At 41.2% G+C, this 288,358-nt stretch overlaps 1 protein-coding gene across 5 annotated transcripts; it reads left to right on the top strand.

Annotated features, from left to right (window-relative positions):
• The first annotated feature begins 56,063 nt into the window (after nucleotides 1-56,063).
• On the top strand, nucleotides 56,064-279,963 carry BICC1 (BicC family RNA binding protein 1). 5 transcript variants are annotated; one of them, XM_045581859.1, is made up of 22 exons: nucleotides 56,065-56,437; nucleotides 127,060-127,106; nucleotides 185,337-185,406; nucleotides 243,700-243,779; nucleotides 245,568-245,726; nucleotides 247,551-247,604; nucleotides 248,033-248,227; nucleotides 248,888-249,139; nucleotides 251,413-251,544; nucleotides 254,077-254,263; nucleotides 256,342-256,503; nucleotides 257,099-257,295; nucleotides 257,426-257,558; nucleotides 258,145-258,301; nucleotides 260,148-260,313; nucleotides 263,060-263,099; nucleotides 263,443-263,597; nucleotides 266,409-266,565; nucleotides 269,580-269,740; nucleotides 272,132-272,231; nucleotides 277,334-277,500; nucleotides 277,539-279,963. In XM_045581859.1, the coding sequence occupies exons 1-21, from the start codon at nucleotides 56,248-56,250 to the stop codon at nucleotides 277,462-277,464; spliced, it is 2,925 nt and encodes a 974-aa protein (XP_045437815.1). In that variant the 5' UTR covers nucleotides 56,065-56,247; the 3' UTR covers nucleotides 277,465-277,500; nucleotides 277,539-279,963. The 5 variants fall into 5 exon arrangements, with proteins under 5 accessions (XP_045437816.1, XP_045437815.1, XP_045437817.1 ...); XM_045581861.1 differs by lacking the exons at nucleotides 277,334-277,500; nucleotides 277,539-279,963 and adding exons at nucleotides 274,038-274,093; nucleotides 274,875-274,944; XM_045581860.1 differs by having other exon boundaries at nucleotides 56,064-56,437; nucleotides 260,151-260,313; nucleotides 277,334-279,963.
• Nucleotides 279,964-288,358: the final 8,395 nt, after the last annotated feature.

Genomic DNA, 288,358 nt, shown 5'->3' with positions numbered 1-288,358 from the left:
TTTGTTTGATTACAGGGAGTGGTTTTTAATACAGATTACATGCACCATATTATATTTCTAAAATCTGAAAAAACAATCTAAAATTTGAAATGCATTCCTCCCCAATGGCTTACTAGTAAGTGATAGTGTCCTTTTTTTTGGGTCTGTTTCTTAAATTTCCTTTTCAAAACCTTTACCCTGTGAAATACAAAAAAACTTATAGGAAAGTGCATAAAACAGATGCATGATTTAATGAGTGGTTGTAAAATGAATATCTATTGAGTTATCACCCAGGTCAAACCCCTCACATTTCCCTTCCAATCACAGTCCTCACCCATGGTGACCACTCACCTAACTTTTATGTATTCATTTCATTGTTTTTTAATTTTAAATTTACCATCTCATTATCCACTCTAACAATATATTTTTGTCTTCTTTTGAACTAGTTATACATGAAATCACACATTATATATTTTGTTGTTGCTGACTTTCTTTTTCCATTAAAAATTTGAAGTAAACTCAAATATCTAGAAAAGTTGAAAACTTTCCCCCTGAAGTATGTGAGAGTAAATTGGCAACATAATGTCTCATCAGTCTGGAATTCTTTAGTATGTATTTCTTACAAACAAAAACGTCCTCTTGTATAACCTCCATATGACTATCAAAAGCAGGAAATTAGCATTGTACTGTATTATCTAATCCTTAGATTCCATTCAAGTTTTTCAAATTGCCCCAATAATGTCATTTTTTAAAACATTATTTTTGTATTAGTTTCAGGTGTACAGTGTAGTGTTTATACTTTACAAAGTGTTCTCCCTGATGTTTCTAGTATCCAACTGGCACCGTACATAGTTATTACAATGTTATTAGCTATATTTCCTATGCTGTACTTTACATCCCCATGACTGGTTTGTAATACCAAACTGTATTTCTCAACCCTTTGACTTTTTTTTTACCCAGTCCCTAAAACCCTCTCCTTTGGCAACCATCAGTTTGTTCTCTGTATCCATGAGTCTGTTCGTTTTGTTTGTTTCTTTATATATATTGTTCTTTAGATTTCACATCTAAGTGAAGTCATGTGGTATTTGTCTTTCTCTGGCTTATTTCACCTAGCATGACACCCTTTAGGTTTATTCATGCTGTCACAAATGATAAGATTTTTTTTCTTCTTAATGGTTGAGCAATATTCCATTATATATATGTACCACCACCATTTTATCCACTCATCTACTGATAGGAACTTAGATTGTTTCCACACAAAGACATGATCTTGTAAAGATAACAATTTTTACACAAATAAGCAGTTCTCGCTGGTCTTCATAATTATATACATTTTAATGTCTACACAGTATTCATTATTTCATGCACCCTAATTTCTTGAATTATTATTCAATTTGTTGAACATTTACATTGCTACAAACACTATAAATAATGTTTCATGAAGATGTTTATGCATAAAATTAGTCTTTCCCTTTTGTGAGGCGGGAGATAGATTGTCAGTAGTAAGATACTATGATAGAATATATCCACTTAATATTGTTCCATCTATCTAAATATTTACTCACTGGAGTCCTGACATTACAAAGCCCTTAGAGTGATCTATGTGAGAATTTTTTGTGTTTCAGATCAGTACTGAGAGAAGGGACTTTGCCTTGTTTATGGTCATAGCAACTAGCATCTAGCATCGTGCCTATTATTAGACTCAGAATATCTTGTTTGGGATTAATTAATCAATGAATAAACATATGATTAATTCAGTTGCCTTGAGGAGAGTTTCCACTCATTTCTCACCCTCTGGTGTAGGATGCAGTTGGATTTCAAGTGTACCCTGTGATGTTGGCAAGGTCTTTAAAGCCATTGAGATAAAGAGTTATTCCTGTGAACTGGGTTTCACAGAAATCTGGAATGGCGCCCTGAGAGCACAATCTACAATCCCAGTCTGTCTGGGATTTTTGCTCTGGCTTCCTGGACCACTGCAGACCCCAGCATTTCTAGGGGCTCCCTTTCCATTCAGAAGGGAACTTTCCAATCGCTTTTTATCTCAGCGCGACAGGCCCATGCAGGGCAGGCTCACCCTTGGGCCAGAATGTTTGTATGTCTTGGTTCCTGGGCTTCAGAAAACAGCTAGGTTCATGCTCAACTTGAACTCGATCACTGAGTTCCTGTTTTGTTTTGTTGTTTGAAGATCCTCTCACCATCCTAACCACCCCCCCCCCCCCTTTTTTTTTAAAGGAAGAGAAACATTTGGGTTCAGATCAAAGTGTAAAAGAGAAGTTTGGTTTGGGATTCAATTCATCAGTCATAGACTTAGGGAATGGAGATCTCATATCAACATCATTTGTCTTTTACTAACAGTAATAATTACTATTTCTGGCACTTTGTGCAAGGCCCTTTTCTTCCCTTACATTTTTTTCCCCACTGAATTTAATCACCATAACAACCCTATGAAGTAGATGTTATTACTATGTTGTAAATTAGGAAAATGATGCTTCAGGATCTTGAGTCACCTTTCCAGAAGCACATAGAAGTAGATCCCCATGTCATTGTTTGTATATCCATTTGCAAAGCTCTTTCATGTAAATTCTCCTCTCTAATTCATGGTTGCAACATTGGGAAGGAGGCTGTGATTAGTCCTGCCTGGCAGAGGTGGAGACAGAGAGTCAGAAATTATGTTCTTTGCCAACCAAGTTCACACAGGGAGGAGCTATTAGAGCTGGGGTGTGAATGTGGGCCTTCTGGTACCTCATTTCATGCCCTTCCCACTGCTCCCACCTCCTCCCTGGAGATCTTCTCTCTGAATCCCTCGCTTTATAGCTGAGGAACCTGGGGCTCAGAACATTGCAATGATTCACCAAGCTCATACAGCTAGTTAGCAGACGGCCACTACAGCCCGGCATTTCTGCCTCCCAAGCTAGTTGTCATTTCTAGTATTGTCTATGTGGCACACAAAAGCTGGTTGTTGAAGAATGCTCCCCGTGAATTATATCCCGAACCAGAAAAGATTAACACAGGCCCTCTAGTGTAGAGAACTTGAACTCATCACTTTGTTAAAAGGTTCTCCTTCTTTTGATATACCTAGTGAATCTGTTCATCATCAAATACCTACTGACTGACTTGTACACATGTGCTGGGCACTGGGGGCCAGCCCCTAAGTGGGGTCTTAATTGTCGGTGTATGAGAAGTCTCAGGATTAGCAACTCTCCCTTTCCCAGTGTAGACCTCAAAAGAGCCAAAGTAAACAGAGCTTTCGGCCTCCACAGCTGTATTTATTTTGGGCCGTTTCTTCACCTATAACGCCCATTTGCTGTCCTCAGAGCTCCTGAACCTGTTTATTTTCAACCTCCCGGAGGCAGCCAGCTGTTGTATGCCTGTGTCATGGCAGAAGGAAATCAACAAGTTTTTCAGGAGGGAAGCAAGCCGTCTCAAGAGCTTGAAGGCTATAACCCACAGAGAGTTTACCCGCTGCAGCAGTTTCCTGAGCAAGACACCAACCCTGCTCTCAGGGTCTGATTCAAAATTGGAGACAGATCTTGAGGCCTGAAAATTACACAATCACATAAAACAAGGGAAGGGGCAATAGAAGCTCAGTGTTTCAGTGATAGCAAGTCAATACAATTGAACAGTCTCCTTGTCAGTGGGCTGGACTGAGTTCAGAAATATTTTGTCTGGGCTCCAACGTTGTCTATGTATGAGTTTGTTTTTTCAGTGAGCCAATATTTAAAACTTGAGAACTTTACCCTCCACATTTCTGACTTCTTTAGAAAAGAAAAACAACAACAAAAAACAAACAAACAACTGAAGATCTGTTAATAGGGGGCAGCTACGGGCTAGAGTGGTGGGTGTATTCTATGAAACACACATGCCCAATTTTCCACACTCTGTAGCACACCCCATTTCTTTCCCACTGCTAAGCTCAACTCCCAATTGTCTTGTATGCTGAGCATCTTGTTTGCAGTGGTATTTGTCTTCTATCCATTGACTTTGATTTTGTGCCAATACCCATGGGCCTCGAGTGTGCCATCCTTGCTGGGGTCATCGAGCGCCGTAAGTTCAGAGGCATGGAGTGGATGTCACACTTGCTGAGTGGCTTCTGTAGTGTGACAAGCACGGTGCTAGGCATGATACCTCATTAACTACTCACGGTACACTCTACTAGGTAGGTATTATCATTCCTATTTTACAAATGGGAAAGCGAGGCTCAGAAAGTGTATGTGGTCAGCCGAAGTCATCTAGTGAGTGAGTAGCTACTGTTCAAATCCAGGGCTGCCAGAGGGCATCAATCTAGGAGCAGCTTACAAGAGAAGCAAGAAGTGATAAAGCTGGGTCTTGAACCCAGGTTGTCTGACCTCAAGCCTAGTGGTTGCCATTTTATTTTATTTTTAATTAAATTATATATATGTAATTTAAATTGACTTCAGAGAGGAAGGGAGAGGGAGATAAAGATAAAAAGTTCAGTGATAAGAGAGAATCATTGATTGGCTGCCTTCTGCATGTCCCCTCTTGGGGATCAAACCCACAACCTGAGCATGTACCTCGACTGGGAATCGAACCGTGACCTCCTGGTGTATAGTTCAATGCTCAGCCACTGAGCCACACTGGCTAGTTGGTGGTTGCCATTTTAAAATGTTATGCTACTCCAGGCTCAAACTCTGCAGTGTGCAAAGGGGAGAACAAGCAAATACCTCATGATGAATCAAGAACAGCCAGAAGAAAAGGACCATTTCCACTGGGAAATGACTTACATGTCCAGGAATAACTTCTGAAAATAATACATTGTGACAGTCCTTAAATTGTAAATAGGCCAGCCCATCACCGAGCGGTTGGCCTGTGCTTCTGGGACAGTTCCTTCGCTATTTGAGAGCACCATTGCCTATTTTGATGGCAAGGGTTAAATCCTGTGGAGAAGCTAAGCAAGGACCACAAATTCCAAATGGCCTGGGCAGATAAAAGGGCAGAAAAACCTACATTCTAGGCCAACCATCACGTGGGCAGTGGCCACCAAGGCTAGACTTCAAAGAGACTAAAGCCCTCTGTCAAAACTCATCACTTTCCCTAACGCTTCTTCTGGGTTAGTGGAAACACAAAAGATTAAAACGTCAGTTATTCTGTTTTACGTATATATTTTTAAAAGTTTTTATAAGTTGCGAAATCTGGGTTCAAATCTAGGACTTCTTGGGCTCTTTTCACAATAGGCTACCTTTCAGAAAACAGATGGTAGACAGGTGAGGAAAAGACATTCCAGGGGTGGGAGGCTGTGATAGGAAATTTCCGGTTCTCTTTGGGCTGAGAAAGAAACAGAGCAGCAGAGGTCGAAGCCTTGGACAACAGCCACCAGCTCTGTCATCTACCCCATTACCACAGACTGCAGAGGATTCACCTGCTGCCTCACTAAGGTTCCCAGGGCCACGTCTCTAATGGCCTCACTTCTCTTACTCTCCTTTCCCTCTGCCCTGGCCATTTGGCCCCACCTGCAGGATCCACCTTACTCTAGGCTTTTGGAACAATCCTCTTCCTGGTTAGGTAAGTTGCAGAGTAGTAGGTAAATCATAAGCCAGCTTTAATTTGTAATGTTTAACAACAGCAACAAAAAACAAAATGATGCCCTAATCAGTTTTGCTCAATGGATAGAGCATTGGCCTGTGGACAGAAGGGTCCCAGGTTCAATTCCAGTCAAGGGCATGTACCTTGGTTGCGGGCACATTCCCAGTAGGGGGTGTGCAGGAGGCAGCTGAATTGATGTTTCTATCTCTCTATCCCTCTTCCTTCCTCTCTGTTGTAAAAAAAAAAAAAAAAAAAAAAAAATCAATAAAATATACTAAAAACGCCCCACCAAAATGACAATTACTCTAACAGTAATAAAAGCGATTACTTTTTCTGAGTTCTTTCTGTGTTCTAAAAACTTTTAAAAAATGTAAATGCGTTGTTCTATTTAATTATTATATCAATTTATGAGGCATATATTATGGAGAGACAGTTCTCTGTGTGTCTCTTGGATTTCTGCACACCTTTTGAATGAGGCACTGACCCCCCTTTGTTCCAGATGACTTGTTTTTTCAGGGGTTAGTTATTTTTATTAAATTTAATGATTTTTTCCCCCCCTCCAGATGACCTTTTGAAAGATGCTTGTATGACAAAACAGCTCTGAAAGATGGAGATAGTGTTTTCTATCAAAGCAAAGGACAGGCATGTTTATTTATTTATTTATTTTTAAATTTTTAAATATATATATTTTATTGATTTTGTACAGAGAGGAAGGGAGAGAGCTAGAGAGTTAGAAACATCGATGAGAGAGAGTCATCGATCAGCTGCCTCTTGCACACCCCCTACTGGGGATGTGCCCGCAACCAAGGTACATGCCCTTGACCGGAATCGAACCCGGGACCTTTCAGTCCCCAAGCCGATGCTCTATCCATTGAGCCAAACCAGTTTCAGCCAGGCATGTTTATTGACCATTATAAAAGATTCAGGTTCCTTAAATTCTGGGCTCCTTTTGGAAACACAGCCCATTTTGCATCTCTATGGGAACAGGGCTCAGGAAGCCAGCACAGAAATGCTGATCCTCTGGCTACTGCTGTTGCCATGTGTCGTAAGGTGTCCTTTGTCTTTGACCAGGAACATTGTATCTTCTACTAATACCCATGAGACTGAGGTAGGCTCACCTATTAACGTGCAAATAGGAACTCTACACAGTCCTTGGAAAGATTTTATTATTCCCACTTTATAGACTAGAAACAGGGACTTAACGAGATGTTTTCAACTGCTAGTATTTATTATAGCTGATCTTATACTTCAGTTTACAGCCTGGATAGTCTGCCTTGCTGTGGAGATTAATTCCCTATTTTGAAACATTTCTGTCACCCACATCCCCGTTTTATTGTCTGTTGATGAGATAGTTATCCATATATCTATCCCAATATTTATTCTACATTTAATATCCATCTTGTGCTCATCAGTTCTCTAGGGAACGAAATCCCAACTCTTATAACTTAGAGAAATATAGTGGAAATGAAATAAAAAATAATGGTTATAAAAACATCTACAAACTAGTCTCAAACTTTACATTTTATCTGAAGTATTGGGATAGTTCTTTTTTATTGAACTTATTGGGGTGACATTGGTTAATAAAATTATACAGGTTTCAGGTATACATTCTACAATGCATCATCTGTATATTATTTTTACTGTCCCAAGTCAAGTCTCCTTCCATCACCATTTGTCCTCCCTTTACCTTCTTCTACCTGGGATACTTCTTTTAAAATGCAGAACCCCAGACCTCATCCCTAGAGATCCTGAATCTGTAGACCTAGGTTAAGACCACAAATCATATATATATATATATTTTTAAAAAAAACAAGAGTCTCAGGTAATTCTGGTGCATTTGCTCTTAGGCTTCTTTGAAAAGCAGTGAGCTGTGGCATAGAATGAAGCTTCTTTACAAGGCGTTCCAGGATTGCCACCATCTAGTCCTTCCTTCCTTCCTATGCTGGCAATACCTTGTGCTTTACATTCTGGCAACTCCTGACAATTTGTAATTCTTCCTACCTCTACTGTCCTATAAGTTGGTCATCTTTCTTCTCTACTTAGAATAGCCAACCTCTACTCATTCTCTAGCTCAGGTTTTGCCTCCTCTAAGAAGCCTTCCTAATCCCAAAAGATATTCCTTTCTTATCTTCTCAAAACTTTCTGTGCTTGCTTCAACCTTTTATTAAAACGCTCTGTGTATATGTCTGTCTCCATTACCAGAGTATAAACTCTTTGAAGACAGATAATTTATCTCATTCACTCTTATACCTTATATGGAAGGCTTCTGTGGGATAGTACAGTAACTAGTTTTTACAGTAGGCATTTAGTTTTGAAATCAATTTTTGTTAAATGATTGAAAGAATGAATAAAATGCAAATCAATTTTTGTTAAATGATTGAAAGAATAAATAAAATGCAGGAATGAATGAAGCCATTTGTTTGCACATAGCTTGCAATATAAAGTCCTATTAATGATACACTTCTGATTTAAAAAAAAATTTATTTTTAAGAAATGTGATGAAAGGGGGAGAAGGGAAGAAGTTAAATGTTAGCATAAGTAGAGAGATTAAAGATCATGTACCATGGCCTCCTCCTTTTATTGATAGGGAAACTGAGGTTCAGAAAGGATGAGTAAGTAACCCAGTATCACACAGCTTGTTAGAGGCAAAACAAGGTTGGAAGGTTTGTCTCTTGGCTGTTGATCCCAAACTCTCAGGAGTCTAGACTAACAATGGTTCCTCCTTTCCACTAAGTTATGACCCTAGTCAAAACCTAAGTATAGTTTTCACCTTTCTGGCTTTTATTGACCTCATTTCATATTGAGAATGCTGTTATTTCACATTATATGAACAATTCCTCTACCATGTTTCATTACATAAATTTGCATGCTCTGATATATATCCAATGTTGGGGATATTTTTAAAAAAAAGATTTTTATTGTGTTTATCCTTACTGTTTAATTAGATTTTTGTTTTTATGTGTGTGACTCAAATTTGCCTCCTCATCTTGACTATTTTTTTAAAATTTAAAAATATGTTTTTATTGATTTCAGAGAGGAAGAGAGAGATAGAAACATCAATGATGAGAGAGTATCATTGATTGCTTGTCTCCTGCACACCCCTATTGGGGATCGAATCCGAAGCCTGAGCATGTGCCCTTGACCGGAATTGAACCTGGGGCCTTCCAGTCTGCAGTCCAATGCTCTATCCACCAAGCCAAACCAACTAGGGAGACTGACTAGTTTTTATTATATCTTAATTTAAATATATTTTTATTGATTTCAAAGAGGAAGGGAGAGGAAGAGAGAGATAGAAACATCAATGATGAGAGAGAATCATGATTGGCTGCCTCCTGCATACCCCACACTGGGGATAGAGCCCACAACCTGGGCCTGTGCCCTGACCAGGAATCGAACTGTGACCTCTGACCTCCTGGTTTAAAGGTCGACACTCAACCATTGAGCCACGCTGGCCAGGCTTGACTGCCTAGTTATGATTAGATAGATTTAGAGAAATATCTCTTTCATTAGGTATTTAGGGGAGAAAAATGTGGTTTATTGAAGAATAAAGTCTCCTTGGTTTTCCAAATTTATCCAAAGCACAATCAATCATCTCCATCTGTGTTTCTCCTTTCATTTGTTTTAATCAGATGTGGAAAATATTTAACATCCCAGTGGACCCTCCGGTTGAAATCAGTGCACATGATAAATTGCACGTGGGGGGGGGGGTATTTAATCTGCTCTGCAGTGGAAACCTTTATCTTTGCCCCGTGGCCCGACTGTAGTTCAATAAGAGAAAGGCCCTTTGAGTCGATGTTGTGCAATCTGGGGGTCTCAGCGAGGTCTATGAATAATTCATTAGGCAAGGAACTTGTTTCTGTTTATGAACTAATTTTCTGGAGACCCTTTAGGGCCAGACCTGTGCAGTAGTCACAAAGTCCTTGAGTTCCAGTGAGGAATGTGCAGAGAATTGTTGCTACAACTCATCAAACGTATTGCTAAATTCAGGGAATCTGTGAACTTCTTGTGCTGTGTCCAAAAGTTTGCAATTATCAACAAAAGATGGCATACCAATCCAATTACTCTTGATGGATTCCAGTTAAGGATTCCAAGTAACCATAGTTGTGTGGGCGTATGTGGTCTGAAATAACAGGAATCAGTGAAAACTTAAAGGGTAAATACACAACGGAGATCATTTACATATCACAACCAGACAAACGTATCCCACTGAGCTGAATGTGCTTTCGGCAGGAAGCAGAAATTTTTGGGCCACCTCCCAACCCTGATTCCCAGCAGTTGTAAACTATTTGAGATACATTCTGTTTCCAGTTTTGCAATAGATTTCTCCAACAGCTTATTTGCTTCATGTGTCAACAAACTAAAACACACACACACACACACACACACACACACACACACACACAAAAGGAACCAACAACCCCATGTTGCCTCTTACATAAGATAATCAGAAATGTGAAAAGTTATTGTTAGTGACTTGGTTTCTCCCCCCCCCCCCCCCCCCCCACCACACACACACACACAAGAACTCAGGCAAAGATATTACAGACCTTGGTGTGGACGCAGGCTTATCTCAATGAGCCTTATTATATCCCTCTCATTCTTAGATAACTCTTAGACTCATTGGAATGAGTCGGTTTGGGATGTTTTCAAAGGTTGTTTATATAAAGTGACTCAGCCAAACTATAGCAAAGGGAGAAAGGAAAAAGAAGACTTCGCATTGCTTCAGAAAAATATATGCTGCCTGCTTTGTAGGTAAATCATCCCTAGGGAGGAGGAAGGCATAATCCTGACTGGCCAGATGCTGTGGCCACACACACCATTTGCCTTTACCTTTTTCAGATCTCCGCAGAAACTACCAAAACTGTCTGTGAAACTGGCAATTATTCAACTTAGTATTCCCAAAATGCAACTCCGATTATGTCACCAAATCTCTACTGGTTCTTTATCATGTATGAAATCAAGTGCAGACTCCCCAGCTTGGCTCTCAATGCCCTCCCCAAATAATTGTATAATCTTCTCTTACATGAATCATCCAGATTCTGATAACACCAGAATGCTGGCTAGTCATGAAATAGCCCGCCTTCTCTGTGTTGTTGTCTTTGTTCATATGCTATCACAAATACTGTTGATAGCAGTATTACTTTAACTCTAGTGAAAGGTTAACATGGTGGTAGGCAGGCAGGCTGAATAGCCACTTCAGGTGATGGATAAAGAAAAAATGGAATCTATTTAATGAAAGGGGGTGGGGGGTGGGTTATCCAAAGAAAAGGACCACACAGCACTGAGCCAAGAGGACATGGGTTTGGTGATGGCAGCCCCCAGGAGCTGGAGTTTCATCCTTATATGCAGTCACTGGCGGGAAGCCCTTGAACATGGGTCTGGGGGCTGAGCTGCTGGGTATGGAATGCGAATGGAATGCAGGTGTGCAATCAGATGTCTTTAGGACAGTTTCCATTCCTTATATGGCCTGACTCCTTGTATCCAGCAAGTTTTCCCTGGTCTTTGTTCTCCTGTGGCAGGAAGCTTACAAATGGCCATGAAGGATTGCATTGCCCTATCGTCCTAGCATAGTCGGAGCACTGCATGATGACTTTCTGTGGATTAACTTATTTAATTCTCATAACAACCTATACAATAAGGACACGAAAGTTACTAATTAATTGCTTAAAATCATCCTATCTAATAAAGAGGGAATATGTTAATTGACCATCACTACATCACAAAAAGATGTCTGCACCCACAGCTGAAGCCAAGTTCCAATAAGGAGCCTTAAGGAACAATCAGCAGGGACCTGAGGCTATGCCCTCCCCCACCCCTGTGGGGCTTGACAGGGGCCCTCAGGCTGTGCCCCTCGCCCTGGCGTCAGGCTGGGTGACCTCAGGCCTCACCTTCCGCCCCAGGGTCAGGCCAGGGGACCTGAGGCCATGTCCACTGCCTGATGGGGCTTGATGGAGGACCTCAAGATATGCCCCCCGCCCTGGTCTGATTTGGGGGACCTCGGGCCCTGCCCCCTGTCCTGGCACCGGGCCAGGGGACCTGAGGCTGCACCCCCTGCCTGGCAGGGCTTGACAAGGGTGGGTCTGGCCGGGTGTGAATGTAGACCAATGGCAGGGGAGAGGGCGGCCAGGTCTGGGTCTCACTTGATTTTGAGGTGCATGTGGGTGGGCAGGGACTTGACTCTGGGTCCCATGGTGCGCCCCAGTCTCTGACAGGAGGAAGGTTTTCATATACATTTTACTAATTTTTTTTTTCCATCTCTGACACTTCTATTATAGAGAAAGGGAAACTAGCAATATTAAATTATTTCTTCTAATTAATCCCCTTTTAGTGTGCACGAATTTCGTGCACAGGGTCACTAGTAGAGCTAATTATAGGCAGAGTCATTTGTCTGACATGAGACCCCTCATTATACTGCATCTTAACACGTATCCCAGAGAGAGTTCATTCTCTCTATCATGTTTTCAAAAAGAATCACTTAGCAACCTTTCTGATCCTCTCCTTCACTACATGGTGAGCTGGTGGAGCGTGGGGATCACAACTTTTTGTATTTTCTGTATCCCATGCAACACCACAGCCTTGTGCATAGTCGGTGTTGCATTTGTTCTAGGCAAACTACCTGTTTACCTGGAGATTAGGATAGGATTCTGACAATGAAAGCAGATTAGACCAGAAAGAGGAGTTGGTGCGCTGGTCTATGGCATCCCACCTTCTCTCTCTGTGGCTCTCTTGTCCTCCTGAGAAGGTCCCGTACTCCAGGGTTCCATCTGAGGTCAAAGAATATTAGAGTTCTAGCAGGTCGAGGCAGTGCTGTGCTGAAGCTGGTTTGTAACAGCTCATGTGTCAACAATGAGTGCGTTTTCTAAACTCTACATTTAATGATACAACACTGGATTTTGAAATTGGCCACATGGTAGTATTTACACCATGGAAATCACTACAAACGAGGGATTCCCCTGCTTCTCTGCAGAAAGCTGGTTTGCCAATACACCAGGGCTTGCCCAAAGATGAGAGGGACCCATAATTCCAATCTCCTCTTGCCTTTTCCCTGATTTTTTTGACTCTCAACTTCTGAACCCACATAACTTTTTTAAGTGCCTTCTATAAACAGATACTCTGTCAGGTGAACATCGTCTTTACTGTCATCTGATTCCTCACTAGTTCATCAGTGGAAAATAACAGATACATGAATGACATGCGTAATTGCTAGCTGATGGTCTCATTTGGCTTTTTTTCACTTCATTTATTTTTATATTTTTAAATAGTGGTGTGTTTGATTATTTTATTTTATTTTACATATATATTGTATTTTAATTGATTTCAGAGAGGGGGAGAGAGATAGAAACATCAATGACGAGAGAGAATCATTGATCGGCTGCCTTCTGCACCACCCCACTGGGGATTGAGCCCACAACCTGGGCATCTGCCCTTGACTGGAATCAAAGCCTAGACCCTCCAGTTCTCAGGCCAATGCTCTATCCACTGAGCCTAACTGGCTAAGGCTCACCTCATTTGTTTTTAAATCAAAGTATCCAGATTTACATACAGTCTATAAAAGTATAGAAAAAAATGTAAGTGCCATGAGGACAGGAAATGTACTTTTCACTACTGTTGTCCCAGTGCTAGAACAGTGTGAGGCATGTGGTAGGTGCTAAACAAATGAATGAAATTACACATTAAAAAAACCTGAAAAGACTACATTAAAATGCTAATGATGCTTATTTATAAATAATGGGCTAATGGGTGATTTAAATTTTTGTTATTGGGGGGGTTAGGGATGTTGCAAAATTTTAATAATGTGCATGTATTAGATTGGAAGATAAATAAAAAGAAAAGAAATAATGACAGGAATCTTGCAAAGTGGCAAACTTAAAAAACCAGAAGGTATGGCTCTTACTAAAGTCCAGTTGCAGGAGTCTTGTAGAAAGGCTTCTTATAGGAAGTAGGGTTTGAGAGTTTAAAATATCTTTTCCTCAGCCCTAGCTGGTTTGACTCAGTGGATAGAGCATCAGCCTATGGCCTGAAGGATCCCAGGTTCAATTCCAGTCAGGGGCACATGCCTGGGTTGTGGGCTTGATCCCCAGTAGGGGGTGCCCAGCTGGCAGCCAATCAATGATTCTCATCATTGATGTTTCACACTCTCTCTCCATCTCCCTTCCTCTCTGAAATCAATAAAAATATATTTAATAAAATAAAATAAAATATCTTTTCCTCAGAGTTATTTTAAGCTAGCTGTTACAGAGAAAAAATCAGGTAGAAGAATTCACACCGAGAGCTGAATGAATGGTGGAAAGATAAAAAAAATAGTCTGCCGAAACCAGTTTGGCTCAGCGGTAGAGTGTCGGTCTGTGGACTGAAAGGTCCCAGGTTCAATTCCGGTCAAGGGCATGTAGATTGGTTGCGGGCACATCCCCTGTAGGGGGTGTGCAAGAGGCAGCTGGTCGATGTTTCTCTCTTATCAATGTTTCTAGCTCTTATCTCTCTCCCTTCCTCTCTGTAAGAAAAATCAATAAAATATATATTTTTAAAAATAGTCTTTAACCTGTATAGTAATAGTGATGATGGTGGTAAACAAACAATAAATATAGGTACCCAGCTTGATCATTCTTCTAGTCATGTGATTTGTCTTCAAATGACTTTTACAATATTCACAACAGCCTCATATAACTTATTACCAAAGGCATTCAAAAGATTGCCACAGTCTATAGGGAATTAGTTACCAAAGGGGTTACCTCAACTTCCTGGTATATGAATAGCACTGTTGGCACAAGAACATGCCAGAGTGTCATTGGAGGAGCACCCCTCCCTGGGAGATATACATTCAGTGATGTTAAGAGATCCAAAGCAGTCTCAGCAAAAGAAATACACAAAAATGTTAATAGCGATTATCTTTGAGTGGTAGGATTACGAATGTTACTTTTTCTTTTTACTTACAGTATTTTAAAACATTTTGATAATATTAGGTATTATTTTTAGAATAAAGAATATATAGTTTTAATCCTCACCTGAGTATATTTTTCCATTGATTTTTAGAGAGAATGGAAGAGAGAGGGAAAGACAGAGAGAAATGTTGATGTGAGAGAAACATTGATTCATTGCCTCCTGCACACACCCTGACCTGGGCCTAGGCTGGGGAGGAGCCTGCAACCAAGATACATGCTCTTGACAAGAATCTAACCTGGGACACATACAGTCTGCAGGCCGACACTCTTATCCACTGAACCAAACCGTCTTAGGACATAAATGAAAAAAAAAAATTTTAAAGAAGGAATCTCATAAGTACTTTAAAGGGAAAATAAGTGTTAACACTGATGAGTGTGAAACTCAGAGAGGAAAGTGACTTTTCCAAAGTCGCACAGTCTGTCCGAGGTCCAGTTGGAGTTCTTGGCTCCCTGACTGGGACCCTCTTGAGGATACGTTACATAATTCTATAGTCACCGCCTGGGCTGTCCCTCAGGAGAGGCATCTTCAAAGGAGGAAATTCATGGTCTTCTGAGTAAGTACTTCTCTCTCTGGACAAACAGGAAGCCATGCTGCCAATGCCCTGGAATTCTCCTCCTGTGCTTCAATGTTTGCTGCTAATGTTCTTACTTGTCAGGGAGGGGGGGAATCACGAGAGTGGGGGCAAGGGCTCACACTACGAGTGTGGGAGAATGAGTCTCTCTCAAGGACACCGTCCTGGGAGACACGGAGCATGGCTGCTGCTGGTTTTTTCCCCCCTAGGATGTTTATTGTGTTGGGCACCCCCAGAGGATCTGGAGGAAGAATGTCACGTGAGTTCTCCAGGGAAGAGTGGCTGGAACCGCCTCATGTGAAAGTTTGCAGATCTTTGGCTGCTGAGGTTGGGTGATTGGGAGGTCTGTGGCCATGCTGGAATTTATTTTACAAAATAGACAATGAAGTAATTGATTGGTTCACTGTTTTCAATTAGGACTGCATTTTTGTGGTTTTTCTTGTGGCAGTGAGAGCTCAGAGGGATGATGGTCTAACGCCGGAGAAAGGATTTTGTAACCTCACCCACCTGTGTCTGCCTTCCCTTACAATGTGAGCGGCGGAAGTTGGAAAGTGGGAGGGAGAAAAGGGGGACAGGGAGCAGATGTCCTCTATCACCGAGGCACAGAACTGGAAGGGGCACTCAGAAAGCCTTGGTGCCGACTTCATCATTTGTCATAGGGGGAAAGCAAATGAAACAGATGAGAAAGTGACAAGTATTCAAATGCATATTGAGTGTCTGGTCTGTACTGCATCCTAAGCTAGGCAATGAAGGTTCGGCAGAAAACAATGTAGAAGACTCCCTGCCTTCTGCAATCCAGAGACCCAGGAGGTACAATTACAAAACACACTCCCAGCCAGATGCCAGATCTCGTAGGTCCTGATGGGGGACTGTTGCTACATTTTCCATCTAATATACATGAGGCCCCTAAGATTTTCTGTCTGATTTGGGGCAAACATCTGTAGGTTTCAATCTTAGTAACATACAAAAAGAAACTCACACGTTTACTGTTGGTTTTTTATTTACCAGATAGTTGCTGAGAACCATCCCTATCCCTGGCCTAGAGCTAACTGCACTCATAGACTAAACCTTTTTTGCTGAGAGTTAAATTTCCACCTGTCAACGATTCTCTCCAAACAGTAACCAAAGGTAGCTGGAAACGCCAATGGTGGTTAAATTTTCTTTTTGCTATGTAAGGTTGGCTCTCCCCCAACTTGCAACCTAATTTTCTTTTTCCCTCCTCTGCTCTTCTCCCTCCCTCCTGCCTTCCTTCCCTCCCTTTCTTCTTTTCTTTCTTCATCCCTTCTTTTCTCTCTCCTTTCTTTCTTTTTATCCATCTTCTTCCCATTTAAATTATAAGCCTTAACACCATTGTATTGATTTACAGTAAGGGATTTCAATGTCAGAAAACTGGACACTTGCATTGGCACAGTTACTATATTCTTGCTTTGCAGCTGCTCCACAACTATTGCAACTTTTGTTTATTGCTCCCAAGTGAGAAGTTCTCCTAAATCTCAAGATTTTATGTAGCATAGGGGACGTCAATACTGAATTATATTCACCACCATTTCAGGAAAACATGTTATTGGCATATATCCCAAAGAGGACAAGGGCAAGAGGGAGAAAAGGGGAAAAAAATGCAAGATGACATGACTGGTTTTTGACAAGTTCAGATAAAAAGGAAGAAAAAACTACTGGTCCTTATCAGAGTAAATATTGTTATCTCCCACAGTACATAGGAATTTCCAATATTAATCAACCTGTACCCTTCAAAAGACATTTTCTCATAGCTGAGGAATCACATTCATGTTGGCAGCTGATTTACAAGCACAGGAATGCGGTTTCTTGGACCACTGCCTCATTAGGATTGAGAAAGTGTAGAAGTAAATGGTGCCCATCTGTTCGTTTTTTTCATTTGCATGTAAGTTTTTCTTTTAACTTTCAGGAAATTATTGGAAAGTAGTTACTTAAAATTAGCAAGGGCTTAAGGGCATACTGCTAAGCACTGTGTAACAGCCCCTTCAGAGTCTTACTTCAATAAGCAAACAGGGTAAATGTGCATATTCTTTAAAAATATATATATTTTATTTTTTATTATATTTTATTGATTCTTTACAGAGAGGAAAGGAGAGGGATAAAGAGTCAGAAACATCGACGAGAGAGAATCATTGATCAGCTGCCCCCCCGGCACACTCCCTAGTGGGGATGTGCCAGCAACCAAGGCACATGACCTTGACCGGAATCAAACCTGGGACTTTTCAGTCCGCAGGCCGACGCTCTATCCCACTGAGCCAAAAAGGTCTCGGCATCTTTTTGAAGATCATTGTGACATTAGCCTGAAAACAGACCAGCTCATCATTTCTCCTGTTCAACTGGGAGCTTTCTCAGGCACTCTGAATCCATTCACTGCTCATGAGTGTGTGTGTGTGTGTGTGTGTGTGTGTGTGTGTGTGTGTGTGTGTGTGTGTGTTTCAGAAGGCACTGGGAGCCTTAAGCAAGTACAGATGAGGGATTTATGGTCTAATTGTTGAAAAAGGTGGGACCTCGCTGGAGAACCACCATTTCTGTCTTGGTGGGATCTTTTTGTGGGGAAAAATATAGACAATTTTTAGTTCCATTTTATTCCAGAGCAGGAGGATCCCAACCAAACAGGAGGCTGGGAAGAAAATCGTTCTTCATAAAAGAGCACTTGAGCCCTCTCTGGTTTGGCTCAGTGGATAGTGTGTCTGCCTACGGACTGAAGGGTCCCAGATTTGATTCCAATCAGGGGCACAGACTCAGGTTGCTGGCTCAATCTCCAGTAGGGGGCTTGCAGGAAGCAGCCAATCCATGGTTCTGTCTCATCATTGAGGTTTCTATCTATCTCTCCCTCTGAAATCAATAAAAAGTATTTTTTTTAAAAGCGCACTTGATACTCATGCCACTGTTTTTACTCTTTATATCTGCGCTTTGGTTTCCTCATTTACACATCTGAGCTTTCGTATTGTATGTGCAACTTCTTTTTACAGAGTGCCACCGAGAAGTGCATAATATATTTTCACCATATTTACTACTATTGTTATTACTGCTATTACTGTCACTACTGTTACTCTGCTACTACTATATTACCACTACTACCCCTGCTACTGCTGCCAGTCTTTCTATAATTACTACTCTGGGTCATCTCAATATTGTATTTAGACACTCAACAACTACAATATTATTTTGAACTCCAGAAAACTGTAATATGTTGGAAGTCTGTCTTTTAGGAACAGAAAACTTAACTCAAACTGGCTTAAAAAAAAAATCAGAGTTTCAAGGCTGGCAATCCAGTGAGCTAAGATACCCTGAAAGCTTCCCACTACAAACCTAAAGAAATGCTGGAAAATTTTTTTTTCCAGAATACCTTGAACTATGAATTCAACTTCTTTGATAGTTTTGAATTATTCATGTTGTCTGTTTCATGATGAATAAGTTTTGTTGTTTGTGGTTTTGGAAGAATTGGTTCATTTCATCTAAGTTGTGAAATTTGTGTGTTGTAGAGTTTCTCACAGTATCACATCACCCTTTTACTGTACGCAGGTCTATAGTGATATGTTCTTTTTCATTTCTGATATCAATAATTGATGTCTTCTTCCTTTTAATGTAAATTTTGCTATAGGTTAATTTGTATTTTATTGATCTTTTTACAAAACAAGATTTAGTTGATTTGACTTTCTCTATTTTCTTCTTTTTAATTGTATTGACTTCTACCTTTATGATTTCTCTTTTTCTGCTTGAATTAGATCTGTTTTCCTTTTCTTTTTCTACTTTTAAAAAGTCCTTTCTACTCAGCCAGTATGGCTCTGTAGATGAGAGTGGACCTCTTAACCAGGAGTCACAGTTCAATTCCTGGTCAGGGCACATCCCCTGGTTGTGAGCTTGATCCCAGGCTTGATCTCTGGGGAGGAGAGTGCAGGAAGCAGCCAATCAATGATTTTCTCTCATCACTGATATTCCTCTCTCTCTCTCCCTCTCTGAAATCAATAAAATATATATATTTTTAAAAAATAAAAGGCATTTTTATAAGCATTCAATGCTATAAACTTTCATCTCAACACTGCTTTAAATTATCACACGAATTTATGTTATAGTTTTCATTTTTGTTCAGTTTAAATCTTTTCTAACTTCCCTTAAGACTTATTTGATGTACGAATTTATATATAAGGGTGTTGTTTAATTTCCAAGTGTTTGGAAATTTTATCTTTCTATCATTATTTCTACTTTAATTCCACTATAGTCAGAAAATATACTGTATATTATTTCAATTATTTAAATGTGTTACAATTTGCTTTATGACTGAGGATATGATCCATCTTGTGATTGTGCCACATGTACTTGAAAAGAATGTGGTATTTTATTGTTGGTTATGGAATGCTCTAAAAATTTCATTGAGATCTAGTTGGTTGATGGTGTTGTTCAGTTCATCTGCATCCTTGCTGGTGTTTTAAATGTTCTATCAACTGCTGAGCAGCAAGTTGAGGTCTCTAACTTATGGATTTGTTTATTTCTACCTTTAGTTCCATCAGTTTTTGCTTCTTGCATTTTGGAACTCTGTTAAAGATATGAACAGAATAGAATTGTTACATTTCTTGGTAAAATGATCTTTTCATCGTTATGTAATGCCACTCTTTATTCCCAGTAAATTACTTTGCTCTACAATATGCTTTGTCTGATATTAATACAACCACTCCAGCTTTCTTCTTTTTTAGATACTTTTATTTATTTTGATTTTTTATTTTGTTTGTTAATATTTACCTAAGGGTATTTTTTTCCATGATTTTAGAGAGAGTAGAAAAGAGGGATGGGATGGGGGGAGAGAGAGAAAGAAAGAGAAACAATGATAAAGAGACACATAAATTGGTTGCCTCTCCAACAGCCCTGACTAGGGATGAGAATCAAACTTGCAACCCAAGTACATGCCCTTGACCCGGAATTGAATCTGCAATGCTTCTGTGTGGGCTGATAATCTAACCACTGAACACCACACCAAGTAGGGCCAGCTTTCTTTTGATTAGGGTTTGCACAGAATCTCTTTTTCTATCCTTTTACTTTTAACCTACTTATATTATTGCACTTTTAAGTAAGTTTCCTGGAAACAGCATATAGTTGGTCATATATTTTCATCTACTCTGATAATCTCTTTCTGTTTATATTTTTCAACAGGATATTTCTGACACCTCCTTCATAGTGACAAAAATGTCTCCTAATATTGTAGAATCTCCCTCCCTCTCTCTCAACCTCTCTCTGTGACATTTATTTATTTATTTATTTATTTATTTACCAAATATCTCTTGATGGCAAATTTCTCCCAGTTGAGAACCATTGTTGTAGAGATTTTAATATGGATCCTTAACTCATTGCAGTCTACCTGACCAAAACATTTACTGAAGACTATAATAATCTTATAACTTGACTTCATTTGCCCCTGTCCTACATTTTGTGCTATTGTCATCTGTATTTTATACGATGTTATATATTCTAAACTCCAAAGATGTTATTATTGGTGCTTCAAGCAGTTAGTATTCTTTTTTACTTATTCACGTGTATACTCTTTTCATTCCCTCTCAATTTTTATGTGTTTCAAGCTAGGAAAACTTCCCTTCTGCCTAAAAAATTCCCTTTAGTATTTTGAAGGAAATATTTTCACTGGTATATAATCGTAGATTGGCAATTTTTATTTTATTTTACCACTTTAAAGATGTCATTACACTGTTATTGAAGTTACATAGTGTGCATGCATGCATGCATGCCTGTGTGTGTGTGTGTGTGTGTGTGTGTGTGTGTGTAGAATGCTTGTGAAAGATAAAAGTAGGACAGGAGTAGGTAGGGAGTCTCTTCAGAGAACCAGAAAGTTTGGTACTTGTGAGAAAAGAGAGAGAGAAAGGATTGGGTTAGCAGAGCCTAGGACTGTAGAACAGTTGTGAGAAATGCTTGGCCAGACATTTCTGTGAGAGAAATCCTGCATCTACCTAGATGTCTGGTACTAGTACGTCCACTGTGCTCAGTCATTGGTTGGAAGCCTCCCAGAGGGAGTGTGACTTGGCTTGAAGAGTTCAGTGGATCCAAAAGTGCAGCAACTGTCAATCAGATATACACCCTGCAGCAGAATCTCTTGAAGGATGATGCGAGGGGTTGGACTTACATGGCTGCCACATATAGTTTCTTTTGAAAGGTTAATTGTTAATTTTACTGTAATTCTCCTTAAGACAATGGGCATTTCCCCCATCTAGCTGTTTTTAACATTTTATCATTGTCTTTTGTTTTTCAACAATTTCTAAAGTGTGTCGAGATATGGTTGTATTTTTTATATTTGGGGATTGTTGAGCTTCTTAAATTGGTGAGTTTATGTCTTCCATCATTATTGGGAATTTCTCAGTCATATGCTTTTAATACTGCTTCTGACCCATCCTTTCTCCTGCCTCTCCTTTTGGGACTTCATTCCATGTGTATTGTACTACATGAGTACATCTCACACTTAGACATACTTTCTTTCCAGTTTAGTTTCTGTGGTTCAATTAAAATAGTTACTATTGATCTGCCTTTGAATTCACTAATGTTGCCTTCTATGTTCAGTTTGCTCTTTAACCCATCCAATGGATTCTTAAATCTAGAAATTATATTTTTTCATTTTTAAAATATCCATTTACGCTGAAACTGGTTTGGCTCAGTGGATAGAGCATCGGCCTGTGGACTTAAGGGTCCTGGATTTGATTCTGGTCAAGGGCATGTATCTTGGTTGCAGGCACATGTCCAGTGTGGGGTGTGCAGGAGGCAGCTGGTTGATGTTTCTCATAGATGTTTCTAGCTCTCTATCCCTCTCCCTTCCTTTCTGTAAAAAATCAATAAAAGTTATTTAAATAAAATAAAATAAAATATCCATTTATTTTGCAGATTCTAATTCTCTGTTTAAATACTTTATCATTTCTTCTTTTTTAAAAAATTATATTAGGCATATGTATTGTATTATGCTTTTATTAAAACTTTATTCTCCCAATCTTCTTTGGGATTGTGTTGATTTTATTTTGTTGATTGTTGATCACCCTCCCTGCTGCTTTTCATACATAATACACTTTGACTAAAGGATTGTGTATAAAAGAAGTGTGGACACTTGCAAAGATACCTTGCACCAGAGAGGGACCCTCTTTATCTTTTTCAGGCAGATAGGGCCAGGGCTGACTACCTCTATTCAATCCTAGGCTGAGTTGAGGTGGGCTGGGTTTACACTTTTGGGAAGATTCTGTGCACCCCTGCTTTATCCTCATCCTTTACACATGTGTTTTAAATTATATATATATATATATATATATATATATATATATATATATATATATATATATATTATATATTATATATATTAATTTCAGAGAGGAAGAGAGAGATAGAAACATCAAAAATGAGAGAGAATCACTGATTGGCTGCCTCCTGCATGCCCTCCACTGGAGACCAAGCCCATAACCCGGGTATGTGCCCTTGACCGGAATTGAACCCGGGACCTTTCAGTCCCCAGGCAATGCTCCATCCACTGAATCAAACAAGCAAGAGCTACACATGGTTTTACCAGGCTTTTCTTTTTGTTTTGTTTTGTTTTGCTAATCCTTACTTGAGAATATTGTTTTTCCATTGATTTTTAGGGAGAGTGGAAGAGAGAGGGAAAGACAGGGAAAGACATCAATGTGAGAGAAATACATTGACTGGTTGCCTCCTGCACAAACCCTGACCAGGGCGTGGGCCAGGGAGGAGCCTGCAACCTAGGTACATGTCCTTGACCGGATTCAAACCCGGGACCCTTTGGTCCACAAGCCGAAGTTCTATCCACTGAACCAAACCGGCTAGGGCCTACCAGGCTCCCGATAGAGAGCCTGGAACGCCGCCGCCGGCGTCTTCCCAGCCCTGGGTAGGGCATTTCCCTGTGGACCTTTAGTTCATTTAATTCTCCACAGCTCTTTGATGTCTTTAACATTCCCCTCCCCCACCCCAATTTACCCATTTGTTTTTAGTTACTGCAGCAAGAGCTTTGACCTGCTGTGACCACCCACATTGTGTCCAGGAGCAGAAGTGTATTTAGTCTGTTATCTAATAATGTTGCAGCCAATAATCTTATACATGCAAATACAAGTACAGTTATAGGGTGAAGCCTTAGATCAAAGATATGTGCCTTTTAAATTTTGGTACAGATTGCCAAAAGGCTGTCCTTGGAGACCGTACCACTTTGCACTCCCACCAGCAATTTCTGAACGCGCCTGCTTCACAACATCATTACCAATGCTGTGTGCTCACTTTGCGAGTAGTGTGCGTGGGAGTGGCATGATCAGAGCTTTGAATTAAGAAGTTGATTCAGTGACAGTTTGATTGGTGGATAGAAAAAGGCCAAGGACCGAATTGTCTTACCTCATAGTTTTGTTTTTTTGTTTCTAATAATCCACTAAGCGAAAAGCCAACTGTATTCATGCTTGAAAACATTCCCCAACGTTTCCTATCAGGCTTCTCTTTAGCTGGGAAGTTGAGGGCTCCAAGTCCTTTCATGGGCTCCTCGCAGATGTTAGGAGACTTTTAAGGGCTGCGGTGCAGTACATCTGTTTGCCACACCAATCTCAGCACCCGAGGCAGGAACAGCCAATTCTGTGATTCAAGATTAGAAGGGTTTCCCCCTCGGGCTCTCGCAGAGGAGACAATCTGGGGACAGTAAAGAACATGAGATGGTGTCTCTGCTAAGAAGAAATCTGTTCCTGCCTCATTCTTGGCCCCAGAAGCCGTGAGTCTGATAAAACAATATTGCATGTTAGTTTCAGGAATGTAGCTCAGCCATTTCGGTGTTTCCTTTCTGGGTCTCTGTGGATTTCTAACCCTCACTTTAACAGTAAGGCTATATTATCCTCATTTTCTCCTGCCATCATTCGCCTGTTTTTCTTTCTCCTGGGTTCAGTGAGTCATTTCCTCAAGTCTTCCCTGGTTTGGCTTCAGATATTTAGGATAATCATCAAGAGCTGAACTCTTCTCCCCTTCAGGCCTGGATTCCTCTCACCGTGAGAGACCTTTTGCTTCCCAGCATCTGAGGTGGGTGGGCTCCAGCTACTAGCCTTCCTTAAATCTTAGCATGTGTTATCGTTTTCTATTCTACCTTCTAGGTATTCCTTTAAAAACATATCTGGTTTAGTTGTTAAGCATGTGAGTCCTGAAATGAGACAAGTCTGGGTTCAGATATTGACACTACCACCTTCCAGCTATATGACCATTGGGCCATTGGTAGCTTATTTGACCTGCATGTGTTTTCATTTCCTTCTCTGGAAAAAAAAAAAAAAAAAAAGAAGAGTATAATAGTATTCATCTCACAGGACCAGTGGAGCAGTTCAATGAGGAAAGCCACATAGGAAGTGCTCCACAAATTACAGCCATTATTATCATTCCTTTGGGAACTTAATCTATGCCTCTCATGTGCTCTTATGTTTTTCTAGGATAATCACATGGTATTTAATAAATAAATAGGTCTAGCCCTAACCAGTTTGGCTCAATGGATTGAGCGTCAGCCTTCAGATTGAAAGGTCCCAGGTTTGATTCCGGTCAAGGGCTCGTACCTTAGTTGCAGGCACATCCCCAGTAGGGGGTGTGCAGGAGGCAGCTGAATCGATGTTTCTAAGTCTCTATCCCTCTCCCTTCCTCTCTGTAAAAAATCAATAATATATATATATATATATATATATATATATATATATATATATATATATTTAAAAATAAATAAATAGGTCTAGATCAGGAGTCAACAAATAATTATCTACTGGCCAAATCCAGCCCTCACTCTCTTATTTATTTTTATTTTAATTTTTTAAAATCCTCACTTCTTTTTCATTGGTCTTCAGAGAGAGTGGAAAGGAGGGAGGGAAGGGAGAGAGAGAAAAACATCATTATGAGAGAGATACATCTATTAGTTTCCTCTCCTGCATGAGCTCTGACTGAGGGCAGGGACCAAACCGGCAACCCTTTGTTGTGCCAGCTGATGCTCTAACCACTGGTTATACTGGCCAGGACTGGCCCTTACCCTGTTTTTGTAAATAAAGTTTTATTGGAATAGAGCCATATCCATTTGTTTGTATATCATCTATGGCTGCTTTGGCTCTACTGTGGCACAGTTGAGTAGCTGTGACAGTGACCATATGGCCCTCAATGCCAAGAATACTTACTAGAAGGTTCTTATGAGAAAACATTTGCTAATCTCTGATCAAGATAGTTCTATTTTAAGTGTTTTAAAACAAATAAGTAGTATGGACATATTTGTAATTCTGTGTCTCAGTTTCTCTAACTGAAAGATGCATATAATAGGTCAGATGACTCCTACATAGGATCTTCCTAGAACTATGACTCTGCCATTGTCTCTTGTAGAGTCTAGGAATTTGCAATTGGTTTGGTCTTTCTGGTGGGCTCTTCTAGATGCTGAAAGGAGAGATAAAAATCAGAAAACAACCCCCAGTAACTTAGATGTTCAATATTATGTCAAATTATGGAGGCAGTTTATCCCAGAGAGAAGGATGGCTGTTTTGTGAGGCTCTAGCATTTTCCTCTGCAGCCAGGTGCAGGCAGGCGATCTTATAATTATCAGGCCCCTTCCTGCTGATTTAACAATTCCCCCAATTCTTTGGCTTTCTTTTTAAACCTATTCTTGTTGTCTCCTTACTGCCTACTCTCCACACCACTTCCTCTCCAGGTTGGCCACTGCATATTTATCTTCTAGCCAGACTTTAAAAAATATATATTTTATTGATTTTTTTTTTTACAGAGAAGAAGGGAGAGAAATAGAGAGCTAGAAACATCGATGAGAGAGGAACATTGACCAGCTGCCTCCTGCACTCCCCCTACTGGGGATGTGCCCACAACCAAGGTACATGCCCTTGACCGGAATCGAACCCGGGACCTTTCAGTCCGCAGGCTGAGCCTCTATCCACTGAGCCAAACCAGTTTCGGCCCAGCCTGACTTCTTTCTCCAGGGGTGCCTCAGCCTTCGCTGCTCCACCCTCTTATTCTCCCAAATGTGAGGGAGGCAGACTGCCCAGCCTCCTGGCAAAGCCTCAGCCCAGGGCCTGGACTCACAGCAGCAGGAGGACCAGCGAGTCAGAGGAAAAGGAAATACCACCCACCAGTGTCCTTTGAGGTTTAGGGCTGGGAAGCAGGGAAGCCTGGGAGATGTCTGACAATTTCCAGGAGGTACCTGGGGATCAGCCTGAGACCCTGAGTCAGGACCGTTTCCAATCTGCCCCAGACCAAGTGCCAAGCCCTTCGGCTAGTCTTTTATCATTCCTGAGTCTCAATTTTTCTCTGTAAAATAAAAATAATTATTGTCTTGCTTTACTCCCAAGGCTTTTATGATAGTCACGTGTATGTAAAAGAGCTTTCTTTTATTTTCCTTTTTAAAATATTTGATTTCTATTTCTTCTATCTCTTTTTTAAAAATATATTTTTATTGATTTCAGAGAAGAAAGGAGAGGGAGAGAGAGATAGAAACATCAATGATGAGAGAGAATAATTGGTTGGCTGCCTCCTGCACTTCCCGCCCTGGGGATTGAGTCCACAACCCAAGATGTGCCCTTGATTGGAATCGAACCTGGGACCCTTCAGTGCACAAGCTGATGCTCTATCCACTGAGCCAAACCAGTGAGAGCTCTATTTCTCCTATTTCAAAATTACCACGTGCTTATGTCATGCGAGAGCATCTATCCTTGTATGGCCACCAGGCAGCGTCCACCATCCTTTACTCCCGATTTCCTTCAGGGGAATGAACCTACCACCATTGTGTTTAATCTTTAAAAAACGTAAAATCCTCACCCAATGATATGTTTTTGTTTTGTTTTTTCTTAATTGGTTTTAGAGATATTGGAAGAGGAGGGGGAGACAGAGAAAAACATCGATGTGAGAGAGACACATGGATCAGTTGACTCCCATATGTACCTAGACTGGCCATGGAACATACAATTTCGGTATGTGCCCTGACCCGCAATTGAACCAGCCACCTTTTTGGTGTGTGTGTGTGTGTGTGGGGGGTGATCCTCTAATTAACAGAGCCACCCGGCCTGGCCATGGTGTATAATTTTGCTAGGAGGGAAATTCAGCTGCTCCTGCCCCAAAGACCCAGAGTGTTCCCTTCCTGCCTCCTGTCGTGGACATTGGCTCCAGCTCAGCCCACGGAAGACCTCTGCTGGGATTTGGACTGTTGAGCGTGTGAAACTGGGTGAGTGAAGGGGTCAACATCCTTTATCCCTGGCAGCAACCGCCCTACCAGACGGCTTCACTACCAGACCAACCTTGTAATTCCCGCGCTCTAGTCCCGGAAGCGGAATTGCTTCTTGCCTATTTCCAAAACTGTTTCTCCAACTTTTCTGCCTTGCTTTCAATTATTTCCCCTTTGTTTAAGTTTACCAAAATGTATTTATATCACACACACACACAACATATGTTCTATATGAAGAACCCACGAAGGAGCCCTTATTATGTGTGGGGTAGGCCCAACATTATTTAAATTTATTGCATACATTATTTCAATCAACCCTCACAAAAACCCTAACAGGTGGGCATTATTTTTTTCTGAGTGACAGACGAGGAAACGAAGGCTCTGTGAGGCTGAATAACTTACCCACATCTGTAGAAGAAGCAAGTGACAGAACTAGGTGTTGGAACCAAGATTTGAACGAAGATGTCTTTGCCTCCACGCATCTTAATCCCGATGCCGTGTGAACATGGCCCTAACAGTGGGCATTTCGCTTGGTGTGCTGTTTTGGGGTGAGCAACGTATTATGAACATCCCCATGCCAATTGTATTCTTGAACAATATGACTACCATGGCTGCCTGACAGCCATGGACTAGTATTTATCTAGCCAAATTCGTACTGTGAAATGTTAAAAATGCACTGCAGTGAAGATTCTAACACATTACTTTTTATATCTATTGTAATCACCCCCCACCTCCCCAAAAAAAGGTTTTAGATGTGAAATTCTGGGCTTAAGGCTTGTACATTATACTGAAGGTTTCCATACACTTTGACACATTGCCCACCAGAGGAAGCTCATCGGATTTTGCTCCCATCCACGGTGGGTTCAGGTACCAGGGAAAGGACTTTCTAAGTGGAGAAAAGTGTCAAAAACGTGTAAAGAGCTCATTCATGAATGCCATTCCTATGGAAAGAAAAGGTAAAATGCCTCTCCAAAGTATATATACTACCACAAATTAATATAGAAATAAATAAGGCTCCAAATTAGGGTACAGCTGGAAATGAGATTTGTATTCAAAGTATAGACATTGAGTTCCTATACAGATTACGGGGGAAAGGAATTACTTTTATTCCAGAGATTTTTGATGATGGTGGCAGGGATGGAGAGGAGAGAGAGGAGGAGGGAGAGCGGGGAGAGGAGGAGGATGCCGGAGCACGGCTGTGGTGGTCGTGGCAGCTGTTTGGATTGACTATTTCTGAGATGTTGCCTCTTCCTGGGGAGAAAGTGAGGTTTCTCCCCAGACTTTCGGTGGCCCCTGTGGTAAGAAGGCGGCTGGGCCACCCAGGCTTACATATTTGAGGCAACACGTAGTGATCAAAGCAGAATGGGTGGAAGGGAACAAAACCCTTCCTCCCCTTATACCACCCTCTTTATTCCTCAGTAAATGCACATTGGTTTCTTTTTGTAAGAAAGCCTACATTTAGGTGAAAATCTGATATCTGCACATTTTCCTGCCCACGATGAAAACGCTAGCTGAAACTACATCATAAATTTGATTCCAATCACTTAGTCAGACTTAAGAGCCCGAGTTATTTTCAGAGGGATAGGGGAGCTAGAAAAGTAAATATTATCATGGTTGGGAGTAAGAGATACTTCCAGAAAGCTTGGGAGACAGTTGGGAATCAGGTGGGAGCTTGAGACTTTGGGAGCCTGGAGTGAATAGCCCTTGACAGGTAGAAAGGGGGATGTAACTGGAGAAGTTAAAAGGAACTGTGCTCTATGGGACAGTGCAGCCCGGGTATGTTGTAGCAAATGGCAATAACGTGTAGGGTTTAACGTAACAAGTAGGAGCCTCCCAGCACATCACAAACACCACATTTCCCTGATTCTAGGACCTCTGGTGTTTTGCAGTTTAACAACTCTGAATAGGATGCACCCTACATCATTGGCATGTCATGGTTTAGTTGGCAGTGTTTTTCTTTATTAGTGGTGCATAAAGGAATGGTCCCTACTAAAATCATGATGTCTTCAACTTGTGTGTGTGCGTGTGTGAGAGAGAGGGAGAGCGAGGAGAGAGAGAATATGGTGTCATTACAGGAAGTGTCTGAAAGATAATATATTGACTACTTACTCCACTTACTTCCTTAATAGTTGCTGGCCTGTTTATTTATTTATTGAGAAAGGGTCTCTGTGATTATTGTGATACCGTTATAATAATCTGGTTATTCTTAACAGGAAAGGAGGAAAGGGAAGACCGGGCAATACAGGCATGCCACTGATTCAGCTTTGCTAATTCAACCCTCCCCAAGTCTGTTCCCTGCTGATTGATTGGGGGAAGGAACTGGACCGAGGCAGTTTGGACACATGCCCAGTGAGGTCTGAATGATGTGGGAAGGTGCCTACCTGCCTGTCAGTCATTCCTGGGAGGGAGTTTGGGGCCAAAATAGGTGTGGCCATTGCAAGGGTGTAAAACCTGAATATTTAAACTTCTGAACCAAGCAGTCCTGCTCTTTGCCTTTGGCCCTCGGCCCTCTGGTCCTCTTGGGACTTCTACTGCAGGGGGTGAGCTCGGCTGCGCCCATGTGGCTCACCGTCTTGTGAGATCCAAGGACTGTGGACTTTAATTAATGGATGCTGAACTAGATGAGGCAGCATCATGGACTGAAGCTCTGGACACTGGCCTTGCTTTTGGCTTTGCTGAGTCCCCAGCTGCACCTCTTTCAGGGCTAGTTTAAGGGCCATGGGTGTTGGCAACTCAAACAATCTAACTCCATGCAAATAAAGCCTTTTCCCCAGTCTCATTCTCCCCTGGGGGCTTCTGAAAGTGCTCATTTCATCAGTACCCCCAGAGCCACCCCGCTCCCAAGAGCAAGGGAGGTGTTTGATTCTCCAGTGACCCCTGAATCTGGTGTTTCCATTCTACCGATGAGGAAATGGGCCTTTCATGCTCGGTGACCTTGGCCCCATCACATGTGTTTGGGGAGCAATGGGTCCCAATGGAGAATTAGAGCATATCCATGGGCTCATTACTTCCAAAAAATGACTTAAACATTACACTGGGTTGGGAGCCCCAAGCAAAAGGATCTGTTTGAGTCTGGAAGGACCAAGAGTGATAAGAGCTGTGTCCTGTGAAAAAGTGCCCAGTCACACAACTGGAGAGAGGGTGGAGATGCACACAGATCATGGCCTGGAGGAGTAAGTAAGTATTAGAGTGGTTTAGTTTTGTGGACCGAACATTTTCCCTCCTTCCTTTTCCCTTTCCCTCCCCTCCCTCCCTCCTTTCTTCCTTCTTTTTTTCCTTTCTTTCATTATGAATGGCTGTGAATTTAATTTTCCCTCTAAATGAGGAGGGTGCCTCTTGCCTTCTCTCCCTACACTTGTGGGAACAAGTCAGAGTTGCACTTGTTTTTTCAGGGCGGACTTGGGTTCACATGGGCCTGGATGAGACAGAATGGCCACATTTTCCCCTCCTGAAGGCCCTAAAATTGTTCCATCTCACTTTGAGCCCTCTCACTACAATTGATATTTAAACCTTCCTCTCCACAGTCTCTCTTCCTTGACCAGAGGGTCTCTAGATTATTCTTGGTCACGTGGGGCACACCCTGCCTTTAGGGTCCCTTTGCAGGGATGCTCTTTGCATCTCTGTGCTGCGGCTTCAACCTCGTGAGCTCGGGCCTCTTGAACCAGTTTGTTCCTCGCCCAGAGGGATGTGAAAGAGATGAAATAGAGCGATGCCCACAGTTTATTGTATTTCAGGATATCAGACACATAACAGATATTTAATAAATGAAAGCCTTTTAAACATTATTTTCTTGTGGCAGTCCCTCTTCGCCCTCATCAAGCACCCTATTACATTTATTCTCTCCACCTTTGAAGGCTGTAATATGAATGACTGCCAATAGCATGGCTTTAAGGTGTGACCCTCCCAAGCTGTTTGCATTCTTCACTTCCATGTATTTTCCCAGAGCGTAAATGATCCTTTTTGCGCTGAAAGGTCAGTGAAGTCATTCCGTAGGCACACTAGGGGGCAGAGGGGGGAGGTGGGGGAAGTGTCTTCCTATTCTCTTCTGCTTCATCTTCACTGAAGGCTGGTCCTGTTGTCTACATAGACATTTCCCCTGGTCTGTGCACCCGCCTTGTGACAGCCCCAATCTCGTGGACACTGATTGTACCTCTTGTCTTCCTGAAGGCAACTCACTTGTAACCCCTTTGTTCCAGAAAGCCATTCTAGGGTTTTTAAGGCAGAGAACAACTTCTTCAACAACTTCTCCTCCTCCTCCTCCTCCTCCTCTTCCTCTTCCTCCTCCTCCTCCTGCCCGCTCCTTTTCTTTCTCCTGCTCCTCCTTCTCTTCCTTTTTCCTGATGACAATAACACAGTCAAGCTACCACTCAGATATTTCCACCTCAGACAGATCTCTCATATAGCTTAAATCCGATTTATTCCCCTCTCTGCCCACCTCTGCATGATAAAGTGCACTCTTCTCTTTATGAATAAAAAAATAACTTTGATCATAAATAGTAAGTTCAGGAGTCTAATAAGACAACAGTATCCAGGAAGAGGAAACTGAAGAGATTTTTGGGCTTTCATTCAGATTATGAAGAGTCATGCATGGTGGCTTGAAAAGTTTAAACACTGTAAAAATGTATGAAGGAGGGAGAGTCTAATAACCTCACCATCAAGAGGCAACTGCTGATAACAGTTTGGGGCTTATCAGTTCAGATTTTTTATTGATGGTGTGAACTTTTGGGGTATAGTGAGGAATGAAGCTGGTTTCCTAGAACCCTAAAAACCCTTTGAAAATTCCCACACCTGCCCTAAGGAATCAGCACAAAACCTCCAATAAAACCTGTTCTTCCTCAAACCAAACCTCCAAAATACACAAAAAGAGTTCTTATTCAACTTACTGTTTTGTTTAATAACTATCATTACTTCAGTATTGTATTGCACTATTTTCTTAACAAACAAAGAGGGTTTCAGATTCATGATAGGTAAAAACAGGTCTAAATCTTGAAATTCAGCCACCATGAAAAATATTATTTCGGTAAGAAACTGTGTACTGACAAACTTTGGGAAGATAATTTGGGAACAACCAATATTTACCTCCAAGGGAGTGCAGCTTTCGGTCAGAAGTAGGCAGAGAAGGACCAACTTCGCTCCGTTAGGAGGTAAAGAAAACCTGGGTTCGGACCCCGCTCTGGCTTAGATGGTAAGGCCTTGGGCAAGTCATAGAGCTTCGCTTGATTGTTTGGATCTTGCGATGTAACATCGGAGCAGATATCACTGGCATTCATGAATATTACATTGCAGCAGGCGGCCGGAAAGGCAACTAATAATGGCTTGAGAATGGAAAATGGGACTGTTTTGTTAAAAAAGAAAAAAGAAAAAAAGAAAGTCAAGTTATTTTAGAAAAAAAAAGTGCTATTTTTAAGGCTAAAATTGGCAAAGGGCAACAAATGAAGAACCTTGAGTTGAACATGTCACGGATGTAAAAACCTGGGAATGGGAGGCTGTCCCACTACCTCTCAGAGGAAGCCTGGTCTGCCTTAGGCTCCACTGTGCTCACCGGGAATCCCTGCTCTCCCCTAACTTTAACTTACCGGTGATGACATGGGCCAGGACTGACACTGACCCAGATTTTTGTTTGTTTGTTGTTTGTTAATCCTGCCTGGAGGATATGTTTTCATTGATTTTTTTAGAGAGAGTAGGAGGGAGGGGGAGAGACTGAGAGAAAGAAACATCGATGTTAGCTGGGACCGGTTTGGCTCAATGGATAGAGCGTCGGCTTAGGGGCTGAAGGGTCCCAGGTTCGATTCCGGTCAAGGGCATGTACCTTGGTTGCGGGCATATTTCCAGTAGGGGGTGTGCAAGAGGCAGCTGATCGATGACTCTCTCTTATTGATGTTTCTAACTCTCTATCTCTTTCCCTTCCTCGCTGTACGAAAGTCAAAATATATTTTTTAAAAATGCATAAAAAAAAAGAAACATCGATGTGAGAGAGACACACCCATTGGCTGCCTCCCACAGGAATCCCAATTGAGCCTGCAACCAAGATAGTTGCCCTTGACCAGAATTGAACCCAGGACCCTTCAGTTCGCAGGCCTATGCTCTGCCAAGCTAGAGCCTGATCCAGATTTTAATGTCTGAAATCGCTAATTGCTAGTCGTGTTCAGTGTCACGATTTTATATACCTAGGATAAAAAAAAAAAAGTGATTGGCCCAGTGTCAAATGTCCACTCGTAATACAATCAACTGTGACTAGGGATGCAGTAGAGGCCAAGGGTGGCAGTAGATTCTCTTAGGAAAGGGTGTGGCATAAAGGCTACCATCTTCGATGTAACTTAAGAGAAACAGGGGAGGGCGAGGGGCTTCATATCTTCTAGTTCTCATTCTTGGGAGGGCTTTTGTTTCAGTTTAATTAAATTCAACAAATACCCAAGTCTCTGCCACTCTAAGACATACTTTTTCATAAGTGAATGTAACTGATATCTAGTCAAGCCTCACAATCAGTGTGTCCATGTAATAATTTATGTTGTAGTTGTTCTTCTATTTCCTTCCCCACAGCCCAAAACTATTTTTAAGCTGGTGAGATTTTAAATCAAGGAAATGGAAACACAGCATATATTATTGACAGGGTACCAATTGCTTTCCATGGAGGATATAATAAAGTTGCCATCAGATATGGGACTGGGTGGGGAGATGGGGAAATATTGCAATATCTTTTTCCACCACCCCTTTTAAATCTTGCACCAAAAGAAAAAGAAGGCTGTGTACCTCTGCTTAAGAGATGAAGTCCATTAAAGATCCTGAGGTGGTCTCAGGATTTACAGCCCTGAGAGGCAAACATTTATTTTACAGAATAATAACTATCAGTGCTGACGGTGCAGGAAGCTAATACTAGTGCATGTGTGGGTGCTAAATGTAGCTTTGTATGCAACCAGATTCCAGGCAATTGCCTCGTTCAATTCACTCAGAACTTTAAAAAATGCTCCCTTTGGAACTGACGTTCTTTCTGCTTGGTTTCAGCCCAAAGGTGAGCATTTTTTTTGGAGAAGGTTAAATCTTTTCAGATGTTTTTGAGGTGTACAAAGAGGAAAAGTTAAACCATCCTCAATTATGCATACTTCTAGCTTCTATTAACCAAATTGGTTTGAACTTCCCTGTTTTTATTCTATTTTGAGAGCCTCATGATCTGCTAAAAAAAGTAGCCTATGGAAAAAAAATTCTTCACAAAGAAGGCTTGAAAATAGCTCCTTTTGTACTTTGCTCAGAAGAGTAAACTGTTCAAACTCTGTGAGAGGTACAATAAGGTGAAGCCTATATATAGAAACTCATCAATTGGAAACCTGGCAGATGGAATATGTTAATGTTCCAGAAAAAACAAAACAAAACTGGAATCAAGTTTTTTTTTTTTTTTTTTTTTTTTTTTTTTTTTTTTTTAAGTTAACCTTTAAGGCATCCATGGATTAGAAAAACAGCATTCAAAATAAATACGAAGCTGCATTGTGTAGCGGGTCAGCTTTGATGCTTACGAGCTGTGTGTGGTTGGTTAAATTGCTTTCCCTTCCTGTGTTTCAGGTTTCTTACCTCATGTATAAGTGGGTTATGGTGAAAGAATCTATTTTAAAAGGTTGTTGTGAGCAATAAGTCAGATAACATTGTAAGCTATCAATAAATGCTTCTTATTAATCATGTTAAAGTCGCCTCCTGAGCCCTGGCTGGTGTGGCTCAGTTGACTGAACATTGTCCCATACACCAAAAGGTCACCCTTTCGGTTCCCACTCAGGGCACATACTCAGGTTTTATTTATTTATTTAACATATTTTATTGATTTTTTTTACAGAGAGGACAGGAGAGGGAGAAAGAGAGTTAGAAAGATCAATGAGAGAGAAACATCGATCAGCTGCCTTCTGCACACCCCCTTTTGGAGAATGTGCCCACAAGGTACATGCCCTTGACCTGAATCAAACCTTCAGTTCACAGGTCGATGCTCTATCCACTGAGCCAAACCGGTTTTGGCCTCAGGTTTTAGGCTCCATCGCCAGGAGAAGGTGTGTAGGAGGCAGCTGTATCTTTCTCTCTCTCTCATCGATGTTTCTGTCTCTCTCTTCCTTCCATTCTTTCTCTCTAAAAAAGAAAAACATTTAAAAAATAATAAATAAAATTATCCATATAAAATGAAAACACCATTAAATGAAGAAATAAACATTGTCCCTTTATGATTCCTTGGTTTTTCAACTCATCATTTTCTAACTCAATGACAATTAAAAGAAAAAAAGAAAAAAAAAGCTCTGATTTCAAGTTTTTCTTTGCAGTTGGTACAAGTTCTCCCTGCCAAACTGCAGATAGATGGGACCATTTGGACATGGGACAGTTTCTGAGTAGAAACATTCAATATCCATCGTAAAATTCCATGCTGCTCACTCAGCTGCACATTTGGAGATACTCTTCTGACATTGGATATGACTCTGGCAAAACAAAAGATGACTCATGGGTCATGACTGCTCCCAGCAGACCATCCTGGGCCCATCCACACCCACCACCCCCAGGAATGGCTTTGCCTAAGAACCATAAAACGTGGGTCTCACAGAAGCCACCAACAGCTTTAAAGGGCTGAATACATTTCTTTGGCATGATGCTAATAGATTCTTGATTTTTCATCTTAAGGCTGGCTAGGCCATAGCTCTGACACTTATCCAGAGACTGTTTTGCAAAGTGACTTGAACCAAGGCAGACACTCAATTTGTCCAATGTGCTAACAAGTGAAGAACAGTTTCCACGATGGGTGAATGTCAATTTCCATATTATATGTTCCTCTAAAAACTGTGCTGTACAGTATTTTTTATAAATGAAATATGTATCATATTGCCTTTTCATAGAGTTACAATTTCAGATAATTTTTACTTTTCTATAAACATTTAACACTTAAGGTTTAAGCATTTCTTCCCTATCCTTGTTTTGCAAGCTACCAACTCTCTCTCTCTCACTTTCTCTCTCTCTCTCTCTCTCTCTCTCTCTCTCTCTCTCTCTCTCTCTCTCTCTCTCTCTCTCTCTCTCTCTCTTACTTTCTCCCCTCCCCCCCTCTCTTTCTCTCTCTTTTCTGCCGAGAAGTTTTGATATGGGAGTATCACTTTTGAATTAGAATAATCTGCCTTCTTACCCCAATTCACTTCTTGCAGATTTTGATTTTCAAGTGACACCTTGTCTTAAAGTAGGGGCAGATTTATAAATATGTTTATTTCACTATCAAAACACAAATAGAAAATAAATGTTAAAGGTAATTAATGTCTCAAATTTAGTAACCCTCAAATAAGTGATTAACAACACTATCAATCCTAAGAAAATAAAAAGAAAGTTTAGGGTAAAAATCTCTGAAATGTAACAAAAAGCCTCGTCACATTTATGACAGAAAAACCAAGGTACCTATTTTCCCTTGGCACAAATAATATGTGTTGGCTGGCTAGAAATGGTTGTAATTATGTGGTATACAATAAAAGGTTCCATTGATGCCAAAAACAGAAAAATGGGTGAAACTAGACCAGAAATCACATATTGAATAAACAGCTTCCCAGACAAATGAATTTAGCTGATTTTTAAAAAAGCAGTATCTTTTACTTTCAGTTTTGTGGTCCTTATGGATCGATCCAAACTCTTTATTAAAAAAAATTTGAGGTACAAGGGTCAGTATCTCATATTTATAAACCATGAAACAGTATAATCACCATGTTTAATAGATTAAATGGGCTACACTTTGGGATACTATTTTCGGGACTTTAAATACCAAGCAAGTTAAAGCTAATCTTTGTACAAGTTATGAAACAGAATAGGGAACCAGTTGGATTATGCTTCATGAATGATGACATTGATAGCTTGAGGTTTTTTTTTTTTAAAAAAAATATATATATATTTAAAAAAATATTATTTTATTGTTTAAAGTATTACAGATAGTAGTATATATATATGTCTCCTTTTTTTCCCCATTGACCTTCGCCCGCCCATCTACCCCCGGGCACATAACCCTTACTACCCCCTGCCCCAGTGTCTTGCTTCCATTGGTTATGCTTATATGCATGCATACAAGTCCTTTGGTTGATCTCTTACCTCCCCCCAACTCTCCCCAGCCTTCCCGCTTCTCTGCCTCTGTATCTTTTTGTTCATCATGTTATAATGTTCTTTATTATCCATAAATGAGTGAGGTCATGTGGTATTTTTCTTTCACTAACTGGCTTATTTTACTTAGCATCATGCTCTCTAGTTCCATCCATGCTGCAGCAAATTCCTTCTTTTTTTTTTTACATTAGCGTAGTATTCCATTGTGTAGATGTACCACAGTTTTCTAATCCATTCATCTGCTGATAGGCATTTAGGCTGTTTCCTAATCTTAGCTAATGTAAATTGTGCTGCTATGAACATAGAGGTGCATGTATCCTTTCTGATAGATGTTTCTAGCTTCTTGGGATATATTTCTAGAAGTGGGATTATTGGTTCAAATGCGAGTTACATTTTTAAATTTTTGAGGAAATGCCATACTGTTTTCCACAGTGGCTGCACCAGTCTGCATTCCCACCAGCAGTGCATGAGGCTTCCTTTTTCTCTGCATCCTTACAACACTTGTCATTTGCTGATTTGTTGATGGTAGCCAGATATTTTGAGTGTTTTTTTTAATTTTTTTTTTTTTTTTTTTTTGTATCCAGATATTTTGAGTTTTTTTAATGTTTTTTTTGGGTTTTTTTTTTTTTTTTTTTTTTTTTACTTCTCAGAAGAAAATTCTAATTCAATTTAATTCTCTTTGGTAGGAAGATGAGTAATAAATAGTTATTATTTCACAAAATGTCTTATCATCTGAGGTTCAATATGTATATTTTTAAATTTAAAATGATATATGTTTTCTTAGAATAGAAAATATAAATAAACAAAAAATAATTTATAATCTCATTGACCCAGAGATAATCACTGTTAACTTTAATACATGTACATCCAACTTCTCAACACCTCATTTTATAATCAAGATTTAAAAAAGAGCATATAGCCGAAGCTGGTTTGGCTCAGTGGATAGAGAGTCGGCCAGCAGACTGAAAGGTCCCGAGTTCGATTCCGGTCAAGGGCATGTACCTTGGTTGCGGGCACATCCCCAGTAGTGGGTGTGCAAGAGGCAGCTGATTGATGATTCTCTCTCGATGTTTTAACTCTCTATCCCTCTCTCTTCCTCTCTGTAAAAAATCAATAAAAATATATTAAAAAAAGAGCATATATTTATAATATAATGCATAAACATTGTTCTGAAATCTGCTTTTGTATTGTGTACACTTTTCAATGTCACTTGTTGTCATTTCCTGTCCTATATAATAAAGAGGAATATGCAAATTGACCACACTCTGTCACAAAAGATGGTGGCACACACAGCTGAGGCCAAGTTCCCATAAGGAGCCTTAAAGAGCAATTGGCAGAGACCTGAGCTATGCCCTCCCTCGCCCTTGTGGGGCTTGACAGGGGACCTCATGTGATGCCCCCGACCCCGGTCTGAGCTGGGGGACTTCAGGCTATGCCCTTCATCCTAGCGCTGGGCCAGGGGACCTGGGGCTATGCCCCCAGCCTGGCAGGGCTTGATAAGGGTGGGACTGGCTGGATCTGGATGTAGCCCAATGTGGGGAGGGGGGCAGCCGGGTCTGGGTCTCATTCCATTTTAGGTGCATGTGGGTGGGTGGGGACTTGACTCTGGGTCCTGTGCTGAGCCCCAGACTCTGACAGGATGAAGGTTTTCATATACATTTTACTAATTTTCTTTCATTATAGAGAAAGAGCAAATAGCAATATTAAATTATTTCCTATAATTAATTCCCTTTTAATGTGCATGAATTTCATGCACGGGGTCACTAGTGTATGTACAAGATCCAGCAAATCTTGGAGAACTGGCTGCTTTGAAGGCATACAGTTACTATGCACTTGGCATAAACATTAGTACTGAGGCGTCTTCAAAGCAGTTCATGAGCAGTAGACGTGGGCACATGGGAGCTAGAAAGTTACACTGTGGATGTTTCACAATGGATTGTGCTAACAGCTGCCCTGTGAGGAAGGCTTTGAGATAGTACTAAACCCCTGCTGTAGCATGCTAGGAAGTGCTCGGTTAAAGATAAATGTGACCCTCCATTTGCAGTCACAGTCAGCTGAATCCTTTTCTTACATTTGAATTATACATTCACAACCACAATCAATTAAGAAAACAAAACCAACAATAACACACTAGGCCAATTAAGAAAACAAAACCAACAATAACACACTAGTAATTTTTAACAGAGAATCGAGTAAAGGAAGTTGATTAAACAGCACTGCATTTGGGCAAAAAGAGAACATTACGAGAATGCAGATAAATACATGCGGGGAGCAACTGTGACTTCCATGGTTGGGGGAGCAAGGGGAAAAGTTAGATTAGCAAAATCTGGAGCTACCCCCAGCTCACCCCCAAAAAACTGGGGACAAGGTTATAGTCACCTGCTGCTCCACCTCTGAGTATGAGGCCAGCACTAGCAGAGATTGAAAGATCAAAACTGGAACAGTGTTTTTGGGGGCATCCATGACAGGAAGAGGGGGCATAGGGAAGGAGCAGATCCCCTTTTCTCCCTCCATCTTTCTCATCTCCCTTTATTGCTTCTGTCTGCAGAACCTCACAGGAAGTGTTCTTGCAAAAGAGAAATGGCATTTGCAGAGCCCCAGTATTAGCTTCATGAAGTGGAATATTAAAGGGTGAGTTTGGACAGCCCTCAGAGCATCCCTATGCTGGTCTCTGTTTTCTCTTTGTAAATCCATTTTCAGTTTTCTACAGTCTTTCTTTTTTCTTTTTTTTTTCCTTTTAAAAAAATATATATTTTATTGATTTTTTACAGAGAGGAAGAGAGAGGGATAGAGAATTAGAAACATCGATGAGAGAGAGTCATCTATCAGCTGCCTCCTGCAACCCCCCCCCCCCCCCCCACCAGGATGTGCCCGCAACCAATGCACATGCCCTTTACCGGAGTCAAACCCGGGACTTTTCAGTCCGAAGGCCTATGCTCTCTCCACTGAGTCAAACCAGTTTCGGCTTTACAGTCTTTCTTATGGTGACCTGGCTTTTTACAGGAAAAACATACTCCTCTACCGTTTCAAAGCAGCCCTTACTTAGTAATTCTGTTGCCTTGCTCTCAGAAACCAGTGGGCATACTAATTGAAATAGGTCAGAATAGCCAGGATTGCTGGTGCAGGTTCTAACAGTTAAATTTCTTTATGAACCCATCAGGGTCCTGGATAAAGTCAGGAACAATTGCTGGTTCCTCTCTAGCTGAGACCCACTTTTTCCCCCAAAGGGAGTTGTTAGAATTCCCATTCTCATTTTCCCTCAAGTCAGTGGTAGTAGAGGAGACAAAAGGGGAAGGAAGAAGGGAGAGAAAACTCAAGTCCAGACAACGAAGCTCAGAAAGCAAAGCACATAGTGGAGGAGCTATTGTATAAAAGGGGGGAAGAAAGGAGTGTAGGCATTTATTAACTGCAGCATAGTTCCCAAGATAGTTTCTAAAAATTTTTTATTAATTTTTTAAAGGATTTTTCTATGCTTCTCCTTAGGAAAAATACAAAAATAAAAGGGTGAGTTTGTAGCTGAGAGACAATGCTTAATCCAGCACAGGGAGGGCTTGGATATGCACGTGATTCCCATTTCGCAGTCACAGGGTGCCGAAGGAAATCTGGACATTCCCATTTCTCTAATGATGAGCTATTAATTCATAACCATAAGCAAAGAAGCCTGTGAAAAAGACAGGAAGTAAGCATAAATTCAGGTAATCTAATTTTCCATCAATCTAGGCTTAGTAAGTAAATTCAATTGATTGTTAATAAACCAATAGCAGCAGTCTCCAAAATTATTTTAAAAACCCTGTTAATAGAAAAAATATATAAAATAAAAAAAATTCATATGTCAATTTACAAAAATAAATCGAGGGACAGGTTGCATTATCTGACTTGAGAATTTGAACATTTATCCCAGCGTTGCATCCTGTCAGATGCTGCTGGTAGTAAATGGCTCTCAAGTGTGACTAGGCACCGTATATCAAGGGTTATTCTCTTTTTCAACTTTTTTTTTTTTTTTTTTTTTTTTTTACAATATGTCTTCCTTGAAGTGGCTCTCCTTTTAAAGTCCATAAGAGCAATTATGTAAGAACCATGTCTACAAGTCAAAACAGCCAGCCACTTGAGGGAAAAAAAACAAGAAAGAAATCATATTAGTTCTTTTATACTTGAACTGAACTCTTGATTGTTTTGTATTTTTCACTATTTATTCAGTTTTATTGGACAGTGGAACATTAATTCATTCACTCTAATTGAGTGTCTCCAGTGCCTCAAGGTTGTTAAGTGCCTGGGATATAAAGATAAAAAGATAGACCCGCTCTTAAGGGATCTTTGATTTCTTTGTTTCGAGTTCTTTTGGGTTCTAGACTGCTTTAAAACCAACAAATTGGTTCCGGCAGGATATTCACTCAGTTCAGTTGAATTTCAGATTAGCAATTGGTGCTTTCCAATTGGTTGGGGATGGCAGTTTTGGGTTTCTCTTGATGCTGTCTCAATTAGTCTCTTTTCTGAAGTTTGTGGGGATATGTAGTCATCTAGTTTTCTTGTGTATATTCTTGGTAGGTTTTGGTTTTTCAAATTAGTTGTTCTGTTTTTTTTGTTGTTGTTTGTTTTTTTTGTTTTTGTTAGCGGGGAAGAAGGAGGGTTCAGAGAGTTTCAGAAAAATACACTGCTAATCTCATCTCAATCTTTATCTTCTTTCAGGTATAGGATTGTGTCTTCTTTCCCAAGTAGAATTCTCAATTTCTCTAGTTTGCACAAAGCAATTATTAAAAGTAATATCCATTAACTACTGAGTGCTTACTGTACTTCTGGTACCAAATAAATTAAATGCTTTATAAGATATTCATTGATCTTTATAACCACCATTAAAAACTACTTTATGCCCATTTTTAATAAGGAGTAAAATATTTGGTTCCAGGTTGGGGTAGGCAGCTTCTAAGTTGGCATTAATGATTCCTGATTCCTGGTGTTCATGCCCTAGTGTAATCCCTTCCCTTCCAATGTGCTGGACAAAGTGACTTGCCTCCAATGAAAAGAGTATTGGAAATGTGATGGTATGCTACTTCTGAGATTAGCTCTATCTCTCTCTCTCTCACACACACACACACACACACACACACAGATTGTGGCTTGAGCACTCTCTTTTGTTTTCTTTCTTACTCATCCTGGTGGAAAGCAGCTGCCAAGTTGTGTGCCCCTAGGAGAGGCCCATGTAGAAGAAATTGGGGGAGGCTTCCAGCCAGCAGCCAGCAAAGAAGTGAGGACCTTAGGCCAACAGCTCAAGGGTAACTGGATCCTATTAGTGACACGAGTGACTTGGAAGTGGATTGTTTCTCACTTGAGTCTTTGAATGAGACTAGTTGACACATTGATTATAGTTTTGTGAGAGCTTTTGAGCCAGAGTCACCCAGCAAATTTATACTTGGATTTCTGACCCACAGCAATCTGTTATGCCCAGACTTCGTGATCCCCAAGGACCACCAGGGAGCAGAGTCCGATGCAATAAACAAAAGAGCCTGTACCATGCTAGCAATGGGCTCCTCCCACTCATGCCGGCAGCATGGCGGAAGAGAGCGAATTTCTCCCCGTCCAGGGGTTTTGAGGGCTAGGGATAACTCCGCCCCATGGGGCGGAGTTGGGAGCTCATCCTCGCCCTGCCCTGCCCTTTCATTCCCCCCTTGTCTAATGTGCCTAGTCAAATCATTGACTCAGCAGCCTACTTCCTTTCAGCATAAACAACAAATACAGTTATCAAGACCCTTAGTACCACAGTTCCCATCAGTATTGTCCTCACTGAAGTCCAGTTCCCCTCCTGCAGGCACCAGTTCTCCTCCTGGCCTGTAGTTGCCAGGATCCAGGCCATGCAGGAGCTGGGAGTCATGTAGTCAGGTCTGGGTGCCATCTACTTCAACAGCAGTGGGCATGCTCAGGATAATAGTGCAGCATCCCTTTGAGTCCTTGGGCAGCAAATTTCTTTACCCACATTGAGTTCCGGGGCTACAGGGTCTGCGGTGGGCACTGGCAGTGCATCTGGAACAAGCAAACTGCAGAGCCTGTAAGAACCTGAGCAAGGAAATGGTTACCATACATGATCCCCTCCCAAAAAGGGGAAACTTGTCCCAGTAAGGGGTACACCTGGCCCTCAAGAGGGCAAAGGACAGGGGGTTGGTCCAATTTTCACCGATTCTAAGACACATTTAGTTAAACCCCCTTCCTCCCGAGTCGTACCTACCTGTCCTAAGGCTAGAGCTATACTCTGAGATACCTTAGCTACCAAGGTGGGGCTGTTATCTGATAGTGGGGTATACCTCAACCTAATCTGAAGTGTCTATAAAAACTAGACCTTAATGCTGGTGGTTTAATCTCTGAAATCCACCTACCAATGCTCTCCTGGGGAGGTTCCCTGGGACCTGAATTCCCAGGGGGGATCCCCTTACCTTGCTTAGCATTTACCTGTGCACAGACAGTACTTCTAGCAACTCTTGCCTCACAGAAGTTCAGAAGTCTTGGTGACACTTAACCTGGTGTCACCGGGCAACTCTGACCTAGAGCCTCTGGGACCAACAGTCTTGTCATCTGGAGGGTCCATCAACCATCTGGTCCTTCAGTGGCTTGCTTCTGGTCAGCCAATTCCTTCTGGCTGCAGTTGGTAACCCTCTTTTCTTTGTGGATGGCACAGCGTCTCTATCAAAGGGCCTGGATTAAGGCCAAAAGTTCTGGAACTGTGCCCAAATGGTGTGGTCCAAGGTGACTACCACTGTCCCTGCATATCAGGTCCCATCCTGAACGTAACTGCTCCCATCCGTGAACAGTACCTTGTTATCTGTTACCTCTGTGCAGTCATGAATGGGTTCCTCATCATCATCTGGAAGCAGGCTGGGAGGGTTGATGGCCAGAGTTTTATGAATCTGGACACAGGGCTGGTCCAGGAGAAAAGCCTGGCCCATCCAGGTTAGCTCCTGGTCCAGAGTGCGCTTATCTGCCTCCATCACCAGCAATGCTGTGGCTGCCACTGCCTGGAAGCACGCTGGCCACCCTGCTGCCACAGGGTCCAGTCTCTTAGACAGATAGGCAACAGGTCCCTTCCAGGGACCTAGAGTCTGAGTGAGAACCCCTTTGGCAATGTCTCTTACCTCACTCACGTAGAGGTGGAAAGGCTCCGCATCGTCAGGCAAGGCTAGGGCAGCTGCTGAGATGAGAGCCTTCTTTAGCACCTCAAAGATCCGTTGTTTCACTTTGGACCAGTTCAACAGCTGCATTCCCCCAGTATGTGTTCCTTCCGAGGACCACAGTCCTTCTTGATGTCCAAGGAAAACAGGCAGTTTGTCCGGTGGCTTCCTGGGCTGATGTACGGGTCCTATTGGCTCTCTCAAGACTAAATAGGGTGCCCCCATGCCCATCAGGAAACTAAAAGGCTTGCCTCTCCTAGCTAACCTGTCAGGACATACTCTTTATAATTTTTATAAAAATCTTATCTTCCAAAAATACATAACCATGCCTCAAATTTTAAAGAAAAGGCAAGGGAGGAGGAAGCAGGTCCAGTACCTGTTCCCAGGCCTCCAGCCGTTTAAAATTTAAAATGCCACATTTTTCCTACAGATACAGATTTATCTACATTTCTAAGCCCCTCTACTCCCCCCGAAGAATATCGGTGAAAATTGTCCAAGCAGTCGCAGGGGGTTAAATCATACAAATAATTGTTTTCACATTGTTTTAACACAATTGTAAATAAATTATAAACCTTTGTGATGAAGTCTACTTAAACCTATAAAGTAGATACACATGACTGAAACAAAAAAGATTCCCAAAGTTTAAACAAAATACAAGATGCAGGTACAAGCCCAAATTCAACAACAATGGCATATACATTAAACATTACTTTAGAAAAACTGACTTAAAAAAATACTGCATTACTGACTTAAAATAATTTTTTAAGTGTAAGCATTACATACTTTTTCATCTGACAAATGAGAATAAATCAATCCTTGAGATCTTTGATCATTACTGCTTATTCTTAACACATATAATACTGTTAGCCTGCCATATTCTAGGCATCTAGTTACTGCAATTAACTTTTCCTAATTCAACTTATACTTTGAACTTTTAAAGCTGGCAAGTCAAATAAATTTGGCATTTCTTAGATTAATAACACTACATTTTTAATACATCCTACCTACTTAGGGTAAAGTTTCAGCAACAGATCTAATCATACAGTTTTTTTCAGATCTCAAAAATTTTTTTCTGAAGTTCAAACAAAGCACTGAATAATCTCTTTGTAGGAGAACTAATAGTCTTGCGCTCTCCCGGCCTCCCCTAGACCTCTCCACACCAGAGGCAGTTTACTAGGATTTAAGACAATGTCAGAAAATCATAGGTCAATCACAATTCATACTTAAGTAGCTATATGACTCTGCTTAGCTGATACCAATGACAAGGAAGACTAACCATTGTGACCTGCCACTCCCTGAAGCTGGAGCAGCATTCAAATGCAAATGAACACATTCTTTACCTGAAGACTCTCAGCCATTACCTTCTAGTTTCCGCCTCATGGCGGGGAATTTCAAAAGCTGCTTACAATGACTTGGGAAACCAGTTTTAATTTATCTCCCAGTTATCTCCTCCACTTTTAAAACTTATTCTGTACCCAGAAAAGTGTTTTTAAGAACAGCCCAAAACTATGCGCACTCGTTTTGAACTGGCCTTTTCTCTTTACTGAGCACAGAGATTCGCCCTTGAGCTCTTCTCCATTAGCGGATGTCTCCACGCCAGATGCCTTCACCCGGCCCAGGCCCCTCGGGCCCAGGCCCCCTGAGTGAGGCTGCTTCCGCCGCAGCCCCAGCCACGCTACTCAGGCGGCCCCGAGGAGAAAGCGCTGGTCGCCCCAGCGGCTTCCCGGCTCCAATTTCCCTTCCCCAGGCAGCCAGCAAATTAACCCAGGTGCCTGCTCCCCGAGCGAGGCCACCACTGCCCAGCCGCGCTCCAACGCGCAGACTGAGCCCCGCGGGAGCCCCCCCTCCGACCCAACGCCGCCAGGGGGCTCCGCACCGCCACGCCGGCCACACTTCGCCGGCTCCATCCTGGGGCGCCATGTCGCCCACAGATACCAAACTCAGACCTGGGAAAGGCTCACTTTCCGCAGGTGAGGCAACGGCTCACGCCGCTCACCTCGTCCTGGGAGAGGCTTATCCCTCTCCCCATCAGGGTCCCTCTCGGGCCCTCCCGGGAGGTCAGAACGTCTTCTGATCCTCCTGCCCGTAGCCTTCATGGTGCATCCACCAGGCGTCTTCGGGCACCAATTCCATGAGGGGTTTTATGTCCCTCCAGAGCGCGCACACACCTACCGCGGCCAGTCAGACTCTCCGGACCGGGTTTTCCCTAATGGTCCGGGGGATCCCGGACGAATTCCCCCATCTGTTATGCCCAGACTTCGTGATCCCCAAGGACCACCAGGGAGCCGAGTCCGATGCAATAAACAAAAGAGCCTGTACCATGCTAGCAATGGGCTCCTCCCACTCATGCCGGCAGCATGGCGGAAGAGAGCGAATTTCTCCCCGTCCAGGGGTTTTGAGGGCTAGGGATAACTCCGCCCTATGGGGCGGAGTTGGGAGCTCATCCTCGCCCCGCCCTGCCCTTTCACAATCCACAGATAATGTTTGTTGGTTTGAACTGTTAACATTGGGGTAACTTGTTACACAGCCAGAGATAGCTAATACATAGGTCCTAAAAGTATTGTGTCCCAGTTGGCCTGGAATCAAGGCCAACCTCTTGTCTGACACTGACTTTGATTAACCTGTACCTTTATGAGCTACCATTTCCACCACATTGAATTACAGTTCTTCGATTCTATTTATTCCTCTTTGAAAGAAAACACCTTTTCTAATGTAAAACTGCCTGTTGCTGAATGAAGTAACAAGTGAGCACTTTCTTCAAGTCATGGTAATAGAGTTAGAAGGAATCTGAAAATCCATGTAGTCCAGATCAACCTGTTCCCAATTTCTACAGATGAGGAAATTAGGCCCAGCCAAATTAAGAGACTTGCCTAAAGTTATAGAATTAGTGAAAGGGGGATTAAAACACAGGTCTTCTAATGTCCAGTTTGGGACTGGACAGATACATGCTGATAGTTCTATGTGAACATAGCTCCTTACCACATTCTGAACCTGGAGTTTGATTCCCATTCATTTTCACTGGACAAAAACACAGGGATTCTGAAGGGAACGGCTGAGAGACAATGCCTAACATATTTATTTCTTTTGCTCTTAGGCTCACCTCCTATGAAAGGGGGGGTCAACAGCCTGTGTCCACATGAATGATTATCATCTTCCAATCCCTTAACCACAGCACTGGATCCAAAATGGCAATGCAGTTCCATACTGAGAGCCAACTCTAAATGATTTGTCTTGGCTCTTTGGACCGCTTATTGAGAAGCATTTCCTGAGCTGGAGTGGAAGGAGACTGTGATTGCCTAGTAATGTCAGCCATGAGAGGAGGTTGAGGGTGTGGTGGATTGTGTGCAATCTATCTGCCCTCTGGCATTTCTGCAGATTTGAGGCCTCGTCCCTCCTTTGATGGCCCATTCTTTTCCTGCTATGAACCATTTTTGCCACATAAGCTGCCCAGGAAGGCTCACTTTCAATGCGCAATTGGCCCTCCTTTCTGGAATCTTTTCTTCTCATTTGATGTGAAGTTTAGCACATAAGTGGCACTGGTGGAATTTACCTTGTAACTTGGTGTGGTGTTAGAAGCAGAGCCAGTTCTCACAGCCCTGATGATGGTTGGATGATTTTATGACTTTGTAGACCTCTTTTTCTGGCGAGGTCTAAAAGTCACATTGCCAGCAGACTGTCAGACCCTCAAAAAAAAAAAAAAAAAAAATGCAGGAAGGTATAATTTTGCACATGCTTACTCTGTTGTCTTTTGAGACAACAGTCCCAGGAGGTCACAACTTTGCATGTGAGTGCTAGCCCAGGTATCCTGGATGATAGGAAAATATTGGTACTGGAGATCAAAAGCACAATTAACATGTGCCCTGAAACTTGGAGCTGTGAGGCTGGAGCTTAAATACCTCTCCATGGGTGGTGCTTTCAATATAGTGCTGCTAGGTTTTTTCTTTTCTTTTTTTTTCATTTTGGCAAAGTTGAGTGTTGGGTGATGTTACAATAGAATTTAGGTAAGTGACTGGGAAAGTTTATTTCTTTCTAGTCTTCTGTCTGTTGCTTAACTTTCTTCTTCTGTTTTGATCCATTATAATATCTTTTCAATGGCCCATGTTTCTGCATTACTATTTAGCATTGGGATGTTGAGATTCCAATGAAAATTCTGTTTTTCAGAATTTTATTTTTTTAATCAAAAATCTATTTTATTGAAATAGTAAGAGAATCCTATGGCAATTAGATAGCGTCTGCCTCCTCTTCGGATGGGAAAGCAATAAAAACCTGAATATAACTTGTTTTTTTGAATTATGCAATTTGAGCAAATCAGTTTGGCTCTATTATATGAGAAAGAGAGATTGGGTGGAGAGAGAGAGAGAGAGAGAGAGAGAGAGAGAGAGAGAGAGAGAGAGAGAGAGAGAGAGAGAGAGAGAGAGATATTAGTAGTTTTCCAAGCCTTTGGAACCTGAAATTATGAAAGGAAAGGTTGAGCTAGTGAGAATCCCCTGCCCTTCAACCAGAGCATCTCTGTTGTTATTAGATTTCTGTAAGGGCTTTCAGGATTAGAGCTTATTTGAAAGGTGGTTTCTATTTTTTAAATGCGAACACTACCAGCATCAATGAGCTTTAGGCTCCTTCCACCTCTAACATTTTACATATCTACCTGTAATCAAGTAGCTCCAGATAGGAGAGCAAGCCTGGGAAATGGTTGAGAATATCACCTCTGTCAGAGGTCTCTGTGTTTGATCATAACCACACCGCATTGTGTGTCTTCAGGCATGTTATCCTGCTTCAGCTAGTCTCTTCTTTAAAGTGGAGACGATGGCCCTGGCCCATGTGGCTCAGCTGGCTGAGAGCTGTCCCATGCACTGAAAGGTTGCTGGTTAGATTCCTGGTAAGGTCACATATCCAGGTTTTGGGTTCGATCCCAAGTCAGGGCATGTACAGGAGGCAACTGATAGATCTCTCTCTCTCTCTTTCCCTTCCTCCATCTTTCCCTCCCTCTCTCTCTCTCCCTTCCTCTCAAATTAATATAAACATATATAAAATATAAGATATTTAACAGTGTCCAACAAATTGTAAATATTCAATAAATATTAGGCATTATTATTATTAGTCTGAATAGAACTAGCATTGCACATGGTATGCATCTTTTTTACTACTTCATTTATGTTTATTTTCAATAAGCCTTCTCCTATAACCAGCTCTAAAGACATTAAGATAGACTATCTACTACTTTACTGCTTTTAATTTAACATTGCAGGAAAAAAATTATATGATATTAGAATATTTGTTTAAGAGCAAACAGATCTCCAAAATATACTGTACCATACCATGGTTATGTAAATTTTTGGCCAAAAATTTTCAATAGAATGTTAAAATGGAAAAAAAATGTTTTTTTTTTTTAAATGGATAATGCTTTGAAAACCAGCTTTTAAAAATAAAATTTAAGCATATGCTTGCCCAACTTTATTTTTCTTTGAGTTTTTGGGTCTCATTTTCTTGAACTGTGAAGTAAGGGGACTGGACCAGATAATCTTTCAGATTCAATAGTGATGATTCTCTGTTTATTTTCATGTAATATGACACTCTAATCTAGGGGTGTCGAACTCAATCAGAGAAGGGGCCAAAATCTAAAATCCAGCCTAAATTGCGGGCCGAATGGTTTACTGAACAGTCCTAAACTGTCATTGTGATGGAAACGCAGCGGAGTGCAGTGATGACAGTGCGGTGCGGGCCACATTGCAAGGCCTGGCGGGACGGATTTGGCCCGCAGGCCTTGTGTTTGACACATGTGCTCTAATCAACTTGTCTCATTTCTCTAGGCCTCTGTCTCTGTAGGTGTAAAGTGAGAAGATAATGTTCTTACCTATCGACTGCTTTTAATTCTAGCATTAGAAGTTTGTTTGTTTTATTGACACTGTTACAAATGTCCCCTAGTCCTTCCTTCCACTCTCTCTAAAAAATAAGAAAATCGATGGAAAAAAAATTGTCTGTTTTCTTAGGTGTAAAGTAAGTAGATTACCAACAGGTGAGGGTTAACAACAACGAAAGTTCCCAGAGAGGTTTTGTGGGTTTTTTTTTTCTTTTCTTTTTTTTTCACTCGATGAGCGCTAATCACACTTAGACCTGGATTTATTTCTTTCTTTCTTTCTTTCTTTCTTTCTTTCTTTCTTTCTTTCTTTCTTTCTTTCTTCTTTCTTTCAATATATTTTATTGATTTTGTACAGAGAGGAAGGGAGAGAGATAGAGAGCTAGAAACATCGATGAGAGTCATCGATCGGCTGCCTCTTGCACACCCCCTACTGGGGATATGCCCGCAACCAAGGTACATGCCCTTGACCGGAATCGAACCCGGGTCCCTTTGGTTCCCAAGCCGACGCTCTAACCATTGAGCCAAACCGGTCTCGGCATAGACCTGGATTTCTAAAGTAAATGCAAGATAACACTCTTTTCTTGTTTTTGTAAATCTCATGGATTTTCACATTTTGTGAATCTAAAGATTTCATGTGATCTTAGTTATTTAAAAATTTCCAAGTGATTTTTCTTTTTGAGAAGACTAGAATTTATCTATCTATCAGCTATCATTGATTACCTGACATTTGATCTGTGCCTATACTTTGAAATAAGAAGATAAAGATAAACAAGGCAAATATGCTTTTATGAAAACAAAAAGATTGTCAAATATGCCAACTGTGATTCAATTTTTGTAGAAAGAGCACAGGATTCAGAAGTTGTGAATTCAAGGTCCTTCTATTATCATTTAAATAATGATATTACAAGCACTTGTGACTTCATTAACTTTTCTAAAAGTTATGTAGCAATGTGGCTGAAAGAATCAAATTGTTCCAGAAGACTTGTATAATAACCAGAAGCACCATACGCCTTCCCCATTTTCCATTTTCCTCAGGCAAACACTTCCAACACTTTTAGCTTGATTCTATTTTTACTTTCGTATTTCCAAATAACATGCCTATATTTCCACTCCTTAATTTTTAAGCAGTTTTAGTCATTATCTATGGATGTTACCTTAAAGCAGATGCAATGTCACTTTTTCACCACTGCCTCACCCCAAAACCGACTTGCACACTTTACAATTCCCCAGATTCCTAATCTAGTTATATTAATAATTTAGTTTTGATCAGCATTCATGGTTTACATGATCACAACTACATAAAGATTAATCATAGCTCAGCCATGTAGCATATTCTACTTTAACTTTGCTGCATAATATTTTGTTATATGTACTTGGAATTATTAATTGGCTTATTTTTTGTATCATAGTTTTCTATGAACAAACCATGAATTCAACCCTAAAGTCTCCACCAACTGTCTTAATCTCTTTTGAATATATTTTTTACTTTTGAAGAAGTCTATTTAATCTAGAAGAAATCTCTGTCCTGAGACTTCTGACCTATTCCAATTTTTGTTTTCCTTTCACCATCATCCTGAGGAACCCCTTTGCCTCTATCTGTTTCTCCCCCCCCCCCCCCCCCCCATGTTCCATATTTTTCCTCTTCATTATGATTTACTCTCTTGTTTTGGTGGCACACAGTCTTCAGTAGCTGGCTCAGGGAGAATATAAGGAAATAATTTTTTGAGACCTCCCATACCTTGGAATGAATTTGTCCTCATGCTTGATAGTTGTGCTGAATATATACTTCTGTGTTGAAAATTGTTTTCCATCAGGTACTGCTCCATTGCCTTCTAGCTCCTGGTGGTTTGTCTAATTGGCAGGATTCATGTTTTTTCTGTGCCTGCACACAAGAAGCTTAGCACTGGTGGAGAAAGGGCAAGAAGGCTGGTCCCATTACAAACTTATGGCTACCAACATCCACTGGACTCTAAACAGTAGCCATTCATTCTTTTATGGATGCAAAGATGATTTAAAAATCTCTGTAAACAAACAAACAAACAAGTAAACTAAAATGAAACCTTTCTACTTTCCTTAAACCTCTAGCAGCTCTCCTTCCTTTACACTTTCAACTGATATCTTTGTACTTTTACTATTTGGGAAAAATAAAACCCATCAGATTAGATTCCCTTGTGTTCTAGGAATGAAACCTGCAAACTGACCTACGTTTATACCAATCTGTTTATCTCCCTATGAGCTATTTCTTGTCTACTTGTTCATGCTTTTAAAACCTTGTTATATTGATTTCTTCTATATGTATTAGGTCAATCACCCAAGCTACCAGCCAACCAGCCCAATAAACAACAAAGAGCTCTTCTTCTACCCATATTATCCTCCAGCTATTGCTCTCTTTTCCCCTTCTCAGGCAAACTTTTCCCAAATTGTTGTCTTTATTCCTTATTTCATTAACTATAGTCAGTCTCTCACCACTCTGTTCTGGCTTTCTTGCTAAGGTTCCAGTGACCTTCATCAAAATGTTTTGACCTCCCTTAATGTAAAAAGATGATCATACTTTCCTTTTTGAAATAGTCTTTTTTTTCCATGGGTATACAAGACAAACCTTTGTTTTGTTTTGTTTTCTTCTCTTACTAACTCCCTCTATCTCTTTTCCCATTATACTGCTATCTACTGTTAGAATTTGTGAAAGATTCTTTCCTTGATTTTCTTTTTTTCTTATTTATTTTTCTAGCCAATCCTACCCATGCATATGGCTAGAATGACCACCTACAACACATTTGAATCTCCAGCCAAGATCTCTTTTTCTCAACTCCAGACCCATTTATCCAACTGCTTACTTGACATATCTCCTTGGGGGTATGAATAGCACTTCAAACTCAGTATGTTCTAACTCAAATTCATCTTTCCTCCAATGTAGTAAGCCCTCTCCCAGTGTTTCCTAATTCAGTTAATGGTACCCATTTCTCTACAATCATGTTAGCCAGGACCTTAGTGTCATTCTTGACATTTCCTTCTCTATCACTCCATTCCGAATCCATCACCAATCTAGTTGGTGATATTTACCATAAAAATATTTCTCGTCTTTCATGTCTCTCCATTTTCACCACTCTAGGTAAGCTATTAGCAACATCTATTATCTAAACGACCCAAATAGTCTCTTAATTGGTTCAACTACTTCTGTCCTTGTCCCTCACCTGTTTTCTATACTGCAGCCGCAGTCATGTAAAATAAACACAAATCTGAGTACATCATCCTTTACTTAAAGCCTCCACATGGCTTCCTTCTAAGGATACAGATAAAAATTCCTCAACCTGGTTTTATAGGGCTTACATGATCTGCTCCTTACTTATTTTTCCTGCCTTAGCACCATCCAATTGCTTTCTTGTACCAGCTATGGTGTTCTTTCTTTTAGTTTCTCCATAGTAGAATGCATACTGCCTCCTTCAACTACGGCATCTTCGCTTATGCCATCCCATTGAGAGCCAGTGTGGATTAGCGGCTAAGTATAGAGCACCTGAAGTCTAATTTTCAAGGAAGACTGCTTGGGTTCTAATTCAAATTTTACAACATAGCTGGTTGTGCAACCTTGGGTAAGTTATTTTAGCTTCCATGTCTCCCTTTCCTCAACTGAGAAACAAGGATAATTGTAGGGATGTCATGATTGAATGATCATTTGCCAGGAAGGCTCTTCCCCATTCTTGCCTAGTTAATTTCTTTTAAAAATATATTTTTAATTTTTTAGAGAGGAAGGGAGAGATAGAAACATCAATGATGAGAGAGAATTATGGATTGGCTGTCTCCTGCACCACCTAACCCCACTGGGGATTAACCTTGCCACCTGGGCATGTGCCCTGACTGGGAATCAAACCACGATCTCTTGATTCATATGTCAATGCTCAACCACAGAGCCACATCGGCTGGGCTCTTGCCTGGTTAATTTCTCTGCAAACTTCCATTTTCAGTTCCAGAGTCACTGAGGCTAATCCAATTACTCCATTGTAAGATTTATCATATCTGGAGTCTCTTATGTGTAATGCTTAATATAGGTGCAATTTAATATTTTCAGAGTGAGTTATTTATTTTCGCTCAACATTCTATATTTCTCACTAGAATGCCAGCTTCAGGAATGAAGTTTGCTTTTGGTCACCATTCTTTGGGCCTAACACAGTAAAATATTTATTGCCAGGAAAGACGGTGAATATCCCTGATGCAAGCAAGGCTCCTTGATAACTTCTTTTGGTGCCTGAATTAGTGCTTTGCGCAGTAATTAATGAGTTCAGAACATATGGCGCTGAACCAAGCAGTTAACTTGTACTTCCCACACCTGGTCTTCAGCAGGGGAGCACGCAGGCTTCTCTGCTCAACAAGGCAGGGTTTTGTGAAGACCAGGTGTGAAAAATACACACCTGAGGTTGATTCTTGTCTTGTTATCTGTTGCTGTGTGACTTTAGTCATGTCTTTTGACTTTCCATAGTTCCAGTTTTCTCCTCTGTCAGTGGCACCAGACTCAGAGTGCTCAGAGTCAATCGTTAACTGGACAACTGAACCTGTGAGACTCCTGGTTAACCTCAGGCAGAGTACGTGACTATCCATGCGCAGTCGCCAATGAGATGGCTTGCCCCTCACGTGTGTTAGTAAGCTTCCTCCTGTGGGGAAAAACTACCCCATCTCTCCCTTCAAAAAAAGTAAAATCGCTGTGCTTTTGGTCACAAAACAAAAGAGGGTATGAATTGGGAAAATAGAGTGCCAAGAGCATTCCTAGTGCAAACAAGTCTCTTCTTTCCTGGTGCTTTAACTCCAGGTTTGAGAGTGGGGTTGGCCAGGGCAGGTAGGAGCAGAGGTTCATTTCTGGTTATCATCTGTGAGACATTGATCTCGAGAACAGAGAAGAGAACCCCCTAGCCCCTGACAAGAGTCCGGGGTCCAGCTAACCACCATTGCAATCTCAGAGCCCTCTCTCTTCTCTTCCTGCCCTCTCTCTCCCCTCTCTGCCATTTATTTATTTATTTATTTATTTATTTATTTATTTATTTATTTATTTATTTATTTATTATAATCAGCTGAATCCATTCGTTGGGAATCACATCGAAAATGACTGCGTCCTTATTCAAGAAAAACATCCCCTTTGCTCGCAATAAAAAGAGGAAGCCTCGTGTCACCTCCTGTGCAACTGGCCCCTTTGCTGGATGAGAGGAGCGCTCTGATTTTGCGCCCTCCGTGGCGGCATGCACTGCCTGGAAGCAACGACCGCAGTGATGTCTCCGGGAGAGAGGGACAGTGCTCCTTCCGCACGCCTTCTCTTCTCTCCCTCCTGTTTCCACTTGTGGGATGGACTGGGGTTTGGGTTGTAGCGTGCAGCCTGTTGTGTGAAGTAGAATGGAAATTGCATGAGCATTTCGTGTGCATTTCATGTGCCTTTCTGGGGGGGGGGGGGAGCTGTGCTTGACCCTGGAGCGTGTCTGTGATGGAAGAAACTATGAAAGTGTGTGTATGTGGGGGACCAGACCTAGACGTTTAAGTGCAGAAAAGTGGTCGTTGGTTCGTGGGGAACGAGTGTGCGGAGTGAGTCCCCGCGCAGGGCCCGCCCCGTGGGCCGGGCCGGCCAATGAGCGCGCGGCGGGCGGGGGCCGGGCCGCGGCTGGAGGAGGCGCGGGCGGCGGCGCGCTCACTCGGCGCGGGCGCTGCTGGCGGGGGCGGCGCAGCCACTGGCCGGGACGGCGGCCGGGACGCGGGGCGGCGGGCGGGCGGCGTGGGCGGCGCCCGGGGCTGGGATGCGCCGGGGACTCCGCGGCGGCGGCGCCGGCGGCTGCGGGCGGACGAGGTAGCGCCGCGGCGCGGGGAGCCACACCGGCCCGGCCGGCGAGCACAGAGGCGGCCGCAGCCCGAGCCCGAGCGCCGCGCGCCCACCATGGCCGCCCAGGGCGAGCCCGGCTACCTGGCGGCGCAGTCGGACCCGGGCTCCAACAGCGAGCGCAGCACCGACTCGCCCGTGCCCGGCTCCGAGGACGACCTCGTCGCCGGGGCGCCCCTGCACAGCCCGGAGTGGAGCGAGGAGCGCTTCCGCGTGGACAGGAAGAAACTTGAGGCCATGTTACAAGGTGGGCATCCCCTTCTCCCCCCGCGTACTCCTCGGACCCCCCGCGTGCGCCCCCGACTCCTTTCCGGACATCCCCGCCGCGCGCCCCAGCGCCCGCCTCCCCGGCCGGCCCGCAGCCCACTGAGTTCCCGCTCCCCTTCCCCGCGGAGCCTGCAGACACCCAGGGAGAGGAGATCTAGCGGGATCCCCACCCTCCCGCGCCTCTCGGGTCTCTCAGGCGCGGGGAACCCCGAAGCCCAAGGCCGGGTGGGTACCGGCGCGCCCCAGCCGCCAGTGCGCTTTGGAGATGCCCGCGGGAGCCCGGACACCTGGGCTGTGCCATCCGGACCCGCTCACACCGCCAGACCGTGTGTGTGTGTGTGTGCGCGCTTCTCTCCCCACTCGCTGGCAGCTTTGAAGCAACCAAACTCTGTCTCTGCATGTTTCTCTTTCCTCTTGTCAGTATCCACTTCCTCCAGCTGAGGGGCCTGGTCTGGCTATTGGAAAACTCTCTGCAGATGTCGAGGCTTAAGACAGGAGTTCCCGCCCCCTCCCCATCCTCCACCCTGGAGGGAGTAAGAAGAGGGGCCGGGATGGGTGTGTGTGTGTGTGTGTGTGTGTGTGTGTGTGTGTGCATGCATCCAGAGCTGGGGACTGTGTCCGGGGGTGCTGCTGGGTTGGAGGACAGTGTGTGTTCATCTCCTGACAGCTTATAAAACGCATCTTGAGTTACACGAAGTTCATAAAAATTTTTCCTGTACTCTGGAGTATCTGACTATGCCTTTCACAACTTGGGATTTTTTTTTTTTTTTTAACTCCCCAGTGTCTGTGGTACTTTCCCAGGCATCCCAGCTTTCACCGTATTGGAGTGGAAACGCATTCAGTGTTTTCATGGGGAGGATTGGAGTTCTCAGAGAGTGATTGCTGAAATGTCCAAGGTCATTTTTTTTTGCCTTTCCTTAAAATGGTAATTCCTGGCCTGACTGCAGCCACGAATGTGGCTTAGTTCCTTCACCTGGAGTAATAGGGTGTTTTGAATGACTGTCATAAAAGACCAGGCGTTAGTTTCGCTAAGGGTGAGGAGTGCCTTCATTCAGTAGCTAGTGTCCTTATAACAAGGGAGCATCGGAGCCTTCCAACTTTATTTTTTGTGTGGCTTTATGCATAACTTACTTTGACTTTATCAGCCCATGCATCGCAATATGGGAGCTATTTAGCCCCTGGAAATGCAGTGGCTTTTTAGAACATTGAAGCAGGTTATTTTAAGAGAGAACAACATGTTTTCCAAAACAATAACTCGGTGGAAACAAATAGCAGGAGTGTTTGGCAGGCGTTTTGGATGAGCTACAGATTCATCTCCCTTGCTGCTTATTTTTATTGATAAACATCCCTAGTGCTTGTCATGTCTCTCTCTCTCTCTTCCTCTCTTTTCCTCCCTCCCCAAATTATGTGACTTTTTAGGAGAGTTACTACGGCGATGAACTATTCAAGTAAGACTATTGCAAAGTAGATCTGGAAATGAAAGCCCCAGTGGCATTTCGATAACCCATTTTAGTTATTTCGTTCCTTTTATGAATTTTTTGACCTAGTTTCTGGCTATAAAACTAAGTGGTACATTTATTCAGAAAAAATATTGTTGTGTGATTGTTTGGATGTAACTGATAGGCCACATACCCGCCCGTTCAACAAGTTTCCAGTTTGCTTTCTACATGAATCCGGAGTGATGGTGGATCTTCTGATAATACTACGCCTTCCTTACCTGTTTTTACCTGTGCACATACAAATAACCACAGCGGTGCTAGCTTCCAGGAAGCCCTCAAGCATAACCTGAGCTTTAGAAGTGGATTTCTTTTTTGAAACAGTACATTTTCATTTAGAATAAAATGAAATATAGGTGAGGCTTTAAAAAATGTTTAATTTGAAGGCTCTCCCCTTTGTAGCTACTGGTATTCTGTCATAAGATAGATTAATCCTGCTTTTCAGTGATACTTTATTATTTTTTTTTTACAGAAAATCTTAACAGTTAACCAGCCAGTAGGTAATAAAATATTCAGATTTCTTCACCAGCCAATATATAATAAAATATTTACATTTTAACCCCAAAGAATTCTTGAATGATTGAACATAGTGCTTTAACTTTTCAAAATTACCAGTAAGTGATTAAGTCATCGAAGAAAGTAAATTTTAAACATGTTTGACAATGGAACCAGTGTATAGTGTCTCAAGGCATTCTGTGATGCATGGCTCCTAGTGTCAAATTACATAGAAACACCATGTTTGAAGGAACAAGACCTGTTTTCGGAACCAAACATAATCATGTGCCTTGCTGCTTTATACCAGGTGGTTATAGTATGTGTAGGTGCTGGAATCACACAGACCAAGGTTCAAATAAATCCCTGTGGGGAATTGGGACAATTCCCAGGCCTTATATTTCAGTTTGCTCATCTGTAAAATGGGACTGAAATTAGTACCTTACCCTTAGGATTTTAAGAATTAAAAGAGATCATGTTCAATAAGCTAAAACTTGTCACACTGTTTAGTAAATGATAACTTAATATATATATATTATATATATATAATATATATATAATATATATATATAAGGAGTTTATTATTATTATTATTAATAGATATTACAATATAGATTCAAAATATTTCTAGTGCCAATCACAATTTCTGACATATATTTTATACCTAAATAAAGGGCCCAAAAGAATTTTGCAATTTCATAATTGTAGAAATAAAATAGATACCAAAGTAGTACGTTTCACTTGAAAAGTGACAAGTAAGTAAAGTCTGCATTTGGTTGGGTTTCTGGTTATTGTGAATTTGGATTTGCCATTTTTCAGTTTAAATCAGGATAAGTAAGATTACCTGCTTTTAAGTCTGCATAGTGCAAATCGGTGATTGTAATGCTTGGAATTTGTTTCCAGAGAGTGTCCTGGGGGCAAGTTAATCTTTAATGTGTTGTATTTTTATTAGTAGAGAAATTCTTCTACGCAATGGACCAAAAATTCAGTGAGGTTAAGATATGGGCAATGGAGTAATGGTCAAGGAAATGAAATACTATTCTTGGATGATCATTGAAATCCCACAGATTTGATACACATAAAACTACCAGAGAAAAATCACTAGTGTTCCTTTTCTTCTTTTAATTTTGTTTTTGCTTACTAACTACCTTGGAATAGCCATACAGAGTATTGGACGTTTTTGTTCAGATCTAAATGAATAATAAAATTTATCATCTTCAACAGTTTTGTAAATGGGAACTTATTTTCAAGTTTAGTTTAGGCTTTTGATGGGTATGGTCGTTATTGGGATAGATACCATGGACAGCATTGTTTAAGGATAAAGAAAAATTGTTTTTAATTTATTTAATATTGATCTTCAAAATTTAGATCTTACGCTCCATGTGAGATCATAGAGTTGATTCACTTATGTCAGTTAAACGGAGAGTTTTGATATGTAAAGAGGGAGGAGAGGTATAGGGGGAAGTGTGGGATAGGTAGAAAATAAATGGGTCAAGAGTCAGAAATAGTCTCATCCTGCCAGAGTCTGGAGAGGCAAAATGAAATTTGTGTATTTTAACTGTTCTTTTTCATTTTTGGTGGTGGTTTACATCTCACTGTTACACCTTTCTTTTTATGTTGGAAAAACATGTATGTGTATAGTACAATGAAAAATTCCTACATCAAATTCAGAAACCCAGTAATTTTCAAAGTTCTGAACCCCTTGAGTTTCACCATAGGAAGAAAGAAGTGTTAAAAGGGGGGAAATGTCCTATGTTCACGAATTGAGGTTGACACCTGCTGGGCTTTTAGGATATTGCTGTTAATGACTTTAAAAACCATGTTGCATTTTTATAATCACTGGGCTCAGCTGGGGTGCTTGACTGCTGCTTGCTTGAACTCGCCACTGAGGCAGCCTGTCTATTGCACATGGATTGGAAACAGAGCAGCAGTTATGAGTTATCTCTATAATTTGACAAACTCCGGTGAAGATTGTCGTATGATTCGGTGAATAGATACTCTCAGATATTCTGGTGGGAGTAGGGAGAAATAAGCAAAAAGAAATGAAAATGGGGAGTACTGGAAGTGAATATAAATAAAAAGTAAGCTAACAGAGTTTTCTAGCTAATGTTTGATTAATGCTAACACACAACAAGAACAAATTACTTTATGAAGCTTAGTGGTTAAAAGTACAGGGCTATGGGCCAGACCAGGATTTGAGTCTTGGTTGGTGTTACCTTTTATTATTTTATTATTTGTTATCGATATTTCTCACCTGAGGATTTTTTTTTCATTGATTATTATTTTTTTAGAGAAGGGAGGGAGGAAGAGAGACATTAATGTGAGAGAGACCCATCATTTGGTTGCCTCTGCCCTCACCTCGGGACCCAGTTGTGGGCCCTTGATCAGAATCGAACCCATGACCCTTTGGTTCAATAGTTGACGCCCTATCCACTAAACCAAACTAATTAGGGCTGGGTGTTAACCCTTTACTAGGGAGCTAGGGAAAATTCATCACCTGTGGACTCATTTGTAAAAGGGGGTGCTGATAATAGAGCCTGCATCGTTAGGTAGTTGTTTTACGTATGTCTTTATTCTCTTATCAAAACATCACAGTGCTGGCCACAGAGAAAGTGCTGAATACATTAATAAAACCATATTCATTATATAAACCATAGTTCACAAACTTCACATTCCTACATTGAGAATGAAAATCAAATACCTTGGAACATGAATTAAGTGGTCTTACGGTAAAATGAGAATTCACAGCTCTCAAAACATTATTATTGGCCTTCCCGATCGCTCACAGTGTCCCTTGTAAAGATAAGGTTGAGTACACACTGAGTAAAAGTATACTAAACACCGGTGTGGAATTTTAGATTTTTCTCGGGATGGGAAGGCTTCATACCCTCTTCAGTGATACTTGTTCCTGCCTTGAGTATATTTCTCTCTTTGAACTGCCCTGAGTCAGTCACTTCTGGTATCTTTTATGAAAGACTATCAGCAAAATCAATGAATTCCCCTTCTAATATTTCGCTCCTCTGACCTTGTCATTCACTGGTGTCTAGAGAGAGACTTCTTCAAAGAAAATGTTGTGTCTGGGCTAACGTGTTCGTGTGCTCCCTTGGAAGGGGGGGACAGAGGTAGTGTCCTCTTCCGGGGATACTGTGAGCGTTGAATGCCTGACGATGCGTGTGAAAACACTTAGCCCAGTGCCTGGCACATGGTGCTTATTAGTAAACGTTAGTGCAGCAGCCACGTGAGGGATAAAGGACTTCAAAACACTAGGAAGAAATGCTTGTCAGTTTTTTGTTTTTTTAAAAAAATATATTCTATTGATTTTTTACAGAGAGGAAGGGAGAGATAGAGCTAGAAACTTCGATGAGAGAGAAACATCGACCAGCTGCCTCTTGCACACCCCCTACTGAGGATGTGCCCACAACTCAGGTACATGCCCTTGACGAATCAAACCTGGGACCCTTCAGTCGGCAGACCAATGCTCTACCACTGAGCCAAACCAGTTTCAGCCAGGTTTTTTTTTTTTTAGCTGCATAGTAATCCTTTTCTTTGCAGTGGTTGCCAACCTTTTGGAACTCACGGGCCACCAGTGGTCCACGGTGGTCCACGGTTACCGGTTGATGGCTGTTGCTAGGGGGAGAGGTGATTTATTTCTCTGGGAAAGGCTTCTGCCTATTTGGAAGTTTGTTAGGACAGCTAGAGTTGAGTCAGAGAGCAGAACTGAAGGTTAAGATTACTTTGCAATCTAAATGGGGGAGAAATCCACCCCAGACCATAGCTTGGCAGGAAGGAGCTCAGAAGCTGCCATCCGACTGTCTTGTCTGGGGGTCCCAAGGTCGCCTCTCTGGAGACCTGTGAGGACAAAACGAGGATTAAGCACACCCAGGAACTGCGTGCACTCTCCGTAAATCGTATCTCTGCCAGGACTTGGGGAGGTTTTGGTTTAGTTGATCATTGATGAGTTAAAACACCAGAAGGTTTGCCATATCAGTGAGTTTAACAGGCAGGAATGTATTTGGCTGGGATGGACAGAAAACCCAACGCACAGTGGCTTAGACAAGCTGGGGTTATTTCCCTAACAGAACATCTGCGGCCAAGTGGGCCAGGCCCCACAGCAAGTGCCCTTCTTGCCCTTGCTGTCCTGTGCCTGTGATCTTTGACCTCATGGTTGTAGTCTGGCTGTGCTGTGCCTTGGTTTGCGTTGTGGCCTGTGCAGGGAGAGAGAGGGGAACAAGAGTTGTTTTCTGTTCAAGATTCTGGCTATTGATGTGATAAAAGGTTCTCTCTCCTGGAACTTCCATCAGTGTTTTCTTGGCCACTCTGTGCTACAAGAGATCCTGGGAATGTAACTTCTCTTCCGGCTTCTCTAGAAGTAAGTAGTCAAGGAGGAAGGGTGTCCAAATGGATGCTGAGTGATCCAAACCATACTTTTCCTACATGGGCAGAGCAGAGGGCATTGTGACAAAAATTCCAAGTTGTAACGGAAGCACAAGTTTACCTGTATTGGAGATTTTGGCCTGTATTGTTGACCCCTTGAAATCTAGATTATTTGGTAATATAAGTGGGCAGATCCCTCCCTCCCTCCCTCCCTCCCTCCCTCCCTCCCTCCTCCTTCCCTCCTTCCCTCCTTCCTCCTTCCTCCTTCCCTCCTTCCCTCCTTCCTCCTTCCTCCTTCCTCCTTCCTTCCTTCCTTCCTTCCTTCCTTCCTTCCTTCCTTCCTTCCTTCCTTCCTTCCTTCCTTCCTTCCTTCCTTCCTTCCTTCCTTCCTGTCTAAGAATAAATCTCAATCCCAGAGAAGAAGCACCTCCGATCATGTAAAGCTGTTCTCATTGTGTTACCCCTTTTACAAATAGGACCTAGGGCCACTGAGTTCTCTAAGGTCTTTTTATTCCCCCTCCACCATTTTCTCCATAGCAAATGCTTTTTTTTCCATTGAAAACTACACAATACAAATGCCCATTTTACCTTCCATTACTCGGTATTCTTTCTCCCCTCCCTCTTCCGTTCCCATCCACCACCCATCTCAGTTTACTTTTAGAATAAACAGATTCAGGATAGTTCAGGTTCTGTCCTTTGGCTTTTTCGTAGATTCTTCACTGAAGTATAATCTGGCTAACAAAGTCAGAATTTGACCATAAGATGAAGTCAATTTGGAGGCAGCTTGATAGTAGAATTATCATCAGCTTTGTGCCATGTCTTGCTATTAGAAATGGTCCAGAATGACCATCATAATTAAATATAACAATTGGCTCATCCTGGGTTGATTCTAAAATATAGTTCTTAAAAAATGCATGGGATAAGAGTGACCATGTAGATTCTTGTATATAAAATGCCTATTAATAAACTACCAGAGATGCACAATTTTAATACTAATTCATAATGGCTTGTGCAGTGTGTGGGAATCATCTTGGCAAGAAACCCTGGTTAAGTAGCAAAAGCCACTACATTTGATTTTTAACCCTTGTAGTGCTAGCATTTAGGGTGATATCTAAAATATCACAAACCATCGACACAAAAAGTTATGTAGATGTTATAAATCCATTCCTTCCCTAGTAAGCGACTACTACTTTTAAGCAATAAAAATATTTATGTTTGTAACAAAGTATTAAATCCCACTCCCACTTAACATATTGGCATATGAAAATAAGATGATCACTTTCTAGCTACAAAGTAGTTTCTTTGTTATAGTGAATACAAAAGCCACATATCAGTCTGCCTGTTGAGATGATGTGGAAATTAACGTAGAGGGAGATGCGTAAACATAGGATTTGAATATTAGTCATTGCTTTTATTTCTGATTATGAAAGCAATACAGACTTGTTACAGAATACTTGAAAGTACACACAGATGTAAAAAAAGCAAAAGCAAGAGTCACCCCTAAGTCCCAAATCCTCTGATAACCACTGGTAACATTTTGGAAAATTTTCCCTGGTCTTTAAAAAAAATCTTCCTGCATGTAATTTATTTTTGTGATCGATATTGATGTGCCATGTCCAGTGTTAGGCTTTGGTGATGCAGGCAAAACGGAGATAAAGATAGGTCTCTACCTCTGTGTGACTTGTGTCCCTTAAATTCTAAGCTGGGATCACACTACCCATCTTTTACATTTCAGATTGCATCATGGGAATTTTATATTTCATTAAAGATTCTTGAAGAACATGGTTTTTTAGTGGTTGTATAATATTCCCCTTTGACATATCATACTTTGCTTAAACAGTAAAACATTTTGTAACATTCTTGGTTGGCGAGGCAGTGGGAAGAGCCCAATGTTTGTACTCCTCTTTCTTGAGATGCAGATCCGGGCTCTCTCATTTCTTGGTTGTGTGGCCTAGGTTCACTTAGATAACGTCTCTGAGCCTCAGCCCTCTGATCTCTAAAATTGGGAGTAGTTTCTAGGCTGTGAGGGTTAGAAATACTGTATGTCAAGCACTCACCAGGCCCAGATGCAGTGTGCATACTTAAGAAATGGCAAGTAAGGAAAGTTAATGCTGCTGCCCCAAACACTTTTGCCTAACTTTTTTTTATTTTTTTTTATTCACTCATGTCCTGCCTCTCCTTGGCAGACAAAATCCCCACTGAATTTCACAGCCGGTTATGTGTGTGCCTCTTCCTGGCTGGGGAGCCCAGCTTGGGGTTGAGTCCCCAACCTTCTCAGAGGGAACCTTTGCTACTTAGCTATCCCTCCTTCATCCCAGCTGCTGCCCGTGGGGCTGGGGCCAGCCATTTCATGTCACTGCCCTTCCTCCCAGTCTTCTTCTGTAAATTCTCGGTTACAAGATTCTCTTCAGCTAGTCCTCCGCTCATTATTCTGGTTGATTGTTCTGTAATTAACTTGTAATTGCAGTTTGGTTTTGGGAGGTGGGGAGTGTACCTTCTATCTACCTGCTATCATCTTGTGTTTTTGATGAGGGAAACTTTTTAAAAAATATATATTTTATTGATTTTTTTACAGAGAGGAAGGGAGAGAGATAGAGAGTTAGAAAAATTGATGAGAAAGAAACATCAATCAGCTGCCTCCTGCATACTCCCTACTGGGGATGTGCCCACAACCAAGGTACATGCCCTTGACCGGAATTGAACCTGGGACCCTGGAGTTCGCAGGCCGATGCTCTATCCACTGAGCCAAGCCAGTTAGGGCATGATGACTTTTAAAAAGAAAACCAATCATCAGTAATTTGACCATCCTAACAGCTATTAAAAAGAAAACCAATCATCGGTAATTTGACCATCCTAACAGCTATCCTCATTTTTTTTTGCCTTGAAATCTAGTCCTTGATTATTTACATAGAGTTTATGGAGTTGCTTTTGTAGCCTTAACTGGTGTTTTGTATTCAACAGCTACTTAGAAATACACATTTTAACCTAATATGTTACATGTTTTTGTATTTCCAAGAAGTTTTCAGAATTAAAACTTTATGGTTGAGTCATAGCACTTTTAGCCAAAACTTTTTTTTGACTTGTAGACCACCTTATAGTAGAAACGAGTGGTGTAGCTTTTCCCTCCTTTGGAACTCGTTTGGAGGAATATGGTTACTGAGGAATGGTGATGTTTTTGAAAGCAGCGGCTTTCCAATGTAAGGTTTTCTTCAGTAATTGAGGAGGGATGACAGTGTAAATCATAATTGAGACCTGTTGGTCTCACACACTGTTCCGCTTCTTTGTGCCTGTTCTGTCCTCTCAGCCTCTCGTACACCAACCCACCCGTGAGACACAGATGCTGTTGGGTTCTGTGTTTTACAGACAAAAAAAAAAAATCAAAAAAAATCAAAAAAATCTGTAAACCCTTTAAACTAGGGGTTAGAATTCTGAGTGAGTGTAGAAGTTGTTTTCCTCTTAGGGTATGACAGAGCTGAAACTCTTATGTAGTACGGAGATGTCAAATCTGAATCTAGGACGATAAACTGTGCTGCGGAATAGATGACTGTGCTTCTCCGGATAGGAATGTGGGGGTAGGCATGGAGGTGGCTTAGCCTTCTCAGTGACAATGCAGACCATTTCAGAGTTCCGCCTCCTCCTGACTTTGTATTTTCTCCTTTGTGAAATGGGGATAATGATACCCCTATCCTAGGGTTATCAGGAAGATGATGTGATAACGTCAATAAAGGTGACTCATAGTTGGTGTCCTGTTACATGGCCTGTGTTTCAGATTCCTCTCCAGCATCTAGCCCAGTGCTGTGAACAGAGCCACGCTGGGTACAGAATAAAATTCCATGATGGATCGGGATTAAAAACTGTCCTATTTTGAGCTGGTGGACCACATGGGAACTTTAAAGCCCCGGGCATGTGCTTGGCCTTAAGAAACACCACGTAGTCTCCCTTGCGTAAGTAAGGCTGAGTAATTGTCCACATGTGAGGTAGTCTCTCTCCTCAGGCAAGGGCTGTGGAGAATGCTGTGCTCTGAATAAGGACATGTAAGATGTAATTTAAGTGAAGTTAATGTTGAATAATTTTTATTTGTGTCCAATTTGGGTTAGTTTTATAAATTGAAATCGATCACGGTTAATCTAATTTTAAATGTGATTTTCTTGCAGACACCGGGATTGTCTTACTCTTGCAGTAATACGTCTCTGGATACTTGTTTAAATATGATGTTAAGACATTTCAGATAAGAGAGAATTCACCAGGATACTCATTACGGTATTATAGGTTCAGGGGAAACAGTCCAGTCCTCCGTGAGAAGGGTCACTGAGAGTCAGGTGACTTGAATTCATGACTGTTGGGCTTTTGACACTGTCACCTCGGACAGGTCATTTATCCTCTCAGGATTTTGGATTAGTTGTTCCTAAAATCCCTGCCAACTCCGGTATTCTGAGTCTTTGGTGCCATTACAACGGCAGCCCAATAGTATTTGGCATGCAGTGCTGGAAGCTGACTCAGCGCTACATACATGAGTAGTTTTGGAAGGAATTTGTCTCATTTTCTGCCATACACGCGGGCATTCATGGCAAATAGGGAAGGTGGTAGAATGAGGACCAGTGGGGTGTCTTGGCTTTGGAGGAGCAAGTACTCACAAGAGAGCTAACTACAAGCCCTGTTTTCTGACATCTTGGCAGTAAGTTTTGCAGTGAGGAGTATTCTGTGGCTTAGATGTCAGCGAATTTAAGGTTTTCTTCAGTAATTGAGCAGGGATGACAGTGTAAATCATAATTGAGTCCTGTTGGTGTTGATAGACTATGTTAGATGAACAAAGGAGATTGTATGTTTCCTAGAGTAGCATCTTTTTGTCACATTTTCCTTTCTCTTTGCCAGCACGTCCAGTTATCAAGCTTTATGTGCCAGGATTTATATGGGTCGTCTAAACCAGTAGGGAAACATAGCAGGGAAATGTAGTCATGTTCATTAGATTAATGTCTAAATTTAGAAGACATTCCTAAGGACCTGAATAGGTGGCTCAGGTGGTTAGAACATCGTCTGGTACACCAAAAGGTTGTGGGTTTGCTTTCTGATCAGGGCACATACCTGGATTGTAGGTTCAATTCCCAGTCAGGGTGTGTACAGAATGTTTCCTTCTTTCTTGCTCTCTCAAAATCAATAAAAACATCCTTGAGGGAGGACTAAAATTTATATATATATATATATATATATATATATATATATATATATATATATATATATATATATATATAAAAGCCTGAGCAACCATCTGACAGTTAGCCTGTCTGACCAGTAGCTATGATGCACACTGACCACCATGCTCAATGCAGGAGCAGCTGAGCTGCAGTGACTCAGTAGCTGCTGTTCTCAGGTGATGCACCCGGAACCAGAGAGGAGGGAGCCCAATTCTGGGGTGCGTTACCCGAAAACAGCCCTCTCACAATCTGGGACCCCTTAGGGGGATGTCAGAGAGTAGGGTTCAACCCGATACTCATAGGCCTGGCTGAAGGACCCCACTGGTGCATGAATCCATGCACCAGGCCTCTAGAAAATAAATAAGACATTCTGTGTCCAAATTGTAATTATTTTCAGAATGATTTTAATTGCTTGTTGGTTATTTAAAACCAACACAGTATTTTTCTTACCTTGTATAGAAGCCCATTAAAGCCTACATTACCCATGTTTTGAGTTGATCCCTTTATTGTATTCTGGGTTTTTGAAATGCCATTCAAAGCGAAGTCAATATTTTGGTAAGACTTTATTATCTTTTAAATTGCTTCATTAGGACGATTTAATTAAAAAGCCAGAAAAAAAATATATGTCTAGTAAGTGTTGCAGGAGGTTTCATATAAAGAAATGTTTATTTTTAATCCAGCATGAGTGCTTTTCTTAAAATATTTTTATATGGGAATAGGAAACGCAAGATTATATAGAATTTTAATTTTTTAAAAATTTGTTTTTATTGATTTCAGAGAGGAAGTGAGAGGGAGAGAGAGAAACATCAATGATGAGAGAATCATTGATCGGCTGCCTCCTGCAAGTCCCACACTGGGGATATAACCCACAACCTGGGTTGATGCTCAACCACTGAGCATTGCCAGCTGGGCTAGAATTTGAATTTTATACAGGGATCTATAAGTAAAATGTTGCTGATAGTCAATCCTAAACAGATATATTGTCTTAAAAAATATTTACTATTAGTGGACATTTGGGATGCATTATCTATAAAAAGTATCGTGGTCAAGTCAAAACAAGTGGGGTTGACCAACAAAATATTGTAAAAATGGGTTTGAATTTGATGGAAGTTCTGCATCATTTATTAGCTTTCAAACTTATGAGAAGACTCAATAAATATCAGAAATGAAAGAGGAGACATTACAAGTGATGCCACAGGAAAAAAAAAAAAAGATTATAAAAGACTGCCTAGAACAAATGGATAAATTTCTAGAAACATACAATCTACCAAGAGTGACTCATGAACAAGTAAGAAATCTGAACAGAGCTATAACTAAATAAGAAGATTGAATCACTATTCAAAAACTTCCCAACAAAGAAAAGCCCAGAACTAGATGACTTCCTTGGAGGATGCTGCTAAACATGTAAAGAAGAATTGACACCAGTTCTTCTCACACTCCTTCAAAATGTAAAGGAGGGGATGCTTTCACATGCATTTTGGAGGATTTCATTATTTAGATGCCAAAGTCAAAGATACTACAAGAAAAGAAAACTACAGAAATTATCAACAGCAACAAAAAAAGAAAAACTTGGAAACCAAAATTAACAACACATTAAGACAATTATACTAATACATCATGCCTAAGTGGGATTTATTCTTGAAATGCGAGAATGGTTCAACATAAAATTAATCATTGTAATACACCACATTAGCAGAATGAAGGAAAAACTCACACGATCATTTTTCAATTGACGGAGAAAGTGCACTTGATGATATTCAACCTCTTTTCATCATAAAAACACTCAACAAACAGGGAAGAGAAGGAGCTCATCTCAGTGTAACAAAGACCATCCAGAAAAAGCCACAGCCAACATCACTCAATGGTGAAAAACTAAAATCTTTTCCTCCAAGGTCAGGAACTAGACGGATGTTCACTCTTACCACTTCAATGTAATTCTGGAAGTCCTAACCAGAACAATCAGGAAAAAACCCCCAACAACAACAACAACAACAAAACAACCAGAAAAAACAACACACAAATAAAGAATAAAATAGCCCTGGCAGGTGTGCCTTAGTTGGTTGAGTGTCAGCCCATGCACCAAAAAGTAGTTGGTTTGATTCCTGATCAGGGCACATGCACAAGTTACAGGCTTGATCCCTGGTGGTGGTGGTGGTGGTGGTGGGGGGGGGGGGGGGGGGGGGGGGGAGGCACGCAAGAGGCAGGCCATCAATATTCCACTCGCACATTGATGTTTTCTTTCTCCCTCTCCCTTCCTCTTTAAAAATCCAAATATTAAAAATAGTAAGAATGAAGTAAAACTGCCTCTGTTTGCAGATGACATGGTCTTGCATATAAGAAGATTCCACAAAAAACTGTCAGAACTAATAAATGAATCCAGGAAAGTTGAAGGATACAAAATCAACATGCAAAAATCAGTTGTGTTCCTATACATTAATAATGGCTAATTCGAAAAGGAAATTAAGAAAACAATTCTGTTTATAGTAGCATCAAAAAAGAACAAAATACTTAGAAATAAACTACTAAAAAAACTTGCATAATGAAAGCTTCAAAATATTGCTGAAAAAAGTTAAGACACAAATAAATGGAAAGGTATCATGTATACATGCATCGGAAGTTTTAATTTTATTAAAATGCCTGCACTACCCAAAATGATCTATACAGTCAATGCAAAACCTATCAAAATATCAAAAAATGCCACTTTTTTTGGACAGAAATAGAAATAAACTATTCTAAAATAAATACAGAATTTCAAAGGATCCCAGACAGTGAGAAAGAAGAACAGTATTTGAGGTCTAACTTTAAAACATATAACAAAGCTAGAATAATCAAAACAGTTTGGTACAGGTATGGAGATAGATGTATAGGACAATGGAAAGGGGGGAAAGGGTACATATGTTTTACTTTCAATAATAAAGATGACAATCAACCAATTAATAACGACAACCCCCCTCTCACCTCCACAATGGAACACAGTAGAGAACCCAGAAATAAACTTTCCCATATATAGCCAAATGATCTCTGACAAAAGTCAAGGCTTCACAATGAGGAAAGAACAGTCTCTTCAACAAAATAGTGTTAGGAAAACTGGATATTCACATGCAAAAGAATTAAGTTGTGCTCTGACCTACCTTACACCATATAAAAAAATAAACTCAAAATAGGTTAAAGACCTAAGTGTAAGACCTGAAACTAGAAAACTCCTGGAAGAAACACATGGGGAAAAACTTTATGACATTGGGTTCGGCCATTATATCTTGGCTATAGCACCAAAAGTGCAATACCAGAAGCAGAAGTAGACAAATGGGACTGCATCAAACTTAAAAAATGTGTGAGCAGTCTGAAAAGACAGCCTACAAAATAGGAGAAAATGTTTGCAAGTTATATATCTGATAAGTAATTATATAATTAATGTATAATGAACTGCAACTCAAATACAAAAAAAAACAAAACACACCCCAATATAATTAAAAATGGGCAAAGGACTTGAAAAACCATTTCTTCCATCATAAAAATGGCCAACAAATATATGAATAGATGATCAACATAAAATAGTCATTAGAGGAATGCAGTCTACTTTGGGATATACTGTATATTCCTAAGTAATGAAAACAGTATCTCTAAGAAATAACTACACTCCCATGTTTATTGCAGCATCACTCATACTAGGCAAAAGGTGGAAGCCACCTAAATGCCCATGAGTAGATAAATGAGAAAGAAAGTTCAGTGTATACATACAATGGGATGTTATTTAACCTTAGGAGAACATGCTGCCATGTGCCTCAACACAGATGGACTTTCCGGACATGATACTGAGCGAAAAGTGAAATAGACCATCACAAAAAGCCAGGTCCTGCACGATTCCACACACATGAGGTATCTAAACAGTGAAACTCTTGGGAACAGAAAGTAGAACTTGCCAGGGGTTGGAAGTTCGGGGAGGAGAGAAGTTGTTGTTCAGTGAATAGGGTTTCAGTTTTGCAAGATGAATAACTTCTAGAGATCTGTTGCACAACAATGTGTGTATAGTTAACACTACTGCACAGTCAAAAAGGGTAGGGATGGTAAATTTTATGTTATGTGTTTCTGACCACACTAAAATAACAAAACACACACACACACACACATGCTGTTATGTGATTTTTTTTTTTTTTTTTTTTTTTTTTTTTTTTTACCTGATGGGACAGATTTGCTTTTATGAATAGGCATGATTTTTTAAAAAACTGTTTTGACGTTTTAAGGACGAAAGAGCAAAGGCACTTGAAGAGTCAGACTGGTCTTTTATCTTTCGTTAATAGTTTAAAAGGGGGGCACTTTCCATATTTCTACTGGTATTTCCTTCTGAGAGATGCATGAAAATAAGTCTGTGTGAAGGCAGAATCCTGTGGTAACTGGAACCTCATAATAGCATTTACATTTGGTGTTACCATGCGCATAACAGGAAAAGGGATTCAGTTATTTTCAAGTTCTGAAATCCCAAATGTGCTGAATTGACGTTTCTCTTAAAAATAAATATACAAAATGGATTTGTGTGACTTGAAGTTTAAGAGAAATGTTCTTGCATTCCATAGTTAACAATTGTAACAGTATCGCGTTCTCAAGTTTCTGTATTTTTAAAGTGGACTATCATGGTTTGGCTCAGCTACTAAATTAAATTATTGCTGGCTTGCACATTCCTGCTGGTTACACTGTAATCTTTACCTCCTTTGGAAAATATGCTTTATTTTGAATGTTTATTTCAGGCTTCTTGGCTTGAAACACCTCTGTTTAGCGATGAAGCATGGCTGTTTATGTGTGATCTGTTTTATGTATCTATAAAGAAATAGGAATAAGTCACACTTGTGTTACAAATACACATTAAGGAGATAGGAGGTACTTAAAAAGTGGTATGAAAAAATTCAGTAAATGAAATTCTCAAAAAATTGGTAAAAATTCTCAAAAATTCAAAAAATGAAATTCTCAAAAAGTTATATACACATGTGTACATAATGTATATACACACGTATATATGGTATACACACATACATGTTTTATGTTATAGATTGTATTGTGTTCACCCAAAATTCACATGCTGAAGTTCTAAACACCCTATACCTCACAGTGTGAGTTTTGTAGATTGGGTTCTTACACAGGCAATCAAATTGAAGTGAAGTCATTAGCATGGGCCTTGGTCCGGTATGGCTGGTGTCCTTATGTAATAGGGGAAATTTGGACACAGTGACACATAGAGGGAAGACAATGTGAAGAGACATGGAGGGAACCTGGCCATCTCTTACAGCGCCTTCATTTTGGACTTCCAATTTCCAGAACTGCGAGACAATACATTTCTGTTAAACTGTCTGGTGTATGGTACTCAGTGTATGGCAGCACTAACAAACTATTATAATACAGTCTATTCCTCTATCATGCTATATAAATCAGGGCATATCTTCATTTAGCGGTAATAGATAATTCAGCCTTTGAACAGTTCAGCATTGCTTATTATCTTATAAGCACTCTTAGAAATCAGTTTTCCAGTTTTGCAAAGTCAAGAAATGAAGGTTGGCCATGGCGATGAAGCCGTTAGATTTGAAAAGGGTGGGTTCCAGGACCAGGTTCCCTACTCTGCATAAGTGCAAAGAGCTGTTCTTACTCAGGAGTGTTTTGAGTTTGTGCAGTTTTTAGCAGAGTCAGAGCTCTTGGGGGACCTGATAGATTGGGAAGGTGGGTTCAGAAGCAAACACACCTACTCTCACCCAACACCAGAATTTAAAACAAATTATTAAAATCACTCCTATTAGAATTAAGTTATCTTGAGATTAGAAACAGATGTCTTCAGAAGGCCAGTTTTCCCACTGCCACAAGGTGTAAGTGACTTTTTCTTGTGCTCATCCTACTTAGAGTAGCAGGGCACCTAAGCTTAGTGCTTGGAGAAAGGAAAGATGAAGCAGTTCTTCAGCTGTGCCCTCTGCACTTCATGGCCCACGAGGGTGTTCTGTGTCCGAGAAAATCCACCTGTGGGTTTACTCCTTCCAGCTGATGGGAGAACACATCTCGCCTACCCAAACCTCTAGCTCGGGAAAATTGGAGTTAGTGATAGAGAAGAAAGCTATTTAAAAAAATGTTAGGTATTTTTTGTTGTTGCTATAGAGGTTAGGAGAGGTTAACCTTTGGGTGGAAAAGTTGTCTACTTGCTTGAATTTTGTAGACGAAGGTAGTGAAACCTGTTAAACTGGCCTGAGCAATCATTTTCCCAGTAATTTTTAACGAAGAAAACCAAACAAATGATGCATGCGAGGCTAGAATTCTTTTCAGTCATATTGGATGTTTAAGTTGTTCAGTATTCTAGTCAGCTCAAAATTATGTCTTTTAAAAAGTTGTTTAATATAAGACTAAACTTTTTGGAGTAATAAAGAACCCATACCTTGTGAAGAAATTCACTTAGTCGTTGGTAAACTTTTATTATCCATTCCAAAATGGGAGTTTCATATTTAGGAAGTAGTTAAGGTACATTATATATACTAGAGGCCCAGTACATGAAATTTGTGCATGGGTAGGGTTCCTAGGCTTAACAATCAGGGCCGAATGGGTCCTTCCTTTGTTCCGTACTGCCTCCTGGTGGTCAGCACACATCATAGCAAGTGATCAAACTGCCATTCTCCCGGTTAAATCTGAGGGGACACTTTGCATATTTGCCTTTTATATATACAATATATAGATAGATTATGTGTATGAATTTGAGAATTTTTTGATATAATACTTTCTGGGCATAGAATTATTCTGTATGTTATCACTGTGAGTACCCTTTCTAAATAAATATGGTTTTTTGTTATTTTATTATGACTATTTTTATCCTAACATTTTTAAACCCTCAGTTTTTAGTTGTAAACTAATTAGTCAGTTCAGTATAATTTTTTGTTTTTTCACATTTTAAATTGTGAAGTATAACATAGATGCAACAAGTGTAGCAGAAATGAATAAAAATTGTTTACATTACTCAGGTCAAAAAATGAAAATATTGTCAGTACCCCAGTAGTATTCCCTCCATGCTCACCCCTCACCTTTGAAGGTCACAGCTCTCCTCACTTGTGTGGTAATATTCGTCTTAGTTTGCCATATAGTGTTGCCACCTATATGTGTATGAATCTCTAAATACCTTGTTGGATTTTGCTTTCTTTTAAACTTCACAATTATACAATAGATAACCTTTTCTTCTCCCTCAAAATTTGAAATTCATTTGTATGTATGTTGCTGTAGTTTATTGATTTCCATTACTGAATGTTTTCTATGTTAATAACGTACTATTAACATTCCACTCTGACAGTCCTTGCATTTTAATTGGAGTGTTTAGTTCTACATATATTTAGTGTAAGTATTGATATAGTTGGATTTAGAACTATAACTTTACCATGCATTTTTGTATGTTTTATCTGTTTAATTTTATTTAATTGCAAATAGACTTTTTTTTTTTTTTAGAGTAGTTTTAGGTTCACAAGAAGATTGAACAGAAGGTACAGACTTTTACCATATATTTTCTGTTTCCACACATGCATAATCATTACTGACCTCTCCCACCAGGGTGGTACATGGGTTCCAATTGCTGAACCTACATGGACTTACCATAATCACTAAAAGTCTGTAGTTTACATTAGGATTCACTCTTGGTGTTGGACATTCTGTAAGTTTGAACAAATACATAATGATATGTTCTTTGGTTTTTCCTATCCAGCCTTCTTTTGGGTTAAATGATTACATATAAAATTTTCATTTAACTTATCCAGTAGCTTTATAGCAGTAGCTATTTTTTTTAAATGGGTGCTGTAGGATTATACAATGCATTCTCAAGTTGTCACAACTTAGAGTTATTGTATCACTTTATACAAAAGAAAAACTTTGCAACCATTTATGTCCATTTACCACCACCTCCCTCCTTTGTGATGTAGTTGTCATACGTTTTATATCCATCTTGCATTATAAACCCCACAGGACAGTCTTACAATATGTTGTTTTAAGCAGCCATATGTATTTTAAATAAATGAAGAAGAAAAGTGTATTTATGAATTACATATTTACATTGCTTGGAGAACATTCAAGTTTCTCTATAATATTTACCTTCATCCTGAAAATTTTTCTTTAATACTGCTTTACAGTACGATTTCTCCCGGAGACAAGTTTTCTTAGTTTTATCTGAGCATGTCTATTCCTGCACATGTGTCCTTTTTTTAATATTTTTTGCTCTGGAGTATTCCGTTGTATGCATATGCTACAAATTATCTAATCTACTGACAGTTATTTATGTTACTTTTATCTTTTGGCTATTGTGAATAAAGCAGCTATAAATGATGTTGTGCATGTCCTTTGGAGGACTGAATTTTTGTTGGCTGTGCGTCTAGGGTTGAAATGATATATAGCAGGAATATGTTTCGTTTGAGAAGGTATTGCCAATTAGTTTTAAAAAGTGGCCATATGACCTTGCACTCTGTCTGTGATCTAGGGGTTTTTCAGTTGCTCTGTTACCTTGTCAGTCACAGGTATTGTCAGTATTTTTTTTTGTAGCCATTCTGGTGAGAATTTCATTGTGGTTTTAAATGTGTAGCAGTATTTGATTGGGGTTTTAACATGCATGTGCTTGATTCCTGATGAGGCTTAGCATCTTTTCACATGTTTGTGGCTATTTGGATGGTCACTTTTGTGACACATACATTCAATAGAATATAATGTAATGTCACATAACTCCCAGTGCCTGACTCTCTGGTTTCTGAGTTGTCACGAGCATGAATTGGATTCTCAGATGCCTCCCCCCAGAATCAGCACATGTTCCCATGGGAAAAGCCCAAATGCTCCCCTCCCCTCCCTGGTCTTCTGTTCCCCACTATATCCTGGCTTGGCCCTTCTTCAATCTCATAATTCTCTAATGCCTTTAAGCATATTTTTCTTTTCTTTTCCATTATTGAAAGGTTTTTCATCTTGTTAACCACAATGGGAGGGCTGTATGTTACTTGGTCTGTCATTACTGGAAGTAGACTTTCAGTTGTTTTTTTTTTTTAAATCAAGTGATTCCATTTTTCTAATCTTAATTTTAAAGATATGGAGGAATGTCACGAGACATTTATTTTTACAGGGAGTAACTTTTAAGGGAATTTATTTGGAACTTCATTTGTGGTTTTGTTACAAATTATTACTTGGTCTTGAAGGAATTTCTCATAAAATGAGCTGTACTTATATTTTTTGGTTTTCATTTTGCAACATTACTTCTTGGTGTTTTTAGAAAGAAAAATACTTTGATTAGAACTGAACTTTAAAATAAATACTCTAGATATATAATCATGGCAACAAATAAAAAAGCATACTCTTTCATAGTAATTTCTTAAATATCAAAATAGCTTCCTTTAGAATTGATTTGATATAGTGTGCCTATTTTTCCCCACCCTCAGCTGAGAATATTTTCCCGTTGATTTTTAGAGAGAGTGGAAGGGAGAGAGAGACACACACAGAGAGAAACATCAATGTGAGAGAGACACATCGATTTGTTGCCTCCCTCATGCACTCAAACCAGGGCTGGGGATCAAGCCTGTGCAAGTGACTAGATCTGAACGCAGAACCCTTCAGTCCACAGGCCCATGCTCTAGCTACTGAGCCAAGCTGGCTAGGACTCATGTGCCTGTTTAGATAGACGTGGACTATGTTCACATAGAATTTACCAGATGAAACAGAATGGCCTGAGGGAGGTGGAAGGAGGATGGTGGAGAAGAAAGCACTAGGAATCCATGTCTCCACCTAGACAATTGTACCATCAGAGTCTGTCTGATGTAACTATGGAACTTTGGAGTCTGACTCATGCTACAGCATGGATGAACCTTGACGATGCTATGCTAGGTGAAATAAGCCAGTCACAATCGGACAAGTACTGTATAATTCCCCCTATATGAAGTACCTAGCCATAGAGACAAAGTAGAAAGGTGGTTGCCAGGCGTTGGGTGGGAAAGGGAAGTTGGGTTAGTGTTCAGTGGGTTGAATTTCAAATTGGGAAGATGAAACTATCCTAGAAATGATGGTGGTGATGGTTTCACCACAGTGTAAATGTGCTTACTGCCAATGAAATGTACTCTTAAAAGTGGTAAAATGGTAAATTGTATGTTATATGGACTCCACCACAATAAAAAATACATTTAAAAAATGTGATGCTATTCATTACAGCACATTTTATTAACCCTTGTTCTTCAAATATCTAAAGCCATGATTTGAATGTATTACCTGATGTCACTATTTAAAGATATCATACAGTGAATTATTTTTTCTTGAGTGGAATCCATTTTTGGAATGGAAACTCATGCCTAATTTTTGTGTTTTTACTTTAGAGTTCTGTATTTTCAATTTTTATCAGTGGGATCCATTGTCTTGTTATAACGTGCAGCTCTTTTATGCGATGAAGCCTTCTAAATCTAGTAAAAGAAGTCCTTTCTACTTGCTGAAAGCTCTCTCTAGGTTGTAAGGTACCCATTGGATATTGTCTATGTAGATTCTTGGAAACAATGTGGCCTCAGTGAAGATTGTGTAGGATATGTAGTGCTAGTTTTCCTAATCTGCAAATGTGCCACCTCTATGCGTTTTCTGGAGAAGTGTTATAAAGCCTAAGCAGATGAATTGCCCATTGTAAAATCTCATTGGTTAGTCCAGTACCAAATTAAAGGCTCAGAAACAATTTACTTTGAAAATAGAACTGAATTAAAGTGTCCTTAAGTACTACAGGCTTTTTTATACATGACACTTGCTTTACTGCAAAAGTAATATATGGCTAACGTATGGCTAATAGTGTGCTGCTTACTTTAGTTTTGCCCTTTAGATTATTTTAGTCATCTTTTATTTTAAGATGTGTAGGTGTGCTATTGTAGGTTTTTAAAAAAACCAAATACTTCTCTTAACAGTTTTATAAATCGGCTCTTGCAGGCTGATTTAAGTTATTCTTTTAAATGTGGATATATTTTTTAAGAATAATTTTCTTCTTAAAGTTTAACTTAGACAATGTCAGCTTTGAATTACCCTTAGAATGTATATCACCATGGCCACGAGTTGTTTTGATATTTTGTGACTCCTTTGTTAGGTATGAAAGTATAGGTTTCTCCCTTAACCTGCAGTGTTTATCTGCATCTGAGATTTGCTCATCGTCCTCTCCCTGAGGTTTGAATGGTTGTAACTAGCCTGAACTAGCTTGACTTCGAATGTTTTCTTTAATTTTATTGGAGTTACATAATGAAAATAGAAAATGTCAGGGTAAGTGGGTGCTCCATTCAGGCTAACAGTTTGGCTCATATTCTTAAGATAATTGTGAGGCTTGCATTGCCTGGAGAGCCGAGGCCCTGTGTGGGGGAAGGGTGGAGAAGTTAGCCCTCTGGTGGCAGCTCCAGGCCTTTTTCCTACTTGCAAGAAATGTTGCTGAGGCCCAAATTCACATCCTTGCCCTCCCAGAACAAACCCATGCACCCCTTTAACTGGTCCTGCTCACCCTCGAAGACCCTTTAAGATGTCCTTTGTGGAGTTCACTGTCTTTCCGAGGAAGGTGATCAAGTAATTCTCTCTAGAACATACAGCATTCTCTCTGATAAATACCATTTTCTGTGTTTTATTGTCTTTGCTGAAGGGTTAGCTCTCTAGGCAGCAACCCAGGTTGGCTGCCCCTTACTTACTCCAGCTCTAAGAGAAGAAATCCATGCAGGTGCCCGGAGTCCTGTTCCTCTTTTTTTTCTCCTGACCATCCATGATTTGTTCCAGATTTCTGAAAGTGTAAGGGAGATATGGGAGTGTGTGTATTTATATCTGGTTTTATCTGTTACATATACATCTTCATCCATGATTTATTTTCCTGACCTAGAATTAACTGATACTGTTTCAACACTTTTAGAAAGGTTCCCCATTATTACCTATATATTTAGAATACTGCCGGGTTATGAAACAAAAATAATGTTGTTTGTGTTAGCTGGCAGAGACTGTCCTCACTGATTGTTTTTCACATTCCAGCAGAAACAGGGTAGAAGATGGCAGAGGCACAGTAAGTAATAAGGGAAGTGGGCTGGGATAGTAAACGTAGGCAGAGGTGGGGATCAACGGCAGCGGGAGAGGCGGTGCCTGGCCTCTGCGGCTGGCTCTGCTCTGCGGCGTCCGGCTGTTGCCGTGGAGTGCAGGCCAGGCGGGGCCATATCATCCTGTTGTTTAAACGAAAAGGTAGAATATTGTACTTTTACATGCGGTATCCCAATTTTTATTATTGGCAACAAGTTCGTATTAAAACCTATATGGGCCAATTGAAATACCATCTGGCCCCAGCTGGTTTTGCTCAGTGGATAGAGAGTCAGCCTGTGGATTGAAGGGTCCCAGTTTGATTCTAGTCAAGGGCACAGGCCCGGGTTGTGGGCTGGATCCCCAGTAGGGGTTGTGCAGGAGGCAGCCAATCAATGATTCTCTCTCATTATGGATGTTTCTCTCTCTCCCTCTCCGTTCTTCTCTGAAATATATATATATATATATATATATATATATATATATATATATATATATATATATATAAAATACCATCTGCTTTCAGCCTTCATTGTAGAGTATATGAAATCAACATGTTGCTCCTTTAGGTTACAGGTAATGTGTATAGAACATCTTGGTGACTAGTCCTGTAGGAGTCAGCTCAGTAGGTCTCAATATTGACAATGGCTTGTAGAATTGTAGGAAAAACCCAGGTCCAAAGTACACTCCCCATTTGACCCCAGTTTTACCTAAAATGAACTAAAAAAGTCTGAATGAAATATGGACTTTCAGAGTCATAAAAATGCATTATAAATTATAAATTATTTTATTATGCTGTTATCAGTAGTTTCAAATGCTTAAGAAAAAAAAAATCAGTATTAGTAAGTGTCAGTTTTGCAATCCAGAGAATATTTGTACTTAAAAAAAATGAAAAAGAGGCTTTAAAAAATGATAACAGACTGGCATCTTGCCTAGTAAATGTATTGGCTTTTATTATTTTTAATACTTAAGGAGTGAATCAGAGGGTTAGATGTGCTGAGTTGGTACCTAGAAAAATAATGGGGGATTCCTAATTTCTTTACTGGTAAGAATTTGTAATGTATTCTAGTAGAACTTTTTATTTATTTATTTTTTAAAATATATTTTATTGATTTTGTACAGAGAGGAAGAGAGAGGGATAGAGAGTTAGAAACATCGATGAGAGAGAGTCATCGATCAGCTGCCTCTTGCACACCCCCTACTGGGGATATGCCCGCAACCAAGGTGTATGCCCTTGACCGGAATCGAACCCGGGACCCTTGGGTCCACAGGCCGATGCTCTATCCATTGAGCCAAACAGGTTTTGGCCATTTCATTCTTTTTTATGGCTGAATAATATTACATTGTATGTATGTACCATCTCTTCTTTATCCAGCTATGTCTCCTGGTCTTGGTAGAATGGCCTTGTGTAGTAGGTGCCTTTGAGACCCAGTAGTGCAGTTTTCCTGGCCACTGGAGCTGGGTGCTCCAGATGTGTCACTTGTGTGGGTTGTGTGTGTCCTCCAGTTGTAGTTGAGCCTTGATTGCTGTTGGCATGTCGGTGGGAGGAGTGGCTGTGACTATAGTAGAGGAGCTATGGTGCAGGGTCTGATTCTATGAATCGGGATTTGCTTTAGTGGGCCTCTAGTGCAAACCAAGTCTGCCCTTTGTGTGTGTCATTTGTGGAGGTGGTTGGGTGTGGTCTGAAGCTGGCCACAGGTGTGTTGGTTCTGGGTCCTTTTGAGAGGAGCTCTGATTGAGGCCAAAGTTAGCCTCTACCTGTGCCCAGCCTGTAGCCACCTGTTAGGAGCTGTAAAGTGATCTGCAGATGGTTGCCCCTGGTGCTGGGCTTGGAGATGCCTGGGAGAAGCTTAGCTGTGAACCAAGGCCAGCTGGCAGTAGGACTGGGCTTAGGGCCTCTCAGCAAGGGGAGCATGCCAAGGCCAGGCACTGCTTGTGTGGGATTGTGAACCTTTGAGATATTTTAAGAAAGTTTGAAGCACAAGCCAAGGCAGGCCATCTGTGTGGAAAAGCCACTAGGATGAGCCTTAAAGTTGGGTGGGTTGGGGTCATAGAGAGTCATCAGAAAGTGGAGAACAGTGTTAGCCAAGTTGTTGGGGAATCAGATATGGAGCCTTCCTGCAGGCTTATTGGGATAGGGCTCAGTAAAGGAACAATGATTTCTGCTAGCACTTCTGTTTGAGAGAAGCTGTCCCTTCAGGCCTTGCCCTGATGCCAGACAATTCCATTTCCCCCCATATGTCCCTGCTGCCTTATGAGCTGCTGTCCCAATGCTGGAACTCAGAGTGAGTGAGTTTGAGTAAGTGTGTGCAGGCCCTTTAAGAGGAACTGCCTGGGAACCCCGCTCTGCATTTTCACCAGCATTTGATATTGTCATTGTTTTATTGGCTATTCTAATAGATGTGTAGTGGTTTCTCATTGTTTTAATTTATATTTCCCTAATGATGTATGATGTTGAACATCTTTTCATATGCTTATTTGCCATCTGTATATTGTCTTTGGTGAGGTGTTTGTTCAGATTTTTACTCATTTTTAAAATTTGTTTTTTCATTGTTGAGTTTTAAATTCTTTGTATACATCACATATAACTCCTTTATCAGATACCTGTTTTGTGAATATTTTCTTCCAATCTTTGGCTTTTCTCTTCATTTTCTGAATAGTGTCTTTCACAGAGAAGTTTTAAATTTTATTAAGTTCAATTTTTATTAATAGACTGCATGTTTGATATTGTGTATATGTTTGATAGTGTATCTAAAAGCTTATCACTAAAACCAAGGTCTGTAGATTTTCTCCTATTTTCTGGAAATTTTATAGTTTTGCATTTTACCTTTAGGTTTATGATCCATTTTGTGTTTTTTTTTTGTAAGATGTAAGGCCTAAGTCTAGACCTTCCTTTCTTCCTGCATTTTTTTTCTAAGATGGAACTATAAATAGCAATAGTTTTGAAAGTATAAAGAAAGGGCAAGAATCATTTAATGCTGATTTGTTTCTTAGAAGAGTGCATTCAAAAGAAGAATTACTTTGTGGTTTGGGCCCATAAAATACGAACAGTTGATAAGGCAAAAATGAAGGACCTGATTTTAAACCTTAATGTTGGATTAAATATCTGATTTTTAAAGTTCTTACATAAATTACATATGAATATTTTTGGTTCTCCAGCTTTGTTAGAATTATATTTAATATACATTCTGCTTCATATATTTCTTAATGTATAATGCATGTTAATATATTATTGTAGTTTAATCTTGTTTTTTTGTCTTTGTTTGATAATGAACAGAACCAAATGTCAACATTCTGAATTCATTTTCTTTCAATTTACATGTTTTTCCAGATTTTGTGATAGATACTTCTTAGCCCTTCTTTCAAACATAATAAAACTAATAATAAGTAACTCACATAGTGCAGAGAGGAAAATAATTATTTTAGTTAAAATTGCTTAGATTTAGGATAATTTCTAGGGGGAAAAGTGCATTTTTGAGACCCCTCCCCCCAATATTTTTGCTTGAATTACCTTTAGATGGTGCAGACTTCTAAAACTTGGTATAATGCTCTTTCTTGCTGTTAGCAACTTTATTGATATTAAAATTCTGTTTTACAGCTGAAGAGAATGGAGGCTGCTGGGATTATTTTCTTTTTCTTTTTGTGGTTGGTCCTGGGACATGAGTAGCATACTGAAAGTTGCAATTTGTGGTCCTAAATATATCACCTACTTGATTTAATTAATTAGTCTTTAACAGCATTGCTTTGTGTAGTGCCAGGGAGCAAGTTGACCACTCAATTGGTTAATAAAAAGTACAGTAATCGGTACTGCTGGCAGAAGTCCTAATATTTACAGTGTCAATAGGCAAAATTTCTCTTTTGGACAAGATCAAAACAGGGGAGCTGAGGTCTAGGCAATGAGATTCTCTGTATGAGGAGTCAGTTAACTTTAAGGGAGCTGATCAGCATTCTTATCTCTTCTCACTTGTAATGATTAGCAGCCCTTGGTTGGGGAAGTTTCGGTGAGTGCTTGAAAAATATGGGTCAGTCAGGTCTCTCATGTGAAACTAAATGTTGGTCTGGCATCTCTGGAACTCCAAGGATGGCCAAATGGGCTTAGCCTCTGTTAAAGAGTTTTTTAATCATTACATAGAAGTGGATGAAGTTGGCGAAAGAAGAATATAGTGGCTTCAAAGCCATGATTCTGTTTTTTCCAAAAGCTCCTAACTTTGGTTGGAGGAGAATCAAGGGAACTATTTCACCACAGGTGCTATCGCTGAAGAGAATGAGTCCTGAAATGGTCCTAGTTTCTCTAACCGTGCTGTTGTCTTTCCAGTAAGGTAGCATTGGGCTGGAGACCTAATATAGAATTGTATGTTTTTAAAAATGTCTTCCATCTATTGCTGTTTATTCCTTTTTTAGACAATTTATAAGTTTTAGAATGAGAAAGCCTATTTGTAAGATTGTGGGACTTGTATTTATGTGTTTGGGTGATGGTTAACATTCTGACAAATTATTAACTTGGGATGAAAATTATACCTCCCAGGTTGTGTTCAAAATGTGTCTTTTACTGGAAGCCTTGATTTTGTCTAATTTTTATTGGCATGGGTGTATGCATTCAAGTAGAAAAAAAAACTAATTTTACTCATCTGCAGCTTTTTAAATTTGAAATTGCATTACTAGTTCTAAAATAAATATTGTAATAGGTCACTTTGGTCATGCATTGAAGCATTTCATGTAAGGAAAAAAATGTCTGTGTTAGGGTTACCAAAATTCTTGATGGGCCATAAAACCACTTAGCATAAAAGATTGCAACTTGGTTACGAGTATGAAGGGGAAAAGAACTTTATCAAGAAATACTGCTTACAAAATATTTACATAGAATTAAGTTAGCATGATTTCAACCCCTTTAGTGCCAGATTTGTCCTTAGAATTAGGGGTAATTTGATTGATAAAACACTTGATGCAGGTAGGCAGGATCTTTTGAGCATCTTAAAATTTTCCTTGAGCTTTTGAACACATTTAGTAACCATTGTTTTTATGTCCTTATACTTAATTCTAACATGTGATAGTTCCAATTTGGTTTTACTTAATTGATTTTTCTTATTATGGAGTGTGTTCTCTTGCTTCTTTACATGATTAGATGCTGAACATTGTGAATTTTATCTCGTTGGGTGTTGGATATTTTTGTATTTTTTCAGCTATAGTATGGGGTGTAGTTAAGGTTCTTGGAAAGGGAATGAACTTTTCATGTCTTGTTTTTAAGCTTTCTTAGGACCAGAGCAACATTTAACCTGGGGCTAATCTACTGAGGTAAAACCCTTCTAAATTACTCCACCTGATGTGCTGTTAATGATGGGGTTTCCACTCTGACTAGTGGGAACAAGAGGAGCTTTGGGGATGATTCTCTCCAATTCCCGGTGGTTGTTGGGTAGTTTTCTCACACACACAGGTTGCTCAGCGGAAGACTTGAGGAGCTCCAGCACATCTCCAGAGTTCTCTGTCTTTGCCGCTTTCTCCTCTCTGGTGCTTGCCCTGTGAACTGGAGCATCTTGGCCTCCTTGAACTCCCAGCTCCATCTCAGCTCAGGGAGATCCCTGGGCTCAGCCTGACTCCATGCTCTTTGTGCCCGGTCTGGAATCTCTCCAGGCAGTTCGCTTACTATAGTTACCTTGCTTGTTTCCTGTTTCTCATGGGTCACTGCCCTTTATTGTTCAAATATATATTGTTGGAAATATTACAGATGTCCTCCTTTTCCCCCTCTTGACCCCTTCAGTGTCCAGTATGTTAAAACTATCATTTAAAATACGTTGTCCGTTTTTTCAGTTGTTTAAAATTTGTGGATCTGGTCCCTGTTTCTTCATCTTGTCTGGGAGGGAATGTCCCCTGCCTGGAGATCTTAATGATGCCCAAGCAACACTTGAAGGATTGCCTTTTTGTTGTTAACTTTCTAATGTTTCTTGTTTAGTAAAAACACCCAGACTTTTACTTAGGGCTTGAAAAAAGATGTCTTTCTATATTTAGGATGATTATTAAGAGTTACCTGAAGGTCTATAAAATACAAGAAAAATCTTCAAAATTCAGTTATAATGCTGAAATACATGAACGTTGAGTTCTAAATGACTTATAAACAAAAACAGATAACGTATCTATTTGCTTAAAAAAATTAATATTGAAATGCAGCCATTACGTGGGTTGTATCTGTTTTCTGGAATACGTGAAATTTTAAATTGAGAAACAATGAAGTGTTTTAAAGTTTTCTTTGGTGTCTCTTAGCAACAGCAAACAAATGATTTTCTTTGGATTGCATTTTTATAAGTGATAAAATTTTTACTAAAGTGACGAGGTTATTGAAATTTCTTGAGAAAAGTTGCCAGTTTCCCCCTTCATGTTTGCTATAAGAAATAGGTTTTATATTTGAATACCCAAAGATATGTATTGAATTACTTACAGAATCCTGTGAGGCTTTTGTTGCATACAACTTTTCCTTTTGGCTTTTGTAGAAAAAATAAAAAAGCTGCATGCTATTTTGTGATAACTGTGATCAAAGGATGAGGTGAGTGAAAAGCTGAGGACATATTTTAATCTGATTTCAATGAAAAAATCTCTTTGTTTTAGCTTTATATTTTCATTATAGCCCAGTCATTTTGGGTCACTTTCAATCTTCCTTTTCCCCTCTCTCTTTATGGGCTGTTTTAAAAAATTAAACAGTTTTGAAGCAACGTCTTTCATAAAGTGCTTTGCTCTCAGTTACTGTTTATTTGCCATGGCTCTAGATCAAGTCCATAAATGAGAAAATGGCTTTGGCTCCCCGAGTGAGGCCAGAAGTGCCGATGGCAGTGTCTGAACCACTGGGGCGCTCTCCTTGGCTTTGATATCGATCACCTCAAAAGAATCGCAGGACATGCAGCCATCTTCCCGTCACAGAGGAGGCACCTGATCCTCACTCCTCTAGTCACTCCACCAGTGAAGGGGCTGATTCTTTGGACTTTGACCCTGAGGACATCATGTTGATTTCTGCCTTTTTCCTTGCACTGGCATAGAGGCAGCTGTTGGCTGTCCTAATGCCCTTGTCTGCTGCCATAGGGGTCACTGTGTCCTCCTCCAGAGGACATTGGCACAGTCATGGTCTTGAACTAGTCTGTAGGGAGGCACCACCAACCATTGTCCATGATTTTAGTAAATGTGGATGTGGATGGTTCTGACTACTGACTTAAGAAAAAAATCTGTCCGGGACCGGTTTGGCTCAATGGATAGAGCGTCGGCTTGGGAACTGAAGGGCCCCGGGTTCGATTTCGGTCAAGGGCATGTACCTTGGTTGCGGGCATATCCCCAGTAGGGGGTGTGCAAGAGGCAGCTGATCGATGACTCTCTCTCATTGATGTTTCTGACTCTCTATCTCTCTCCCTTTCTCTCTGTACAAAAATCAATAAAATATTGATATATATAAAAGAAAAAAGAAAAAAAAAAGAAAAAAATCTGTCAAACAATGTACTTTTAAGAGTAAGGAGCATGTATAAAATGACATGCTTTTAGGCATAATTTTGTCCTTTCCATTTTAAATAGTGTTTGGTATAAGAAGGGGAATAGGAAAAAAGGACTTATTAAAGAATATGGGTGCCAACAACATTCAGTTTACCTATGTACATTTGTTGTTAATCCTTACCAGAGGGTATTTCCCCCTCCCTCCCCTTCCCCCCCCCATTCATTTTTAGAGAGAATGGAAGGAAGGGAGGATTGAAGGGAATGAAGGGAATGGAGGAAATGGAGGAAAGAGAGAGAAAGGGAGAGGAGAGGGAGGGAGAGGAGAAAGAAACATGGATGTGAGAGAGACACATCACATCGATGAATTGCCTCCCATACACGCTCCTATAGGGGCCTGGAATCAAAGCTATCTACCCTTGACTGGGAATTGAACCCATGACCCTTCAGTGCATGGGCCAACGCTAGAATCACTGAGCCCCACAGGTCAGGGCAACTTATGTACACTTTTGCTTCAACTCACCTAGCTGTTGGAATGACTTTTGCCATAAACCAAATCTTCCAACACTTTTCAGAGTCACTAATTCATCTTCTGGACACAAGATGAATATTCTATGTCCTTGCACTAGAAGGCGATATAACTGCTTATCCATAGAAAGGTCCATTTTACATGAAGGATGTTATTGACATGTTAGAGGGTAGGCACCTGTGAAGGACCTATGTCAGTCAATCATGAGGTTTGTGTTGTGTCCAATAAGTCCATGCATCTAGGAGCACAGTATGAATAGGTAGACATGGGCTCTCATCTCTAAAGATTTGAGTCAAGAAGTGCCAGAGGCTTAGAACTTTGAAGAGATGCTGAGCAGAGCCTCTTGTCATCCTGTCCTCAGGGGAGTAGGTCACATATGTGGACCATAATGCTTTGCTTCTGAGCAGCCTGTCCCTTGCCTCTGAGTAAGAAAGCAGACTACCCCTCATGCCCACAGCAGCTGGACACTACTGTCCTCCCCCTGCCTGCCCCGTGAAGACAGTATTAAATGATAACCAAAGACAAAATTCTTTAACTGGGAGCCCTTTGTCATAGTAAGTAGACCTCTCTTTGCTTCAGGCTGTAAAATTGATGACCATTCTGAGAGTTCCTGATAGGTGTATGCTAGCTTCTGTGGCCTATAAAAGATGTGGGGAGACGGCATTTTTAGAACAAGGGGTTGTTGTGTAGGCTGGTCCAGGTAAGTATCTAGGGCAAACCTTGATTTTTTTTCTATTCTTCTTCCTTTTCTTCGTGTCCTTTTCCTGGTTTTCTTTTCTCTTCCCCCTACCCTCCGCCCCCTTTTCTTCCCATAAAGCAAGAGGGATGAGAAGTGTCTGAGTAAATGTGTTATCTGTTCTGTAATCCCCACCTCTGAATGGAAAAGTGTGCATATGTGAATGAAATTTCAATGAGTAAAAAGATGGGGATTGATTTTTGGGCAGGGACTCTACTAATGCTAAGCTTACCTGTCACCCTTTTTCTGGTCTGTATCAATTGACTGATTTACACACATAAGATTGTTAAATATCATGTATCTGTGTGTAAAATTTTAATTTCTAAATGGTCAGTGATTAAAATACCAATTCCAATAAAATACCAATACCAATAAAATATCTGTTTCCCTGAAGCTCATAGGATCAATTAATAACCAGAATGTTGCTTGGTAACATGTAGAACAGATGGCCTTAGTGTAGAAAGGGGTGTTCTAATTTAATTGAATATTTCCAGAGAACTGAAACCCTATACCTTTAACTACCAAATAATCAAAAGTTATATTTCAGCAACATTTTTCTGGCTACCAAATCATCTAATGTTATATTTCAGCATATATTTTTCTCGTTGTAAAGGTCATAGGTATTGATTCTAGAAAGAGTTAAGAGAGGGTCAGAAGCAAATAAAAGGATTCTGATTTTAACTATGCAGTAATGCTTTTTAGTAATATCACTGTTAACCCTTTATCTTAGCTTTCTGGCATTACATTTTTTCCCCCCTGTGGCTATATACGCATACTTATGTACAAACATTTAGGGTCCTATTGAGCATATTGTAAAACATTAACCATTTTTATTTTAGGTACTCCTAAAACTCTTTATATACTTCTCTGCCTTCTTGAATGGCATTTACTTTCATGGTGTTTTTGGATCACTGTTTTGTACTGTGTGGTGTCTCCCATCTTATTTTTGTGTTTCCTGTTCTGATGTTAATCTGTCTCCTTATATTAGGACCCTAGCATATCCTTCGTTCTTCTACTTTGTGGTTCACTTGTGCTGTGGCTTTGGTTAGCAGGCAACTGAGCTTTTTTCAGAATGTGGTCGAATCAGTAAGATTCAGAGAGGGGACTGAAAGAGTAAAGAGTAGCGTTCTTGTTGTGATTTATGGTTTTATTTCCAAAAGTATCCTTGTGGGAGGCTGAATAATGGCACCCCACAGATGTCCATGCCTTAATCTCCAAACCTGTGAATGTTACCTAACTTGGCAAAGGGACTTTGCAGGTGTGATTAAACAAAGCATCCTGAGCTAGGAAGTGGGCCTCGAGGAGTCATCAGGGTCCTTGTAAGAAGAAGGGTAACAGTAACCGGGAAGGAGATGGATGACAGAAGCGGAGGTTGGAATGATATGCTTTGAAGATGAGGAAGGGGCTATGAGCCAAGGCGTATGGATGGCCTCTAGTTACTGGGAAAGACACGGAAAGGATTCTCCTTTGAGCCCCCAGAAGGGATGTATGTCTGCCAGCACTGCGGTTTTAGCTCTGTGATCCATTTAGGATTTCTGACCTCTAAAAACAGATAATACATTTGTGTTGTTCTAAGCCAACTAAGGTTGTGGTGATTTGGTACAGGAAACGAATACACCTTCCAAATAGTGAGGTTTTTGGAGGGAGAGTATCTCGTACATTTTAAAATTCGACATATAGTATAGCACACTAACTAAACATCCGAAAGAACAAATGAGCAAAAAAAACACATGAATATTGACTTCATAACACTTTTTAAACTTACAATCTTGGGGATGTCGACATGAACAAGAATGAAATTCTGTAGTTGTGGTTTAAAACAAAACAAAAAAAGCCTTCCCTAAGTTTAGAGGAATCGGTAACAGATATCTGTTCATTTATTAAAACGCAGCTGCGCTTGGGGATATAATGTCTTTATTTAATTAAACAACGCTTATTTATTTCACAACGCCCATGCAGCACAAGGAGGGAAACACTTTCCCCCCCCCCCCCCAAGGGAGAGCATTCCTGTTAGTGCTCACTTTTCTTCCGTCTTACCAAGAAGTGGCTGGGGACGTCAGGAACGGAACTTGCTCTGCCTCTGCCAGCTGGTGCATAATCACTATCAATAGCTTCAGCCGGAAAATGACTCTCAACACGTTCTCTGGTTTCATAGGTCAGCGGAATGACCTCAGCAAGAAGTTCTGTGCCTGTAGTCACCGTCCAGGCCACTGAGGGTCTGGCTGCGGTGAGAAGTGATTAATGGGTGATGGGGCCACCTTGGCAGGGCCATTCCTCCAGGCGGGCGGGCAGGCAGGCGTGCACTGTGTCTCCTCTGCTCGTCCTGTTGGCAGGTAACCCTTTCCCCTCCAGGCACTCATGAGAAAGCCGCTCACTGGGAACCTGTGTGTCTTCTGTTATTCCCAGTTTCACAGGGTTTGTTTAAGTGGGGAGGGTAGGGAGATATGGGGGAGATAAGAGATCAACGGAAGGATTTGTATGCATGCATATAAGCATAACCAATGGACGCAAAACTCTGGGGAGGGAGGGCATGTATGGGGGTGGGAGGAGGAACTGGTAAGATATATACACATTTAATACCTTAATAAAAAAATGAAAAGAAAAAAAGAAAAAGAAAAAAAAAGAGTTTGTTTACTTTGTATCTAAGTCCCCAGCCGACGAGAAGTGACCCGTTAGACGCTTGGAGAAGGGATACTCAGGTCAGCTACTCCGACATCATCAGCGCGAAACACAGTCGAAAACCTGATGGTGGGAGAATTATAAAAGGTGGATGTGCTGATGGCTGCCTGGGGCTGCTGCCACTCACGCCTCTGAACGCCTCGTAGCCGTGGCATTACCGTTCATGCTGGTCACCTGGATTAGACCATGTCTCCTGCACCTCCTGAAAGATGGGGAAAATGTGTTTAACATGTTCATAGAACACTTTCTATACGTACGGTAATAGCTAATTAAAAAATGTTTAATCCTCATGGAGGGTATATTTTTTATTTTTATTTTTTGTTTTTAGAGAGAGGGGAAGGGAGAGAGAGAAAAACATCCACCGGCTGCCTCTTATATGCGCCCGGACCGAGAATCGAACCTGCAAGCTACGTACGTGCTCTGACAGGGAATTGAACCTACAAACGTTCGGTGCATGAGACCGACTCCAAAACACTGAGCCATCTGGCCAGGACAATGGCTTATTTACATTTTTTTGTTGTTTTGCTCAATGGTATAAACATTAGTTTTCTATGATGACCCATTCCCTAGAAATTGCCCAAAGCTCTCATGAATCAGCCTTTACCATAAGCCCTCAAAAATGATTTGAACCCTTTTCTCCCTTGAGGAGAGTTATAAAGAGAGAGAGAGAAAAAGATTTGTTGTCTCTTAAAAAAGTATGTATTTTCTCCCCCTCCTTTCATCATTGGCTTATTTGACTTAATGCTTTAGTTTACTATGTGGTTGCTTTTTTTTTCCTTTTTTTAATTAAAAAAAAAAATTTTTTTTTCTCCTTCTGAATGCTGTGAACAGAGTTGCATAGCCAACTAAGACTTAAGACAAACACTGGCAGTTTCAAGTTGAGATTTACATAAATTGCTTATAGTTCAAGACGTAACTTATAATAGCATTTTTCAAGTTCCCAGTGTCTAGTGGACCCCTGACCAGCTGTGCCTGGGGAGGTAGTGAGGCTGCGGGGAGGAGATGACATCGTGTGACTCTGGAGTGAGCTGCTGCTTTTTAAACATTCCTTGTTTTTTAATTTTTAATTTTTTTAAAATTTATTTCAGAGAAGAAGGGAGAGAGGGTGAGAGATAGAAACATCAGTGATGAGAGAGAAATCACTGACTGCCTGTCTTCTGCATGCCCCACACTGGGGACCGAGCCCACAACCAGGGCATGTGCCCTTGACTGGAATCAAACCCAAGACCCTTTGGTCTGCAGGCTGATGCCCTATCCACTGAGCCAAACCGGCTAGGGCTGGAGGACATTCAGGGTAAGGCATCTTCCTGAATGTGAACACTTGGGTGTTGGAAGGGTGTGGTCTGTTTGGAGACTACGGCTAGATGTTATGTGGTCAAGACCCTGCAGGGAGGAAATCAGAGGCGGGGAAAGGAAAGAAAAAGCAAATATCCTCTCCTGGAGTGGGAGTTTTGCAGCCAGTGACATCTACTCCCAACATCTTTCAGGCCATGAGCGTTTGGCCAGTTGACCCCATGTCTCTACCTCGGTTCCCTCCTCTGTACAGTTCATGGTGCTAAGAGTGTCTGTCTCTAGGAGAGCTTTTGTAAGGACTAGATGAGAAGGTAAACACGCTTCCTGGAGCGAAGTCCTCTAGGACATGGACCATCCCTCCTTTCCCTCATACTCCTCAGGACCCCTAGAGATCATTCCTGCCGCTCGCAGGAGGCCAGCAGACTGGCAGGTGCCAGAGCTGAAGTCGGGGAAGGGTTTGGCTTGGGAATGGCTGTGCGTAAGCCATGTTTGGTTCCCTTCAAAGAGGAGCTCCCCTTGAGAGCATCCCGCCCTAAACCCGGGTCAGGTTTGTTGCAAGTCTTTTCAACGCGAGTTCCTCGTTGTATAGCACGGATTCAAATGCTCCAGCAGGTTATCACGTCACCCCAGAATTTCAACTGAGAAATCCTCCTGGCAAGGATGAAAGGAAAGGAAGGAGGCTTGCTGGCCAGTAAAAACAGAAGAGAAGAGAAACTTGTGCACAGATCACCCACATCCGCGCACCACATCCACTCCAAGGAGGCGGGAGGTTTCTCAATCCTCCAGATCCAGCCAGGGTTTTTTTTTTTTTTTTTTTTTTTTTTTAGGTGAGGATCCGTCTTTGTGTTCGCTGTTTGTCTTGGACTTCTTCACCCTTTTTCCCATTCCTGGTGCTCCATCCCTTCCTCCCTTCCTCCCTTTCTTCTCCTGCCTTCTCTCCACTCAGTGGATGGTCAGAAAAGACAAGGGAACATCCTTTGTAAGAACGATGAAAATACCACAGCCTTCCTGAGGAAGGGGCATTTCACCCTGATGTGCGGGGCTGTTGGCTGGCCATGTCATGGAATGCAGGGACTGCTCAGGCACCCCCCTACATTACCTTTTGTGTTCCTAAGGAAAGAGTTTTGCAAAAAACAAACAAACAAACAAAAAAAAAAACGACAGAGGAAGACCTTCCCCTTGTTAGGTTATGCTTGGGAATTCTCAGTTTGAACTTGAAACATTTTTCCCTTCTGAAAATAGCACAGGTAGGGAAATGAACCTGGATAGGTTTGGTAAACATGTTGTACAGTGCTATTTGTGTGTGTGTGTATTCAAGTCACCCTAAAAGGGGGAAAATAGCACATCCAATAAGTTAGGTGCAGCGTACTGTTTACACAGCCGGTAACTTCACTTGGAGATGGAGGAACTCAGTGTATGTCTACACCGTGTCCTGGAGGTTCTCCAGTCCCCGCCTCTTTAATTATACCCGATTGCATTTCCCTTCTTGTTGCTATTCCCCTCACCATAAGGGACATGTGTCTGTGTCATAATATTTAAACATCCTTTGAGGGTCCTATGACTGCAATTGAAATGGAATGTCAGGAATCTTTTTTTTGGGAAATATTTATTTTTAGGGCTATTCTTCAGGCCTTGGCTTTGGAAACTGTGAATTCTTAATTATCTGTAGGAATCAGTCATCGGTGACATGATGGCCTGGCAGAGAGCAACGAGATGAACATCTGTGTATTTCTTGGTTCTGGGTAGTGCGAAAACACCTCTGCAGGAACGTTTACTTAACGACGGTAGGAGCCATGTCTGGTTCTAGTGTCAGAGTTTGAGAGATTGTTTTTTTGTCTACAGTTATCTTCTGTCTCGAAGCATTGAAATGCACGCAATAGCACGATGCCCGCATGTGCTTTTCCTGGCTTGATGCTCTTGTAAGTTTGGCCCTGGCAGACTTAAAGGTTTTCCAAGTTGGCCAACCCTCAGGATGAACTCTTTGAGCGTGATAGGCTGGGATGGATGGCAGGAGCAGCCAAGATGACTGCAGCTATGATTCTGGTGTTGAAAGAGGATGAAATGGAGCTATTCAAGAACAGATGCAGAGTTACTGATTTCCATTGATCCCATCTTTGTAGGCTTCTTTTCAACTTCAGAACTGCTTCTTATTGTACTTTGGCTTTGTGTGTTTATCTTTCCCTTTGCTTTCTGGCCATGACCTCTTTGAGCCAGAGAACTTAGAATTTGTGCTTCATTTGTGCGAATATAGTTTGGAGACTTAAAGGTTAGGAAAGTTATGTGTCCGTAGGGAATTTAACTTAAACCAGAACTGTATGTGTATGTCCAAGGCCTGAACCCATTTAACCTGGACTCACTAAGCCAACTGCTGGTTTGGTATTAACAGAGACAAGTGGGTAGCGAGCATTGTTTTGGACAGCTCTTCTAGATGCTTCTGTGAAATAAAGGAACTTAATCACCTTTGTGAAATGTTTCATGACATTATTCTGTTTGGGGTTTGTAAAAATACTGCTGTTGATCTTTTGTTTTCTTGCATAGAAATGTTTGCCTGGCTCAGGTTATTTTTAGCACTCAGCAAATTTCTCATTTCCTTTACATTCATGCCTTGTATCCGGTATGGTCTAATACAGTGGTCTGCAAACTGCGGCTCATGAGCCACATGCGGCTCTTTGGCGCCTTGAGTGTGGCTCTTCCACAAAATATCTATGTGATTGAAACATACAGTGCAATTGAAACTTCGTGGCCCATGCTCAGAAGTCGGTTTTCTGCTCTCAAAAGAAGTTTCAATCGCTGTACTGTTGATATTTGGCTCTGTTGACTAATGAGTTTACCCATCTCTGGTTTAGTATGTTACTTGTTTGTAGGCAACACAGAAAACAACTTAAATTGGGAAAACTGACTTCCCAGTTTTTTGTTTTTTTTTTAAATATATTTTATTGATTTTTTTTACAGAGAGGAAGGGAGAGAGATAGAAAGCTAGAAACGTTGATGAGAGAGAAACATTGACCTCTTGCACACCCCCTACCGGAGATGTGCCCGCAACCAACATACATGCCCTTGACCGGGATCGAACCTGGGACCTTTCAGTCCGCAGACCGACACTCTACCACTGAGCCAAACCAGTTTTGGCACTTCCCAGTTTTATTATCTCTGCTTCATAGACTGCAGGTTTTTAGAAAGGCACTCTTTAATTGGTCGAAGCTGCCCAGTTCTGAATGAAGTAATCAGGACTTAGAGATATGCATGATTTTATTGGAAGCAATGGCCATCTTTCCATTGGTCCCATCAGAGTGCCTAGCTAATGGCAAATGCTTAATTAAATACTTGTTGGATTGAACTGATATGGTCAAACAGTGCATTATTTTTTATAGATGTACTTGATGGAGGCCAGCTTTATGGAGATTACCTAGAGGCTAAGATTATATTACTTCCATGGCCATTCTGTTATTAATCTAATATAAAAAATGGTTGATCTGAACAAATCTCATTAAAAATGATTTTATAATTCTAAACATACTGTGTGCAAAGCACAAAAAAAGTCTCCCTTAAGCATTTATCTGTATTTTAATATGAAGAGAAAAAGATAGAGGGACAGAATATCAGCAAGATTATCTCTGGTGTTGGGAAGTGTGAGAAAAAAGGTTAAGAGGAAAAAAACAAAACAGAACACCAGGCTGTGTGTATGTAGCTGGTAGAGTCCCCACCTTTTGGGCAGGGAGGGGAACGCCACACGGTAAACATTTTTCTTTGTCACCCAGTCATCTTTGATAGCATACTTTTCTATTATGTGGTATTCCATCATATTGGTATTTGGTTTATTTTGGTTATTTTGATCAGTAATAATGAAATAAGAGCAAAGCAGATAATTCATATTTGACTTTGGATTACCTGGAGTTTCGCCTCAAGCAAAATGATGACCCAATACCTTGATTCGGCTGAAGACTCCCTTCCACTCTTTCTGTGTTTTGTCTTCTCCCTCTCCTGCTTCCTTCCGTTGTGAGTAGGACTGGCTGTGAGCTGAATTGCATCTTCTGCAGCATTGGGCCCGAGTTTTAGCATCTCTATAAAGGTGTAGCTCAGTGTTAACACATGCGTGAAAGTAGGTAAATGTTTGTCCCCTCAACAGATTTTCTTGCAGGGGGAGTTAGCTGGATTCCTCATAAAGAATGAACTGGATTCTGAATTGGGTGTGAAATCAAATTTGTGCTTTGTTGTTACTGAAGACACTGGCTTTGTCTGGCAGAATCACTGCAGCTTTTGAGACTTTAGATGGCAGTGATGGACGAGAAGGAATAGGCATTTCTGAGGCCCAGAGGGTCTGAAGAGGTTTTGCTAATGCTCCTGAGCGAATTGGATAGTTTATCTTTTTTTAGGTTCTTTTTGGGAGGGATCCGTAGCCTCGTAGACAGCATAGATGAGGGCTGTAGGTTTTCTCCTCAACAGCCTTCCTACCCGGTAATGTGTAGCTACTACAGTCATCGGCAAACAGTGGCTCGAGAGCCACATGCGGCTCTTTGGCCCCTTGAGTTTTTAGCAAAGGCCAGCTTAGGACTATCCTAATTAAGTTAACAACAAATTCCTACCTATATAGTTTAAGTTAAAAAAATTTGGCTCTCCAAAGAAATTTTAATCGTTGTACTGTTGAGATTTGGCTCTGTTGACTGATGAGTTTGCTGACCACTGAGCTACTAAAGCAAATTTCACTTGGAATTCTGCCTCATGTGCCAATTCTTATGCCTGAGCAGGGTCCAGGGTGACTACTCCCTAAGCTCAGGGAGGACTGAGTTCTCTGTCCTTTTGTCACTAGAGGAGAAGGAGATGTTTACGCCGCATGATTGACTCCTGCTCCTCCTTACCCAGGACGTGCTAAGCCCAGGGGTGGGATGGTCCAGAGGGGGCTGAGGCTGTGGACTTCCATGTGCTCTGCATAGTCCAGGGCAGGAGCACTCTACGGTGTCCTAGGCAGTCCACATTTAAACACACACACCGTGTCACCCACAAAATAATGGTTCCCATCCACGTTACTAGTTAACAATAGCAAAGCCTCCGTCCAGTGAGAGAAAGAAAAAATCAGACTCCTGCCTTGGACTCGGGAGCATCCTTCTGCCTGGAGGCTTTCAGATGCCTGTGGAGCCCCCAGGGGAGGGGGTGTTCTCCGCCGGAGGAACCACCCGTTCCCGGGGTGTGGGTCAGACCCAACCAACACGCATGTGTCCCACGAGCTGTGCTGACGTATTTGAGATAGTTACAGACAACGCAACAGGAGGACGTTGTGTGATCATGCTGGTGTGTGAGAGCCCGATTGGGAGATGCATTTGGACACAAAAATGTTGAAATATAAGGAACATTTTTGTGGTTGACGGGAGAAATTGGAAACACATTTGCCGCGGAGACGGGCCTGGAAGACCTGGGACACGTGGCTGCCAGAGCACCGGCCCCTTCGGTGCTTTCTCCTGGGCACAGGCCACTGGGACATGACCGAAAGCACAGATGCTGCCGCCTGGTGCACTTCTTCTTTGCATAAAATCAAAATGCAAACTAAAGCAATGCAGATCAATATATAACAAGTTGATTACGTGTGTGGATAGCATAGTAAAGCACACACAGCCCTTTCCCCGTCAGCAGCAGTTTTCGAACATTTGGTATCACGAGCCTTTTACATTAAAAAAAACACACAAACCAATGACAGTTGTTGATATGGACCGTGCTAGAAATTAAGATCGAGAAATTTTAACATAGTATCAATACAATTAAACACTCTACACCTACTGTGTTTAACAGAAGAAATATACTTTTTTTTTTGGTGTGTGTGTGTGTGTGTGTGTGTGTGTGTGTGAAAAGGTCTGTTTTTTTCTGGTGAAGAAATTCAGTGAGATGCATGGCCATCACAGCACATTTTCTCAAGTTCTTAAGTATGTTGTGTCCTGGTGGGCAGCTGGCTCCTCATGCCTACCTCTGCGCCCAGCCTGTGGCACTGCTACTCTTGATGCATGCTCTGAAGGACTTGCGTGTGTATTGGTGAGGCAGTGAGCAAAAGGCAGAGAGTGACCTGGCAGTATCACGGACATCATTTGGATCTCACAGACCCCCTGCAAGGACATTCAGGATCCCCCAGGCGCCCTGGACAACCCTCGGAGGACCTCTGTTTGAAAGTTTCAGAAAGCGTGCTTTGTTGACCCTAAATTACGTCTGCCTTCTACTCTGAGAGTTCAGACAGAGGGGAGCATTCGTCATTGTGAGAGAAGTTGTTTGCAAAGCGTTTTGGCTTTGGTCGATTTTTCAAACACTCTCGTATGAAGTGTTCACTGCAGTATTTTAATGCTTGATGAGCATTTATGACAAGAAGTAGTGGTACTGTTTACAGTGTTTGTGCGTGTGCGTGTGTGCGTGCATGTGTGTGTGCGTGCTCTTTAAGTAGGTTATTTGAGGACACTTGTTTTATTTTTCTCACCTTATGTGGATTATATTTCACACCTTAGGAGAGAGTGGTTTTGGCAGAGTATCACCTAGCCCCTAATTAACTATATTTACACTCTCCATAAACCTGTGCCCTCCATGGAGGTCAAAGCAAGTCTCTTCCCCAAGTCTTTCAGGAACAGATCTATTGTGTAGGATCTGTGTTTTGAGATCTAAAGTGGCAGTGGACTGCTAACTTTTTGTGTAGTGATGACACATAGTGAGGAAAATGAAAATTACTGGAAAAACAACAAGCACAAGCTCCCATGTTTATTTTTTTATTCCATCTACATGCGACTGCTTTTTCAAGTTGCCGTACACGTTTCTAAATGCTTAGGCTCCATTTCTGTGTTATCTGTATTGTTCGGTATCATCCCCTCGCTGTCTGGGCATACCCACTGCTATTGTCTATTGGCAGGGAACCCCCGGGAGGGGCACTGATGCCATGGCTGCCACCGTGGCTTCTTGAGTAATTCAAGCCTGGAACTCGGCACATTTTACTTCCTGCCTCCCACCCTCAAGCTCAGTTTAAATGAGAGGATTCTTATTTATTCTTTCCTGCCTCCTCACGTCATGCTTAAGTTGTGTTGTCTATTGGGTGCTTTGCTACAAAAGTAAGGTGTGCATATTTAAAGTATAACGTTAGAAAGGATTATTCAAATACACGCAAAACGTTAAGTTCCAATAACATTGTTCTGACCCTTCCTTTCTGATTTATTTGTCTGAAGGGACAAAACAGCAAGTTGAGAGAAAGAGAAGGTTGGCCCAGATAGCCTGAGTCAGGGATGGAATGAGTGGTCTCTCGATGTTCCGGGGGTTCTTGCAGAGTCGTTGAGTGGGTGATTTGTAGATGAGGGGAGGGGAGGACTGCCACCATCAGAAGGGGTGGTACCTGGGGAAAAAGAGGGAAAACAGAAGCAAACAGGTCCGCCCGGGGGCCGGGAGGCTGTTGTAGATAAAGCCGCTTCGGTTTCCAAGCCGGTGACTGTCAGCTGGAGATGTGGTCCCCACCATCCGTGCCAGGACTTCTCGGGCAGTTATTGGGTGCCTACCCCGTGCCAGGCTCGTGCCTTTTCCTGTAACCTTACTCAGTCCTCACCATAGACCCACGAAGGAAGATGAGAGAGGACAACAAGACTCAGGAGGTAAAAGAGTACTTGTTCAGGGTCACGCAGCTGGCAAGCGGGGAGGCTCAGATAGGAACCCACAGCAGCCTGGTGCCAGAGGGGCTTGCTCGTTCCAGGTCTGCAAAATGTGAAAAAAGACCAGAGTTGGGACAGAGGGGAGGGCCCCCCTCGCAGGAGCGCTGTAGGATGTCTGGTGCTTCCTCAGGACAGGACAGGGTAGTTTCCCACCAATTCCTGCCTTCCTTCTCCAGATAAAGAAGATGGAAGATCACGAAGGATCTGTTTCCAGAAACATTTTTTAAGGAAATCAGAGAGAAGCCAAAAGGGACTTAAGTTTCTCCAGAGAGGAAGTTGAGAAACTCAAGTATAGCAAACCACTAATGCCAGATGTTATTTATCCAAAGGTTTTTTTGGCTACGATGCGGTGCTTTCTGGATCTCGGCTCTCTCTCTGCAATCTTTCTGAAGCTGCTTTGAGTTTTAAAAATATACGTACCTGAATTTGAAACCATGGTCATTTGCTCCAAACTATGCTTTTAAAACCCTAAATTCTTGTAATAACAATGGTGGAAGCGCACAAGGAATCATTCCAAATGATTATTTGAAGTATTATTTTATTCCAAGTGGAAAAACATATTTCAGAAACTGGCCCCTATTTCAGCTAGAGTAAGCTGTGTTTTTGCTTTTTTAAATAATCACATTTAGCACTCTCTTACTACATACACAGGGAATGTTTCCTACTTAAATTTTTGATTATTCCTAATGGAAGGCCAGAAGAAGGTTTCACTGACGCTGTCTTTGACTTTTCTGCTTACTTGATAATAAAAGCTTTTAGGCAAAAAAATAATACTTAATTATCCTGTGAAGGTGTGGATAAGGTAAGGGCAATTAAAACTTTCTCTTATGAAAAGAACTCTTGATTTGTGATCTCAGTTCCCTAGTTATCCTTCTCTTTTTCTGTATGGCATTTCAGTAGCATTCCATCTCTAATATCCTTATTTTTGACCTTTTTTTTTTTCTCTTCACTTAGAATTTTCCAGTTGTTATTATTTTTTTGCTCCTGAGACTTGAGTCAAAGAATCTCATCTAATTTTTTTTTTTATTTTTCTTATTTTTCTACCAGGACATTCTTCAATCTGCCTTTCTGTTCTCCAACACAACCATACAGCCCCTGGTCTCGAACCTAATTTGATTTCCAATAACAACCTCCCCAACTGATAGGAAACTTGGAATGTATTTTTCTGGCTAATCTATTTTCTTCTTAGTAAAGAGGGATACAAAACCCTTTTGACTCTGTTGTTGAAAATGTTCCCAAAATAATAACAGCCCACAGTCTTGCCTCACTGAGGTGGGAGTGATTGCCCCCTGATGGCTGCAAACCTCAGCCGATGCCGCTTCTCCTTCTGCGGGTGGTAAGTGGAGACCTGAAAGGAGTGGAGAGGAACAGCTTCTGGCATAATTGCTGGGGACGAAGGGGGATCTGGGTGCTGTGTCCCCTCCGCCCCATCAGAGAAGCCCCCTCCCACTGAGTGTGAGAGTTGGGAGTGTGCAGAATTTCTCCGCTTCCCAAGCCAGCATTCGCTTCCCTGTGTACGTGAAGGAGGGGAGCCATACCTTGGCGCAGTGCCTTTTAAGACATTGGATGGCTAAGGGAGTGGTTATTTTGAAATACATTTTCATGATAATGAGATTTCCTCCGCGTTGATTCCTTTAGCAAGTTTGGGCTGATGAGGATCCCATGAAGAGCCCAAAACTCCCCGCACAGTGTCCTGTCGATCCACCACGCCGAGCCCCCATCGTGCTGCTCCTGGGACCCCAGGGGCCACGTCTGCAGGCTGCCTTGACTCAGTCATGCCTCTGGCTTCATCGGGACCAGCCTGACAGCTGGTTAAAGGGAAGCCCAGCGGGTGTCGAGGGGAATGGTCTGCTCCATGCTGCAGAGAAAACAACACTCTGACCTTGTTCTTGGGTTATGCTGTTGACCTAGCATTCCTTCTGGGGCGAAGGGGACCTGGTGCCCATAGTAAAAGGAGACTTTTCCTTACTCAGGAAGTATAATAGTTTTAGGGTGGTAAAACTACTCACTGGTGGTAAACACTGTTAACCTGTAGCAAAGGTTCTATCTCAGGGCCTTGCCTGGTGGGGAAGAGTGTTCCCCTGCCTGCATTGCTCTGAGGTTCCATCCAGGGAGAGAAACGGGGGGCTCTTGCTGGATTATCATCTGATACTGCCAGGTGATTATTTCCCTCTTTTAGGGGGGAGGCTGGTTGGAAAGTGCTCATTCTGATCTTTCCTATTTTTAAAAAAAATGTATTTTTTTAAAATTGATTTCAGAGAGGAAGGGCGAGGGAGGGAGAGAGAGAAGCATCAGTGATGAGAGAGAATCATTGATCGCTGCCTCCTGCATGCCGCCCACTGGGGATTGAGCCCACAACTCAGGCATATGCCGTGACCAGGAGTTGAACCCTGATCTCCTGGCTCATAGGTTGAGGCTCAACCACTAAGCCGTGCCAGCGGGCTGATCTGTCCTAGGTTTGAATGGATGGGAGTTTTTTTCTCCCCATCACCGAGCAAGTTGAGAAGCACCACCTCTTCCGCGTACCACCTTCAGCTTCTGGGTCACTCTGCCCGGTGGGTGGAGGTGGTGTGTATGCAAGGGGAATTCAGGCTAATGTAACTTAAGGGGAGTATGAGTAGAAAGGTAAATCTACAGGCCGAAGAAAGCCCCGGATGTTTTCAAAGTGTAAAACAACAGCTTTCTGAATGATCGCTGATGTTGGATAATAGGGTGAATACGTGGTGGCACACTCTCAGTCACTCCAGTTTTGTTCCGTGGCTATGTGAGGATTGACTGTCTTACATTTTCCCTGCCACCAGCCTTCCCTTCCCATTATCCAGAAAAATTTTGATTAAATTTGAAAATCTTAGTCACTCATAGAGTACAAACAAGAGAAGTTAAGCTCAGTCTATAAAAGAGCTAGTGGTTTTTCAAGGTCAAACAGTGTCAGAGGAATTTTATGTTTAATTTTTATGTCTGCTTGGGATGTCAGTGATGGGAGTAAGAACAGGAAAATTCCTGTGACAACGATTGCATTTGATTTTAGGAAAGTTTTTAATCAGGGAAGGGAGAGATGGAATTTAAAATTTGAAGTTGAGGGCTTTAAAAATCTACGCTCTTACCAATTTACAAATATGCAATGCAGTATTAACTATAGTCCCTATGATATATTATTATTTTTTGTTTTTTTTAAAAAATCGTTTTTCCCCCTAGCTGATTTGGCTCAGTGGATAGTGTCGGCCTGTGAACTGAAGGGTCCCAGGTTCGATTCTGGTAAAGGGACATGCCCAGGTTTCGGGCTCGATTCCCCATTAGGAGGCGTGCAGGAAGCTGCCAGGCAGTGATTCTCTTGCATCATCGATGTTTCTATCTCTCCTCCCTAACCCTCTCCCTTCTTCTCTGAAATAAATATTGATTTTTTGATTTTGATTTTTTTTTTTTTTAAGAGAGGTAGGGAGAGGAAGAGAGAGCAAGGTCGAGAAGTTAATCTACATGATACTGGCGAGAATGGAGAAAACCAGGCAATCTCACCCATTATTGCCATGAATATGAAGTGGAGAGTTCATGGAGAGCAGCTCTGTGATATAATTTGCAATCAGTATGCACATACCCTAAAACCAACTGAACACAACAGAAATGTCCACCAATAGAGCACTTTGTTAATCTGGTAAATGAAAAACGGTACTTCAGTGTAGTTTGAATTGGTATTTCTCTGAGTGAGGGTAAACATAAAAGAATACATTTGGCCCAGCTGGTGTGGCTCAGTGGTTGAGCACTGACTCATGAACCAAAAGGTTACCAGTTTGATTCTCAGTCAGGGCACATGCCCAGGTTGCGGCCTTGATACCCAGTAGGAGATGTGCAGGAAGCAGCCTATCAATGATTCTCTCTCATCATTGATATTTCTATCTTTCTTCCCACTCTTCCTCTATCTGAAATCAATAAAAACATAACACAAAGAATACCTTTGACTGTCAAGATACTAGATTCTATCACCAACCTCCTGGATCCTTTTCTTTCTAGTTTATAATCTCTGCCTAGATGATGTTCTGTATTCTCCTATTCAGTTACTATCCACTTAGATTTCTCAAAGGCCACTTATATTTGTTTCCTATTGCTGTTGTAATAAATTACCAAAAACTCAGTGGTTTAAAACAACCCAAATTAATTATGTTACAGTTCTGGAGGTCAGAAATCCAAAGCGGGTCCCACTGGGCCAAATCAGTGGGTTGGCAGGGTTCTGTTTCTTGTAGAAGTTCTCAGGGAGAGTCCCTTTTCTTGCCTCTTTCAGCTACTGTGTTTCCCCGAAAATAAGACATCCTCCGAAAATAAGACCTAGCGCATGGAAAGATAAGACATCCCCTGAAAATAAGACCTAGCGCAACTTTGGGAGAAAAGAATAATATAAGACACTGTCTTATTTTCGGGGAAACAGGGTACTAGAGGTTGCCTGCATTCCTTGGATTGTGGCCTCACCTCCATTCTTTTTTTTTTTTTTTTTTTTTTTAAATATTTTATTGATTTTTCACAGAGAGGAAGAGAGAGGGACAGATAGAAACATCGATGAGAGAGAACATCTATCAGCTGCCTCCTGCACACCCCCCACTGGGGATGTGCCTGCAACCCATGTACATGCCCTTGACCGGAATCGAACCTGGTACCCTTCAGTCCGCAAGCTGACGCTCTATCCACTGAGCCAAACTGGTTTCGGCCTCACCTCCATTCTTAAAGCCAGCAATGAGGCCTCTTCAAATCTCTGACTCTGACTCTGACTCTGACTCTGACTCTGACTCTGACTCTGACTCTGACTCTGACGGACTCTCTCATCTTTAAGGATCCTTGTGATTGCATTGGGCCCACTCAGAGAATCCAGGGTAATCACTTTATTTTAAGGTCAGCTGTGGGCAATTTTAATTCCATCTGCCACCTTTATTTTCTCTCACTGTCGAATCTAATATATCCCAGGTTTCAGGGTTAGAGTTTGGGGGCCGTTATTCTGTCATATCATGTAAACCCCGCATAACCAAATCAGAATTCATGGTTTTCCCACTTTACACTTAGTCTTTTAATGTTTTATGTCTTAGTAAATGCCCTACTATCTACCAGTTGAGCAAAATGACACCTCAGAGTTATCCTTGATTCCATTTTTGTTTTCCTCACTCTTCAGATATCATCTATCATAAACTTTGGTGGATTTTGCTTCCAAGATAACTTTCAAATAAAAAAGGACGTGTGTCTCCTACATTCCTACACTAAGATAACTTTTATCTTTTGCTCGAACACTGTAGAAACTGTATGGTTTTTTTTTTTTCTTCTTCTCATTTTGATTGCTTTCCTCCAGTTAAACTATATCATTTAAGAGATACTCTCACCTTATTGTTTAAATTTTCTATAACTGGAAAATGATAGTTTATACATGCTAGCATTAAAAATGTAGACACATGCAATTTTCTCTAAGGATTAAATTCATTGTAAGTAGAAAAACTTTAAAAAATTATTTCTTAACCTCTTTACTCATTCATTCAGCCATCCACTTACTGCACATTGTATGTCTACTGCATTTCACCTATTTTCATAGGTTGGAGGATGGATAGGCAAAAAATTCAAGCACCATAGTTGAATATTCTTGGTAACCACTTGTTGGAAAGTAATTAAGTCTACAAATATATTTGCTGTAATTTTTTGTGTCAGGCACTGTTTGTTGTCACAAATTTTCTCTCCTCCTGTGACATATAGTAGACACACAGCATACACATACCTAGATATATATAATGCATACATGTACATATATACATAGGCACACAAGCATACAATTACATACATATAAACATATGTATATAATTTGAAAAGGGATTTACGTGTGTGTGGATGTGGATGAGCTCATTGTATTGAGGTTGACTTCAGTAATCAGGTATCAGCCAGCATTACTAACTTGCAGCCAGGGTGGTTTCTGGTCCAGTTTCCAGGGTGTTCTCTGGTCTAGTTCACCCACTTGTTCTCTGTGGGAGAAACACAGGGATCTGCCAGTTACCCTGTTGACAGCTATGGTTTTTTTTTTGTTTTGTTTGTCTTGTGCAGAGGAAGAGAATGGATGTTATCCTCTGTGGCGTATTAAGGACCTCGTGAATATTGAGTACCACATGTCTCATGTATAATTCACATGCCATGAATATTTAGTGCACATGTGTCAAACACAAGGCCCGCAGGCCAAATCCGTCCTGCCAGGCCTTGCAATGTGGTCCGTCCGCACCGCGCTGTCATCACTGCACTCCGCTGCGTTTCCATCACAATGACAGTTTATGACTGTTCAGTAAACCATTCGGCCCGCGATTTAGGCTGGATTTTAGATTTTGGCCCCTTCTCTGATTGAGTTCGACACCCCTAATTTAGTGCCTCAGGTGCCTCATGCATATCTAGTGCTTTATGAATATTAGGTGTTTCTTGTATGTTTGGTGCCTCATGAATTGTAGGCACCTTTTGGTCTTCCACCTCTTTTCTGTGTTCACATACATCTGTTCAACTTTATCTAACTTGTCTTACTGCCTATTAACACAACTCATGAGTTTCATTTACCCTTTTATTTTCTCTCAGCCCAGCCTGCACTCTCCAATCCGGGACCGCTTGGGGGATGTCCGACTACCAGTTTAGGCCAGCCAGCCTGGTCGTCCCTAACTGCCCCCACTGCCAGCCAGGTTGCCCCCAACTGCCCCCTCCCTGCCAGCCTGCTCGCTCCTAATTACCCCCACCCTCGCTGGCCTGGTCACCCCTTATTGCCCTCTCCCCCCTGCTGGCCTGGTCGCCTCCAACTGCCCCTCCTCCCCCTCTGCTGGCCTGGTTGCTCCTAACTGCTCCCACTGCTGGCCTAGTCACCCACAACTATACCCTCCCTCGCCGGCCTGGTTACCCCTAACTGCCCTCACCCTCCCCCCCCTCGCTGGCCTGGTCATCCCTAACTGCCATCCCCACTGGCCTTGTTGCCTCCTGCTCCCCCTCGCCAGCCTGGTCACCCTGCATGGCCCCTCCACCAGCCTGATTGTCCCACACAGCCTGCTGTTCAGTCTTTTGGTAATCCATCACTAACCCCCCCTGTCAGCCTGGTAGCCCCACACAGCCTGCTTGTTCAGTCGTTTGGTTGTACCTCCCTGCCCCTCCCCCCCCCCCTTGCTGGCCTGGTCGTAGGCAGCCATCTTGTGAGGGTGTGACAGTCAATTTGCATATTACCTCTTTATTATATAGGATGTTATTGGGCAGATTTCCCTGCCCTGTTGAGCACAGTTGAATTTTCTCAGGCAATACAGCCACGTGTACATTACAGCTGTCCTATTATAAAGTTCCATGAGCCTATACTACCCAGAAACTTCAGGGAAAGGAAAATATTTTTTCATTTCCAAAATTTCCAGTCAGTACATACATATGTAGATATTTTCCAGTATAGAAATTTTTTTTTAATAAGAACTTGAGTACAATAAGGCTAAAAAATTATTGAAGTGTTTATAAAAAATGACAGTACTTTTGGTAGTAATTGATAAGATGGGTTGTCCTTCTGGTGTATTGTGGGAAGTAGTTCATTTCATTTTATTAGTAACATGTCCGGAAGTGATCTAGGGTTTACATCTCTCTCCACCTTCAGAGAGGGTCTCGCAGACAACTCAGCCACCCAACACATACTAGAGGCGTGGTATGGGGAGTGTTTGCATACCATAGAAGTGCTGTCCAACGTACTTGAAATCAAACACGCTTGATTAAATTGGGGGATCCAAAAATACAAGCTATAAATAATTGATTATACCCTTGAAACATAAATATACATTTACCTGTTTTGTTAGAGGACCAAGGCCTTGTCTGAATGTGGGGGACTGATCCGAAACTCCTATTTTTGGGATTATGTATTTGACAGACATATTTGGAAGAATGTTGGTGATGTGCAGGCAGATTGGGAGAATGGCTTCTGCTGTTTTTGCCAGTTTCATTGCTCTTTTATGTCTCATTGAAGCTCTGATTCTGTGTCCCCATCAATGACACAGCAGGTAAGGGGAACATTCCTTGTAGGAGAGGTACCCACTGGTGACATTCTGGAGCCATGTAGGCAGGCAGGGCCTGGCAGCCTGAATGGAGTTATACAGCAGATCAAGCTCCAGGGCATGATGCCCATTAGGCACAGCATGGCACAGGCAGTGCTTGTCAGATCGTGATTCTTTTTAAATATATTTTATTGATTTTTTTACAGAGAGGAAGGTAGAGGGATAGAGGGTTAGAAACATTGATGAAAGAGAAACATCAACCAGCTGCCTCCTGCACATCCCCCACTGGGGATGTGCCCCCAACCAAGGTACATGCCCGTGCCTGGAATTGAACTTGGTACCCCCAAGTTCCCAGGCTGACACTCTATCCACTGAGCCAAACCAGTCAGGGCCAGATCGTGATTCTTACCTGGCTTTGAATGTGTAACATTAGCTGCTGTCCATCACTGAAGGAGGCCAGGCCCCGTGGAGTGCTCTGCATGGAGGTGCGCCTCTGGTCCGCATGCATGGGCAATGGAGCAGATGCTGGCAGAGCCCTGCCCACACCCCTTGTCACTCAGGCACCGGGTGACCAGCTGCCCTGATGTGCTCAGGACAGGGTTTTCCTGGTAGCCTGGAAACTGGTTGGTAAGCTGGCCCACCTAACCCCTTGGAGTCCTGCCCGAGGGTGCCATAGTCAATGGAGCTTGCTCACATCAGGAACAACCCTTCCACCAGGGACAGGCTAGAGGTGGTGGGTGAATCCCAGCCTCCATGCCCCTCGAGGGGACAGCTCTGGGGCATCGCTCTAGCGGCGCAGAGGGACCCTGCTTACGTCTATAGGAGCTTCGCTTTCCATTGTCTTCCCTGTGCACTTTCCCACCTCCCTAGCAGGGACCCCGGACTCTTGAATCAACTTCTGCATAAATTACTTTCACTCGGTTGTTACACAGTCCTGACACTTGCTTCTGGAGACACCAATGCAAAACACGAATAGGAGCTATTTTTACCCCCATTTCCATTAAGAGTAAAGCGAGGTGCAGGGAGGTGAAGTCCCTTTTGCTGCAGGTTGACAGCTGGCACTTGGCAGAGCTAGTAATAAAACTCTTGGTGACCATGTTACCCACAGCTTTTGGTTCCATCTTTACCTGTTTGTAATTATTTCCCAATAACTAACATTTTATCATTCTTATGGAATTAACGAGCCACCGTCAATCCGAGGGGATGATGGGTGGTATGTTACTCTGTCGCCGCTAAATTTATTGGCTCAGGATTGAGCGAGGGGCAGAAAATGTCTTTCAGAGGAGTTTGGGGTTGTTGTGACTGAAGAGGGATCCATCTTTTATCCGTGGCCTTTCCAAACCCAGTGCGGTGGCTGATGAAGGAGGCAGCGCTGACCCCGTCCCCTGGCCGCGAGCAGGACGGTGACATCTCTGATCCGACGGCTTGTGCTGAGGAGTGGTGTCTGCTGGCGTTGGCGCTCAGCCTGGAGCCCTCCATCTGTGGAGTGACTCATTATAAGGACGCCTGTTCAAAACACATCTCTCCCCCCGGGTTAGAGCCTCTCTTAAAGACGGTTCCTTCATTAAATAATTTTTGGCGTTTTTAGTTCCAGGGGCTGCTGAGAGATGTATGCGTGGAGGAAGGCTGGAATTGGTAGAGTGCTGAGTTTCTTGTAAAGACAAATGCTTTGGGACACGAGTGTATTTCCCTCTTCCTTCAAAAGCAAGAGGCTTGGACAATCACACCGGACTTTAAAAAAATGGTTTACCCACAGCCTCAATAGAAGTGCTCTGTTTCTCTAATAAAAAAAACCACACAACAACAACAAAAAATGAGTCCACTTAATCGGAGCATTTACGATTCTTTCCCATCGCTCTCAATCTTAGAGAGTTTTATTTAGGAAACCTACTTAAAAAAAAGTGTGTGTGTGTGTGTGTGTGTGTGTGTGTGTGTGTATTGGGGGGCTGCCTGGCAAATGATCCACAAAAGTAAAATGGGGTTTTGCAGAAGTGTAGACTATAGCCATATGCCCGTTTAGGTATCAGCGGGAAATATTTTACTTTAAAAGAATTTTGCTTTAGAGAAACTGGTCTTTGACCAGATCTGCTCCCTGTGGTTGAAGACAGGCTTGCCTCTTCTAGTCCTTTGGTCCCCTCTCCTTCCTCCTTCCCTATAAGATCTAACAGACACTGCCCAACGCTGGGAAATATCCCTTCTTGACTTGCACCGACTCTGCAGCTTTCAGCTCCACTTCTCCTCTGCGGCCTGTACTCTGCTCTGCAGGGGACACACACATACACACTCGCACTGGTTCCCATGGCTTTACCTGCGGTGGAGTCATAAGAACACATGTGAGGAAGGATTCCATTCCAGTGTGGGCACCGTGTGGTGCGGGGCCTCTTCCCTCCATCTTGACTGAAAAGCACTTTCATTTTCCCTGTTGCTTGGAGGAAAGTAGGGGAAGTTAAGCCTACGTGGTGGGGAGGTTGTAAAATGTAGCAAGATAACGGTTCTGCCAGGTGCTCTGCATACTGGGCACCACGAGTTACTTTATAAAGGCTAGTGTGTCCACAGCAGGTGAGGGGAGGGCTCCTGTCACCCTGCAGGCACCCAGCTTTCTCACCCAGGCTCTCCCTGCCTCTGTGGACTGTGGAGTGAGTGAATAGCTCTGAATTCTTATACCCAGTTCTGTTGGTAGCCTCTGCCATCAAGTTTTATAGGTTTGCTGACCATGTGTAAAGTAGTGCTTAGGAAGTTTTCTCAAGATGAGATGGTGCTATTTTTTTTTTTTGAACATATAGGATATATATTTCCCAGATGATGACAAACCTTTGAATTCTCTCCATACCTTCCATAGTTTCATAAATGTAATCTTACAATGTCCTCAACTTCTCCTTACCAGAAAGAAAATTTCCACAGAAAGCTTTGTTCGAGGAAAAATATGCTCTAATAAAATACCTCATTCGTCATATTAATTGCCCTTATCTGGACGCAATCCTTTCTTTATGTGTTGTGATGGGAAATAGATGCAGTATTAGATGGGCGGCTGAATATTAATTTGGATTGAAGTCAGGATAATATTTTTTGCCTTCTCTTTTGTCATCTTTCCGTTTTTTTCAAGGGAGGAGAGTGGTGGAGAAAGTTGGAGACAGATTTTTAGTTAATGTCTTTAGAGAGAGTCTGTGATGATGTTGATTTTCTAAATAATTTAAAAAATATTCTTCTGGAAAATTTTTTTTTTTTTTTTTTTTTTTTTTACTTACCTGTCCCTCTTCTTCTGCTTGTCCCCTCAGTCCCACCTGGGACAGGGTTGGACACAGTATCAGATCCATGTTAACATAGTATTGATCCAGGAACATCTCCATTTAAAAACCCTAAGACCAGTTTTTCTCCATTTCAAGGGGAGGCATGGGATAGGGAAGATATTTTCTGAAGAGACTAATTCTTCGAAAACTGTAGCTACCTGATTGTCTTCCAACCAACACTCTCACTCTAACCAAAGCAATTCCGATGTTTTCCCCCCACAAAATCTAATAGAAGAGGGATGGGAGGAAACACCTGCATTTCTTTATATTTTGTGATTCATTGCATTTTTGGAAGTTCTTTGGATAAAGGATGCTCAAGAATCCCTTCCAGAGGCATCCACTGAAGCTCAGGTTATTGTTTCCTAATTGCTGGCGGAGAATTTCTGCTCCTCCCTTTGCCCACCTCATCTCTCTGTGTGAGTGTGCGGGGGTTCCTCTGGCTTCCTACGGCAGCACTGTTTTTGAGAAGTTGACTCCCAGCCCTTGCTGTTGTAACAGGCATGTAACATAGCACCCCATTTTTCAAAGTCGTTTTTGTTGGCTTGTGATCGCGCTTGTAAAAGGTGCTTATTTGGAAGCCTGCAGCTGTAGGGTTCTGTTTATAACCTCGGAGGAGGTGCAGCTAAGCTCACTGTGTTGCACTCGGGGAGAGCTCGTGGATTCAGGGCCAGGAAGTGGGGAGGCTGAGGCTCTCTGGTCTCGTGGTGGGAGTAGCTTGGCAGGGCCCTCTAGAAGGCAAGCATTCTAGCGCGGGTAGATAGGTGAAGAATCTGGGCAAGACCTACTGTTTTGTATGTTTATTTTGACTTTGACATATCCTTTGGAAATAGGACTTGACTGGGGTTAGATATATGAGAAAATATATACTCGTAGAATGCTTATTTCCTCACAAATAGATACTTTAAACAATGATTAGACTTAATGATAAAAATTCTCAAGTGGTTTTTACTTTTGTGGGTCTGAGTAGCTATATCCCAAGAAAATTTGGAAAATAAAGAAAAAATAATCATAATATAATTATACTTTTTCTTAGCATACACATTTTGGCCTTACTGGTTCTTTTTTTTAAAGCATTTTTTAAAGTATATTTTATTGATTTTTTTACAGAGAGGAAGGGAGAGAGATAGTTAGGAACATTGTTGAGAGAGAATCATAGACCAGCTGCCTCTTGCACACCCCCTACCTGGGATGTGCCCGCAACCAATGTATGTGCCCTTGACTGGAATTGAACTGCAGGCTGACTCTCTATCCACTGAGCCAAACCAGTTTCGGCTGGCCTTAGTTTTTGAGTGTTTATTAAAAGAACTAGAAGCCTGATGCATGAAGATTCATGCAAGAATGGGCCTTCCTTCCCCTGGCTGCTGGCACCGCCTTTGCTCTGGCTGGAGCCGCCTTTCTGCCTTCCCACACTGCCCAGAGGCCTGCAGAACACCTGCATCACGCCCCACCCCGGGCCACTCAGCACCTGTGTATGCAAATTAACCCACCATCTTTGTTGGGTTAATTTGCATACTCCTGATTGGCTGGTGGGTATTGTGAAGGTACAGTCAGTTAGCATGTTACTCTTTAATTAGGTAGATAATAGTTTCAATCATATTGCACACATAGTTTTATGATCCATTTAAAAATTATACCTTACTTTTCTTTTCAATTGGATAGTTTATTATAATCAATTTTTCTTACTGCTTTAAAGTTCTGCAAATCATCTTTTCAAATAACCATAAAATATTTGAATAAGCACCTATATCTAAATTCTTAATTCTCATATTGCTTTTCTCATGTTTTGCATCTATATTTGTGTCAATAGTTTTCCCTTTTTTCTTTTATGTTTTGGATTATATTCTTAGGATCTAGTCTCTTAGAAATAGAAGTACTGGGTCAAGTACATGGAAATAATAGCTTTTCTTCATATATTTCAAATTATTCGAAAAATAATTTGGAATACATAAAGGTTTACTATCATTATATAAATTATAAAATCTTTACCTGATATAAAACTTTTAAATTCTCTGGAAAAAATACACTATTTTAGAAAAGGATGGATTCACGTGTTGTGTATGACCTACTAAAGGTCAAGAATTTATTTTCAAACCTTTCTGAAACTACCCTAAACAGACTTAGCAAAATCAGAAAGATATTCTGGAGAATTTTTACACCATTTATTGCAGGGGTAGATCCCTCAAGCACGGGCATTCACAGTTTGACAGAACATCACCAACTCTCAACCCAGACAGGAGAAGAAGTTTTCATTACTTGTTAGAAAGACTTGAATATGTAGAGACTGGTGAACAATCTAGGTCGAAGACATTTCAGTTTCTTGAACTTAAGAAAAATTAGTTTAAACTTTCCAAAGTAAACAGTCAAAAAAGCTGCTGAGAAGATGGAACTTTTCAAGAAAATGAATACTTACAGGCCCACTCTGCTATTATAGCAGATTCAGTTTAATTGAGATAGAATGTGATTCCCGAACCAACGTTACCACTCTGGGAATAAGAAAAAAGCTATGGCTTAGAATGTGACTACCGTATTTTGCATCGTAAACACACACACACACATATTTTATGAAAGGAAATCGAGGTAACGGTATCTGTTACAACTTTTATCCTAGGCCAAGGACTATTACCTTAAAATTACTCCTCAAGCATTGTTGAGATGAAAACCACATTTAAAGGTGGTTTTCTGCCTACCGATGAAAAATGAATTCACGTTAACAAACCAAGAACTTTAAATGGAATAAATTATACTCAGATGTTAGGGTTCAGTTAGCTTTAACAAAAACAAATGATTCTTTTCAGAGATGAGAATTGATGGCTTAGACCTCAAAGAGTTTATCATTTTTCAAACCAAATGTCTCGAGAGGAGGTGATCTGCTTAACTTTATAAAAGTAGGATTGTGATTTATTAGCAGCAAACTGCTGAGTTTCAGAAATCAGAGCTCCCCTAAATGTTTTCCTAGGTCTTGTGAATGAGGATGCCTTGATCTCTACTGATGTGATTACGCAGAACCACATTTTGTAGAAGATTGAATTGTGCTGCTAGCTATGGAAGTAGGACATGGTGGGAGTGTATGTGGGATCTCTCTGAGCAAGTACCTTTGCTGCCCTTCTTTTCTTTCTTTTGCATATCTTCACTCATTCCATAAACCTGTATATCGTAGTCTTGATCCTCTCAAGAGGAGGGGAAAAAAGTCCCCTCTGACCACTATTATCTTAGCCCTTTAGACAGGCTTTTAGTATAGCAAAGTTTAGAAAGGGACAGAAACAGTTTTAATAATAAAATGTGAGTTAGTATCGGCATCTTTTGGTTAGTACTGGAAAGCAGCTTTTCTAGCTGTAATAATGACATAATTATAATGGATTATATTAAACTAGAGGCCCGATGCTTGAAATTCGTGCAAGAGTAGGCCTTCCTTCCCCCAGTTGCTGGCACCGGCTTCCCTCTGACGCCCAGGACCCAGGCTTTCCTCTGGCGGTTGGCAGGCACCAGGGATCCAGGCTTCCCTCGCAGCCCTGGCTTCAACCAGAAGGTTATCAGGAAGGACGTCTGGTCTAATTAGCATATTACACTTTTATTATTATAGATTCCCAGAGCCTAGGCATGGCCTTAATGCCTAGATTGGTTTATGTTGTCATTTAAATCCTCTACATGCCTCAGAGTAGTTATATGTCTGTAGTCTTGGGGCTAAGGTGAAATGTGATGGTCAGCAATGGGCAACTGGCTAGAGTTATAGAAGGCCAACCTGACAGATTTTGGGAATAAAGCATCGCTCTCACTATGTGATTCTAGTAATGTCACAAAGCCCAAGGCTTACTTGTGGTATTTCTATGAAAATGCAGATTCCTGGGATGGCATAAAGATTAAAACTCGGTGGAATCTGTGGGCTCAAAACTATGAATTTTTTTTTTTTTTTCATGAGCACCCCTCTCGTTTAGTGTACCTTAATGTTGGCATGCCTGCAGTCAACGGGAGTATTAGAGAACCTTTATCCTGTTGGACAAGGTTGCTTGCTTAAGCACACCTGGAGCCAGTGGAGTGTGCAATAAAAATAGATTAATGTTCTGATAAACTTATTGACAAAAGAGTATGGGAAGATCTTGTGAATTAATTGCCCATTTGGTAGGTCACTGACAGTGTAGGAAGGAGAAATGGCTTAGATACATACTATTTGGGAGATCATTCTTTGAAGAAAGGCCATTTCTAAAAGAAGCACCCTACCAGTATTGCTCAACTAGGGGTATTGGCTCAATGAGTAGCACAGTTCCTTCTAGAGATAGATTCTGTGACTACCTTGGCCATGGGCACTAAATACCTGCACCATTGCCCTCTAAAACACATCCTGTGACAGCAGCCACCACTGCCACCAAACCACATATTTCCAAACAGTCCTCTCAGGAATGGTGCTTCCTCGGGTAAAGAAACAGTGTGCGCCCACCTGAGTTACTCATGTCCCCTGTCACTGGGGGCTCCCCTTCCTCTCTGCTGTCTTGTATCTGCGGCTCCTTCAGGAATTGGCACTAATTTAAGTGCTCTGAAGCATATAAAAGGGAGCCTGAAGTTTTGGAAAGACAGGCAGACAGACAGACATGGGTATTCTCAGCCACCTCTCTTCCCAGAATTTACTTTTCCATCTCCCCATGTTTCAGCCCTTTCCCACTTCACGCAGTCAGCTCAGAAGCTCCCTATGAATTCCTGTTGTCGGCGACTCTCACGCAATGTTCATCCTTTAGTCTTGTAATTCTTATGACTATCTTCAAAGCACTTACTGTTCAGTAAGTGTGTAAGTTCTTTGAAGTCAAGGTTGCTGGCTTCCATGTATTAAATGTGTAGAGAGTGCTTATTTGTATGTTTTAGAGGTGAAAACAGAGCCTTAGGGAGGCTAAATGACTCTTTGGGAGTTATGCTGCTAGTAAATGGCAAACCTAGAGTTGAGCCCAGGCTTCTCTGACATCACAACGTTTATCTTCTTATCGTGTGCCTCAAGTGCTAAGTAGTAAGTGTTTTTTTTTATTATTATTTTTTCAAATGAATCAGTAAATGAGTATTTTAGTGTTAAGTGGAATTGGAATAGTCCTGATGAAAGCAAGCCTATCTTTGCACTCTCCCACCCCTGCACCCATTTTGGTGGGGAGAATAGCAAACAAACCGCTTTGCCGTGGATTTCTGCATATAACCTGAATTTGAGACATGCCTGGAACACATTTGGTTCTGATTTAAAACAAGTTGGCTTGCCCCACTGCCATGTTATTACAAACACAAAAGAAATATAAACTTCATTCCATTAAATAACCATCCACATAAACTCTTAAATAGTTTCATGGTTTTGGACTGGGCCAAAGCTGGATATTAAGGAAATGGTTATTAACATTATATATTTTATTCAAACTACTCTAATTCTTTAACCCTCCCATAACCCTCTCAAAATAACAACCAGCCTTTTCTTCCTCCCTCAAGATGTTCCCAGGAGGTGAAGACAGACACAGCTTTGGTTTCAGCTGCTGACTCTTACGATTTCGAAATATTCCTTGTTTTCAGTCCTCTGTAGCCTGTTGCCTTACATTCTACTTGAATCTGTACAGTCATCTTTGGGTAACAGCTCAGTAAGTTATCTCCTGTAGTAACATTGTACAATGGAAGCATGTGAACCACAACTGTAATTACACGTTTTTGTAATCACAATTAAATAAAACGGGTGAGATTAATTTCAACAATACATTTTTTCTTTGACCCAAGATGTAAAAATGGTAGTATTTCAACGTGTAGTTAAAAAATTAATGAGGTTTTTACTTTTTTTCTGTACTAAGTCTTTGAAACCAAGTGTGTTTTTCACGTCTGGATTCAGACCAGCCACATCTCCGTAGCCGCACGGTGGCTATTGGCTTTGTTTTGGACAGCGCCCCTCTAAGGGGAGACCAACATAAGCTCACTGTGGGGTGTAAGATATTCATCATTTCATTAAACGGGGTGAAGGCCATCGGCACCCTCTAGCTTTGGGTAAAGCAAGACGAGTGTTGATTTAAAAAAAGTAAATAAATAAATATTCAGAGTTGTCAAATAGTGTTTTTGACCCCAGGCCAGACGAAGGGGTGCTTTAAGGATTGCTTCTCTAGGAAGAACTAGGGTCTAAAAGCAAGACATTTGACATGACCAAAGTTTCTGTTAATCCGTTGGCATCAGATTCCATTGATGTCTGTGAGAGTCATCAGTCCGTGAGGAAGTCTTCATTGTCAGGCAAACCGGTTTAAGTCTGAATAAATGCTTAGCCAGAGTTGCTTGAAAAGTTCAAGTTAAACGTTTCTCAAAGCAATTAATGTAACTTAGATGTTCTCTGGTTTTGGGGTATATTTGTTTTTCTACATTTGACAGCAACAAGTGCTCTCTGAGCTAAAAGCTGGTAGACTAGAGCAGCAATTTTCAACATTCTTCATCTCATGACACACATAAACTAATTACTAAAATTCTGCGGCACACCAAAAATAATAATTTTTGCCTATCTGACAAACAAATAAGGATAACTTTGATTCATTCACACCAGATGGCTATTGTTTGTTGGCTGTTCTCTCTCTTTTTCTTTTTCTTTCTTTCTGACAATCTAAGGGAAAAGAGGTCAGTTTCCCTAACTAGTCAGATATTGCATATTTTAAAAATTCTTGCAGCACACCCACTGAAAATTGCTGACATAATTGTAATTAGAAGTGTATACATAAAAATTTCCTCTTTCTGCTTCATGTATTTTAGAGAATGTCTCTGTCTATTGGCTATTAAATTTAGCTGTGAATCACAGAGGTTTTCCAAATATTGGATTATCTAGTGTTTTCAACTAGAAGTTTCTTTTCCATAATAATGAAAGCATAATATGCTAATTAGACTAGATGTTCTGGACAAAGCTGGGACTGTGAGGGAAGCCTGGGTCCCGGGTGCCAGAGGGAAGCCAGTGTTGGCAGCTGGAGAAAGGAAGGCTTACCTTTGCACAAATTTTGTGCATTGGGCCTCTAGTTATAGGCATAAGTTGTTAAAACTTCTCCACTGAATGTTGCATAGAACCAGTATTCCAATCTAAAAAGTGCTAGTTTAATAAGGTCTGTGTTATTCTGTGCTCAGTACGAATTTATTGACTATCCATTATTCATCTCTGGTAGTGCATTAGTCATTCTTTCTCTTTAGGTAGCTTACATCCACCTTTGGCCTTCTTTTGCTAGGTTGTTTTACTTACTGTGGACTGAAAGTGATGCTGTGACAAACCAGTGATGGTAAAATTCGGTTCACTTTCAAATAGGAAGAAGGATTTCAAGTGATATTTACCTTTTTTTCTAATTAGAAAGTCAATCTATTATTTAAAGCATTCTGGAAAATACAAAGGAGAAATGGCCCAATAATTTACATTGTTGACATTTTGGTGTTTGTAGTTTTTCCTCTAACATGCACACATACATACTTAACCCCTAGTATGGAGATCATTCTGTGCATCCTGTTTTATAGTTTCTTAAACAACTTTGAACATGGGATTTCCCCCCCCCGACCCCCCCGCAAACATAAAAAATATTTACGAAAAAAAGGAATAAGAAAATCATTCTTACATATCCAGCCACTATTAAAATAAAAATTTTATTTATTTTTGTCTGTTACTTCTTGATTTTTCTCAGCAGGCCATGTGATGTGTTCACAGTGGACTCTGGGAGGCCGGTAGGGAGATTTTGGAAAGATATAATCCACATGCCTACTGTGATGTATACACCATTCAGATGACACTATTCAAGTTTAACTGAAAGTGTTCCTCAGTTGGTTAGGATATTTGAATGATTTTAATTGCAAATTGAAGCAACTTTAAAAATAGGCTTAATAGCTACTATTTCTTCAATCAGTTCTCAGCGTTTTGCACATAGCCTAGTGTTAGATATAATTGATGAATATAAAAAGTTCTTGGATGTATGTGGACAATGAATCTTCTATATCTTTTGTTGATACCTCTTTTAGTAGAATGAGTCACATTGTTAGGGAACTTTTCTGAAAACAGGAATATATGCTGAATAAAATTTATGGCATAGCTACTTTTGCACATGATTAAATTGATACTATGAGTGAATGTTTTAAATTTTCAGTAAAATATTTTTACAGGAGAATCAGGCTACCTCATGATTATACATTTATCTTTCAGGCAACCTTAAGGTAGAGCAGCCTTCTTAGTTACAAATGTGCTGTAGTTTGTGTTTTAAAAAAGGGAGGAATCCCAGAATCTTTACAGATTTGAAGATTTATTTCTCAATTATTTTTTATAGTTTGAACTTTTTTTTTTTTTTTTTTTTTTTTTCCTGCTCAAATTCTACAGGGGTGAAGAAACCCATTGCTTATCAAGAGAATGTTGAAAGATATTCTATACTATCCTTTAAATATGAAATGCATAGTCCTTGTGTTTTTAGATTTGGCTTCGTAAAGCGTAAGATGTCATAATGGAAAAGCATTTCAGAATAAAAAAGACATTTAAACATGTTTCCATATGCCTATGAAGAACTTAACTTTGAGCTTTTCCCTCCTTTAATTCAGTAATTAACTAGGCTTGCCCCTGTAGTTTGGGGGACTGTAATAGTTTACACCTGTTTCAACTTCTGCTGTTTTTATTGGCCATGGCTTTTGCCATCCCATATTTCTTGTGAAGCAAAAATATGAAATAAAATATGGCAAAGCACTGGAGAAATTATAATAAACATAAAAAATGAATTGTTCAGCTAAAAATATGAAATGCTTTACCTGCACAACCCATGAAGCCATGTTTCAGTAGTATTGAAATAATTTACTCTTTGTCATGAAAATAAAGACAGTTGCTTTCATTGGCAAGAATAATCCAAGGTTTATATAATCAAACGATTAAATTTTGGAACATCAAGCAGAAGTCATATTGTAAAGTCAGTTAGAAAAAAGACTGTTAACTCATTATGTGTGTTCATGTTACTGTGGAATAAAAAAGATGAGGACATATCAGTGTATGGGAATGTGAAGACTTAATAGAACTGTTACACCACAGAATATAATCAGACTTCAAAGGTCAAGGAATGCCATGACATCAAATATGGGTTGGCTCATTTCACAGGCAACAATTCCACCTCCAAATATACTGAAGAGAAAGCCATTGAATTAAGATATTATACCTCATATTTTTCTTTGCAATCCAATTCTCAAGTGAACTCTCTAGAAGCAACCTTTATTCTTCAGACCTAACATGAGCTACCTCATTCTAGTGTTGAGTTAAAAGTAGAATGACTAGCATTTTAGCATACCGACTAGAGTGAGAATAGCTAAATTGTAGTTCTGTTAAGTTTAATTTGGGTGGAGTTGTGACTGTGAAAAGATCTTTGGGAAAGTTGTCTGTAGAACTGAATTTTAATTTTGGCTTTATCTCACTAGTTGGATGGCTTTGGATATATAGGCCAAGATTATAGTTAAATGAGGGCATGGTGTTGACTATTTTAATTCTCCAGAATAGGATTTAAATATTTGTGGAATAAAAGAGTGAACTTTTCTTAGTTTTTTTTTTTTTTTGAGTCTGTAAAATGACCATCTTAAATAATACCTAAGTTTGTGGGAATAGAAGGATCATACCTCAACATAATAAAAGCCATATATGACAAACCCACAGCCAACATCATACTCAATGAGCAAAAACAAACCATTTCCCCTAAGAACAGGGATAAGACAGGAATACCTACTCTCACCACTCCTGTTCGACATAGTACTGGAAGTACTATAGCCATTGCGATCAGAAAAGAAGAAGACATAAAAGACATCCAAATTGGAAAAGAAGTAAAACTGTCCTTATTTGCAGATGAAATGATACTGTACATAGAAAACCGATAAGACTCCATAAAAAATTATTAGACTTAATAAATGAATTCGGCAATGTAGCAGGATACAAAATTAACTCTCTTTAAGAAAGTCCCAGGTTCAATTCTGGTCAAGGGCATGTACCTTGGTTACAGGCAAATCTCCAGTAGGAGGTGTACAGGAGGTAGCTGATAGATGTTTCTCTCCCATCAATGTCTCTAACTCTCTAACCCTCTCCCTTCTCTGTAAAATATCAATAAAATATATTAAAAAAATCTATGGCATTTCTATACACCAATAGTAAACTTACAGAGAGGGACTAAAAAAACAATCTCATTTGCTATCGCACAAAAAATAAATAAATACACACATACACACACACACACACACACACACACACACACACACCTAGGAATAAACTTAACTAAGGAGGTATAAGACCTGTATGAAGAAAACTACAGGACACTGGAAAAAGAGATAGAGGAAGACATAAACAGATGGAAGAACATACCATGTTCATGGATTGGTAGAATCAACATCATTAAAATGTCCATATTACCCAAAGCAATCTTTAGCTTCAGTGCACTCCCCATTAAAATACCAATGGCATATTTCTCAGACCTAGAACGAACTCTCCAAAAATTCATCCTGAATAAAAAAAGATCCCGAATAGCTGTAGCTGAGAAAGAACTACAAAGTAGATGGGATCTCAATACCAGATTTCAAGCTGTATTACAAAGCCACTGTTCTTAAAATAGCCGGGTACTGGCATAAGAACAGACATAGAGACCAATGGAATAGAATAGAGAACCCAGAAATTGATCCAAACCAATAATGCTCAATTAATATTTGACAAAGGAGGCAAGAGCATACAATGGAGTCAACACAGTCTCTCCATTGAATGGTGTTGGGAAAATTGGACAGATACATGAAAAAAAAAAAAATGAAACTAGACCACCCACCAATTTACTCCATACACAAAAACAAACTCAAAATGAATAGAGGACTTAAACATAAGAACTTAAAAATACTAGAGGAATCTACAGGTAGCAAAATCTCAGACATATGCCCAAGCAGTTTCTTCACTGATACCGCTCCTAGCACAATGGAAGCTAAAGAGAAAATAAATGGGACTACATCAAGATAAAAAGCTTTTGCACAACAAAAGAAACCATCAACAAAACAATAAGAAAGCCCACTGCATAGGAGAACATATTTGCCAATATTATCATTGATAAGGGTTTAATCTTCAACATTTATAGGGAACTCATACAACTTAACAAAAGAAAGATGAACAACCTAATCAAAAAATGGGCAAAGGACCTAAATATATACTTTTCGAAAGAAGACATAAGAAAGGCCAAGAGACATATGAAAACAAGCTCAAAGTCACTAATCATCCGAGAGATGCAATTCAAAACAACAGTGTGGTACCATCTCACACCTGTCAGAATGGCAATCATCAACAAATCAACAAAGGACAAGTGCTGGTGAGGATGTGGAGAAAAAGGAACCCTCCTTCACTGCTGGTGGGAATGCAGGCTAGTGCATCCACTGTGGAGAACTATATGGGATTTCCTAAAAAAACTAAAAATGGAACTCCCATTTGATTCAGTGATTCCACTACTAGGAATATATCCCAAGAAACTAGAAACACCAGTAGAAAGGACATATGCACCCCTATGTTTACAGCAGCACAATTCAACATAGCTAAGATTTGGAAACAGCCTAAGTGCCCATTAGCAGATGAGTGAATTAAAAAACTGTGGTACATCTACACAATGGAATACTACACTGCTGTAAAAATGAAGGAATCCTTACCATTTGCAAGAGCATGGATGGAACTGGAGAGCATTATGCTACATGAAGTAAGCCAGTCAGAGAAAGATAAATATCACATGATCTCATTTGTGAAATATAATGAACAACATAAGCCGATGAACAAAAACAGATCCAGAGACAGAGAAGCATCGATCAGACTGTCAAACCTCAGAGGGGAAGGTAAGGGAGGGTGTGGATAAGGGGGAGAAGTCAACCAAAGGACTTTTATGCACGCATATAAGCCTAACCAATAGACACAGACAACAGGGGGGTGAGGGCATGAGTGGGGGTGTGTGTGGCAATGGGGTGATAAGGACACATATGTAATACCTTAATTAATAAAGAAAAAATGAAAGAAAAAATAATACCCAAGTTTATATTGAGAAAAAAATAATGTTCCCCAAGCCCCTTCCCCCTAGTCTCACATCTTCAGTGTTTATATTTTGATATTAAGATTTTAGAGTAATTGTGAGGATTGCAGTTTCATATTTGAGCATAGAAGGATTTCTGTCTGTGGGGAGAGAATACTCGGTTGAGATATTGTTCTCCCTTGATTGGCTTCTTTGGCCTTGACAGCTTTGCTTGGGTGTGGTCAGTGGAAGTCCTGCAGGAGACCTGGTAACCTGGGAATTAGGTAAGAACACTGCCTGTGAAGTGCCAGTGACAGGGACCAGCCATGGCTTGTCCCTGTGAGCTAACCAAGAATCCAGCCAGATTCGTTCACTAAGGCACTTGTGGCCTTGGGAAATGGATACTTCTCAGGATTTAGGGGAAAATAGCCTCGCATTTGGAGTTTCTCATACATACACATTTGGAATAAAAAAGAACAGCAATTTTTGGTGCCAGAGAGTTTGCCATTTGGCTCCCCCTCAAATCATAAGGTTGCTAAAAGGTGCACCTTTCTGGTTAAATCTTAGTTGTTTTTCTGGAACAAAGTTAATTATAGTTTGGGTCTAACTAAGGAAATTCCCCCCGCCCCCTTTTTATTCATTCTGGGATTGAAAGGCTGAAGTCTCTGAAGTCTCTTCAGACTGGAATGAAGGGGCATTTCAAGGTTGTGACATAATGAGTTTGTCATGAACAAAATAAGTGTCCTAAAGGACGTTTCTGTAGTAAAATACAGTTGTATCATGAAATCTTAACCGATGCATTCCAAGTTGTATAAGAGTCCTATGTGTGTGAAAGGGGTGATTAACTGCCTTCCTTCATAGGCTTTTGAAAATATCTTGGGATTCTGAAATTTCTTTTCAAAGATGAGTTTCCTTGAGGTCACTAGAATTTTTTCAGAATGCTGTGCCCTGGTAGGCAGTGTTCATTGCCATGCAGTTGTGTTATATATTAGGACCCTTTTAACTATTTTTAGCTTTAGAGATAAAGACAGCCCAAGAGGTAGCAGAACGGAGGTTCCTCCAAGGCACTTCATAATAAGGTTTGGGCACTGATGTTTTACCTTGCCTGGGTGACCTCCTCTAGCTGGGATCAACCACATTTGCTAGTTTATTTAGAAAGAGTAAACTTTTGTAGAAATTTGCTCTTAATTTTTTTTTTAAGCTTTAATGTTGATACATTTCCAAGTTAGGGAAAGAAAGTCATAATTTGTAGTTAACTACACAAAAATCTTTCTGTGGAAATGTGTGCTTCCACACATGTATGTACTTGATTCATTCTGTTGATGGTGTATTTGTGCAAACAGTAAAGTTATGATGCTATTGGCATTATGTATTAGTGTTTTGCTGCTGTAACAAATTACCACAAGTGTAGTGGCATATATTTATTATCTTAAGTTCTGGAGGTCAGAAGTCTGAAATGGGTTTCCTTGGGCTGCATCAAGATGCTCTAAAAGAGAATCCATTTCCTTTTTGTAGCTTTTGGAGGTCACCGACATTCCTTGGTTTATGGCCCCTTGTGCCATCGTCAGAGCCAGCAGCATAGCATATCTGTATCTTTCTCGTCTCCACCTTTCTTGTTTGTTGTCACACACCCTTTTCTGTATGTCTCTTATTGTCACATTGCTTTTTTTTTTTTTTTTTTTTTTTTTTTAGGACTCCTAGCTTTCTTTTTCCTTCTTATAAGGGTCCCTGTGATTTTATTGGATCCCCATGGATAACTTAGGATAATCTTCCTATCTCAAGATTCTTAATTTACTCACATCTGTAAAATACCCTTTGCCATGTAAGGTAACATATTGATAGGGTCCATGGATTGGGACACGAACATTTTTAGGGGGTTATTTAACCTGCCACATGAATATAATCTTTAATTCTTTATCTTTTTAGCTACTCTTTTCATACATTTCCTTCAAATAGCCCTTGGTAAGCATGGAGACCTGGCCTCTGTGCTCTCTTTTGCCAAACTGCAGGTGTCTTGTCTTATATTTAAACTAGAGGCCCGTTGCAGGAAGATTTGTGCAAGAATAGGCCTTCCTTCCCCTGGCTTCGCTCCAGGCTGCCCGGGAGCTGGCAAGTCCCTGCTCCTGGCCAGAGCACCATTCCTGTGGCTCCTTCTGCCCCCACTTCCCCTCATAGCAGGTTCCCACCTCGCCAGGTTGCTCCTGCATGTGCAAATTAACCCACCATATTTGTCATGTTGATTTACATACTTACTCCTGATTGGCTGTGGGTGTAGCATACCGGTAGGTACGGTCAATTTACATGTTTGTCTATTATTAGGTAAAGTGTGACACTAAACTTGTGAAAAAATAATTTATAATATTGTTATTACCTTGAGGGTAGAGATAATTTCTTTGAGTTTTGAATCCTCCACCAAATAGAATGACCTGTCTTACTTCTTGAGTCTTTAATCATTTTAATAAGTTCCAGGAGTTACTGCCCCAGCTCCTTTCTTTGTCCAGGCCTGGGTGGCTTGTCCAGTGAATCCCTATTCTTCTTCACTGGAATCTGAGACCCCTTTGGTGTTTAGCCTCTGAAGGATGCACTTTGAGGCTATTGGAAGCAAGATAAAGTCCTCTCTTTCCCTTTAATCACATTTCCAACCTTTGCCTCCACAGATTAAAAAAAAAAAAAGTGTTCACAGAATCTTAAGATGTTTGAACATAGAGAGCTGTGTTTGTCCTGTATTTATAAGCTACCACTTAGATATAAAAAGGCTGTTCCAATACAGTGACCTTTTAATTAATCTCACATGAAGTTTTATTGTTGTCTGTGACGTTACCATTACCATTTAATTCTCATGTGTTTTTCCCCCTCTTTATATAAGCCAGCGAAGGAGTGAATTAAAGTAGCATGTAATGCCAACAGAAATCCAACTAGAGAATATAGTCATTGCACAGCATAACACTGACCCAGCTCAGCAGGCCATGTTTTCTGAGCCTCAGTTGAAAAGGCAGCCTCCGGCCTGGGATTGATTACAGACAGGAAGTGCTGAGAGCATTACAGCCGATTATATTGGTAGCAGCATTTGTTCATAGCTCTGTAACTGTGAAAGGAGATTACTTTCATCTATGTGCCACAACAGAGATGTGTGTGTCTTTCAGACAGGAAGAGGAGCTGGAAGTATAATTGATTGAACTAGTGTTTTATTCTTTATTCCTTTTGTATAAGTGGGATCCCTGATGAGGTCTCATTAACAGACCCTGAGGTTGGAGAGAACAAGCATGGCATCTTGTTTACCCCTGGATTCTCATGCCTGATACTTGAGAGTTTTTGAATACACAGGTTTGAAAAAAAACAAACAAAACAAAAGAACGATATTAAATGTATACATTTTTCTTTACAGCTGCTGCCGAAGGAAAAGGCAAAAGTGGGGAAGACTTTTTCCAAAAGGTAAGTTGCTTTTTACTCCTGCCTTGGTGATAATGGAGGAGAAATATACCTAAGCCTTTTAATGTTCATTAAACCCCTGAATGTTCATTCCCTTCCATGTGAAAGGGAATAGGTTATTTCTTGACAAGATAGCTAGAGATGCTTATGGCTGGGCAAGGATGGGATACTATGTGTCACTTAACCGTTCTAAAAGGGCTCCTTCTGGGCCAATCTAATGAAGTTTTTACTTGGAGACAAGGAGGGCTGCCAGACAAGGAAAGCTGCCAGCTTTCCTCCTTTCCAGTAAGCATGACTGTGGGTGGGATGTACCTTTAGACCTACTTGCCATGTCACTTCTGTCCCAGGGTGTCCTCTGAAAGTACTGGTCTTCAGTGAAGACAGTCTGCCTTCACATATAGCAAACGGAAATAGAAGTGGAGCTGTTTAAACAATGAATATGAGAAACTGTCAAGAGCAGTTGACTAATTCTGAATCAGCTCAGTTTCTTAGGATACTGTTTTATATAAGGGAAGATGCCTATTGTTTTAAAGAAATTGATTCTAGTTTTTTTTTTTTTTAAACTTATTTGGCTTTATTGTGTTTGTGTCTTTGCTGTTGGGATCTAGAAAGTGTGTGTAGGAACAAACATGTAGGATACCCTAGGGCAGTGGTCAGCAAACTGTGGCTCGTGAGCCTCATGTGGCTCTTTGGCCCCTTGAGTGTGACTCTTCCACAAAATATCATGGCCTGGGCGAGTCCATTTTGAAGAAGTTTGTTTAAAAAATTGGGCTCTCAAAATAAATTTCAATCGTTGTACTGTTGATATTTGGCTCTGTTGACTAGTGAGTTTGCTGACCACTGCCTAAGGGGAAGGGAAGAGGGAAAATATAGCGGCAGCTATAGATGAGATTAAATACTGCTGCAGAGGGTCATCCATCCTTTGGAAAACACCTCTGTGTAATTAGACGTGGCCTTTACAAGGCTCTTGATTCTCTCCCCTCCTGTGTGATCTACTTTATTTTTTTGGTCAACTTCATCATTCATCTGCAATCTCTGCCAAGAGTATTAAAAGCAAATATTTTCAGAGCTGATGCCTATATTGCCATTTCTTCATTCTGAAAATATTTATTTACCACCTGCTGTGTGCTACACACTGGAGAGACCAACGTGAGTAAGGCATCATCCCTGCCCTAAAGGAATTAGTCTGGTGTCTGATGATATTGTCACAGAAATAGCAGGAGAGTCTGGGGCCATGGAGGATTAAGCACTTAACTGGGACTTTAGGAGATTAGGAAGGAAGGACTTCTTGAGGTCTTCAGAAGAATGGACGCTAGCCATGTGAAGAGGCAGGCTTGGGTGGGTTGGAAGACATTCTAGGCAAAGGCCCAGAATGTAGGAAGGCTCAGAGATGGAAGAATTTATGTGGCGTGCATACACCAAACATTTGTTCGGCACACAACATATGAGGGATTCATAGTGCAAGGTGAGCTACAATATTCTGTATGATGAAATACCTTCTTTTAAGGTGGGAGGTGGGGGCATTATCCTAAAGGGATTAAAAAAAAATTAAAAATGCTGTGTGGGCCATATAGAGTGTGCCAGACCACAGTTTTTCATCTCTGTTTGGGGTCAGGCTGTTGAAGTTTTATGTGCTATGCCCGAATCCTTTGACTTGGCAGTATCTGACCTTGGTTAATATCCAACTTGTCCTTAATACCTGGGCATTTCAGAATGCCCGGCCTTCCTCTAGGGCAGGCTTGCCACAAGCGAAGAAAACAGGACAGAACAGAAATCTCAGCTCTGTCTTGGGTTGGCTGTGATGGGACAAATAGATGATATCTGTGGAAGGAATTCTTTCCCCTCTCCCCGCATTGTTCTTTAACTTACAGATAAATGTAGAAAGCAGACCGTTCAGCTTTGTATGACTCAGACATTTTAAAAGCTGAATAAAAACACAGCATATGTGGTCATAAAGGACCTTCATTCTTAGAAGATTTGTTAATATTTATCACTCTTTGTGGAGCCCTATGTACATTCCAACAGTTTAAATAGAAACACATGCTCGAATCCAGGAACATGTGTGCATCCCACAAACTGTGAGTTGGAATTGTAGATCCTGTTCTTGGTTTCAGGTTAATGAGGTCTGTGAATAACTAAATGAGAATAGTTTTAATTTCATTTTCTCCTTTAATTCATTAGATAGAAAGTGTCTTCGGATAGACAAGTGTTGATATAGGATTTGGATACTTAACTCTGGAAAAAACCCGTATCTTAACTAAAAGGCAAACATCCCAAGTTCCAGGAGAGTAATTTTCTGTTTTGTCCAGACAGAAATAGAGATTATGGTTCATCGACAGTAGAATGAAGTAATGGAGAAGGATTGGATTGTCATCCGGGAACTTCCCCTAGTCACACATATTCCAGTTTCATGTAATGACATTTGGGGAAACATTTAAGAACGAGAAATAGGCCATATTGCTGATCATTAGCATCTCTGAAAAATACTTTTCTTCTTCTGGAGTAATGCACTTCAGAGGCTTTATGTGCTTATTAGAATGTGTTTTGGCTTTGACTCCAAGTGAGTATCACAAACTAAAATTAAAACCTCTCTTGAGCTGAATTTAAAGTTTGACTACCTTATTATTTAAAAAAAAATCTAAGTCTGGAGGAGGAGTGTGAAAGTTTTTCTATGATACGTTGGTATTTTGTACCTTAAAAATATATGTAAATCATAGCAATATTATTAACCTTAGTTAATTAGTCTCCCTGACAAATTTTGAAATTCAGAAAATGAAAGAAGGCCTGGCTGATGTGTGCTCAGTTGGTTGGGTGTCATCCCATGTGCCAAAAGGTTGCTGGTTTGATTCCTGGTCAGGGCACATGCCCAGGTTGCAGGCTGGACCCTAGGGAGGGGGCGTGCAGGAGGAAGCCAATGTTTCACTCTCACATCGATGTTTTTCTTTTTCTCTCCCTCTCCCTTCTTCTGTCTTTAAAAAAAAACAAACCAATTAAAAAAATAAAAAATATATTTAAGAATAAAAATTGGTAGATTTCCCAAAGGGTTTAAATTGTCATTTAACAACTACTAAGATCATGAAATACATCATCTCAAATTTGAAGCTGTAATAATAGTTCCATTTACTATATGTACACACAAACTTTTCCCATTCAGCCATAGTTCAGAGATCTATATGGTTTTCTGTATACTGCTTTAGTGCATGTGTTTGAAACAGTTTAGTTCCTCTGACACTCCATTCAGGGAAAAGACTAACCTGTGACAGCAGAGAAACCCAATACTAGAGTGGTTTAAGGAAAAGAGTTATTTTACTTTCATGTAACATTCTGAGGTGAGCATCCCCATCCTGTCAGTTAGAGACCCAGATTCCTTCTGCAAAGTAGCTCTCCTGCTCCTCACACTGTGAACCTCATCAGTATGGTTGAAGGTGGGTCACCATGTCCAAATCTTAAGGGCCAGGCCCGAATGTGCCATATGCCACTTCTTCTTACATTCCCTTGGAGAAAATTGATTGACATGGCCTTGTATAGCTACAGTAATGGGTGGGAAGAAGGGGGGAGAAACATATGGAGGATATATTGATTTTGCAAAGCACTATTCAGCAAGAGAGATTGTTAGGAAAAATGTATGTGGTCAGTTTTATGTCTCATGAGCTATGCTTTGAAACCTTTTATGTTACTTTGTTAGGGCTGCTGTAAAAATGTTCAGCAACCTGGGTGGCTTAACCAGCAAAAATCTGTTGTGTTGCCTAACAGTTCCGGAGGCTAGAAGTCCAAGGTCAGGGGAGTCAGCGGGGTTAGTTCCGTCTGAAGGCCGTGAAGGAGGGTGTTCCTCGCCTCTCTCCGAGCTTCTGGAGATTTGCTTGCTGTCTTTGACATTTCTTGGCTTGTAGAAATGTCATCCCACGATCTGCCTTCATCTCCATATGGAGTTTTCTCTGTGTGTATCTCTCTGTGCCCAACGAGGGTCATATTGGATTAGGGTTCACCCTAACAAAATCACTTCTGCGTGACCCTATTACAAACAAGGTCACATTCCGAAACAGTTAGGATTCCGAAAACACATGAATTTTGGGGTGACACAATTCAACCTATAACAGCTTTTAATGAAGGAAATGATTTTGTAGTAAAAGGTACTATAACCTGAAAAATTTGCTAAAATTATAAATGTTATTTACAACATTTTGATACTTAGTCTGATGTGTAGATTTTAACTGCCTAGGCATTTTTATTAAATCTGTTTTTTTTCTTATTACCAGTCATTTCTAAACTGGGTAGATTAGAATGTAATTGATGTATAAGAAAGTGAAAAACATTTAATTTGTCTTTTGAAAAACAAATACTGTTTATACAACCTTAGTTCTTCTTTCTGTTTATATTAAAAATTAGAGGTCTGGTGCACAAAATTTGTGCACTTGTGTGTGTGTGTGTGTGTGTGTGTGTGTGTGTGTGTATGTGTGTATGTGTGGGGTCCCTTAGCACGGCTTGCACCCTCTCGCAGTCTGGGAGCCCCCTTCCCCCAGTCCCAGTTGATTGCCCCGCCGACTGGTGGCCTGGACCTCCCTCTCCAGAGTGATAATCTTGGGGCAATGGTGGGACCCTGACCCAATTGCATAGCACCTGCCTTGGCTGGCCTGGTGCCAATGGGTGTCAATAGTGTGGTCGTCTAGATAGTAGTTCCACTGTTCGGCCATTTAGTCAGTTTGCATATTATGCTTTTATTATTATAGACATGTGAATAAAGTGCCTTTTAATATTCTCTGATTGCCTGATAGGATTATAAATTAGATTATTCGCATTGGATTTATACCAGATATTTTCCGGCATTAAAACTTTTCAAGTTCCCCAGTTATTGTAACCTTATTCTTTGGCTCTAACTAACTACACTGACAAAAGGGGGCTTGGATACGACTTTATCAATATCCTCTCAGTTCTTTGTTCACCCCTCGTGGCAACTTTAATTGAAACACATGGAAATGATCTGCTTGGATTTTTACAGTTTTTTGGGCAGTTGTTCATGGCTTACTCACTGTCTGTCCTGTTTCCTTTTAATCGTTTTTTTTTTTCTTTCTTTTTTTTTTTTTTTCATTTCTCTCGTGAAATGACTATGGCCAGATCTTGGAGGGGAAAATGTGTTGCAGTAGATGAGGCGGGGATGAGTATAGTGATTGTATTACAGATGTGACTCATCAAAGCAAAAATGCACTAGGGATCTAGAATCCCCATGGCTGAAGAAGACAAAACCCAGTCAGCAGCATAATTGATGAAGGCCAACTTTCCCATTGCACTGGGTTATATACATGCCTCCTCCACAAAGTGCACAGCACGTACTTGAAATGTGGGGATATTTTATACTCTTAAAATATGTAGGTTTGGAAAATTGACCTATAAACTATGGCTTTCACAAAAGCTAACAGTAAGACTAATAATAAATAAGACACAGTTTGGTGGTTTTTGTGGTATATTTTTATTATCATCAAAGTAATCCTTCTTTGGCAAACATTTCTTTTATCGTTTTGAAACTGGAAAGTTAGTGTTGTCTTCTGGGGAAAAATAACTTGGAGGAATATTTGGCTACATCTGTTCCTCAAAATGAGTGTATTAGGTGGTCTTAGATGGGGACTACTTTTTATTGAGGAGGCAGTAGAAATCTCTACTTTAAATAAAATTGTCTCTACTTTCTCCACTGGCCATTATTTTGTGTGTGTTGAATAGCTCATATTCCTCAGGTAGTAGAAATCTGTTTTTGATTTAATTATTTTAACATGAATTCAATATAGCCCACTATATACTTATTCTAACAACAGAGACTTTATGCTTAATCATTTTTATTAAAACTTGATTTTAATAAAATTTGGATATTTACAAGTTTTAATCTTGGTACTTGTTTCATGATTCACAGTGTTACTAAAGGGTATATATACAGTGAAGATCGCAGTATTTGATGTCATGGTTCTGAAGATACGCTGAGAAAGCTATGCAGAATTGCAGTGTTGATTTCAAACTCAAAGATTATCACCAATGCATGTCATCGCTAATGGACACCTAGGCCTTAAAACTAACATTCAGGGGTCACTGAGTCACTACCCCATTATGGCCCTGAGAATAGGAGTCAGTGGGAGAACCTGTGATCATGGTTTTCATAAAATACTGGCAAAGGAGGGCTAACGGAACACTTATCACATGAAGGAACTGTCCAAGAAAGCAGGTGGTTCGGCCCTTCTCTAGACAGGCTGTTAGAGATAAGAATTGGTCCTCTTTTATATTTTATCATTTGCTCTGTCTTCTGTCAGGAGTCTAGTAACTAAGGATTAGTGAGAAAAGATAAAGTAAAAGAAGAAGCGATTTGCTTGGCATTCATTCATTCTTTAGTCCCGTCTTTGTGTTCATTTGAACACGAGAAGCCTGGGGGTCGGGCTGTTTTCTCCAGCATGCTGTAGAGCTCTGCCATAATGGTGTACACTCGCCTTTTATTTCGGCAGTCACTTCACACAGCTGCTTCGTGAAAAGCACATTTGCTGTTTTTTGCTCCCCCCTCCCCCCCCCTCCCCCCCCGCCCTCTTTCTGCAACCATGGGAATAGAGTATGCCATTGAGAGGATGTCAAGGGTGTTTGATGGTAGTGAATATACCCTCATTGCTACCACAATTTTCTTAAAGTGAACCATCATTTTAAATCAATATCTGCTGAAAGTTTGGTTGTAAATGCTTAAAACCCATGTGCCCTTGATTTGCCATGTGGAATTACAGGAAAAGTGGAAGACGGTGTTTACATCTCTATGCCCTGTTTTCTTCAGCCTAAGGATTTAGTTTCTTATTTAGCTTATGACTTATTTTTCAGACCCCTCACCATTCTATTGACTTTCCAGAGTCAATAAAAATGTCCCATTTTAAGTGTGACAGTGGTATCTTCATGTGATGTTTTGGATGAGGCCTGAGCAGTAGAGTTACAGAGAGGGAGGCCGTAGTCACCACCATATGGAGATGATTCAGAAGGAGCTGAAGACTGTACCATGTTCAGGCACTGTGAACGGGTCACAGGCATGAAGAAGAGGCCTCTCTTGCCATTCTTCATCCAATTGAAGAGGAAAGGTTGGCTCCAATGTGATCGCGAGGTACATGGTATAACATAAGGAGACTTGATTTCAGACTGGCAGGTAAAGACCCACTTACACGTAACTCACAGGTTCTGTCTCTCACTCTAAGCTCTTGGCTTGGCATTTGCCTTGGAGACTGTGGGGTCAGTTGTGGTTTCCAGAATATGGAAGTATACAAAGTACCCCTTTCAAAGCCCCCACCTCTTTCTGTGACTTAGTCATCAGAACTCCTGTGTGATTTTGTTTCTTCCTTGTGGACTCCGTAGGGTTACCTGGGATGGAGGTTATGAGCCTCGGGATGACAGTCCATAGTGTGAGGGGCCTGTGCAGCGCCTTTTCATGCGACTCGAGTGGACACGATGGCATTTAATAGAGAGCTTTAAGCTACACGGGTTTAAAGTGGGCTCACTGAAGGACCAGTGCGTTCTGTGTATTTTTTTAAAAATGCATTTTTATTGATTTCAGAGAAGAAGGGAGACAGAAGAAACATCAACAATGAGAGAGAATCATTGATCGACTGTCTCCTGCATGCCCCACACTGGGGATTGAGCCCATAACCCAGGCATGTGCCCTTATCGGGGAACCGAACTGTGACCTTTTGGTTCATAGTTGATGCTCAACCACTGAGCCACACCAGCTGGGGAAGAATTGGTACTTTTTAAAGCTGGATGTCGCGATGGTATCTTTTTCTTTTAGACAGCAATCTGAATAGTCTTGGGTTGAGATTTTTGTTGTTGTTCAGATTGGACAGCTAGTTTGTGAAAGCCAGGACTTAGAGTGCCTTAAAAAGTGTGTGTGGTGTGTGTGTGTGTGTGTGTGTGTGTGTGTGTGTGTGTGTGTGTGTGTGTGTGTGTGTATATATATATATATATATATATATATATATAAAATTGATTTTTTTACAAAGAGGAAGGGAGAGGAATAAAGAGTTAGAAACATCGATCAGCTGCCTCCTGCACCCCCCCCCCCCCCCCCCCGGGGATGTGCCCGCAACCATGGTACATGCCCAGAATCAAGCCTGGGACCCTTTAGTCCACAGGCCGATGCTCTAGCCACTGAGCCAAACCAGTTAGGGAAAGAGTTCCTTTGTCTTAAAAACAAAAAACAAAAAACACCCACAAACAGCTCTGTTTAACTATTGTTATTAATAAAAAAATGATTTTCTTTAAATCAGCAGTGATGCCCTTGTGGGCAGGCTAGGCTTTTATAATGAGAGAAATTGTATCTATAGTTGCCAGTGTTGGTAAGCAGGGCTGTGAATTAGGTAGTTGTGGTGCATTAGAGGAACAACCAAAAGGTGGGAGACAAATTAATACAGTAACAGAAGGCATAGATTTGTCCCCCATGTTTTGTTTAAACAGTCAAGACTTCACAATCACATTTAAGGTTGGTCGTTCTGAAGTTTGTACTGTTATTTTCCGCTTTTATTCTCCCTGCAAGAGTTACAATCATGGTTTGTTGGCATCCCATGAAAAGTCTTTTCTTAATATTGGGATCCTTTTTTTAAACTCCAGCTTTTTGCTTGATATGTTTAATATTTTTATCTTATTTAGACAAAATAGATTGCTTTAGAATTTACCCTCGGGTTAATTTGACTCTAACCTCTCCTTTTTTTTTTTTTTTTTGTCTCTGAATGCTACTTTATAATTTATCTATTTTGTGGTTTCTGTGGTTCTATGCCTGCCTTCCCCAAAACAATAGCATGGAAAAGCAGAGGAGCTAGCCAATTGTGTACCACCTAACTGCCTCCCAGCCCTTCCGGCCTCAGCTGATGGGCCCAGATGTGGGCTCCAGTCCCAAGGCTGACCGTTCTGTACACACTGGCCATGACTGTGACTGGCTCTGGAAACTCTCCGAGTGAGATTTGTCTCTCATAAATCAGGAAGCTACTAGTAAGACCTAAAGTGGAAATGGGAATGGCCTGGAAGGTAGGATGGGTGTAGGCGGAAGCCAGGAGGGACAGTGTTGGCCATGAGAAACCTGGAGTAGTGAGGGAGAAGAAGCTGGGAGTAAGCAGAAGAAACCTGTCCCTGGAAGGGAACACAGGGCAGCACCCAGAGAGCACAGATAGACCAGAGGTGGGAGAGACCCCTGCAGAGCCCGCCCAGGTTGTGATGCTTCTCCCGTGGGGGCCAGCAGGTGTCCTGGCAGTCTTGTCCCCTTCCCTCCTCATGGGGTTGAATAATGCGATGAGGCCTGGTAATCAAGAAACTAGTTTTAGCCTGTTTGGCTCAGTGGATAAGAGCATCGGCCTGGGGACTGAAGGGTCCCTGGTTCGATTCCGGTCAAGGGCATGTACCTTGGTTGCAGGCCCGTACCCAGTGGGGGGGTTGCAGGCGGTGGCTGATTGATGTTTCTCTCTCATCAATGTTTCTGACTCTCTCTCCCTCTCCCTTCTTCTCTGTAAAAAAAAAAAAAATCAATAAAATATATATATTAAAAAAAGAAAGAAACCAACTAAAACACATAAAAGGCATTTAGGGACTTGAATACTTGCACGGTCATTCTCTCTTCCACAGGTTTATTCATTCAGACTTTAACAAAATTTGGTGTGTGTGTGAGTGTGTGTGTGTGTGTGTGTGTGTGTGTGCAGTAGTTCAACCCCTCCATGAGTGACTCATTAAGTTATATCTTTATGGAAGCAGTGCTCTTAGATAAGACGTAGACATTTCCCGCAAACCCGTCTTTAAAATATGTAAATAGCAGCAATACCACAGTGTGTTTTAAAACGGGAAAATACATTGTATCAGTGTATGATGAACACTCTCTCTGTGTAATGTATATACTGTATGAGAATTCTAGTCTCACCGTAGCTGGTTTGGCTCAGTGGATAGAGCGTCGGCCTGCGGACTGAAAGGTCCCAGGTTCGATTCCAGTCAAGGGCATATTACCTTGGTTGCGGGCACATCCCCAGTAGGAGGTGTGCAGGAGGCAGCTGATTGGTGTTTCTCTCTCATCAATGTTTCTAACTATCCCTCCCCTCTCCCTTCCTCTCTATAAAAAATCAATAAAATATATTAAAAAAAAAAGTGCTAGTCTCATTCAGGGTGTGTGCCTTTTTGCTAGTCAGTTGCCAGCATTTTTTAAAGAAATAATAGGCTCATTGCTGTTAATATCTTAGGTGGAAGAAGTATCTATTGTCCTTATTTTCCCCAAAAGTGATTTCATTACAGGCTTTCGTTGTTCAGATTACAATGTCTTCCTTCTCCGTGACCGTTGGCATTAATACTGTTTTAGTCAATATTACACTTTTTGTGGGTAGTCTGTAGTCAGCCAACATGCAGAGGGATTCGTACAGTATAAAACATTTTCTGTTTTTCCTAAGAGTAGTTAACGAGAACGCTTTGTAATATGATCCTTGAATTAAATCATTAAACATCTTGAATGTTACTCGCTCATTTTTTATGTTTAGCAGTTGTGGCTTGTCCCAAACTAGTTCTTTCGCCGTTTTTTAAATTTCTGTGGGTGTAAATTTTTTGAAAGGAGCTGCCTTTTGGCGCTTTAAGTGGTGGAAAAATAAGATTTTATTGCCTTGCTTTTTTTTTCTTTTTTCTTGGTGAAATCAAAATTGGTCTAGGAAAAAGATTTAAGGATGTCTTTCCTTCCAATGACCACTTTTAGTACTTTTTGTCAACCTAGATTATCACTCAGTCATTCAGATTTTCTGCTTCTGTCTGGTTAAAGTGATGATGGGTGGGGAAGGAAGGGAGTTAGCCAGGGATGAAACCAACTGCAGGCAAAAACATAAAGGCTTTTTATTGTTTTCTTCTCGGTTTTCTTGAGTTCACCATCAATTAATTTTTCGAGAGGGAAGAAACCCAGCTTCCCTTCCCATGCGCCTGTTTACTCTGGAGTTACCAGAGAACCTCGATCCCCTGTGAATCAGAAAGCTTGAAGCTCAGAGAGTCTGGAGTTGTTTTCTTAAGTAGGACTCCTTCCTGTTTTGTTTTTCTGTGGGGTTTTTCTAAGACAATGGTCCAAATTCATGCGTAAGTCGATAGGAGGTGCTGTGTGAGATTTCCGTGGCATATTCCCTCGGCGGGGAGGTTTGGAGAGCCCGAGTGTTTCTTGGCTTCAGCAAGTCCGTTGAGAGGGAGTAGATATTAACAAAATCGAGGAAAGAGGATTTCTCAGTGCTCCATTGAAATGTGGATACGTCTTTCTCCTCATTGGACTATCCCTTCTCATTAGTATTCCTCTCGTAAATAAAAAATCTGGTGAGCTGCCGAAACCAGTTTGGCTCAGTAGATAGAGCGTCGGCCTGCAGACTGAAAGGTCCCAGGTTCGATTCCAGTCAAGGGCATGTACCTTGGTTTGGGTACATCCCCAGTAGGGGCTGTGCGGGAGGCAGCTGACCGATGATTCTCTCTCATCTATGTTTCTAACTATCTCTCTCACGTCCTCTCTGTAAAAAATAAATAAAATATATTAAAAAAAAATCTGGTGAGCTACCTTACGACCTGTGAACCTTGAAAATGCTCCTGTTGTCTTGTAGGTTGCATGGGGATGCTACAGAAGAAATAATTTCCACTTTCAAAGAGCTTTCAAGCCGAGGGGAGGAAGATGCTTAGGAGAAGGGGTTAGAGGGAGCGATTCCATACGGACTTTGCAAGGTGCGAAGGATGCCGTCCATTCGGGAGGCATCTCCTGTCCTCTGTGAGCTTGGCCCTTGCTAGGTGCAGGATGGTAGAGAAGAAAAGGTGGTGGTACGGCTCCTGTTTTTAAGAAGGTCATACCCCAGGGGAGGCGTGGCACATGAGGACCCCTCATCGTGGCAGGACCGTATACTAGAGGGACCTGAAGGAGTGATTCGTTCTGCTCTGAGCACCCCAGGAAGGCTGCCCTTAGGAGCAAGGGTCTGAGCAGGGCTGTGAAGGGCAGGTTAAAAGAGTATAACTAATAGGATAAGGTTAGGAAAGCTTTTGTAGGAGATCCCTGAGGAGACGGCAGAGTTTAAATTAGGTTAGGTTATCTCATCTATAGACCTGTGATGCATGCCCTAAGTGTCTTAATGGAGGCAAGGTGGAAAGGCATTTCTGGCAGAAGGAACCAGCGAGATGCCTTAAGGTTCAGAGGAGAGTGTTTGTCTGCCCTCTAGCCCTGAGGACACTTAAGTTAAAAGGGACCCTGCCATTATGTCGTTTCATCTGAGCTAAGGACTCACAGACTCAAGTGGAAGGTTGAGAGGATGAGTGGAAGGATTTGAAATCCAGGTTAAATGGAGAGGATTGTATTGTGTGCCCATTGTCTACTTGAAGATGATGCACGCTGAAAAGGATGGCCGGGATACTCACGCATTTTGCACTGTGGTTTGTCTTGCAGCTTCTGACTTCCTTATGAATGCTGGGTGTAGGGATGCATCCTACTTTTTGTCTTCTCACTACTTTCCTGGATAATAAATGCATTTTCAGGAAGATTAATTTTTAACCATGCTTTGAAACACGAGTTTTCAACTGTTATAATAATACATTCATTGCAGTTTGGATGATAAAATTTCCAAGCTTGGAATGATGGCTATAAAATAAATAGTTAGCATCGTTTCACCAAGTCCCGAACCTTCTGTTGTGTGCAGTTTTAAAACACGTCTTTTCCAGGAAGACAGTGGAAAGTTTTGGCTCCGCAGTTGACGCCTGGCTATGGGTTATGGAAATCGTACTTACAGCGTTTGGGAAATAGGTACCAATAATTCAGGTTTGGGAAAGAATAGGAAATTTGGTTCCGTTTGGATAAAATGAAAGATTCCCTTAAAGGAGTTGTCGGCGATCAGCTGAGCACACTCTAGTATTAGCACGAAACCGCCGGTGTGATGAGGAAGTACAGAGAAGAGAAGGCCAAGACTGTTTGAGACCTGGGATCCTGTGCAGAATAAATATAGTGCATTCTCAGTTTTTCAGGGCCAGCTTTTTCTAGCTGAATTATTAACTAGAATTCACTTTCCCTTTTCCATTTCTCCTGACTCCACCACTGACCATTTTAGGGATAGTAAACGCCTAATACACAGCAGAAATCTGTAGCCCTCCTCCCTGTAGCTTTGCCTGTGTTACCTGCATTGGGGTTCTTGGGTTCCCTAAGACCGAGATCGAGAGGAAACCCCAGAGACATTTCCAGACACGTTTTATTGAGCTTATGCTCAGGCACATGGGAGGCAGCACACAGGGAAGGAAGGTCCTCTGAATTGACTTGGGGGCTTGGCTACCTTTATAAGCTGGTGACAAAGTGGGCAGGCTTTTTGAAAAAAAGACAGGCTTACAAAATGTTCCATTTCAGAGTTGAGGGAGGCGGGACTTCCTTTTCCAGCTGCCTGGCCTGGTCCTTTCATTTCCACCTGTGGCTGGGGGGGCAAAGTGGCAGACTGCTCATTACTGCTCTCCCCCCCCCCCCCCAAGTCGTCAAACCTTGATCAATGGCGCAATCAGGTCAGTCGTTTCAGCAGGCAGTTAGAAAGGAGATACAATCGGCCACCTCTGCATGTTTGAGTAGGTTGTGGAGCAGTAGTGACATTTTTGTGTTTCTTCTAGCCATCTGGTGTCCTTGGGGTCCTGGGCCCAGGTCCCAGTGTTGTCTCATTTGGACCATTGAAAAACTGTTGATTCCCAAACTACAGATTCTGATTTAATTGTTCTGGAAGTAAAGCTTGGGCATTAGTTTTTTTTGGTGTGTGTGTGTGTGTGTGTGTGTATGTGTGTGTGTGTGTGTTTAAGTTCCCAGGTGAGTTTAATATGCAGCTAACTTTGGAAACCACTGCTGTGGGGTATGGACAAGTGTAAAGAGGAAATGTAAGCTTCTATTGGTCTCCAGTGCTGAGTTAGAGGGGAAGGGATTTTGTGTTTTGTGTGTGTCTGTCAGTTACTAGCGGATTTCACTTTCTGGCGAGTTTCATTCTCCTAGGACTAAATGTTTCACTGTATGATTTTCAAGAGGGTATGCTGTGAAACACTCATTCTGCATTAAGTTAATAAATGCACTATTTTTAAAAGTTGTTTCCTGCACAACTTCTTACAGACTTAATGTGGCAGTTAATTGCATTTTGTGAAACTGCTAGAGGAATATAATGTGCAGCAGTTCACAATATTGTTTGATCAAGTCTTTTTTTTTTTCCTTGCTGAAAATTTGTTTGACAGCAGTGATTTTGAACCTTTTTCATCTCATGGCACACGTGAACTAATTGCTACAGTGCTGCAGTACACAAAAGTATATTTTTTGCTGATCTGACAAAAAAAAGTAGGTATAATTTTTTATTTTTAAATTTTTTGTTAATCTTCACCTGAGGATATTTTTTCTATAGATTTTCAAAGAAAGTGGAAGGGAAGGAAGTAAGAAAGGAGGGAAGGGAAAGAAAGGAGGGAAGGGAAAGCTGTATATGTATAGAGAGAGACATCGATGTGAGAAAGACATTGATTTGGTTGCCTCCCATGCATGTCCCAACTGGGGTCGGGAATCGAACCCACATCATTTTCAGCTCTAACCACTGAACACACAGACCAAGGCAATAATGAGTACAACTTTGATTTATGCACACCGGATAGCTATTGTGTGTGTTGGCTGTTGTTATTTTTTATTTGATAGTCTAAGACAGTGGTTGGCAAACTGCAGCTTGTGAGCCACATGCGGCTCTTTGGCCCTTTGAGTGTGGCTCTTCCACAAAATACCATGGCCTGGGCAAGTCTATTTTGAAGAAGTGGTGTTAGAAGTAGTTTAAGTTTAAAAAATTTGGCTCTCCAAAGAAATTTCAATCGTTGTACTGTTGATATGTGGCTCTGTTGACGAATGAGTTTGCTTACCACTTGTCTAAGGGAAAAGAAGCCATTGCCCCTGGGACTAGTCAGTTACTGCATGCTTTAAAATTCTGCAGCACACCAGTTGAAAATGGCTGGTCTACAGAATGAAACAATCAGAGAATCACTTGAAAATGTCTTTTTTCCATTAAGCAAGATCTGTGTTAGGGCTGGATGTGATGTAGTTTCATGGGGCAGTCTTTCTTAAAAGTGTGTTTCTTCAGAGACTGTAAGGATAGAGATGAGAGAGTATTTCAGTGAATATGAATCCAACTACAGTTGTTGCTTTATTTCCCGGCTCAGAGTTTCTTTAACACCTCTCCATCGCCTCCCAGATGAAGCTAAATATCCACGTTTGGCATTGAGTATTATTACAATTTGTTTACTTCCTGCTCTTTAGCTTTATCTCCCATTGTCCCACAATGCAATACCCCTGTACCAGCCAGTGGCATCCTGAAACCCCTGTTAGTCCTGATTCTTGTGGCTGTAGATAAAAACATTTACCCACCGAGAAAGTCCTCCTTTTGTCTGTATCTCTCATCCTCTCCAGGTGTATTGCTAAAAGTTCCACTCTTTTGTGGGATATGCTTGATTGGCCCAGTCTACATTGACAGTTGCCATTTATTTTATACTGCCCTTTGTTTAGAATTTATTAAAAAGTTACTGTTCTTGCATTACTGTTCTGCTTTTTTGAGTTGATGTACTCATAGTGCAGCTATGAGCTCTTGAGAGACTCAAGGATCTAGAGGCCTCCACATTGCTCTGTGCATGTTCGGGGCTAAGTAACTCCTTAGAATCATGATATTGTAGGATTGAAAGGGACCTTAGAGGTTTCCTATTTTAGAATACATATGAGGAAGACAAGATCTAGAGAATTTAAAATGATCTGTTCGAGTCATATAATTATGTAATTCTTGAAGCTGAGGAGGAAACTCAATCCACTGTTCTTTTCACTGTGAACAGTTTCCACCTTTTAAAAATCCAGGTGCTCTTTCAAGAAAAAAAGTAGCAGGTCCTTTCACAATGGAAAAAAAAAAAAAAAGCACACAGTAAATTTTATATTGCTGCTCAAAAATAGATCAAGGCATTAAGAGATAGTGCTGTCTTGTTTTTCACACTCCCAGTACACAAAGAGATGCTCTGGAGGTGTGTATGTCTAGGAAACCGGGGTTTTAAACCTTGGATGTTCCAGAGATTATTGTAGTTTGCATTTCTTCACACATCACTCTCTTCTTCCCCCTCTCCTTCTCCCTCCTCCCTTCTTCTCCTCTCCCCACTTCTTCCCTCCCCTAATTCATGCCATTCTGTTGTATTGAATCAATCAGTGGGCAAAACAAATAATGGATGTTAATACAACAAACACTGAACTAGGAGCCATGAGATCTGGGTTCGAATCCCAGCTCAGTCGAACTGTGAAGTCTTGGCAAAGTCATTTGGCACCTGACTTGCCCAGGTTCTCTTACTTTCACAAGATGGGGACAATTCCTCACAGAGTTGTTTAAAGCAAACACATATCAGTTGAAAGTGAAAAGCACTGAACAGATGTGAGGGATTATTTGACTCCACAGAGAGCTTTTTCCAGGCCAGTGCTGGTGTCTTTGAGGTGGAGGAAAGGCTGCAGGGCTGTTACCGTTTTAGGACGAGGGTCCCTGTCTTCAGTTGGCTGGGAAAGCTGTACACAATTCTATGATATCGGCACCTCTTCTCAGTTTGAAGTTGTCATTGTATCTTTTATTTGAGGATGGTACTTTCTGGTTTCCTATATTGGGAAAAGATTCTATTTGTTGGTTTGTTTTATTTAAATATGCTCATATTTTTGCATTTTAGAATAGAAGTTTTTTTTCCATCTAGTGGAGATTTTTTTTTTCTTTTTTTCTTGAGATGGTTAAGTTCTTTAGCGATAAGATGGGTGTTCACTATTAGAAATACTGTTATTCCTATGGGTGGATGAGGTTTGCTACCAGTAAAAAATTATCAGGGCAAACTGAACTTTAAAAAATAGATTTTTATTGATTTCAGAGAGGGAGGGAAGGATGGAGGAAGGGGAAAGAGAAAGAGAAGGAGGAGAGGGAGAGGGAGGGAGAGGAAGGGAGGGAGGGAGAGAGGGAGGAAGGGAGGGAGGGAGAGAGGGAGGGAGGGAGAGATACATCAGTGGTGAGAGGGAATCCTCGATTGGCTACCTCCTGCACACCCCACATTGGGATGTAGCCTGCAACCTGGGCATGTGCCCTGACTGGGAATCAAACCGAAACCTCCTGGTTCATGGCTGATGCTCAGCCACTAAGCTACACTGGTCGGGCTCTGGTTTCTTTTTCATAAAGGAGGGGGAGGACCATCTGGTGTCTCAAGTTTGGTATTCTGTTTTTCAGTGCACATGTCTAGGTCCATACTGTAATTGTTCCCAATAAATCAAAACAGGCTTCAGGTAGCAGCTCATAGAGCGTATTTGTTCTTCATGTGAGATTTATGGAGCACTCTTCTATTTGCCAAGACTTTTATTTTCCCAAACTCCCCAGCAAGATAAGTCAACAGGAAGGTCTTCGAGTGCGAAAGCAGTTGCTAAGTAAGCCTGCCATTGAAATTAATCCAAGTTAATGGTTTCAGAAACCATGTGGTAATAAGAAATGGAGTCAGGTACAAGAGATTCATGAGTTGTCCTGAGCCTTATGGCAGCAAGTTCTTGCTAATTAAGTTTTGGACAGAAATGGTAATTTTTCATTAAGCATAAGAAAACATTTTGTTCTCCTTTTTCTGATGGAGGCAATATATAGCAATTTAAACAATATATGTGTCTCAGAAAGGATTGAGTTAGAAAGGAATTGACTCAACAGTGTAATTCTTTTTTCTTTTCTTTCTTTTTTTAAAAAATTGTATTATAGATGTCCCCCATTCCTTTCCCCTTTTGCCCCCCTCCACCTAATCCCTGCCCCACCCCAGGCCTTCATCACACTATTGTCTGTGTCCATGCGTTATGCATATATATGTTCTTTGGTTAATCTCTTCCCATTCCCCACCCCCCTTCCTTCAATCCTCCCCTCTGAGATCTGTCAGTCTGTCCCATGTATCCATATCTCTGGACCTCATTTGATCACCAGTTTATTTTGTTTATTAGATTCCACCTATAAATGAGGTCATGTGATATTTGTCTTTCTCTGACTGGCTTATTTCACTTATTACAATAATCTCCATGCTGTATTCCATGGTACCACAGGTCTTTTATCCACTCATCTACCAATGGGCACTTGGGCTATTAACAGATTTTTGTTCCTGGTTTATATCATATGTACTACCTTTGTTTAGTGACCACATTCTTTGCAGAATTTGCTCTTTGGATATTTTAAAGGTGTTTGGTTTTATACAAAGAAACCAAAGTTATTGTAGAATGCTTGAACCAAAATGTTTACCCATAAACAGGTAGGGCTATCATGAAATGTAGTAATTGGTCTTTATTCATATTGAAGAAGGCTGTATTGTGGCTTCTTTATCTATACAGTTTTAAGGCATTTTAAATCATCTATAATAATAAAAGCATAATATGCTAATTAAACCAGACATCCTTCCAGAAGACCTTCTGGACGAAGCTAGGGCTGTGAAGGTTGAGGCAGCTGCTGCGGTTGCCTGGGGCCAAGCCCAGCTGCCGCAGCTGCGAGGGCTGAGCCCCTTGCACGAATTTCATGCATCGGGCCTCTAGTCCTGTATAATAAAACCTGAATATGCAAGTGGACCGAATGGCAGAACGACTGGTTGCTATAATGTTCATTGACCACCAGGAAGTAGATGCTCAATGCAAGAGCTGCCCCCTGGTGGTCAGTGTGCTCCCACAGGGGGAGCATGCTCAACCAGAAGCCGGGCTCATGGCTGGCCAGTGCATTGGCGGTGGCGGGGCATCTCCTGCCTCTGCAGTAGTGCTAAGGACCCTTTGGGGAAGAGGGAAAGCAGGGAGGGGGGCTGTCTGCCTGCAGGCTTAGGGTTCCCGGACTGGGAGAGGGCACAGGCTGGCCTAAAGGATCCCCTCACCTCCAGCGCACCAATATTGTGCACCAGGCCTCTAGTTAGATTATAAAGAAACCACAGACTCTCATTCTCTCCTTTTTTTTGAGTTCTTGAATTCTACAGACCAGAAGTTACCTAAGTAGTTTATAGACATTTGTTAAATCTTAAAATGGTTGTTGCAGCCTCGGAATTTATTCATTACATATTTATTGATTGAATGAATGAAATTATGAATTTATTCAATACTTATTAAAACAATTTTTGAGCCCTTTACTATGTTTGGCTTGAAATACAATGGTGAGCATTTCAGATATAAGCTCTGCTGTTAGGGAGCAAAGAGAAATTTTACTGAAGGGTACAGACAAAATAAAAGGAAACAAGCAAATAAAATAATCACAGTACATCTGAGACAGGGAATGTACATGGTCCTGACGTGGGGCAAGGCTTGTTACAGTGGATGAGCACATCATGTGAAAAAAAGAGCTCTTCAATTTTTTTAAGTTCAGGGGACAGCTAACTTTTAGTCCTTTGCTTTGCCTACACAGAAAGCTTCCTTAAGTACTTACTTCAGTCTTCAAAAGCAGTTCTTTCCCCTCCCACTTAGACCAACTCATTTAAGAAATCTCGGCCATTAAGGATATAATTGTATTTCCTTTCAGTTGTCTTTAGTGGAATGCTTTTACAGTGCTTCCAAAACAATAAGACATTCCTTAGCGCCAGGCCTCCGAGGGAAACACGAAGTGTCTCTGTTCATGTATTATTCCATTACCTATGATGTCAAGGCAGTTGGTAAATAATTTCTTTTTATAGAACAGCTCAAGTGGGGGAGGGGGAGGGAGAGAAAGGAAGATTTAAGGTAATCCAAGCAGTCTGACCCCGGGGAATAATTTAGGGTAGCTCTGCCCGGTGGTGGCTGCTATTCATTACCAACTCCCCGTTGGGCGGACACGGGGTTTTGTTTGCCCTTTCAGTCAGGGCAGTGCTGGTATTGTGGTTCTGCTGCTTTGCCTTTTCTCTTCAGGTCAGAATTTTTCTGGGGCTCGTTGCAAACGGAGAGGCAGATGTTTGCCTTCCATGGGCCTGGGGATGGTTTGGCGCCATCTAGGCCGATGTTTTTCTCGCAGCCCTTGAAGGCTGTGGCTGAATAGCTTCAGGCAGTGACAACAGCTGAAAGGAAATGTTATGGTGGTGACTTCATACCCTGGGCCAGTCAAGTATGGATGAGTCTTAAAGAGACTAATTGTGTGTTTTTATAAGTTCTAGTACGGCGAAGCTTCTCACGTATCTGTATTCTAGGGGAACCAGTAGCTTTCTACACTTTGTGATGAAGAATGAGTAGGCCACATGGTTCATAATGTGGTTCTACAGAGAGAACCATAGTTAAGGGACTCATTATCTTTTTTAAAAAGGATGATAAAATGCACATAACAATTCACCACTTCAGCTGTATTGAAGTGTACCGTTTGGTGCCATTAAGTACATTCATATTTTTGTGCTACTTAAGAAATTCTTGCTTTGAAGTGGCAATCCACCGGAATTGATGTTTTGGTATTAAGATGGCCACGTGTGTATAGAGAGAAAAATTTAAAATTGAGACATAGATAGAACGTATTTTGCTGGAAAGACAAAATTTGAAACTGTGGTAGAGTTGCTGCTAACGTTCAGGGAAACTGGACTAACCAGGGCTCTTTGAAGAGCTTTGCACGTGTCAATGAACGGTATCTAGTCCCTCTGAAGCTGGCATTGAGGGTATGAGATAGCTGGTAGGCACTGCCGGCCGAGGGAGAAGCACGAGGAGGTCTCTGCATGTCGTGAGGCGGGCAGTGGGCTCCGCTTATGGGCGAGTGACAGTGAACAGCAGCTGCTCACGGCGGCTTTTTTTTTATTCCCACACTGTGAAAGCAACATGCTAGTGGGCAAGAATCGGGGTCCCGTCACTAGTGGGACTCGGCCAGTCTCCCCTATAGTGTTGACTAAATGTGTGCGCGTTGGGTTCCAGGATGGAGAAGAGTGACTTTGGCAGGGCAGAAGAGGAAGTCGGGGAGATGAGTTCTAGGCGGACTTTATTCCAGGAATTGTGTGGAACTGTTTCTGGAATGAGTTCCTGGTGACTTGAGAACATTTGCAAAACCTCGTGTCTGGGCCATGCAATCATCGCTCCAGCCCATCCTCTGCGTGGCCAGCTCAGGAAAGGGTGGCTGACTGCAAACCCCGTCATTTAATTGGACAGGTCAGCAGAATCACATGTGCTCCTGAACATATGGACCATTCTTCTTCCCCCTTCATGCCTAGGAGGTGATATCTACTAATGGGCCTTGTAAACCGGGTCTCTCTTCTCTCAGACACCACTGATTGAAATTTGTGTGTCCTGGCTTCCTCCACTAATCATCACTTCAAGGAAAGCTGAGTTGAATTCTCAGCTTAAAATCCCGGGGAATTGCAGTCCCTGGGCTGGTTAGTCTTCTGAAGGCTTTGTGATGGCGCCTCTCTCAGATCGGGCAGAGGCGGTGATGGTATTCTCATGTATGTGACAGCTGCGTGCATCCAAGAGCACTTGGCTACCTTCAGTGGCTTAAATCACCCTCCTTTGATTACAGAGCTCTTTGCCGTCTTCTTCCTTTGTGGCTAATTTTGTCAACCTTCCCAGTTATTTCCTGAAGCAGTTTCCTCCTTAGTCATCCATCACCATTTATGTGTCCATCAGGGGAATTTCTCAGTTACTGCCACACCGTTAGGTTGGCTGGACTAAAGTGAACCTAGAATTCTTGTATTTTTAGTGAGAATCCTGAGTGGCAAGAAGGGTCAAGGTTTGAGATATGTTCTGTTAGCTCTTGCTCCAAACAGGGCATTGAGGTGCCTTCATCATCTACATTTAGTAACAACGATTGAGGAGTAAGTGCCAGGGGAAATCGGTGTGACGGGGGAAAAAAAGAGCTGGAAAATAAACTTGGCCGGAGGACCAGTAAGTTATGTGTACAACGTATATGTCAGATTCTGAGCTTCGCCACCATGGCCAAAGCTGAAAAGGAAACCTGGCCAGTGATAAGAATCACAGTGTCCATGAGATGAAACCCCAGCCGGTGGCCCCGGAAGATCACAGGCCTTCTTGCTACAGGAACCTCAGAAGGGCTGCTGCGAATTTGTGGAAAGAGACCTGCAGCAAGTCTCCAGTTGACTGTGTTGTTAACAGTGACTTCCCTGACTGTAGGGTGGTGGTTTTTATGTCTCAGTAGGTAGGAAAAATACAGTTGCTGCTTCTATGTTCTAACACGAGTGAAAGCTATTTTACAAAAGCTGGAAGTCTAGTATTCTAGGATGGCCTATACGATGATCAGACACTTCTCCATTGATATTATTTCTACCAGCTGGGTTAGATGGTAAGGTGGCTATCTAGCCTTAGTTATTTAATTTATTCTTATTACTAATTATTTTTTATTACTAATTCTAACAGTAGGACCGCTTTGCGTATGTCAGACATTGTATGAAGGCACTTGCTCTAAAAATGATCTCTCAATCCTTGTAGAAACTCCGTGGCTTCATTCTTGTTCTAGAGAAAGGACGTTGGGTCAGGGAATTTGACTGCCTTGGGCAGGTTCGCCTGCCTGCTGCCAGTTGTGTGCCTTCCACTACCTGGGACCAATTCCACTACCTGGGACCAAGAAGTTGTCAGGCAAGGAAGACAGTTTGGCTCTTTGGAGCCAAATCTCTCAAACGTCCCGGCGAGCAGCTTTTCCCCAGGTTCTCCTGTGCAGCACAGAGTAGACCCCTCACCACCCACACCTGGGCGTCTCTGTTTAGTCTTTTGTGTGTTGCAGACAGCGCTGAGGCATTCCACAGCTAGTCCCCTTGACGACTCTCACGTTGTGAATCTAGGGCCTCTTCAGAATGGCTGGAAAAATGAGCTAAGAACAAGTGTTTTCTTGCTTAACTTTTATATATTCTCAAGCTCTGAAACTGTAATTTAATTTCGCTATTGTTGTCAGGAAGGGAAATACTATAAAAAGAGGTAGAAAAAAAAAAAAGCCTTCCATGTAAAGCACATGTGTCAAACACAAGGCCCGCGGGCCAAATCCGTCCCGACAGGCCTTGCAATGTGGCCCGTACCGCGCTGTCATCACTGCACTCCGCTGCGTTTCCATCACAATGACAGTTTATGACTGTTCAGTAAACCATTCGGCCCGCGATTTAGGCTGGATTTTAGATTTTGGCCCCTTCTCTGATTGAGTTTGACACCCCTAATGTAAAGACACTTGAAATCTGATGATATTTCTGCCATGGCCTCTTGATTACAAGTTTAAGTTAAAAATAATGTAGAGATGATCTTCTTCCATCATTTTGACAGTTTAGTATATGTTCAAAAGAATCCTTACTATGCCTGACTATCCATGTTATTGAAATACCAGAGGCCCGCCCGGTGCATGAATTTGTGCACCAATGGGATCCCTTAGCCTGACCTTCAGGATTGGGCTGAAACCTGCTCTCCGAAATCCCCCGAGGGGTCCTGGATTGTGAGAGGGTGCAGGCCCGGCTGAAGGACCCCACCTGTGCACAGTTAGGCCTGGGGAAGGATGTGGGAGGTTGGCCAGCTGGGAGGGCTCCAGGGAGTGTCCAGCCCATCTCGCTTGCTCAGTCCTGATCTGCTGGGCCCCGGCAGTAAGTTAACCTACCAGTTGGAGCGTTTGCCCCCTGGTGGTCAGTGCATGTCATAGTGAGCGGTTGAGTGGCCTTAGCATATCATTAGTATATTACATTTTGATTAGTTGAACAGATAACCAGACACTTAGCATATTAGGCTTTTATTATATAGGATATTTTTATGGATTTTCAGAGAGGAAGGGAGAGGAAGAGAGAGATAGAAACATCAATAATGAGAGAGAATCATTGATTGGCTGTGACCTGCCTGCCTTCTACTTGAGATTGAGCCCACAGCCTAGGTGTGTGCCCTTGACTAGAGTCAAACATGGCACCCTTCAATCCGCAGGCCAATTCTCTATCCACTGAGCCAAATTAGCTAAGGCTGTATGCCTTTTTTTTTTTTTTTTAATATACTTTATTGATTTTTTATAGAGAGGAAGAGAGAGGGATAGAGAGTCAGAAACATTGATGAGAGAGAATCATCGATCAGCTGCCTCTTGCACACCCCCTACTGGGGATGTGCCCGCAACCAAGTACATGCCCTTGACTGGAATCAAACCCGGGACCTTTCAGTCCGCAGGCCGAAGCTCTATCCATTGAGCCAAACTGGTTTTGGCTGTATGTCCATTTTTAATATAAGAGTTTATGGAATAGTATTATGTCTGTGTTTAGGGTTAGCCCGTGCTTAAAGCATTTGCTCTATATGGACAGAAAGGGAAGGCACCCCCTCGAAACACACACACACACACACACACACACACACACACACACACAATTTGTTGTACTTTAAGTCAAGGTAGGGAAGCTGGTGATAAGTTTGAAAGAGGGAAAGGTATGCAATTAGAACCATATTGGCATCTTGGCAGGTATTTCTTTTTCCAGGGTGAACGTGCTTTAAGAAATTGCCAGTAGTTGCTAGGCAGACTTCAACAAACACAAAGGACATTACCCCAGCATCCACCCTGGCTGGTTTCTCAATTTAAATTTTGCGATCCTGGCTCACACCATAGTAAACTCTATTACTATTTGAATTTGAAAGACAGAGCGTAGCCAGCAATCCTTTGGCACTCCCAGGCGCTGGTGAAGTTAAGGTTTCTTTCCCAGGAGGCCAGGTGACTGACTTTTCAGCAAGGGCACTGGGTCCAAGACTGTGGGCCAGGCCACTGGCAGGGCTGTAGAGGTGAGCGGCACATTTGTAAGGAAAACAGTTCCGTCTCACCAGGAGCAGCTGCCTGTTTATTTGGTGCTGTCCTTTCTGATGACTGGACTTTCCTGCTAAGGATATGCTGGCTTTTGCATTTTTTTTTTCTTTCTTCTGGGAAAAGGAACAACATTTTCATACTCGGTTACATTTAGTCTTTTACTTAAATGACATTTCTAGATGAATTTGGAGCAATGCCGGTGAAACGGAAGAAATGCTTTTCTGGACCAGTGATGAGATGCACAGAGATTTTAAGACATAATTGTTTAACCATAGGGCTGTTTATTTACTTATTTTTGTCTTGTTTTGTTTTGCAATGCTTCTCCAGGCCATCTGTTCCTAAGGACAGTAGTGTGCCATTTACTGTTAGCTGGAAAATGCAGACTAATTGTGATCATGGAATCACTTAATCATTTTCCTATTAAAATATGAAAATGTTTTCTTCAATTAAAAAAAATACTGTAGCATTAGACATTGACCATTTGCCTATAGTAACCATTGAAAAGAGGATGCCAAATTTTTGCTGTAAAATTTTTAGTTTATAAAGCATTGACATTGTAACATTTTAGGAAATAGGATGAATGTCAAAAATCTCTGCTGCTTTAGAGAATCGGAAATCCTTGGCTTTTAGCTTAATTCAATAATTTGAAAGAACATAAAGACGATTCATGAGTTTTGGAAGCATTTTAATACCATACAATACTAGTTATTTGGAATCCACAGGAATGAATCATAATGGCTATAGTAACAAAGACTGAAGGCGTGATTCTCCCCCCCCCCCCCCCCCCAAAGTGATTGCCCAGTCCTGAAACCTGTTATCTTTATAATAATTACAGAGCCCTCTTTGGCTTCTCACCTTGACATTTCTGTCTTGTGCATGGGGTGTAAAGGACTATCTTTCACCATTACAAGAATCTGTGCTCAAGGGATTGGAGGAGCGCTTTCTTAAAACACAGACACACAACAACAACAACAAAACAACCACAGAAATAACAACACACAAAACCCACACCAAAATAAACTGTGTGTGTCATCAGGGGAGAGAAGCACAGCTCTTCAAATTCCTTCCAGCTCCCTTGGTGCTTAGCGTTGACGGGAATTACAGAGAGACGTTTACAAGCATTGTCGTGATGGGGCGATTTTTTAAGTGTTGTAAACTGTTCAGGGATACACGCTGCATTTATTGTAGCAATGTCTTTTCCAGAAATCACGTCCCCCGCTTCCCCAGCTTTTGGACATGTGCTGAGTTCTTTTTTTCCCCAACTTGCTCTAATGTTTTCATGCCTTATTTTAATTTTAAGAGGTTTTCAGAAACAAATGTGACACATCATGTGCTTTTAAAAACAACTACTTTGCTTTTCAGCAAGCCATTACGTCATCTGCAAGTGTCATCCCCTGCGACCTTCTCTTGCCATAGGACATGGCTGCTGTCATTTGTGTTAGGAGCCTGTGGTCCCTGATGGTCGTAGATGCTCCCATTGCATTTAACTATTCCAGTGTCAGTGCATCTCACTGCACGAGGAGTCAGTGCTCTGACCTTATCCTGATCCTTCAACATTTTTTCTGCTCCTTCATTTTAAATGCCACTTCCTTCTGCCTTTTGCCAGAAAAATCTTTGAAACCAAGCCACTCTAGGCATGCATCATACACAGTTTTATTCTGTGGTGTGACCAACACTTTTGCATGCTAGCCACTCTCACATGACTTAGTTGATTGGTTTATTACTGTAGAGATGTCCTTATGATTGCAAAAGCTATGACATGGAGAAAGCAATGCCATGCCAAATTTAAATTTATGTGGGGTTTGAAGGGAGCAACGAACAGCGCCCCTTCCCGGTGTGGCATCTGTCTCTGTCTCTCTTTCTTCTCCTCTCCCTTCTCTCATCCACACACAGTTTCCTGAGCTGAAAATCTAGCTGGTCATGAAGAGTGGGGCTCACTTTGAATTGGTTATGAGAATGGACGGTCGTCTGCATTGTTTATGAGATGGGGAGTTTCTCATCTGGGAGTGACCAGACGTTTAACCTTCATGAGAGATGGGGAAGAGGCATTCCAGAGAGGATAGGTGTGCTGATGGGGAGTAGTGAAGATGGGGTTCAGGATGCTACCCCTGCCCCTGAAGAGGGGTTCCTTTGTGAGCCAGTTACATCCGCTTTCAGCTGTTTGAGTGATGTGAGGAGCTAGCAGTTCAATGAAGACGACCCTGTCCTCCCTGGGCAATGCCCGTGTCCTCCGGGGAACCTAGGCCTTCCTCTTCTTACCCCTGCTGACGCGGAGCTGGTGGGGTTCTGATTCAACACCTCAAGCTAGGAAGTGTCACTAAGCTGAAGTAGGTTTCATGGAAATGGCTTCTTCTGCTAATCCAGACCTGCTTATTATTGCATTTATTACCGAAGCATGCCATATTTATTAATTCCTCGTTGGTTTATAATTTTCATTTTCAGCAAAACTCAGCCTTTCTTTATTCTTTTAATAAGCTTTTGAAGTCAACCTGGAGCTCCCTTTGTTAAAAATAAGTGAGTAAACATGAGCCCTGGCTGGTGTGGCTCAGTTGGTTGGGTGGTGGGGTTTGATTCCTAGTCAGGACGCATGCCAGGCTGTGGGTTCAATCCCTGGTTGGAGCCTGTGTGAGAGGCAACCAGTACATGTATCTCCCCACATCGATGTATCTCCCCTGCCCCCTTCTCTAAGATCAGTTCAATTAAAAAAAAAATGCAATGATGTCTCAAGCAGGAAAAGATGAAACCAACTGCACCAAGTCCTTGAAGTTTTACAGCAGTGCACATGTTAACGCTGAAACTTCTGTCAGAGTTTGTTGAATTATACTTTCTGGAGACCCCCCAAAACGACAGCTTCCTCTTCACACCACCCCCACCTTGCAGATTGCTTTTGTGGGGGACGAGGTGTGCTGGCCTTGAGCACTCTCCAGGCTGCAAAGATTCTGACCAGGCAGTGAGCTCTGTGACCCTCATCACCCCTTCACTGGGGAGCTGGAGGGAAGCCAGGGTCTTCGTTGGAGAGGGTTGGCCTTCCTCGTGTGCACCTCCAGGCCGGCGAGGCGGGCTGTCAGTCTCCTTTGGTTGATGTTAGGCCATGGTTTGTATTGAGAGCCGGTGAGCAGAAAAGACCAGCCCTGGCCACACCAGAGCCAGTGCCGTGGAGGATGTCCTCACACACTGACAGGACTCCGAGGAGCCTTGGGGAGACTGCCGGCGGGCTCTGTTACCAGCAGTCTCCATGCTTCCGCCCTGAACAGCTGGCCTGCCTTTGAGTTCACGGACAGTGTGGTCCTTGCAGAGGTGGTTTCTCTTTTTGTTTGAGGGATCGAAGGTGCAGGCTGAGACAGGGATCAGGCAAGGCCGGTGGCATATGCACCTCTGGGTTCCATCCCTTCCCTTGGCTTTGTTATTCTCTGATCTATTTTTTTCCTTCTGGGATTCGCTTGAGTCTTCATTGGATGCTTTTGTTTCCTACGTGCTTTTAAAGACACTGCCAGTCCTCATGGGGAAATCCACCCGTCCATGCGGTTGCCAAGAAAATGTAACGTGTTTTGAAAGCTTGAGCCCTTTTTATCTCCATAGTGGTTGCGGTTGAAAATAAATCCTGACCCCAAATTTATAGTGAAGAGCAGGACCATAGCTTTTTCCAGACCTTAAAATGTTGTCCTGGGGTTGGCCTGACTGAGATAAAAGTGAATTCTTCTCGCGATAACAAGATTAAGAGGGATGAAAGGCCATGTTAGGGACTCAGTACAGTTAGCTGATACTAAATTTCCATAATCCACTTAGAGGGCCATTCCAAGTTCAGTAGTGAAATGGGACAGAAAACTTACTTAAAATCCATACTTGACAGTTCAGAAGAGAAAGGTGGAATGAGAGATGTTGATATTCAGAAGCAAGACAGACACCTATTAATTGTGTTATTTTGAGAAGTCATTTTTCCTCTTTTTACAATTGGTTACCTCCTTTATAAGACGAAAGAACATAATTTTGCCAACTCTGAAGTTCTGCAATTTCCCAAATGCAGTTAAAATAGGAGCTGGAAGAGAGAGAGTTTATCATCACTGCTTGTGTAAGTGAAAATTTGGGAGTTCTGAGTTTTGAGGCTCTTTGGTGGTCGTTGAATTAACATATTAATCCCACAGACCCTCATTGCTGTCTCCTGACAATAACTGGGGCTCCAGACACAATATCTGGGTGTTTTTCTCATAAATCTGAATTTGCATTAGTAATTTATAGTAAAGCAAGCCTAAGAAACCATGTGTGAACACACATGCAGTTCGTACAGGTCCAGTAGTTAACTCAGAGCCATGTTCTTGGTGAGTTTCAGTATGTCCATAGTAGGTATTCAATGGATGTTTAGTTTTGACTTGAAATTTTACAGCATTATCAAGTTAAAATGGTTATTAATGTAATGTATTGATACTTTATCTTTTTAAAAAAATATATTTTTATTGATTTCATAGAGGAAGGAAGAGGGTAAGAAAGATAGAAACATTAATGATGAGAGGGAGAATCACTGATTGACTGCCTCCTGCATGCGCCCCCTACTGGGGATTGAGCTTGCAATCTGGACTTGTGCCCTTGATTGGAATCAAACCAGGGACCCTTCAGTCCACAGGCCATCCCTCTATCCACTGAGCCAAACCAGCTAGGGCTAGTTACTTTATTTTGGAAATAACTTCTTCACCTGTCAGAGATATAACATTTTAAAGTGGGAAGGGACCTTAGCTACTAGATTGTTAAACTTTTTTTGTTTCATGATTTTTAGGAAAAGGGTGTTTGGTATTGATACTGTCTGGCATGTAGCTTGTTTTTGCTTATTTCTTTTTATTACAGAACTCAGTTATGTAGTAATGTGTAGCAGAAGAAATAAGCATTGTGCCTAGCACATAGTTGGAGCTTAGTAAGTTTAGTTTTTTTCCTGTTTCTCAAACTAGTGTTTGCTACTTTTTGTTTTGTTTGATTGATCCTCACCCAAGGATATTTTTTTCATTGATATTTAGCGAGAGTGGAAGGGAGGGATAGAGACAAAGAGAGAGAAACATTGATGTGAGAGAGATACATTGATTGTATGCCTCCTACATATGCCCTCACCAGGACCAGGAATTGAGCCTACAATCGAGGTACGTGGCCTTGGTAGGAATTGAACCCGGGACTCTTCAGTTGGTGGGCCAACATTCTATCCACTGAGCCAAACCAGCTAGGGCTAAGTGTTTGTTATTAATGGAAAGCTCCATAATTTGAAGTCTGTGCACATAGAAGCTGCACAGAGGTTTCCTTGGTAGCCTGTTACATACACTAGAACATACTGGCAATGCCCGTAAAGATTTTAACCACTAATACAAGAGTCATACAGAAAACAGTTTAACAGACTTGTCCCACAGTAGTGCGTAGTTATGGCCTTACAGCCAATAATTGATTACATTCAGATATTGCAGGTTAACGCAGATATTGTAGTTAAAGACTGGCTAGTCTCTAAATTGTGGAGTATATGCAGTCAGAGGGGATGAATTTGATGGTTTGTTAGATGAATTTGATGGTTTGTTGTGCTGATGGTAGCAGCCATCTTTCACAGAAAAGAATGCCTTTTCACGGAGATGGGCAGACACAAACAGTAAGTACCCTGAGTTTGGCCAAGTGGCCAGAAATAGTTTTGTGATTCATGGCATTGTCTCCAAAATTCCAGGGATATTGCATCATCTTCGTGGGTCTGGTTTGTTTTCAGTTCGTTTTGAAACGGAGCCCCACTGGTGGGACACACACTTCATGAATCACAGACCCACGGAGACTGTGCACACCAAAGGCGGTAGCAGGAATTTAAAGCCCCTTTCACAAGCATACACTTGCCTTCTGAAGCGTGGCTTTGTTTCTATGCAACCGTAGTTCATCGTAGTTCAGCATTTCTTCAAAATATGCAAAGTTTGAACCAAAAACAGTCCAGCGTGGAAAACCGCTGAGGTCTGGCTTTCCGGTGCCATGTCTGTTGGAATCAGGACACCACGTGTCCTTTACCAAGTCCCATGGCTCCTGCTTTGTTCCAGCAAGTGCCGTTCTGGACAGATTCTGAACTAAGAAAAAAACATCTTTGTTTATATCGTAGGTGTTCCAATAAGTTTGGCCTACCGGACTTTTATTTCTTACGTTCCTTGATCTGAGTAACATATACTACATCCATACAATGCAATGACATGTCATATGCAGCGGGAAGCATAAGTATTCCATGAGAGTTAGTTCCCAGATATATTGTAACTTTAACAATAAGGCAAGTTGTACAAATGGCGATGTGAATTGCATGCTGGGAAGGAGGAGAGGTTGGAGATCTTTCAGCTTTTGTACTTTTAAATCCTGAATCCTGTAAACAAATTAAGCAAAAAAAAAAAAAAAATTTGGGCAAATAATCTTTGTAATAATTTATATCCTTATCTGTGATCAAATCCAGTAATTTTTTAAATGATACTAATAAGCATTTAAGAGATTAAAGACTTGTTTTCTGATCATTGTTAATATTTTACTTGTAGTCTTTTTAGTGCTGTCTCTGCTAACAGTATCAACCTCGTCACTTGTAGTGGGTCTTTGCAGCTCAAGATAGATTAATGCAAAAACTTATGTTCTGCCTACCGACATGCTGGGTTATGCTAAATATAGTAGTTTCAACAGAAGTATCCATTTATTGAATAAACATGGTACATTGTAGGATAGAAGTTGGCGTGTTCTCCTAAGAGCTTCAAATACTGGTCCCTGATTCCTTCTCCCAGAGACTCAATTGGTCAAAGACGCTGCCTGGGTGTCTCTCTCACAAGCTCTTCAGTGATTCCTTATCAATAAATAATTTCCGTTTTAGAATTATTGCCAAGAACTTTTCACTCCTATCACCTAGATTCCCAGTTGTTAACATTTTACTGAATTTTCTCCCCCTTCTATTTAATTGTCCATGTGGTCTTCTTATGACACCACTAGAGGTCCAGTGCAAGAAATGCGTGCACTGGTGTGGTCCCTAGGCCTGGCCTGCAATTGAAGTGTGAGGGTCTGGCAGGGAAGGGCAGGTCCCAGCTGACCTCTGGGCCCTGGGCAGCACCTGGGCCCTGCATGCGCCCCTCCGCCTGAGTCACGACGTTTGAGTCCCCATAAGGAGATCCCGTGAGTGCGGCGGAACGCCGCGGGCTGGGGCGCAGAGTGGGCCTCTGGGCTGCCCAGCAGCATCCCATGGAAGCTGGGTGGGCAGCACTGCCTCTCCTGGCTAGCCTTGCAGCACACTCTCTCTTGGCCTTACAGATGGCTCCTGCACGAACCCACAGGAGCACGGCTACGTGTCCTGTGGTCCGGTGGCTGCGGTTCAGCTCACCAGCAAGATACTGCATCGGTGCGGGGCAGGCTCCTCGCAGGTGCCCGGGGTAGGGTAGCAGGGGGTGTGAGAGCAAGCTCGGCAGACACCTCACATTTTTACTGCACCTCCATCCCTGTCACCCTCATCCCCAGGTAGCTGGTGAGAGGTCGCAGCAGTCACCGACACTCGCCATGTTCCACGCTGCCCCCTGATGGTCAGTGCATGTCATAGTGAGCTGTTGAACTCTCGGTCTACCGGTCTCCTGGTCTCCCGGTCGAACTCCTAGTCCACATGTGTCAAACACAAGGCCCGCGGGCCAAATCCGTCCCGCCAGGCCTTGCAATGTGGTCCGCACCGCGCTGTCATCACTGCACTCCGCTGCGTTTCCATCACAATGACAGTTTATGACTGTTCAGTAAACCACTCGGCCCGCGATTTAGGCTGGATTTTAGATTTTGGCCCCTTCTCTGATTGAGTTCGACACCCCTATCCTAGTCAAATGACTGCCCGAGGGGACAGTTTGTATATTAGGCTTTTATTATATACGATGCTCCATCACCCTGCATACTGCACTGTGCATCTCCCCCAAAGAGGGACACTCAGCTACATACACATGTGTATATCATGGCCACTCGGTAGCCTCCTTCCCCTTCCCCTTCACACTTCACCTTCGCCACCCTCCCCCTTCCAGGGCTTGTCAGACTTGCACCCTGTCTCCTTTCCTGCACCCCTTCCTCATGACTGGGATCCCCTGGTCAAGCTTCCACCACGAAGCTGCCATTATCCTCTTTGCATTTAATTAGCATTTTGTTAGATGTTCTCATACCCTCTTCGTCAAATCTCCATGTACAAGCCCCAACATTCATTAATGGCTCCTTCCTTTTTAGACTTCCCAGTGATAGTTGCCAAATGGTGATTATTTTCTTTAATATATATATTTTATTGATTTTTTTTTTTTTTACAGAGAGGAAAGGAGAGAGAGATAGAGAGCTAGAAACGTTGATGAGAGAGAAACATCGACCAGCTGCCTCTTGCACACTCCCTACTGGGGATGTGCCCGCAACCAACGTACATGCCCTTGACCGGAATCGAACCTGGGACCCTTCAGTCCGCAGACGGACGCTCTACCGCTGAGCCAAACCGGTTTTGGCCAAATGGTGATTATTTTCATTATTTCATCTACATTTATTAGTGAACGTTCTATTAAAAAGAGCTTTCTCGCCCTAGCTGGTTTGACTCAGTGGATAGAGCATCAGCATAAGGCCTGAAGGGCCCGGGGTTCGATTCCAGTCAAGGGCACATACTTGGTTGTGGGCTTGATCCCCAGTAGGGGGCGTGCAGGAGGCAGCCGATCAATGATTTTCTCTCATCATTGATGTTTCTATCCCTTTCCCTTCCTTCTGAAATCAATAAAAATATATTAAAAATAAAATAAAAAGATTTATCTTCTAATTGCAAATTTATCATTTACTTATATATCAATATGGATTTAAAAATATATATTTTATTGATTTTTCACAGAGAGGAAGGGAGAGGGATAGAGAGTTAGAAACATTGATCAGCTGCCTCCTGCACACCTCCCACTGGGGATGTGCCCACAACCAATGTACATTTCCTTGATCGGAATCTAACCCGGAACCCTTCAGTCTGCAGGCTGACACTCTATCCATTGAGCCAGTTAGGGCTCAATATGGATTTATGGATTCCCATTTTATTCAATAGATTGTAATCTGATAATCTCATTATTTATTTTGATTCTCAAATTGGCCCCAATATGTCCTAGATCTGTGCCCCTTTAAGTTGCTTTTTATGTCCTTTTTGACTCATTCCCATCATTCCTTGAGCACTTTCCTGCTTTCTGGCAAAACAAGATGTTCCAGGCTTATCTTGTACTTTCCCTGCCCCGGCCCTGACCCCTCTTCTTTTTAGAAGAAGGTGGTAGCTGGAATCAGGCTCTGGTATCAGTGGTCTTGCTGCTGCTGCTGGCCCTCCTGGCAGACAGAAGTAGGAGCTATAGATATGTATACATACATGCATGCACATGTGTGACTACTGTTTCTGTATCTACATCTGTATAACTGGAAAAATGAGTTTATTCTGGTGGTTTAGAGTCTAACTCTATACCTCAGTATTCTTTCTAGCCTTTCTTCTTCTTAGACATTGACAAAACTGACTTTCATTATCCTCAATATATTTATTAATTTTATGCCTTACTAATCATTTTGCTCAATGTAAGCAATATTCTAACTCTTCAGGAATCCTCTTTCCTCAGTCACCTGCTCTTCTCTACCCATTTCCTCGGCTGCCAGGCACAAGCCCCTGACGCCCCGCATGGCACCTCCTCCCTGTCATGCCTGCCTCCCTGTCCCCGGGTTATAGCATCTTCATGCCAGGAGGGAGGTGAAGAGACAAAGTGTCCCGAGGCCCCCCTCCGTGATTTAATGTGCTGCCAAGGTTGAAAACTACTCTATTTAACATGTTACATACTATGTCTCATTCAGTAATTCGAACCACACGCTCTTTCCTCAGGAGGTTGCAGAAATTTAAGAAAAATATATTATCAGCTTCTTTCCCCCCCAATTCTCCCATAGGTGGAATAGAGGCAAACTTTTATTAATTTTGAGACCACAATGGGGTATTGACAGCTGTCTTTCATTCTAATGCTTTTAATTTCCTTGGTGGCAGTAGAACATGTTTCCAAATGGCATGGCCTAGTATGCTGGTAGCAGCCTGGTACTGTCAGGTATTTTAAGGGGGAGATTCTTGTCCTCAAGATGGGGACTTTAAAAGGGCCTCCACTGAGTTGCATTTTTTTTAGTTTCTGAAGTCTCTCATGCCTCTGTCTGCTTCTGCTTCTACACTAGCTTCAGAGGCACTGCCATCAAGACAGCCTTGTGTCCCTTCTCCCTAGAGTTTAGAAATGGCATTTTAAAGGGATCAGGCATCTCCTAGCCTAACCCTGTCCCCTTTAGGAAGTTTGGAGGGGGAAGTGGTTGGAAGCCACTGCCCTAAATCATTATAAAATCAAACCCGATTACTGTCAGAAGGTCCTAGCAGTGATCTAAAGCTGAATTCCATTGCCGTGTGATTCATGATGATCTAAGATTTCTCATCTGTTTTTCATTTTTCTGAAGATTGTTAAGTTGGTTGCTATTATCAACAGTGTTTTAAGTTTAAACAATTAAAATCAAGGTGTAGAGTTACCTTGTATTCTGAGTTCGGGTTTTGCTCATGTGTTGGCACAAGTTCATTCTGCAAAGGTTCTATGGCACATACACTTACCTTAGGCAATCTCTCACATAGTGGAAAATATCTAAAGTTAGTTGGAGGTAACAGAGTACCTTGAATTAAATTTCACTTATTTAAAAAAAAATTGGATTAAGTGTTATTGAATTTATACTTATTTCAAATATGATATAATTTGGATTTTAAAATATGAGGCTTTGTATTATTACTCATACGACTAAAGATTAAGTTCCATAACTTTAAGATTTGATGTAGTTTTTTTAAAAGATGAAATCAAGAAAGCAATAGCATAGAAATTAATGTGCAGTTTGAGGAAAATTGCAGAGAGCTATACTTTTTTTTAATTTAAATTCTCACTTCACATGTTCAGACATGGGGGGGGGGGAGAAAGGGAGGAAGAGAGAGAGAAATAATGTGATCAATCAGTTGCCTACCATAAGGTATCAAATCTGCAACCAACTGAGTAAGTGGTCAGGGCAAGAACTATACTTTTTGAGAACTTTCATATTTTTGGATTTCATATTTATGAACCTTCATCTCTTATGTTGTAAATTTCTGTTCTTTGTGCTTTCTCTGTAATGAGGCCCCTTGGCCATGCAGCTCCATCGTCTGTGTGTGTGCACATGTATTGAGTGACACCTGTCATGTAGTGTACCCGAGGAAGACCTCAGTGACTGTGGAATTATTGGTTCCTCCAGGCCAAAATACCATTGACCCCCAAAATATTAGGATGGCGTTAAAGCACAAAATTTATCATTTTTTCTCAAATTATCTGCATGAATTATACTAGCTAAAAGAGCTTCTTTAAGAAAAGGATTTTGGAAAGTTTTATATATATACATAATATATATACATATATATATATATATATATATATATATATATATATATATATATATTTGATTTTTGGAAAGTTTATTTTTATAGGGTTGTTTCATTTTAAAGGCCTGAAAAAAATAAATATTTTTAGAAGGATTTTCATAATTGTCCACGAATGACAAAGAAGGACTTTAAATAAAAGACTTTTAACTAAAAGTGGGAAGAATTGTGTTGTCCTTTAGTTCTCCCATTAGCAACATAAAACCAGAAGTCAGCTAGGTTTCCATAGCGATCATTTCTATTTATATGATCAATAGCACATTTCACTCTTGATGTTGGGTAAGTTCTTGAAATATAAAAAAAGTTCATAAAACATATCAGGTGTTTTGACTAGAAATTCAGTCACTGGTTATTTTGCATTACAATGAGGTGTGACATAACTTCTGATAGCTTTTACCGCTTTCTAACTTGAGTTCTTGTCTGTGGAAAAACTATTTTATTGGTTACACTGCAGTTTCATATGGTTCACCCTAATAAATATATAATAAACTCTCACGAAAAAGTAAAAGATAATTTTGTAACAATCTGGTGAGAAGATGGAAAAAAGTATTGAGGTCTGATTGATAACATATCAGTCCACATGTGGAAAACTTGTATTAAATGAGTTTTTATGCATTTGTTCTTAGTTACTTTTCTGAAAATTCAAACTGTTTAACTAAAAGAAACGTGGGTTTCTGTACAGTATCTAGAGTAGTACTTGCTACATTATAGGCATAAGAAAGAGTTGGTTGAATAAATAAAAGGTATTTTTATTGGTAGCTGGTTTTGAAAATTCAATTTGTTTTATTTAAAAAAGAACAGCTTCCTTTCCACTAACCTGACAACAACCACTGATACGCTTCTTGCTCTGCAGTCTTGCCTTTTGCAGAATGTCATTTCAGTAGAATCATATAGTATTTAGTCTTTTGTGTCTTCTTCTACTGAATTAAATCTTTTGAGATTCATCTAGGTTATTGGTCAGTAGCTTATTGCTTTGGTTCTGAGTAGTAATCTGTTGAATAGATGGATATACTCCTCTTCCTGTTGTATACTCACTCACCCATTGATGGGCATTTGGGATGTTTACATTTGTGTGAGCATATATTTTTACTTCTCTTGGATAAGTGACTTGAAGTGGACTTACTGGCTCATAGTTTAAGTACATGTTTCACATTGCCAGATATCGCCAAATTGTTTTTTAAGGTGTCTCTGTACAATTTTGGATTTCCACCAGCAACGTGTGAGAGTTGCACTTATTTCACATTCTTTCCAGCACTTTTATTGCCCATCTTTTTTCATGGTTGTCTTTCTAGTGGATTCATAGTAGCTTCTCCTTGTGGATTTGTTTATATTTTTCTGATGACCAGTGTTGTTGAACACTTCATGTATCTGTTGCCATTCATGTGACTTCCTTTGGTAAGTGTGTTTAAGATTTTTGCTAATTTTTTTTGGGTTGTCTGTTGAATAGTAAAAATTCTGGATATAGGTTCCTTTATTAGATGTATATTGTGTAAATATTGTTTTCCAAGTCTGTAGCTTTGTTCTGCATTTCATGCATTTTTAGATGCCTTCTTTTATGTCTTTCTCATCTTGCTGGTAAATGCCCTTTCCACCAAATGCACATGTTGATCATTTTTTCAGTTAGATCCTTATCATACTTAAAACTATTTTAAATATCCTGCCTGTTCTTTACAATATCTGGGCTATTTTGGAGTCTGGTTCTGTTTACTGTATCATTTGTTAGAAATGACCTTTTTTTTTCCTTTTTTTCCTTTTTGTGTCTGCTAATTTTTAAATTGAATGTCAGGTATTGAGTGCTATGAAACAGTAGGGGCTGAGGTAAATTATATTAAAACTAGAGGCCCCATGCACGAAATTTGTGCAAGGGGCTAGGTCCTCACAGTCGTAGCAGCTTGCCTCAGCCCTCGCAGCCCTGGCTTCGTCCAAAAGGACATCCAGAAGGACCAGAAGGACGCCTGGAAGGTCATTCAGCTGTTCAGTCTAATGAGCATATTACACTTTTATTATTATAGATCTGCAAATGGTCACTTTGTTTTCACCTTCAGGCCCTAAACACGGGTGATTGTGTCATTGTGGTCAGTAGTTGAGCTGAATTTGAATGTAGTTGTTGCCGTAGTTACTGTGAGTGCAGCAGAGACTTCCCACTTCTCCGTGGTGGACTGCTGCTATCTGGATCGAGGATCCAGGCAGGGCTGCAGGCCTAGGTCCTGGGCATGCTCTTACCCGGGGGTAGGCAGGCTACTGCTGCTGGTTTTTTGCTGCAGGGTTCATGGTGGGGAGAAGCTGGTTGCTATTCTCTCTTCCCTCCCCAGCCTCAGTTTCAGGCAGGGCTTGTGGGCATGAGGAAAGGGGCTTTCTCAGGGTTCCTGCCTCTCTCATAATTAATTGTCTTTGACGTTTGCATGATGGATTTTGATAGTATCTTGTTCTCTCAACATACTTTTGATAAGCATAAATATTCTGTATTGTATAATATCTAATACATTATTTTAGAGGTCTTTTTATGTAACTTATTTTTTCTATTGACTCTCACTACTCTTAGCTTTTCCCTTCATCTCTTCAGTGATTTCTTTTTTATTTTATTTTGAGTTCATGCTCATTGGATTTCCCCCCCCCATCCCCCCCCAAGACTTACTTGAAAACCATGTTCAAATTGCTTTGTTCCAGATAGCCTTTGTGTCTTTGTTGGCCCAGGAGCACAGCTTGGCCCTGGACCCTTTCAAAGAATTGATTTTGTTCGTGAATTCTGTCACCAGGAGTGCGTGATGTAGGCTTGTGCTTAGGACTTCTCAGGGGAGACTTTTTCTTCTTTCCCGTTTCTTTCCCCAGACAAAGCCAGACGCTCATCTCGCTGTCGATCACTAAGGAGAAATTTTATTTTATTTCAGCCTCTGGGGCTCTATGTGCATGTTTCTGATGTGAACTTTATTTTCTAGTCTCTGGTCATGGTTTGTTAAAAATTCAGTTTATAGGCCACCAGGTAATCATATACATTTCTTTGGCAGATGCTGAGTTCAGCCCTCACTTACTTCTTCATTTCCTTCTTATTTCTGATCTCTAAGGAATTTTCATGTCTTCTTAAGAATTTTAAATTTCCAATTTACCCTACTGCTGGAAATAAAAGTTTTATAGGCTATCTTCTTATCCTTCTGGTGCAGCGATCAATACATTGCTGTTTTTTCTTCAGTTCAAACTACAATTCTAGTAGTTTGCTGGATGTGACATTTTTAGTTTTTGAATCCCTGGTTAAGGCCAGAAATGGTGGGAGGAGGTATATAGAGCTTAAATTTACCACTCAAGTATACGTGTGAGTATATTTGAGCTGGAAATGCTTCATCAGGCATTTATTAGCTCTCTGCCCTTGGGCACGTTAGCTAGTTTTTGAGTCTCTTACGTGTTAGATGGGAGAATGATGTCTTTCTATTATAGCAGCGTTTTTCAACCGCTGTTCCGCGGCACACTAGTGTGCCACGAGATGTTGCCTGGTGTGCCGTAGGTGCAGACAAGACAAGAATTTTATAATTTTTCACTATTTTGTTTACTTAATATTTCATAATAAAGTAATTATAAAATACTTTCTTTGTGTTTATTTGATTCCTATTCAAGAGAATTACTTTATATATAGTCAATATAGGCACAGAGTTAAATTTTTTAACATTTTCTAATGGTGGTGTGCCTCGTGATTTTTTTCATGAAACAAGTGTGCCTTTGCCCAAAAAAGGTTGAAAAACACTGTATTATAGGACTAAATAAATAAAGTAGTTTATGTAAAATCTTACCTGGCATCTCATATAGTAGGCATTAAAATGTTAATGTTGAACTCCTCCTTTCTTAAATACTTGAAGAATTATTCATCATACACTTTTTTTTCTCTTGAGTTTCCCCCTGCAAGGAGTTTTAAATAAAGTGGTAAAGCCCTGGCTGGTATGGCATATTGGATAGAGTGTTGGCCTGCACACCAAAAGGGATACAGGTTTGATTCCCAGCTCAGATGGGCACCTGTGGGGGGCAACCAATCCATGTGTTTCTCTAATATTGAAGTTTCTTTCTCTCTATCTCTCCCTCCCTCTCACTCTCTCCAAAAGAAAATCAATGGGAAAAATATCCTTGGGTGTGGATTAAAAAACCAAAAAAAGGTGGTAAACATACCTCAGTCATTTTTTCCTATTTAATCTGTCATATCTATTTAATGTTTAAACTCTTTTTGACAAATGTATTGGAAGTGGTGCCTTATTCTGACATTTCAATAATGAGCTAGATAAGAGGTTCACAGTTAGGCCAGGTAGAAAAATTTTAATTCATTGCAGCCTGACAGTTTCAGGGAAGGCACAGATTATTAACGACCAGGGTAGAATTTTATTTTCTAACCGTGAGTTTTGTATCTCTGGATTATAAACAGGATACAAAAGAAACCACCATTCGCTTATTCTCCTAGGCCTTCTAGTCCTTACAGAATGACATTTAAATTTAATCTAGATACACAATTTCTCATTAGCTATTAATGATGCTTCTTTACCAAACTTGTTATTATGAGAGTACAATAATGGCTTTTGTGTGTGTGTGTGTGTGTGTGTGTGTGTGTGTGAAGATGTAATGCATTTAAGGGAATTCTGAGAAGTCAGTTCATTCACTGTAATCATGAAAAAATTATAGCATAAAGTGGAATTCTCTGATACTCTAATTGTAGGAAGTAGATTTAGCTTGTCTATTCAAGATTATTTTTTTCTTTAAAAATCAGATGTGCTACCAAACATCAGAACAAAACTTTAAAGTGTTCTTTTTTTGGGTGGGGTGTGGCGACTTCTTTTCCCATGTTCTTGAAGAATGGGTAAAAAACACTGAAATTGGATAAAGGCAAGGGAGACCCGGTGGAGGTGGATGGAAGATATGTGACCTTCCGTCATTAGCCCTTGGAATATCAAATTCACCTTTTAATGTAATTAAAATGTTGAGCCTTTTGATTTTGCATTTGAGGGAATGGAGTGTTAAAGAGGTGACTTACATTTATGAGAACATAGAACCAGTTGAAGAATGCTCCTGACTCACAGCTACATGATGCTAAGCAAGTTCTTTAATCTTGCTAACCTTCCTTTTCAAGAGCCAAAGGGGATCGTGCCTGCTTTGTAAGGTGGCATAGATGAAGCGGAATCCTGTGTGTGTGTTTATGAAGTGCTGATGCATGCCAGGGACTCAGTAACTATTTCCCCCCTTCGTTTCATTTTAGCTTTCTATAAATTACTCTTTTGGGAACATAATGTATACCAAATTGGCAGTAAACACAGAATTACGTATTTTATCATCTTCCACTTTTTTTTTTTTTTTTAATAAAAATGCACAGGGTTCAAACTGGATGTAAAACTTCTTTCGGAAGGTTCCCTGAATCATTTGAGCTTGGAAAAAAAAAAAAGTTTTACACCATCTTTAGATGCTCAGATGTCAGTCAGTGCATTGTGGCCTCGGGTCAGGTAGCCCCATTTGTACAAAAAGCAGTTTCTTGCCCTTTCTCCTGTGAATTCCTCTTGGGTAAGCTTTGATCCCCACTGAATGACCTTATAAAAGAAAGGGAAACTAGCAATAAAGTTTAAAACTTACACTTTCCACTCAATTTGTTTCCAGATGAATTCACAGTATTCTGAATCTCACCTTTAGGTCTGACCCTGGTTAAAAAAAAAAAAAAAAAAAAAAATATAAAAAAAAAAAAAAATATATATATATATAAAATAAAAATCAAAATTGTGCTTTGGCCTCTCAGCCAGTAAGCATCCCAGTGGTCACATTTGAGCTTTCCGCTACTCCGTTTGCCTTTTTACCAAACATATGGTCCAAGGATTGCGTCAGTTTAAATGGATGGAGTGTGGAACACAGCATTCTCCTATTTGTGAAAACTCGGTTTCATCGGTGACATGGAGTTCTGCTGTTGGTTTACCACATGTATTGAAAACACTTTGCTTTGGGCCCTTAAGGAACCCAGCATCTTGTAAAACAAGATATCTCTTCCCTCTCGTAACATTGGTGTACCTAGTTCAGCATTTTCCCTGATCAGACTAAAGAAGAATGCAGAAACTGAAGTCTTGAGACAAGCCTTAGGCCCACTTAGCTACTTCTTTTTTCTTTACTTCAGCGGTGGGACTCTGAAAAGAGAGAGTGTGCAGGTGTTTTCTGGAGGAATTAATAAACCTTTCTCTTGTGAAAAAAAGTTTTGTCCAGTTAAGACCAATCTGATAGCATGCATAGTAGGGAAAGCTACTTGTCTTTGGAATATTCACCAGATTATGTGTTAGAATCCCATCTGCTAAATGTGAGTAATAAAATATAGTTTCCCAAGCAGTGTATATGGATGTATAATTAAAATGCATGTGCTACTAAGTGAAAACTCTTTTCTAATATAGTATCTGCAGTTGTGCTTGCCATATAATAAACTCTCTGTTGAACAAACGAATGAGAGTTGATACTGAGAATTTTAATTTGTGGCTGGTGTTGAACACACAGTTGGTAAGTTTTAATGAAAAGGACCATTGGAGCGAGGGCTGCAGGTGTGGCCTGTGGTCTGCTCGGCGTTCATTACCAGGTCTCCAGAGAAGGGCCCAGGAGAGGAAGATGGGCAGAGGTTGGCTCCACAGGGAAGGCTTCCTTCTCTACCTCCTTCTCCACCTGCTGCTGCAGGGGAGGGGGGCATTTTCACCGTCACTCACCCAGGCTTCGAGCAACGTGACGTCGATCCTGTTGTCAAAAAGCCTTCCCTCTGGTCCTCAGCCACAGCATCCCCGCGCGTGTCACCATTCGCCCTGTCTGCCAGCCTGGAAGAGGAAGCACAGCTTCAACCTATGACGTTGTTCCTGTGGCTGATGATGAGCCGGCACAGTCCATTCCTTAGGTGGGATCTGCAGAGGGTGGGGGTGGGAAGTGGGGTGGGGGGGCACCAGGAAGTTCAGTGTGGCAACCAAGAACCTGTGACTTCCAGATACCTTAAAGCAGTTCAGGAATGTGGATTAGGCACCTACAAATCTTGCAGCTTATGTCAACAGTGACACATCTGATATGATTAATCTAGTGTGTGTGTGTGTGGGGGGGGGGTGGATGTGTGGATGGGAGGGGTCAGCACCTGTAAACCTGCACATCGTCTATGTCCCCTTTGACAAACAGGACAACGTGCTCACCTTCCGCTCTTTTATCTGAACTGGTGGCTATGAGGCCCAGACCCGGCCTCCACGTGATGAGCCTTCTGGTGCCCAAACCTGCTTCTAGATGTTGACAGATAGTGAGAATCATGTAACCTCCTCCCCCTCCCCCGGTTAGTGTCTGCTTGGCCTTGTGTCTGTCTTGAATGGGGTTCAGCCTGCTGGAGACTGTCATTATCATTCACCTGTTCTATCTGGCCACCATCTAGCCCCCACAACATCCTTTTCATGGCCTCCTAGCCTTTGTATGACCTTGGTTCTTACTTCCCTTGCCCCCTTACCTGTTGCCACTTTCTCCTGCCACTGGGGTCTTTTCACACGAGTTCCTTCATGCTTTGGGCCTCCATGCTCTTTTGTGCTCTCTGCCTGCAATCTTCTTGGTGACCTTTAGGCCTTGGCTTAAGTGACCCTTCTTCAGAGAGATCATCCAACCCAATGTAAAGTAAACCTGTCTTTTTCTAACTCCAAACATCCTGTTTTCTTTTAACTCCTCCCCCACCTTAAAAAAATGATTTCTGCCCTATCCGGTTTGGCTCAATGGAAAGAGTTTCGGCCTGCAGACCGAAAAGTCTTGGGTTTGATTCTGGTCAAGGGCATATGCCCAGGTTGTGGGCTTGATCCCCTGTAGGGGGAGTGCAGGAGGCAGCCAATCAATGATTTTCTCTTATCATTGATGTTTCAGTCTCTCTTTCCCTCTCCCTTCCTCTCTCTGAAATCTGTAAAAATATATTTAAAAAAAAAAATGATTTTTCCCCCCCTGCCTTTTCTTCATTTCCCCCAATAGGTTTATTTTATTTTTACTTGTTCATTTTCCCCAGTGTATTGTAGATGTGATCATCAACTGTTTTACTTGCCTAATGTTCACCACAGTGACTGGCACATATTTGGCACGTGGTAATTGTAAACGAGTGAATGCTGACCTGGTGTGACTGCCTCCGAGGTGTAACTATGCTTCATGTAGCGCTCACCTTTTCAAGGTAGCACCTCTGTTTAACAGACTACAAGGCTTCTGCCTGTCAGATGGTGGCATTGCTACTTGTAAGATTCTTTCGTGAATCTGCTTATGCTTTGGAATTATCTGTTCATAAGGGTTCTGCGGCTGATGGTTTCCCTGACTGTACTGTGAGCCCGGTGAGAGCAGGGCCCCAGCTGTTTTTGTCCATCATTGTTTCCTCCTGGCTGAGCATAGTGTCTCCCATTCATCTTGTTTGGTAAATAAACGCAACATATAAAAGTATATTCCACCGTCGGGTCCTATTTTGTAAGAGGGTAATCATGTGCCACTTTTTAGGTGTTGGAAATTAAGGATGAATTAAGAGACTCTTAATATTTTTGAAACCGGAATTTGGAAACTTTAGTGGTTTTAAGTTGGATTCTCCTTGAGATGTGAATTAAGAACCTAAGAAACCACAAGGGAAAAACTGTTTTGAAACTTTCACTCTCAGCATCACATGCAGACATCTGAAAGGTTGCCAAACGCCATTTGGCACCGTTATTAATGAAATTAATGAAATCCTGTGCATCTGCCCGTGTGTCTTTCCAAGTCTCCTCCGTGACATCATTAGTGCCCTTAAGCCTCCAGAGTCGTTTCTTTGGAAACTTTCATAGTCAAGTAAATTCATTTTTGAAATGTATACATTCTTTAAATATTATTCATAGCTTTTTATAAGCTCCATATTTCTCCCCTATATCAGAGAGATTTAAAATTTACTTTTGCAGAAAAGCACTCTGAGAGTACAGTAGATGTCTCCTACCATGCTGTGCCAAATTCAGCAGGGTGACACTTTATTTTTCTTTCTGGCATCCTCTTGGAAGGAATAAGTTTTGGTATTAATTGAGGAAAGTTTAGTGGCTTTTAAATTCCTACCATGAGCAAGGGGATTTACATACAACCTTGTGTTAGGCTTAATTGGCCTCACTTCCCAGCATCCTTTAGCCTTGGGCCTCCGCATTAAGTACCCCAGCTTCAAGGTCGGGAGCTGGGCTGTACAGCATCCTGTTTCTTCTTCCCGATAAGACCCAAGCCCAGCTAGTGATAGAAGGCCTGGGCACAAGATTTCCTGAGTCCGGTAGAGGCACCGTGTACTCAGCTCTTTTGAGTTATTACCACGTTCCTGCTGTGCTTTTTCTTTTAACTTATCTCAGGTAAACAGCAGACAAACAAATGGTTGCCGGTTGTATTTGGCATGCAAGCATTTTTCATTTAGGCCATATTGTAGTCATATGAGTAGTGATTTTGAAATACATTTATTTAGCTTCCAGCATTTTATTATTGATTATTATTTTTTTAATATATATTTTTTGGCTTTCAGCATTGTAACATTAGGGAGATTTTTACATACCATTCTGATTTGGTAGCTTCTCTTGAGAAATCTGAAAGGCTGGCTGCTTGGGGCCAGCTTCTGCAGGCTGGCTGGCGTTACCGATAGAGACCTTGGCTGGGACAGGCGCCCTCGTGGTGGCTGCACCCCCTCCCACTCCCAGTTATTTCCCAGACACCGAGGTCAAGTGTCAGATACCATTTATCCCAGCAGCTGTTCTGCGGGTTTTCTCAGGTGGAGCAAAATAGTTCTTGTACCCCTGTCGACAGGCCAGGGGGAAATGTGGGGGAGGGAGGCAGTGGATTCCAAGAAAAGAGAGGTGTGTTTATTCAGGAAATGAATAATTTTTTTGTATCTATTTTTTCTTTTGCAGGATGTGCATTTGAATGAAAAACATACACTGAGCACATTCATTCCTAATTGCTCCTAGCCCTGGCTCCTATAGACACATGAGTCAGGGACTCTTGATAGAGATGCACGATCCTATAAAAAGAAAGTGAGTCTTCCTTTGGGTACCTCAAAGGACAAGAGCCTGTTCTCCTGGAAGCTTACAACTGTCTTGCAAATGAAATGCCCAGGCATTTTCTCTGTGATTTGTGAATTATCAGGAGGGTAGCAGGTTGGTTTGTTTGTTTGTTTATTTATTTATTTATTTATTTATTTATTTATTTATTTATTTTAGCTTCCCCGGTAATTAGGCCTTGCATACTTTGCCCTTAAGGATTATATATTCAAGAAGGGAGAGCGAACTAGCCCGGTAGGGGTTGTGCAGGAGGCAGCTGGTCGGTGTTTCTCTCTCATCGACGTTTCTAGCTCTCTATCTCCCTCCCTTCTTCTCTGTAAAAAAACAATAAAAATATATTTAAAAAAATAGTGATATAACATAAATGGCATGAGAGACACATGTGGCAGCTCGAAGAAGGGAAAGATTGCATCTGATTCGGGAGGGGGGAGGATATTGAAGTCACCTTTATGATTGGTATTGAGCAATGGATAGAAATTCACCTGCAGGAGACAATGGGATAATAGAACAGTTTGAATGAAACAAGATGGGGATTGGATGTGGATAGGATAGTGGAGAGTGATGTAGATGAAAGTAGAGGGGACTGGGGAAAAGTAAAACTGAAAAGGTTAAGTTGTGGCCTGGTTATGGACAGTCCTAAATGTTTGGCTAAGAAGTTTGTGCCTGACTTAAGAGATAATAAGGACTGGCGGACTTCTGAGTGAGGGGAGGGAAACATCAGAGCCCATGACTTGTAGGGAAAAAGGTGGAAGAGCCGCCTGCCGTGGTGCAGCCCCCTATGGAAGTGCTCACGAGTGGTAATTATCTGGATGGAAGCAGGTCTTTGGAGAGTGAAGCGCTGGGTCTGTGCAGTGGAGGTGGGGTGGTGGGGTGGTGAGGAGTGATAAGGAAGAAGCTGTAGGAGAGGGGAGGAGACAAGCTTCTGAATACCGATGTTGGAGAAGAATATGGCAGTCAGGAGGAAGACCTGCTTTGGAAGGTGTATTCTTCCAGTTTTCAGTTCCTACTCCTGGGCTGGCTGTATGGCTCACATTACTGAAGAGTGCGGAGGTAAGTGAGCTTCGGGGATGGGTGACCAGGAAGCTGCAGGATGTTCTCCAGGCCGCAGATATTTCCTGACTTAGCTCTGCCTTACATGTTGACAGCATTATCTTCAAGCTGATGCTCCTCATGGCCACAGAAGGCAGCAGGGCTCCCCGTTCACACCTTTGTTCATACTGAGTGGGAGAGGGAAACCTTTTCCGGAAAATTTCTTAGGAGAGCCTGAAAGCTTCATTCTCAAATGCTTCCATCAGACACCTTCTTACCTGTCTTTAGCCCAAATTGGGTCACATGTCTGCCTGTTTTTATTATTTGTGGTAAAATACACATAAAATTTACCATTTTAATCATTTTTTAAGTATACAGTTCAAGTTATACTCTGATAGTTCAAGTTTAATGTATTTCTTCTCTTCATAACACACATGATACCAAATAGAGATCTGATTAATTCTTCCAAGGAATTACAAGAAAGTGGTCCTTGGAGAATGAAATAGTCTTAAGAATCACAGATTCTTACGTTCCAGGGGAGTCAGGAAACTGTTTCGTCACTGACATTGTAGGTCATGACCAATCACCCACCCAAACCCCATGAAAACTCCCCTTGGTTTGGAGCACAGATCTAAAAGTAGGGTTCAAGCTTTCTTTGGCTCAGAAAGTGTTTATCACATAATTGAAATACATGTCAACGTTTAGAAATCAGGAGACAATATAAAAATCTGACTAATTTTTTAGACTGTTTATTGATTTTAGAGAGAAAGGTACGGAGACAGAGATGGCAGACATCAATTTGTTGTTCCACTTATTTATGTACTACACTCATTGGTTGATTCTTACATGTGCCCTTACCGGGGACTGAACCCACACTCTTGGCGTATCAGGATGATGCTCTAACCAACTGAGCTACCTGGCCAGGTCCCTGGCTTATGTTTTAAATGGAGAGGTGTTAGAGCAGAAATGTCAGAACTTGGGATTCTGGCTTTCCACATCTTCCCCTTCACCCCCCCCCCCCCCCCCGAACACACACACACACACACACACACACACACTTTAGACATTTTGGTTGAAGAGCATCTTTCTCCTTTATAATGCAAACATACCCTGGGAAAACTACTATCATGATTTAGAATTTATTTTCATTTAATGAATATTTACTCAATTCATTTTTTTCTGATAAGCAGACTCCTCAAAAATGCCATTTTTCAAATGAGTTACAAGGAGACTTTGTAGAGGAAGCGGCTGTGATCTCTGATATTGCAAGTACCACGTAATTGGAAAGTCTTATGTAATCGTTGCCTCTTCTGTCCCCTTCATGTTGTCCCTTCATCACTATGACTTACTTGGACCATGCTTCTTGACACTATAAGTGCTAGATTCTAACAGTTGATAATGAACAGATACAGTGGTTGGCCACCGGAAGCCCAACTCATTGGTGCTATTGGTAAGAAGAAGAAGAAAAAAAGGCAAAGGAATACACACTATAATATTGCCACAGCGAAGTGAGATTGGGGAGGTTAGAGAGAAAGGGGGCAGTGATGGGGAAGTTGGAGGAGTTTCCACATTTGAACTAGGTTTTGTTTGGTCAGTAGGATTTCTCTGAACTTTGAAGTAAATTAGCTAAGCCTGCCTATAGTGTGGGACAGTTTGAAACCCTTACCAGTGATTCTCAGTAGGAAAGGTAGTCCTCACCTTGCCTGGCAGCATAGGGCCATAGAAACAGTGCAAGCTGAAACTGTGCAAAGTGCTTTCAGTAATCAATGGAAAGATAAATGGACTTGCAACCTTTAAATATTGTGGTCCAAACATTGAAAATTTCTCTTATTGCAGTCATAAACCTATAGGGAGATGAAAAAATAATGTACTGATATTTGGTGCACTATGCTTAAACATTAGAAATAGAGGATGTTGCCGAAACCAGTTTGGCTCAGCGGTAGAGCGTCGGTCTGCGGACTGAAAGGTCCCGGGTTCGATTCCGATCAAGGGCATGTAAGTTGGTTGCGGGCACATCCCCGGTAGGGGGAGTGCAAGAGGCAGCTGGTCGATGTTTCTCTCTCATCGACGTTTTTAGCTCTCTATCTCTCTCCCTTCCTCTCTGTAAAAAATCAATAAAATATATTAGAAAAAAAGAAAAGAAATAGAGGATGTGTTTCATATTTTTGTTAAAGACTTTGTCAAGAATAGTTGGAACAGTGCTGGGTTGTATAAGCCACAATAAGGAGGGGCCATCTTCCCTTGCCTTAGTGAATTGTCATAATCATAAGTCTGGAGCAGATTCCAGCATTTCATCCTTTGTACTTTCAGAGTTGTGAAATATCTCCTAGAATCTCTTTAATGTGAAGTTGTTTGTTTGCCAGCAGCAATCCCCGTGGGACTCGTAGCCACTTTTGTTATTGATGTCGATAAGTTTGTCTTCACCGAAATTCCCTTGGCTGCATATCCTGAGTCTCTCAAAGAGCCACAGTGTCAACATTCCCATGGGCAGCTGTTGATTTTATACCCATTGACATTCGATTCAAATGTCACTCCAGCAGTATCATATTTTTTTTTTTTTTGGCGTGTTTCTTTTTTGCACTTTTATCTCTGTTGGCCGGTTTCCACTTTTAGTCATGCATGTGTGAAGTATGTCCCCGGTTTTATCACTGGGAGACAAGAAGTCAGCACAACTCCTTGCTTTGCTGTCTGTGTAGGAACTGATTGCAGATGTGCAGTGAGTTTGCACCAACAGGCTTTGAAAAAAGCAGTGTGAATGGTCACAGATCAGGGCGAGCATCTGTGATAAACGTAGTGGTGTGGGTACTGACGAGCTGGTAGCAGAATTTGTGTTTGATGTAGGTGCTCACGATTAAGGTACTTGGGTACCTGGAATGCAAGCTTGTGTTGTTGAGGTATTGGTGGTGGTAACGAAGCTGAGGTAACTATAATTCATGCGCATTAGAACTGTGCACAGCCAGGATGCCTTGAATAGTTTGTCCTTCCCTTGATTGGGAATGCAGCATCTGTAGCCCTGGCCACTGAGTGCCAGTGTGACCCCTTTTGTGTCACTGTGACAACCAAAATGCTTCTCTCAGATCTCCCTATGTGCATGGGGATGGGGATACCTCCCTGGCTTGAACCATTCTGGGGCCAACTGTGGGTCACTAACCAGAGAGTGCTGAGGGCGTCTACTTTGCTCACTTACTTTGGTGTTCATGGCCGAGTTTCTGGGCAGTCAAGCGTTCACAGCGACCTCCCCATGAGTTTGGGTGCCTTCCACTTCCTTCATAAGCCAATGAGATAGAAAAGACTCCCTCTAGAGAGTTCTGTGACTTAGATTCTAGCTGGACTTTGACACACACCTAGGCACTTGCTTCACTTCTTTGAGACCTATTTTCCTCATCTGTAAGATAGGTGTCACCCATCTGATTTATAAGATTAGTGTGAAGAGCACACAGGACATGGCTATGAAAACTGTGCAAGGTAAAGGTGAGGAATAGTCTGGAGGCGACACATAACCGAATCATTGAGATGCATTTCTTAGATTTAAAATGAAATACGCCAGATATCCTTTAATGTTTCAGCAAAATAAACATCCTCAGTTTTTAGACACCCTCCCCTGAGAGAAGTTTTCTGCTTTCCCAGCACCATTTTCCAATGTTTTCCAGTTGGCTCTCTTCTCACTTAGCTTCCTTCAAGGTGAAAGGCAGCACATTGACTCACATCCCATTAGTACAAGAAGGAACTTTAAACAGCCTCCTTGCTTCTCTATTGATACAAGGAAAATAGAGCGCAAATGGGTTGGACTTTGGGAGAAGTGGGCTGCAGATGGCGCCCAGCTGGTAGCCATTTTGAATGATGAATTTTCAATGGTTTAGACGAGTATAAATGTCAAGTTAGAGGGCTCTGGCGTTCTTTTCCTGATCCAAGAATAAATGCTTCAAGTAAAGTCAGCATAAATAGACATGTTTTGGGTTGAACTGAGATGCTGATTACTTACCTGTGGATTTTTAACTTTACGTCTGAATTGAAGAATTTGGTGGAACAAGCACGTTAGTACAATGTTGATGGTTTGGCAAAGGTTTCCTTCATCTGTAAAATATTATCCTAAAATTGCTCCAGACTTGCAAGATGTGTAGTGTAGTGAGCACTGGTAGATATATTCTCTTTCTGCATGGTCTGCTAATCTGGAATTTGTTGGAGATGGAAAAAAATCCATGACTTGAGTATTGATGACTGTAAGTGGAATTCTTTTCTATTATGGATAAAACTAGATGTACAATTTGATTTGATTTTACTTGCTTTATTTTTTTCCTAGTTTTGGAAAGAGAAATTATTTATAAATTATTTAAAAATTATACAATAATTCCATGTAAATCTGTGTTGAAACTTTTTTCAATAACTAACATACCTTTATTCCAGTTAAAAAATTTTAAATTCCAGCTTATGTAAACACTAGAGACCTGGTGCATAAAATTCATGCACGGTTAGGGTCCCTAGGCCTGGCTGGTGATCACGGCCAATTAGGGCCTTCTGGCTGCTGGTCTGGGCCTTCCTTCGTTACACGCTGCCCCCAGTGGTCAGTGCACATCATAGCAAGCAATAGAACTCCTGGTCTCTCGGTTGAACTCCCATGGGGACACTTTGCATATTAGCCTTTTATGTGCATAGACTAGAGGCTCCATGAATGAAGATTCTTGCAAGAATGGGCCTTCCTTCCGCTGGCTGCCGGTACTGCCTCTTGCTCTGGTGGGAGCCGCCTTTTCGCTCCGACCTGGAGCTGCCTTTCTGCCTTCCCATGCTGCCCAGAGGCCCAGAGAGGCTGGGGTGGTGCGGAACGCCTGCATTGTCACCATGGCAATGACATAAGCATTCTGCCCCACTCCCTGCCGCTTGGTGCCTGTGTATGCCAATTAACCCACTATCTTTGTTGGGTTAATTTGCATACTCACTTCTGATTGGCTGGTGGGCGTCGAGAAAGTACGGTTAATTAACATTTTGTTCTTTTATTAGTGTAGATTTCCCTCTGTTTCCACCTCTCCCCTGCATTATACCTCACAGAAACTAAAACCAAAACAGGAGCATAGGATTCCATGTTTATTAACCACATTTTTAATACGAAAAAACCAGTGCTATTACTCTTTAATTAGACAACATCACTCCCTGTTTATGAGATGCAAATATAAATTAGAAAGTTAAGATGACTCTAGTTTCCAAAACTGTTAAATAGCCATAGCGAACTGTCTTCATCAGATTTTGTATGATGAAAAAGTAACCTTTAAAGATGAACTGTAAAGCCTAGGTGCCCGTCAGCAGATGATTGGATCCAAAAACCATGGTACATCTACACAATGGAATACTATGCTGCCATAAAAAAGAAGGAATTCTCATTATTTGCAGCAACCTGGATGGAATTGGAGAACATCATGCTGAGTGAAATAAGCCAATCAATGAAAGAGAAACACCAATGACCTCATTTGTGGATGATAAAGAACATTATAAACTGATGAACCAAAAGATAGATATAGAGACAGTATATCAACAAGTAGACTGTCAAATTACAGCGGGGAGGGGAGGAAGATCTGGGAGAGATAATAGATCAACCGAAGGACTTTTATACATGCATATAAGTACAACCAATGGACACAAAACTCTGGGGAGGGAGGGGATGTGTGGGAGGGAAGGAGGGGGGCAAAAAAAAATCAATAAAATATATTAAAAAATAAAAATAAAGATGAACTGTAAAAATATATATTCTTTATAATATCAACCATCTTAATTTTAATTGCTTCATATATTTCAAAATTGATATTCCTCAACTAAATACTTCTGTTACTGTAAATATTTTCTAATAATCAGATCTGAGATTAGCATAAGAATTAAGTTACATTTCAATTTTTAATCCCCCAAAAGTAATGAGTATAGTAAGTCTTTACAACAAAAATTGCAAATAGTTATTTTTCAAGTAGTTATATTTTTGGATGGACTTCTCCAAAGTCTCCTTGTGACATAAGAGAGCAGCTAAAGAATCTTAGATAAATCAGCAGCATTGAGAAAATATTCTTTTGACAGAGAAGATGTCCAGAAGTTGGAACTGACCTATTTGAAATGACATTATCATACAGCATCCAGAATTAAGAGTTAGAACAGGTCTTTAAAATATTTAAGGTGTCATTGCATGGTTTTTGAAAATGATTCAAAGCCAGATATTTGTCTTTTGAGTTTTGACTTTGTGAAAGTGAAAACCAGGACAATAATTAGATTGAAATAAAAACCAGAAAACAACCAGTGAGGACTGAGTTTAGATTTTTTCCCCCCAGAGGCAGAAGGTAGTCATTTTCTTCTCAGAGGTTTTATGGCTCTGCATTCCTAGGCATTCCTGAGCTTAACTGACATCTTGGTATTTATAGCTCAGTGCCTCAAGGCAGCACTAGTCATTTTCAGCGTGTTTCCCAACTTTCAGTTCGTGTTTCATACAGCAGACATGCATCAGCATCTTATTTTTTGGAAAGGGGTTGGTCAGAGCGGGCCACTTAATTAAATTATTCTTTGAATTCAAACCGAACTCTTCGGGCACTATCCTGACCTGTTTGAGAACTAGGGCAGAGCATGGGTTCCTGGGAAGCGATTTCCTTGTGAGGTTTTGTGCAAGAGTTATTTGGTTTGTGGAAAATGTATGCCATCCTCCTGAGAGGTGTCAGTGTTTTCATCCATTATATGATCCATAAAATTAACTTGTTTCAATGTCCCAATTTTCATGATTAAAAAGAAAAAAGTCTCCTTTTCCTTAAACCTGCTGGGCTTTGTGAAGATGGTAGGAGGCTACCAGCTGCTCCTGTCATAGTTCGTCCCTGCTTGTCTCCTTCCTCAAAGCGCTCAAAGCGCTGAGCTTTAGGCACCCAGGAATGTGTTACCTCCACCACCCAGGCTGCGCATGGCCTGTACCACCGGTGTCCACACCAAAGCTCTTGTCCAACTCAACACTGCCTCTTTGAAATGGAATAAGTAAGCACTTAGGTTGGGGTTGTCTGGAAGCCCTGGGCATCTTTTAAAAAATATATGGAACTCGCCTATAAGCTTCCCAGGTCCTTCTTGCCCCTCAGGGAAATCCCAGGTTTATCTCTGACCTTGGTTCCTTCGCTGCCTTATTAATGGACAGCATCCAGAACTATATTAAAATGAAAGTCAAGTATTTTAAGGTGGGATTTAATGTTTAGTAGTTCTTTGAACTTGGGTTTTGTGAAGGTGGAAATGGAGGCCATAATAAGTTTAGAAAAACAAACTAGCTGGGAACTTTGGAACTTGAGGACTTTTTTCTTTTTCTGAGACATAAAGGTAGTCATTTTCCTCTTAGAGGTTTTATGGCTTCTATGATGTCAGCCACAGCTTTGTGACCTCACCTTTTCCAGTTCCCCTGTCTATCTTGATTCTCCTCCCTATTTGTCATGATGATCAGTCACTAGCTTTCTGACTTGTTTGGTGCCATTTCTGCTTCTGCACCGTCCTACTCCCCCCCCACCCCCCTTCTCTAACTTCTACCAGTGGACATGCCTCCTCCCCCTCTTCCCGCATCCCAGCTTCGGACTGGGCTACCTGGGCCGGCCTGCCGCCACACATCCCAGTGGAGAATTGTGCCTCCTCCTCCAGCACCGTCTGTTTTGCTGATCCTGGTGTCCAGAACAGTGCCTGCCCCAAAGGCATCAACATGTCCTTAACGCAGGGCTCAGATTACCCAGCATCCCCGTGTGCCGCACCCTGTGCGTGGGTTTCCCACATGCTTGCTTTTAAACCCCACGGCCACTCTACAGCTAATTGTACAGAGGAGGAAAGTGAGGTCGACCACAGGTACTTGCCAGGAAGCGGCCCAGGTACTTGCCTCTGGAACCGCCTGCCCGTATCAGCTACCTGGCACACAGCGGTGAACGATCGTGCGAGGGGCCGACAAGGAGCCTCATGGGTGACTGGTGTGGTCGGTGTTGGCAGCCACAAATGGTATCTATTGGAGTTGCCCTTTACTAGTTACATAGGACAGGTCAGCTACAGGTGCCAGATTCCAATAACAAGTCATTTGTTTTCTGTAAAAGGTGTGACATTTACTGCAGCTCATAGGACTTTGGAGATCATGTGGAATAATAACAGATCGAACTCTGTTTTTATACTCAGGGGTCGTAAGCTTGGGGTCGCCTTTCTTCCACTCCCAGGCAGTGCTGCTTGTGGGTAGGTTGAAAGTGAATCTTTCCGTGCGCCACCACCTCATGTATAGCGGACACTGGACCCATGTGAGGCTTACTGGAGGGTATGGAGTTGGCATTTTGACTTGATGCCCTTTACCTGCTAGTACGATACAGTCTCTGGCACAGTCTTCCCCGTGATGAAGCTTCTAGTGATATTAAAAAAAAAAAAAAAAAAAAAAAAAGGTCACGTGTAGGTGATTGCTCCGAAGTTCTGCACACGATTAAGATTTCAGAAAGTTGTATCTTCCAAGCATATGGTGTCAGGGTGCTAGTAACACTATAACACTGTTATAGTGTTACTAGAGGTACAGTGCACAACCTTCATGCACTGGCGGGGGGAGGAGGGAGCCCTCAGCCCGGCCTTCGCCCTCTTGCAGTCAGGGACCCCTCGGGATGTCCAGCTGCCAGCTTAGGCACGCTCCCTATGGGCAGGTGGACATCCCCCGAGGGGTCCTTAGTGCTGCCACAGAGGTGGGAGAGGCTCCTGTCACTGCTGCTGTGCTCGCCAGCTGTGAGCCCAACTTCTGGCTGTGCGGCACTCCCCCTGTGGAGTGCACTGACCACCAAGGGGTTAGCTCCTGTGCTGAGTGCCTGTCCCCTAGTGGTCAGTGCGTGTCATAGCGACTAGTTGTTCCGCCATTCGGCCCATTTGCATATTAGTGTTTCATTATATAGGAATAATGATGACACCCGGCATAAATTACTGGATTAAATGGTCAAATTACTTAATTCAGCAAAAAGGGAAGTATATAGATTATTTTCTTACTGCTCTCCTACCAAAATTATAGCAGGATCTCATTTTTTCATTTTCCCTCTTTAGGTCTCTTAGCTAACAGGAAAATTCTGAGTCTAATTTTAGTCACTTTGAAAATACATGTATGTATAGTAGCTGGAACTAACATGTAACCAATGAGAAGGCCTTCCTTATTTGGTCTTCATGCTCATGTGGGGACTAATGTACACATTCATAAATTTACCTGTCCTTGACTTTCAGGACTTGAGTAATTTTGCAAATTATATTTTGGGGAACCCTTTATTATAACCATCCCCTGGCCTGAACTTTCAAGGCAGGAGCTGTGAGCTGTTCTAGCCCATTGTCAGGCAATTGCATTTTTTGTTTGTTTGTGTCCCTGACTTGACTGTAAGCTTGTGGGAACCAGGAATTGTGTCTTATTTGTAGCTGTGGGTCTGGAGGGCAGCTGGTGCCTTCTGGGCCTGGCCAGAGAGGGCATCTGGTCCCCCAGGCAGGCCAAGAGTGACCATGTCGGGATGAGGGCTGCAGGTGCTAAATCTGCCAAGTTTTACAGAGAACCAGAAATCAGAATTTGTATGGGAAATTCCCCGATTTAAAAATACTGGCTCACGTTGAAGAACAAAAAAACGTTGGGATGGATAGACAAAATGCCAGACTGAAGCAGCTGCTGAAAGGCTTTTTATGCTGTGATAAAGGGGATCAAATGAAGTAAGACACACATTAACATGTTAACCATCTAGCCTTCTGCCCTGTTGTAACTGATACTGAGAGCGAAGAGGCACTTTTAAATATATTTTATTTATTTTAGAGAAGAAGGAAGAGGGAGAGAGAGATAAAAACATCAATGATGAGAGAGAATCATTGATTGGCTGCCTCCTGCATACTCCCTATTGGGGACCGAGCCCGTAATCCAGGCAAGTGCCCTTGGCTGGAATCAAACCTGGAACTCTTCAGTCTGCAGGCTGACGCTCATCCATTGAGCCAAATCAGCTAGGGCAAGAGGCACTTTTAAATAATTGGACCGTTAATGTGTTTCATTATGTCTTTACCATCAGTTTGTTTCGTTAACTCTAAATCTGTATTAAAAAGTAAGCACCCTATTCTAATGTAAGTGATTAATGTAACCACTTTTTTTTTTTTTTTTTTTTTTTTTTTTTTTTTGCCAGTTTGCTTAGTTATTTGCTGTGCAGTTAGGTGCATCCTATATTCATGGTACAGAAGTAAACACTTGTCTAAGTCATGTGATAAAAGCAGAGAAGATAAAAAGATACACATATTTGGTGACTCATTCTTTGCTTACTGTCTCCGTCCTCCGGGCGGCAGTCTTTCTTCCCTCACTTGTGTTTGTGTTACAGCAGTTTCACAAGGTTGGGTCTTGGGGCCTCCTGGCCAGTGCTGGCTGCAAGTAAGTGAGAAAGAACTATTGCAAAAATGCCATTCTAGTCCAGGCAAAAATGACGGGAATGTAGCTTTATGCCGTGATGTCATGTTTAGAGGCTTTTCATGAGTTTTAATGCAATACAAATGTGCTCAAAGCAAGTTATTTACTTCCCCCCTCCCCTCCCCCCCCAAAAAAAATCTTCATTTAGAACAACCTAACCCACATAGTTTTGTATTACAAGGATTATGTTTGATGTGTTGCAATCCATTGGCGATTGTTTTTGGGGAATTTTATTCAGCCCAAGCATTTCTGACTGTTCTGGCAACAAGTTGGGTTAATTGCTTGTTCATGTACTTTTTGGTCTTGTCTTTATGTTAACATCATGGAGCACCATGGAGAGAAACACTGGGAATCACAAAATATACTTGAATATTTCTGATAGATGAAACGCTTATAAAATGCATCTCTTCTCCCTACCCTCCCCCAAGTTTTTTTTTTTTTTTTTTTTTTTTTTTGTGTGTGTGTGTGTGTGTGTGTGTGTGTGTTTGGCATTGCTTTAAAATGAGATCATTTTGATATATCTACATGAGCCTAAAGACTTGAAAATGATCTTTCTTTATTAGAAAATCTTATCTGTAAACACGAGTTCTTAATTGAATCAGTATTTCTCAATTTTTGTTGCAGATCATGGAGGAAACAAATACACAGATTGCCTGGCCGTCAAAGCTGAAGATTGGAGCCAAGTCCAAGAAAGGTAAATTGTGAGAGACGGGGAAATTGGTAGTTTGAAAGGAACTTGGGACTACTCCAAGTTGTCCAGGGAGAAAATTACCCTTAACCTTTATCACATTTGTCCCCAAATATTTGTCAAGTAGCAGTAGTTTGGGAGGTTTATCATAATTAAAAGTAAAGTACAGCCTTTTATCTAACAACAGAAAAAAAATATTTTTAAAGCATTTTCTTATAATAAGAAGATAGTATAGCAACCTACGTTTCCAGGGTGTCTGTTTATTTGATAGCTATGAATCATAGTAACACTCCATGTGTAATAACGTATTTTCAGTCTATAAACCCTCAATATGTACATGTTAGTCTTCTTGCTTAACTAGAGGTCTTATTTATGAACCACACAGATTTAATACTGAATGTTTTCTCCTTCTAATGGTGGTTTGAACCTTAGATTTTCCTCCTCAACAGATTCTTCTCCTCTTCTCCTAAGAGAGAGTGAAAAACTGCTTAGATTTCTCTGTTAGGCTGAGCATTTCCCTCACCTGGCCTCCACTCTGCTTCATGGATGGTCAGAGATGAAAGTCTGGGCACCCTTCGTTTTCTTTCAAGCTCACGTAGTATTTTCAAGTGACCTGCCAGCATAATATTTTTATGGTTAGTTTTTCTTCTTAAATTATAACCTTAGTTTCAGTAAACTTTGTTGTGCATACTTTATTGGGAGATGCAGGTAGTCACGAGGAGATAATGGAAAGCACCATCGAAGGAAAATGCGAGCTGAGCATTATCCTCGTGGTCTAGCTTTTGTTGTTGTTTAGTTTTGTATTTGCTGTCCCTTCTCCCGATGACTCTTATTGCTAACTGACCGCTAGATGCTGCAACACTTCCCAGTCTCCTTTCTTGTTTTAGTCCAATTGCCTTCTTTTAAACCAATTTCATTAGAGTTACTCATCACAAGGAATGTAAACTATTTTACGATTGTTGTTATGAGTGTTGCTAGCTGGACTTCAGTGGACTGGAATGCTACAGAAACTCTGATCTTGTTACGTTCTTATTTGTGATCATGGTGGCAAGAAATGGGAAGCGGATGTGTTCAATAGTCCCAGCATAATTCCATAACTTTGTATAAACCTTGAATTTGCCAAGTACTATAGGATATACTCTTAGTTCATTTTCCATGTGTTGAGATGTTTTATTTTCATTATGCAGAAGAAGACACGGTCATTATTATCTACTTATTTGGTTGTTTGCAGCCACTTAAAAACCCCTGGCCTTCTACATCACTTGAGCAACATGGGATTTGAACATCAACTGTATTCTGTTTTTCTATTAGGTATTTTTACTTAACGAATGAAATGAGCTTTATTACTATCCTAATAAAAGTGTAATCTGTTCAGTGCCTATAGAAAACCCCCCGAGGAAACATGAATGTTAAAGCAATTCCAGACAATTTTGAATGGTTTATTCTCTTGCTTCCCCCCTCACCATTATTGAAAACTGAGACTTGATTAATTTTTTTTTTTATTCAAAAAAATGTGGTGACAGGTTTGGAGATTTTAGATAATGATGGAGATGAATAGGTTAGGTTAATGTTTTAGATTAGTTTCTAGTATTGACACACCCCATTCAGAATGGCCGACCATCTTCCACATTTTGATTATATATTTTTGCTTCGGAAATACCAGTAAGACTATTTTAGCAGTACATTTGAGGGCAGTTAGCGTCACTTCCACATGATTAATGTTAACTTCGGGAATTGTTTCTAAGAATTGATCTCCTCAGGCCTATGTCTAAAGACCACATTATATATTTTTTATTATTATTTATGAAGTGATACGAATGCACAAAATTCTGTGTGATGAGCAGAATGTGCCAAAAGAAAGAGATTGAGCTCAAGGAAGAGGGAAAATGTCAAGAGTTTTCCCTCAGAGGAATTGACCGTTCAGAATTTACTTGCCTTGCTCTTATTATTTAAACACACAGCTGCTGAGTCAGTTCTTGGCTGAAATCCCTGTTGTATATATTCCTATATTATTTTTAAAATGTTTCAATCAGAGATGTAATTTGCACTGAATAAGAGGGAAATGAATATGGCAAGAGGCACTTAGAAGGTAATTATTTGCTCTTTCATCTGATGTTACTCTGCCTCTGAATGTTGAGGATGAAGTTGTTGGTCTTTATTTTTCAAGCCCTTTTCTTTCCAAACTAATCATTATTCAAGAGACTGAAAAATATAAATGTATCTGTGGACTTGTTCCATGTTTTGGATGATTATTAAACTTTACATCCCAGGGTGATGTGAAGATTTGGAGTATACAGATAATCCCCAGACTGCTGGAGAGACAATACCGCCATGGGTTTGTGCTGTGTTTTACTTTCTAGATTTATGATGCTTATTGGTGGAGTATTTGAGCCTAGACAAACATTTTTCATGGCTACTGTTACCACAGTCTGCCCCCGGTTTTACCTTATTGGACTTAAGGCCTATGCTTTTGAAGTGACTTTCCAGGAGACTTGTCCAAACTTTATTTTCCAAGCCATCAATCCTTTATCAGAGTGGTATTTGAGCAGTGGCATGGCTCCTTTGACTGAAGTGCTGATAGGGTGCCGCCTGGCAGAAAGGCAGAAAGCCAACAGCCTGGATTTGCCATCAGAAAACCGAGGTTCTCCAGGTTGGAATTAACAAGTTCCTCTGGCGGGTCTCAGAGTTAAGCTGAGTTTGCGAAACAAAGATTTCACCGCTGGACATTGAAGTGCGATTTAGTCATTGAGGAAGGAGACCATGTGTCCAAAAGGCAGTGGATGGTGACTTCTTCAGCAGCCACTTGTCAATGACTTCCTCTGTGGTTTTCAGAGAACTGCCCTCGTATGGGTCCATTTTCAGTTTGTCATCTTTGCAGTCCGGTAAAGTGGATACGTTCAGAGTGATCACAGCCTCATTGTTCTGTGCCTGTGTGGGATAGAACTTTGGGTAAAAGACCATGGGTGTTTGCTTCCTCTCTCTGCCCTCCATTCTCCTTCACCATCCAATTTCTCGCCCTTCTCTTTCCCCCCCACCCCATTCCCCTTGAACCATATAGACTATGGTGAACACTGGAAGAGAAACATTTCCATGTAGTAAGCAGGACATTTTGGGGTAAAGTTTGTTTATATATGTAATTTTATATATACATAAAAGCTATAATTTTTTTTTTAAATGCTCAAGTATTTGAAATTATGGGAAGGTTGAATCTTCATTGCATCCACAAAGAACTAAGAAATTAAGACTCAATACAATGGACATTTAAATAGGCAACTCCAGGATTGTTTAATGGCGGTCATAATTAAGAAAAATAAAGCATTGCATGGCACTTCTGTAAAACCCACGTTTATTTTGAGTAAAAGTAAGTAAAACTGTTTCTAACTCTTGGAGTCAGAATACTAGAACATTCTGCTTTACGTGGAAAAAAACTGAGCTTTGTGCTCGTCAGACCAGTATTTATAAGGTGTTTAATAGTGTAAACCTTACTCGCATAGGATAACTTCAGGCGCTCATTAAATTTTTGAATATGCTATTGTAAATCGCAGCCTCTTTTAAAATAAACTCAGGTTCATTAAAGCGCAAAGAGCATTTTTGCACAGGGTTGACTATTTTGCCAAATGGAAGTCCTTCCAGACCCGCTTTAACAAATAGATAAAAGCGATTTGTCATGAGAATTTATGAAGCTGGTATGATTGTGATCCATAATGCTAGACGAAGTTTGTTCTCTTAAATAAGGTAAACATTTTTCTTGCCGTCGTCTTTTGGCTCTTACTTTGCTCATCAATCTTTTTCTTCTTAAGCTGGCAAAGGCAATGGTGGGTAAAAATTGTTTAAAGTTTTTACGCCAAATTCCAGATACACCAGGTCAGCATTCGTGAAGCTTTGTTGTTTTGTTCTGTGAGGGAGTTGTCCTGCAGAGTTGAACTAAGTGGCAGAACTGCTCCCTGCCGGTGTTGCCTCTATGGTGTTGGGGTGCCACCGGCCAGCAGGAATGAAAGGTGTTGACCGGATTGCTGGATGTACCCTGGTTTGGAGGCAATTTGGCACCAAGTTTGGCTATTCTCTTCCTCCTAGTATAAACAAGAGGATCATCAAAACTCCACGAGGTTTTACTAATTTTGGTTGCGTTCCATCAGAATAAGCCATCTAATAGAAAATCTTAGCATGAGAAAAATGGTAGACTGTTCATTGTTTTCAGTGGAGAATGTTTTACTATGCTTATGCTTTCGTTGGGTGTTCATGTTGGACTAGCTGAGGTCTGTAACCTCAGAAGCAGAAGGCAGAGAAGAGGCATGGCACGGTACGCTGGACCACCGTGTTTCCAGTGGGGGGGTTGTGACCCATGAGTGTATCAAAAGTTAACTTAGGTGGTCACACCAGCGTGTAAAAAAAATACAACTGGCCCTGAGAGACCAGTGTGGCTCACCAGTTTTTCTCTGCTTGCCACGCTCACAGCATTACTGGACAGAATGAAGTGACATCTGTCAGGCCTATTAGTAGCAATTAAATTATTTTCACGAGGCCTTTTGGCAGTTGGAAATCTTGCTGAGGCATTTCTCATTAGTTGAACAAAACAATGTAAATGGCATCTTCATTTTTTTTCAAATGCCTTTTTTCCTGCCACTAGAACATGGTTTGTGGCTTATAACAGTTTTATACAAACCTTGGTACTAGCAGACATTTTAATCAAAAGATATTAGAGAGATTTCAGGAATGAGGAGTTGCATTCTCTTTGCATCTTGTTACCAGAAATTACTCTTAAATCAAAATAAGTCCTGCCTGAACTAAAAATAAAATGAGAAAATAGCATGTGTATGTTTTTAGCTGTTTGATCTCTGCAAATAGTTATGTATTGCTTTTTTTTTTAATGTACACACATTTCTGCATTAGATTTTTTCACTTAAAAATGAGAAGACATCTGCCATATGAGCATATAAATAAAACATCTATTATTTTTGTAGCTGTATGAAATGCCATTGTGTGTTTGTAGGATATAAACATATCATATTTTAACAAATCTGTTTCTGTGGACATTGGCTTGGATTCTTTTTTTTTTTTCTACAATGAATTTTGAACTTGTCTGTCTTCTTGCATAATCTTTCCTGTTGCATAAAAACAAGTAGAATTCTTAGGTGGCAGGTAATGAACAGCTTTAATATTTTTGGGGATTGCCACCTTGTCTTCTCAAATGACAGTTGAATTCCTAGCGGCTTCTGGAAGGGGAATGGCTCTTACCGCATCTTCGCCAACATTGTGCTGTTCCCTCCTCAGTCAGTCTAAATAGTGAAAGATATGTTGCCTCATGTATTGCCTTAATTAATAAAAAACTGAGCATTTTCCCTCTATCTCTGGAACAGTTATTTGTATTATTCTGTGAATTATCTGTTCATCCTTTTTGTTGGTTTATGTTCTTTCCCTATTCTAGTGAGTTGATGATTGTTTTTCTAATGAAATAAAGACATTTAAATTTTCCTATTCAGAAGTTTAAGATTTATGCTTCTCTCTAATTGTCCAAATAGCTCATTTCTTACCATTACCATTGATTCACAAGTAATATATGGATTTTTTTCAAACTAGAAAAAAAAATGAATCGACCTTAAATAGTAATAATGTATTAATTTTTGAATGTAGAAAAGTATGCATTAACTTTTAAGACCTTGGATTTCCAAAGTAAATGGTGTAAAGATTAGAGCTTGAATATGAATAGCATGGGAATTTTATATGCACACACATATGTGTAAGGATGTATATGTATGTGTGTGTGGCAAGGCATGACAGATATTGCAATATGATAAGAAAGTTATTGAATTTTTAAGTTTTCTTAAGAACAAGAACCGGTAAGTTGTTTGGCTATGTTTTCCTATATTGGGCTTTGGTTTTGTATTTTGATGGAAAATGTTTCTGAATTATTTTCTAGTATCTTATATTCAAGGGAAGGATGCTGAAATATGTGATTTTGGATCGACTTGCATTCCATTTCTAAACCATCTCCATTTCTAGGGTGGGATTCGTAAATAAGAGTAGTTAGTTTTGGTATAATTTACTTCCTCTTCAACACTCAGTCAACTTCACAGGACAGAAACCACTTTTGCGTTCGTTGCTCTAGTTCGGAAGTACCTTTTTGCTTTCTCTGTGTGGTCTCCACTCGTCTAACACAGCAGCCAGGAGTCCTGATTTATTTCACTTAGCGTGGGGGTGTGTGAATTCAGCAAGCAAGGGAGAAGAAAGGAAGGAGGACTTTTAGCCAACAAAGATATACGTATTTGAGATGAAACAATATGTCTGTCTTTCTTTTGCTTTCACCATTGAATGGCGATATTGTTATCTAATCCTTTTGGGTTAATTTTTCTCCTTCGGTCAATGCCTAATAGGTTTTTACATCATTAACAAGTCACATAACACTGTCTTTTCACACCTGCAAAATGTAATATCTATATAGTGTAGGTTTGAAAAATTGTTAAATATCATTGTAAAATATTTTTAGCATCAAGTCAAGTTTGAGCAACATTGACTGTGCTCTGTTCCCGATGCATTATGCCACTTCATTGTGCCACACGTCTACCCGAGCCCTGTCTGCTACAGAAGGGCATCTACTTCCTTTAATTTTCCAGCTGGTTGACTCCTGGTCACCCTTCCAAACCCATCTCAGGTGACATGTCTGGAAAACCTCAACAACTGCAGGTGGAGTTTAATATCATGCGCCCCACACCAGCTCAGTGCCTCACACACATCTTTGGCATTTGTCACGCTTGTGTTGTTTAAGGCTAGACATTTGCCTTTCTTTCTGGACTGTGAGCTCATGGACCCAGGTCGAAGACCAGCACATCTTATTCCTTTTCTGTGGAGACAGTGCCTGCCAAGAAGGTGGACTTATAAATTACGAGGTAGAATTCACATTATCATTTAGGTTTAGAATAAATGAGATGAAGTCAAGAATGATTTAAGTCACCGATTTAACTTTGAAGGAAGTGAGAAATGGCCCTGGCAGCTAGGCCGCCGTGTTCCTGATGGAACATAAATGCGTCTCAAAGAATGTGAGCCATCAGGCAAAGCTTCTCCCAAGTGCGTCTGAGGGCGCGCTGAGACAAGGACACGCTACAGCCTCACCGGTAATTAAACTGCTCTGCCTTGCCAACCGTGACTCCAGTTCTGCTGTCATCCTCTGCCTTCGAGATTCCTCTTGCTAAGATACCACGTTCATTTATTTCCTGCGCTTCCTGGCAGCTTCCCACCCAAAGGTGGTTTCTGCGTTTTTAAGCCCTCCGTGGAATCACCCAGAACAAACCCAAATTCTATCATAAGCTTTCTCAGTTTTCTCTTGAGATGCCCCAGCTCCTCTGATGTCCTCTTTCTCCTGCTGGAGCAAACTAAAGAAAGCTCGTTTCGTTTACTAAAGATATGCTCCTGGTGGTCTTTGGCAAGTGGGCACTATAGTGAGATTTGAAAGAACCTGGGAAAGATGCTCTGATCTCAGTCTCTGCCTCTTGGATACTTAGAGTTTGGGCAGGGTTTTCCTGCCTCTCACGATCTTTAACCGTTTAACCGCCACGCATCCAAAACAGAAACCATCCCCACACGCCACAGCGTTTTGAATTTAATTTAAAAAAAAAACAAAACAAAAACCCTCTGCTTGCGTCTATAGACACTTAGGGCGTACAAAGGGTTAAACAAATTTTAAAAATTGGCATTGTTTGCTGTCAGGACGTGACTAGTTCACTAGGAGCAGGAGATAAGTGCAAGCTACAGCCTAGGAAAATGTTTTTTAGGGGTTGGTAGCTCCTGGTGTAGATCTAAAAGCGATGGGGAGCAGTGGGGCTCTCTGTATGGGAAAGGCTCTAGGGGAGAAGGCCCGGCGTGGCTGGAGGAGGAAGAGGAGGAGGAGGAGGCTATGAAAGGAGGGAGTGGGAAGAGCTGGTGGCCAGCAGGGCCATCCAGGCAGAACAGGGCAGAGCGGTGCAGGCCATGACCTCAGGAGAGCCTCATCCATCCTGCAGACAGCAGGAAGCCTCAGGTGGGAGTTGGTCTCGGGAGGTAATGGGTAGCTGTGGTGGGAAGATGCGGAAGACTGGGAGGTGGGTGAAGTGAGTCATATTTGATGACAGCGGTATCAGGGAGACTTGTAAAGGGCGAACCAGCAGAGCACAGTGGCTTGACAAAAGCAAGGAATTGGGTCTCTGGTTGCTGTGGCAGCTACTCTCTGTCGGCACCTTGGCCTGCCTCTGCGTTTTCCTGTGGTGGGCATTTCCACGCACAATGACAGCTTCCCCCTCAAGCGCCGGGTCGCGACCTTCTCTCCAGGGGCGCGGTGTCCAGCGCGGTGGGCGCCTGCTCCTCAGTCTTCTGGTGCAGAGCAGCCTAGACATGCTGGCCATGGTGCCGGCAGTGAACTCCTGGGACAGCCTTCCACAAGCGACGGACGAGTCGGTAAACAAGTGTCCAGTTTCCCCTGCTCTCCAGGGGACAGTCCTAAGGCACATCATTGATGTCTCCTCAGAGTGCTCCCGGGGGATCGAGCCCCAGCAGCGACTGCTCCGTGACACTCCCCTGACCGGCTTTCCTCTCTCCTCAGTCACATTGTCCTCCCTCCCTAACGCTAATCCCTGGGATCGCCTCCCAAATGAACCACCTCAGGTAATTCACACTGACCCACGCTATTCATTGCCTTGGTGCTTTTTTTGCGGGAACCCAGACTCAGAGGGGTCTCCTGGATGATGGGGACCATCACCAGGCTGTGGAAAAATGGACTTGGCAGTCTTTCCCAGCCATTAATTAACGTGCTGTTGTTTGGTGGAAAAATGACTAGAGTCATCTCAAATGTATTTATGTATCGGTAAAGAAATATGGCAAAATGATTTAGCGTTCGTGGCTCATTTTGAGAAGAAGGAAAAAAAAAAAAAGTGCTCCAGACCATCTGCAGAAGTATTAACATGGTCCCAAGTGGAACACAGGCACTCGAAGCAGTTTCCAGGCACATTAGGTTGTTGTCAACAAAAAGAAAAATATACACTCTGGGGAGAAACAAGAAGTGAGAGAGGGTCTGGGAGCCCATGATTTCAGCAGGTCTGGAAAGAGAATGTCAGCAGGTGAGCAGGGCAAGAGCCCTGAGCTCCCCACCTGGGTATCCGCCAGGTGCTTTAAGGCGCCCAGGCCATGGGCAGCTGGGATGGGATTCTTGCCACGTGAGGGAGCACTAATGACCGAGCCTCGGGATCTCTCTGTCTACTTGTACTTCACAGACAGTCATGGTTAGGGACTCGAGCCAAGTTAGGAAAAATATTTCTGGCACTTAATAATTTGTTAAGTGTGCTCCATGAGGATTCAGAAATATTTATTTGACGGTTAATAAGCATTCAAATTTCATCCTCCCCCCACATTTCCTCACGATCACATTAGCATCCAAATATTTTAAAAGGGAGCACTTGATGGAGTTTTATAGACAAATGCCAAGAAAATTGCTTATAATAGAGGAAGCAAAGAATGCATCCGGTTTCCATGAGCAATCATACCTGTGTCCTTCCCGCGTTTGGAACTGATGCTTGACTGAAAAGATGCCTGCACAGGGGTGGTCCTGTCCATTACATTCCCTCAGGCAATGGCACCCTGGCTTTCCATAGCCCTGTGTTCTATGCTGAACCTTATTCAGAAGGGAAGGAATAATATTTACTGATCCCCCCCCCCCCAATCTATTATAGAGATTCTTAGTTCTATTGAAATGAGCTTAAGACTTGGATTGTTGTTTTTCTTTACACCATTTAATACATTTTAGAGAGTTCATATATACTATCACTTTATAATGTCCTCATCAATCATATGAATTAAGGGGTAAGTTAATAAAACTTGAATTCTCATAAGGAAGATGTATTTTTAAAATCAGAAAATATTCGCCTCTATTATAGAAAACATCACCTACAGAAAAGTAAAAGTAATGACCATATTATTGACCTTTGGGAGAGTACTATAATCTAGAACGCCATGGTCAGGAAAGAGGCAGCAACATGCCCAATAGAACTCTTATAGTATGCCCTATAAATGTTTAGAACTGGTTTGAACACATTTTCCCAAGTTTGGTAAAAGGGAGAGTAGAGTTTATGATAGATTTAAGATAAAGGGGATAAAATCGAGTGTAAATTTCTTCTATCTAGTCTGTTGGAAATGAAGTTGGCTCCAGGGGGATGGATTGGAGACTTGAAGAAACCGGGGAAGGTTCAGGACAGTTGCTTATGGAAAATGCAATAGAGAAGGATAAAAACTTGCCAAACCACATTAGTATCCAGCTGAGATTGTGTAGTAGGAATTTCTGGTCCAATGTCTGGGGACAGTTATATGTCTTTTTCCAGTTGTTCCGTCATTCAGAGTGGAGAACACCGGGGCTTACCTATGGTGGAGGGCGGTGAGATGAGGGTGGCAGGAAGCCAGAGGAGTGAGGATTACAGGGTGTGGGCTGAGAGGGTGGTGAAGTGGTTGACCTTGGGGTGTGATGCCACAGGGAAAATTGAAGCCAGCAGGGAAGCCAGAGAAAGGGCAGGGAGCTGGATGTCATACTAACCTAGAGCTGGTCGCCAACCTTTTGGACCTCACGGACCACCAGTGGTCCGCGGAACACTGGCTGGTGACAGCTGACCTAGAGGCCTGGTAGGGTTGAGGGTATTCAAGAATTGCACTCGTAGGAGGCTGTAGTCGTGGGAGGAAGTAACAAGATCAGAAAAGTCTTGGAAGTGGAATGGTATGTGGATTGTGATGAGGTCCAATTTATGACTTGGTTTTTCAGTTACTGATACATAACTGCACAGTTTAGTAATCCTCAGGATCTTTAGGAATGTTTAGCAAAATTAAGTTGGATTCTTTAAACAAGCAAAAATAAACTTGTTAATGAGTGAAAACCAAGTAAGATGGCAACAGTTAGTGTCAATATGACTCTAATTTACTAAACTCTGTGTGATTTTAAAGCTGAGTAGCCATACTAAATGCCGTTAGTGACTGCCTTTCATGTATGGGAGAATGACTTATGTAATATCCGATCAGTGCTTTTGCCAGCCAGTTTTAAAATGTTACATGTGCAGACACCTCATAACTTATGCATGTTTTCCAGTGAGAATTACATCATAGGTTGAAAGAAAATAAATGCATCCATGGTTCCTTGATGTTACATAATCCAAGAACTTCAGAACTTCCTAGTTACACAATCTGAAGTCATTATATAATCTCATGGGTCCTTGGAGGGGAGGGGGGGTATATTTCTTATAGAAGTTCAGTGGTATGATTGGATAAGCTGTGCCTGTAATTTTATAAATACACAAACACTTAAATACTAGTTAGAGTTGATCTGACCATCTCTGCGGCTACTCTACCTGTACCTCTCCAGACAACATCTAGGTCACCTTTCAGTTCTATAACATCAAAAGTTGTGACCAGTGCCAGCCCAAAGCTATACACAGGATCCTAGGGAGTGTGCTCCACCATCCCTCTATCCTTGGCCTTTGTCTCTGCCCGAGTGGCCATTTATAATACTCCGCCCTCCTTCCCAGTCCGCATCCCCCTGATTGGTTGCTGCAGAGGCAGGGTTGGCGAGTTCAGGATGTATATAGGCTTTGGCTTACAGGCTTGCAGTCTCCAGATGTGTCTGCCAAAGACATGGCTGCCTCTGACCTGATGAGGCAGGCAACACACCTCCACTTAACTCATCCTGGGCTCGGGCCCTCATTCACTGCAGATGTTCAGGGGATGACGGCAGGTAAGCCACGGAGGCTCTCTTTGCCTGTCCTGGCTGTCTGTCTGAAGCAGGTATAAGTTGAATCACCTTCCCTCCCTTTGACATACACTTTCCTCAAATGCCTCCCCATGTTCAGTGGGCATCCAGCGTCCTCTGCAGCAGTTTGGTGGGAGTGGGTTTTGAGAGACTTTCGCCCAGTTATTTCTACCTTACAGTACGGCGTAACTCCCTCTCCTGTGCCTGTTAGTGTGCAACATTGACGAGGAACATGGTCTTTTCCTTTTGGGTTTTCCTCTTGCAAACATCATCCACACGAGGCGTGCATCTGTGGCAGACTTCAGTGTGCGGGGCAGCGAGAGAGACTGCTTAGCCTGCCTCTGTCCCAGACTCCCTGCTCCTCACAGCCCCCACGCTGCTGCAGTCCCCTCCTCCTGGCTCCGCCCACGTGAGTAAAGCAGACTTTTTAAAACATCAGATTGTCTGTCTGCACCCATCTTGAGTCTGGTCCTATTCTGGGCTCCTTTGAAGTATGGAACATCTACTGAGGGTCCTAGTGTGCTGTTACGTTCTCCCTCCCTGGCCGGCTTTAGGAGGGAAGAGGAGCAAATGGAAATGCGTTTTGCCGCTGGTTCTGTGGAGCCCTCATACCGGAAGGCAGAACTGGCTGCTTTGGGAATTAGGCAGCATGTGTTTTTGTTTGTTTTGCTATTTCCTATCCACGTGAATCTTTCTAATCCAGGGGCCCTTCCCGCAGTCTCAGGGATCTTAGATGCCTGGATTGCTTGTCTTAACCCCATCAGCAGGTCCCTGTCTGAGGCGACATCTTGTAGGCCTTTGGCTGCCCAGAAACATGTTTTTAGGGAAAAGTTAGTAAAACAAAATTTTCTTCACGCTGAAGCAGGTTCTTGAAGATGTACTTTGTTATTGTTTTGATTGATGTTTCCTAACCACTTTGTGGGGAATGGTTGCACACTCCGTGCATTAAAAGTGCCCTTATAATTGGGGGATGCCAATACCAACTTTTTTTTTTTTAATGTTTTATTTATGTATTTACCTAATTGTCTAAAGTTTTACATATGTCTCCTTTTTCCCTGATTGGTCGGCCACCCCCCAGCCATTCCCACTCCGGGCAAGCCCCTACTACCCCAGTGTCTGTGTCCATTGGTTATCAGGACCAACTTTAATATGGATTGTTAGTGGCATTTTTACTTATACAACTTAATTATTAAAACATTTTCGAATATCTTCCTTGAGTGATAGAACTTGAATTAGATTTAAAATTCAGTAATTTGACCAATTCTTCCCTTCCCATTAAAAAATAGAATCTTTGCAACCTTGAATGGGAAGAATTAAAAATAAAAATGATAAGCATGTTTATTTTATCCAGATAAAACTGTTACTATCCACAGTGGATTTAATATTTTAACCTGTTTTAATAATAATAATAATAATAATAATAGTAATCAATATATACCGTCAGGTATTGGATTGTATGTGTTTTATAATTTATCTCACTCTTATCAATAGCAGTTCTATGAGATGAGGGTTGGGCAAACGTAGGTTTACACTTATTTATATGGAAACTAATCCTATCTAATAAAAGAGGGAATATGCAAATTGACTGTCACAACCTCACAAAGCTGTGGCACCCACAACCAATAAGGAGGCAATATGCTAATTGACTGCCACGCCTTCAGCAATGGCGGCACACACAGCCACAAGATGGTGGTGCTCAGTCCCCTCAGTCCCCCAACCACTCAGGGCCAGCCTGAGGTACAGGCAAGCCTCAAATGTCAGCTGCCCAGCTGCCCAGGGCCGCCAGAGCCACAGGTAACCAAGGCCAGCTGAAGCTTGCAGTAGCAGCAGCAGAGGTGTGATGGGGGCATTGCCTTCCCCTGATCGCCGGGTTGCTTCCTACCCCTGAGGGCTCCCAGACCGTGAGAGGGGGCAGGCTGGGCTAAGGGACCTCCCCCTCTCCATTGCATGAATTTTCATGCACTAGGCCTCTAGTACAATAGAAAATACAAGAACAAACTCTGTTTCATGAACACATCACTGTCAACCTACTTTTGCCTCACCTGTATAGTCAGGCACCTTGAAGGTGCCCTGACTGTGGGTTGCACCTGTGATTCATGAACATCTTCACAGTGCTAAAGCTTCTAGAACAGAATCTGCACTTGACATTGGATACTCAGATAATACGTTTTTGAGTACTTTAAAAAAAATATATATTTTATTGATTTTTTACAGAGAGGAAGGGAGAGAGAAAGAGAGCTAGCTGCCTCTTGCACACCCCCTACCGGGGATGTGCCCGCAACCAAGGTACATGCCCTTGACCGGAATTGAACCTGGGATCTTTCAGTCCGCAGACCGATGCTCTACTGCTGAGCCAAACCAATTTCGGCACGTTTTTGAGTAATCGTTAAAGCTTTCCTGTTTCATCAGGTGACGTTTTCATTACATGTCATGGGCACCATCAGGAGATGACTGTGCAACACCTATCCATCCTGTGTGGGTTACACATTGAGAAGAAATTCACTGGTTCCAAATTTTCTTTTGGAACAATTGGAATTGGCCTCCCAGCCCCCTCCTTTTGTTGTCATCATTTAAAAAATATACACCTATCACCACAAAACGTTCTCATTTGCTTCTTAGGGTTGATTACTCAACTGATGGTGAATATCTTTTAATCTTGTGTACAAAGGATCAAGTTTTCCCTGGAGAAAATCTCATCTCCAGATTTTTGTTATGTAAAATGAGACTTCTCCCTCCAGAACTTGGCAACCTTTAGAGTCCAGGAGGAAGAATATGTGTGTGGGTGGGAGGTTGATGAATGCTTTTAAAAAATAATAGAACTTAGCATTGTTCTTTTCCTTTTAAAACATAATCGAATTTCACTGAGAGAAAAATGGAATGATCCATGGGACAGTAGCAAATTATATATACATGATTAAAATGCTAAATTTTTGGCTATATTTTATGCATTCAGGTTTTTTTTGTGTTTGTTTTTGTTTTTGTTTTGAGAATGTAAATGGATGTGTCCAAAGTCTCTAACCAGGTAGTTAAAAAAGGGTTTTCATACTTTGGAATTGAAAAAGGATTTATAGAAAAATTCTGTTAAAAAGTTTTGATCTCTTTTTGTGAAAATAGAATCTTTTGAAACTGGATTTAGATTCATTTTGCAGCACACCTGAATAATACCAGTTAGCTTCTTAAGTAATAAATCATTAACGTACAAGGAGATTATACAGTTATGATGTAGCAAATATAAGCATAACTGTAAACATCTGTAATTCTTCTAATTTTGTTAACCACTGAGAATAGGACCAGTTACCAGCCTTTGAGGCAGTGTCTAATGCATAGAAAGTGTTCAAAACTGTGTGTGTGTGTGTGTGTGTGTGTGTGTGTGCAGTTATGTGTGTCTGAGTGATTAGGAGCATGCATGATGGATGCCTTGATCAACAAGTTGATGTGTGAATACATGATCTAATACCTTCTTTTGCTGCCAGTGCATTTCCTTATGATTCTATTCTACAGTAAATTATTTCTCTTCTGTCTCCTTACTCTGGTACCCTTAGATTCATGCTCGGAGAACATGCTGGTTTAAAACTAGAATAATAATCCCAGACACAAAGCCCACATACATTTTGGTGGATATTATGTTATGGGAGTGGTGTTGGGAAGAGCTTCAGCCCTGCAGATCTTCTCAGCCCCTGATGCCAGGGCATCCTGTGACTTGCTGATGATGGAGCTGTGGGTGCTGTTCTCCTGGTCACCTGCTTACCCACTTCCTAGACTCTTCTGAAGCCAAAGTCAAATGGCTACTTGACCCTTGTAGTCCATTCAGGGTCTAACAGCCTGGTGTCGTGAATATGAGTCTGCCTGGCCTTGATTATCTTGGCAGGCCTTTGTTTTCTGCTATGACCTCTAGTACAGGGTAATGTTTAGGAGTATGATGTTGTTTCTTAAAAAACTATTTCTCTCATTTTATTTTTTTAATCTTTTTTTTAATTGTCTAAAGTTTTACATATGTCTCCTTTTCCCACCATTGATCCCCCTCCCCAGCCATTCCCACCCCGAGCAAGCTCCCAGTGCCTCAGTGTATGTGTCCATTGGTTATGCTAATATGCATGCATACAAATCCTTTGGTTGCTCTCTAACCCCCTGCCCTACCATTTGTCTCTAGATTCTTTTTAAAAAAACATATTTTATTGATTTTTTTACAGAGAGGAAGTGAGAGGGATAGAGTTAGAAACATTGATGAGAAAGAAACATCGATCAGCTGCCTCCTGCATACCCCCCACTGGGGATGTGCCTGCAACCCAGGTACATGCCCTTGACTGAAATTGAACCTGGGACCTTTCAGTCCGCAGCCCGATGCTCTATCCACTGAGCCAAACCGGTTTTGGCAAGATCAGTCTATTCTTGTTCATCAAATTATGTTGATCGTTATATCCCACATATGAGTGAGAGCATGTGATATTTATCTTTCTCTGACTGGCTTATTTTGCTTAGCGTAATGTTCTAGGAGCATGATGGCTTGATCCAGAACTGCATTCATAGAAGCTCCTGGCTTGGCTACTTACTAGCTGTGAAACAGTGGGCAGTGGGCTCACTGTACACTTCTGGATTCCTCATCTGTAAAAGGGGATCACAGGTAGCTGCTACCTCTTAGGGATTTGTGTTGGTCTCTGCCTTAGAGAGCGTAAGCTACACTTCCATCCACGGGATAGCAGTCTCTGAGGATTGGACCTAACCTGCACAGCGGTCTGGATGAAAGCGAGGAAGATTTTTAACATGTAGCCTGGGCTGTACTGACTGGCCACCCTCTGCTTCTGCTCATTTGCAATTACTGGGGAGCGAATACCTCCTCTCTCTGACGTGCCAGCTTGGCAAGGACTTCAGGCCACTGTTTCTACCCAGATGCCAGTTTTTAATTAAACTCTCCAGAGTCTGTGATCATTAGGATATAAATGTTCATTCTGGAAAACTTCTAAAATGCTTTTTTGGTTGGAATGAGATTTCTGGCGTGTTTTCGCTGTGGTCTTGGGCTATAAATTCCTGAAATGCTGACCTAGTTGAATTTATTTTTGTCTTAAACACAATTGCTAACATTTTCAAGTGTCCATATGGACTCGATAAATACTTTGCCTCTGCTTTCTGTACATGTGAACTGGGTGAAGAGGAACGATGATGATTTGGGAAATCCATAACATTTTTCTTCATTTAGCTTGATGCTGAAGCGAATTGGAAATATTTCTTTGTCATCATAATTTTGGGATTTCAAAGTTGTGTTTGGATTTTCAGGAAATCGGCAGTAACTTTATATTAGCTGAGAAAAGTGAATTTTAAATTTCTCAGCGAAGAGGCAAATGATTCCCTTTTCATAGGAAAAACTTATTTATCAAGGGAATTTGCTGCCGGCTGTCAGCACTGGCTTCGGGCATCACTTGACCTTTTGCACATCAAGAAATTGTTTTCTTTGTGCAAATATTAAACCAATATTGGGGGAAGGCTGGGTACTGTGTGGTATATCGTGCAAGAGTGCAAACACAGCCAGCCCAGTGTATTTCCACATCTGTAAGCAGACTGGGTTTCTGTAGCTGTCAGGTGGAGCTTATGGGAGGCATTTTCACTCCCTCCCTGGGAATGAAATTGCCATACAGATTTCAGTTCTTGAGGAAAGAAATCACATTGGCCTTTCTTACAATAGTGGACAGGGAGAAACGGTATGACGATATGGTACATCCACTCTTCAAGCAGAAGTAAATTACTTTTTTTTTGTTTCTTTTATACTATAAAGAAGAGAAGCAGTTTCTCCCAAACATATGTTATCTCTGATGTGATGGTCCAGTGGCTGGATGGAAATGGATTTTCCTTTTCTCTGCAGCTCCTGGGCCTTTTGTCTGTTGCTTCTTTCATCTGGACATTTCATGATTGCTATTTCCCCCCTATTTTGCCTACTTAACTCCTGTTCAGTCATGGTCTTATCTCATAGGTCTCTTCAACAGAAAAGCTTTTATAAGACTAAATTGTTCGTTATGCAAATCAAAAGTGCCCTATATTTTTCCTCCTCTGTAGTGTTCACCACTCTTTTTTAAAATTTTAATTTTTATTTTTATTGATTTCAGAGAGGAAGGAAGAGGGAGAGAGAGATAGAAACATCCATGATGAGAAAGAATGATGTATCGGCTACCTCCTGCAAATCCCCCACTGGGAATTGAGCCCATAACCCAAGCATGTGCCCTGGACCTGAATCAAACCTGGAACCTTTCAGTTCGCAGGCCAATGTTCTATCCACTGAGTCAGACCAGCTAGGGTAGTGTTCATCACTCTTAATGATTATTTGGTTACTGTCTTTATGCCCTAGGACAGTCCCCTGGGTGAAGCATAGCCCACTGCATTCCTAAAGGGTAGTATGTGGTATAAAAGTCATTCAACAAATAGCTGTGGACTTGCTAAAAACCCACAGAGTATTAACATTTCTTTAACATTTTTTAAAAACTATACATAGTTTAGTGGTGCCATGTGGGTACTAGATTTATTGAATCACTCCATAAGTTATTTAAATGCCTAACTACTATGCTATATTCCTGAAACTAATATAATATTGAATGTCAACATTTTTTCAATGTCAAGTAATTGAAAAGACCTTAAAAGTAAATAAAAAATTTAAAAAAATTGTTTAAATTTAAACCATATGCAGAATTCTGCTATTATGTTTGACACTTGCTTTATTTGGTAATTCATCATATGTAGCATGCTGTTTTATTCTTGAGCTTTAAATATATATATATATATATCAGAAAGGAAGGGAAAGGGAGAGAAAGAAACATCAATGATGAGAGAGAATCATTGATCAGCTTCCTCCTGCACTCCCCCTACTGGTATTGAGCCGGCAATCGAGCATATGCCCTTAACTGGAATCAAACTGGGGGTCCTTCAGGCCACAAGCTGACCCTCTATCCACTAAGCCAAACCAGCTAGGGCTTTTATTGAACTTTTCATTGTGAAAAATTAAGTACCAAATAACTCAGGTGAGTCATCACTGGGTGAAAATTTTGGTAAGTGTGCAGTATTTATGACTAAGTTTCCATAAATTTGAAAAACACTATAACACCATCTTTCCATTGCATATTTCTGTGATTCAGTGATGCAATTTTATAGACTATAAACAAGCAAAGATACCTTAAAATTATCTCCCCTATTATTAAAGACAGAGTATATTAAAATAAATATGTATTTACAGAGCAGTTAAATTCAAGGTCACTATTATGGTGTAGATTTCTTGTGTTATCAGAAGACTTACTAAAGCACAGTGCCCAGCACTTGACAAGGGTGTCAATTAGTTTGAGGGGAATGTAAATTTAAATTATTTGTCATATTCATCCAGGATAAGAATCATTTAATTGACATGAAGAAAATAGAAATGGATTTAACCAAATTTTGGTTTAGTGATTTATATACTTTATTTTCAAATTCAATTGTTCCAAAATTTCTTCCATGAGCTGCAAAATTTCCCCCCTCTTGTTCATTTTTGAGATATTATACATAATCATCAGCTTAACAGACTCCTTTGTTCTTAGATTGATGCTCCTTAAATTGAGTTTACAGTTCTATCAAGTTAAAAAAAAGAGATGTCTATCTTTCTAAGGGAATTTTATAGTTTTTATCTGTATAAGGAAATAAAAGTACTCTTCATAGCTTCTTTTATATACTAACTAGAGGCCCGGTACAAAAAATTTGTGCACGTGTGTGTGTGTGTGTGTGTGTGTGTGTGTGTGTCCGTCCTTCAGTCCAGTCTGCACCCTCTCCAATCTGGGACCCCTCAAGGGATGTCCGATTGCCAGTGGGATCAGGCAGTTGGACATCCATCTCACAATCCAGGATTGCTAGCTCTCAACTGCTTGCCTGCCTGCCTGCCTGCCTGAATTACCTGCCTGATTACCTCTAACCGCTTTTGCCTGCCAGCCTGACCACCCCCTAACCACTCCCCTGCCAGCCTGATCAACACCTAACTGCCCTCCCCTGCCGGCCTAATCAATGCTTAACTGCCCTCCCCTGCTAGCCTGATTGCCCCTAACTGCCTTCCCCTGCTGGCCTGGTCACCCCCAACTGCCTTCCCCTGCAGGTCCAGTCACCCCCAACTGCCCTCCTCTGCTGGCCTGGTCACTCCCAACTGCCCTCTCCTGCTGGACTGGTCACCCTTAATTGTCCTCCCCTGCAGGCCCAGTCACCCCTAACTGCCCTCCCCTGCAGGCTGATCACCCACAACTGCCCTCCCTTGCAGGCCTGGTCTCTCCAAACTGCCCTCCCCTGCTGGCCATCTTGTGGCGGCCATCTTATGTCCACACGGGGGCAGCCATCTTTGACCACTTGGGGGTGGCCATCCACTTGTGTGTTGGAGTGACGGGCAATTTGCATATTACTCTTTTATAAGATAGTGTCTGTGAGATTAGCATATAAATCTTAGGTGAATGGGTCATGTTAACTATCCCTGGTTAAAGAAGGCTGCCCCTTTGAAGTTGACAGTCTGAGAAAGTCTTTGGTTATTTGCTCCGTAGAGAAATTGTCTAATCACCTAGTTTATAGAATGTGTGGATGGGCCAGGGAGTCAGAGGATCTGGATTTGTGTCCTTTCTAGACGATATCTAGATGCATTCCCTCAGTCTCTTTTACCCATTTCCTTACCTGTAAGTAGGAATAGTGCCTCCTGCCTCCTCAGGTAGCTGCAGGATTTAAATGCAGGAATCTTCGGAGTGCCCTGAGGAGCCCTGCACGACGCCCCCAGCGAATGGTAGCTATTATTCTTATGACCAGTGCCTGGAAGTAGCGTATGTTTTTATTTCCAAATTTCAAACTTAATTTTTAAATGAAGGTTTATTTCCCCATTGAATTCTAAAAGTTTTGCACATGTATAAAAAATAACCCCGGCTGTTACAATTTTAAAAATTATATTTTGGAAACTTATCAGAGTCTTAAAAGTTTTGGCTGTTCCCTGAAACTACTTTGACATTTAAAAGTTGTCAAGACAGCATCAGGTATTTCAGAATGAGGTCAGGTCTGATTCATTTGGATGAATCTGATAGTTTCTGAATTTATTTGATTCTGTGGAAGCTTTTTGTTCCCAGAATTTCCTTGGATCGTGCTCGTGTGCATGTACAATGAAGAGAAAGTATGGAGTAGCTGGGATTTGGAGGAAATCCTCTTAGGAGTCAATAATTTATAAATCACTATTTACATATTTTCCCTTTTGTTCCCGAGTTTGTAGCAGCTCCCCGGGCAGATTGGAGAGCAGAATGCCACGGGATCCACAGAAGGAGTGACTAACACTCATTCTGGAAGGCCTCACAGAAGACGTGACATTTGGGTTGGCTTTGAGGGAGAATTGCTTGCCAGATGGAGAAAGGGGCGGTGTGGAGGGGCTTTTACGGACCTAGGGAGTGATATGCGCAAAGGCAGAGCCATGAAAGCACACCCGTTTCATTAGCGTGAGAAACTGGCTGCTGGGAATGTGAGCAGTTGCAGTGTGGGTGCTGCCTCCAGAACTGCAAGTGGCCTCAGGTGGGAAGGGTGTGTCAAGATCCTGGAAAAGGATTTGAGGCCACACTGAGAGATGTGTGTGTCCTAAGAAACATAGTGTTCACCTTCGTGTTAGGAAATGTTTCTGGGTGGAGAATGAGCCGGAGAGGTGAGAGAGTAGATGAATTGTTGGAAGGGATTGACCATAATCCAGAAGGAGAAAGGATTTTAATGACTATGTTCGAGGGATATACATGATATAATATAAACTTTAACTTCATAGTAGCCCATGAAATAGGGTAGTTTTTTGCAGCTGATTTTTTTTTTTAAAGAAGAAATGCTAATACATTTCTTAAAAAAGAATAATTTAGGGAAATAATAGATTTAACAAAGTGAAATAGTTTTGCTCTAATGTTATTTCTACTCTGGCCGGTGGCTTGGTTGGTTTGGAGTGTTTTCTCATACACCAAAACTTTTGGGCTTGATTCCCAGTCAGAGCATATACCTGCCTGGGTTGTGGGTTCCATGCATATGGGAGGCAACAGATCCTTGTTTCTCTCACATCTAGTATATCTTAAAACCTATTTTATTTTAAAATAGTTTATTACAGGTCTAATTGAGAGAGCTTTGATATCCTCTTTTTACAGACGGAGAAACTGAGACTTATGAGATTAATATATTAGCAGTGCACGAATTTTATGGACTGGAGAGCAGGTTTCCTCAGCCCAGCATGTGCCCTTTCGCTGTCCGGAAGCCCTTGGGGGATGTCCAACTGATGGCTTAGGCCAGTTCTCCCTGGGACATCAGTCAGACATCCCTAGTGCTGCCATGGAGGCAGGAGAGGCTCCCACCACCGTCAATGCACTCACCAGGTGAGGGCCTGGCTTCTTGTTGAGCTGTGCTCCCCCTGTGGGAGTGCACTGATCATCAGGGGGCAGCTCTTGCATTGAGTGTCTGCCCCCTGGTGGTCAGTGCATGTCATAGACTGGTCAGCCTGTCAACAGTTTGCCACCTTGTGGTCAGTGCATGTCATAGTGAACAGTTGAGCGGCCTTAGCATATAATTAGCATATTACACTTTGATTGGTTAAACGGATGAATGGATAGACATGTAGCATATTAGGCTTTTATTACAGAGGATAAGAATCCCTTTATATTTAAATCAGTGCTATTTACATGGTACTGTCTCCATGTTGAAACTATTGGACTTGGATTTTTAAGGTTAGGAAACAAGTCAAGGCTGACTTAAAGGCTTTTGGTTTGAGTGACCACAGTTGGCATTTTTAACTGAAATAGGAAATATGAGCAGAGAGGCAGTTTTGGTTTTGTTTCATACATGTGGGATGGGATGCATAATCATTTAAACTTTGGACTCGATGCATTTGAGATTCTTGGAAAAGATGTCTAGTAAGCAGTTGAAATACCAAAAAATGAAGACAAATTTTTGGATTTGACAGAACTGTAACTTTTTCTGTTGTAAAATGGGCCATTAAAGTTTGTATATTCATTTTTCTTATGGCTTTAGATACAAGTTTCTAAGTAGATGTCTAAAACTGCCAAAGTGTAGTCATTTTGAAAAAGTTTTTTTTTCCTAGATGCAGTTACTATTACTTCATGCCCAAGTATCATATTTCTGTGTGTGTGTGTGTGTGTGTGTGTTTGTTAGAAAGCTGTCTGTCTGGAGAAAACTTTAGGGGAAAAATATATTTAGTGTTCTTTAGAGAAAATATACCCTCTAGTTCTTGTGGAGTGTTTTAAGTGTTTCTTGACACCATTAAGTGCCCATGTAAATGAATTATTATATCAAAGTGGTTTTCTCAAGAGTTGTTCACCTTGACCTCAGTATCAGTATGATTTTTAAAAAATGACTATTTTAATAGTATCTCATACAGCTTGGTTTGATCTATTTAAAGGCTTATAGTTTAATGTTAGTAGATATTGAAATCAATATTCCTTCATTTTCTGTTACTTCTTCTATGGTCATTATTGTTGTCCAAGTTACTGGAGAACAGTTAGATCAAGAGTTATTCCCCGTCCTTAAATGGCCAATATTATGAAGAGGTGAGGTAGACCTCTGAATACTTCAGGAATCATAAAGTAAATGTCAAATAATATGAATAACCTATTTATGTCTATTAAGTAGGTACTTTTGCTGGGTGGAATTGGTCATGGTTTCATAGGTGATTTATTCCTTGCAGGCTGATGGCTCAAAGGGCCTGCAGGTGGTGGGTATGGCGAGGGAGTCACAGGGCACACAGCTTATATACGGAATGACAAGCAGGCTGATTTGGCTGGAATGCAGAATTCACAGAGCAGTGTAGTTGGAGGCAGGTGTAAATAAGGTGGCTTGGGGCCAAATTGTGGAGGACATTGTGATATCTGATTTCTTAGGAAAAGGGCTCTCAGTATTAGTCTGGCTGTCAGTCTTTTGTGGATTAGTTTTTGTCTGTGAGGCCAACAGTACTTGAGCCAATAATGTGACGGACGTATGCTCCCAAGTAATTGGGAATCAGGGTCTCTTCCCTTCTCCCCATTTTGAATTTTTATTATTCTGATACCATTTAATTTCATCATTTGGACAAATTTCCTGCTGTTCTTTGAATGGTAATTTTCAGGTAAGCTTAAAGGAAAAGATGAAGTTAGCTGAATTTCTTTTACCAGTAAAATAGCAATAGAAGTACGGCAGGGAGATGGCAGCTGTAAAAACATTGGCCAAACTTCTCAGTTAGGGTCTTATCATGCAAGCTTTAGCGCAGGCTCACAATGTGTACTTCTGTTTCCATGGCTACTGGCGAGGCAGCAGAATACCTCAGGTTAGTATGCTCTGGCATCAGGATTTTTCATGGAAAGGAAATTCAAGACTTTACAAAGAATGAAGTTAAAAAAATTTTTATTTTTTAAATACATGGGTTATACCTTTTAAAAAACAAAATTGGTTACTATAGTGTTAATTTTTCAGTTGTAAGTAAAGCCAGATTTGAAGGCATTGTTTAAAGGATTTTGAAATTCTGGCTTTTAAATTATTTCTCCTAGATGGTCCCCATGACAACAAAATTGAGTGCAGGTATTATCATCTTTGCTGTGAAACATTCATGCCACTAAACTGTTTTTCAGCCTTAAAGCTACCCTCATATACTAAGGCAGGAGAATTTTGCGTTTTCAAAGTGTTACATAGAAAAATGTTTCAAAATTCTTTTTCTAAGAGCTTAATAAAATGGCAATTATAAATGAACTGTTGATGATATCATCCTGTATTATATTCTTAAATTGATGTTTTATTCACTTAAGAACAAGTAAATATTCCAATTGCCAGTTGGAAAAAAAAAATAATACTGCTTTGTGATAGAAAAATTTAAATTTCTTAAGCACTGCAGACAATTGCTGTTTTAATAATGCTTATTTTGTAGTGTAATAGATAACTTTTCTCAATGTTCTGGCATGCACCCTCCCCCTCACCCCCCAATTTTTCTGCCAAAGGAAAATTTCATTTTCAAGCCGACAACCGATGAAGCCAATATCTCTGTTAAGATGTGTAATTTAAAAAAAGTAATTTCAGCGTTTTAGTACAATGGGCTTTGTAGTGTGTGCTTCTTACCACTTTGTAAAGGACTCAACTGGTACTCAGACAAAATGGATGAGGTGTCATCCAGGGAGTAAACTGATTAATCATTAACCAACGTCACTCAATTCTATCTAAGAGGATCATTTTCTCTAAAAGTGACACTTGTTATTCTTGTACTTGCTTATTACTAAATATTCTATTAAATGGACTATTGAGGGGAAAGCATAAAATCTTAAGTTCTATGATGAGCTTTTTATGAGTCGGTGTCTTTATCCTTATCTCGGGAAGAAATCCTTTGCTGATAAGCCCCCCTTTATCAAATCCAGATGTCTGTCTGGTGGTCAGTGTGGTGTCCACTTCTGAGCCACAGTTTGGAGAGACGGACTGATGCAGGAGGTCCTGGGAAAGTCGCTGGGGTGTGGGGGGCTGTGGTAACTTTACAGGATGGGGTTGAAGGCCTGGAAGACGTGAGAAAGCTTGACTCATCTGGACAGATCTTACAAGGGTGTGTTTATTTGATTCATTTCCACAGATTTTGTGGGGCCTTAAATTAGATTTTTTCTTATCTCCTGGTATGACCCTATTCTGCTATATCCTCTTCCATTGACCACATGATGACTTTAATCTCTGAATGACTCCCCATCATAAAACTTCACATTTTAACCACAGGATATGGTTGTCCAGAAGGTATTCTCTGGAGCATTGTATCTTTCTCAGGGTAGTGTACTGACAAAGGGTGGGGGCACTGGGGCCTGCTTAGCTGGGTTTGAATCCTGGCTCTACAACTTAGCAGATCTGTGACTTTGGGCAAGTTATTAACATCTCTTATCACACAGTGTTTTCATCTGTGACATGGGAATAGTAATGGTACCATTCTTATAGGATTGCTATATCAGAATTGGTGTATATGAATTCTTACAGAATTAACGTATCAGAAATATCTAATGTGTTAGTTTTTTCCTGTTGTTATAACAAATGAACACAAACTTAGTGGCTGAAAACAACACAAATGTATTACCTTAGAGTTTTGTAGGTCAGAATTCCAACACAGGTCTCGGGGGTTAAAGCAAGGTGTGGGCTGGGCTGTGTTTCCTTCCTTTTGGAGGCTTGGAGAGTGAATTCATTTTCTTGCCTTTTGCAGCTTTGAGAGGAATGGCTCTGGCCCCATCCCTCCACCCTCACAGCCTTTTTTTCTGTGGTCACATCTCCCTCTGGCTATCCTCGTGTAACTGTAAGGACCCTTGTGATTATGTGGAGCCCACTTAGATGATCCAGAATAATCTCTCTTAAGATCAGCTGAGTAGCAACTTTAATTCCATCCACAAGCTTAAATGTCCTTCACCACATAATCTGGCCTTCACTGGACCCAGGGGTGATGATGTGGAAATCTTTGGGACGAGGGGGTCGTTACTCTGTCCCCTCCCCCATTATTACTTCATGCTATCCTAGTGTTATCGGGTAGATGTTTATATTTTTCCAACAAGCCTGTTCTATTTTAGAGCAGACATGTTACGACAGGCAGATAAGAAGGGCCAAAGAGAGGGAAAAGTGGGAAGAATTATGTGTTGATACTACTTTTTTTGCAGCCATACAGACGAGAGATAATTCGTTTGTCATATTTTTATAGCTGTCCAAATTGGCTTGCTCTTTGGTTCGTGCCCCTGAAGGTTTGCTAACAGCAGCTAAGAAGATACAGACAACATTTAATCCACTTATCCTTAAGAGGTTGTTTTCCTACTGAAACTTTCTTTTTTTTTAAAAACTTATATCTAAAAAATATGACCTATTTCAACTATTACAATTTAGAGGAAGCAAGAGGCTCCAAACAGTGAAATCCAATTTATTAATATTTGTGAAGTGCCTAACAGTTTACAAATGTTTCATAAAAATTGTTTTATGTAGCCTATCAGCATTTTGAGAAGTTAAGCAGCTCAAATCTTTTAGACAACAGTCATCTCTAGAGATTAGCTTGCTTGTTGCTTCTGCCAAAGAAGACAGAGGCAAGGAAAGGTAATTAAAATTTGGCAGAGTTGTGATTGGTGGGAAGAGGTAAGAATGAATGACTAGTTGAGTTTCCATTTTTTATAGCTGAGGAGATGCAGAGGACATAGGTATGGCTGCTTGTTGGTTGTGGCTGTGCCCCATTGGTTGTGGCTGTGTCCTGTTGGTTGTCTGGTTCTCTTTGTTCCTTGGTGTGAATTCATTTGCAGGGGTGGAATGGAGACAGTGGCATTCTATCCCTTTCCTAAACCAGGCCATGAATATTTTAAGCCATTGTTTTCTAGTTCAGGGTACGTTTACCAACCTCTCAGTGATTATTTTTAATAAAGAGGGGGTGGAAGGAGAAATCTGTTCTCAGTTCATAAAACCCACTAAAGAAAAAAGTTTAAGTCCGCTGATACGTCAACAGCAGCACAATAATTCATTCTCTCTTGGAAAAACGAATGCCAATAACAATAGCCAGGATTCTGGCAACGGCGTGGTGCTTAAGAAGGGTGACTTTCAGCTCTTGGCTTCCTCTTCTCTCCCATTTCCAAAGGACACTCTCCCCAACTACAGAAACAAGTGATTTATCCTTGCTCATGTCAGCTGCCGAGGTCCACGGGACCACACAGTGCGGTTGGTGGGCCAGATTCGTCTTCCTGTGGCTGTAATCACAAAGAAGTACTGTTTTTAAAAAAAGAAATATAAAGTGATATATTTATTTGTTATTAAAGACTTTTTGCTTGCTGTGGAAAAGATTAACATTAGCCACAAGGTGCCAGAGTAAACTTGCATTTAATCAAGTCACCGTCATTTCTACTACTGTCTCCACTGCCCCTAAATCTTGTAAGATCAGGGAAATGAAGAAGGCAGCCTTTCCTTAATGTCCACCTTGCTTAGATGTCTGTATTAAAACACAAATAAAAAGTTATAGGGATGACATGTATGTTGACCAACTTAAAACAAGTAAAACTATTTAAATAATTGATATAAATCTATAATGTTTTTATTTTCATAGGGCATATCAATTTTAAATAACATGTATTTTAATGTGCGCTCTATAAATCTGTACTTAAGCTGCGTATAGCCTTTTGTTTATATCTGTCAATCTAAGATTTTAAAATATATAACTAGTGATAGTCTTTAGCTTTGTCGCTCTGTTCAGGGATTAGCAAACTACGACCCACAGGCCACATCCTGCTTTTGTAAATAAAGTTTTATTGTAATATAACCATATACATCATTCACATATTGTCTGTGGCTGCTTTTGTGCTATGGAGCTAGAGTTGAGTAGTTGAAACAGATCACATGTCCTACAAAGTGTACATGTTTATGATCTGTCCCTTTAAAGAAAAAAAGTGTTAACTACTAGAGAGGTAAGGATGATGTGGGTTCAAAAATTGCTTAAGGCTGAGTCTCTAATAATTTACGATATAATTGGATAAAAGACATCATAAAGTTTAAGTGATAGTACAAGTCATGCTTAAATTAATTCATTCGTTGACCCCAATTGATTGACCTTTGAGTGCCTTTTCTGTGCCAGGCATTGTCCTCAGCATGCGGGGATTTGGAAGTAAACAAAACAAATGTCTGCCTGATTTAAGAAAGGAACATATTATATAAGGTCTCATATATGCTGCTTTTGATATTATATTGAGATTCAAGCTCAGGTCAGCAATCATTTTAGTTAATTTCCCTAAATATCTTAATCTACAATGAGATTTGGGTTTTAAAAATGGGGAAGGGATAGAGAATGAAAATATGTCAAACTAGTAATTCTTTGAGCGTTACACATTGTTCAAAAATTATAGTGGCCGATAATACACACATGTTCAAAATTATAGTGGCCAATAATACACACATGTTCTTTAATGGTAAGAGGATATTTCATTGGGCAACAGGAGACCTCGACATTAGTCCCTGTTTGGTCTCTTTTGAGCTGGATGGCCTTGTAAAACTTCTTCTCTGCAACACATAGGGGGTTGTACTCAGTCAGTGCTTCTCAAACTGAGTGTGTATCAGAATCACCTTCAGGCCCAACTGGCATGGCTTAGTGGTTGAATATAGACCTGTGAACCAGAAGATCATGGTTTGATTCCTGGTCAGGGCACATGCCTGGGTTGCAGGTACCGTCCCCAGTGTGGGGCATGCAGGAGGCAACCAATCAGTGATTCTCTCTCATCATGAAAGTTTATATCTCTCTCTCCATCTCCTTTCCTCTCTTAAATCAATAAAAATATATCTATAATAATAAAAGTGTAATATGTCTAATAAGATTGGACCACCTTTCAGATGACCTTCTGGATGAAGCTGGGACTGCAAGGGCCGGGTGGAGGCTGAGACAGAGGAGGCAGGAGTCGAGCCCCTTGCACGAATTCGTGCATTGGGCCTCTAGTATATATACACTGAGTGGCCAGATTATTATGATCACTGAACGTAATATATATTAGAACATAATATATGTTATTAGAAATATAATATACGTTAGAGGCCCAGTGCATGAATTCGCGCATGGGTGGGGTCTGGCCAGCCTGGCCAAGGGAAGGGGACATGGGCAGTTGGCTGGCCTGCCTGCTGGTCGAACTCCTGGTTGAGGGGACAATTTGCATATTAGCCTTTTATTACATAGGATATACACTGAGTGGCCAGATTATTATGCGTTCAGAGATCATAATAATCTGGCCACTCAGTGTATTAAAGAATCACTTGCAGGGTTTTCTTTTTCTTCTTTTCTAAAAATAGATTTTTATTGATTTCAGAGAAAGGGAAAGAGAGATAGAAACATCAATGATGAGAGAGAATCATTTATCAGCTGCCTCCTGCACACACCCTACTTGGAATTGAGCCCATAACACACACACACACACACACACACACACACACACACATATCCTGACTGGGAATCAAACTGTGATTTTTTGGTATATAGATCAATACTCAACCACTGAGTCACGCCAGCGGGGCACCTTCAGGGTTTCTTAAAATACAAGTTGCTGCCCTTACCTCTGGACTTTCTAATTCAGTGGGTTTGGGGTTGGGCCTGAGAATTTTCATTGGTAACAAGTTCCTAGAGGAGGTCAGTACTATTGCTGGTCTGTGAGCCACTCTTAGAGAACCATTGCCCTGCATAGTTGTGGAGGTTCTTTGAGTTTCTCTATAATTTTTAAACCCCCTATAAAAGCCTTGTAGCTCTTTGAGCTAGACTAGGAAGAGCCCACTAAATAATAGTTTGGCTAAGGTAACTACTTAATATTTAGGGCTGTTCTCTGAGGAAGAGATTCCAAAGCAATTAGAATTTTTTAACACTGGTTATGGTCACAAGGATTGCTATCATTTACTGGATCTTACGTGGTTTCTTTGGGAAGATTAATAAGCACTAAATTCCATAGTTGTTCATGATTTTCCTCCTTTATGTCCTGAGTCCACAGTATGCAGTAGGTGCTCAATGTTGATCTGTTTAGTTGCCCTAAACAATTATGCTTCTTTAGGTCATCTTCCAGAGTTGCTATTGGTTTTCTGCTAAATTTCATTTAGAATTAAGGAGCATCAATTCCCCTGGTTGCCAAAACTCTGTAACTGTTTATAACATGTATTCTATTTCTGCAAATTCTAGTGTTGCTTTTTCTATAGCCTGTCCCCAAGCCTTTATATTCAGTTTGTTTCCTCCCTTGAATTTGAATGCACAGCAAAACAGAAAGCAGGCAAATATAAAGCAACCAGTATAATATACAAAAGTTCACCACATTTTCCGTTACATATAGTAACTTTTCCACTTATTTCAGTGTAATTCAAGACATTTTTTTTTTTTTAAAAAACATGGCTTTTAGAGATCATTCCCCAAAGCTATAATGTTATTGGAATGGCTTTAAAAAATATTCCTTTCAACCTCTATTAATAAAATGCTTACTGTAAGTTTATAAAGATGCATAAGATTAAACACTGAGAGACTTCCAGACCCTTAGTTGGGATAAGGCAAGGATTGCAAATTCAAATGTCTAAGGAGCTAGGCACTCCACATTTGAAAGTTTGGATTTTTGTGAGATTGTTTTGTTTGTTTGTTTGCTTGCTTTTTACTGGCTCAAGGTAAGAAGAAACAAAAATAAAATATGTGGGACAACAAAAGCTAGGTTCAGCTGGATCCTGACATCAGGCCCTTCGCTTGTAATTTTTAAATATGGATTATGCAGAGGTGGTGTTTGAGGTGTTTCACAGGGCTTGGGTGAGAACTATAGGTAAAGTGATTAGAAAAGGCTGCTTAGAGGAAGTGGTATTTGACATGGCCCTGGAAGGCTGAATGAAGGTTGAATGAAGGCTGAATGAAGAACAATGTGACGATAGTGAGTCCTTGCACGAGAAAGTGCTTGCAGCAGGTAGATGGAGCCAATGGCCAGGGTGTCATGAACAGCTTGTCCTAACAGCAGGACCGCAAGCATGGTCACTAGCAAGGACAGACCTGGTAAGTGGCGGGGGGGATGCTGTTGTGTGGGGCCGTGATGGCTGATGGGAAAGCTTTGTAGCCGGCTTGTTAGGCACCAGAATCGCCAGACCTGGACAAGTACTACTGTGTATCCGGATCAAAGAGGCCCTATGCCATTGACTCCACAATGCCATTGAATGTTGGAAATGTGTAGCAGCAAGGAAGAAAACAATACTATCATTTGGACTGTGACCCAGTGCGGAATTATCGTTTTAAACTTGTAGTAACTTGTTTAGATATATTTTGACACAGGAAATGTGGAAGTACAAGCCTTTGTGTCCCCCTTGGTGTGTGCACAGGCAGTGGGACAGCGTCCTGTCTCCATGGGACTGAGCACTAGGGTAGCTGTCAGTTCTGAGATGCATCACTTCATTGGTGTGTGTGTGTGTGCGTGTGCGTGTGCGTGTGCGTGTGTGTGTGTGTGTGTGTGTGTGTTTGTGTGTATGTGTGTATGTGTGTGTGGGCATGTGTCTTATCATCAGTGAAATGGAACAGGGAAGCATTCTGCATCTGGGTATTACGCTTCTGCCCATGACCTGGATTGAGTAGGTCATAACTGCCATCATTATCAGACTGGTACCACTTAAAGAAATTTCAGAGAGGAAAGGAGAAGGAGAGAGAGAGAGAGAGAAACATCAACGATAAAAGAGAACCACTGATCGGCTGTCTGCTGCACACCCTCTACTGGGGATCAAGCCCAAAACCAGGAATGTGCCCTGACTGGGAATTGAACTGTGACCTCTGGTTCATAGGTTGGCAGAGCCTTGCTGGCCGGGCTTGCTTTGTTTTTTAATGCCAAATGGAGCATCAGTCACCTGAAGCTATAAATAGCTCTGTCCAATATTGCTGTTTTTGACTGTTGATTCCTCACATTACTTATCTGACTAAAATAATTAGTGTATTGGGAATTTAGAGTGAATAACTTCGAGAAGAAGCATTTAGTTCTTTTATTCCATGCAGAAAGAGGCTTTTCGATTTGGCTGCATAGTCCTTAAAAGACTCTGAATAAACCCGGTAAATTCCATCAGCAAACTGGATAATGCAGAAGCTGAAAATGTGAGGGTCTGCAAAAATCAGTCACAGAGGATTAAAGCACCTCTGGCTACAAGTTGTTAAAAAACAAAACACACACACACACAAAAACCCACAAAAAAAAAAACAACAAAAAAAAAACAGGAAAAAAAACAAACCCCAAACCTGCAGCTGTTTGAAAATGGGTGTTTCCTCTTGGAGGGAAGTCCGAAGTCTCTGGGAGTTCTATCATAATTTCTTCCCAACTTGCCAGAGGTTGGCAACCTCTCCTCAGCTGATGTCCCACACTGCAGGGAGCAGAAGGAATGCCTCATCCGTGTCTGGAGTGGGTGGTCCCCCCCAACCCCCCCTCCCAGGGGAGGCCAGGGACGCCTCAGGCGTGGCTGGGAAATTTTCCCTCTGTGGCCATCTGTACTGTAAAGCCTTAGACCCGTGTGTGTGTGTGTGTGTGTGTGTGTGTGTGTGTGTGTGTGTGTGTGTGTCAGAGAGAGGGGAGGGAGGGGGGGGGGGGAGAGAGAGAGAGAGAGAGAGAGAGAGAGAGAGAGAGAGAGAGAGAGAGAGAGAGAGAGAGAGAGAGAAAGAGAGACCCTTTATTTGAGCTCCAATTTCCAAGCTGAAAAAGTTTACCTTCCAAATAACCGAGAGGGAATGAAAGCGGAAGCCTGAGCAGGGACTTCGAATATGAACAGCTTTGGCTTGTAGCAGATCAAAATTGCAAGTGGGTCCCCTGCAGACCTGGTTTTATTGGTTGCAATACCAGAAGAATTACAGCATGTATGGCCGTCATTGTGTGTGAGGTTACATCTGCTTTCTCTTACAGCTCCTTGGTAAAGCGAGCCTGGGGGTGAGGAAAGCCTGGCTCTGAAAAGTTTTAAAGCAACTGTGTGCAGATCACGAGATTTTTCTTTGTTTTTGTTTGTTTTGTTTGTTTTTTGTTGTTTTCATGGAGGAGTTGTTCTGAGCTTGGTGACTCTTTTGTTTAAGCCGAGCACAAATGCAGGGAGCTAAATAGGCGCCATTATTTTAGCCTTAGGAACTTCGTTTTTTGTTTTTGTTCTGTTTTTAAACAAACTATCCCGGGACACGTTTTCCTGTCTCCCCTGCCTTTTGTCTCCTCTTCTACTGCTTTGCTTTTGGTCCTTGTGGAGAACGATGGAGGTGAGAGCATTTCCCCCCAAATTATACCCAGCCTCCCAGTTTCCACACCCAGGGCCCAAAGGCAGCGGGCTGTCAGTAAAAAGGGGAGGAGGCACATACACACTGCCGTCAGTCACACTGTGGTAAGTTCACAGGGTGACAGAGGGGTGATCCCTTCGTAAGGTATAAAAATGTCAGATCATGCCGGGACCGGTTTGGCTCAGTGGATAGAGCGTCGGCCTGCGGACTGAAGGGTCCCGGGTTCGATTCCGGTCAAGGGCATGTACCTTGGTTGTGGGCACATCCCCAGTGGGGTGTGTGCAGGAGGCAGCTGGTCGATGTTTCTCTCTCATCGATATTTCTGACTCTCTGTCCCTCTCAATTCCTCTCTGTGTAAAATCAATAAAATATATTTTTAAAAAATGTCAGATCACTACGTTGTAACCCTGAAACCAGTATAACCCATCTAAGACTGTATACCAACTGTACTCAAACAAACAAAAAAACACAAAAACAAAAAAACAAAACTGAGAAAAGCTGGTTCTCTGGAGGACAGCTGAGGCTCTTTAGATGATTTTGGTTTACATTTGGTTGGGTTTCTCACGACAGGACATTGGGTGAACTATTTCTTGGGCACCACTTCCTCCGTGGAGACCTGAAATTTTTACGGGCCAATGAAGAAACACTTGGGGCTTGAAGTGTGTTTTCCAATTACATTCCTGGGTTATATAAATGTAGACATGTTTCATCCCCTTCTTCCCCCACACACACGTTGTTGTGTGAAATGATTCTCCGGACGGTGCACTTACACTGGGTTTGGGGACGGTTCCCAGCGGCGGTCGGGGCTGGGACAGATTCCAGTGACCGTGGCCCTCCTCCGGGCAGCGCTCTCCTGAGCGGTGTCCCCCGGCGGGTGACGCATCCCCTCTCCGTCCTGCTGTCTCCCCGTGACATGATTTCGCTTTCCTTTTCCGTGCTTGTGAGCAAGCCCGCAGTGTCTTTGCTTTTTCCATTTTCCCCTCGATTTGTCCCCTCACATTTCTTTACACCTTTGCTCCTTCTCACCTTTCGGACGTCACACCTCTGCTTGTTACATTTTCACTTGTTTCTTGACATTTTGCGCCTTTCCCTTTGGGAAACGTTAGTTTGTTCCATGTGACCTGTTCCGACATCAACCATTCATTCTCTTTCTCATCTTAGAAGCAGTCGCTGTTCTCATGAAGAGCCGTGGAAAGGCTGCCCTTTGCCATCCTGTTTCTGGCCTTTCCCTGGGGACCTGAGACACCACAGGCGTCCCTGGGCCGTTTAGAGGTTGTGTGCAGGTGGAGCTGGGCCTGGCGATGTTTAGACTCACTGGCCTGGCCTTTGCCTCTCACCGTCTTTTGTTAACATTTGTGGACTTCAAGCTGTTTCCTCTGTTTAGGGCTGGTTTACTGAGTTGACCTCTTATTCCCCTCCTAGCAGGACACTCAAGAGGACTATTTGTTTTCTTCTTCCAGCTCCGTCCCATTCCAAACATCTTCCATATGATCACACCTCTTCTCACAGAGGGTTTTGGTGTCTAAGTCTCTTTAGCATCTACAGTGTTTTTGCCAGAATGCTCTCCGTAGTAACAGTAATGACATACTCAGTCAGCAGTTAATGCTTTTGTGAGGAAACGCAGATTTTAATAGACAGGATTATACTTCAGCAAATATTTCTGACCTAATGGTTCGACGACATTGAGATGCCTTCTAAAATGGGTCCATCTCACAAATGAAAGGAAAGAAATAACTTTCCAGGCTTTGTACCATGTTATGCACATCATGCATGTTGAATTCCCACTGTCTGGGACTTAGGATGTAACAGATTTGGGTCACATGATGTCACCTGCAGTAGGATTTCAGCACAGCATAGAGAGGAGATTAGGTGGGAGCCCTCCCTGTAGGTGGTTGAAGGTTGCTGGGTGGTTTCTGATGTCCTCCTCTCGAACCAAAATGGCAATCATATTCTACTGAATTAAGAAGTGGTATTTGTGGTGATCCTGGAAGAGGCAGTTAAATTGCTACCATGAGCATGATATTCAGTAGCATCAGTAAACCCATTCCTATCACAGAGTTCATCTGGTTTTTCTCCCCCTTCCTATGAGCGGCTGTGGTGAAAGGTGAGCCCATGATTTCTCTTGTCCCCCATCTGGCAAAGACAAGGTTAGTCCTAATATCCAAATTGCCAGATGAGGTAGTAATTTCATTTCGACCCTGTAGATCATTCCCCAAAGCTGTCAAGCCTCAGAAATATTTTATCAGCCATTTTTTTTTCATCCTTTGTAGGTTCAAGATAAATAAATGGGACTTGGTTCTTTTATTTATTACTCGTTAAAAATGTCCATTGGTCTTGGGACTAAAAGCATTGATCAAAGAAAGGAAACTGACATTAAAATAAAAACTGAGCATTAGTTCCAAGGAGGTATTTTGTTGTTGTTGTTTTGGGGGTGGGGGGTAAATCTAGCCATTTGCTGAAAGCCCAATAATAGATTCCAATGACAGTCACTTAAGTAATTAAAATGTTTAGAGAACTGTAAACATATTTCAATATAAATTTAAAAATTCTGTAAAACCTAAAATACTTATAATTTTTTCCAGAGAAAGAGCATTAGGCTAACTGTCTGGGAAATAGGCACTTTAAGCCCTTCTGCTGGCCCATGGAAAGGATTAATCGATCAGAGCAGCATCGGGGTTGGGTACTCACTGTGTATTTGTGTTTGTATATAGTGCCTTCAGACATTCTTCACTAAGTTACAAGTAAGCAAGGAGGGAAAATGAAGTGGTCCTTTTCTTGTGAAGACAGTAGTACTTTCTAGTTTACTCTTTTACTGTGGTGTGAAAGAGACTGTTGACTTTCTGTGTGAAACCTAAAAATAGAATTGTATTAAGAAGGACAAAGGAGCGAGAAGAGTGTTCACATTTGAGAAAGTTGTGGTTATTTGAAATACGATGTAATATTAGCTGTTTTCCACAAACACATTTTAAGCAAATGCGTTCTTATCTAGCTCTGTTTTAGGTTTTAACATGTGCATTGTGGAAAGAACGAATGGTGTTATAAAAAAGTCTGGTTGTTGCCAGGTCTGAGAATTGGGAATGGTTTTCTCAAGGAGCCCTTATCCATCCAGGCTGTAAAATCACTGTAAATCGAATTCATGCAGCAGGTTGGCAAGTCCCCAAATGACAGTTTCCACCATCTTCCAGCTCCTTAGGGTATCGGTACTTCATAGTTTTGCCTCTTCTTAAACCGTACAACTCATATATTATGCTCTCTTCCACAGAGAAGCCCACATATGCATTTTAGGTAAAATAGCACACACAAAAAATTCCACCAAACACCACAGAATAGATTTAAAAGCCATTTATTTAAAATGCAGAGACATTGCTGTGAGCAGCGGGGGAAAAAAATAATAAAAAAAGAAATAAAAAAAGAAATAACACATGCTTTTTGGAACTTATTGTAATGAGATTTAAATTGTCCTTAGTAATGGCTTTAGGAATTATTTTAGTGTTAAAGGATAATTTTCCCCCAAAAAAGGGAAAATTATGAGTCTCCTACAGCTATAAGAACACATGTTAAAGGTTTTATGTCATTTTTAATGAGAGAACCAGGCAGGTGTTATAATTTTTCAAAGGAGAAGCACACATTTATATGGAATAGAAAAATGTCAAACGAATGTACATTTCATTTTGTACATTTTCTGATGGGAAGGCCCTTCTCTGATGGGAAGGGAAGGGATGCAAGCTGCAGTGCCAGGGGACAGAATTTATTTGCATGTCTGTAGATAGCACTTATTTTGTTTGGCTTTCCTTTACCTACAACATAGAGAGTTATAAGATAGTTTAAAGGCAACGAAAGGCTAGAATCAGAGAACTGGAAGGACGTGGTCTAAATCAGTGGTCGGCAAACTGTGGCTTGCAAGCCACATGAGACTCTCGAGCCCTCGTTTGCTGCTCCGTTGAAATAATGAGTTTGCCGACCACTGTCATATACTACCCTTTACCTCTTTGCACACAATATGCCACACTTGCCTAATCCTCACAGCTTCCAATTACACAGAGACATTTAGTCTAGTCCAATGGTTGGCAAACTCATTAGTCAACAGGGCGGCAAACGGCGACTCGCGAGCTGCGTGTGGTTCGTGAGCCGCGGTTTGCCGACCAGTGGTCTACATGATGGGTAGTTTTCTAGGAGGGTAATCTATTTTGCTTACCATTTCCTTACATGGATTATGAGTAATCTCAATGATGGTATGAGAGGAACTAGCTGAAAAGGAACACAAAGCGTCCCTTTGGTTATTTTCTGAAAAGTCAAAGGTTATTTTAATTCCTTTGTAGACAAAGACCTCTTCATTCACTGTTATAAAAGATGTAAAGTTCACTTTTAAGGGGGTGATTTAAGACTTTTCTAATGTAAGAGATTAAGAATTAATGAATAGAGCCGGGACCGGTTTGGCTCGGTGGATAGAGCGTCGGCCTGAGGGCTGAAAGGTCCCCGGGTTCAATTCTGGTCAAGGGCATGTACCTTGGTTGCAGGCACATCCCCAGTGGGGGTGTGCAAGAGGCAGCTGGTCGATGTTTCTCTGTCATCGACGTTTCTAACTCTCTGTCCCTCTCAATTCCTTTCTGTGAAAAATCAATAAAATATATTTAAAAAAAAAAGAGTTAATGAATAGAATGATGGTCTGTGTGAACTAGATGGTGGTGAGCAGCAGTGGAGAGCACTGGTGGTACCAGCTGTCTATAGAAGGAGAAGGATGGGGCTGGAAGAAAGTTGATTTCTTTGTCATTGAAAGAGGAGGTGTGCACATCTTAGGGGACAGGTCAGTGATAAGGTTTAAAACCTACATGAGAAAAACATGAAGAGTCTGTGAAAGGATTTGAGTTCCTTGGAGCCTAAATCAATCTCAGTTGAAAGGAACTGGCAGAGATACTCATCGATACAGAGTTATAGAGATAGCTTATTGGGATTTCCCTTGTGTACTAGGTAGTCTCATTTTATAACATAGTCTCAAACTATAACATTTTCCTTTAGTTGTGTGCAGGTATTTGTGCTTAAGTGTTATAGTACAGCAGGAAAAGGAGTGATGCTTTTGTAGATACGGGTTGTTGAGAATGGACGACTAACAGTTCAGGCTGCCAATTTCTTGAGTTATGTGTAAGAAGAAAAAAAATAATAATTGGAGAAGGTGATTTGGATACAGACTGCAAAGCAAATGTTGGTGTGGGAATCTTTGATTCTTGGGACTGTGTCCTCATCTTCCAGGAGTGTAGAGTGAGGGCCTGTTAAATCCTTTTCATGAACTCATCACCAGGACTGATGGGTTTGAGGTTCCTGTCAATCATGAATAAATGCAACCACTTTCTTAATGACTTTTGCCGCGGGGGGTGAGGGTGGGGTGAGGGGGGGGTGGGTGGTGGTGGTGGTTCTCACTTGTCATTTTTACCAGGAAAGAACTGGGAGCCTAAAAGTCAAATGAAAATCAGTCAAACCGTAGAAGTTAACTTTGTTTTGTAGGTGGGAGTCCAGGATTCATTTTTGAAAGCACACTCATTTTCAAATGTTTGTTTTAACTTGGCGTTGGTTTCCCTCATGACACTCGTTTCCCTGCACGTCTTTGTTGTTGATTTATGTCGGAAAGAGCTCGCAGTACTGCACACCCAACCTGGCGTGGGCCAGCTCCTTCTTACTCTAACAGACCTTTGTGGCCAGGGGACTCACTGAGCCGATCATCTCCAAGACCAAGTAAGTGAAAGCTGAAGAATATACCATCGGAGAAAAAGAAAAGTCATGGAGACTTGAAGAGAACAAAACAAGAGAATGTAAAGGTGCCACTGAAGTGAGGAAAAACGGTCAGATATTGAGATCTGACTTGCAGCCAAGCTAGATGGGGATATCTATGAAATACTGAGGGACTGTAGCTCTGTTTTGCTGAATACAGCAAAATATGTCTAAGCACACAGCACAGTGCCAAAATCAAGATCCACAAGGTTTTCTGTGACATAAAATACAGTAGTTTCTGGCCAAAAATGTCGTTGACCTTGTTTCCTTTTGTTTCTCCACTAAATGGTGAAAGAAAGAGGACTAGGTTCTAGAGGGGACATGTTCATGGTTACAGACTCTGGGGTGGGAGATACAGACAGGGAAGGGCCAGTTGCCTGGTTAAATGAGGGGATGCTTTGTTGTGTGAGGGGCCCTTTTAATGTGCCAGGTGATAGACATGACATTACACTTCTGTACATTCTCTTGTCAACATTTTTTTTACTTCGCAATTGACATGAGTTTTTATTGTGAGGTGGAAGTTGATAGGCGTTAGTCAAAGTGTACTTTGGAAACCTTGAAAAACAAGGAGCCTTAATCTCTTTTCAGATTAGTTTTGTAAGTACAGTACTTGAGTGATTTCTTCTTTCAGCAAAGGATGTTGAGCACATTTTTCATTGCTACAGCGAATTCCCATATCATGGTCAGACTCCAAGGAATAGAAAGTCTTCCTATTAGAATTTCATACTTTCTAACTATGTTATGGGTCCCACTGGATTATGTGATCTCTTACCTTTGTGACATGACATGTCTTGTCTTCCAAATCCTCAGACGTAATTCTGTCAAATCCTCATCTCTCCTATCTTGACTATCTCTAGGGATAAAAATAATAGTCTTCTAATAATGTTTAAGCGTTGAAGAGATAAGATAGTTACTTTAAAAATATTGGAGTCCTAGCTGGTTTGGCCTCAGATAGAGCATTGACCTGTACTAAAGGGTCTAGGGTTCGATTCCAGTCAAGGATACATACCTTGGTTGCAGGCTCCTATCTGGCTGGCCCTGGTTGGGTTTGTGCAAGAGGCAACCAATTGATGTTTTTTTACATTGATGTTTCTCTCTGTCTTTCCCTCTCTCTTCTACTCTCTCTAAAAATCAATGAAAAAATATCCTTGGGTGAGGATTAACACACACACACACACACACACACACACACACACACACACACATACACATTAGAGGTCTGTGCACGAAATTCATGCATGAGATGTTGGGGGTGGTGGCCCTCAGCCCAGCCTGCAACCTCTCCAATCCGGGGCCCCTCAGGGGATGTCTGATCCCCGGGATTGGGCCAAACCGGCAGTTGGACATCCCTCTCACAATCCTGGACCACTGGCTCCTAATTGCTCACCTGCCTGCCCTACCTGGTTGCCACTAAATACTCCCCCTTGCCGGTTTGATTGCCCCTCACTGCCTCTATGTGGCAGCCTGATTGCCCCTTCCCCCTCCTTCCCCTGCTAGCCTGGTTGTCTCCAACTGTCCCCCTCTACCGGCCTGGTTGCCTCTAACTGTCCCCCCATCCCGCCAGCCTGGTTGCCTCTTACTCCCAACCCCTCCTGCCATCCTGGTTGCCCCCAACTGCACCCCTCTGCCCTCCTGGTTTCCCCTCATGCCGCAGCCCCCACCTCCCAGCCTGGTTATCTCATGTAGTCTGCTGTTCAGTCATTTGGTCATCCCTCACTAACCCCCCTGCAGGCTTGGTCATAGGCAGCCATCTTGTGAGGGCGTGATGGTCAATTTGCATATTACCTCTTTATTATATAGGATATGTTGGAGACTTTGGGGAAAATAATTGCCTAAAATGTGTGTGTGTGTGTGTGTGTGTGTGTGTGTGTGTGTTTAAATGTTTTGGCAATAGCCACTGTAGGTGATAACACAGGTTAGTCAACTTTAAAGATAATTAAAAACTATGGTTGTATCACCCTGAACTTTTCCTAAGACTGCATCCCAAGTGAAAGTTAAATCTGGTTTAGATGGAGGAAGAAAACATCTTCAAATATAAGTAAGTTAAATAAATTTTGGAATCATTCAAATAAAAATATAAGCACCATGATTCCTGGTAATGGGCAGTGCCATGCTGGCCGGTATTGCTGACGCTGAATTACGCACATGGGGAAAGATTCCACAGGCCTTTAGTTCTGAGCTCAGACCAATGTGTAGATTACAGTACAAGATCACATGCTGATTGTGGTCTTTGAATTGCTTTTTGCACAAGCGTTTTCCTTCCTTCCTTCCCGAAGTAGAGAGCACAGTAATGAATTTTGGGTCTGACATCATGATGAAATGGAAGAGCATGAGGACAATGCAGAACTGTCTACCAGGTGTCTGGAACTGTCAAGGGGCCCGAACGGAGAAAGTAGAATTGGAGAGCACCGGGGTATTGGATGGGATGTAAAGCTACATGAGTAGATGGATTATCCAGGTAAATGATGGAGAAGAATGCCAAAGGGTTACCTTGGGAGCAGGGTCAGAGAAAGCAGGAAAAGAGATTGAGGGAGATTCCAAGTGAAGACTCAATGTCATGAAATTGCTAAAAATTTAGTGCTGTTTGGGGCCCCCATAAGGTACATTCTATAACACATATTAATATTGAGTAAGCACTATATAGTGTTATGAAAACCACTGTATAAGGGAGGAACCCGAGTTCACATCAGTAGAATATATATAATTGATTTCAGAGAGGAAGGGAGAAAGAGAAACATCAATGATAAAAGAGAATCATTGCTTGGATGCCTTTTGCACATCCCACACTGGGGATCCAGCTCACAATCCAGGCATGTGCCCTGACCAGGAATCGAACTGTGACCTCCTGGTTCATAGGTCAACTCTCAACTACTGAGCTACACCGGCAGGGCATACCTCTTTTACCTTGATAACCAGCTGCCTCTGTAGGTTTATGGAGGTTTAATTAGACAAATGATCAGACAAAGAGAACTAGAAATGGCTACAAATTGCCAGAAACACAGTTCCATTGAGGACCCGTAATAATTCAGTGTACATACCCTGAGACCTGACACCGAGCAGCAGAAGTGGAAAAAGTCTGGTTTATGTGACTATGGAGAAAATGCTGTAGGACTTGGAATGCTGTGTCCTGTTCTGGACACCTTATCAGCAGGGGAATCTATAACCTTGGAAGGGACTTGAAATTCACTGGTGGATGACAAAGTGAAAGAAATAAGAGCTCAAGGCAGTGAAAGTCTATAGCAAGGACAGAAGGTGCTGCATGTGCCTGTGCTGATATGGCAGAAGGGCGAGAGGATCGAGGGAGCATAAAACCCGCCTCCCACTCTGGAGGAGAAACGCAGAGCCTTGGGATCGATCAGTAAAATAATTCCCAGTTTGTTTCAGGTCAGGCATTTCCTACTTTCTTCCTCCTAACACAGGCAAAGGGGTTGGTTTACATGTAATGCCTTTAATTTGCTTTATCCCCTCTGATGGCAATGAAAGCACAGAATCAGTGGGCTGAAGTTCAGGGGCACCGAGGAGATGAAAAGAGAGGAATAAACCTGGGCAAGTTCATCAGCCAGCCCAGGAGTAACCAGTAGATTATGTGAGGACAAACGTTTCAGCCCATCATTGCTAATCGGCAGTGATTACAAGGTGTTACTTTTGTTAATGAGGGGAAATTTTGAATCCAAAGCTGTTACTAGAAGAAAGTTTTCTTCCCTTCCGTTGGATTACATAACCAAGTTATGTCTTAATATTCCTGGGAGATCAGTTTATTGATTCGTTATGATGACCTTATAGGTAGTTTGTGGTTTAAAATGTATAAAGGAATTGGTGGTGTTCGAATAGCATTTGTCCGTACCATTTGTAACTTTCATTAACTTACCAAGCCTCTCTTCCTATCCATTTTGTGACATTCATGTTAATGAGGTTGCACATAATAACCCCCCCACCCCAGTGTGGTCTCATCAAGGACCGGGGAATCCCATTAATATCTAAGGTCTGAAACTCACCTGAGCAACAGTTCCAGAAAGGCGGAGCGCAGAGCGGGCCATCTGACCTTCCTCCAGCTAGAGATAAGGACCCCAGAGAGGAGAAAGCCTTTTCTCTGCCTTAAAAGGTTACTTCTAATGCTTCTGTGCTTATTACGACCACCATGTTTCCCGGAAAATAAGACATCCTCCGAAAATAAGACCTACTTACAGGTTTCCTTCGGAGTGAAATATAAGGCATTCCCTGAAAATAAGCCAGCCCCCCCCCCCCCCCCCCCCCCCCCCCCCCCCGCCAGGCTAAACATGAGAGATTTGGTCCACTGATTCTGAAAGAAATGGAGTCACAAGAAATTCACCAGGAAATTCAGGAATTGGATTGTTATGATGATGTTCCAGAAGATTGAATAAATGAGTATATTCTTGATACTGTAGGATTCACAGTTTGTCTGGTTTGTGTTGACAACTACCGTACTACCGTACCGTATACAGGTAATAAATTTCCTTTATTTTCATTTAACAATAAATGTGTACCGTATTCTTCTTCATGGAAAAATAAGACATCCCTGAAAATAAGACCTAGCACATCTTTGGGAGCAAAAATTAATATAAGACACTGTCTTATTTTCGGGGAAACAGGGTAGTAATAACCATGTCAGAAAAGCGGGTGGCAGATCCATTTCTCTCCCTGAACTCTCTTTAGAGAGAAAGTCCTGTTGGAATTCAGTCACCAAATGCTGGAGTTTTGGAGAAGGGTAGGTCTGCTGAAGCTGCCGCGCGTCCTTTCTTTCCGGGCACGCAGTAAAGCTGGTCCACAGGACACAGGAATTCTTCCCCGTCCACAGGAACTTTTGTACATGCTGTGGGCTATTGGGTGCGGCACAGAAATACTTCCTTTTGGATCAGTGATGCTCTTAGTCATCCCACCATCACCACCTTCCCCCTCACCACCCGCAAAACAGCTTGAGAGATTCAGGGAGGACAGTAGTACTGCTCTCTGATGATATGGTTGCAGAGGTGGTTCACGCTGCTTTATGTGCCAAGAGAAACAAATCTGCGAACCAGATTAAGGCCGTAATTTAATTAGGGAAATTAAATTACGTATCTAGTATTTAATTAGGGAAATACGTCTCATATTTTCTTTGATTTTAAATTTTCTATTTGTCTCTACCTCTTACCTCGTATTCTCCCAACACCGTTGGCCCAAATGTGTTTAGTAAACAGTTCTGAATGTGATGATTTAATAATTATTCTTTGGGAAATATTTTTTGGTTTTTGTGAATATGGATAGTTTATAAAATCCCATACTGCTTAGCACAATTTACAATCGCTAGGTGCCCACCAGTAAATGAGTGGATAAAAAAACTGTGGTACGTTTATACCACAGAATACTGTGCAGCCGTAAAAGAGAATCTTTTAACCTTTGAGACATCATGGAGGGACCTGGAGAGTATCATGCTAAGTGAAATAAGTCAGGGAAAGACAAGTATCCCCTTATCCTATTCATAGTAACAAAATAAACTGATGAACAGGGTGGATCCATAGTCTTAAAGCGTGGAACAGAGTGTGGAACCTCAGACTGAAGGCGGGAAGGGTGGGTGGTGGGAGGTAATCAACCAAAGACCTTGTATGCATGTATGCATAACCCATGGACACAGACAGTAGGGTGCCAAAGACCTGGGGCTTGGGGGAGGGGACAGGCTGGAGAGGAACAATGGGAGGGGGGATAGGGGACATAGTATTACTTTCAACAATAACAAATGCATTTTTTAAAAAAATTTCCATACTGCTTAGACAAAGACTTCATAAACTTTTCAGCCATTTTGAGAATCTGTAGATCCATTCAGAAGATTGCACCAGTGCACACATACACAACCTTTGGACGCAATCATAGGCAGGGACACAGGCCCCACAAAGAAAACCCATAAACTCCCCTGCACCCCAGTAAGAAACTGGCTTTAGAATGATGCGGTGGTTTTCAGAAACCACACTTGGTAAAGGGTTTAAAGTTGGTATAAAACAGATGCTTGCATATATTTAAAACAGTGGGGGGTTGGAAGGGGAGGGAATGGAACATACAAACAAATGCCTTTAGAGGTAAACGTTGTATGAAAGCCAAGGAAATATTAAGGAAATTTTAAAATGCTGCTGAATGCACACATATTTCTCAAAGGTCCTGTAAACATTGCAACACGTTAATCAGGGAATGTCTGAAGGTGCCAAGATACTTTCAGTAATGTACCAGAATTGGATGAAAATGCATTTGCATAGTCTGTAGGGGTGGGGGAGAGGGAGGTGAAGGGAAAGAGGAAGGAGAAGGGGAGAGTGAGAGAAGACAGGAAAGAGGAGAAAAAATAAAGGGAAAACTATACTATCCTTCTCTACTGTAGTTGTAAAATTGCCTTTTTTTCTCCCAAAGAAAGTGTCTGGGAAGACCTGAGGTATATTATTATCAACCTACGTAAGGCACGGAGTCCACCCCCTAAATGTTAGTGTTTTTGTGGAGAAGAGAGACAGCACCACATGCACGTTGTCATCTAGAGAAGAAAAGGAATTGGAGGGAAAGGTGATGCTATTGGTCTTAGACTGACAGGAAACAGATTTACCTCCAAAAGAGTTAAATGCATGCAGTGGAGGAGGACTTACAGCAGGTAGGGGAAAGGGATGAGCAAGTAGTTATTCATAGATGATAAGGCATAGATGCTGGCAATAGCTGGAAGCCGTTATCACCCAAAGGCTGCAGGAGTAAGGGGAGGACTGAGCATCTTGGGAGCCTTGGGAAGCTCATAAAAAAGATGCTGACTCAGGGATGCTGACTCAGCTTCCTGGGCACAGCAGGGCAGAGCCAGAGACAGACTGGCCCCCGCTGGGACCAAAGGAGCCTCTCCAGGGACTGTTTTTAACTCTGGGACTTCTACGCCAGAAGAAAAAGAAAGTGTTATTGCTGTCCTGGTGAAACTCCTCGTTTCGAGGCCTTGAAGGTTATTCTGTACTTATATTCTCAGCGGGTTTAATCACACGCAGAGAATGAGATTTTTTTCTAAATGTTCCAGCTTGGGAGTGGTGGGGAGGGGGCGACTTCGAGAATTCTTTTAAGAAAGAGCACTGTACCCCACTGCCAGGATTGCCCCCGTGTCCATTTATTTTGGAAACCGTTGCTGGAGAAAAAGAGAGATGTGGCCATAGATGTTTGAAAGAATTTCATGAGTGGCCAGGGGTGGCCACGCACATACGGCCTCCCCAGCTATTTGGACTCGGCTCCAGCCTGGTCTTTCCACTGCAGCTAAACCCCATCATTATGTGTTTGCTGCTCCAGTTTCGCTGGGAAGTCTGTGTTTCAGAGCCAAAGTATGTTGATAAAATATTGAGTAATGGCACAACAAATGAAAAGAACTAAAGTTCAAAGATTGCATGGCAAAAAGTCTGTCCAGACTTGTAGATGAGAAAGAAGGGATTTCTAATCTAGAAAGCATTGTTTCATTGTCATTAACATTCCTAAACGTCTCAATGTTTAAGGGGGTTCTTGAAACATTGTGCTTGGAAAACAAAGCATGCCGATTTAAATACATTCTCTTTTTGAAAAACAACTTTATGTTTATTGTTGACACTGTATTACAGAATTCCTCATTTACCCCCATTTGCCCACCTCCAGCCAGTCCCTCTCTCCTTCCCTCTGGCAATCGCCACACTGTTTGTACATTTTCATTTTAAAGTACAAGGATGTAATTTGTAATTTAGGCAAGTTGATCTCAGACTTGAGTGATACAGATAATCTTTTAAGGCAGCGGTTGCCAACGGATGGTCGATGGACCACTGGTGGTCCGTGAGGTCCGAAAGGTTGGTAACCGCTGTTTTAGGGTATGAGTATTTTTCTTTTCTTTTAAATATATGTTTATTGATTTTAAGAAGAGGAAGGGAGAGAAACATTGATCAGTTGCCTCCCATACACACCCCAAATGGTTAATGAATTCAAAACCTTTTGGCATATGGGACGATGCTCCAATCAAGTTGGGGTGATCAGGTTGGCAAGGTGAGGGCAAGTAGGGGCTAGCAGGCTGGCAGTGGGGCAATTGGGGGCGACCAAGCTGGCAGGGGGGGCAGTTGGGAGCAATCAGGCCAGTGGGGTGGGTATTGGGAGTGAGTAGACAGGCAGAGTGGTTAGGGGCGATCAGGCAGGCAGGCAGGTGAACAGTTAGAAGACAGTGGTCCAGGATTGTGAGAGGGATGTCTGACTGCTGGCAATTGACATCCCCCGAGGGGTCCCAGATTGGAGAGGTTGCAGGTGAGCTGGGCTCAGGGTCCCCCCTCCTGTGCATGAATTTTGTGCATTGAGACTCTAGTTTTATAAATAAACAATGAACTTTATTCATTTATTGACCATTTTCCTGTTGAATTATTTATCCATTCCTTTTGCCTATTTTTATGAGATAATTAAGTTTTGGTGTTTTTTGCTTTTGTTTTTTTGGCTTATAGGGTTTCTTTGTATAGAAACAAATTTATCTAAGATGAAATTTCTTGTTAAAAAAAGATAGGACTGATTGGTCACCCTTATCAGGCTATGTTTATTTCTATGATTTTTGGTGAGAAGACCCTGTCTTAACTCTCAGAAGAAAAGCCTGTTTTAAAATACTGACCTCTCAAATGTTTTCTTATTTAAGCAGGAGTAATTCCTGTGGATAAATATTTCATGGATCCTGATTTAGAAATTATTAAGCTTTAAGGTAAATTTAGATATTTTTCTTAAGAAAAATAAAGAACCATTTTGAAGTTATTTGATCATTTAAGTTATATTCCTCCCCCCAAATATGTAAAATTCTTAGAATTGAGAGATTATGTCTTTGCTTTCTATTTACTCCAAAGAGATACAAAAAAAGGAGGAGAGAAACAAATAATACACAGTTTTATTAGACAGGGCTATGGCTGTTTTCAGTATATGTGGCTGCATAAAACAACTAACAACTTTCAGAGAGAAAGTGGGAGTAAGAAGAAAGGATTTGCAGGTAAGCATTTTCTTTTAAAAAGTATATATTCTTATTTTTTTAATTTTCTTTGCTCTTCTCTTTATTTATTTATTTATTTATTTTATTATTATTTTTTTAATATATTTTATATATTCTTATTGATTTCAGAGAGGGAGGGATAGGGAAAGAGAGAAACATCAATGATGAGAGGGAATCACTGATTGGCTGCCTCCTGCACACCCCCTACTGGGGATCGAGCTCACAACCCAGGCATGTGCCTTTGGCTGGAGTTGAACCTGGGACCCTTCAAGTGCATAGGCCGATGCTCTATCCACCGAGCCAAACCAGCTAGGGCCAGATAAGCATTTTCTAAGTAATTTCCTTACGGCTCATTTACCTAGTATTAGGCACTTTTAATTTTTGTGAAAATCACTTCCTTCGTGAGATTATAAACACTCTTGAACCCCTGGGTGTTGTATGAATCCTTCATTAACCGCTTTCAGTGCAACCTGTAAAGCTCTCTCACTAGATCTTGCGAGAAGAGAGAGAAAGGTGGAGAATTTTAATGCCGGACTCAGGCCACTATGTTATTTTTAGAACTCAGTTCCCAAGTGCTTGCCTGTTTCTTATGTACACCCTTAATTGTGCCTTCAAACGACAGAATTCATTTAAATGTCTTCTCTTAGTGGGCCGGGAATGAAGCAGGGGGATCACACGTATGTGGCATGATGTGGTCAAGTCTTCATTCACAGGATTTTCCTTGTCTAACGTGAGAATCCTTACACGCATGGCAGCTTTTCCGTGATGGCAGCCGCCGTGGGGTGTGAGGCCGTCTCCGGAACGGTCCCAGCTGCTGTGCAAAGGGATTGCCTGCCTGGGCCACAGATTCCTGTGCCGTGAGTTTAGAGCACAGCACACCGCTGGGAGCTGCCCCCTGCGCTGTGAGCATCAGTATCCCTTGGAGAGGGGAGGAAGATGAGTCAGTCCTGGCGCCTAGAAATTCTTGCATAACGTGCTGTTATCTCAGCACAGTTCCCCGGGGATGCTTTATCCTGGCACACGCCTGCATCCCCACGTCAGGGCTCCCTGAGGGTATGGGACTCTGGTCCCACTCCACAGGCCCGTGTGCAGGTCAGCTCGCTGCACGTGTGCCTTTCTCACTTTGGGCCCTTGGTTACTGCTTCTGCCATGCGTGGGCTCTGCTCCCCTTGTGACAGGCATGACCATCCACGGCTCATGCACGCGTGAACATCCTCCCTTGCAGTAACCTCGCACGGCTCCCGCTGTGTGCAGGCCTGCCGCAAACAAACCATGCAGAAGAGTCCAGCTCTCCGCCTGGCATTTCGCTTCCTCTCCTCCCCCTTCCCGGAATCCTCTTCCTTATCTCTGGAGTGTAGAGCTTGGATGCCAGAGGCTTGGAGAAACGGAGGGCGTTAGGCTTTGTGTTTTTAACTTCATTTTTCCACCCTCTGTGCCCCATTTCTCTTGTGCCGTGGATTTTTTTTTCTTTTTCCTGCCCTCCTTCTACCTGAATAGCAACTCAGCAGTTATGCTTGGAGCTTCGTTTACATGGCAAGAGATAAGGGGGTTTATAAGATAAGGTCGTCCACCCTTTTCCAATCCTCACACTCCCTGAATACATCTGTTCCTGATTATTTCATCTGGTCGGCCTTGCGTTTGCTTATTGCTCTGTTTGCATTTTGTTGTTCTTCTCTGAGGTTATTTCTCGTTTTTTGCTGAGTCCCTATAACTCTGTTTCTGATGAAATAAGCAGCTCTGATAAGGCACTTAAAGAATCTTACCAGACAAGAGGCCTGTGTTTACCACCCCTTCAGTACCCTCATTGTATCTGGAAGTGGAGAACCATTAGAACAGCTTATTATCATTGTGTGTGAACTCTTCTATTGGTGATTATGTTGGAAATGCTGGTATTCCATCAGCAGAAAGCTCTTGTATATCTTCTAGCTAGCGTCGCATTTTCCCAAGCTGACACCTCGTCGATAAAGGTGTCCACAGGCTTCTTCTCGGTGTGTGGACGTGCCCTTTTCTTTCATTCAGCAAGAACTTGCCGATGGGTGGGTTGCCCGAATAGTGACTGTGCCTTATCCGAAAGCAGCGTGGTCCGTGCAGGGAATGCCCACGGCAGGTAGACCTGCTTTTTCTCTGTCCCAGCTGTTAGATCACGTGTGTGTGGCTGCTCACCAACATTCTGCCATAATGACCTGTAGCTGGGGCTCTTCTGCCACCGCTCCCAATATAGCCTCTGCCCTTTTATTCTAACTCTGTGTGTTGGGATTCTTGTTGGCAAACAGTTTTCTGTGAAAGGATCTGGATTCTAGATTACTGGCTATAAACTAAGCTGAAAGTACATTGACTTCCTGTCATTCTGTTCTCTTCTTTAAAAAAATAATTCCCAGTCAGGTTTAATGAATCGGCTCGGGTGTATATCTTTCCTTACAGAGTGTGATATTGGTCTGTTGTTTGACCTGTATACCTGTATACCTTTTGTTTATTTGGTTTGTTTATAAAGAACAGCCTATTTCTCAACAGGTCAGAGGGAAACTCTTTTGTTTCACAGGAAAATACGGGTTGTGGCCAGTTGACTGTGAGTTGAATTCATTTTGCTGATCAGCACAGTGACTTGCCAACGTAAAGGAAAAGTGATCAAAGGAGCAGACGCATTGGATGGTATCAGTGTTGACCTGGGACGTGGCTCAGATGGGGCTTGAAGTAGCTCCCGTTTCCGTGCGGGGTTATCGCTGCGTTTGTTTTGGGTCCGCAGGCACATTATTTGGGAAATGGCAGTGGGCTGAGCGCTGGATTTCCTCCATGTGGAAACAGAAGCGCCCGTTCCTGGAGTGTGCCCAGCAGAAGGAAGGCCCGAGCTGCCATCTCTGCAGCTTATGATTCTAGAAACATTTTAGATTTTAGATGGTCATATCTTTGGTGAGCTACTTATCTTGAGATACCCAAAATTGGGAAATAAAGTTGTTTATGACTTTAGTCTTATTTAAGAACCTTATAGTACTGCTTTATGTTGAAGAAATTTAGATTTATAAGAAAGTATAAGAATAATACCAAATTTCCTTCTTCCCTTCCTCCCTCCCTCTTTTCTTCCTTTTTTCCTCTATATTCTAAAGATCCAGTCTCTTTTCTATAGGAACAGAGCTTCTTTATGGCTTAATTGGGATTCATACCTTAGTATCACAGCTGTGGGACCTACACGTATTTTCTCTACAACATGAAGGGAAGCTAGCCTATTGCAGAGTCAGAGTCATACACTTAATGCAGTCTGTGGCTTTCGGTAGCATGTCCCTCAGTGATACAAGCCGGCCATTGCCTTTGAGATGTCTGGGGCTTTTGCTGAGACTTGATGTACCAGCATATTGGCTGCTTGACAAAATCTTTACCCCAGAGCCACAGTCTTTCTTACACATAAAAAAATGGTCCTTTCCACTCTGGAACTGCTTGTCAGTGGTGGACGTACTCACAGTGATCTCAGGGATTTCGGTGGAGGTTGGGGGTGAACACCGACCACTCCCAACAGTGTTGACGGCCCCAGCGCCAGCCATGTCCTGCATGGTTAGAATGTGAACTAAAAGTGAGAGGAGCGCTGAGCCTGGAGAAAGCGAATTCTGTCTACCAGTCTCTTCTTCGGGATTTAAGGCCAGTTTGACAGGTTTGTTTATGTGCATAAAGCCATCCCCAGTTTCAGGTCATGGCATGGGAATGTCTCCCCAGGAACTAAAGTGCAACTCCAGGATAATGTCGTTTATTTGTGGGCTTTGCTGGTGGGAGGAGTTGGGTTAGTCCAACGAAGAGTTGGCTGTTGTTTTTCCTCTCTCCAGGAGAACGTGCTGAGAATGAAAGCATTGCTTAGAATTTGGGGGACTAACTCTTTTGCTCAGCAGCACTTAGTCATGGAGACAGGAACACAGCCACAAACAGATGACTGGTGAAATACTGAAGGCTTAAATCCATCGTGTGGCCACAGGGCTTTACTTTCTGTAGCGTGATAGATGCAATGAAATGGTTAACATCAGCATTTTCCTTAGAATTTGCTGCGGGAAAGGCGTGAACTGGGAAAGGCGTGAAGCTTGAGGAGAGGAGAAAGGCAGCAAACTATGTACCAACATTTCTAGGAATGGGCTGTTTCTAAGGATGGGAAAGTAGAGAGTAGAAACCAGGGTACCAAGAGATAATCTTTCACATCCACAACTAAAATTTCACTTACATTCTTGTAAACATTCCAACTATTTTCACTGAAAATAGGGTTTTTAGCATGTGTTCTTATGAAAACAGTTGTTGGCTTAGCAAGTCCTTATGAATATATGAAAGGGATTAAAAACCTTTTTGCTCAGAGATTTAGCTCTTTTTCCGTGTATACATACAAAACATCTATTTCACACCCTTCTCCTACACAGGTCCACACAGCTTCTCATACTCAGGGAAGGCTGAATTGTGTCTGGTGTTCCTCTCTTTCACGGAGATGTAAGAAGGTGGATGGGTCAGAACTATAAAAATCTAGGTGGCTGTTTGAACATCTCTGTATTTTTATAGACGTAATAAGATAAAAGTATTTTCAGTCAAAACTCTTGGGCAGTGCCCACTGATTTCCATCTCCTCCCTCTGTACTAACTATATCCCAACATGGGGTAGCTGGCAGTCCATTCAGCAACAGCTTACTGGGCATCTGCTATTCGTTTGGCACGGTGGGAGTTACAAACCTAATCAAGAAAGACAGTCTTGTATTCAGGGAGTGTAAGGGTTGATCATAAAGCGATGAATATTATTTTTATTTTTTTAATATGTTTTCATTGATTTTTTTTAGAGAGAGGGGAAGGAAGAATAGAGAAATGGAAACATCGATGTGAGAGAAACATCTATTAGCTGCCTCCTGCATACCCCCTACTGGGGATCGAGCCTTCAACCCAGGCATGTGCCCTGACTGGGAATGGAACAAGTGACCTATTAGTATATAGGTAGATGCTCAACCACTGAGCAACATTGGCCAGGCTTATTTTTGGTGCAAATGCCTCAAAACTTTCATGCCCAAATTTGAGTTGTCTTTCAAAGCAATTAATTTGGGGGAGGAGGAGACTAGACACTTATTGCCTAGTTTTCTGTCATCTTCCAACAATCTTCATATCTGACATTTTCCTTGTTTTTATGATTATTCATATGGTAGATACTTCGACTATTATTTTTTCCATCAGGTATTTCCAGAATGAGTCTGAATGAAACCATAGTCCCCTGTGGTACCACATGGGCATGCTTGAACTGGAAGCTGTAACACTCAGAAAGCAGGAAACTGTGTTTCAGGATTTGAGATGAGCCGTTAGGGTCAGCGTGGAATAAAAGCTCACATCCTATAGATATTTTTTAAGCAAGGGCAAAAGGTGGGGTGGAAAATACACTTTGCAGTCTAACTCAAGAATTTGTCAGGTTTGTTTTTCTCTGTACTTTTGAGATTTCATTATTATTGAGACTTCATTATTATAAGACTTCATTATTTTCCCTGGTGCTGCCTTGGGTTCTCGAGACAGTTTGAAGTTACATGTCCGTGACTATTGTTCCTGTCTCTATTTGTAACCCTGAATGATTTAAACTTTTGGTCACTAGATGGTGCTCTTTTCCTTTGAAATAAAATGGCATTTAAAAAAATTTTTTTTATTGATAATTGAATTTATTGAGGTGGTGGTTAATAAAATTACATAGGTTTCAGATGTACAGTTCTATAATGCATCATCTGTATGCTGTACTGGGTGTTCACCACCCAAGTCAAGTGTCCTTCCATCTCCATTTATCCCCCCTTACCTCCCCTTCCTTTCCCTCTGGTATTCACCATACTGTTTGTTGCCTGTGTCTGTGAGGGTGTTTTTTCCCCCCCTTTGCTTAAGTCCTTCACTGTTTTCACCCAGGCCCCCAAATCCCACCCGTTCTGACAGCTGCAGTCTGTTTTCTGTATCTATGTTTTTGTTTTATCTGTTAGTTTATTTTGTTTATTCGATTAATTCTAGATGAAAGGTAAGACTTCCTTCTTTTTTATGGCTGAGTAGTATTCCATTGGGTAAAGGTACTACAGCTTTTTTATCCACTCATCTACTGATGGACACTTGGGCTGCTTCCAAATCTTGGCTTTTGTAAATAACATTTCAGTAAGCATAGGAGTGCATATATTCTTTCCTATTCGTGTTTTGGGTTTCATCGGATAACTTCTGAGAAGTGGAATCATTGGGTCACAAGGCAGTTCTATTTAAAATTTTTTGAGGTAACTCCATACTGCTTTCCACTGTGGTTACACCAATCTGCATTTCCAGTGAATGAGGGTTCCCTTTTCTCCACATCCTCACCAACACTTGTTTCTTGATTTATTGATGATAGCCATTCTGACAGGTGAGAGGTGATATCTCATTTTTGTGGTTTTTATTTGTATTTCTCTGATCATTAATGATGTTGAGCATCTTTTCATATGTTTGTTGGCCATCTGTATGTCCTCTATGGAGAAATGTCTATTCAGGCCCATTGCCCATTTTTAATTGGATTGTTTGTTTTCTTGGTGTTGAGTTATATGAGTTCTTTATAAATTTTGGATATTAATCCCTGATCAGATGTGTCATTGGCAAATATGTTCTCTCATTCAATGAGTTGTCTTTTCATTTTTTTAATGGTTTTCTTTACTGTGCAAAAACTTAGTTTAATGAAGCCCATTTTTTAAAAAATTTTTTCTTTTGTTTCCCTTACCTAAGAAAATATATCACACAAAAATATTGCTAAGAGAGATATCTGAGATTTTACTGCCCATGTTTTCTTCCAGGATTTTTATTGTTTCAGTTCTAACATTTAAGTTTTTAATTCATTTTGAGTTTATTCTTATGTATGGTATGAAAAGGTGGTCTAGTTTCATTTTGTTGCACATATCTGTCCTATTTTCCCAACAACACTTATTGAATATACCCTTTACCCCATTGTATGTTTTTGCCTCCTTTGTCAAATATTAATTGACCATAAAGATGGGGCTTATTTTGGTGCTCTCTATATTATCTAGTTATCTGTATGTCTGTTTTCATGCCAGTACCATGATGTTTTGAATCCTATGGCCTTGTAGTATAGTTCGATATCAGGTAGCATGATTCCTCCAACTTTGTTCTTCTTTCTCAAGATGGCTTTGTCTATTTGGAATCTTTTGTAATTCCATATAAATTTTTGGAATATTTGTTCTAGTTCTGTGAAATATGCCATTGACATCTTCATTAGGAATTGCTCCTTTGGTAGAACCTTTGCAGCTGAGATATCCCTTCGAAGTCTCAGCCATCGTGAGAGCAGGGCCAGCTCTTTTCATGGCTCTGCCCCTCTTACCAGTATGATGTGGCTGCTTCTGTAGATCCTTGCTTATAGTACTTTCTGTTCAGCCAGCTTTCAGTTGGTTATTCAAGTTGATTGCTCTATATTTTAGTTGTAATTCTAGTTCGGTCCTGGGTATAGGTGAGTGTAACTTCCATCTATTCCATTGCCATCTTGGACCTCTAAAATATATTTTCTACTGAGGCTTTTCTTTTCTGTTTTCTTTATTGTTCTGTTGATGCAGAGATGGTTGGAAATCAAATTCTTAAATTGAATCTGAGTTTCTTTTCCCTCTACAGAGGAGTTTTAATGTGATTATTCAGCCTATGAAGAAATGGGGCTTTCAAGTTATCATACCATATATATATATTGCACACACACACACACACACACATATATATATATTTGGTCCATATATAAGAGACTTCAGTTACATATTTTTTATATGGCTTAATTTGCTGTGTCCTTTCTTGCTATACCAACACAATGCTGATGGCTGTGTCCTGGAGACCCGGGAACCTATATTTTAGCAAGGGCCACATGTCTGATGAGAAAACATGTTTTGAGAAGCCGCTGGTTCTTGCCCTGTAGTAGTGAGCACTTTCAGTAGAGATCAGCATCACAGTCAGCCCAGACGATGTGAAGTTGATAGTTGAGACCAAAATTTTGAACGCAGACAACTCTTCATGTAAATATTCCCTGGAAGAGTTATAATGGATATACTAAGATCTATCGAAGAAAATGCTTTGTTGGTTTACCTAAGTGTGTTAAAGCTGGTGGAGAGTCTTCACAGAGAAAACGCCTCCCTGTCAGAGTGCGTTCAGGATGGACACAAGGACACCTTTCTGTGGAGGCTCTCCCCACGTGTGGTGCCTGGACGTTCATCCTGTCCGGCTTCTAAGCCCCGGCCTTACAATACCTAACACTTCAGCATTTTAGAGAGTTATAACCAGTCTGAAGGTCTTTGATATTTACAATGTCCCTTTGACAGGACAGGTGTCAGAGGAGGGATTCAAGGAAGGATAAGGAGACGTGCCCAAGACCAAGAGCAGCCACCAGGGGACTCAGTCTGGGGAGATAGACGGTAGGGAGTGGAATTGATGGCACTGACTTAGCTGAAGCACAGCTGCTGGGATGCCTCCCCAGGAAGCTACTAGATGCATTCCTGAACATGGAAGCTATTGCTCTGTTCTGGTCCTAAGAGCGGGTAGCCTTAGAAAATAGTTTCTCCTCCCATTCTTCTCCCTCTCTTGCTTTCCAATAGCTCAGCTGCACCTTGTAAATATGATGTCCTGATAATGCCATTGCTTTTCACATGGACTGTGGGATTGGGTTGGGTGACTCACAGTATAAGGGCAAAGTGTGCAATTTGATTAAAATTCCCACCTGGTGACTCCAACTTCTTATTTTAGAGCAGAGGTTGGCAAACCGGCTCGTGAGCCACATGTGGCTCTTTGGTCCCTTGAGTGTGGCTCTTCCAGAAAATGCCATGGCCTGTGGCGTTAGAAGTTTACGAATTTGGCTCTCACAAGAAATTTCAATCGTTGTACTGTTGATATTTGGCTCTGTTGGCTAATGAGTTTGCCAGCCACTGTTCTAGAGAATTGATGGTTCAGAAGGAGTCAGGCAGCATTGCTTATTAGTTGTGAAGGATGATCAGCCAACATTTTCTGATGCTGCCCCAGCCTGAGGAGAAGTACAGTGTATGAAGGACTTGGCAGTCAATAAGATTGGCATCAATAATGATTGTGATGATGATGATGGTAAATCATCTTTGTCACTAAGCTAGTGGTGTAGACTTTGGCTTATCCCAGAATGGTCTTGGTCTCTGTCAGACTAACCTGTGAGGTATGTAATTGCCTAGGTTGCTGGGTAAACTTGAGAACCTGATTAAAGGGAGAACTGCAGAGGCATGTCCTGTCCTGGGCTTTGTACTGAGTCTCCCTCCACCAGAAGATCCCAGTGTGGCCACTGCCTCACCTTTATCCAGCCTTTATTCAGACCTCTCTTTCTCAGAGGCTGATGCCCTTCCCCCACTGCCCGCCCTGCCCTGTCCCACAGCTGTACTCCTGATCCTCTTGTCTTCCCCCCTCATTACAGTTATATTCTAATATGCTAGATAATTTATTCATTTGATTCATTTTTGTCTCCTTGCACAAGACTATGAACTTCATGTGGACAGAGGTTGTTTTTCTTCCTTGATAAATCCCCACCCCTAAAATAATGCCCTAGTTAGTACAGAACAGAGGTTCAGAAAGTATATGCCGAATGAATGAATGTTTTCCAATATAACATTCCATGGCAGTAGTAAACAATAGGTGTAACATATATTAGTCACTACTTATTCTGAATAAATATTAAATATTCCTGGTTGGAAATTAAATCCTCCCTCCCCTTAATAGTAGTTTCCTCTGTAAACAACCTCACAAAGCTGTGATGTAGATGAAATGAGTTAATGCACTTAAAATGTTAGAACGGCCTAGAAGATAGCAAGGGGTCAGTTAATAAATGGAATTTGTAGACTCTTTTATTTAAAATATAATTATATGGTATACTTATTTTTCAATTAAGTCTAAAGTTAAGTGGTTTAACCAGTTCTAAGGAGGAAATAAACCATAGATGAATGCACAATTTGGGTTTTTGGTTTTTTTTTACATTCTTGTCTTTATTACAGTGATAACACACTTTGATGGACAAATATTGAATTTATTATGGAATATCTTATAATGTAACATAAATTTTAAAACGGTTTGGGAGTTTCACATGAACCTTTTGTTTTTGTTTCTTTGTTTCTTATAGATCCCCATATTAAGGTGTCTGGAAAGAAAGAAGATGTTAAGGAAGCGAAGGAAATGATCATGTCTGTCTTGGACACAAAAGTAAGTGAATGTTAAGGACACTCAGATGTCAGAACCTTGTCTCTGCAAGGGCTGCTTCATGCTGTTATGAAAGAACCATTTGGAGGAGAAAAACCAGGAGAAAGTAATGGTGGGTTTTAAAATAAGCACGTGTGATTCTACGGGGGATCTAAAGTTCTGTTTAAAATCTGAATCGAGCCTCTCTTGCTGGATGAGTAATGAAATATATTTACACACACACACACACACACACACACACACACAGGTGTATGTGTGTGGGCAAATATGTATACGTATATATGTATGTAGTATATATGCCATCTTCAGAAATAGGATTTTTATAGGACAAATAATGAAGGTTGAAAGAATTAGAATGTTTGCCTTTATGATGCCAGTAGAAAACCAAAATAATCTTCTGTATAGCTCTGTGTGTGATGGCATAAAATTGACATTTTGTCTTGTCCATTCTTTCTCTGAAAGTATATGTGTGCAGATAATAGGGAAATTTAAGCATTTAAAAATGTACACTCATGTGTATTTAATTTTAATAAACACTTTAAATCACTTACCTTGATAAGCACTTTAAAAATATTAATTTTTTAATTCTCATAACTTAGTAAAGCGTTATTAGGGAATTTAACCAGGGTCCAATAGCTGATAAGCGAGGAAGGAGATGGGATTTAAATCCATGCTCTCTGGTTCTTAACCATTCCCTATTTTACCACCTGCTGTTTTATTGAAATAGTTTCTGGTCTCTTTTCTTTCTTCTCTTGTTCATTTTGTTGTTATTTTAAAGAATTTTTACCTTATAATTATTAACTATTTCAGAATTTTCACCAAAGAAGAATATCTTCCTATATTTCAAAGGTTAAATCAAAAGAACTAACCAAAGTATTGAATGGATATATTTAAAGTTAAGAATCAAGAAGATGTAAAATTGTTGAAATTTTTAACATCTAGTTGTCTTTTGATTTTTAAATTTTGCTTTCTAAGGACTGAAGAATTTCAGGGAAATTCTTGTAAATGAGAAAATATTTCATGTCAGTCTTTATAATTTTATAACACTAAATTTCCCAAAATTCAATACATGAATATCAACCAGACCATAATTATTACATCTTAAGAATTTTACATTTTGCTTTAGTATAACTAATCTCATACTTTGTGTTTTTACTTAAGCCATTTTTCTATTAGAGATCATTTTTTTCGGCTATGTGGTCTCTTTCCCACCAAAGAATAATAAATCTACTTTGTAAAGTGTGACACAGTAATATAGAGGTCATGAGAATGCTTGTAAATAATTCTTTATTTAGTTTAAATCACTTTTATTTTTAATCTCTAGTTTCCTATTGCCTTAGTTCTACAGTCCTAACATATACATATGTGTACATAAGTATAGTCCTGTTAATATATATGTGTATATATAGTCATTGTTGTAATTGTGTTTTCAACTGGTTTTAGTTTTTTGAGTTAAATGTTCCATGAATAATATCTATTCAAGAAAAAAGTGAGTTATTTGTAATAGTAGCTAATTTTATTTAAGGACTGATTTCCGAAAGATTTTCTTGGTAAAGAGCATATTTTTTTTATTTCTCCTGACAAATTTGTCTTAAAATAAGAATTTCTTTTTTATTGCCCAAGAGAAATGGATAGAAAGTAAACCTTTACAGATTAAGATGATTTTGTTAATAAATCTGTATGCTCTGCCATGGCTCACTTTATGTTAAAATTATTCTCGTGAGAAGAGGGATGTTTTAGGGAGTTGTCCCTTTTTCATGCATCAAGAAATAACGTGTCATTTCCACACAGAGCAATCGGGTCACCTTGAAGATGGACGTTTCGCATACAGAACATTCTCATGTAATCGGCAAAGGTGGCAACAACATTAAAAAGGTGATGGAAGAAACAGGATGCCACATCCACTTCCCAGACTCCAACAGGAATAACCAAGCGGAAAAAAGCAACCAGGTGCTTTGTCTTTCTCATGAATTTTTATGTAATGCATTTTACAGCCTCCATTTTCCATATGCGTATCTTTTCTGGGAGATGAGAGCAAAAAAGCAATTGTGGAGGTGGCATGCAGTGTAGATTGTTTGACCCTGTACAAGGAAAGGGCTTTTGAGTTATAGGCAGGCCTTAAACTCTTACTCTCAGAATGGTTGGTAGAAGAGAGAGGGGAGGGAGTGATGGCAACACACAATAAAGTCCCAAGGAAGGGCTCAGAGAGCATGTGAATTAGGAGAGGACCTAAGTCATGCCTCACCCAGGCACCCATCCATGCTGCATTGATATCACCCATGATATCACCCATCCATTCTGTCTGCAGCATCCCTCCCATGGTTCTCTAGGCTACATACATAATTATGCCTTTTTCTTAAAAAAAAAAAAAAAATTTTTTTTTTAAATTACAGTTGACATTCACTATTATATTAGTTTCAGAAGTCCAAGCCCGTGATTAGACATTTATATAACTTACAAAGTGATCACCCTGATAAATCTAGTACCCATCTGATATCACACACAGTTATTACAACACTAGTAGCCCTGTGCACGAATCCGTGTGCCAGTAGCTCTCTGGGGCCTGGTTGCTCCGTGCCTACAGCCCAGAGGCCCTCCACTGCCCGGGCGGAATGCTTGCCTCGTCACCACGGAAACAGAGCAAACATTTTACCAGGCTGCTCGTGCTGCCTTCTATCAGAGGCCCCCTAAACCCCCCACCTCCAGGACTGGAGGTCTCTAGCAGTGCTGAAAGGACTGGGTACTACCATCTTGTGGCTATGGCACCACCATCTTTGTGATGGAGTAATGGTTAATTTGCATATGACCCTTTTATTAGGTAGGATTAGTGACTATATTCCCCATGCTGTACTTTACATCCCATGACTGTTCTGTCACTTACCAGTTTGTACTTCTAGATCAACGTCTCTCTTTAGTTCATACACATATTTCCTACTTACTGTGTTTGGAAACCAATGGAACTCACCTATCCACATGGAAGCATTTTAAGTACTTGAAGGACAGACACTGTTATTTGTGTGATGTAGAAGTTTTCTCTCTTCTCTGCTAATCACAACTCTAGAGGCTGTGTTGGCCACAAAGATGAATCATGGAGACGAATGTGACAGTGAACCACATTCATAAGGGACTGGGTTGAAAGCCATGATAAAAAGCAAGGGCGGTTTTCAAAATATTTGAAGCTGGTATGGCCTAAGCGTGCATCCTGAGAGCAGTGTCCTGGGTCCCCCACCCTGACCCTAATAATAAGATTAATTCTTTAGTGGGTGGATCCTGGGAAGATAATTCTAGAGGATCCCCGGAGACGGCTGGAGGTGGGTGTTAGAGCAACAATTTTTTAATTTTTTATTTTTACCAACTTGTACAGAAGTAGTTCAGCATCTTGAGAACCTAGAGCAGCTGCCTCAGCCTCCCTGCCTGTTGATACGCCTCTAGTCTGCAGGGAGTTTAAAGAGACAGGAGGGAGAAAATGCAGGGAACCAGAGGAATTATGAAGGAGGCAGGAAGGCCTCCTGGGGGCGGTGAGGTGTCAGATAAGAGCAGAGGGTGATAGAGATCAGTTGACTCGTATTACCTGAGCAGATCATGAAAATGCAAATTGTGATTAAGCCGTTGTGGGTTGGTGCCTGAGTTCCCTCATTTTTAACAAGCTTCCAGATAACGCCAATGCGAGTGTTTCCTGGAGAACACTTTGGGTAGCAAGGGTGTTGGTAACTGGAAGGGCAGGCGTGGGTGCAATTACATTAAACCTGACTCTGTCTATCCTTATCTTTGCAGGTTTCTATAGCAGGACAACCGGCAGGAGTCGAGTCTGCCCGAGTTAGAATTCGGGTAAACTGCTACTTTCATACTATAAATCACTGTCAGCAATGTTTTCATTATAGAGGGTTAAAACTACCATCATGTATCCATTTATGATGAAGTCATGCGCTCAGTCTGAGGGACAGAGTGAAAACGTTGACTTAATGTATTACAGAAGGTTTCTTTGAAGCATTCTGGATTTTACCTGACTCAGTTTCTCTGATGACTTTGAAATCAGAGTCCCCAGGAAAATGCCACAGGCAGTTAACAAAAACTTTCAAGGTTTCCTAAAAGGCTCCTGCCATTTAAGAAACTTTATATAACCTACCCAAGTTTACATCTATAATAAAAGAATAGGTGCCTAAAATTCCATCTTCAGAAAAGGATGAATGAATTCGACATATTTCTCAATGCGTCTGGTAATTTATCTGCTTTGGGTTCTCACAATTTCATTGCAGGAGCTGCTTCCTTTGGTGCTGATGTTTGAGCTGCCAATTGCTGGAATTCTTCAGCCGGTCCCCGATCCTAATTCCCCCTCCATCCAGCACATATCACAAACATACAACATTTCAGTGTCCTTCAAACAGCGCTCCCGAATGTATGGTGCTACTGTCATAGTCCGAGGGTCTCAGAACAACACCAGCGCTGTGAAGGTAAGTGACTGAGAGAATTCCGAACATCATGTATGAACAAACTATTCAAGTTTCATTTATTTATTTGCTTAATATATTTGTATTGACTTCAGAGGGGAAGGGAGAGAGAGAGAGAAAGAGGAAAACATCAAGAATGAGAGAATCATTCATCGGCTGCCTCCCACATGCCCCGCTCTGGGAATTGAGCCCACAACCTGGGCATGTGCCCTGACTGGGAATCCAACTGTGACCTCCTGATTCTTAGTTCGACACCCAACCACTGAGCCATGGCGGCCGGGCTCAAGTTTTATTTTTTAAAGGATTTAAGACTGGTTTGTTCTCTAGAATTTTCCTTTGTATTACATTCTGGTCTATGTGATGTGTTGTATTTTCCCATAGATGTTAGAAGTGCCTAGAGCCCTGGCCAGTGTGGCTCAGTTGATTGGGTGTCGTCCCAGGCACTGAAAGGTGCCAGTTTGATTCCTGGTCAGGCCACATGCCTGAAGTTTGAGCTTGATCCCCAGTAGGGTGCATGCAGGAGGTTTCATTCTCATATCGATCTCCCTTCCTCTCTCTCTCAAAAAAAAAAAATTTTTTTTTTAAAGAAAGAAGTGCACTAGACTCTCCCTGTATGAGGACAGTTATTTACACGGCTGTTTCTGTCCCACCCTTTTCTCCTAGGAAGGAACTGCCATGCTGTTGGAGCATCTTGCCGGGAGCTTGGCATCTGCTATTCCTGTGAGCACACAGCTGGACATCGCAGCTCAGCATCATCTCTTCATGATGGGTCGAAACGGAAGCAACATCAAACATATCATGCAGAGAACGGGTGCTCAGATCCACTTTCCCGACCCCAGTAATCCACAAAAGAAATCCACCGTCTACCTCCAGGGCACCATTGAGTCTGTCTGTCTTGCAAGGCAATATCTCATGGTAGGTTTAGTGAAATCCATGCTACCTTTTTTTTTTTTTTTTTACCTCTTTGGGTACAGTATATATTGTTGACACACCTTACGTGGTATTTATGAAAGCACTTTGGAAGCCAGGTGAAGGAAGGAAGCTTCTTGGTAAAAAGAAATAAGAGAGAAGGTAGATAGTACCTCCTAGGCTGAGTTTCATTACATTAGTGAGAGATTTTGTTGCAGGACTTCTCATTTTTAAAACTTAGGCTAAACACAGAAGAAGTTCAAAATGAAATAACTGTATTTTGTGGAGGGTGATTATTTCCATACTACAGATAGTAGTTTGCAGTTTTCATTTGACAAAGTCTTCCATTTAAACAGAAGAACAAAAAGACATAGATTTTGGCAGCATGAAACATTTGAACATTTCATAATCTCTGATATAATTTTAAAAATTCTGTGTGAGCCATAAATTTGTGTCATGCATTGAAGAAAAATAGCAGTTATATAACTCAGTATTGCTTCTAATTATAATTTGCAGTATTTCTGTCCTCCTATATTCATTTAAAAACCCAGTGTGTAGATTGATGTATAGTTTCTAAATGGACTGACAAAATGTGGAGTCAGATATTTTTATTAAAATCACCGCTGTATTCTTCTGTTAGAACTTGACCTTCAGTGACATTTGAGTCAATAGCTTCAGGTATGGCCTTTGCTGTCATTAACTTGCAGACTTTATTTATGAAAAACTTTTAGAAAATCTCATTTTGTCTGGTTGACTTTATTTCTCTGACAGATGAGAACTCATAATCATTAAGGATTATAATACATAATTTTATGAACTTTTATTTTGTTGTGAATGATATTTTTAGCCCAATTTGGTTTATCATGCTATTTTTGGTACACTACTAATTACATAGCATATTCATATACAAAGATTATTATGCTTTATTCACATTTTATTTTTGTCTGCTTTTCAAATTCCTTAGGTATCACTTCGAGTTCAGTAAACTATTTCAAACATTCTACACAGTTATGAACTTATATTGATACTTTGGCCATACCTGCCAAAAATACAGGCATGCAATGAGACATATTATTGCACAATATTAAAAGAAGGGAGGGAGGGAGAGATACATTAAAAGGATTTAACCTGTATTTTAAATACCATCACTTTTTCTTTTAGCCCTGTCCTTACAAAAATCACTTCTACCCTCAAGAGAAATCAAACATAGTAATTTCACGTTAATTCTAGTATGTTTCCTGATACCTTCTCCTGATACTTATGTACAAAACACGTCACTCATTAGGCTAGCACTGAGTATCCTGTGCATCAGAAAACGTGGGTGAGATTCTTCCTGTGCTAGGTACCAGGGGCCAGGAAGAGAGCATCGGAGAGAAGAACAAGTACCCACCCTGCAGTGCTAAAAGGGAGGTAGTTCAAAGAAGGGACAATAGCGGCTGTGAACTTGAGGGAGGAGGAAAGGTTTGAGCTGCGTCAGAAGAAGAGTGGGCCTTGGGATGGTGAAGAAGCCTCCTGATGAGCTGAGACACCAGAGTGCAGTTTAAAAGCTGGGCTGGTGCAGCCTGGAGGAAGGGGCAGGCGTGCACACACATACCTGCGATGGCACAAACACAGCCAGGCCGCAGTTGGGAGATCTTAAATGTTTAGACTTCACTCAGGAGACCATGAAGAGCCAGCACTGTCCGTCTGTGAGCGTGGGCACAAGGCAAATACCCTCGATAGGGTGGAGAGTCCAGTTTCTGGCATCGCTGACGCACTGAATCCAGAGACTAGAGGAATTTTCCCAGGTGGCGAATGAATGAACTTTCAGGGCCAAAAACAGACACTTAAGACACATACAATTTTTTCCAGAAAATAGTTTCTGCCATTCAACATTGTTTTTCCACAGTCCTCCAAGCTATGTGAAGGTATCTGATTTAGCTTTAATACTTTGGTTTACTCTTTATCTTTTTTATAGGTTTCAGGTGTACAGTTGTATAATACATCATCAGTGTACTGTATTGGGAGTTCATCACCCCAAATCAAGTCTCCATCCATCACCATTTGCCCCCTTTTACCCTCTTCTACCCTCCCGCCACCATCCCCATGTCCCTCCGGTAACCACCAGAGGGTTGTCTGTGTCTGTGAGGGTCTTTATTGTTGTTGTTTTTTTCTTAATCTCTTCACCTTCTTCTCCCATTTTACTTGTTAGATCTGTAAAATACTGCATTATTTGTAGGCATGTTAAGTTATCAGATGTTTAAATGAGCAACTACACTTTCTATTGTGGCTTCTCCTAGGGTTGTCTTCCTCTTGTGTTGATGTTTGATATGAAGGAAGAAATTGAAGTTGACCCACAGTTTATTGCTCAGTTGATGGAACAGCTGGATGTCTTCGTTAGTATTAAACCAAAGCCGAAGCAGCCCAGCAAGGTTGGTTCAGAGTCTGGATCCGGAGAACCATGTGCCATATCATGTTCTGTTTTATTTGCATATAAGGGTGCATTTGCATATTCATAGTACTGAATATTCTATATGTCATTATATATTACATTTAGATATTTTATATAAGATTTGTCACAACGTTCATTATTGATCACCATTTTCTTTATATGTGTGTTGGTTTTTGGAGTCCATTTTTAGTGACCATTATTTTTCTGTAAATATATGAGAGGGAAAGAGAAAACCTTTTTAAATTAACTTGCAAGCTGGTAACTTTAAACATGACTAAGCTACCAGATAGTTGATATAGCTAAGTACTATATTAATTAGAGGCCTGATGCATGATTTGTGCAAGAATGGGCCTTCCTTCCCCTGGCTTCCGGCAACGCCTTCACTCTGGCTGGAACCACCTTTTTGCTTCGGCCCAGAGCTGCCTCTCCGCCTTCCCACGCTGCCCAGAGACACGGAGCTACTGGGGTGCTGCAGAATGTCTCCAGCTGCTCTGTGCCTGCATATGCAAATTAACCCACCATCTTTGTTGGGTTGTTTTGCATACTCACTCCTGATTGGCTGATGGGTATCACAAAAATACAGTCAATTAGCATGCTACTCTTTTATTAGGTAGATTGCACATCGCAATACAATTACAAAAAAATATTAAGCTTACTTGCTATTTGTGAGTCACTGTGCTAGCCCTGGAGATTTGAAGAATAGGTGCCCCATTCTCTTTAACAAATATTTTTAGGAATGAATTATACCCAGTTTAGCCTTTGTGGATCTGTTCCTTAAGATGTTGCACAGTTTCAATAATTACATGTACAGTTGCAAGTTAATGGGATAACTCCGATGATCTTGAATGCTAGCAGAAAGTCAGGAAACAGGAATGTTTTCTCTATTAACACAGTGCGGACCATAGCTTTATTGCTAGCTGTACTCAGTGGCCAGAGAAGTTTCTAATTGAATGAGTACAAAACACCTTATACATAAATGTTAAAGGCATGCTTTACTACACGTTCTTACGAGCTAATATCTTTTAAAAGTATGATACTTTGTAAATATGAAGCAAGAAATCTTGTGATGCATCCGCAATGTGTTAATATTGTGCAAATAGGCACAATCACTTGGAAGAGCAATGCGAGACCATCAGATCACACTAAAAGCACTGAGACCCTGCCCCCAGCCACTCTGCTTCTAGCTATACACTCTGAAGAACCTTCGTACCAGAAATTGAAGGATAGGAACGGTGTTGAACAAAGAACAGCAAGTTGCATAATGACATGTCATCAACGGTAACATTTAATGTACATCTTTTATAGCCAGTAAAACACCAGTCATGTCTCCAATTTTTAAATTTCTAGACTATAAGTCTTAGCATATGCTCATAATTGTATATGTATAATATACCACATTAGATACAATTCTGTGCATATGTCAGTGATGTGGTATTCAGTGTCCAGTTCTCTTTCTTCAAAAGAAGACTGTAAACAGAAAGATAGCATTGATTCTGGTGAACTTGCTATTTCTGCATTTAATGTGCGAGAGCAGGACCCTAATTTTATGTATTGTGATGCTTCCTGCATGCCTGGCTAATTGAGCCACGTGGATGCCAGGACTGAGAGAGAGAGAAAGGACTTGTGCACATACGATAGACAGACACGAGAATTCCAGGAAGTGAGCGGAAGTCGGGGGAGATACATGGAGGCAGCATCCCAGGGCCATTCAATCATGCCTCCCGGCCCCCTGCTCACTCCCGTTCTAACTGCTGTCTCAGCTGCCAATTTTCTTTATTGTTCATTGGAGGCTTTCCCCCCTTGGTTTCACGTTTCCAATTTTCTAGATGAGTCCATTGAGAAGAAAAAAAAAAAAGATTTATTGTTTAGGAGTTTATTTTTGTATGAGCTTTGCCATAGATGTGTCATCCGTGAGGAATAGTGGTACCTCACGGTCTATTAGTTAGCTAGTCGACCATAAATGTCAAACGTAAGAGACTATTATGAAGCAGCACATACACTGTAGGGAGACAGGTTTGATTTGTTTTGTAAAAACAAGTAAGTGTGGGGGCCCGGGGTTAGCTTTCACGGAGACAAGAGGATGTGAGGGGGAACCGGCTCCAGAAGATGGGCCCGTGTTCCAGTCCTCTGGCCGCCCCGCCCCGCTGTGCTGTGCGGCTGGGTGCGTCTCTGTCCTCACCGAACAGGAAGAATCATTTCCACGCCATCGTAAGGTTTTGGTGGGAATTGGAGTACAGGTGCGGCTCCCCTCACACTGCTTTGGAACACAGGACACACCCCATCAATGGCGACTCACGTTGTAGGTTTTTACCAAAAGGAGGAAACAAACCTGATAAGTGGGCTGGAATTTGCAGTCGGTTTTTTTTTTTTAAAGCAGCATTCAATGAGTTTCCCGAGTGGAGTTCTTATGATGGTTTTCATTCCTCACCCACCTCCCCGGATTCATTGTAGACGACTCGCATGTCACCTTTTTTTTTTTTTTTTCTTCTTTCCCATTTATGTGTTTTCATAGTCTGTGATTGTGAAAAGTGTTGAACGAAATGCCTTAAATATGTATGAAGCAAGGAAATGTCTCCTCGGACTTGAAAGCAGTGGGGTTACCATAGCAACCAGTCCGTCCCCAGCATCGTGCCCTGCCGGCCTGGCCTGCCCCAGCCTGGATATCTTAGCGTCGGCAGGCCTCGGACTCACTGGACTAGGTATACCGCTCGCTACTAAAGCACTGCTCGGCTGCTTACCCAGATCCCTTCCTTTCTGCCACAGGGGCTGCATCGGAAAGGGTATGTCTATGCTCAGGTGAAAAGCAGCAGGACTCAAATCAGTCCATTTTGTTGTTGTTTTTATTGTTAGACTCCATGGATTTGTTTCCCGGATTCTTCCTGTTTCGGCAACAGTAATCAACGTCTGACGTTGATTTTCAGCCGTGTTTGTTCTTCTAAATTAAGAATGCCATTGCGAGTGAAGTCAGCAGGCTGACTGTAATTTATGTGTGTGCTCTCCCTTGTATTTGCAATATTGCCACCAGTCCCTGGAGCTAGAGAGTATCCAGTTTGCCTTTCCAAAAGTAATTGCAAATCTGTATGAGGGGTGTGAAGGGGGGGAGGGGGAGAGGAGAGCAGGCACAGCCTCCCCCCCCCCCCCCCCCCCCACACACACACACACTCCTTCCGCAGTGGCTAGGCCTACTTCGCACAGATACAAAGGAAATCTAGCCTGCGGCCACCAAGGGCAACAAATGGACCTGCCTTCACATCTAAGGCAGCAAATTGGAAGATGAAAGGACACCGTCATCTCGGTGCTTCCGTTTTTTAGGATAATAGAGCCAGTCATTTTAATAGCCATGGCGATATTTATTGCCTCATTATGGCCTCCCGTCTTACAGGCTGAAGTTAGTTGCTGTATTAAATCAGGCTAGTCTCACGTCTTTCTTATACATTTTTCTCAGTAGCCTTTATATGGAAAGTTAAAGCACTATCCCTAGAAAACCCATTCAGTGTTGATTTGAGACCAAAAAATACTCTCAGCAGTCTTTAAATTTTTCTAACAGCTATTCTTGCTTTAATAAATATAACATGTTTAAATAATAGGATTAACACACCAAGTAGCCTTGCTTCGACACCATTACGGTAAAGGCAGGTGGTTTTTTTGTGTGTTTTTTTCTGGGCCCCTCATCTCCCAAAGCTGTCCCTTCCACAAGGCAATGCATCTCCAAATGCCAGTCTCATCGCTTAGCAGGCACTGAGTTGCAATAGAGAGAGAAAAAAAGTGAGCAGACATGCAGAGTTACTCAGTTTTTTGTTTGTTTTTAATATATTTTATTGACTTTTTACAGAGAGGAAGAGAGAGGGACAGAGAGTTAGAAACTTCAATGAAAGAGAATCATCGACCAGCTGCCTCTTGCACACCCTGTACTGGGGATGTGCCCGCAACCAAGGTACATGCCCTTGACCAGAATCGAATCTGGGACCTTTCAGTCTGCCGGCTGATGCTCTATCCACTGAGCCAAACCAGTTTCAGCCAGAGTTACTCAGTTTTTAAAATGTTTTTATGGCTGTACCTATCCTGTAACACCTAATGCTTTAAGTATTCCTGGAAACTCGTGTAAAAAATCCACATTTTATTTTAGATGCCAGAAGGGAAATTTCATTACCATATTTTAAATGCCAGAAGGGAAATTTCATTCCTTGAATCAGGCATTAAATCTGTCAAACAAGGGAAGAGTCCTTGGGCGTGGAGATGGAGTGCTAAGGAGGCTCGTCAGTGCTTGGACACAGTAGAAAGCTGTTGCAGGTAGCTGAGCCTGTCCGCAGAGGGCCTAGCAGAGCCATTCCGCTGCAGGAAACCATGCCCTTAGTCGCTGCTAATTGTACGTGGTTTGAAGTGTTTGTTTGAAAGCGTATGACAGCTGAGCTGTGCAGGGAAAGGAAAACGGGTTCCCACTGGAGCAGACTGTTGTTCATCTTGGCCAGTGATGTGAACGCAAAGCAGCTGGTGGTGCTCAGTGACACCCCCCCCCCCCAACTGCCTTCCTGGTTGGGGCACACACCTGTCTCCCATTTTCCGACCAGCATCTGTTGTTGGATAAGCTGGGGCCTGTGTTGAAACTGTATCAGGCTGTATTTCATGGGAATATGTGAAAGAAGGTAATCTATCACTCACGTTTCATATTCAGAAAAATAGATTCTATCAAGGTGCATTCCAAATGGCAATAGTGCTGCCATCTGTTATTTTGAAATCTTGAAATTATGCATATTGACTTTACTTTCACTTATTGCAGGTCTCTTGGGCCCCACCACCTTATCTCTCAACACTTCGACAGCCCCGAACTCACTCTTGAATGCGCTCAATAGCTCCGTCAGTCCTTTGCAAAGTCCAAGTTCTGGCACCCCCAGCCCCACGCTGTGGGCACCCCCACTTGCTAATACTTCAAGTGCCACAGGTCAGTATCATTTAAGTACAATCAAAGGCACATCTCTGTAGCTATTGCCAGTTTTTATTTAAAAATGTATTAGTGGTTCCATGTCCTTAGGGGGGAAAAATCATGGTTCAAAGCATACTTCAGCCCGACAGAAATTTGCTAATGTGTACATTAGTTAAATGATACACAACAAAACAGTGAGTTTTCCATAAAAGTAAAACATAACCTTTAAAGGTGTCAAGCAGATCGGGAAAAGGATCATAATGCGCAGGGAGCAGTGACAGAGTCATATGAAGGTCACTGACTGATCGCTCGGAAAGGCAGGTTCGAGCTGGAGAGGTTAGAGTTGCTCAGTAGGTACATACGCACTCAAAGTCAGTCTGTTGCTTCGTCTGTACCGCGAGGAGCTTGGGTTAAATATTGCCTGGAGAGTGGTTCCATTTTAATATTCTTTTGTGTAGTAAAGTTAAACCTGTTTGCAGAGAGATATCAACATTAAATTCCTTTCTGAATTTGCAGCAATAGCAATGATGTTTTTTGAAGTTACTGGGAATAATATAATGCTTGTTGATTCCGTGTTCTCTCTAATACGTGTCTCCATAAAATATCGTTCTAGGCTTTTCTGCCGTACCACACCTTATGATTCCATCTACCGCCCAAGCCACCTTAACCAACATCCTGTTGTCTGGAGTGCCCGCCTATGGGCACACGGCCCCCTCCCCACCTCCCGGCTTGACCCCTGTCGACGTGCACGTCAGCAGTATGCAGACAGAAGGCAAAAAGATCTCTGCTGCTTTAAACGGACATGCACAGGTAATGCCCCTCAGGTAGGATGGTGGGATCTGTGCTGTTTGTCAGAGAGAAGCCACTAGTAAAACTTTGAGTTGAGGTGAATTTTAGAATGGTGACAATAGCCACGTGCTATTTTCTGTTGTCGTTTCAGCCTCCGAACATAAAATATGGGGTAATAGCCACGTCGTCGCTTGGAGAGAAAGTGCTGAGTGCGAATCATGGTGATCCGTCCAGACAGACAAGCGGATCGGAGCAGGTGTCTCCCAAGCCAAATCCTGCCGAAGGTATCTGTCCTCTGGGCTTCGGCGGGCCTGTTCCTTGGACAAAGGGGTGTGTGTCTGTGTGTGTGTGTGGGGGCGGGGGGGCGGGAGAGGGGGGTTAGAAAGTCCACGCAGTGATTTTCAGATTGGTTTTGCTCATCGATGATGACTCATCCTGCCTGAAGTTTGCAGAAAGACAACATTTTGAATGAAATTCCAAAGAACATGGTAAAAGATACACCGAAAAGTAGACAGACTTTTTACAGAATCACTTTCCCATGACATTGAACTTCCTAAATGAAAATGAATGTAATTATGTAGCAGGAAAGTATCAACTTCCTAAGTGTGTGTGTGTGTGTGTGTGTGTAATTTTTTTCTAAGTAGAGTGTTGTTAATCCTCTCATCCCTAACAATCTTTAAAAATAGGGGGGTCATTTCCTTAGATTTCATTTTGAGTTTTTAAAGGCAGCCTGAACTTACGGTGTCGTCTTTGCAGCTGAGAGCTGCTATGTCTGTGTCTCCCTGGAGCTGGATTCTGGTTTGCTTCCATGGCAGGTGATTGCTGATGGTGAACCGATGTTTTGGGTTTTGTTCTCCCTCTTCTCTGCAGGTGGCAATGATGCTTTTGTGGAGGTAGGCATGCCTCGGAGTCCCTCTCATTCTGGGAACGCTGGCGACCTGAAGCAGATGATGGGTTCCTCTAAGGTTTCCTGTGCCAAGAGGCAGACCGTGGAGCTCCTGCACGGCACCAAGAACTCCCACTTACAGTAGGTATTTTCGTCTCGGAAGGCTCTGGGTGCTTTGAAAGAAACTGTAGAGCAAGCTGGACTTGTCTCAAGCTAGTGGAACAACACTGGATTTGTTTGGCCGTGAGTGCTCCTTGGTTTCAGCAAGTTTGGTCCTATCTGGGAGTTTATTCATTTCTGTAGACGCAGAGGACTGACGGTACGCACTGTCCTATGCTATTTAGTATAAAGAATTGGGCATACGTGGATTAATTTCCTTTTCTTTTTCCTTTAAAACCTTTTTTTTTCTCATTGAAGTGACGTTGGTTTATAACATCATATGACTTTCAGGTATGCAATATTATAACTTGACCTCTGTATGCACTACATCGTGCTCACAACCAAAAGCCCATTTTCCATCCATCGCCATACAGTTGGCCCCCTTATGAGGCTGTCCCTTTCCTCTCAACTTCTGCTCTGGTAACCAGAGATCTGCTGTCTGCCTCTATGAATAGGTTTTCTTTTTTTTTTTTTCTTTCTTTTTCTTTTCACTTAGCATAATACCCTCAAGGTTCATCCTTAACACAAATGTCAGAATGTCATCTTTTTTTATGGCAGAGTAGTATTCCATTTCAATCTTAGTGATTTTTTTTATGGATAAAAATGTTATTAAGAAATAATATCTGGTAATTCTCACCCTTATATCCTATCTAGAGTCCTTCTCTTCATAAACCTTGGGTGTATATCTGGGTCCTTTGAACTTTCTCTGTTGCTCTGAAACATTTAACATTATTTCTGCTCCTGTGACCAGCAGGGTGATTTTTACTCTCTGATGATTGCTTTTAGGAAGGTATTTTCCTGGTATGAATTCTCTTTCATTTACCTTTGAATTTCTAACTGAAACCATGGCTCTCTTGTTCCAAAGTAGTAAACTGCTCACTTTAGTAATAAATACTTGACATATCATGATTTCATTTATTACAAATCACAGTGAATGTGAACCATATACTTTATTAAATATAACTCCCCTGTACCATAGGACAGTTACAAATGGGTGTTCCTTATTTTGTGTTTCTTGTTTAAAATTGGCAGCCTATGTTTGTTTGTTTTTAAAAGAAAAACAATGGAATGCTTCTGTATTAAAAGGTTTTGCTTCTATCTGTCTCTGTTTTCCCAATTTCCCCTACTGTCTTATGAGTTTTCTTATACAGCTGACCCTTGAACAATGTGTGGGTTAGGGGCAACTGACCCCCTCTGCAGTCAAAAATCCGTGTCTAACTTTGACTCCCCCAAAACATAACGACAGTTGTCCCTTGGTACCTACAGGGGATTGATTCCAAAATCCACGTATGTCCAAGTCTTTACACTAAATAGCATAGGAGAGTGCATACAGTCAGTCCTCTGCATCTGCAGATTCCCCACCATGTGTCGAAAATATTGTTTCAATCTGAAATTTGTTAAATCTGTGGGTGTGGGACCCAGGGATATGGCGGGCTGCATGCTTTCAGATCAACTCAGGCCTGTTTAGACAGTGTACCCATAGGTCACTGATACATCCCATTAACAATATGACATATATACTGCATACAGAATATGTTTGACTATAGATCATGGAATAGTTTTAGCTCCGGCTCTTAGAGTCAGAATGCCGGAGTTCAGACCCCAGCTCTACCATTTACCAGAGGTATGACTTGGGCTTCCTTCTTCTGTAAAATGGGAAGAAGAATACTGCTGCCTGTCTCACAGTGGTGGTGTGAGGGTTAAAATGAGAAGATGCATACAGATAGTTGGCACTGGCTGGCGTATAGTAAGTGTGGCACAGGGGGAACATCCAGTGCCTGTGTGTGTGAATGGCGGAGGGTGTTAACGTGCAGACTCTGTTTCACAGCAGTGCTGACCGGCTGCTCTCGGACCCGGAGCTGAACCCCACGGAGAGCCCTCTGGCTGACAAGAAGGCGCCGGGGAGCGAGCGTGCTGCAGAGAGGGCCGCGGCCGCCCAGCAGAACTCGGAAAGGGCCCGCCTGGCCTCCCGGCCGTCCTATGTCAACATGCAGGTAACGGTGAAGTGAGCGGGAGGGCCCTCCACATGGAGGGGTTTGGGGTGGACAGTGGCGAACTCAGAAACTAGGTTTTCGTCCTGCACTCCAGTCCAAATTACATTTAAGGACATATGCAGTAGTTAGGAATTGGTTTTGCTATAAACTTTAAACATGAAATGCAGGATTTAGCTTAAATGATTAAGTTATTTAAAATATAATGTAAAAAGGGATGTGAATGGTCTTTGTCACTATAATGTAAATGACACTATTCCCCTGTTGTTTTATAAAATTTTAGATAAATGCCAGAGCTGTTTTTTCTAAGTATTACTGCCTCTTGACATAGTCTTGGATAAATATTGAATAGATACAATAATCCTATCTATAAGATGGAGGTGATAAATTTGGTGTCATTTTAGGTAGTTATAAAAATAGCTAATATGAAGCTTTAGGTTTTTGAAAATAGATGATAAATATTACTGATGATTATATTGATTCACAAGTAATCAAAATAATTTTTATTTTAAAGAATTTCCTCAGGGATTTTTCTCTATATCTGTAGTAGGCTAATTATTCAAAATAGACTATTGAACATGAAATTCAGAATTCTGATTTCTTTATAGATGACAGTATGAAAGATAAGGATTTTGTGCATTTAGAGATTCCTATAACCATTTGATTTCAGTATCAGAATTATTGGGTGGACTTACCTACTTCATAATGAGATAATATCACCCCCACTCCCCAACTCCCAAAAAAGTCCTCGAAACCAAACTGTCACAGATATGCAAAGAAGTTAATTCATGGAACTAAATTATACTTCTGTAATCCCAGCAAAAACTACAATTCAATCCTGCTTATCTGTCCTTTTAATCCTTTACATTTGAACATTTCTGTGTATTTTTAGATGAATGTTTTCATAAAGCCGTGGCCTTTATCAAGTGTCAATGTTTAAAAAAAGAATTATATCTGATACGTTTTCTCTGGTGGACTTATTTTCAGTTAATATAAATTAAAATCCCCTCCTCAGAGAAGTATCAAATCCCTTTCATAACCCCGTTGTGGTTTCTATCCGTCTCCTGGTTCTTACCTTTCCCAACCACTTTATAACTAGTTTCTTTTAGGACAGATAAGAAATGTTCTTGGTGATACAGTTTCAACTTAAATAGATGTGTTTGTGCCGTTACAAAAGAGCTGACTTTTAAAAAACTAAGAAATCAATGAGGGTAGTCCCCTAGCATTGACAGGAGGAAGAGTGAAGACTCCGATTCCCTCGCTGAGAACTTGATGCCTCCGGCAGTCCTTGGAGAGCTGCATCCCCAGGTCCCTCCACACTCATCTCACTTCCTGACTTATTTTGTAGTGATTTCCTTTACCCAGCCCTGCTGAGGCTCTCTGTGCTTTGAGGCTATCGGTTGTTGTCTTTTTATGGTTTTCTTCCACTAAGTGCCACACAGTCTCTTTAACATGAGGCACTTAATGCATATTTATTGAACAAGTGAATGTAGGATCTTCCCACACCTTGCCCTCAGGCGTTGATAGTGAAAAGTTGGTTTTAATTTCCAGTGCCATTTCAGATCTGACGTTTCAAAACCATCATCAAATGTGTTCTCCACGAATCCACTCTACTCTGCCATGTTCTCAGAGTGCACCATGTGGCCTGGTTGGTCTGGGTCAGCTGCTAGCTTGTGTTATCCGGACCTAACTATTGCTTGTGGCACACCCCCTCTCAGTCTCCCTTTCACACTGTCCATTACCCGGGCATGTGGCCTGCATGTGGTGGTGTAGGCCCCCAGGAAAAGGGCCAGGAGAGCACTTGCCAGTTGTTTTTCATCCTCCCGATGGCCTGTGAGACATTGTTAATCAAGTCTTAGTTCCTCAGCTGGGCAGTTGAGAACACTAGGTTAGCATGTGAGATGGAGCTCTGACGAGAGTACTTTCTCCCAAATGACCTACCTTGGGTTCCGTGTAGACCTGACCATGTCACGTGTCACTTGCGTGTGAGTGAGAGAGTGGATGGTGCCATCCTACTCCTGTGCAATACAAGGTCACTAGGTTTAGTTTATTGTGATGCTTACTATGATTGTGGCTTAAAGTACGACATGTGCCATTTTTCTCATTTCAAAAGCAAAGACCATTCCAGTTAGCCTAAATAACTTCTTAAGCTGCCTGCACATCACACCACTTCAGGCCATCCTTTGAAGAGGGGATTTTGATAAACAAATGAGGCCAGTAGATAACCTGAAAGCATATTGTGCTTTAGCATATACTTATCCTGGTGTTTAAAAAATACATATTTTATTGATTTTTTTACAGAGAGAAAGGGAGGGGGATAGAGTTAAAAACACCAATGAGAGAGAAACATCGATCAGCTGCCTCCTGCATACCCCCTTCTGGGGACGTTATCCTGGTGTTTTAAATATTCATAGAAAATAGGATTTTCTCCCCCCCTCCCCCCTTTGAAGGAAGATTTCTGGCTCTTGTCATTGTCTCGATTTAAAGTCAAAAGTAGTAATTTATAATTTTAATTAATTAGATTTGAAAACATGTTTAAAATGATTAGATTTGCACTGAATTAATGGCACATTATAGTGCAAAGCTTAGCCTATAGATTCATGGGCTGTAGTCAAAATCTTAGTTTTCTAACCAGGAATGGTCCCTCCCAACTGCCCTCCCTTGCAAACCTGGTCCCTCCCAACTGGGGTATCAGCATGACATTTGGATAAGCTGGCAATACAATATTTTTGCTCTGTTTTATTTTCAGGCATTTGATTATGAACAAAAGAAGCTATTAGCAACCAAAGGTATGTGATATAGTAATGGTTTTGACTCCATCCCCCATCAAAGACCCATAACAGATTCTCCAGTATTCACTTTGAATTGTGAAATTGGGCTGTCATAAAAAAAATGTTTAAGTTCAAAGTTGCAAACATTTTATTGAGTAGATTAGCATTAGATCAATTATGAGCCAATGTAGCATTTTAAAATTGAAATAAACTATTTTATGATGATATTTTAAGGCATTTTGTATTAAGAAAATATTCAGGTCTGATTTCTTTACATATATCAAAGGAACAACACATATCAATATTTTAAAAACTATATTAAACATAACAAGCATTTTGTTTTATGTTCTGTGTCCCAAAGCTATGTTAAAGAAACCTGTGGTGACAGAGGTCAGAACACCTACCAACACCTGGAGCGGCCTCGGGTTTTCGAAGTCCATGCCAGCCGAGACCATCAAGGAGCTGAGACGGGCCAACCATGTGTCCTATAAGCCCACGATGACAACGACGTTTGAGGTTTGTAGAGTCATCCCTACCCCTTCTTCCTGTCTGCTCTCGGCAAGGGAGAACAGTCGTAGTCCCTCCCCTCCCATTCTCTATTAAGTAGGGAAAGTCATTAAGAGGATTTGTTTTAACTTCTCTTCTTTTACACATACTGCCGTACAATGGATGCACTCTGACATGATCTTTCCCGCATCTTCTCTCAGAGTTGTTGGTCCGCTGTTTGTTGTGGAGATGTAAATTTTTAACTGAGTGTTTCTTAGGAGGAGAGTGTCGTAAATGCTAAAACAGGGCTGAGGTTAGGCAAAGGATAGATGTAACCATAGCCCATAAAAATGTATAAAGGATCCTTTTATTCAGGGGTATCCCTAGCAAGCTCACCATAGGGAGAAAAGGCAATATTCTGTAAAAACAAGTGTCCAGATAGGAGTTAAAAACTCAGTGTGTTCCGTTGTGCCAGGAACACAGCAGGAAGCATCACAAACAAGAGCTCCAGAATTTTATGTTTCCCAGATGTTGGCCGCACTGCGGAGTGAGGCTGGGAAGCTGGCACCTGCGCCACATGGAGATGGGATCCAGAGCCCCCAGCTCCCCAGCCAGGCTGCACATGACTCGCCCAGCCGGCCTTTCAGCTGGAGAGGACCCGATGTTGGCTCTGAGCCCTTTGCCCGTGGGGGTAGAATAGGCGTGCACACCCGCATGCACGCACCCACTGGGGAGACTGAGCAGACCCAAACCCGGATGGAAATGACCGGTCCAAGAATCACAATGTCCAACCAGAGCACTGCAGACTGAAAAACAAACACTGGTGAAGGGTTTCATAATTGTTAGTCTAATCACTGGCATTTGTGGATTGACCTCCTTCTTCCCACCTGTTTTCTTTGTAATAAATTAGACTGTTGGGGAAGGGTAAAAGCAAACGCGCCTTTTTTCCTCCCTCTCTCTGCATCAGCGAAGAAGCAGATACTATGGAAATATTGAAGGCAGCTATGCTCACCACTGTACTACCAACGCGGACGGTACTATGGAAATATTGAAAAGAGACTAGTCTCATATGAATTTTGAATTTCATTGTCAGGCCAGTAGCAAGCTGACAGCGGCCTGTAAAGATGGAGGTTGCTGTCAGCAGCGGGAGTATAGGGACCGAGGGAAGAGTTTTGCTGCTCTAGGAGGTACGTACAGTCCTCTCGCTGCCATTGTAGCTCTGAGAGAAACTAAACCACTTTTGTTGTTTCTCTCAAACACTGCCGTGTTCTTTCTCTCCACGGATGCACCTCCAGGCTCGTCCATTTCACTTACCTGTGTTGGTAGGATGGGGTGTTAGGTGGTTGACTGTGTGTGTTCTTTCAGAGATGAAATAGTCTCTGCAGAAATGCTAGTTCAGTTCTGTCCTCAAAGACCAGCAGTGTGACGGTGTGAAATGATCGTTGTGGCCATGTGGTCAGGTGCAGGGGCTGTGGGGCCGGACAACCCCCGCGGACAGAGGTACAGCTTTGGGGGGTGGCTTCACCCCCGAGCCCCTTTTCTCGTTGGCTGGTTTAGAGGATCGCACGGGAGAAGGCAGCCAGTGCGGAGCATGGTGTGCGGCAGCTTCTGAGTGATACTTAGCGGTTCCTGTTATTTCCACTGGAGAACTTTACTCTGAGGGAAACCAAGAGCTTGGAAAGTGTTAAAGGAGTCTGTTGGTGGCAGCTGTGGAAACGGAGAGAAGTGGGGAGAAGTGAGTTGTGTTCAAAGATGGCATGGACAGGATTTGCCGATGGATGAGAATGGCTTGAGCAACTGGGTAAATGGTAGCGTTACCTATTGAGATGCAGGGATTCTAAGAAAGGAGTAGGTTTGGGTGCAGTTGGAAGGGACAGATACACAACAGTTTAATTTCAGGTACTCTAAATGTAAAGTGCCTGTGAGACAGTTACATGGAGGTGTCAGATTGGCAGCTCCATGATACTAATTTGAACAGAAGAGTTAATCTGGAGGTAAAAACTTGATGTAGTTTAGCCTTGAAAGAGATTGAGATTACTTAATGAGAGAGAACGGATGCCAGGATCAAGCCCAGTAACGTGACATTCAGAGTGGAAGGGGGAGGAAGATCCTACAAACTCCAGTGACATAGGCGGGAACCCTGGGAGTGTGGTGTCCAGATGACCTGACGAAGGACGTGTGAAAGGAGGGTGTGGCAGGCTGTGAAACCGAATTAGGTGGGAGTGTTGAAGGATTCTCTTGGAATTCCCCAATGAACGTGAAACTTTGGAAACCAAGGAATCTTGACATTAATTTTCTAGATATAGTACAAAACGGGGGGTTTGTAATACGGTGACGGAATGAACAAATGCTAGTTCCATGCAGACTTTGAGATCTTTTAAATTATTATTTTGATTTGGGGGAATTAAATAAGGTAGACTTTCCTAGGTATTTGTAATTTGTTGGAGAGGTCTTATTTATATGAGGCCAACCCCGGAGTCATGCCAGCTCCCTTTCCACCTTTATTAGCCTGGGAGCTAAGCGTTGGGTCTACTATTCCTCTTCCCCGTTATTTATCCTCTGTGGGACACAAGGCAGAGAATCTCTTGTAGATCTTTACAGGAGTAAGTCTTTACGCCGAAGAATCTCAGAACTCTGTTGGGCACCTTCAAGATGAAGGGCAGAGACTGCACTGTGTGCCTTACCAAGCCCTTGGTGGCTGGAAGACACAGGATGGAGACAGGGGCCACAGCCTCCTCTGTGGGAGCAGCATCGGTGGCTGATGGCAGTGGTCCATTGGGGATTCTTTCCTCTCCACCCCCCTCATTAAACAGCTCCTTGTCTGGCTTTCATTGCTTACAGGGCTCATCGATGTCCCTCTCGAGGTCCAACAGTCGTGAGCACTTGGGAAGTGGAAGCGAATCGGATAACTGGAGAGACCGGAACGGAATAGGACCTGCCAGCCATAATGAATTTGCAGCTTCTATTGGCAGCCCCAAGCGCAAACAAAACAAATCAAGTGAGCTTTGACTTTCAATCCTACTTTTAGATGTAATCAGCGTGAAATTTGTTTATCTGGTTCAGGGCGATGCTCAAGTATGAATTCCCCACTCTATGCCTTCAAGGGTTTGTCGTCACTCACATGCCACCACCTCTATGAAGCCTTCCTTTCTCCCGGTGAAGCAGACCAGGTGGTTTTCTGCCTCCACCACAGTTTGTACAAGCTTTTCCTCTAGCACCTGTCATGCTGAAGTGTAATTACCCGTGTACGTCATGGTCTCCTCCTGTAGAATTTGAACTCCACAGCCAGGGATCATATTTATTCATTCAGTGAACACTTTTTAAATGCCCACATGCCAGGAATTCTGTTAGGCTGCACCTGGTTTGTTATTTCTTCCCAAATGTCTGACCGTGAGTGACACCCAGTAGGTGCTCAGTAAATGCTTGTTGAAGGGATGTATACAACATACACACACACTCAGAAAGTGCTTTTTCTCGTTAGGAAAAGGCAGGGACAGGAAGACGTGGAGCACACTGTGCTCAAGTTAGCATCTTGGACAACAGGAGAAAGTCTGCTCTGTCGGTAGCTCCTGACGGTGAAAGCAGCATTTGATACTTCACATGGACAAGATGTAGCTGAATTTATGTAAACTTAATTTACGTTTAAAGCAAAAGGGTTCTGGCCTTAGAAAGATACGGTTGAGACTCAGCACGCGTCCAGTGGTTTGTCTGTTGCTACTGGGCTGTGTGAAAGGGTGAGCAGATAAGTACTGGCAGAAGCCATCACCATACATGCCTTTGTTCAGGGTTTGGGACGAATGGGGAGCCCTGAGACCCAGAGCGTGGGGTATTTGAAGGCTCCTTAAAGGCCGCCTCAATGAGCACAGTATTCACTCAGTAAATCAGGTGTTAACCATCAGTCAAGTTGCCGTGCTGTGCAGGGCCTCCGAGTTGAGAAGAACAGTGTGGGGTCGGCCAAATCTCAGGAAGAGAGCGCGGCCAACGCGTTCATTCCCTAGTGCGCTGTCCGTGGGAGCCTGGGCCCTTCCTGGAGACTGGGGCTGGGCCCTCCATCACTGACAGGAGGACGGACTGAGGCGGCTGGTGCCAGGCAGGTCTGGAGGTGGAAGTGATCTCTGTTCTGTAGCCCAATATAAATGAGTCCTGTGCTGGATAATTAAATTTGACTGTAAACTTAGATGCAGTGAAGTTCAGGATTAGGGATAAAAATATCAGGATTCTTTGATAAAAGGGAATCATTAAAGAAAAAGTTATTTTGCTTTTGTCAGATGTTTTAAGACAACAGGGAGTTTAAAAGGGAACACAGACTCTCACAATAAAAAGAAACAAATATACATTAATAGATATCAATAAGAATATTTTAGCACATCTTCCCCCCCCCCACATTTTATTAATGAATTTTCTTATCCCAATATATGCCAAGTATTATTTAACTGTGTAATCTACATAAAGACATTTTTTATATAATACTTTACATTCTTTTTTATACGATGTCTTTAAAATCTGGTGTGCGTTTCACACTTACTGAACATTTTCGTTGCCAATGGCTAGTGTACTGAACAGCACAGCTTTAAAAAAAATGTTATACCCTCTTCAGCATTATCAATGTCTAGGTTTTCCCCAGGCATCTCTGCTTACACCAGTTGTTCCAGTGTTAATTCTCAATAACTCCCACTTTTACCAGTTGGACAATTATATGGTAAACTTACCATGTGGTCACTCCAGTGTGCCCATCGTATCCTGCTTGGCATCACCCTTGACCCAGTATGCCACAGGTCACTCCCTCAAAACCCTTTTGGTGACATTGGGGCCTTACCTTCAAATGGTGGCGTGGGCCAGGGCCGAAGGCCTCCCGAGCTTGGTTCTGGATTCTTTTTTGTCACAAGAGATAAGACATCTGTTTTTAAAGAGAAAGAGAACTCTTATTAGGAAATTCCTTCCACTTGAGATAAAGGACTCCTCCATTGGGAGGTAAAAACAACTGAAGGAAGGAGTTAGTGGCACCCAAAACAGTGCAGAATATGATTCTTGGATTTGGTGAACGCATTGACCCCAGAGATTAGGGGGACCTGATTGGCCAGGTGAGTGTCCTCCTTCCCTCTCTCCCTGGGAATCCCCTGTGAGGCAGCATCTTTGGTATAAGAGGACTGAATCCCCACATGGACAGGAGCCAGTTGTTGGCCGGGGATACGGGCTGCACAGCTCGGTAGAATCTCCGAAGCAGATCTTGAAGAGTGTTTAAACATTTGGTCAAGTACTTGGTCTGGCTCACTAGGCCATCACCCAGCTGTGCACATCTCTGGGCCTGAGAACCGTATACGACGTGGAGAAATCTTCACCCATAAATCAACTTCGGAGCCAAGCAAAGGTCAGCGTTGCTGTCTTAGGATTTTTCTCAAGAGACCCATTTGTTTCTGTCTTACATGAAATCCGGGAACTCCAGCAACATTTCTGTCTCACTTCATAGTGCTCTTAATGTTGGAAGTCCTCTATTTTGTGAGCTTACGGCCCAATTATATTTTTGTAGGCAAGGAGATGTATGTGGTGCACTGTTATAGAACTCCTCTGACCGCAGGTGAGCACCAGTGTGGAGACAGGGCCATCCAAAGGGAGCCTGGACTTGCAGTACCTTTCTGCACCTTAATTATGTCCTAAGGGTCTTCCTCCCAATTCCTCATTTAATTCGCTCGCAATCAATTATAAAGAGCAAATGCTTCTGAATGCTCCTGGAGAAAGTGATTAATGATTATTAACTGCAGAGGCACTGTTGCTGAATTGCTGCCTCCCCAGTGTAACCTTATAAATGGCAAAGAGCCTCTCTGAAAGCAATAACCGGCGTTCCGTTAATGAAAAGCCAGCATTTCACTCCGTAAAGGATTGCTCTGCTTCCGCAGCTCCTGCTCTGTTCACCCCAGCAACGAAGCTGAAATATTGGAGGGATTAAAACTTTTAATTAAACCTTGTTCTCTCCGGGCATTTGCACTTCAAGCCTGTCTCTCGTTTGCCCTTCAGCGGAACACTATCTCAGCAGCAGCAATTACATGGACTGCATTTCCTCGCTGACAGGAAGCAATGGCTGTAACCTCAACAGCTCTTTCAAGGGCTCCGACCTCCCCGAGCTCTTCAGCAAACTGGGTCTGGGCAAATACACAGACGTCTTCCAGCAGCAAGAGGTCAGTCATTATTTACTCACCCTCCCCACTCCGCCCCCCTGCATCTTCGCTTAGGTTCTGTGTATGACGACTTCTAGAATGAGATCACTCACTGACCTGTGACCGCTTTCATGGAGCATTGATTCAAGTCTCGTAGATTGTATTTGCTGCTAAGAAAAAACGTGACCTCATTTCCTATGTAGTGCAACTAGTAAATACAGGATGTGTGTTCACAAAAACACACCTTCAACAGTTTTGGCTAAACAGTGTATTGATGCATTGGAACTTGTGGTGCACAGCTCTCAAGGGCAGCAACAAGTCTGTATTTAATATGACTTCACACTTTATTATCTTTATCTGTGGCACTTATATAACAGTACTTGAAATGAATGTGGGGTTGTTCGGACCCCATCCTACTCATGTTACTGAAGTCTGTTCTCAGTACAATTTATTCTTTAATTTACTAATTGGCTTTTGCCCAAGCTGGGGTGTTTCCTGGCCTATCTCTACCATGGATTTTGGTCTCACTGCTCAGCCACGGCCATTATGCTCTGGCGTAGAGAATAGAGTGCGACTCTTTCTGATGATGCTGTCCTTTTGCACAGTTCACCCTATGCAGCAGAGAGTTAGAACAGTTCCATGAATGTATCTATTCAATTTTAGTTTGACACTAGTATCTTAGAGACCATCTGATTACGTCAGTGATTCCCAGATCTATATCAGTGAATGAAGAATCTAGAATATTTATTTAGTGCTTTTTATCATAAATGTAAGCTATTGCCCATAGCTCAATAACTTAAGTTTGATTGCTGAACTTTTTTTTCCTTTTTAATACCAAAAAGATTATTAAGTGCATATTGGATAATTAGTGTTCTAAATTTAACCAAGGATATTGTAAGTTGAATAACATTTTCATCATCAGTGCATCAAGGAATTGCACTTAGTCCTGCTGCTTGGATGAGGGTGGCTGATTGAGAACTTCAAGGGCAGAAGCAGAAGGTCTCCAAGTAAGATTAGATATTATTCAATAACATTCGGGGTTTCTTTTTAATCTACAGTATAGTATTTATTTTAAGAAGCATATAAATAAATTTATTATACGTACTTCTTATCCACTTATTTCAAAAAGGAAGAAAATATGATCATATAAAACCAAGGTAGCTGGCTTTATATCATATTTATTAGCTTAGAGCAGGCTACAGCCTACAGACTTGCTGCCTGATTTTGTCAATAAGACTTTTGGTTAGAATACAGCTTCGTTTATATATTGTCTGTGGTTGCTTTTGAGCTCAAACAGGAGAGCTGAGTAGTTGCAACCAAGTCAATATGGCCCACAAAGCCTAAAATAATTACTGTCTGGCCCTTTATTTCAGGCATCCCCAAATTCCTAGTCTCCATTAAATAGAATTCCTGAAAACATAGCTTTAGGTCTATGATAAATGAAAAACCAAAGGGTTTTACAAGATCTGGGTGTAACTTGTAAATCAAAACAAAATTTCAGATTAATTTCTTGCTATTTTCAGGTGTGTTAGAATTTGGTACTGCTTCCTTTATTTAGGATATTTTCCAGTATTCAGGTATAACTTAAGAATTGCCATTAACTAACCTTGTGAGATTTATTTTGAACAGGGTGAAGATTTATTGAGCAACCTTCCCAGCTAGTTCTATATACATTATTACCAGCCACAGCTGCCCATTCCTTTATCCTCTTGGTGAGCCCTTGGCTTTATGTCTACAATCATATTTAATGCCCACAAAAGCCCTGCAAGGTACACTACCGTCAACCTGTGTATGCACACAAGTCTTATCGGAATCTGAACCCAGATCTCTCTGCCTTCAGATCCCAAGGCCTTCCTGTACTCCCACACCGTCTTCAAAGGCGGAATGAGATCCTCAGCGAGCTGCCCTCCACACTTCGTTGCTGATGCCAAAGAGAAGCCAATGGTCTTGTCTGCCAGGTCCAGCCAAGTGGGCCTGATGTAGCCAGGAATTCCTCTGTCATTCTTATGCAAAACACAGTGGAAGATACCATCTATGATATTTATAATTCAGTTTCTTTTTATAGAGATATACTTAACCAAGTCCAAGCTAAGAAATATTTTCTCTCTTTTGGGCAGATATATAGTCTTCCTTTTACCAGTTCGCCAAAAAAAAAAAAAAAAAAAAAGTACTATTTGTATTTCCCTTTTTGTCCTGGCTGCCAGGATGCTCAGATTTAAGCTTGTAATCTCAAGTGCAGTAAATCACTGGCTTAGACTAAGTCTACTGCTGGAATAATCACTTTTGTTTCATCCCCATGATTGCTGTCCCTTAGGTTTGTGACATCACTGTTCTGTTTTGGAAGTAGGCAGAGCATAATTAATAAATAAAATAAAATAGTATATTGGTTATAGATTACCTTTTCACCCACAGATCGATCTTCAGACATTCCTCACTCTCACAGACCAGGATCTGAAGGAGCTGGGAATTACGACTTTTGGTGCCAGGAGGAAAATGCTGCTTGCGATCTCAGGTGAATATAAATGCTCACACTCATACTTTAAGTCTGAGTAACTTCTGCCAGTGGTCTCAGCTGGTGGGGCTGGTCCGATCCATTTATTACCTGCTTATCACCCAGGCTCCTTGGTGGTTGTGGTTTCAGAGTGCTTCCGGCTGACAGTTTGACCAATGCTCAGAACATCCCCTCTTTCATCAAGACATTGCCTGAAAACCTGCTGTGACAGTGTCGTTCCTTAAAACAGATTCCTCCAGAAAGATCTAACCGGAATTGCCCTTTGTAGAATGTGAAACCGGGGGTGGGGGGGGCAGCGCAGTGCTCTTTCCTGTGGTGGTGGTGGTCAGCTGCAGGCGTTGGGTTAGTGAATGATGATTCTGGACTGGCTGTCGGGTTTCAAGTACGTGTGTGCTTGTATACCAACAGAGGCCATTGCAGCGGTGAGTGCTCTGAGTTATAGCTGGAACCTGACAGGTATTACTTGTCTGAATGCTTTTTGTTTTTTACTAAAGTTTTCATGGAATTTCTAAGTCACAGAAGGGTGTAGGGTCTTGAAATTAGTCACAGAATGAAGGAAAATAATGTTGTCTGTCTCCCAGATTGCCTTCTGTGTGCAGAGGTTTCGTGTTCTATGTATTACAAAATGCTCTACACATACTTACTGGGTGACTCCTATTTGAAAGGAGTTGAGCCAGCTGATGAGTCAGGAGTTGGCAAATACGGAACAGTGTACCTCCAAAAGGTGTTTTGAGAAATATGAGGAAGAAACGGGGTGGGTCAAAATTTGGGTTCCTTTTTGAAGACTTTCTGAGGAATGTCGGTCTTTGAAAAAGACACTGAAGGCAGAAGCCAATGGTCAGGTGGGGTGAGACGATGACTTGGCTTTTTCAGAACATTGAAGCTGCAGGCTGTGCCTTTTTGAGGCGAGCCATTGCAAACAGCAGCCACTAATCAGACCAGCAAGTAAAACCTAAACCTCAGTGGTTTTCCATTTTGTGTTAGCAGCAGATTGCACCCTCCATTTACTCCCCCAAAAGGAAATCTCATCAATAGACCTAGTATCTGAAGCAGACATAAGCAGAGCAGCTTTGACCCAAGGCTGGGAATTCAGCCACTGCGCAGCCTGCTAGGTCCTCTGTGAGTAAACACGGTTCTGCACACATCAGTTATTGGGGACATCTCTCTCCCTCTGTGTACCCAAGCGGCTGCATTCAGGGCTCTCCACGGGGCAGACACTTTTTCTTCTTCTCTCATAAGACCAGCTTGACATAAAGTACAGAGAACACTGTATTCAAACAAGGAGGTTTGGGCCTTTGCCTCTGCCACTCGTGAGTCCTTGGGTGAGTTTCCAAAACCATGAAGGCAGATAGGAATAGATGATCGTGTGGAGTTACCTTCCATTTCTACATCTGTCCTTCCACGTGGCACCTATAGGAATCGCAGGGGCCTCCCCTGTGGTTGTTGTTTGTCTGTGTAAATAGAATAGTTTTTGTTTTTCTGTGTAAATAGAATAGTTTTTGTTTTTCTAACTTGTTTACCCTAAAACCAGAGGGCTATTCCTAGAACTAAATTTATTTGACATATTTTCACTCCTTGAAACTTGATTAAGCCACAGAACCACCACGCTTATATTAAAAATATGCCTGTGGGCCAGCACGTTTACAGACAAGAAGAGTGTGTTCCAGAACTCCGTACTCTTTCTCTTAGGGATTCATGGAATGTCGGTGACAGCAAAATGAAAGTTAAGTTTTCTTTGTGTACCAACCCACTTCCAAACTCTGTCAGGCTTCCAGCAACAAGCAGATAGCTCTCACTACTTTCCAGGGTTCCAGCTGGATTGTTACCGTCTTTCCTTGGAACACACTGGTGATCTATTCCAGGTGGGTTTGGGGGAGTGCAGTGGGGGACAGCAGGGGTTTGAGTCCTCTTTAAAAACATTGTTTTACCCAGTCCTCATCTTCAGTGTGGTTCTGCTAATGTTACAGCTTCTATAGCCGGCCTCTCTCAGTGGGCTTCTCCGGTCCTTTCTTTGAAAGGGAACGGGACTTTGAGTAAGATGCCTTATGAATGCTCTGCACGGCAGGAAGTGCTTGATTATTTTAAGAATGATTTCACCTTACTTTGTTGAGTGCATTTGTTTGAACTTGGAAAATTGTTTTCTCTGCAAATAATCAGTTTTTATTGAGAAGCCCTTCATCAAAAAGCTGCTTTTTCCGGTTCAGCTCATTAGATAACAAACACATCCATTTATAGTCTCAGAACATTCCATTTCCAGGTAGGTGCATGCTAGCTGGGCAGCCTGGACATGCGATGGCCTTGTGGTTACTGAGTTTGCTCACAATTCCTTTTTTAAAAGTTTATAGTTTTAACTTATAATCAGAGTTCTTTCAGTGTAAGGTTTGGTTCTGTTTTTAATTTTGAGCCACAAAACATGTATTTTTGTGTTATTGAGATTTATCTCTAGTAGAAATGGATGAGAGAGAAAATTTTTTTTTTTCAAATCCATGATTTTTTGAACATTTTTATATTTCTTTCAAGAGTATTTTCATAAGTAGTTAACTAAATATGCAGGGACTGAGTGAAAGGAAGTTTAGCATCCTATTGTCAGGCTTCCCACCAAGGCCACAGGTAGATCTAACATTTCCCGACCTATTCTTTTAGTTTGTGACTCTGTTCAGATCCGCAACAAGATCCTGAGAGCTGCCAGGATTGTGTGACCCTTGGAATTTCAGACAAAAAGGTTGGTATTTCCCCAATTATCCCTTAGGCTTACTGGATTAAAAAAAAAAAAAAAAAAAAGACAGAGTTTGCTTTTTAATTTAAAAAGCTAACATCTATTCAGTAGGATTTGCTCCTTGAGACTCCCTCTGGGAGATTTGTATCTTAGAAATCACATTCTTTAGGGAATGGCTGAGTTCCTTCACGGTCATTTTATTCTTCCCAAAGCCTAGTTGATACGACTTTTCAGAGTAAAATTTTCAATGTCTATGAAAAAAAATTGTTTTCTTTACTGGCCCAATGGTTTTCGTGTACTCACTTGGACCTGTTCTGTGGGATAGGGGAGTAGAAATGTTTGACCTCATTCACGCCTTTCCTCTTCTATAATATGGGAACTTGATACAATGGCTATCTGTAAGCATGCCTGCATGCGTCTTTTGCTTATAAAGGTCTCTTCCTTGCTTCTTTAAAGTTTTTAAGCTACATTTTTTTTTTTTTTTTTAAAAAGAAAATTGGTATATAAACTATGAAGGAAAGTTCTGCTGCCTGGCATATGTGCAACTATCAGTTTCTCAGATTTGAGTTTCTGATTCTTTGGTTGGGCTTCACACAGTGGATGGATCTCTGCAGCCCAGGGCCTGGACCCCTGCATCAGGCAAGGTTAAAGCTTGTCACTGAACTGCTGTGTAGACAACTTATTTTGACTTATTTTTTTTTTTAATCTTCACCTGAGGATATTTCCCTATTGATTTTAGGAGTGAGAGAGAGAGAAACATCTCTGTAAGAGAAACACATCGATTGGTTGCCTCCTCCACACGCCACAACCAGGACCCTGGCCAGGGAGGAGCCTGCAACCGAGGTATTGTGTGTGCTTTTGACCGGAATTGAACCCTTTGGTTCACAGGCCAACACTCTATCCACTGAGCCAAACCAGCTAGGGCACTTTGACTATCTATAAAATGGAGAATGGTAATGTTAGCTACCCCTTAAGGAGGACTTAAATACAACAAAACAAATATAAAGTGCTTGTCATATAAACCATAATAAATCATGACATTTTCCTTACAAATGTCATGTAAGAAAAAAACGATGTCTCTATTTTGTACATTGCCCCTGTGGGGCAGACACTTACGTTTTGGAAGGCATTGAGGTGAAAGGTGAAATGTTGAGGGTGCTGGTCGGTGACCCGAGCACTTCTGGCCATATGGCTATCTGTGGCCTCCAGTGACCCTCTGCACCATGAGTCTGTGTGTGTAGTCTCAGCATTGTGGCAGCAGGCCATCGCTTGCAGTGCAACTTCAGGATTCGAAAGGGGATTGTACCTGTGTGTGGTTAACAAAGAACTGAGTGCTGTGCCAATATAAGATGCTCAATCACTGGCTCCATCCTACCCCCCCTCCCCCAAAAAAAGACAACTTTAAGCACATTAACTATATAATCTATTTAAAATTGAATACATTGGAAGGTATTTGGCTAACAGAGTCCTTCTATGAATTCACCAGCAAGAGTTCCATAAGCTGATATATTATATATATATATCATCACTATTTGTAGTGATGAGAATAGAGTGGTTGTATAACCATAAACAAGGTAGGCTGCTTCAATTTTTTCCCTTTCTGGTTAATAATTTTTAGTTGGAAAAGACTGTTTTCTACGTACTCCAGTTTCTTTACATTTTCAGGGGAAATCTAAGATGCTCAATTGTAAAGTATTGGTAGTTTTCAGTTGTTTATTTCCTAAAGGGGTTGCTATTTTTCACTAAGTTAAATTTTTATTCAAGGATACATCCTGCTGACATGCTTCTTCATATAGCTCCCCTGACCCGGGGATCCCAGGTACCATGAGTTGGTGGAGCCACAGGGCTGGGGCTGAACACGGCCAAGTGTTCCTCTGGTATTCTCATTCAGAATACCACATGCGGATTATTCTCATGCGTAGCTGTGGGGTCTTTTCCTGTCTGACTGTAATCATTTAAGGGTTGCTGTATTTGACGTGGGTGAGTTCAGTAGCTGTAATAACGTTCTGTATCTGCGGTGTAGTATATGCTCTCCTATGCCTTCAACCAGCTTTGATGTCCCTCCTGCCCCATCCCTTTGCCTCTGAGATGACATTTGGGATACATCAACCTGTATATATCCAGAGTTTAGAGGTTTCTGAGAATGTCAGCTATCTGGGGGATGTGTCAAACGGCAATAACAACATTTGTTGTCCTTGGTTCTGTCGACTACCAACACCTTGCCTTTAATACCAGACTTTCTAGCATTTCAGAACTGTCTCGATCGTCGACTCCCTCCTCCCCCAAATCTACAATACACCATTTTCTGAGCTCGACTGCCATATCCTGTATAGATGTTCTCCGTGGAGTTCCTAACAGTTCTCTCTCTCTCTCTCTCTCTCTCTAGAACTAAATAAAAACCGAAGAAAGCTTTTCGAACCGCCAAATGCACGCACCTCTTTCCTGGAAGGTGGAGCCAGCGGGCGGCTGCCCCGTCAGTACCACTCAGACATTGCGAGCGTCAGTGGCCGCTGGTAGCAGCGCTCCCGGGCACCCGCCAGCTTTCATCGCCGTGGAGACGGGAGATCTGTGAGCGGCCTTCGCTGCCCCCTCCTCAGCACTCTGGTGACTGGTTTCAGGACCAAAGCATCGTATTCACACCTGAATTTTGTGCCAAAAAGGAAGAAAAAAGAGAAGATGTTCTTACGTCATCGTTCAGAATACCACATGCGGATTACTTTTTTAAAAACTGGTAATTGTACAGAATTTGCAATATGAGGGTAGGGCTTTTATTTCCTGTTTTTATTTACCTATATTATAACATATGCACTGATTTATTATTATTATTATTTTTTACTTAAAAAAATGAAGGATGATTTGACATCTGGGATGCCAGAAAACATTGAAGTTATTGTTTGCTTGCTTTGGTGTTTGGGGGATTTTTAAAAAAATAATAATCAAAGTGGAATTTTCTGGTACTGATCTAAAATAAGTATTGAGGTCTCTCAGCACTTTACACTTTTTCTAATTTCTTGTCCTGTGGAAATTATCTCTCTCCTTTTTATGTCACCTGATGAAATGGTACAAATCATGTTTTTCTGACTGTTAAATTTTTATTTGAAATGGTACTGGATTATTAGTTTTGTGCAGAGTATCCTGTGACCTTGGGAAATGGAAGTGACTCCGCTTGGTTCTGGACCAGTTCTGTTCATGTATGTCAGCATCCTAGAAGCAATGGGCAGTGAACCTAGTTCACTGCGACAGGTGCAAAGAAAGACCAAATGGACTTTGCAATATTAACCCTTTGCAGTTATCGTATTTTAGCTGCTGCCTATATTGCTAAGATGATTTTAATGGTTGTCTAAAGGCAAAGGACTATTTTTAGTATACTGCCACTAAAGGATACTTATTTATATCAAACTTTTTATTTTTAGATATTATAAGCATACAGTACATAATTGATGAAATTGATATCTACTAGAGATTTATGGTAGAGAATGGACGGCATTCAATAACTGGAGCCCTAGATTGTCACTTTATTTAAAAAAAAAAAAAGACAAATAATCATCTGACAAGACAGCACTGTTGCCATTAGGAAGTGAGGTAGATTACTGTTCTTACCATGTACACATTAGCTGTGCTCCATGCGGTCAAAGGACTTTCCTTAAGCCGCATGTGTCTGCTTAAAGTAGACGTAGTATGTTGAGAACAGAAAGGCTTTATTTAAGTCTCCAGTGACCGTTTGTAAAGACAGTGGAGTTCCAAAGGAGGGGCAAAAATGACTGTTTAAGTGGCCAGACTCATTGTTACAATCATATACTGTGAAAGTCCAAGAAATCGGGCAACGTTGTTTCCTGGGTCTTTTCAGACATCCTATTGTGGGTTTATGAAGCGTTTTCAATTCATGAAGAAAATCACTAAGTGCCTCCCTTTCTTCAAAGCAATATTATTTCCAAGTGTATTAACTTGTTGGAAAACTTTCCCATAGGAAATGTTGTGAATTACCTGTACTGTAATGACTTATGTTCATTATTCAAGATTTCCTACATGGACATAAACCACTATTGCATGCTGTTAAGCAGAAGGCATCAGATAAAACATACACAACAATTGGGGACTTTCGAACAAATGCAGAATCGCCAATACTTACTTGCCTGGCATTTTTCCGTGCCTGAGTCTTACCATGAAAGAGTAAGAATTGAAGAGAAATTTTGCACACAGAAATATTTTCACTTTAAAAAAAACTTGTATTGGTTACTTTAAAGGCATAGATGATGGTCCTGTCATAAAGTTATCAATGATCGCAGCTCGAAGGGGATGCCCATTCCTCAACTAAATTGCTCCCTTGGCAAGTACAGGTCCCATGGACCTCCCTGTCTTATTGGCTGTACATGCACATCACGCTACACAGTCAGCACACCAATTCCAGGTTTGTTTTCTGTCCAACAACTCAGTGCTCTAAATTTTATCATTTCTTTAATGAGACTCTCCCAAATACAAAGCATGTAGACTCTTTGCCCAGCCCTCCACCATGCATTTGCAGCACGAGGAGGATGGGATGGATGTGCAGAATGAAGCTGATGGAGGTTTCATGAACAGTGCTTTACGCCAAAGGGAAAACTGTCCCAGTCAAACTAGGTTAAATAGGGTGGTTAAAAATAAATTAAAAAAAACACTGGAAATTACTTATCTCACTTTCTCTTATGCAAGGAAGGGAATACGACACTACAGTACACGGTGCTGTCAGTGTTATATGATGCACAAACTATTTGGATTATTTGAATAAATGGTAGTTTTTAATCAGTCTGTGCCTTAATAGTGACCAATTATCTGTAAATATAGAACAAATACAGATTGTATTTTTTTGTGTGGGTATTTGTCCTTTTAGTGATTAAAAAAAAAAAAAGATGGAATTAAACATTGCAAATGGGAATTTTCTAATCAATTGTTATATGGAAAATAAATTTATATAATCCCTTTGTATTGCCCTTGCTAGATGAAATGCCTTTTTTTAAAAAAAAAATATCTTTACACAAATTCTGTGCCTCTTTGTTTTCTAAGACTCTTTTGGGGGGTTTTACGTGGCTGTGTTCAGCATAATTGAAAGATGTGTCTGCAGAATTGAATATGTTCTCTTTGTCCTGTTGTTCTGTGTTGACAGTTCTCATTTCACCCAGAAGCTGAGGCACTTTATTTTAGCCGGTGAATCCAGGACCAGTAATCAATCACTGTTTCTGTGGCCACCCATAGGTACATACAGCAAGAGCAATATTATAGAAGAGGTTTTATTCTTATCCTTTCTTTGATAGAGGCTCAGCTGCATGACCACTCTGACAGCCTCATTCATCAGCAAGGAGCTCCTGACTGAAGGGACGCTGGGCTTCCTGACCCACACTGCCACTTCAGAGACTGACCATTGTGCGGCCACACTGCGTGCTCTCTGTGCTTTGCCCTGAGATTCTGTCTGAGCTCATTCTCAAACAGAATTGATATAGTATTACTAACTCTGAGATAAGAAAACCTAACCACCTCTTATGCACCCAGAAATATTTCCACTTGAATTACCTGTGGTAATGGTTCTTAAAAATTGTTTCTAGCACAGAAGTACTTTTTAGTAACTGAACTCTTACATGGAAATTCAATATTAAGTCATCACCCATCTATTCCTTCCTTCCTTTACTCATTTGGGCTTAGTAAGTACCAGAACCTGTTCTAGGAACAACAGTGAATGAAATACAAACCCTTGCCCTCGCTAAGCTTATATTTAAAATGGAGAAAGTGGGGCTGATGAAGAGGGATTGGAGGAGAGACTGCCCCACCCTTCAACACAGTCTCCATGTGTGCATAGCATTCTGAGGAAACTCTAGTGGTTTTTGTTGTTTTTTGTGTTTTTTTTTGTTTTGTTTTTTTTTTTACAAAATTCTTCAAAGTCCCCACCTCACAGCAACAGGCCTGTGCTTTCAAATGCAAAATCTTCCCAGTCATCCTCTTCATACGTTTCATAGGTTTAATCACAGTCTCAAAAAGAGTGTGTGGCCAAAAGGATTATGACTCACAGTCTTATAATTATGCTCTGCATGACCCATCGCTTCTTAGATTTGACTTAAAGTGACTTTGCAGTATTTAGAAGTCATATGAGTTTTCTACCACAGAGGATATTCCGAGAATGCAATAATATAGTCATGTCACCAAGATGGTGGCATAGGTTATTCCTGACTCTGTTCCCCCTCACAAGGACAACTAACAACTATCACGGACAAAACACCACTGAATCAATCCATCCTAGAACATGGGAATGAGGCTGAAAAACTCCTCCACCACAGAAAAGGCAGCTGCAGTAGAAAGGTAAGAGGAATCGCAGAATGCTGACTACATTGCCTCTCCCCCCAGGCCAGTACTGTACCATGAGAGAGGGCTCCCCTGAGCTGACAGCTCCTCCAGTGGGAAAAGAGCCCAGATGACATCCAAACCTCCAGCATTGTGGTTGCTTATGGAAGCCATATACAGTGGTTTACTCTTGGGGATCACTAGGGGATCTGACTGCCTAAAATGAGGGTGGGCCTTCCGAAAGCTAGCATTTGGATCTTGGCAGACAGATCTCCTTTCTACAGAGACCAAGCACTAACGAGTGGCTTTGCTATCTGCAGAACCAAGTCGGTGGTGCAGTCTCACCTAGGAAACTAGTGGCATGCAGGTCTGCTTGATTTGCGAATCAAGTTATTTAAATAGAAATTTCCTGGAAACAAATGAACACACAACAACCCCAAGTCTCTGGTACACAGCAAAAGCAGTCCTGAGAGGGAAGCTCATAGCATATAGGCATACCTCAAAAATAAGAAAAATTAATAATAAACTATTTAACCCTACAACTTAAAGAAATAGCAATAGAACAACTAGAAAATCCCAGAGTAAGTAGATGGAAGGAAATAATAAAGATTAGAGCAGAAATAAATGACACAGATACTAAAAAAAAAAAAAAAAAAAAAAAATCAATACAAATGATCAATGAAACCAAGAGCTGGTTCTTTGAAAAGATAAGATTATGAACCTTTGGCCAGACTCATAAAGAAACAGAGAGAACCCAAAAAAATAAAACCAGAAACAAAAGCAGTGAAGTAACAACTGACACCACAGAAATAGAATATCATCTTAAAATCCTTTGTGAGCAACTATATGGCAACAAGCTGAACAATGTAGATGAAATGGAAAAATTTCTATAAGAACACAAGCTTCCAAAACTTAATCAGGAAGAAACCAGAAAACCCAAATAGGCCAATAATAACTGAACAAATAGATGCAGTAATATTTATAATAATAATAAAACTCGCAGCAAGCAAAAGCCCTGGTCCACATGGCTTCACAGGAGAGTTTTACCAAACCTTCAAAGAACAAATAAAACTTCTTCCTTAAACTATTCCAAAAAAATTCTAGAGAAAGGAACACATCTAAGCTCTTTATGAGACCAACATTATCCTAATTCCAAAACCAGATAAAGGCACTACAAAGGAAGAATTACAGGCCGATGCCCCTGATGAACATAGATGCTAAAATCCTCAACAGAATATTAGCAATATATTAAAAACATCTACACCATGATCAATTGGGATTTATTCTAGGGATACAAGGTTTTGGTACAATATTCAAAAATCAGTAAGTGTGATATACCACATGAAACAAATTGAAAGAAAATCACATCATATCAATAGATGCAGGAAAAAGTGCTCAACAAAATCCAACTATTTTTTATAAAAATTCTCAGCAAAGTGGGGACAGAGATAATACCTCAACATAATAAAGGCCATATATGACAAACATACAGCCAACCTCAGAGGAAATGATTTTCAGTTTTTGCCCATTAAGAATAGGAACAAGTCAGGGATGTACATTCACTACTCTTATTCAACATAGTTCTGGAAGTGCTAGCCACCGAGAAGAGGAAGAAGTAAACTCATTTTTTAGATGACATGATATTGTACATAGAAAACCCTAAAGACTTCACCAAAAACTACTAGATTTAATAAATGAATTTGGCAATGTAGCAATATATAAAACTAATACCCAGAAATCAATGGTATTTTTATACATCATGAATTCTCATAAAGAGAAACTAAACAACTCCATTGCAACAGAAATTTAAGATACTTAGGAATAAACTTAAGAAAGTAGAAGACCTATACTTGGAAAACTACAGGATGTTGGAAAAAAAAAAAAACAGATAAAGGAAGATATGAACAAATGGAAGAATACTCAATGTTTATTTATTGGTAGACTTAATATCATTAAAATGTCCCTATTACCCAAAGCAATCTATAGGTTAAATGCAATCCCTATTAAAATACAAATGGCATATTTCACAGATCCTGAACAAATACTCCAAAAAATTTTATGGAACTAAAAAAGACCCAGAATAGCTGCAGCAATCTTAAGAAAGAAGAACAAAGTCAGAGGGATCACAATATTAGATATCAAGTTATACTACAAAATCACTATAATCAAAACAGCCTGATACTGGTCCCAAAACAGGCATATAGATCAATGGAACAGATCAGAGACCACAGAAATTGATCCAAGCCATTATGCTCAATTAATATTTGACAAGGAGACAAGAGCATACGATAGAATTAAGAGTCTCAATAAGTGGTGTTGGGAAAATTAAACAGATACATGCAAAAAAATGAAACTAGACTACCACCTTATACCATACACAATAATAAACTCCATGTGGATGATAGACTTAAATATAAGTCGTGAAAACAAAAAAATCCTAGAAGAAGCCATAGGCAGCAAAATTTCAGACATCTGTTATAGCAATGTTTGTAGACACATCTCCTAGGGCAAAGGAAACTAAGGAGAAAATAAACGGGACTACATTAAAATAAAAATCTTCAGCACAGCAAAAGAAACTATCAGCAAAATGAAAAGGGAGTCCACTGTATGAGAAAATATTTGGTAATGACACATCTGATAAAGGTTTAATATCCAAAATATATAAGGAACTCACACAACTTAAAAGGAAAACCAATTTTAAAAATGAGCAAAGGATATAAATAGATACTTCTCCAAAGTGGGCTTCCAGATTGCCAAGAGACATGGGAGAAATGCTCAAAGTCACTAATCGTCAGAGAGATGCAAATTGAAATGACAATGAGGTATCATCTCACATCTGTCATAATGGCTACCATCCACAAATCAACAAATGATAAGTGCTGGTGAGGATGTGGAGAAAAGGGAACCCTAATACACTGCTGATGGGAATGCAGACTGGTGTAGACATTATGGCAAATAGTATGGAGTTTCCTCAAAAAATTAAGTAGTGAACTGCCTATTCCCACTTCTAGGGATATATCCTAAGAAACCCAAAACATCAATCAGAAAGAATGTATGTACCCCTATGTTGATAGCACAATTTGTAATAGCTAAGATCTGGAAACAGCCCAAGTGCCCATCAGTAGATGAGTGGGGAATAATAATAATAAAAAAAAAGCTGTGGTACATCTATGCTATGGAACACCTTGCAGCAGTAAAAAAAAAAAAAAAAAAAAAAAAAAAAAAAAAGCAGGATTTCTTAACCATTGAGACAGCATGGATGGACCTGAAAAATATTATGCTAAGCAAAATAAGGCAGTCAGAGAAAGCCAAGTATCCCATGATTTCATTTATGTATGGAATCTAATGAATAAAATAAACTGATGGACAAAATAGATCCAGAAACATAGAAGCATGGAACAGACTGTTGAATCTCAGAGGGAAGGTGGGAGTGGGTGGGTGGGTGGAAAGAGATTGACCAAAGAACTTGTATGCATATATGCATAACTCATGGTCACAGACAATAGGGTAGTGAAGGCCTGGGGCAGTGTGAGGGAGGGTGAGCTAGAAGGAGTTAATGGGGGGGGGGGGGGGAAGGGGAACATAGTAATACTTTCAACAAAAAAGATTGTTTAAAAAATAACATAGGATGTTTTATAATATTAGGATATTTTATGTAAGCCTCATGATAACCACAAGAGAAAACCCTGTAATAATTACACAAAAGAACATAAGTCAAAGCATACTGACAGCACAGGACATCAAAACACAAAGTCAGCAGGACAAGAAACAAGGAACCATGAATCTACAAAACCAGAACACAAATTTTAAAATGATAATAGTAAGCCATTACTTATCAATAATTACTTTAAATATAAGTGGAATAATTTCTTCAATCAAAAGACAGGTTAGCTGAATTGATTTTTTAGAAAAGCAAACAGATCCAATGATATGTTTCTTATGAGAAACTAACTCTATTGTTTTTTTTAAATATGTTTATTTATTTTTAGAGAGAGAGGAAAGGAGAGGAGTATATAGAGAGAGAAACAACATAGATCAGCTGCCTCCTGCATCCCCCCTACCAGGGATCAAGCTTGCAACCCAGGCATATGCCCCTACCAGGAATTGAACCAGCAATCTCTTGGTTAATGAGTCAATGCTCAACCACTGAACCACACTGGCTGGGCCTAACTTTATTCATAAAGACACACACAGTCTGAGAATGAAGGGATAAAAAAATATATTTCAGCAAATGGCAACCAAAAAAGCTTGGATAGCTATACTTATATGAGACAAATGGACTTTAAACTAAAAAATGTTAAAAAGATGAAGAATGTCATTGTATAATGATAAAGAGGTCAATACATACAAAATATAACAGTTATAAATATGTGTTCAAGTCAGAGTACTATAACATGAAAAACTAACAGAGATAAAAGGAGAAATAAACAGCAATGGAATAATAATGAAACTACCAGACATATACACAACATCCTATTCAACAACAGCAGAATATACATTCTTCTCAAGTGCATATGGAACATTTCCTAGGAAGACCATTTGTTAGACCACGGAACAAATCTTAGCAAAATTCAAGAAGCCTGAAATCATACCAAGTATCTTCTCTGACTACAATTGTATGAAATTAGAAAAGATGAAAACTGGAAAATTCACAAAAACATAAACTGAAATAATTTTCTCCTTAACAAACAATGGATCAAAGAATAAGTTAAAGGTGAGATACCAGTAAAAAGTACCTTGAGACAAAAATGGAAATACAAGTTATCAAAACTTGTGAGATGGAGCAAAAGCAGTTCAAAGAGGGAAGTTCATAGCAATAAATACCTACATTAAAAAGCAAAAACAAACAAACAAACAAACAAAAAAACACCTTCCAAACCTAATTCTATACACTAAGGAACAAGAAAATAAAAACAAAACGGCCCAACATTTGCAGAAGGAAGGAAATAATAAAGGTTACAGAAAATAAACAGAATAGGAATGCAATACTCAAAGATTACTCCAATTAAAGTTTGGTTATTTGATATACATTGACAAACTTTTAGGTAGAATAACCAAGAAAAAAAGAGAGGACCCAAATCAACAAATTTATATATGAAAAAAACACACATTACAACTGATATCACAGAAATACAAAACATCATAAGAAGGTACCAGGAACTACTATGTGTCTACAAACTAGAGAACTTTGAATAAAGGAAAAAAGAAATTATAGAGATATACAAACTGCCAAGACTGAAACAGGAAGAAATAGAGAGCATGAATGGACCAGTTATGACTAAGAAGATTTAATTGATAATCAAAAATCTCCCAATGAAGAAAAGCCACCAGGATCAGATGGCTTCAATGGTGAATTCTACCAAACATTTAAAGGAAAATTAGTGCCAATCCCATCTCAAACTCATTTCATAGGGTCAGCATTACTCTGATATGAAAGCCAGAAAACATACAACCACAAAACTACAGACCAAATATAAATGCAAAAATATTCAATAAAATAATAGCAAACCAAATTCAGCATTAAACTAAAAGGGGCCATTCACCATAATCAACTGGGATTTATATGTTGAATGCAAGGATTTTCAGCATACACAAATCAATGTAATATATCACATTAATAGGATGAAAGAAAAATAATATCTCAATTGAAGCAGAAAATGAATTTGACATAATTTAACATCTCTTCATGACAAAAAACACATAACAAATTAGTATATAAGGCACTTTTATATATAAAAGTATATATAAATTAGTATATGAGGCACTTATATATAGTATATATAAATTAGTATATAAGGCACTTACCTCAACATATAATAAAGACCATATATAAGAATCTCCCAGTTGTAACATAATACTCAAAAATGGTAAAAGGTTGAAAGCTTTTCTTGTACACATAAAGGGACAAGATAAGGGTGCCCACTCACACAACTCCTATTCAACATAATACTGTAAGTTCTTACCAGAACAACTTGGTAAGAAACAGACGTAAAAGGTATGAGACTTGGAAAGAAAGAAGTAAAACTGCCTCTACTTGCAGATGACATGATTTTATAGTATAAAAAATTCTAAAGGTTCTAGCAAAAGAACTGTTAGAAATTTAAGTAATGAATTCAGTCAAGTTGAATAAAGCAAAATTAACATACCAAAACCAGTAGCCTTTCAATACACCCACAACAATTTACCTGAAAAAGAAATAAAGAAAACCCTATTTATAATAGCATCAAAAACGATAAAATACCCAGGAATACATTTAACCAAGGAGTGAAAGATCTTTGCTCTGAAAACTATAAGACACCGATGAAGAAATCAAAGAAGTTACAAATAAATGAAAAGGTATCCCATATTCAAGAGCTGGAAGAGTTAGTTGTTAAATGTCAATAATATCAAAAGCCATCTATAGATTAAATGCAGTTTTTAATAAGATACCAATGGTAATTTTTGCAGTAAGAAAAACAACCCTCAAATTTATTTGAAACCACAAAAGACTCCAACTAGCCAAAGAAATCCTGAGAAAAAAGAGGGAGGCATCACACTTCATGATTCCTAGCTGAATTACAAAGCTATAGTAATTTAAAAAAGTATGATGCTGGCATAAAAACAAAATTTATTAATGGAACAGAATGGAGAGTTTTAAAATTAACCCAAGCATATACAATCAACTAATATTTGACAGGGGACTCTCAATGGAAAAAAAGATACTCTTCAATAAATGGTGCTGGGAAAATTGGATATTTACTTGTATAAGAATAAAACAGTATCCCTATAATAATATAATACACCTCTAAAAAGTTAACTCAAAATGGAATAAAGACTTAAATGTAAATCTAAAGCTATGAAACTCCTAGAAGAAAACAAGAAAAAAGTTTCTTGACATGGTCTTGGCAATGATTTTTTTGGATATGATTCTGAAAGCAATAGTAACAATAAAAATAAGTAACAAAATAAAAATAAATGGGTAAAAAGCTTATTCACAGCAAAAGACATACTATAAAAATGGAAAATGTTAATTATGTATCTAAGGGTAAATATCCAAAATATATAAGGAATCCATTCAACTCAATGGCAAAATAAATAATCAATTAAAAAGGGACAAATGACCTAA

Source organism: Pipistrellus kuhlii, unplaced genomic scaffold (assembly GCF_014108245.1).
Source record: "Pipistrellus kuhlii isolate mPipKuh1 unplaced genomic scaffold, mPipKuh1.p scaffold_m20_p_15, whole genome shotgun sequence".
In the NCBI taxonomy this organism is placed as follows: Eukaryota; Metazoa; Chordata; class Mammalia; order Chiroptera; family Vespertilionidae; genus Pipistrellus; species Pipistrellus kuhlii.
Note: the sequence above shows the minus strand (reverse complement) of the source record. Positions and strands in the feature narration are given on the sequence as shown.

Excerpts from the sequence above, each read along its gene's own strand:
- BICC1 (XM_045581859.1), top strand. The coding sequence starts at position 56,248 with ATGGCCGCCCAGGGCGAGCCCGGCTACCTGGCGGCGCAGTCGGACCCG. Across the intron at positions 263,598-266,408 it reads CGATGACAACGACGTTTGAG|GGCTCATCGATGTCCCTCTC; the intron begins GTTTGTAGAGTC and ends CATTGCTTACAG. Across the intron at positions 272,232-277,333 it reads AATGCTGCTTGCGATCTCAG|AACTAAATAAAAACCGAAGA; the intron begins GTGAATATAAAT and ends CTCTCTCTCTAG.